General features: G+C 46.1%; 1 protein-coding gene across 2 annotated transcripts; it reads left to right on the plus strand.

Annotated features, from left to right (window-relative positions):
• The first annotated feature begins 25,468 nt into the window (after nt 1–25,468).
• Nucleotides 25,469–185,584, plus strand: KIF26A (kinesin family member 26A). 2 transcript variants are annotated; one of them, XM_083433060.1, is made up of 16 exons: nt 25,469–25,639; nt 37,591–37,857; nt 95,344–95,859; nt 117,709–117,875; nt 148,744–148,927; nt 164,084–164,293; nt 166,980–167,073; nt 168,999–169,261; nt 169,531–169,714; nt 170,600–170,759; nt 171,760–171,922; nt 172,959–176,289; nt 178,789–178,979; nt 179,489–179,509; nt 181,319–181,469; nt 183,139–185,584. In XM_083433060.1, the coding sequence occupies exons 1-16, from the start codon at nt 25,505–25,507 to the stop codon at nt 183,315–183,317; spliced, it is 6,216 nt and encodes a 2,071-aa protein (XP_083289186.1). In that variant the 5' UTR covers nt 25,469–25,504; the 3' UTR covers nt 183,318–185,584. The 2 variants fall into 2 exon arrangements, with proteins under 2 accessions (XP_083289186.1, XP_083289187.1); XM_083433061.1 differs by lacking the exon at nt 25,469–25,639 and adding an exon at nt 36,899–37,319.
• Nucleotides 185,585–288,358: the final 102,774 nt, after the last annotated feature.

Below are 288,358 nucleotides of genomic sequence, written 5' to 3' on the forward strand. Positions count from 1 at the left end.
ACAGATGCAGTAATCTGCCTATCTGCTCACGGATATAATTCAATCACTTTAAACATATTGAATTGCCTGTATTTATGCTCTGGCTGTTCTGCAATGATTCCCTGCCCACTTTGGCTCTCAAAACATTTAGCAACGAAGGAAGCTGCCTTATATGGAGGGAGACAACTAGACCATCTCGCTCAGTATGGTCTACACGGACTGGCAGCAGCTCTCCGGGATTTCAGTCTGGGGTCTTTCCCCATCCAACTTGGAGATGTCAGAGAATAAATATGCATATTTCTGCATGTAAAGCAGAGGCTCTGCCACTGACCTATGGCCCATCCTTTAAATCGGCATCCCTTACCCTGCTTAAAGGTAACAGGACCCCTGACCATTAGGTCCAGTCATGGCCGACTCTGGGGTTGTGGCACTCATCTCGCTTTATTGGCTGAGGGACCCGGCGTACAGCTTCCGGGTCATGTGGCCAGCATGACTAAGCCACTTCTGGCGAACCAGAGCAGTGCACGGAAACGCCGTTTACCTTCCCGCTGGAGTGGTACCTATTTATCTACTTTCACTTTGTGCTTTCGAACTGCTAGGTTGGCAGGAGCAGGGACCGAGCAACGGGAGCTCACCCCGTCGTGGGGATTCGAACCGCCGACCTTCTGATCGGCAAGTCCTAGGCTCTGTGGCTTAACCCACAGCGCCACCCGCATCCCTTACCCTGCTTACAGGCTTGCTAAAACCTTTGTAACATAGAGGGTGGTTGGTCTATCCAAGGGGAAGAGAAGAAAACACACACAAGCACATGCATGCGAACAAACACACTTCATCCTTTTAGGAGTCAGTCGGCAGTGCATTTCTCCTTTTGCGTGGGGAAGCGCCTTATTCCAAGGGTAGACTCTTGTTCCATCTAGCTTAGCATCATCAGCACTGACTGGCAGATTTCCCCCAGGATTTTCAGGTGGTGGTTTCTCCCAGCACTACCTGGACATGCCAAGAGTTGAACCCAAGGCCTTCTGCATGCAATGCAGATGCTCAATCACACCTCATGCTTTCGCTGAGATTCCTGCACTGCAGGGGGTTGGACTAGATGATCTTTGGGGTCCTTTATGATTCTATGAACCTGGCCTTATTTCAGACTTGGATATCCTTTTCTTTTGAGCTGGGCATGGGGATGTATGATCCACTGCGAAGCCTTCTAATTATTGCATTCTGCTTAGGTTTGCCGATGCCCTAATGGACTAGATCGAGGCTGTGCCCAGTTGGAAATGTAAGAAAGTGAAAAGCTTCTGGGAAATAATATATAATGAGATGCAAAAGATGCTGAAATATGCATTTATTAAAAAAAACCCAGAAGTATTTCTACTTGGCATTGTAGGAGAGGATATTAATAGACAGGATAATAAACTGTTTTTATATGCAATAATGGCAGCAAGAGTACCATTGGCACAGAAATGAAAACAAGAAGAACTACCGACGAAAGAGGAATGGCAGACGAAATTAATGGACTATGCAGAATTAGACAAGATGACAGGAAGGATTCGAAACCTGCAGGACCAGAGATTCTCAGAGGACTGGAATAAATATGTGAACTATCTGGAAAGCAATTGTAACCAACAGATTACGCTAGTAGGATTGCAGGAAGTTTTGTAAGGAGGACTATGTGAAATACTGCAGAGAAAAGTATGAAGAGAACTATTAGTGAAGGGCTATTAAAAGCAATAGTGAAATTAATGAAATGCAGATTGATAAAGACTGAAAAATCTTCAGATGTGGTTGATGGAAGTCCAAAACACTGAATAAGGTGAGAAAATATGTTGTAATTTTTTTGGAAATTTCATGTAAAAATCAATAAAAATATATTTTTCTAAAAAAATCTGCCCAGTTTCAAGGATTTGATTTAGGACCAAAAAAGCAACTCCTAGCATGTGCTCAGCTGTTCTCCATTCGCCTCGCTCGGCCAGTTACCGGTATGTAAAGGACCAACCCCATGTCTGACGCAGATATATAATTGATTGTCTGTAATAATTCTGTCGCGCTCCGCTCTCTCTGGGTTATGGGGGGGTCGAATGGCTGTTGTGTCATTAAATTCTCCAGCTGATTATGGGGGTGGGATTTCCCCACCGCCCCGATCGATTCCCTCAAGGGCAGCAGCTGCAGGAGCAGCGCCGAAAAACCTGTGGAGCTGTCCAAAGTCCTGAAGACGCCTGGATGCCTTAGCCAGAAGAGAGCGTGGAGCTATTTCCCGAGAGCAGCCAGTAGGGGGCAGCACTGAAACACACTCTATCCTTCCCACTATTTCTGTGCTACGGTCAGTTTTATATGGGGAGCAAGAGACGCAAAGAAATGGTCATATAATTATGTAGATAGTTCATCAAGCACCCATTTGGAGACATCACTTTTTAAAATTATTGTGGAGCCCCCAACATCCTCTTTTGGTGTTATCCCATTTTATCCTCACAGTGACATCTGTATCATTCCCCTTCTTCTACGCAGTCAAAATTTCGATCAATCAGCCCCTGGGAATTTAGCTGGATGACCCAACACTATTGCACCAGGAAGAGAAGATTTTTGTAGCATTTGTCTGGAGAAATCGTCAAAAGTTTGAATGCCTTGCCTGGGATAGGTAAGGCCTTGTGTGCCCATCAATGGTCAGTGTTAGACTAGTCCTCGGTTTATTGTAGTGCCTGAGGATAAATCAGGGCTAGCTAGCATAGTCCCCTCCAGATCTCATTGGACTACAACACCCATCATCCCTGGCCATTGGTCATGCCGGCTGGAGCTGATTGGAGTTGTAGTCCACAAATATTTGGAGGATAAGACAAGCTCAGAACTATCAGAACTTCAAGGACTCTGTAAATCCTTGCTTTTTGCTCTCACCTGTCCTTCCAGGTTGCAGCACAAAGGCAATTCGATCAGAGGTAATTTCAGTGTCATTTGACCGCAGAGGGGTTTTTTTTAAAAATTGCAGAAGAGGGAGAACGGAAACCCAGTGCCGTTTTAGGAGGCGTAACATTTGCAGGAGAAGGCAGTGGAGCAGCCAAGCATGCGAGGCACTCAGGCAAGCGAGCGAGGGTTAAACTGGCATGATTAGGGTGACAAGAAATTAAATGGAAGCTCGTGGATCACAAATGGCCTCTCTCTTTATGACTTGCAAATTAGATGGAAATTAGAAGCGCCACAACGCAGAGATCCCCGTGCCTCCCTGCCATGGACAACTGAGCAAAAGATTGCCGGCAACTGTCTTTCATTAGGGCAACTGTCAAGGCCTGCTTTCCCATGACCTTCACCAACGGACTGAAGCAGGGATTTTTTCAATTTGTTGCCCGTGACATCGGAGCCTGGCAAGTTGAAAAAGCCTTTGCATTTGAATGCTCCTGGAGAATGAGGTCCACATGAAGTTTGGCGAGGCATTATCCCCTAATCGCCAAGACCTAGCTTGGAAAACTGACCTCAGAGCCCCTGCAGGTTCAGGTGAAATTCATAACTCTGTGGTGAAACTCCTAGTTCAGTGCTTTGCATGCAGAAGATTGTAACTGTTGTATTTGTCTTTCTAACTCTGCATTATATTGCTGTCATGCACCCTGGGACCTGATGGTGATGGGCGGGTAAAATATCTTGTTGTTATAGGTTTGGTGGGTGGGACAGCTTGGATAATACCTGTGGCTCCCTCTCACACCTGTGATCCTAGGCTACTTGGGAAGGAAGGGCAGGATATAAATTCTAACAATATGAAGATCTGTGAGGTTAGAATTATTGGCCAGACCAGATTCTTTGTAAGATAATGACCTTAGCTGGCCAGTTAAGTACCATCATTTATATGTCCAAATACATTTTCCTGCTGCCATAAATGGGGGTAACTTTCCTCACCCTCCACACCTAGTCGGAAGCAACATCTCCTTGCAAGTTAGAACAGAATTTGGTTGTGAGTTTTGGTAAGCCACGGAGACAGAGGCTTGTCTCCCACTGTGCTGGACACAAAACTGTGACTTGGGCTTCCTTGCTAACCCAAGAAGGAAGCAAGATCTGTCTGAGTGTTATTATTATCATTATTTATTATTATTATTATTATTATTTAATTATTATTTCAATTTATATACTGCCCTTTATCAAAAGATGTTTTAACAATGTTAAAAAGACATTAAAGGTAAAGGTAAAGGTACCCCTGCCCGTACGGGCCAGTCTTGACAGACTCTAGGGTTGTGCGCCCATCTCACTTAAGAGGCCGGGGGCCAGCGCTGTCCGGAGACACTTCCGGGTCATGTGGCCAGTGTGACAAAGCCACATCCGGCGAGCCAGCACAGCACACGGAAACGCCGTTTACCTTCCCCCTAGTAAGCAGTCCCTATTTATCTACTTGCACCCGGAGGTGCTTTCGAACTGCTAGGTTGGCAGGCGCTGGGACTGAGCAACGGGAGCGCACACCGCCGCGGGGATTCGAACCGCCGACCTTTCTGTTGGCAAGTCCTAGGCACTGAGGCTTTTACCCACAGCGCCAGCTGCATCCCCTAAAAACACATTACAGTACATCAATTATAAAAACATGCTGAAAGAAAAGGCCCATTTTATAGTTGCCACCCTCTGAATCTCTCTGGGATGAGGGACATAGAGAAGGGCCTCAGATGACTAGTGCAGGGTGTGGGTTGGTGCATATGGGGAGAGGTGATCCTTAAGGTATTGAGGTCCTGAGCCGTTATAGGTCAACACTAGGGCTTTGAATTGGGCCCGGAAACTAATCAGCAGCCATTGCAGTCAGGCCAGGAGTGTTAATGGTGTGAGCTCTCCATCCTCTGCTCAGGCTGTATCTATGTGCAAATAAAACCATATATCCTAAAGAGAGTCTCCTCTGACCTTCATTCCTGGGGGGTAAGAAGAAGAAGGAGGAGGGGGAGGAGGGGGAGGAGGAGAAGGAGTTTGGACTTGATATCCCGCTTTATCACTCCCCGAAGGAGTCTCAAAGCGGCTAACATTCTCCTTTCCCTTCCTCCCCCACAACAAACACTCTGTGAGGTGAGTGGGGCTGAGAGACTTCAGAGAAGTGTGACTAGCCCAAGGTCACCCAGCAGCTGCACGTGGAGGAGCGGGGAAGCAAACCCAGTTCACCAGATTACGAGTCCACCGTTCTTAACCACTACACTACACCATGCTGGCTCTCGGTGTCAGTAGTGGAACACCTGGAATCTTTGTCCACTCAGTGATTGGGGTGCATAGGTGCCAACCCCCTGGGCCTCTGGGTGCCTGAGCACCCACAAAATTCCCCATGAAGGGGCCAGGCACCCAAAATTTTCAGTGCCAGGGCCATGCACTCTGCAATCACCCACGGCCCTGGGCACCCACGGTCGTGGGGCCAAGTTGGCCTGTTGGGTTGGGGTGCATGCAACATTGTAAACAAAATAAAACAGAATGTCCACATCTGCATTAGAATGATTATAACAGCCTGGTTTAGTAGTGCAGGGGCCTTTTGTCCTTGCCATCGTTAAAAGAACTGGGAGTCACAATCTACAGCAAATCATCCAGTGATCTCCCACTAGATCCCATTGTATCATTTGCCTACCCCTGCCCTAACAACCCTCTTTGCAAAGGCAAACCTAACACAATTACATTTCCATTAGGGGATGCTTAATATCACAGCCTATCAGAAAATAAAATAAAATCAGCTTAACCCTTGGCTTTTAAATCCATCCAGAGTGCATAAATATTACAGAGCCCGCGGCAAGAGATCATGCTCAGACTTTGGCAGGCCTCCAGATGTTCTATTAGGGTTGCCAAATTACTTGCGGCCTGCTGCAGCTTGAGCGCAGTTGCAGTATCTAAACATGGAGGACTCTTCATGGGGCTTGGCAGAATATCCCCCCCACCCCACACTCATTTCCCCCCTCCATGCAGCCTCCCCACACAAGTTTCTCAAGCTCCAGCATGGCAAGAAAAAAGGTGGGCTGGGAATATGTCTCTGAGCACAAGCTTCCCATTCCCTAAAATGTTCCTTTCTGCTGCCTGACGCTGCCTGCCAGAGACCAGGAGTCAGATTCCTCTTCCTCAGGTGATCCAGCCAGGGACTCCAAACAAGAACGGGAAGGGGACTCAGGCACTGCCCAGAAGCACTGCTATTGGATCCCTGCAGGACCAGTGGCTCTCTGAGAATGTGGCACTGCTGTCCTCAGACTCAGAGAATGCCACTGCAGATGGAACAGTGAGACCAGAGGCATCTTCCAGGAGTCAAACTATTAGGATGCTTATGCTGTTATTACCGGTATATAGGACTCAGACTCATTTTGCTTCTTGCTCAAGCAATATCAGATTGCTTCTTGCTCAAGCAATATCAGAGCTCTGTGTTCCAGCCAGGAACCTCTGCCTGCATCTAGCTTGAACCTTGCTTTCTGTCTAGTCCTTTTTTCAGCCAGAGCACAGTTCTGCCACCTGTCAGGTGGGCACCATGTTGGGGGAGTGCTCTGCCCCCCCTCTTGCCTTCACGTAGTTCTGAAAAGCCTGAAACAAACATCTCAAGTTAAAACGGCATCAGTCCGGTATACCTGAAGGAGCGTCTCCACCTCCATCATTCTGCCTGGACACTGAGGTCCAGCGCCAAGGGCCTTCTGGCGGTTCCCTCGCTGCGAGAAGCCAAGTTACAGGGAACCAGGCAGAGGCCTTCTCAGTAGTGGCACCCACCCTGTGGAACGCCATCCCACCAGATGTCAAAGAGAAAAATAACTACCAAACTTTTAGAAGACATCTGAAGGCAGCCCTGTTTAGGGAAGCTTTTAATGTTTAATAGGTTGTTGCATTTTAGTGTTTTGTTGGAAGCCGTCCAGAATGGCTCGGGAAACCCAGCCAGATGGGTGGGGTATAAATAATAAATTATTATTATTATTATTATTATTATTATTATTATTATTATTATTATTATTAACAGAAACTGATCAGCATGTGCAAGTCTACACTTTTCGTTTTAAAGATCTGTGACTCCACCAAGCTCCTAACTGCTCCTAGCCCTGATTGGTCAAGCTGCAGGGTGGGGTCAATTCATGGGGGTAGCCGGGGGGGGGCAGGGAGGGGCAGCTGCCCCCAATCAATAAAAATACATAGCTAACTGAGGTTCTCCCCCCCCCAACAAAAATCCTGGCTACGTCCATGGGCCAAATCAAATATCCTTTTCTTTAATCCGTCTCTTGTGTAGCAGCAGTGGTCTTTAAGCTTTAGAGCCAGACTAAGATGCCCAGACTAAGACGCGGGTGGTGCTGTGGGTTAAACCACAGAGCCTAGGACTTGCCAATCAGAAGGTCGGTGGTTCGAATCCCCATGACGGGGTGAGCTCCCGTTGCTCGGTCCCAGCTCCTGCCAACCTAGCAGTTCGAAAGCACATCAAAAGTGCAAGTAGATAAATAGGTACCGCTCCGGCGGGAAGGTAAACGGCGTTTCCGTGCGCTGCTCTGATTCGCCAGAAGTGGCTTAGTCATGCTGGCCACATGACCTGTAAAGCGAGATGAGCACTGCAACCCCAGAGTCAGCCACGACTGGACCTAACGGTCAGGGGTCCCTTTACCCTTTACCTTAAGATGCCCATGTCATCTGCCTGAATCTAAGAGAATGAGAGCAGCAGAGATGCATTTATTTGACCTGCGCCGGAACCAGGAACCCCCCCAAACCAGCTAGGGAGACAGATTGCCATATTTTTTTAGCACCTCTGTGGCCGGTGAAAGCAGCTGTTGTCAAACCGGCATCGGTTCAGGGCTGCCTCGAGTTACCTGGCGACTTTACCGTAACAACTTCATGGTGAGTTCCGACACCTGTTTTTCTTTCTTCTCCCCATCCTGAGCTCTGATTGAGTGCAGAGCAGAAGCGTAGCAAGGTCAGGTGGTATCAGGTACAGAATTTTTGTTTGCACCCCCCCCCAACCATCGATGGCTCGGGGTAGGCTTGGGAGCCGTGGGCAGGCGCCACCGAATGTCACCCCCCTCGGCGATGACACCCGGGGGCAGTCCACACATCCCACGCCCCCTTCCTACACCTCTGGTGCAGAGCAGGGCCAGGTGTCATCTTGTGCTCCTATTATTATTATTATTAGAGGCAAGGAAGGCAAAGGGATTCAGGTCTCTCCTGAATCTGCTGGAAGTGCCCTCTGTGCAGGAGCGCAGTGTGTGCACACTCTGTGTTTTAACATGTGGGGGATCAGGCCCTGAGATTTTCCTAGGGGTGCATCTTCATGCTTCAAGCCTGTTTTGTTAGCCAAGCCCCCTAAGATAGGACAGCTCCAGCTGAGACCCAAATGACACACATATGTTAAGCTATTGATTGAGGAATCACACTGATCCATGTTATCTAGTGGATTAATCAACTAAACCGGTAAATTGCAGCAGCATCCATTTCCCCCTCCTTGATGCTTCTTATCCCTGGAATTCGAGGAAGAGCCACAGCTCAGTAGTGGAGCAACTGCTTGGCATGTAGAAGGTAGGTTCAGTTTTTAAAAGAGAGTTGCTCATTGGTGATCCTTTTCAAATTACATTTACTGTTAACTATGAATGAACTTGTCTGGGTTCCCAGGTTCTCAGATTCCCCCCACATTTTGTTCTCTATTTAGTGTGGTGGCACTGACACTTTGGAACTCCTTGCCACTTGATATCAGGCAGGTGCCTTCACTGCATTCTTTTCAGTGCCTGATGAAGACATTCTTATTTAGACAAGCCTACCCAGATGTTGCAGAAAGATATTGGAGAAAGCTTTAATTGGTTTTTAATCTATACTCTCTTGTGGTTTCTTTCTGTATGTTTTAAATTGTGCTTGCAAATTTATTAGTAACAATTTCATTGTTTTATCTCTTTTGTAAACCTCTTTGAGGTTTTCTCTACAACCAAGTGATATATAAATTTTATGGAGTGAACTAAAATAAAATACGCAACACTATTATATAATCAAAACCATATTAACAGGATAGCTCAGCTGGTCGAGCATGAGACCCTTAATCTCAAGAGTCGTGGGTTTGAAACCCACCTTGGGCAAAAAGATTCCTGCATTGCAGGGGGTTGGACTAGATGACCCTCGTGATCCCTTCCAACTCTTTTGACTCTGTGAACAGCAGTGCTTTACATTTCCACTAGCTGCAAAAGGGTCAGTATTAATGAATAATTGAAATATCATTTAGATAAGGTGATCTAGGGTCCATCCTTTGAAGCTTCCCATCCTTTTGAATATGACATAAGCGCTATTTTGTAAACTGCTTGATCACACACAAACACACAAAATTATTATTTATTATTTATTAAATTTATATGCCACCTGTCATCCAAGGAGGACATTGCTCTGCTCCCCATTTCATCCTCACAATGACACTCTGAAGTAAGTCAGGCTGAGAGCGATTGGCCCAAGGTTACCTAACACACCGCAGTAGTTTTTTAAGAAAATAAACAATTGTTTATATCTCTTACAGAGAACCCCTGCACATGTGCAGTAAGAAGTACCGTATTTTTTGCTCTATAAGGCTCACTTTTTCCCTCCTAAAAAGTAAGGGGAAATGTGTATGCGTCTTATGGAGCGAATGCAGGCTGCGCAGCTATCACAGAAGCCAAAACAGCAAGAGGGATTGCTGCTTTCACTGCGCAGCGATCCCTCTTGCTGTTCTGGCTTCTGAGATTCAGAATATTTTTCTTCTTCTTTCCCTCCTCCAAAAACTAGGTGCGTCTTGTGGTCTGGTGCGTCTTATAGAGTGAAAAATACGGTAAGTTCTACAGAGTGTGAGGGAGCTAATCTCCAAGTAAGAAGGTGCAGGACTGCAACTATTAAGTCTCTAGGATTATATATATATATATATATATATATATATATATATATCAACAACTGTCCATACTAAATTATTACTCTGTCTTAGGGAATGCATTCCGCTTGGCGGAACTCAACAGCAAGGGAAAAAATGTCCTCGTGGACATTCATGTGCTTCCCATTATCATGTTATTTAAAGGTCTGATCGTGTCAGGTAGACAAGTGGAGGAAAATGTTATGCCTGACAAAATGCTTATATTTTTCCGGTTGGTATTAATGAGAAGCTTGCCTGGGGCCATTTCCCCCAATCTCAAAGGGCAGCAGATGCAAAGGGGAAAAAAAATATGAAATCCCCGGGGATGAGATCTTGGAAATTTCATCAGCGTTCATGGGTGACCTAGCCTTTTCAAGCACAATGATAGACTTGATAAATCATCTTTACAACGAATTCTAATTATCGTTTATGTGGCCTGGGCACCTCTTGAAAAAGCAAGGAATCCGACATCTAGGCATCCACGTGGGTGTCAGAAGTTGTTTGTCCCTGTGCCTCCCTTTGCGGATTTCTCCGGGCGGCATTAACCCCGCGGTCCCGGCTATGGAGGAGTCAAACTACTCTATTAAGTTACACAACTGAGCTAAATTCAATTCTTTCTCCCCCACCCACCCTCCTGCTTCGCCCCTCTCTTTCTCCCCAATGAAATTACATGCTGTGGTGTATAAGATAGGATTAGAAGTATAACATTATAGCAATTAATACTATAATGCCTCCATGATTAGTGTGCTACATTGAATTTCATGGATTTTGCTCAGTGTTGCCTAGATTTCCCTTGGGTCCTGTAGACCAAACCTTTGTATTCTTAGTAAATTAAATGGTAAAAAGGGGGGGGGGGTATCACAGCAATATATTCAATAAATTCAATATCAGCTGCGAGACACGGCAATAAATATATCCATTACAGCGAGTATTATATATAATAGGGCTGGGCTGAAACGGCTCCCTGTTTTTTAGGAAAGACTCTCCTCCTGCAAAAGAGGGGAGTGGTTGTGGTCGGGAGCCGGACTCCGCCTCAAGCAGGGGGCGTTAGCCCCCTGCCTCCCACTTACCTGGCTGGCGCCCACGCCCACGGGCAGGCACCCAACCAGGTGCCTGCGAGGGGGCGTGTTTAGCAGCCTACATTGCTGCGGCACCAGCCTTACGGCCTCACTTTTTGTCATCCCATCGCGAGTCACCCACCCTCCACTCCCTTAGAGCTCAGGGTCTCAGTTTTCTTTTGGCCTTGCTATGGACCTTAGGTTGGTCACCCTGGTTGTCCGGGTGGCCTGGTAGGAATTTTTCCATTTGGCATTAGGCTTTTTGGTTTTTTCGCCTACCTCGTAGCAATCGTCACAACTTTCGTGGTATTGGTGGGTAGGTTAGGCATTGGAATAATGTGTTGTGGTGTGTTGAAGGGCTAGGTGTGGCCATCGCCTGCACCTTCAATTTTGGGTATTCCGTTAAAGGAATCCGGCAGTCGTGTATTCTGTCCGATGCCTGCTTGGCAGGAGGCCATGGCACGACCCTCGGTGACATCAGGGGAGAGCCTATAGTTGGATTAGCATCAACAGACTCCACCTACTGGTGAATAAACCCCCTTGTTTTAGACTCAGCTGACGTAATCCAATGCCTAAGCCAATACCTTTTCACTTGCTGTAATCAATAAAGTTGTGGCCTTTTCTTGCCCATTAACCTTATATCACGTGTCCTTGTGTTTTCATTCCACTACGCGGGGATCGGGTTCTCGAACCACAACTTCATTGCCAGCTTCAAAAGACGAGTCCCTTGTTGGCTGGGTGTCTTTGGGTCTACGTGTGGAAATGTTCTCCTGTTCCTTTGCAGAGCCCTCTCTTGCTCTGCCTCTCAGTTGACTTCATTTGCCTTCAGTGTTGTCACCATTGCCAAATCTGATTGGCTGTACAACATAGTGAAGTCTGACCTGCTGGGAGCCTGAGGGTTCCGTTCTTGCCTCTCTCCACCTGGCCCAGGGTGGGGCCTGGCAGGCTTCATAAGAACTGCTGCCCAGCAAGGACTGGGTTTTTTGGGGGAAAGTTTTGTCAGGAGTTTTTGCTGTTATTGATATTAATTGTGGTTGGTTTTTGTCGTCCCCCCCCCCATTCTTTATACTCACACTTCCATCCAGGGATGTCGAATAACTTACAAAAATTTCATTCATTCGAAAATCTAACAATAACATGCCTCAAAATCACCCTCCTATTAGTTATACATAACAGTACAGTGGTACTTGAGACGCGGGTGGCTCTGTGGGTAAAAGCCTCAGCGCCTAGGGCTTGCCGATCGAAAGGTTGGCGGTTCGAATCCCCGTGGCGGGGTGCGCTCCCGTTGTTCGGTCCCAGTGCCTGCCAACCTAGCAGTTCGAAAGCACTCCTGGGTGCAAGTAGATAAATAGGGACCGCTTACTAGCGGGAAGGTAAACAGCGTTTCCATGTGTGGCTCTGGCTCGCCAGAGCAGCGATGTCACACTGGCCACGTGACCCGGAAGTGTCTCCGGACAGCGCTGGCCCCTGGCCTCTTGAGTGAGATGGGCGCACAACCCTAGAGTCTGTCAAGACTGGCCCGTACAGGCAGGGGTACCTTTACCTTTTACAGTGGTACTTTGGGAGGCGAATGGGATCCGTTCCGGAGCCCCGTTCGCATCCCGAACGGAACGCAAGACGCGACAGTGCGTCTGCAAATGCGCGGGTCGCATTTTGCCACTTCCGCGCATGTGCGTGACGTCATTTTGACCGTCTGCGCATGCGTGAGTGGCAAAACCCAAAAATAACGTGCTCCGTTACTTATAAGTCGCCGCGGAGTGCAACTCGAAAGTGCTCAACCTGAAGCATATTTATGTATGAATGTATATACTTTTGTCCCTACTCATTTATCCTATTTCCTCTCTCCCTCCCTCCCCTTTAACCCCTCCCCCTAAAACTTGTTCTTTCTTCAGATCTTTAACCATGTGCACAGATTATTCATTCTAATTTGGGTGCTTGGGTTGGTTTCCCCCCTGTGCTATCCAATTCCTATAACTTGTCCATTTATTCAAAATCTTTTGATATTTGTTTTCCCATGTATCTTCCGTCATTACCTGTTCAGATATATCAGATTGTATATATTCAAAAACATAGTCATTCCATTTTTCCATGGTCCATTTACCCTTTTCTTTCCATCCTAATGCAATAACAAGCATACCGGCTAAGATCGTAATTTTATACCAGCCTTGCTCTTTTCTTTCTATTTTACTATTGATATTAATTGTTTGTATCTTTATTTTTATGTGGAAATTGTTCAGTTTGGTTATGCAGTTTTTGATGTGTTTTATTTATTTTTATGACTGCTTTGCTGTGCTTGTAACTACCTAGATCTTTTCATAGTGTAAGCATCCTTGTTTTAACTGTGGAAAGAAGGCATACAAATAAAATGATGATGATGATGAAAATGAAGGCAGGGCTACACATGGCTCATCTAGGAAGCGTGGTGGTGTCAGAGCCCAGCCTGATCATGACTCTGTGGAAAACCTTTCCCAAGGAAGAAGGGCGCCACCCTGCGGAGACCTCCGGGACAACTAGGGCCTAAAGGTAGGGGAGAAACTTGATTCAGTTTGCATGTAAAGGTGACTGTACCTAACTCACACTTTCTGAAACAGTACACAAACTGAAACACAGCCTTCAAAATTTGTACTTCTCTGAATTTGGTGCTGCAATTGTCTGGCCAAGTAACATGCACAAGTAATGCACCTACGAGAGCAAAGCATGCATATAAATGTGTATATTAGCTAAAAGAATGCGGGGGGGGGGGTCATTATATTAGGGGAAATTGCTTTCAAAAATATCTGGAAATATTCATACTAAAATGCTGATGAATTTTCATGAGACCTATAAACAAACAAACAAATCATCCACTGGTGTGGAAATGTGGAGAACTGGACTTATGATTGAGAAACTGAGAAATGGAGAGAAACCAAGATGCTCAGATTCCTCGTCCCAATGGTGGGAGGGCCTGCTGTTACAGTAGAGTAGCCCAAAGTACCCAGTCCCACAGACACCTTCCTTCCACCCAACGCCACCAGACACTCTGCCTGGACTCCTGTATTTATTTATTGAATTTGTGTACCACCCTCCATCCGTCGATCTCAGTGTGGTTCACAACATAAAAATACAAGATAAAGGACACAAAACACACAACAAAACCAAAAACAAGCCAATAACCAGCTCCCCACCCCCACAACACATTTAAAAGGATATCAGATGTTGATCAGCCAAAGGCCTGGTTGAAGAGGAACATTTTTGCTTGGCACCTAAAGATGTATATTGTACCGTATTTTTCGCTCTATAAGATGCACCAGACCATAAGATGCACCTAGTTTTTGGAGGAGGAGAACAAGAAAAAAAATATTCTGAATCCCAGAAGCCAGAACAGCAAGAGGGATCACTGTGCAGCGAAAGCAACAATCACTCTTGCTGTTCTGGCTTCTGGGATAGCTGTGCAGCCTGCATTCGCTCCATAAGATGCACACACATTTCCCCTTACTTTTTAGGAGGGAAAAAGTGTGTCTTATAGAGCGAAAAATATGGTATGTGCCAGCTGAACTTCCCTGAAGAGAGCATTCCACAAGTGGGGAGTCACTGCAGAAAAGGCTGTTCTTGTGTCCCCATCCTCCAGATGTATTGTGGTGGGAACGCACAAGAAGGACCTCAGATGGTGATCACAGGGTCTGGGTAGTTTTCCTAGGAAGTTTCCAGACCTTCTTCAGAGGCAGTCCCATGTATAATGTGTTGCAGCAATCTAACATAGAGGTCACCGGAGCATAGACAACAGAAGTTAAGCTATCCCTGTCCAGTTAAGGATGCATCTGGGCCACCAGTTGAAGTTGATGGAAGGCACTCTGCACCACTGAGGCCACCCAAGACTGAAGTGACAGCAAAGGACCCAGAAGGACCCTCAAGCTACATACCTGCTCCTTCAGAGGGAGTGTAACCCAATCAAGAGCAGGTAACCCAGCTTTTATGGATCCTTGTAGAGGCTCCATCATCTAGTGGAAGGACTGTAGCTCAAGAACAGTGCGTTTGCCTTGCATGCAGAAGGTCCTGGGTTCAAGGTAGACAAACCTTGGGGAAAGCTGCCTGAAACCCCGGAGAGCTGTTTCCCATCGGTGTAGACCAGTGTTTCCCAAACTTGGGTCTACTGCTGTTTTAGGACTACAACTCCCACCATCCCTAGCTAGCAGGACCATTGGTCAGGGATGATGGGAAATGTAGTCCAAAAACAGCTGAAGACCCAAGTTTGGCAAATCCTGGTCTACACTATATACAACACTAAGCTTGATGGATTTTAGTACAGTGGTTCCTCTAGTTGCAGACTTAATCCGTTTTGGGGTGCCGTTCGCACCACAAAAAGTCCGCAACTAGAGCGCCTCTTCTGCACATGTGCGGGCGGCTAACCCAGAAGTAAAGACTTCTGGGTTTGCTGCGTTCATAAGCTGAAAGTCCGTAACAAGAGCGGAACTCAACACGAGGTATGACTGTATCATAGAATTGTAGAGTTCAAAGTGAGGGGCACTGAGTCCAACCTCCCACTATGCAGGAATCTTAACATGCGGTCCCCCATCCAATTTGAAACCATACCAGACCCTGCTTAGCTTTGATTGCAGAACTATGACCAGCTGTGCATATAAGCAGCTTCCCTAGGAAGCTAGTAGCCCCAAAAACTGTACAGGGGAAAAACAACAGCCTGCTCATTCAAGGTGCCCCCTTCCTCTAAGTTCCCCTAGGGATACTCTCTAGGACACCCAAGAAGAATCCTCAAAGAAGCACCAGAGTGTCAAATGAAAATCTCTCCTGAATATTGTAGTATTCAGTGCGGTGCTTTTAGTAACAGACCATCTGCATAGCTGCTACTAAGCCTTGCCTTGCAGCGTTCTTAAATGACCGTGGGGTGTTCAGGGAGTATGAACACTCCACCCAACGCTCCAAACCAGACTCTAAAACGTGTGCTATACTAAACTGCCGCTTATTACAGAAAGGTGGTATGCAAAGGAGCCAGGGAGAGATCTATCGCTTTCCGCCAGTATGCAAGAATCCAGCAATCCTAGCACCATTCCCTTGACCTATAATGATTTGGAGACAGAAGTATATGGATCCCCTGGGTATAAAAAGCCCTGTACTCCTCGCCCTTTGAGCCACTGGGGTCACCTGGGACGTGTAGCTAGGCCATTTGCTTGTTTATCTCAGACGGGTCTGAAGTCTTTGTGGGCAGTCAGCAGCCGGGACTGCCTTGCTTGCAATTTGTGGGTGGCATTGGGAGGAGAAGGGGGGGCTGACTCCAAACACCCCTCCCAGAGAGAGGCCTGCCAGAGATGTGAGCACCCCATTCCCCCCACCCACTCCGCCTTTCCGTCTTCGGTTTTGCCATTCCCGAGATTTGAGACCTTCCCCCCCCTCAAAGAGGCCTTTAAAACAGGGGAGCCTTTTATGAAGGGGCCCTGATGGAAATTCGGGTGGTTATTATTAAAGATACAGTAATGGCTGTCTGGTTATCTGCAGCGAGGCCTCTGCGGGGAGGAGATAAGATATTTATTAAGAGACCTGCTTTAACGCCCAAGGATCGCTTTCAGAGGGCCCAAGAAAAATGGACTTTATCTAGTCCATTATTACGTACAATCGCCTGGGTGGATGTTTTACTTCAGTTTGGACACCCTGAATGAAAGCTAATAACTTTCCCGTTATCAGCAGGACACCTGGGGGATTTTTCACTTTGTCAGGGCTTATTTAAGGGAAACTGGGGGTGGGGGGAGGGGTGGGGGAGTTACACAAGGTTGCTGGGGGGTCTCCTCTCCTCCTCTGCCTCAACATCCTCACCTATGCATTGGTCCAACTGGGATACAATTTAAGATGGAATGGTTTTACAGAAACCAGGCCAATGAGAGGGGATCTCAGGAGATCAGAAAAGTTCAGGTAGGTGGGACACTCTGCAATTGCCCAATTCTCATTCTCAATCCAGTATCTGTTACCCAGCAGATAGGAAGCTTATATGGTTGTGGGCCTCTCCAGACTAATGTTCTTCAGGGCGGGAGTCAGGTGTAGGTCAGCAACAAAACAATAAATTACCCGAGGCCGGTGAAATTAACTCTTTCTTTAAGGAAACAACCCACAGCTCTGGCCTAGGGGTCTCAGAAAGACTTTCTAGGAGGTCTTGCCCCAATGAAGCAATTGCAAGGACGGAAGGCCCTTGCCTTCCTAGTGCTCACAAGGACTCCTCCTCTCCAGAGACTTCCCCACGCAGTCTCAGGCTACATCTGTGCACAACCAACCTCTGCTCTGCCTGTTTCATTTCTCGGCGTGTTCTAGGGGACCAGGGTGGTGGTGGAGCTGGTTGCAGCAGGAGGGAGAGACTCCCTGGCTTCTTCAGCAGCCTGCCTTTCTGTCTCCTGGCTCCAGCCCTCTCCAGCCCCTTCTGCTGCCTCGGAGTCTGAACTGTGCTCTGCCACAGCCTCTTCCTGTTCACTAAACCCTGTCACTTATTCTCCTCCTCCCAGCCTGCTCCTTCTCCCTCTAACCTTCTTCCCCTGGGGGTCCCCTGGCTGGTGCGTCCCACTACTCCTCTGTATCCAGCCAGTCCATATCAGTGTTTTTCCATTGAGTGTATTCTGCAATGTGCCATTGGCACAATGCTAGCACATTGAGGGTGGGTTTTTACTCGACCGTCCATGCATCATGCTGCTTTTATCAGTCGTTCTGCAATGCTCCCCCAGTTGTGCTTGTCTTGCTGCCAGCTGGAGGGGTGTTCTTGCACTGCAGCGCAACAAATGAGTGGAACAACACCCTGCTCTGAACACCTGTGGCATGAGAAGTTGCACCATTTCAGCAGAAAGATGCAGGACGTGGGGACCACTAGGAAATGAAGCAGTGTGCCTATGCTGAAAGAGGCACAGTATTGAAAGTGGGGTTAGCTACACACAATACCATCATGAGCATAAATCACTATGAACAAAGGAAAAAAACCTGATATATGGATATATGGAAAGCACTGGGATTGGAGCTCAAATTAGCAATAGCTAAAGTGTGCAAGGACACAAGATGATACCATAAAATATACGAAACAATAAATACAACTTTAATAAACAACGAGAAACAATATTATGTAGAGAAGATCACACACGGGTGAAGGGAAGCAATGGGTCGGGGGGAAGAAGAAGAGTTTGGATTTGATATCCCGCCTTTCACTCCCTTTAAGGAGTCTCCTAGCGGCTAACATTCTCCTTTCCCTTCCTCCCCCACAACAAACACTCTGTGAGGTGCGTGGGGCTGAGAGACTTCAGAGAAGTGTGACTGGCCCAAGGTCACCCAGCAGCTGCATGTGGAGGAGCGGGGAAGCGAACCCGGTTCACCAGATTATGAGACTACCGCTCTCAACCACTACACCACACTGGCTCTCACTGGGAGGGAGGTATAGGGCAATACTTGGAAAATGGTTAAGGATACATAGGTGACTTAAGAGGCTAAGAATAAGGAGTTAAAAGAAGAAGTCTAACATTAAAGAATAGAAAAAACAAGAGAATTTAAGAAGAATTTGGTGCAAATGAAAATATGTGAGTCATGTTTTGGCTTGTATTCTGGTTTATTTTGGATGTAAAGTCTTCTGTTGAAAGGACTGTACATAAAATGAAAAAAATGAAAAAAACGGATATATGGAGGTTCTTTACATTAAAGAGTTGATGCACCACCAGTATAACAGCACCCTCCATGGTTTTGCATTGGGGCAGCAACTCATAATAGTGAACCTGCACTGATTATTTTTTTATAAAAAATATATGCTAGCTGAAACCATGCCAGGTTTGATGCTGGGGTAAATCATAGAATCACAGAACTGTAGCATTGGAAGGGATTCTGAGCTTCATTTAGTTTGTGTTTTCAGCCCGGGTTGCTTACAACCCCGCTGCAGACTTTCCCAGTCAATGTGCTCCAATTTAAGAACACCTGAATGAGGCTAGCATGTTGGGAAAGCAGAACAGAATCTTGGGTTCTTGGCTTTCATATATGAACAGGTGGACCCTACAACAAAGCGTTGCAGCAAGAAGTGCTTCTGTTCAGGGTTACAGCCGGCCAGGCCCTCCACCAGGATGCTCCATTCCATTCCTTCTCCCTGATGTTTTCCGTTCTTCTCCTCCCACAACAGATCAGTCAGCATTCCCTGCTCCCTGAGCAAGCACTGTCCCTATTGGACCATTTCTACCCCCTCCAAAGATTGCCTGCAAGCCTTAGAGTCCCCCCCCCCACAGCTGTTTATACCTCCTTTCTTATGCACGGATGGTGCCATATGGTGTCTACATGAAGGCCTATGCTCAGGGAATGAGTTCATTATGATTATGTAGGACAGGTGAATGCATGGATTTAACGGTGCTTATTTCTTGCCTCGGTTTGTTTGGAATACTTCCGGCCTTCGATAAGTCCCTTTTCTCCTTTGTGGTCTTGTTTCCCTGCTCACACCTGTATGCTGGCTAGCCCCGCTGACAGCTGCCTCTGCCGTTCACGAAACTGGCTGATAAGGCCGCAAAGCAGGAAAGGATTTTTCTGGCCGGCAGGGCTGAGGCACCAGCCAAAGGTGAAGGCGGGAGGCAGAGATACTGGTTTCCAGTTTCACAGTGGCCTTTAGGCATAAATACAAGACCATGGAGTATCTCATGGCCAACCAATATGCTACAGAGGAAACTGCCTTATAATGAGTCAGATCCTCAGGACTGGAAGAAGTGAACCAGGGTTTTAAGATCAGAGTCTCTCCCCTGGAGATAAAGGTAAAGGTGAAGGGACCCCTGACCATTAGGACCAGTCGTGGCCAACTCTGGGGTTGCTGCGCTCATCTCGCTTTATTGGCCGTGGGAGCCGGCGTAAAGCTTCCGGGTCATGTGGCCAGCATGACTAAGCCGCTTCTGGAGAACCAGAGTAGCACATGGAAACACCGTTTACCTTCCTGCTGGAGCGGTACCTATTTATCTACTTGCACTGGCACACTTTCGAACTTCTAGGTTGGCAGGAGCAGGGACCGAGCAACGGGAGCTCACCCCGTCGCAGGGATTCAAACCGCCTACCTTCTGATCGGCAAGTCCTAGGCTCTGTGGTTTAAGCCACAGTGCCACCCGTGTCCCTTGGAGATACCAGAGGTTTAATAAGGGACCTTCCACATTCAAAACAGATGTGCTACTCCTGAGCTACTGCCCTTAGCTACTGTGTGGGTAATGACAATGTGTGTCATTGCCTCCCGATCCTCTCCACTGATGCTGAACTGGACAAGCGTGTTGGCAAGGCAGCTACGGCAATGGCTCACCTCTCTGAAGAATATGGGAGAATATGAATTTGAAATTGAAATACTTTATTGTCACTTGTACTACTTGTATACAGTGAGATTACACCATCATCCCCCATGTCCCGTGAATCATCCCTGAGAATTTTCCTCACTCTCCTGAGGCAACATTCTTCCGCTATTTCATCCAGCGGATTCACGGGACAGCCCATAATATCTTGTGCTGTATTCCCCACCCTCTGTAGGCACTTCCTATCAGATGATGTCAAACCAGCATACCACACCGTGATGCAGTATGAAAGGACACTTTCTATTGTTGACCGGTAGAAGGAGATCATCAAATGTTGATTGACATCGTTCTTCCGCAATACTCTGAGGAGATGGAGTCTCTGTTGGGCTTTCTTAACCATCTGGGTTGTATTTATTTTCCAAGTAAGGTCTTCACTGAGATAAGCTCCTAGGAATTTAAAGGAAGAGACTATCTTCACACAGCCCTCCCCGATGTACAGCTGGGCTAGTTCTCTTCTCTTCCTCCGAAAGTCCAACACCATCTCCTTTGTCTTGCTGATATTAAGGTGCAAGTTGTTCCCTAGGCACCATGCAGATATTTTTTGGACCTCCCCTCTATACGCTGATTCGTCTCCAACTGTTATTAAACCCATTGTGGTGGTATCATCTGCAAACTTAATAATTGCAGTTGACGGGTCAGATGATACACAATCATATGTATACAATGAATACAGGTAGGGACTTAGCACACATCCCTGTGGTGTGCCAGAATATGATGCTAACGTACAACACCAGGATGAAGGTCTACCAGACTTGAGTGCTGAGCACACTGCTTTAGGGAAGAGAGTCTTGGGCAACTCACCACTGCCAGGAGCAATGTTTCCATGCCTTCCACATGCGCTGCGGCAGGAAGATTTTGGGCATCACATGGCAGCGCAGAGCCTCAGACAAAGGTGGGTTCTTCCAAGCCCACCTTCTCATCTCAGTGACGTCTACAGTAGCTTGGTCATGTCTGCGGAATGGAAGATGGCAGGGTCCCCAGGAATGTGCTGTGTGGGGAGCTGACTTCAGGGAATCCCTTGCAGATGACCACAGTGTCTGGAGACAGACAGAGAGGTTGTGTATCCATAGCAGTGACCACAGGAGAAATGACCTCTGGGAGGAGCGCAGAAAGAAGAAACGCCCTGTGAGAGGATTTACTCCAGCAAATTATTTGTCAAAGTTACAAATACCTAAATACAGGTATTTGCCCTCGCAAGATTCAATGTGTTGCCATCTGCCTTACTGCAGGGCAGATTTGAGGGTAAACCATATGCAGAACGAGTCTGCCCCTGCAGCTTGATGGAGGTAGAAACTGTCTCTCGTGCCTTGTTACTCTGCCGTTTCTACGGGGACATATGCTCCGTATTTATTACCTGTGCTATGCAAAAATCTCCAAATGAATCCATACTTCAATGTCTAAAATCCCTGGTAGAGGATAAGGATCCTGAGATTGCATTAAGGGTAGCCAAATTCTGTGCGATTGCCATAAAACTTAGGGAACAAGCTGTGCTATCATAATGATTAAGGCCTTAAATGATAATTTTAGGTTATATGTCCGCGACTAAGTTTTAATTTATATATATATTTTCAATCTGTTGCTATATCTGTATTGTACCTGTTATACTGAATTGCAAATTCAAATGTATCTTTATCGTGTTTTATGACTTCCTTGATATTGTATGTGGGCTGGAACTGGTCTGTGACCGAAATAATAAATTCAAGAAATGCCCTGTTGCATCTGCAACAGCCCAACCAGATGCCTTCATCTGCCCCAGCTGCAACAAAACATGTCTCTCCTGTATTGGTCTCTACAGCCACAGCAGGTGCTGCAACCTTCCAACAGTTCAACTGCACCCCCAAAGGCACACTCCTCCATCGCCTCCAGAGACAAAGGGATGCCAACCTGCCTCCTGGTGTGTGCAGGTGTGGTTTAAATGAAAAGCATCTACAGGAAACTGGTGGTGGCTGGTGTCAACTGGGATCTAGTAGGGCGGGAGGCAGAAAGACCAGCAGAAGGTGGAGCCAGAGCCAAGCACCCCCTGACTAATTGTAAGTGAGACGACAGGCAGGTGGGGGCTGGCTGAGGGCAGGCTGAGGTTGGTGGGGCAGTGCTTCATTCATCTTTAGGGATAGAGGACTGGAAGAGGGAGGAAGATGAAAAGTAGAGCAGGAAGAGGAGGAGGAGGAGGGGATGCTTAACCCTGTCCCTCCCAACAGCAGCTACTATACCAGTGAGTATTCATATTCTGGGAGCCCCAGAATGGTTGGGTTACACCTGGGCTGTAGTACTCAGGTATGTTTAGGGTTATGGTTCACCTTCCTCTGCATTCCAGGTGTTCCACACACATAGTGGCTTTTAAAAGTAGATTTTGGTCAAAAGGTAGTTGTCTGCCAACTCCTTTCAACTCTTTTTGTTTAGTCGTTTAGTCGTGTACGACTCTTCGTGACCCCATGGACCAGAGCATGCCAGGCACTTCTGTCTTCCACTACCTCCCACAGTTTGGTCAAACTCATGCTGGTAGCTTCGAGAACACTGTCCAACCATCTCGTCCTCTGCCATCCCCTTCTCCTTGTGCCCTCCATCTTTCCCCACATCAGGGTCTTTTCCAGGGAGTCTTCTCTTCTCATGAGGTGGCCAAAGTATTGGAGCCTCAGCTTCAGGATCTGTCCTTCCAGTGAGCACTTGGGGCTGATTTCCTTCAGAATGGAGAGGTCTGATCTTCTTGCAGTCCATGGGACTCTCAAGAGTCTCCTCCAGCACCATAATTCAAAAGCATCAATTCTTCGGCGACCAGCCTTCTTTATGGTCCAGCTCTCACTTCCATACGTCACTACTGGGAAAACCATAGCTTTAACTATACGGACCTTTGTCCGCAAGGTGATGTCTCTGCTTTTTAAGATGCTGCCTAGGTTTGTCATTGCTTTTCTCTATAGTTCTATTATTCTAGGCACGTGGTGCTCTGACTGTTTCTGTGAGCAGGGAAAGGTAACAGAGCTTCAATCAAGCTTGCACTGAAAGCAGTGAAGGCTGGCCCATCAGGGCAAACAGAATTCCCACCAACCCTCATTCAGTCCTTCCTCTGCCTGCCTAATAACCACCCCAAGCCTAAGCCTGCTGAGAGGTCCTCCGGGAGCAAAACTTTGATCAACCCTCTTTCTAGAACCTAGAACAAGGATTGAGAACATGGTATTCATGCCTCCCCCCCCTGTAAAATGAGGCTTAAAAGAAACATTCTGTTGTGCCAAATAGACTAGGTTGTGGTGTTTTCTTGGCTGTGGGGTGCCCACAAAAGTTTCATCAGTTTACAGAAGCGCCCACTGGCCCAAAAAGACTGGTGACCCCCAATAGAAGAAAAACATACCAAATATAGTGTAACCTGGAACAAATGGCTGGTTCACCCATGTAGGTTTTTCTACACATTTTTTAAAAGTTTATTTATTACCTTTATATGGACCACCTTTTTTTCTTCCAAGGATCTTAAGGTGGTGTTCATGGTTCTCCTGCTCCCTGTTTCATCCTCAACAACAACCCTGTGAGGTAGGTTAGGCTAAGAGATGGCAGCTAGCCAAAGATCACCCAGTGAGCTTCATGGACGAGTGGGGGGATTCGAACCTTGGTCTCCTAGGTCCTAGTTCCAGAACTTTAACCATTAGGCAACACCGGCTCACATGGTGAACACGTGAACCTGTGTCCACTAAAGAGCATCTCAGGCGAGAAAAGAGGGGGAAAGCTGTGCCTGCCGTGTTTGATGTCGCAATGGCCCATTCACACGTTCACGTCTTTTCACGTGATGCCTGTTAAGGGGGAGAAGCATGCGGGCAGGGACCAACCCAAGGACACGCTGCAGCTGGAAGACTGTGGTGGCTTCTCCCTGTCAAATATCTTCACGTTGGGGAGCGAGGGTCGATTAGCTCCAGGAGAAAGGACTCGCAATGGCACCGATATTACTTCTTGCTCCAGCGCTCCTTGGAAGTGCCAGCAATGAATGCCCAAGTTAAGAGGATTAAGTTGGCGATTCCTCGCTGCGCGCCACATCCTCTCTCTCCCTCTCTCCCCACACCTCCAGTGCCAAGCTGGGCTAAACAGCTCATTCAACTCACTTTCAGCATACACACGGGGACTGGAGGGGTGGGGTGTCTTGAAGAAGGGATCAATGCTCCGAATGGAGCTCCCCCCGCCCTCCGCAACCCCCCCACTCCTCCCTTTCTCTCCCCAGCCTTGGAAGCCTATCGATCCTGCTCTTCCCCCTTCAGTGCACCGTGGCGCTATCTGTCTGTCTGTTTGTCACTGCTAGCTGATGTCACCGAAGGCAGCTGCGTTTGGAAAGGGTGGGTGGGTGTGGGGGGGAGGAGATTGGCTTGGAGAAGGGGGGGCTGGTGGCTCCTCGCCCCCCTCCCCCCCAGCCCTGCGGCAGGGGCTGCGATCAGGGCTCCTTCTAGCTAGGCAAGCAGAGCGCGCCTCAGAACCAGCGCGGGCTGGAGCAGGGACCGGTCTTGCCTCCTGGCCGCGGTATAGCAGCGCCAGAGAGAAAGCCGCCGACTCGAGCCTGGCCAGGCGGGCAACTTTGCTGCTTGGCGGAGCAGAGTGAGCATGGGCTGGGCTATCGCTGCTGCCGCTGCCGCTGCCGCCGCCGCCTCCTCCTTCTCCCTGCGCCAGCCTCCAGGGTGCGCTCAGCGAGGCTGATCAGCTGCTGGACAGCGACTCCGAGGGAAAGCAGGGACGGGGTGGTGGGTGGGGAAGTAGGACCCGTGGTGGCGGCCAAAGGGAGCTTGGATGGATGGGCGGCGCGCTTGTTCTGGAGGAGCTCACCTAAAGCACACCCCCGCCGTTCCCTGGAGCTGCGCTCTGCCCAGATTTGGAAAGTGATTTCTTTGTTTCCTTCCAAACTCTTCAACTCGCTCCCCACCTTAATCCTCTCAGCACCATCAGCATCACAGATCGAGCTTCCTGGATATTTGCGCCCCAATCTACAACTGCGGGGCGTGTGTGTGTAGTGAAAGAAAGGCAGCTGTGGCTAACCCAGCCCTTTCCTTGAGCCCTCAAGAGCGCACCTTCTCAGCCCCGGCTAGCTGATGGCAGAGGGGGTTCTGTCTTGCCTGGTGGAGTCGACCTGGGAGAGGATAATATCTGCGCGGGACGCGGAGAGGAGCCGCTGCCGTTCCTACAGGAGGTTGTTCCCGCAAGGTGCGCTGCTGAGAGGCTCAGAACGAGGGAAAGGAAGAGCGAGCGGAGCTGGGTAGCCTTTGGATCTTCACCCACAGCAGAGGCGCGTCTCAGCAAAAGGACCATGAAGGCGTGACACCGTCCCCTACCCCTGCCATCCCTTGGATATTGCTCAGGGAGCCGGAGAGGTTAACTCCCCCGCTGCCCCCAAACAACTAAAAACTATGGCTTTTCAAAAATCGACGGAGTCTCCCAATGCTACTAGGAAAAACTCCAGTTTGCTGGAGATCGGAGCTCTCTGCTTGGATTCCGAGATCATCTTCGGATTTACCAGCCATCTTCTCAGGAGGAAAGGCAAGGTAAGACACGGTCTGGGTACGTGGGTGACCGGAGGGTGGCTTTTAAGGACTCCGACAAGCAAGAGGGAGCTGCAGGCACCTTACTTTTAGGCCGCGCACATGGAGCAAAAACTTAAAGAGAGCGTGGTAATAAATGAGCCAGGTGAGGGATGCTGGAGACACACACACAGAGAGAGAAAGTAGAAGCAGTTGTGGACTTTTGTGTGCCTAGGAATAAGGAAAGGGTCCTTTGGTGGCTCCGACGCGCTTTCAGCACCAGGGACAGCGCTCGGTAGGTGGAAGCGCGTGTCGCTCGAGCGCCAGAAAGAGCGAGAGAATCGCTGAGGAATCCTTCTCGGGTTATTCCCACAAGCAATCGCGATAATAGGACCTTGGGAGTCCAGGCAGGCTTCTGTAACCCGCCGGCTCTCTGGCACATGGGGTCTTTGAGCGAGTTGCCGGCGGCCTCCTGCGCTCCGGAGCAGGCTGACTCTGTTCCTGGCACGCCTGTTCTTAGGCGCGGATGCGAGGCAGGCAATGTTTAACTGCGCGGCGGCGGGGGAAAGAAAGCCTGGAGGGGAAGCAGAGCTAATGGAAAGACCCCGCCCCAGCTGCGCACCCGGCAGAATGCCACCAGGGCTCGCCTCGCCGGGATCCTCCAGCACCCGCCTTTTCAGTTCTCAGTTCCCTACGGAAAGTTTCATTGAACCACCTGAAGGAGGGCTGCGCGCACGTGTCTCTGGTCTCCGGAGCTGTGGGTTGAGCCGGTTTGCACAGGGGTGCATTGGTGCAAGAGCCTCCTTCTTTTAGGATCTGATGAACTGCTGGGGTTCAAGACACACCCCTTTCCCACTTTTTTTTTATTAAAAAAATTCCTAACCCTAATGTTTATTCCGCGGTGGAGATAAAGGCATTCTGCCCATGCTCAGAAGCGCGTGCTTCCCGGTGATTATTTTGTCGCCGCTGAGCCAAGGCGTTGTTGGACGGGGGTTGGTCCAGGAGGGGGCTTACTTAGCCTGGAAATGCCAGCGGCCCCCGCCCCCCGCTCCCTCATGGCTACACCAGCCTGTCTTGGCGCCTCTTAACGCTCCTTGCCTGCTGCTCTCGCAAATTGGATCCGAAGTGCCACATTTGCAGACGCCGCCAGGCTAAGAACGGGAGGAGGACGCGAGGGGTGGGGTGGGGTGGCTGTGGGTTGTTCGGGGTGGGCTACTTCGATGAGGTTGGAAGGGGAGAGCCGGGGTGGTTGGAAGGAGGGTTGGGGGCTGGTGGGGGAGAGGGGACTAGCGGGCGGAGAGAGCGCACCCTTCCCACGTTGCCTCAGGGGACTCGCGTGTATGGAGGGTGTGTGAGAGAGCGGGGGCGAGAGGGAGCGGCCGAGGCGCCTGGGTGTTGGCGCGCCGAAGGAAGTGGAGCGAAAGCAAGCCACGATCGCGCTTGATGGAGTTTGGACTGGGGGAGGCAGGAGGCGGGGACGCTTCTGAGGGTTGCCCGAGCTAGCGCTACGGCTCAAGAGCGAAGGCGGAGTCGCCCCCCCCCCCGGGCAGCCTGGGCGTCTCCACCGCCCCGCTTTCCCCTCGACGGGTTAAAGTTAGACGCCAGCCCGGGAGCGCCCGCCTTCTTCAACCATGCACGCTTGGGAGCGTCGGGTCTCCTTCCCCCAAACGCGGCGAAGGGGGTCGGGGGATCCTTGTAGGCTGAGCCTTGAGGGGGGGAGGGCAGCGGCGCCTGGCCCGGACGCTTTGGCCCGTTTCAGGGATGCGGGCGCGCGTCTGGCTAGCAACAATGAAGGCGAGAAAAAAGACCCTCCCCCAAAAAAATCCTGAACAGGTGCGCTTGCTACCTATTATTGGGCACAGCCCCTGTATGGATTGCAGATGGGAATGAGGCGCCTGTGCTGGTTATGGGGCGAGGAAGGAGCTCCTGGGGGCCGGTGGGCTCCGCTATTCTGGGCGAGGCTGGCTGGCAGCGTTGAACGAGAAGATCTGGTCCTGGGGACCCCTCGACGCGCGCTCCTTCCTTCGCCCAATGCGGAGAGATGGCTTAATTTTCTCCAGCCGGGCAGCTGCAGAGCCACGCGCGGCCGGCAGATGGCGCTCTAGTAACAGGGACCGGAGAACCGCCAGCCGCAGGTTGCATCGCTCCTCGCGAGGGAAGTCTCAGCCTTTTTACCTCGACTCTGCGGTTGAGCCAATTTAGTGGCACGCCTCTCTTCTCTTCTCTCCCCCACCCCGCAAAAAAAAAAGAGAGCTAAGAAAAGGGTTTCTCAAACGTGTAATTGCAGCAGTAGCTACAAATTCTAGCAGCCGCACGAGCTCACTTTGCTCTGGAAGAATTCAAAGAGTGTTGCTCGCTTCCCTGGGATGCTTGAAATCAGGTCAAACCGCTGGGTGCCTCTGGCATCGAGCCGCTTTACACGTGCGTCTCTGGGTGACTGCAGCGTCAAGCGGTGGCCAGTATCTCAGGTCAAATTCCACTGCTTTGCCTCACTTGCAAAGGGATGTTTCTCCCCAGATTGCAGTCCGTTCACACGTGCAGCTGTAAGAACAAAAGAACAACCTGCAGGATCTGGGCCAATAGCCCATCTAGTCCAGTATCCTGTTCTCAGAGTGACCACCCGGATGCCTGTGGGAAACTCGCAATCAGGATTCGAACACCCCTCTCCCCCCCCCCCTGTGGTTTCCAGCAACTGGTGTTCGGAAACATCGCTGTCTCCAACTGCAAAGGCAGGGCATAGCCATCATGGCTGGTAGCCACTGGTAGCTCGTGGTGGGGAGAAATGAAGCACGTGTGAATGGTTCAGCCAGAAACCAGAGAAGCATCTAGATCAAGGGAAGTAATAGTGCCACTGTATTCTGCTCTGGTCAGACCTCACCTGGAGTACTGTGTCCAGTTCTGGGCACCACAGTTCAAGAAGGACACTGACAAACTGGAACGTGTCCAGAGGAGGGCACCCAAAATGGTCAAAGGCCTGGAAACGATGCCTTATGAGGAACGGCTAAGGGAGCTGGGCATGTTTAGCCTGGAGAAGAGGAGGTTAAGGGGTGACATGATAGCCATGTTCAAATATATAAAAGGATGTCACACAGAGGAGGGAGAAAGGTTGTTTTCTGCTGCTCCAGAGAAGCGGACACGGAGCAATGGATCCAAACTACAAGAAAGAAGATTCCACCTAAACATTAGGAAGAACTTCCTGACAGTAAGAGCTGTTCGACAGTGGAATTTGCTGCCAAGGAGTGTGGTGGAGTCTCCTTCTTTGGAGGTCTTTAAGCAGAGGCTTGACAACCATATGTCAGGAGTGCTCTGATGGGGTTTCCTGCTTGGCAGGGGGTTGGACTCGATGGCCCTTGGGGTCTCTTCCAACTCTATGATTCTATGATTCTAAGCTTTACAGAGAGGTGAGGTTCAGCTTCCTGGTCAGTGCTCAAAACTGCAAACATGATGTGTGCAAGGGGACAAACTCGGGGCAAACTCTTAACCCCATATGCATTCATTAAAAATGGCTCCCATGCATGAGAAGGGAACCTGTGGCCCTACAGATGCTGCTGAACTGCAGTTCCCATCATCCCTGACCAATTTCCATGCTGGCAGGGGCTGATGGGAGTTGTAGTCCACAGCATCTTGGCAGCACCACATTGGCCATGCTCGGTGTAACTTAACGGGAGTAAACTCAGGTCATGAGCTCTTACTGTCAGAAAGTTCTTCCTGATGTTTAATCGGAACCTCCTTTCTTGTGACTTGAAGCCACTGGTTCGAGTCCTACCCTCCAGAGCAGGAGAAAACAAGCTTCCACGAGACAGCCCTTTAGAGATTCGAAGATGGCTATCATATCTCCTCTTTTCCAGGTTAGACATACCCAGCTCCCTCAACCGCTCCTCATAAGGCTTGATTTCCAGACCCTTGATCAGTTTGATTGCCCTCCTCTACACATGTTCCAGCTTGTCAGTAATCCATCATAAATTGTGGTGCCCAGAACTGGACACGGTATTCCTTGTGTGGTCTGACCAAGGCAGAATAGAGTGACTTTATGACTTCCCTTGGCCTACGAACCAGACTTCTGTTGATGCAGCCTAGAATAGCGTTAGCTTTTTCTGATGCTGCAATGAACCGCGGGGGCCCTTTCAACTCTATAATTCTATGAGATGGAACTTTGAACATAAGTAGTGTCTGCTGGATCGGGCCCATGGCCCAGCAAAGTCCAACATCCTGGTCTCATCCTGGCCAACCAGATGATCTCTGGAGAGCTCGCAAGCAGGACCCAGGGCATTGTTAAAGCTCGGCTCATCACATAGGCTCCCCATGCAGAAAATCTGGCAGAACTGTTTTTCTTTCTTTTTTTTTAAAGGGTGGATTTCAAAACAAAACAATAGGAAACAGCAGCTGACTAGGCAATTAGTTCACTATGCTAATTTCTCCAGCTGCCAGGTCAGGGCTCCTCTGTAGAAATCATCTCCATCAATTCATTTGCTAGGAGAAGCGGGGGGGGGGGGGCAGGCAGAGAGAACAGGCAGATCTCGCAAGGAGTCGGTTTGGCAATGGAGACTCGGTGCTGTAAGGAGGAGAGGTGCAAGGCTGTGTGTGGCTCAGGCACCCTATTGCAAAGGGTCCTGAAGACCACAGTGAGAATAGAATATTGGGCTAGAAGGGCTGCTGTCCTGATCCAGCTCCTTCTCATTGGCTTATGCTTAGCCAATGGCCGCCCTAACTTGCTTTACTTTTGAGCAAGCTTGAAATCAGTCAGAGGCAGCCCCAGTGGGTAAGAAGACTGAAGGAGGACTCTCCTGACAGCCTGAAATCACTTATCTGAAGTATTCTTTTTAAGACACTGAATGCAGTTGGTAAAAGTTCCTTTCAAAACCGAAGCAAGTCCTGCATATCTACCACGGAACATTTATTTATTAAATTTGTCAGCCCTTTTGGGGGGCCAGTGCAACCCCAAAGCCTTGTTGCGGTGCACTGGCCGATTCTGTTGGGTCTCACAACAACCCTGTGAGGTAGGTTAGGAGAAAAGGTTGCAACTGGTTGTAAAGTTGCACGGCGAGCTTTGTGGCCGAACGAGGTCCCAGGCCGACGCCTTGACCCGGCTCTTTAAGGTGGGGGTGGGGAGGGCACAAAACAGTTTCTTCCAAGCTGTATTCCTTGGAAGGTCCAGGACCAGGGGGACGGTTTTCCCACAGTTGCTGGGGTTGGGTCAGATCTCCCCACCCACCCATGCCCCACTGCAAAGTGCAGCCACGTTTTGAAGAAAAAAGACAGTCAGAATATTTGTCCACGTGGTGACATTCAATAGTTCTCCAAGGTCTCAGGCAGAGAAGGGCTTTTCCTGCCACTACCTGATCCTTTTAACTAGAGATTGGATCTAAGATTTGTGCGTGTAAAAAATGGCGGAGGAACCAAGGCCTTCTAACAACAACAACAACAACAACAACAACAACAACAACAACAATTTCCCTCCAAGGAGATGAAAGGTGGCATGCATTGTTCTCCCCCCCATAACCCCCCCCATTTTATCCTCACCAAAAAACCTGTGAGGTAGGTTAGCCAGAGGGTGAGTGACTGGCCCAAGGTCACCCAGTGAACCTCATGTCTGAGCGGGGATTTGACCGGCGCTTTCCCCAGGTCCCAGTTGGACGCTCTAACCACTACACCACGCTGCCCGGGACCATGCTTTCCTACTTCCATCCGCTCCAGATGGCGTGGGCAATTGGCAAGGGATGGTGGGACCTGCACTCCGGCAACATCTGGAAGGATGCCAGTTCCCCATGCTTGATGTAAAACATCTGCTCTGCCACCGAACACGGGATGATGCCTGATACACAGTCGGGTGATGGGTGCTTTTTGCCTCCTTGTACCCTTTACTGCATTTTTATTTATGTATCCATTCATTTAAAAAGGTGCAATAAATAAATAAATAATAAATAAATTAAATAAATTAATGGGTTGCGCTCAAACGAGGGTCCGGCCATGAAAAGAGGAGAATGAGAGGAGATATGATAGCCATCTTCAAATATCTTAAAGGAAGATGGAGCAAGCTTTGAGAGCCAGTGTGGTGTAGTGGTTGAGAGCGGTAGTCTCATAATCTGGTGAACCGGGTTCGATTCCCCGCTCCTCCACATTCAGCTGCTGGGTGACCTTGGGCCAGTCACACTTCTTTGAAGTCTCTCAGCCCCACTCACCTCACAGAGTGTTTGTTGTGGGGGAGGAAGGGAAAGGAGAATGTTAGCCGCTTTGAGACTCCTTAAAGGGAGTGAAAGGCGGGATATCAAATCCAAACTCTTCTTCTTCTTCTTTTCTCCTGCTCTGGAGGGTAGGACCTGAACCAATGGCTTTGAGTTACAAGGAAGGAGATTCCAACTAAACATCAGGAAGAACTTTCTGACAGTAAGAGCTGTTTGGCTGTGGACTCTCCTTCCTTGGAGGTTTTTAACCAGAGGCTGGGTAGCCATCTGTCCTGGATGCGTCCGCTGAGATTCCTGCATTGCAGGGAGTTGGATTAGATAACTCTTCCAACTCTACCGTTCCATGATTCTATGACATTACCTGTGGAATCAGGGCCATCCCATCCATTCTGCCGGGGTCATCAGCAGATGCCTTTCACCAAAGCCATCTTGTTTCCAGGATTTTGGACTGCAGCTGCCAGTCTAGAATGGAGGCTGTTGCATATATCTCGAGGCGGCAAACCCAATTGGCTGCTGCGTTACACTCGACAGGGAGTGGCAGCCAATTCAGGCTCTCTGATGAGAATAATGGGATGGTGTGTGACTCAACTCTCATTCATGTAGATCAGGGCTGGGCAACCAACCTTTGCCCCTCTGGATTTCGCTGTACTACAACTCCCATCAGCCCTAGAAAGCATGACCAGGGATGATGGGAGTTGCAGTTCAGCAAAGATCTGGAGGGGCCAAAAGTTCCCTTACTCCTACTCTAAGAGCAAGGTTTGACGCTTCCCATACAGTCCAATTCTATGTGGGTTTACTCAGAAGTAAGTCTCATCAGTATTAGGTATTTATTTATTGCATCTGCATCCCACCTTTATCTCCAAGGAGCACAAGTTGGCATATATGGGTCTTCCTCTCCTCATTGAATTCCAACAGTAGGTTTGGCTGACAGCCATTGACTTCTAAGGTCAATGAGCTCCACAGCCATGTGGGGATCTGAACCCAGGTCCCAGTCTGACACTATAATCACTATACCACACTGACTCCCAAAGAGGAAAAGCCTGCGGAACCCATGAGGTCTCCCATCCAGGTTCTAACCAGGCCTGACCCTGCTTAGCTTCCGAGAGCAGCCAAGATCAGGCATGTTCAGGGCAGTACTGCTGTGATTCTACAGGACTTGCTTCCAAGTAAAGTATGGAAGAGTGCAGCTTTCGTGGGGATATGTTGAATTTGTGCTCAGGCAGAGCCTAGGGCTTGCTGATCAGAAGGTCGGTGGTTTGAATCCCTGAGCTCCTGTTGTTCGGTCCCAGCTCCTGCCCACCTAGCAGTTCGAAAGCATGTCAAAGTGCAAGTAGATAAATAGGTACTGCTCTGGCGGGAAGGTAAACGGCGTTTCTATGCACTGCCCTGGTTTCACCAGGAGTGGCTTAGTCATGCTGGCCACATGACCCGGAAACTGTCTGCGGACAAACGCCGGCTCCCTTGGCCTATAGAGCGAGTTGAGCGCCGCAACCCCAGAGTCATCCGCAACTGGACCTAACGGTCAGGGGCAGTGGCGTTGCGTGGGTTGTCAGCACCCGGGGCAAGGCAAGTAATTTGCGCCCCCTAACCCGGGGCAAGGCAAATAATTTGCGCCCCCCGCTGCACTGTCCCTCCCCCAGATAGTCCCTCGCTCTCTCTCCACACCGCACCGCATGCCTGGCACCCCCCCCACCCCACAGTGGGCAGCGACCCGGAGGCTCGGATCGGATTTGCACAGCCAGCACTGCAGTGAGAGAGAGTGAGTGAGCCAGGTAGGGGCAGAGAGCTGCGAGTGCGAGCACACCCCCCCCAGATGTTGCGCCCGGTGCGGCTGGCCCCCCCTGCACCCCACGCTACGCCACTGGTCAGGGGTACCCTTACCTTTTTTATCAGCCTACTGCATACAGGCGAAATGTCTGTGTGTCGCTCTGCCTGTTTTGCCTCTGGCCCCCAGGAGGGAATATGGCCCCTGAGCTGAGAGAGGTCCCCTGCCACCTGCACTAAGCTGAATGCAAATGACGGAACATATCTTGCTTTGGGGCTTCAGTAATGGGCATGAGCTCTTGGCAGCCACCCAGGAGGCCATGATCCGGGACTGGTGGGCCGCAAGGTGGTTCTGCGGGGCAAATGCAAACTTTGGTAGGGCATGTAGTTTGTGGCCATCACAGAATTCGGGTGTGTAAACACACCGTGCACACACGCTGGGGCAGCTGTCTGGGCATGCATGCCTCCCCTCTTTTGACATATGACCGCAGTTAATACTGGTGCATATGTGGCAAACAACACCATTGTGTGTATAATAATAATAATAATAAATTTATTTATACCCCGTCCATCTGGCTGAGTTTCCCTGGCCACTCTAGGCAGCTCCCAACAAAATAATAAGAATAATAAGAATAAAGTGATAAATACATCAAACATTAAAAACTTCCCTAAACAGGGCTGCCTTCAGATGTCTTCTAAAAGTCAGATAGTTGTTTATTTCCTTGACATCTGTTGGGAGAGCGTTCCACAGGGCAGGTGCCACCACCGAGAAGGCCCTCTGCCTGGTTCCCTGTAACTTCACATCTCGCAGTGAGGGAACCACCTGAGCTGGACCTCAGGGTCCAGGTTGAACGATGGGGGTGGAGACGCTCCTTCAAGTATACTGGACTGAGGCTGTTTAGGGCTTTAAAGGTCAGCATCAATACTTTGAATTGTGCTCGGAAACGTACTGGGAGGCAATGTAGGTCTCACAATGTATTGGAACTAAAATATTGGAGGGTTGGTGCCGGCTAGAGTGGGTTTGGATCAGTGTGGGCAGCTTCTTCCTGACCAGGGGATGCTAACTGTTCTGGATCAATGACTCTGATCTTGTCTACATGGGTATGAGCTGTCTAACCTAATAACCTTAACCCAGCAGTATCAGATTCAGGGTCTATCTTACCCAGTATCCTGTTTCCAATAGTGGCTAGCCACTGTCCAGAGATAGAACATGGATGCTCCATTTAGTTCTCATGGATAATAGCTGTTGACAGGCAAATCTTCTGTGGATTTGTCTCGGTGTCTTTTTTACGTCCTGGGAGGCAGGCAGTGGTTTCTCTTTTGCTGGAGGTATTTAAGCAGGGGCCAAATGGCTGCCAATTAGGGTTGGCACGGTACTTGCACCCTCCGTTATAAGAGCTGGACTAGTTGGCCACAAAGCCCCCTTCCAGCTCTGCAGTTCTAATTCTCCTAAGCTAGTGGCTGTCACTACATTTCCCTCCAAACATCCTGATACCATATTGCGGTACTGCAGATGCTGCTCATACCAGAGAGTCACCCTTTTGACTCTCAGCTTGGCATTTGGGGGAAAAGCTGGGAGTCACCAGTTGTATACTTTTACGCTATGGCTCATTGACTGAAGAAACAGAATTGTAGAGATGGAAGGGACCACGAGGGTCATTTAGTCCAACCCCAGGAATTTATTTATTTTTGCCTAATGTGGGGCTCGAACTCACAGCCCTGAAATTAAGAGTCTACTGGCTGAGCTATCCCAGTGACCTCCCACTTTTGAGACTCCTTATTCAGAGAGAGAGGAACAGAGAAACAAAAAACACACTCTGGAACAATCTTCCTCAGCTCCACTCCAGCTTTTATTTGGGCATTCAAAAGCTACAATGAGGTCCAGGCCCTACCATTAGGCAAAATAGACAATTGCCTCAGAGGACAGTAGCAGTTCCGCACTGCTCTTCTTGTGCCCCCGATAATCCCTTTCTGTTTCCACATGGCTTTTCCTGGACCTCCTAATCTGGTCTGCCCCCTCACAGGAGACTATTCTACCCGCAATATTATGCCAAGATTCAGATGCAAGTCCAGTTAACATCTGTATGGAGAATAATAATAATAATAATAATAATAATAATAATAATAATAATAGTAAATTTTATTTATATCCCGCCCTCCCCAGCCGAAGCCGGGCTCAGGGCAACTGTGTGGGGAAGGCGCAACATCTTATCCTTTGCCTCGGGCAGCAAAATGTCTTGGGTCCGCAACCTAAGCCTATACATTCCAAAGCCCGCTACTGTGACCTTTTGGATGAGCATTGATCAGCAATGCAGTCACAAACCGTTTTTTAAACGGCATGTACATATAGGCATTGAACTGTCTGCCAATAAAGGGGCAGGCTTCGGCCTAGATGACTTGGGGGTTGCAGACCTATGCCTGACTCATGCTTCCCATACAATACAAGGCAAACAAATCACATATAGGACAATGGGATATGTGTATGTGTGAGACCAATGTTCAATTTTAAGCGCCTGGGCAGCCCAGGACCTCCATACACAATGTCCATGTTTGGATCCAGGAAAGGTCACTTTGGTTTCTGCAAACACATCAAAAACGTGGGAGGCAGCAAATGCATTTTTTTTTAATAAAAAAAGTAGTTATATTCATAGCAGCGTGCAAGGCACTTTGCTTATCTACCTATATATGTGTGTATACATCCATCTATCGTTCCCTTATGCACTTATAAATAGAAGCACTTTTTGAAATATTAAAACTCTGCTGGAGTCCATAGGGTGTGTGCAAATTCGTGTGCAGCCTGTGCCCCTTCCTTGATTTTAAAACCAGCCATCACGCTGCTTACTCCAATGGAAGCCCCCAATAATTCCGGTGTAAAAGCCACAAAGTATGCAGCCAAACCATTTAACGTGGGCCCAGTGGCGTAGCGTGGGGGGTGCAGGGGGGGGCGGCCGCACCGGGCGCAACATCTGGGGGTTAGGGGGCGCAAATCCACGGGTTAGGGGGTGCAAATTACTTGCCTTGCCCCGGGTGCTGGCAACCCACGCTACGCCACTGCGTGGGCCTTCTTAAAAGCAACCCCCCGCACCCCAAACCAGACTGACTCGCCTCGGTTTGGAAGCCAGGAAAGTGCCGAAGGAGGTTTAACTCGCAAGCTTGCTAACCCGAGCCATTTCTTTCTCCTCCTAAAACTCCTCTCGGTTTCCACGTGCTCCGCTTGCCCATGAACTCAGTAGTATCCCGTTTCTTGGGAAGCTGGAGTGGGGGATGAAGGGGGGGGGTTAAGTCCCTCCCTCCTCCTCTCCCTCCCCTTTGATGCCGTCTCCTCCCCTTCTGAGCTCGCTCCGGGCTGCTCCTTTAACTTTGCAACCCTAAACTTTCCTCGCTGCTTTTGCCACTATGGGAGGAAACATCACGTAGCGAGCAACAGGAGTCGGAGCGGAGAGAGTTTTGCAACAGAGTTTTTCTTAAGCAGTGCACGACTTTATTTCGCTTGCACAAAAAAGTGGGGGGAGGGGGGAGAGACAGTCAGTAGCAAAAGAGGGCGGAGGAGAAGTGAGGCTCCGCTTCTGCAACAGGAATCATCTGTCCCGGGACGACTTCTTTTTAATTTTGGTTCGCGATGGGCACGCAGAAGGAGAGGTCGGGAGGCGTTTGCAGCCCGCCGGCATTCTCTTTGTAACTGGGGATCCGCTTGTCTGCAGAGCCCGGGAGAAAGCTGCGCGCTCCCTGGACCGGGCTGTAACATGCCAGTGCTGGGGGTAAGTGCATTTGTGAGTGTGATCTCTCCTTTCCCGATGGGGTCGTTGTTTGCAGCAACTGGGACCCAGCTCCATGCTTCCCCCGGAGAGATCTCGCCGGCCTTGCACGACTGGAAGTTTGCCCTTTTCCCGTTCCCGGAGCGGAATTTTGCAATGCGCTTTTTGCAAGAGAGAGAGATAGAATGAGGAAAAGGGGACCCGCTCCCTTTTTACGCAGCGCCCGCCCAGGGCAGCCTCCTGATCGCGTCTCCCGCTTTCCTCTCTCCCACAGGTGGCCGAGGGGAGCCCCCTGCGCGAACCGGCGCCCCTCTCCTTGGAGCTCCCGCCGCGGAAGAGGCTCCTTCAGCCCGCCGCCCCCGAAGACCGCTGCGGCAGCCGCCCCGCTCCGGAGGGCGCCGGAGCCGCCTCGGGGGGCGAGCTGGGCCACTTCGAGAGAGCGGCCAAAGGAGGATGGTGCCGAAGCTGCCAAGCCAAGCTGGCCGAGCTCAAGAGGCAAGCGGTGAAACTGGCCTCGGGCTGCAACTCCCTGACCCCGCCGGTAGGTCTGCGCCCGCCTGGGATGGGGTTGGGGAGCGGGGTTGGCCCGGAACTGGGACGCTGGATTGGCTGGTGCTTGGAAATCCCAAGTTTGCAAAGGCCTCTCCAACTTTTTTTGCGTAGCGCTATAAGTCCCCTTTTTATCAGTTGCCCAACTACAAGCGCGCACGTTGCTCGAATACTATAATATATCCCTTGCTTGGTATATCTCTGCCCGTTGCTGCACACTGGGTGGTATACTTGCTCGGCTAGATATCCCAACGCTGGCTTGGATGCACTTAACGTTCGTTGCGCTTGCAGCAAGCAGTGTATTCCTCAGCAACCTGAAACTCCTACCCCCTTCCCCGTGCCGCTGAAATGTTGCTGTCTGTAGCCTTGGTAGCTGTGTACATTCCTTGCACACCTCGGTTTCTCTGTGTCTTGCTTCTGTCACATGGTTCCTGCAGGATACCTGGGATTCCTAGCTGCAGCTCATTGCACTGTGTAGCCCTCTTAAGTTTCCCCTTCTTCCACCATGTGCCATATTTCACCAGCTGGAAAGAAAAGAAAAGAAAAACTCTTAACTGCCCACGTTTCTGAGAATTCTGTGTACACTGTTGCACACTGTGCTGCAGTGCGGTTTATCCATCCACACGGCATAGCGCTCAGATGCGCCCTGTGAACAGTGCTCAGCATTGTGCTGCTTCTCCTTGCACCAAAGTGTTGAATTCTGGAGTATGATTTGCACAAAGTGCCCAGCATTTTCTCTCCCCAGCTGGTGAGGTGCTGTCTAGATTGCTGGGAGCTGCTTGGTGCCTTGTACGTCATGCGCTGTGCTGCTGCACCCGGCTTTGTGCTTAGCTGGCTTGGCAAGAGTTCTTTGTTCAGCCCTGTGTTATATACTCAGACCCGTTAACCCCAAAGGATAGATTTGTACAACCCTGGGAGAGCTACGCAGAACGCTCAGATAATCTCCAAACGTTGCCTAATACCGTGATATGCGTTGCACTGCAGGATACCTGCATATAATGCTTTGCTTTACTTCTCCATATCTCTGAATGTTGGCATAGGGGACCCTTTTGTACTCTTAGTCCTCTGTATGTCTATGAATATTTCTCTTTAAAAGCACCAGCGGATCTATGCATATTTGCAGAGAGTAGCTGCCCAGCTCCCAGAGCATTGGAAAAAATAGTCATAGCTACCATTGTGCTGTTGCACGCAGCGGGGAACCTCTGTGCAACCCTGAACAAAATTCAGGGGTACTTCTCTGTACCCTGGAGAAGACTGCATGCGATTCTGCATGTGTCTCATCTTTGTACTTGCACTGATGTGGCACAGTAGCAGGGACACATTCCTGCATGTTGCGGCTCTTACCTCTTATGTGGGGTGGTTATTTCTCTTCCCTGGGAAAACGCCTCTTGTTAGAAGGATGGTTACTTGTTTAGAGCACGGGCCATATCTCTGTGTGAATGCTGTGTGCAGATCAGTATTGCACTGAAACCCTTATTGTAGTGCTGGGGAACCTGTGCCACCCACCATAGGATGTTGTTGGACATCAATTCCCATTCATCCGGCCAGTGTGATCAGTAGTAGTCAGGGATCATAACGAGCGGCAGTCCAACAATATCTGGAGGGCCACAGGTTCCCTACACCTGTCTGTGAGGTCTGGGCAGTGGGCAGGTTTTGCCTTAGGCACAGTGTTTTCCCCAGGTTTAGTGTTTGTGTAATGATTATGATAATTTGTATACAGGCAACCCCCCAATTTTCATGGGGGTTACATTCCAAGGAACTGTGCGCGTCAGTGAAATCGCATATATTTGAAACGCCATTGGAAAAGCCAGCAAAAACCCTGTTCTGCCCCAGTCCCACCAGGCCACGCTCCTCCCCAGGCCACCCCCCCATCAGCTGCATGACACTTCCCTAGGCCACACCCCCTTTCCCCAGGCTACACCCCCTTTCCCCAGGCCACACCCCTCACCAGCCCAGCTTCATATCCCTGGGAAAACCCGTGGTTTAGTGCTTAATTGTATCAAACGGCAATCAGGTTTTCTGCAGGTTGCTGTTTGTTCCGATTTGGGGCTAAAGAGCGGGATTTTTGTGGGAAAGGCAAAACCACTTGGATCGGTGCTTTCTAGGCATGGGACAAGCGCCAGTGTGGACGAGCCCTGAGTGTAGAGACTAGCCTTTCGTACAACAGTGGAGTTCACCAGCTTTGCCCTGCTTACTTTTGCCCATGGCCTTCTCACCTCTGGCAGGTCGCTCAGAAACGAATGCGGCCCTTACCTTGAGAAATGGTCCCCGCCCTTGCGGTAGGTCTTCATGTGTTCAGCTGAGGGCCTGAAGGAACCTGCCAAACTGTTCTAAATATTCTTTTTCAACACGTGGCAAGACAGTACAGGAGTCCCATATGCATCCCAGGATAAGGTTTGTTGTCTTCACCTGCACTTCAGGTATATTGTAGTAGTTTGCTGTTAAAGGTTGTCTTTTGAGCCCAGGGCATGGTACGAACGGCCTCGGTCCAGTATACCTGAAGGAGCGTCTCCACCCCCATCATTCTGCCCAGACACTGAGGTCTAGTGCTGAGGGCCTTCTGGCGGTTCCCTCGCTGCTAGAAGCCAACTTACAGGGAACCAGGCAGAGGGCCTTCTCGGTAGTGGCACCCGCCCTGTGGAACGCCCTCCTACCAGATGTCAAAGAGAAAAACAACTACCAGACTTTTAGAAGACATCTGAAGGCAGCCCTGTTTAGGGAAGCTTTTAATGTTTAATAGACTATTGTATTTTAATATTCTGTTGGAAGCTGCCCAGAGTGGCTGGGGAAACCCAGCCAGATGGGCGGGGAATGAATGAATAAATAAATAAATAAATAAATATTATTAAGGCACACAGTGTAACAAACATGATGAATTTAAGGAGGTTGGAGTCTTGTCAGCTCCTTGGGTGGGAGGAGACCTGGGGACTGACTTGTCTGCCACTGTGGGCTCTATGGGAAATCTGAGATTTAAATATTTTTTAAATGGATATTTTTTTTTCAAGCGGCAACTAGGATAGAGATGTGAGCGGCTTCAAGAAAAAGTCCCAGAGTTGCTATGTCAGGGAAGACTCTTGGAAAGCCAGATTTCATTTTTTAAAAACCTACACTTCCCCAAAAAAGTAAACTTTGTTTTTTTTTTAATTGTTAAACTTTTGAAGTTGAAAAATTAAGTAGTTAAAAGCTGGCCATTTCTTTATAATTGTAACTAGTTGTTCGTTCTAATTTTATCTTGTGAACTCCCCTCAGATATTTTTTTTTTTTTAAAAAAATAAAAAATTAATCCCCATGATTGCTGATTTATGCACAGTCAAGGGTCAGTAACTAGTTTATGCCAGATCTTTATAAAAAAGTTTCAGTGATGCTTGGATAAGGGAAAAAAAGGATGTGAAGAGCCTAGCATTTTATTTTCAAGGCGCCCATATAAATGCATTTGAGCTGCTGTTTTGTTTTTTTTGTAGTAGTAGTAACAGTAATAATTAATAAATAACAGTGGAAGTATATTGTTTTCTAAACAATGCTTATTTGGATATTTGAAAGAATGAGGAGGGCGAGAAAGAGGCCCTGGCAGAGGAAGCCAATCCCAGCCCTGACCTTCATTTTCATTCAAAGATTTCCTGTATGATCATGTAGAATTCCTATGGAATCTAAATATAAGTGTCTTTAAGTGGGGGCAGGGGGGGGGGCGCCTTGTAATCCAGTGTCAGACTGCAGGGATCGGATGTTGGCTGTTTCAGAGTTTGATGCAAAGCCTATTGATATCAGGGAATGGGAAAACCCTTCTTATGTTGACTTGATAGGGGGTTTCTGTCTCTTTCATGTGAAACAAGAAATGTCAAAGGCAGGACTGTTAGACTTTTGTGTTGTCCGGTCAGTGAATAGGAGGTTAATTTCCTATTGTTCGCGCATAGGGTATAATGGCCTTGCAGAGAACACACGGTGCTTAAACGATTCCCGGTTCCTTCCTTGCAGGTAATGGGAGTTCCAGCTATAAATGGGTCTTTGTCAGGGGAATGAAAAGGATAGTACTAGCTCCAGAAGGTTAGGGGCTCTTGCTTAGGTGCTCAGGTGAGGCGACCTCCCCTCTATCCCTCTCCTCTGGCCTGTCTGTGTGGTCTCATTTCTGCCCGTCTCAGAGGAACACCCTCTGATAAATACCTGGTGATAGGGAAATGAATCCCCACCTCCTTTTCTTCTGGGTCTCAGTAATGCAATAGCTGCCTCAAGAGCACTGGGAATTTAACAGGGTTGTTCCAAAGGCGAGATTGCTTTCCACTTGGTTCTGAGTATCAATGTAAGAAGACCGTTGCAGGATCAGACCAAAGGGTCATCTCATTCGGCTAGCCTTGTGCTCTGTGAATTTGTCTAATCCCCTTTTAAAGCCATTCAGATTGGTGACCCTCGCTACCTCCTGTGGAAGTGAGTTCCGTAGTTAAACGGAGTACTTGATTTTGTCTTTCCTGATTCTTCCAATATTCAACTTGGTTTGGACAGCTCCAGGTTCTAGGATCAGGGCTGAGGGACGCCTGATTTTATAGATTTCTTCCATGCCTCACTTTCCTTTTTTCAAACAAAGAAGCCCCCAAAGTTGTAGACTTCCTTCATAGGGGAATTGCCCCTTGATCATTCTGGCTGCCCTTTTCCACCTCTAGAAATATCCTTTCTGAGGTGAGCTGACCGGAACAGTACACGGTATTCTAAGTGTGGCAGCACCACGGTATTTGCATTATGGCGTTGACTGCTTTATTTTCGATCCCTTTCCTAATGCTCCCTAGGGTGACAGTCACCTTTTTCACAGCCAGGGGAGCCGAGGTCACGTGATGTGTCACGTGATGCCGCCTGGCGGTATACACGGAGGGTGATCTCTACAGTGGCTTGTCCCAGTGCCCACCCAGCTGTTGGGCTGCTGGGCTGCAGCTGGGACAAGTGAAACAAAGATCTTCCCTGCTTGTCCCAGCCGCTGCCTGGCTCCTGGGCTGCCAGGTTGGGCGGGGGGTGGCGGCCCCTTTAATATTGGGTGGAGCGCTGCCCCCTGCCCAAAAATACTGGGGTAGCTGAAGCCCTCTCTGCCCCCCTATACTGTGCGCCACTGTCCACAGCTGTCACTCACTAGGTTGGCATCTGCGTCAAGTCACTCCCTGCTACCCGAATGTCTTACGCCTGGTCAGTGATCAACAGTTCAGATCCCATGATATCATATGTAAATTTAAGATTGCCCCAATTGCGTAATCTGTTTACTTTGAATTATATTTGCAATTTTACTACCCGTTTGCCCAGTTCGGAGAGATCCTTTTGGAGCTCTTCAAAACAATCCCTTTTTTGTTTTAATGACCCTGAAACTCGGGAAACTTGGCTGCTTTAGTTCTCACTAACTCTAGATAGTTAGTGCACAACTTAAAAAGCACGTCTCACTAGCTATCCTTGGGGAAACTCCACTTTCTACATTCCTCCATTGGGAGAACTTTCCATTTATTCCTGTTCTCTGTTTCCTATCTTGTTGCTGATCCATTAGAGAGGACCTCTGCTGGTATACATGATTGCTAATCTTATTTTGGAGCCCCTTTATCAGAGTTTTTTGAAAGTCTTAAGTATACCCAGTCGACTGGATCACCTCTTATTAACACTTTCAGAGAACCATAAAAGCTTAATGAGGCAGGACTTATCTTTGCAGAAGCCATGCCAGTTCTGCTTTAGCAAGACTTGTTCTTCTGTATACTTTGTAATTCTTTGGAGGAAGTAACATGCTTTAATGTTCTTTAAATGTATGGTGTGGTATTTGTATGTATTAAATCTGAACATCTGTTATGTGGACCAGTGTTACACAGGTGCAGGGCACACAAAAAAGTAAAGAACAGTTCTGATGCAGCCATGCAAGCCAACCCTCAGTTCAGCATATTTACTCAGAAGTAAGTCCTATTGAATTCAGTGGAGTTTACTCCCTTTTAAGTGTGTCTAAGATTCCCAGAAATCGGTTCAGTGGGGAATATTCTCAGGTAAGTGTTTATGGGATTGTTGCAGCCTCAGTTTATTTTTCTGTCTAGTTGTGAAAAATAGCAAGCAAAAAAAAAAAGTCATGGATGGTCCTTTGTGGCTTGTTCTGGCTTTCCGGTAGGCAGAGTAAACACAGGAAACCTACTGCTTTGAACTTCGTCTATATACTCAAAAGACTTGTGTCCTTTGCCACGATAATTAAGGGATCTTTCATCACAAGTGCAGAAAGGTCTCCCCACCTGGTCCTGATGATGGGTGGGTGCTTTGGAGATGAAAGAAGGGTGAGTTTCTGCTGCTGATTATCACTACTGATGAAAGAAGGAAATTGTCTTCCTTGAGTCAGAGCTGCTGATAATGGCTCCAAATTCGAGCTCGGAAATCAAATGACTTGTTTGCTGGCCAAAGATCAGTTTGTGAAATGGGTTTCTCAAGGACCAGCAAACACACAGATTCCTTGAGAAACCTGTGACTTGTTTAACCTCGTTCCCGCTTGTCCTTTCACAAACAGATAATTAAAAGCGAGATTACCCGAGTCCCTTGTCATCTATCTATCCCCCAAACTCCCTTTGCAGTCTTAAGAGATGTCTCCCATCAGCTCCAGCCAAAGATTTGTCCCTGAGTACGTCCAGTTACCTCCTCCCATAGAACTGAATGCATACCACATGCTCTGTGCTTTTTGGTTTTCTGAAACTGCTGTGCAAAATTGTCATGTGCAAGTGGAACCCACAAGTTGCTGTTCTGTTTATTGTTCATTATGTACTGCATCATGCCCTGTATAATTGTCCTAGGCATGGATTTCTCAAAGGGATCCTTCAGGGGGTTTCTTATTTAAACAGTGGGGAGGAAATTAGTTAACTTGCTGATGTTTGGGGGGGGGGGAGTAGGAACATACCAGGTTTCTGTGTTTGCTTTAGCGGCTCAGTGGATTAGACGGAATGTCATTGCACAACATGGGAAAAGAGCTGGCACAATCTGGACCCCCTCTGCATTTATAGTTACAACATTTGCAGATAAGTGTGCAGGGACTAACTCTGCCTCCGGACTCCATAGTTCCTATCTGCAACAAGACCCATTATGTGCCAGGCCTGAGTGTGTGTTGCTGGATTATTGTTGACAGTGCTAACCAACTGTTGGAGGGCAGGGACTGTGGGTGGATGGATGGAAACCAAGCCTTATGAGGAACAGTCGAAGGAGCTGAGTAGGTTTAGCCTGGAAAGGAGGAGACTGAGAGCAGATATGATGGTCATCTTCAAATATCTCAAGGGGCTGCCACATGGAAGGTGGAACAAGCTTGTTTTATCCTGCTCTGGAGGGTAGGACTCGAACCAATGGATTCGAGTTACATGAAGGGAGATTCCAACTAAACATCAGGAATAACTTTCTGATGGTAAGAGCTGTTCAACAGTAGAACGGTCTCCTTTGGGAGGTGTGCTCTCCTTTTTTGGAGGTTTTTAAGCAGAGTTTAGGGACATGGGTGGCGCTGTGGGTTAAACCACAGAGCCTAGGACTTGCCGATCAGAAGGTCGGCGGTTCGAATCCCCATGACGGGGTGAGCTCCCATTGCTCGGTCCCTGCTCCTGCCAACCTAGCAGTTCGAAAGCACATCAAAGTACAAGTAGATAAATAGGTACCACTCCGGTGCGAAGGTAAACGGCATTTCCGTGCGCTGCTCTGGTTCGCCAGAAGCGGCTTAATCATGCTGGCCACATGACCCAGAAACTGTATGCTGGCTCCCTCCGCCAATAAAGCGAGATGAGCGTCGTAACCCCAGAGTCGGTCACGACTGGACCTAATGGTCAGGGGTCCCTTTACCTTTAAGCAGAGTTTGGATGGCCATCTGTCAGGGATGCTTTTAGCTGAGATTGCAGGGGGTTGTTCTTAAATGACCCTTGGGGTCCCTTCCAGCTCTATGATTCTATGATCTTGATCCCCCCTCCTCCCCTAAAACAGCTAAACGGCACTGTTGTGCATGATCTTTTGCCCACAGCTGATTCTGGGATCATGTTGTGTTTACATAGTCAGTCTTGGGAGACAATGCAGGAGAGCTGTTGGATGGTTGCAGCATCTGCAGAGACCAATACAGGAGAGACATGTTTTGTGGCAGCTGGGGCAGATGTTGTGTCCAGTTGTGCTGCTGCAGATGCATCAGGGCATTTCTTCTTTCTGCGCTCCTCCCAGTGGTCCTTCTTCCTCTGGTCACTGCTGTGGAAATGAGAGATGGGGTTTGGCTGGGATTTCGGTGCTCTTGGGGATGGTGCTTAAGGGACCTTCATAACCCTTTGTCCCTAACCGTGCTGATTAAAAAAACCAACCCAGAATCAAATTGTGCACTGCATCAGGGCAAGCCATATTTTATGTCCAAACTGGGAGTTGTGGTTAGCGTAGTTGGTTAGCAACCTTCTGAGGGCCACATGCTATTGGTGGGCGGAGCCAGAGGCAAAAGTGGGTGGAGCAACAAATGCAGATTTTACCTTGCTGTACAGTAGGGTAGTTTCTAGATACATGCACCTCTCTGTCTTCCCGACAAGCAAGAGGCATTGTCAAGAGTTCACTCGGGGTAAAAGCAGAGCCAGTGAGGGAGTTACAGGGGCCACATAAAGAGGCCTGGAGGGCCACAATTGCCCCCCAAACATGGGCATAGCCAGTATTTATGTTGGGGGGCAAGGACACCCACCTCTCATCATCCTCTGTCTGGCTCTGTCTAGCATATTCAGAATGAAATGTCTCAACAACAGTTGTCTCAAATTACTTTCTTTTGACCCCAAGTGCTCAGAAAACCTGTCAAAATCTTTCTACAGTTTCTACTTTCAGTTAATTTTTTTTTATTTATTTACTTGATTTTTTGGGGAGGGAGCAGCTGCCCCCTGGCTCCGCCCATTCCCCCAAGCGTGAGGTTCCTCACTCCTTGGTTAGCCAAAATACAAATCACGCTCAGCCAAGGGTTGTGCTTCGTCCCCCCCCCCCCCCATTTCGTGGATGGGGATGAGCAAAGTGTCTGCGGCCGCCTTCGGCACAGTAAACCGTAGTTTGCAGCTACAGAGCCATAGGATGGGCATTCGCTGAGTTCAGCGGTTCCTTGGGCGTAAGCAAGGCTGTATCAACGCGTCGTCTGCCCATCGTTGCCTGGCTCAAGCTATGGGTCTCAGGATCCTTCCCCTTTGGCATGGGAGTTTCCTGCTATCCCTCCAAAACCGAGACGCATTTGGCAATCCTTGCGGCAGCTGTGCAATCAAGGCGGAGGACTGATTGCACTTGTCAGCTGCTACCCTTTAAAAGCCACCTAAGGGGTTGGCGCCTCCTCTCTGAGTTTTGAGCGCTGTCGAAATGAGAGTCGCGCCGGGCATTTTCCCTCCTGGCCGCTCACTTTCACAGAGGCAGGTGAAGTGGTGTCATTATGCAGCATTGACCCCCAGGCCAGCATGGATTCTCCCCAGTGGGGGATCTAGGCCGGAGGAGGCAGGAGAAGGTTGCAATTAATAATGAAGGCCTCCTAGGCTGGCGGGTAATTACCGTTGTTCTTTTTCTTTCCCTGGCTAATTTCTCCAGCACCCTGGCTTATTAGAGGGAAGGGGCGGAAACGCTCCAACCAGTTCAAAAAGTCCTGGGGGATACGCCGGGACGGGCGTGTGTTCAGAAAGAGCATCTGCTGCCGACATCTGAGGTTACTTTGAACCTGTTGAAATATGTGCTTGCCTGCTTTATTGTTCCTGCCAAGTGTTCAGCGATGGCGATTCCGACTTCTCAGACATGTTAAATAGCACAGCTGCTGGAGGAAAGAACTCACCCCGGGTGACTGCAGAGGTTTCTTAACGCCGGTGTTGCTCTTTTCTGGAAACAGAAGCCCCATTTTAGGCAGTACTGTGGTACCTCGGGTTACAGATGCTTCAGGCTACAGACGCTTCAGGTTACAGACTCCACTAACCCAGAAATAGTACCTTGGGTTAAGAACTTTGCTTCAGGATGAGAACAGGAATCGTGCTCCGGCGGCACAGTGGCAGCGGGAGGCCCCATTGGCTAAAGTGGTGCTTCAGGTTAAGAACAGTTTCAGGTTAAGAACGGACCTCCGAAACGAATTAAGTATGTAACCAGAGGTACCACTGTATTTGTAAACTGGAAATTCAACGCATCTGTGGGAAGAAGTGGGGCACTCAGGGATTTGTGGGCTAGCTCTTCCCTTGTTCGAATCATAGAAGTGGAGGCTTGGGACCCCAGGTGTCATCAAGTTCAGCTCCCTGCGATTCAGGAATCTCACCTGAAGAATCTCTGACATCCAACCTCTGTTGAAGGAGACGCCCACCACCTTCTGAGATAGTCCGTTCCACTCTCAAACAGCTCTTACTGTCAGGAAGATCTTCCAATGTTTAGTTGGAATCTCCTTTTTTTGTAATTTGAGCCCATTAGTTTAGGTCCATTCTGAAGGAAATCAGCCCTGAGTGCTCACTGGAAGGACAGATCCTGAAGCTGAGGCTCCAATACTTTGGCCACCTCATGGGGAGAGAAGACTCCCTGGAAAAGACCCTGATATTGGGAAAGATGGAGGGCACAAGGAGAAGGGGACGACAGAGGACGAGATGGTTGGACAGTGTTCTCGAAGCTACCAACATGAGTCTGACCAAACTGCAGGAGGCAGTGGAAGACAGGAGTGGCTGGCATGCTCTGGTCCATGGAGTCATACGAAGAGTCGGACACGACTAAACCACTAAACAACAACAAAAGTTTAGGTCTGGAGCAGCAGGAAATAAGCTTGCTCCATCTTCCATTGACATCCTTTTGGACATTTGAAGACATCTTACCACCTCTCAGCCTTTTCTTCTCCAGGCTAAACTTATCCACACTCCCTCAAATGTTCCTCCTAAGACTTGGTTTCCAGACCCTTGATCATATTTGCCACCCTCCTCTGTGCACCCTACAGCTTTTCAAAATCCTTCTTAAACTGTGGTGCTCAGAACTGGACACAGTAATCCAGGTAAGCAGAGCTTGACAACCATATGTCAGGTGCGGTGGTCTGACCAAGGCAGGATGGAGTGGTCCTGTTGTTTCCCTTGATCTGGATGCCGTGTTTCTGTTGATGCAGCTTAGAATTGTGTTAGCTTGTTTTGCTGCTGCATCACACTGTTGACTCATGTTAAGCTGGTGGTCTACCCAGACCCCTAGATCCTTTATGTTGTCTTTTGTAAATTTGAGGTAAACTGTCTGAAGCAAGGAGCCTCCTTCTCCTTCTCTAGGGGCCGCACACAGTATCTCTATACTGTCAAGAGTTTTGCACAGTGATGCTATATGGGAAAGTTTCCCCCCCTTGAAAATTTTCCTGTTCCGTAAGTTCGTTAGTAACAATGAATGGATGGGTGTCAATTGCAAAAAAGGAAAGTACAGTGGTGACTCGCAAGACGAAATTAATTTGTTCTGTGAGTTTTTTCGTCTTCTGAATTTTTCGTCTTGCGAAGCACGGTTTCCCATAGGAAATGCATTGACAGTTTCCCATAGGAATGCATTGACGGTTTTAAGAAAAAGGCGCAAGACGTTTTCGTCTTGCGAAGCAAGCCCATAGGGAAATTTGTCTTGCGAAGCAACTCAAAAAACAAAAAACTCTTTCGTCTTGCGAGGTACCACTGTACTGGGGAAGCATGTCTGTTTATGAAGTTTCCAGCTTTGTTTACTAAATCACAGTAAAATAAGCATATTAAATTGAATCACTCTCCCTAGAGTATCGGAAGATTTCATACTGGAAACTGAAGAAGAGAAGAAAATCTCAGAGCAAATTCTCCCAATAGGGAAATTTGTGTAGGAAAAGGTTCCAGAAAATGCCTCATATGTCATTCCACCTGTTTTTCCTGAGTTGCTTCCTATGGAAGGCATGTGTAGGTTATAGCTGGGTGCCTACCTGTATTTTCAGGTTGTATGTAGCTGACCCAGGTGTCTCTGTATGCCCCAATAGCATACCGCCCAACATTTCTCCATTGAAAATAGGGATGTCCCATTCCATAATGATAATTTTACTATTTATACTCCACACATCTTACTGGGTTGCCCCAGCCATGCTGGGCGGCTTCCAACATATATAAAAACATAATAAAACATTAAACATTTTAAAAAACCTTCCCTATACAGGATTGCCTTCAGACGACTCTGGGATTGGATAACTCCACACCCTCCAACATTTCTCTTCTCAAAGTTCAGGGTCTCCCACCTTCCCCAGCACTGACCTACACAGCTGAGGGCCTGCCTTGCTCCATTCCCCATATAAGTTCACATGTTTGGGCTCTGTAGCTGCTGCTGCTGGCAAACCGTAGAGCACCCAAGGAGGCGAGGTTGGCTGCAGGTGGACCAGCTAATGCTCCAGGAACTGCGGACAAAGGCAGGAACCTAAGGAAACAATCCACTGGGTTAGTTAAACCAATTCCAGCCTAAATATAGACCTGAAATTTGACTGCAGCTAGCATTGTTGGAAAGTCAGAGTGACATAACACCGGTCTTAAAAGACCTACATTGGCTCCCAGTACGTTTCCGTGCACAATTCAAAGTATTGGTGCTGACCTTTAAAGCCCTAAACGGCCTCGGTCCTGTATACCTGAAGAAGCCCATGGTGGGAAAGGCAGAGGGCCTTCTCGGTAGTGGTGCCCTCCCTGTGGAACGCCCTCCCACCAGATGTCAAAGAGAACAACAACTACCAGACTTTTAGAAGACATCTGAAGGCAGCCCTGTTCAGGGAAGCTTTTAATGTTTGATGTTTTGGGGTTTTTTAATACCCCCTTTTTTTTGGAAGCCGCCTAGAGTGGCTGGGGAAGCCCAGCCAGATGGGTGGGGTACAAATAATAAATTATTATTATTATTATTCCCGTGTTCTCGACAACTAGCTGACTGTTGTGGTCTTTGGAAGCACTGTGCGTTCACAGGTGTCAATCACATCTGTGCATTGAGAGGTGTCGATCATTATTATGTCGGACCATTGACTGATGGGTAGCATCATCAGATTTGATGCACTGGCTCAAAAGATTTTCCCATCCCTGGCTAATTGGGAACCAGCATTACATCTGGATTGAGCCTTTTGGTGCCAAGATCTGGTTTCTGTTGAAATGGAATCGTTTTTGTAGGACTACAATGTACGTTTGCATCTCTAGTAACTGTCCACGTTAAGGCCGAAAGCAGTATTCGCTGACCTGTGCGTAAGCCGCATCGGAATCCTTGTGGAGTTTACTTCTGAGTTGGCATGTATAAGATTGTACTGAAAACCAGCATAACATTATTCATATTTCACCATTGTTATTCCAAGGCAATAGTCTTCTTTCCCTCAAACAGATTTCTCTGTACAAAAGCACATTTTTTTTTGGCCTCGCAATCTCCCCTTCCTTCCTTGAATCCAGTCCAGCCTGGAAACGAACTGTGCTTTAAAACCAGGCTTTTTATCAGTGTTCCTGGGTTTTAGCAAATGCGTCTCTGTATTTCCATATGCCAGTATCTGTCCAGAATTGATTAAACTGAAGACCAGACGGGCAGGAGGGGAAATGATCAATTTTGATTTAGCTCTTAGCGCATCTTCTGCTAACACTGTTTGGAGGGTTTTCTATGCCGCTCTGTGGATACGATGCTGTGAAAACCACGCCGAACAAAATGTGGAACGTGATATCTCTATTGAGGTTCAGCATTGACTAATGGCAAGTGTGTAAGCTGTGAAACGCAAAGCCTTCATTCGAGCGTTCAAAGGATTTTGCAGGTCTGGGTTTCCAGCTCTACTGCAACACTCAAATGTGTCAGGAGGCATTCCACGTTGCCATTAAGGGAACAGGAAGATCTCCGCGAACTGACAGAGGTTGAATATTGATTGCTGCCCGGCTTTCAGTTTTCACCTGGGCTGCTTAAATGTACAATAGAGCATGATCTTTAGCCCACCTTGTCTTCACAGGCCCATGTTGTGGTCACCTTAGGCTATTTTCTTTAGCATTCTGCTACTCAAACTTTCGAGTTACCGTTGTTTTGTGCTCCTTGCTTTCCTGAGCACTTCGAAGTTTGCGGGGAACCTTTTACACGTTCAGCTGTGCGTCCGTACTTGGCAGGTCCGTACAAAACAGATTGTTGTGATTTTGACAGCCCTTTTGGTTGGAGTTTCCTTGCTGCCTGGGTCAGTGAACTTGCTGTAAGGATCACGTCTGACTGAAGGACTCTAGAGTGGCCACTCAAAGAGGGTGAAGATTTGCATAAAATGTGAACATGCTAATTTGCATGTTGTTGGCATCCGTCAACAATGGAGGAGTGTGCCTCTGAGGGTGATGTCAAACCGTTGGAGAGTTACAGTGCCTGCTGTAGCTGTAGAGACGGATATGGATGGGAGAGACATGTTTTGTTGCTTATGGGGCAGATGAAGGCGTCTGGTTGTGCTGCTGCAAGATGCACCATGGCACTTCTTCTCTTTGCACTCCTCCCAGCAGCCATTTCTTCATGTCATGGTTGCAGCCTTTCAGTCTTCAAGACACGTTTGCAGACATCTTTGCAGCACAGAGTTGGTCTGCCAATGGGCCTGGTAAAGGTAAAGGTAAAGGGACCCCTAACCATTAGGTCCAGTCGTGACCGACTCTGGGATTGCGGCGCTCATCTTGCTTTATTGGCCGAGGGAGCCGGCGCACAGCTTCCGGGTCATGTGGCCAGCATGACTAAGCCACTTCTGGCGAACCAGAGCAGTGCACGGAAACGCCGTTTACCTTCCCGCTGGAGCGGTACCTATTTATCTACTTTCACTTGACGTGCTTTCGAACTGCTAGGTGGGCAGGAGCTGGGACCGAGCAACGGGAGCTCACCCCATCACGGGGATTCGAACTGCCGACCTTCTGATCGGCAAGTCCTAGGCTCTGTGGTTTAACCCACTGCGCCACCCGTGTCCCTAATGGGCCTGGTACCTGAAGCCAATTTTCATAATTTTTATTACAGGCAACTCCCCATTTATGCGGGGTTGCGTTCTGAGGCACCTCAAGTTTAAGTGAAATTGCGTATATTGGGGACACCGTTGAAAAAGCCTGCAAACAGCCTCCAAACCTCCTTTGCTCAAACTCCCAACTCTCCACAGGCTTCAAAGGGCTGGAGCAAGGGCTCTTGGGATTGCACTTGTAAAGGCTTGTGGGATTGCTAGGTACTGTTTCTGCACCATTTTTGTGCTCTTTCAGGGCTGTTTTTGCTCCCTTCGTGTGACTTCGCGGATTCGCGGTTCAGTTGTGGTGCCATCGGGGTAGGAGATTGCGACAGACGTCCAGGGCTGCAGTTATCAGAATGAGAAAACCAAACAGGGCTGGCTTACCACATTTTGAAATGAGCGAAGTACAGTAATATAAATTATCATCTAGCAAGTCCCCTACCCTATAAGACCTTTCAATCCAGAGTCTATAATTACCTAAGTGCACTGCTTCCTATGGTCCTTTATCTTTAAACTGGATTTGGACCAGACAGTCGTTTGGGTAGAGAACTATTTCAAACAAAGGACTCTCTTCTGACAGCCTTTCAAATAGAGGACTGTCCTCTTTAAAGGAGGACACATGACCACCCTTAATAACTCACCAAAGTCAGCTTTGGTGTTACTAGGCTTCCTTACTGGTTGGGCTGGATTCTGTGTGTTTAGTTCCCTCTTTAAGTGAAAGCTTTGTGAAAATGTACAGGCTAAATCCCTGCATGGCCCGGGTTCAGCGCCTTGATGTGGGTCTGGGTCCTGGCGGAACATGAAGATTGCTGTGCCTGGCATTCCTTCAGCAAGATTTGGGCACGGTCTCTTTTGCCTGTATGACTGAATAGCAATGAAATCCATTGCGCTCTTGTTCTTTTGTGGGTTTTTCTAAGGAGAAGCAATTTATAATACATCCAGGATCTCTGCAATCTGTCGGGAGAACCGTTTCCTACAGCAATTTACCTACAAGATAAAGTAAAAACCATGCATTATTGATACCCATGTTCTGCATATTGCAGATATTTCTCCCAATGCTGTTAATTTTTTATCTGCAGCTCCGAAGGAGCACCGGGGGGTGGGGGGTGGGGGAGAGATGAATGTAGGAGGAGAGGGTGCGATATAAGTCAGTGTATGTATTTTGCATAATTTTACTATGATGGATATGTGGCTTTTAATTAGATTTTAATGGCTAGTCTTTTGCATTGGGGAAACATTGTCCCTGCTCTTTATATATATATATATATATATATATGCAGGTTTTGGTGTCCTCGGGTGTCTTCCCGTGTAAAAGTTGGGGTGTCTAGGCGACGTTTCGACGAGGTCTCACTCGTCATCTTCAGGCTGGTGCTTTCGGCTTCTTGTTACTGGAACAGAGCAGGATCTCAGTGTTTGAGTTCCTATAAATACTGTTGAGGAGGTGTGGTGTATAGCCTCCAATGTTCTGGGCAGAGAGGAGGTTCCCAGGCTAGTGTGCCTTTTCTTCTTTTGTTCCTTAATTACTTGAGGGATATCTTCAGTGATTTCTTGAGTGATTTCCTGAATCCCACTTAGGTCGCCTAGACACCCCAACTTTTACACGGGAAGACACCCGAGGACACCAAAACCTGCATTCCTGTACCCGTGAAAATCTACGAAAGCATATATATATATATATATATATATATATATATAAAACAACAAACAAATAAATAAATGTGGATAGGATTTTCGTGCTTGCGGATTGGACTGGTCGAAGTTCTCTACACCTCTGAAATGCTTTAACCTGTGACCTCAAATAATGATATAGTTTAGGTCATTGAACCCTGGTGGTAAGCCTTAGTGCAGGGGTCCACAATTTATGACTGGGTTTGATAGCTGAGTGTTAGTTTCTGCTAGCCAGCTTTGAAGTTAAGTCCCATCCCGTTGGGGAACAATAGGTCTATTCAGGTGTTGATGCTGTGTTAACTAAACACAGGAGGGAATGAGGGCTGCATGGATGAGCTCTGCTTGCCTTTCATCTTTGTTCATTACCCTCTATGGATAGGGAGCATCCTGTGTTTCTAGAGGTTACCTTTGACTTTTGGAACCCTAATTTTTTAGCACCCCTATTGGCATGGATTTGCATTCAAAAGGGAAGGGAGAAATCTTGGCTGCACTGCTAACTCTTTCATTCTAAGATAGTGGTCCTGTGTATGCTTGCTTGGGGAATGCGTTTTATTGAACTCAGTGGCACTTACTTCTGAGTAGACATGCATAGATTCAGCTTTTTTTAAATGAAGGCTTTAGCGTATAATCAGAAACAAAGAGGCACCGCCATTTAAACTGGTAGCCTAAAGTGAGAACCCTATCAAAGAAAAGGAAAGAAATGGATAGCCTTTGTTTAATTTATCGGTTCCCTCTTAATATTTATTTGCATTAAATCGCTTACGGTTGCTCTTGTTATAAACATTGCTATTCCAGTTTTAATCTGGGTGCTGCTTCCCCATGCAGTTGTGCCCAAATGCGTAGTAATTCAAGAACAATAATACAAATCAGATCTTCATTATAATAAGCTGTCCTCATCAGTGCGTTGCCCTCCAGATGCTCTGGACTACAGTTCCCATCAACCCCAGCTGGCACAGCTGAACTCCCTGGGCTTAATGGGATCTGTAGTCCAAAACATCTGGACTTGCCCCAGACCTGGTTTCAAGTTGAAATCCCAGGGATCTAGTATAGATAAGGTATCTGAACAAGCATTCTTCTGTGTGACTAGCTCCACATTCTCTGTCCCCCACAGCTTTTGGGTTTGTGCTAATCATCATAAACAGAGCTAAAACTTAAAGGCCTTGTTATCACCCTACTCACCGGAGTAAAAAGGTAAAGGGACCCCTGACCATTAGGTCCAGTCGTGACAGACTCTGGGGTTGTGGCGTTCATCTCGCTTTATTGGCCAAGAGAGCCAGAGTACAGCTTTCGGGTCATGTGGCCAGCATGACTAAGCCGCTTCTGGCGAACTAGAGCAGTGCACGGAAACGCCGTTTACCTTCTCGCCGGAGTGGTACCTATTTATCTACTTGCACTTTGATGTGCTTTCGAACTGCTAGGTTGGCAGGAGCAGGGACCGAGCAACCGGAGCTCACCCTGTCACGGGGATTCGAACCGCTGATCTTCTGATCGGCAAGTCCTAGGCTCTGTGGTTTAACCCACAGCGCCACCTGTGTCCCTACCGGAGTAGGAACGGACTATCTCTGTAATCATCCAAAGCCTGCCTTTAGGTTCCACATAGTTTCAGGGTCCAGAGCAAAACAGGGCGGGAGAGAGTTTTATAGGGTAAAGGTTACCAAGATGACCTTCTAGACTGGCCCCTTCCACAAAATAAAAGGTTATTCTAGCTCAGGCTAGCACAACAAAGTCAACTAGACATGCTCTGGGCACTTGAGGGGCTTATCAATCTCTTGGCATTGCTTCCTTCTTGGGACTGTAAACAGGCTCTTTGTCTGCAATAAATGGCTGGTGGTTCATGAATTGAGGTGTGTGGCACGGAGGAACCAGTGGGGTGTAGTGGTTAGAGTGTCAGAATAGGACTTTGGGGACCAGGGTTCAAATGTTCACGCAGTCATGAAGTTTCTTGAGTGAATTTGAGACTGTTACTGGCTTTCAGCCTAAGCTATCTCACAGCACTGGGTGGGGACAGCCACCAACTCTCGGTTTAGCCCACCTCACAGGGTGGTTGTTTAGGTAATGGGGAGATGGGGAGAGCCTGGCGCTGCTTGGGAGGAAAGGTGGGATATAAATAAATAAATAAATCACAGAACGTTGGAAGGGACCCTGAGGGTCATCTAGTCCAACCCCCTGCAATGCAACTGTCCCATGCAGGGATCAAACCTGCGACCTTGGTGTTATCAGCACCACGTTCTAACCAGCTGAGCTATCTCCATTCTTCTTCTTAGTAATGTTTTTGTGCAGTTTGCTGTATCTGCCATAAAAGGCTTCGATGATGCACCAGCTAGGAAACTAGACCAGGCATAGGCAAACTCGGCCCTCCAGATGTTTTGGGACTACAACTCCCATCATCCCTAGCTAACAGGACCAGTGGTCAGGGATGATGGGAGTTGTAGTCCAAAAACATCTGGAGGGCCGAGTTTGCCTGTGCCTGAGCTAGACAATACTTCGTTATTGCTCTTAAACAAAAACTTTATCTCTCTTAAACAAGGAAACTCCTGGTGGCACCTAGATACAGCTAAGTTCAGTGTCGCCTGTTGACAAAACTTAGCCACACAAAATCATTGATTTTCTTTTTGGGGTGGGGGTGTCAATGTAACAACCAATGCTGCTCATCCCCACTGTCAAACCCCCCCCCCCCGGACCTCTGTTAAACTCACTTTGCATGGGAGAAATTCTGCCAGGGTGGCACTTGCTCCCCACCAAGAGAACATTATGTGGAGAGTCTTCTCCAACTTTAACATTCCTAAACTTGACTGGCCCATGTAATGGTATGCTCTTCCTGCACTGGTCCAGGGGCTTCTTGTGGTCAGTATTGGTGCAACCTGATGCCATAAATGCAGTGGTGTAATAAGGGGCACAGGGGTTGATTGCCCCAGGCACAAAATTGTTAAGGGCGCAAAACACCCGGTGCTGCCTCAATACAGTTGTGCTCTTCCATTGTCGGGCTCCTTTGAAAACAGCTTCTCCATGAGAACCAAGAAATGACTCCTCCATGCAACGGTACGACTCTTCTCATCTCTGTGGTTGCAATTTCCTGGGCCGTGCAGACACCATTAGGCAGTTGAATGTGCATGCGTACTCCATCCATTTCCCTCCCTCCCACCCTCCGTATTGCCCCGGGCACTGGCAACCCATGCTACTCCACTGCATAAATGTATGGAAACAGTTTGCAAAGGACCACTGTGTTGATGGTGATGACCAGGAATGCCAGGCCTCCTGTGATAGTTACTTGCTTTTCCCTCCCACATCAATAAAGGCTTCTTTCTATAGCAGTGGATGGAATTACCTTAGTTTTAAACTAGCTCCATAATAAAACAGAGAATCATCTGGATTTGGCTTGCATTGCTTTTGATTTTCTACCAGTGAAATTGGCAACGAAGGCCAGCCCACAGATTGTCTGTATTCCGTAGTGGTCCTCATTTGTGTGTTTTTGTGCCAGCCATATGCCTCATTCCGGCTGGCTGTTCCAATATAATTTTCATACTGATTTTTTTTTGTTTTTTTGCATTGGATAAAGATCATGGTAATTATGACTAACAATATGTGACTGGTAAACAATGACATGTTGTAATGTTGTAATGCCGAGTGGAGGGGCTTAAAATAAGATGATTTTAAATTAGCGATTGAAGAGTTTGTTCGCACAGAACATTTAGCGAAAGTGCATCTTTTGCTGTTTGCTTTCTTGTTGGATGTTCTCTCTTAGATCAGGGATGGAGGAATTTTGGTCCATCAGATGCTGCTGGACTCTTAGCTTCCATCAGCCCCAGCCAGCTTGGCAATGGTCAAGGATGATAGGAGTTGTAGTCTAGCAACCATCTGGAGGACCACAGGTTCCTTATCCTTGTTTTAGCAATGGCTATGCACATTCTGGAATGAATAGTAGTGGGTTAGTCATTGCTCAAGCACAGATATAGAAACTTTATGAATAGACTTTGTAGACTCTTTGTAGAGTTTGACCGTTTTCTACACCCAAGCATTTTATGAAACACAACATTTTAAAATTAACGGTAGAGCCAGCCACAAGAATGAAGAAAGTTTATTTGCAAAGTGTTGAAGTATTATGAGCATATAGATGGTTTGGCGCAGTCTCAGATTTGATGTGAGTGAAGGTATCATGAGAAAACAAGATGCCTGTTTTTGAAAGCATGAGTTGTAGGCAGGTTCAGCAGAAACATGCTGGATTTCTTCTTCTTCTTTAAATGGCTGTCACAAGTATTCAGGGCTTTGTCTGACACTGTTCCCCCATTAAACAAACAAATGTTGCTCCAACCCTTCCCGGCCTGCTGTTCCTAGCCCATCTCTTTACTATATCACTCCCTTACTTAGCAGTAGTCCCTTGAGTGAAATCTGGACCGTCTTCATATCTGGGTGTCTGAGGGACAAACTCAACCGTGCAGTCGACACAGGGCTGCTTCCCAAAGCAGTCATATGCCATCACCTGTCACGTCGCTGTCAGGCAAGGAATGCCCAGAGTGCCCTATTTATACGCTTACAAGTTAGGGAAAGGCATGTCTCTCAGTCCCACGCCTCTCAGCTGCTCCTAGGTGTGCACCCAATGAGGCAGTTGCAGCAACAGAGAGGCCCCACTGCCGACCTCAGTTGATGCATCTTCCCCACCCAAGCTGCACACAAGCAGGCAAAGACTACGCCTGCATGTTACCTGCTTCTGCTCCTCTCTCTTCATTCCTCTACTGGTCCTGGGAGACAGCAGAGGAGGAGAGCTAGTGGCAGGAGAAGAAGGTGTGGAAACCCTTGACTCCAGCCTGACTTATCACTCCCTACTCTTGCATCTGTTCTTCACTCCCCAATCCTACAGCTTCTCCTCCATCTGACTCTCGTCTCCTGGCTGTTACAGGCTCCCCCAGGTCCCTGATCCAGGTTAGTCTCCAACCCCATTTCTCCCATTGCCCACTCCTCGGTATCCATTCCTTGACATTACCCAACTTTAAGTGCAATGGTAGCCAACATCAGCCCCAGCTGGGATGTGATGTCGCAGCCCACAACATCTGGAGGGAGGAGCCACATTGGCTACCCCCGGTGAAGTGCAATTTAGCTGTATTCTAATGTCACAATATGATTGAGTTCTCTTCCCCACCCTCCACTTCACATCTGCTTTGGGCAGGGCCTGAGGTGGGCAAATACAGACGATCATGATGTCGGCATAGAATAAAGTTGTAGTAGATCTTGCAGCAGAGCCTCAGAGGAGAAGGAGCTAGATGCGTGGCTGCCAATTTCAGTAGCAGCCAAATGTAGATTGTGATGCTTCATTTGACCCGGAGGATGAGAAACCAGACTACTAAAAAACCCTGAAGAAGTAATAATGCAAGCGACAGTAATATAAACAGAGTGACAGAAGTGTGGACAGTCTCATTAATAGTAGCAGTAGTAATTCATACAATGCAACAGCAATAAAGAAAGTTTGCCCATCACAGTAATTCCTCTTCCAACACATTGTTGAGGCTGATCTTCTTTTGTGCTGTGTTAATTAGATTGGGTTGAGACATTTCATACCATATGCCGTGAAATGTGTATTATGATGTACTAACTAGCTTCTTCCAGCCTGAAAATCTTTCACTGAGCATCCTGTTACCGGCGAAAGGCAGTAAGTAAGAACTCTCCAGACAAAACAATTGTCAGACAGTATAACAGGAATTTTATTCTTAGTAGTGAAGGCAGAAACAATATCTCAATTGTTGCTCGCCTGGGCTGAGGCGCTGTCATAATTATAATTTCCAGTGCTTGAGTTTGATGTTGTCCCTTTTGTTTTTGTTTCTGGGCCAAAGGAGCGACCCTTTGCCAAACTTGGAAAGTGACGCAAGGCTTCCTTTAGACGCACACAAGTTGGGCTCTGGCTTCCTTTTCTGCTGAATAGTGATTGAGAACGAAAGAGAAGCTGTATTATTAAGTGTAGTGAAACGAGCAGCTGAACTCCTTCCAGGTGAAGTGAGCTGAAAAATTAATATGACTGTAGGAAGATGCCTTGTACCAAATCAGGCCATTGGTCCCTCTAGCTCAGAATTATCTAAATGGACTTGCAGAAGGTCTCTTGGGTTTCAGACATGAGACATCGCCAGCCCTGTTCGGAGATCCCAGGGGACTGAACCCGGGTCTTTCGGTTTGCAAAGCAGATGCGTTACTACTGAGCTACAAGCTTCCCTCATTTAAATTGGTCCCATCCCTTTTCATTGAGCACATTGTCTACACTGAACAGACAAAGCAAAAACAAAGCATTGAAAGACCCCTATCATGAACCATTATTAGTGTAAATGAAAAGCCCATTTTCACCTAGAGATTGTCTAGAATGTTTCCAGTCCTGGAACAATAAGACTTGATTTTGATAGTCTGATAATAAATACAGGGGTGTGGTAATCTTGATTTTTTTTTTTTTTTATAGATTTTTGAGTGATATTTAAGACACATTATCCTACAGGCTCCCGTTGAGTAACTATCAATTAATGTCTGTATCTGCCTATATAAAATATTCAGCTACAATTTAATTAAAACAATTAAACAATTAAATATACTGCATTAAAACCACATATGGCAGCCCAACCTCCAAAGTGACTTTTAAACTTTTATTATTGTGGTTATGATAATAAAAATCAAATATGCACCATACAACGCACATGAGAGGTCACCACCTTTTGCTGAGGTGAAGCAGGTTTGATTCTAGTCAAAACCTACAACCCATCATGGGTTTTATGAAGGAAGAAAGGTAAAGCTAGAGGGACCCCTGACCATTAGGTCCAGTTGTGGCCGACTCTGGGGTTGCGGCACTCATCTCGCTTTATTGGCCGAGGGAACCGGTGTACAGCTTCCGGTTCATGTGGCCAGCATGACTAGCAAAAGTGAGGTATAAATGCAATGAAACAAATACAGTAAATAAAAGAAATAAAATTCTGTATCCTGAACCTTTTGGGGGGAAACCTAAAGCAGACTTGAACCTCATGTAGAAAGACTTGTGTCTTCCTCATTCCGCTTAATATATAAACAAATATTTGCAATACCCATAATGGATATGGACAACTTACTTCAGCGGAAACGAGAAAAAAAGAGAGAGGGGTGTGTGTGTGTAAAAGATGCAGTTCATTCAGACAGGAATATTTCACAATATATCTTATCCAAGAAAAAGCACAGCTTTTTAGGTCTGTGATGCTAGAATATTGTCCTCGTAAAGGAATTATTGAAAGCAGATTTATGCCTCCCTGTCAGTTCTGTTTAAAGGCTCAGAACAAAGGAACTGCATTCCAGACAGTTATATTTGTGTTATGGGTTGTTTGTGGGCTTTTTCTAACATTCTTTGATGGTAAGTCCTTGGTGATTTTTTTGATTTTTTTTTTTTTGTCTAGTGTTTTATCACTGATGACTGTAGAGTAACTAGATACGGAGAACCAGGGGAAATCCTGACATTTATGTGTTTCTTATTCTGGCAGAACCTTAGAAAAGATAACAACGACACCATTTTTGTTTTCCTAATGAGGTAATGTGGGGGTTACTTTTTTTTTTTTTTAAAAAATGCATATTCCTTGCAGTAAAAAGGCAAAGGGAGCTTATAGACAAACTTTTCTTCCTGTTTTCCCTCTAGAAATAATTCGGCCTGTCGGAGGACACTTCCTTTTCGCTGCTCATTTGGCGACTTTGCACTGTTGCCATTTTTTAAAAAAGAAACCATGGAAAACGGGTGCCATTTACCACTCCCGTTGCAAAACGTCTTGGAAAAAATGTATTTCGTTTGATGGACGACTCAGCATTTCAGTTTCCCCTGTTGCGCACGTGTAGGGCAGGGCCTCCTCACCCCAGACCTTGAGAACAAGGAGAGACCTGCAGGATCAGGCCAATCCCACCTAGCCCAGCATCCTGTTCTTGCAGTGGCCATATAGGAAGCATGCTAGCAGAACCTGGGTGCGATAGCAGTTTCTCCTGTGATTTCCAGCAACTGGTATTCAGAATCATCAGTCCCTCTTGACAGTACATGTGGTCCAGCATCTGTGGCTGGCAGATGAGACAGAGGCAGGGAGCACATGTCCCCTACTGACCCTGGCTTGTGCCTTCTTTGCGTGTTTCCACCTCTCTGTAGCGTGCCATTGAACCCTTAAAATGCTTTGTGGGTGGGGTATAAATAATAACATTCCTATTATGCTTGCCTGGACGGAATACAGAGAAGGGTGTTTGAATGTGGAGCTGCTAACCTTCTGCACAAGGATAAAATTTACACCTGGCGGGTAGAAAGGCACCAGGCTCCTTCCCTGCCCCTATATAGCATGTCCAGTGTGGTGTAGTGGTTAAGAGTGGTGGACTCGTAATCTGGGGAGCCAGGTTCGCTTCCCCGCTCCTCCACATGCAGCTGCTGGGTGACCTTGGGCTAGTCACACTTCTCTGAAGTCTCTCAGCCCCACTCACCTCACAGAGTGTTTGTTGTGGGGGAGGAAGGGAAAGGAGAATGTTAGCCGCTTTGAGACTCCTTTGGGTAGTGATAAAGCGGGATATCAAATCCAAACTCTTCTTCTTCTTCTTTCTGGATGGAGCCCCTATATATACAGTCATACCTCGGGCTGCGAATGTGATCCGTGCGGGAGGCATGTTCGCAACCCACAGCTTCGCATCTGCGCATGCGTGTGACGCGATTTGGTGCTTCTGCGCATGTACATAATGTTATTTTGTGTTTCTGCGCATTTGTGAGCGCCGAAACCTTGAAGTAACCCGTTCTGGTACTTCTGGGTTCGGCGCGGTCCGGAACCCCAAAACAACCAAACCCGTAGCAATTGCAACTTGAGGTATGACTGTATGTGGTTACACCCAGGGAGGGTTCTGTCCGCACAATAGGGAATCTTTGAGTGTAGAAACCCCTGCGTTTTGTATGACTGGAATGTAGCTTAAGGATGTTATTATTACATTTATATACCAGCTTTATCCCCCAACAATCTCAAGGTGGTGTACATGGTTATCCTCTTGCCCATTTCATCCTCAAAACAACCTTGTGAGGCAGGTTAGGCTAAGAGATGGCGACTGGCCCAAGGTCACCAAGTGAGCTACAAGGGTGCCCTGCCCACATTTCCTTCTCACATGTGGCCCCCAGAAGGTTTTCATGACGGAATGCGGCCCTCAGATTGAATGAGTTTCCCTATCCCTACTCAATGCGTCTTGGTTGCATTGTTAGGGTTTGTGTCTCAACGATGGTTGAAGACGTCTCCCACTGTTTTGAGTGCTCTAGACTTGGGCCTAGCAAGGCCTAACACGCTGTTTCTGTCACTAAGGCAGCCCTGGATAGGGAAGTTTTTAAAGTCTGATGCTTTGTTATGTTTTTATATGTGTTGGAAGCTGCCCAGAGTGGCTGGGACAACCCAGCCAGATGGGCGGAGTATCATTAATAAAATGACAACGATGATGATATTGATGAAGATGATGTAGTCCATTTTCCTGGGCCGCATTTGAGGGATGGCTCTAACAACTCTCACACAGTTGTGTGCCCATGATGGGAACTTTGCATTTAGGAAACATTTGCCTGCAACTGCACTTCAGGGTTTTTTGTGTCCTTCTGTAATCTTTACAGAGCCTGGCTGTTAAAGAAGGTTGCTTCAAAGTACATTGAAAGAAAATAATCTTTGGGGGGAATTTGAGACTACTATACGGCTCTTGTTACACGAGGCCTCAAATGGCTCTTGTTGCACACGGTTTTTTTTATATTGTTTCTCTGGTGCTGAAAGGCCTGCTGTCTTCAAAGTAAGGGCACCACAGTTTTTCACTTGGAGGGAGAGTGGCAATAGTGTGTGGCAAGTTGGGGTTTTCGAAAAACAATTTCCTCCAGGGATAGATAGATACAGTGGTACCTCAGGTTAAGTACTTAATTCGTTCCGGAGGTCCGTACTTAACCTGAAACTGTTCTTAACCTGAGGTACCACTTTAGCTAATGGGGCCTCCTGCTGCCGCCGCGCCGCCGGAGCCCAATTTCTGTTCTCATCCTGAAGCAAAGTTCTTAACTTCAAGCACTATTTCTGGGTTAGCCGAGTCTGTAACCTGAAGCATATGTAACCTGAGGTACCACTGTAGATTAGATAGATAGATAGATAGATAGATAGATAGATAGATGATAGATGATAGATGTGTGTGTGTGCTATGGCTGCCATCAGGCCATGTCAGCTAGCGGAGGGAAGAATGTTCAGACATGCTTATCAGAGCAAAGGAAGGTGTGGCATTTCTGAGGGGGGGTTGCAAAGTCTCTCCTCTGCTGGATAAGATAGTCCAGGAATGAGAGTGATTTAGAATGGGCAAGCAATGGATCAATGCTAGCAGTTGTCAGCACAAGAGTTCTATCTTGATCCAAGGGTATTTTCCTATCTCTGTTGGGGGTCGGTATTAACACGCTTTCCGCTGGGAGAAGAAGCACAGGTGCGTGAAGTCACAAAGTGTGTGGGGTGTGCCTTTCTCTCTCTCTGTTTCTGTGTGTGAGAGAGACAAAAGATTCTTCATTCCTTGCTTTGAACGCACAGTGCGCTTTCACAGCAATTCTGTGATCCGCCATAGCCCTAAAAACTCTGTTGCCGACCATTTGTCTTCAGTTTGTCAGGGAGCGTTCTGGGTTTGAAAAGTTTGAAAACCACCACTGTAGGTAATCGAAATGTAGTGTGGCTCCAGCGATCCAGACTTGATGACTGAGGATAACCGTGGCTTCGGGGATAAGGTGTTTACAGGAGGTTTCTAGTTAGAGTAGAGCTATGAGAGAAAACATTGTTTCTGCTCTGGTGTTAGATGCAATATGCAGAAGAAGGAAAATGATTGGTTACTTTGGTGATTGTGCACAGCATCTTTTGACATGAAGAAAAACTGTCCGTTGGGAGCAATTTTTCAACAGTTCTTTGGAACGCATCTTAATTGGGTGCAGAACCTTCTCGTGTGCTTTGTTTGTTCCACGTTCCGCTGTGATGGAAATGTCAATTATTATCTTGTAATATTTTCGAGAGCAAGGTGAGTACACGTGCCCCTGCTGATGACACCCAGTGTCTGCAGCGAGATTAGGAGATGTGTTTAGGAAATTAGCAGCAAGCGCAAACACTTAATTAAAAAAAACAACACAGCACCAACATGCAGAGTCCTCCATCTTCCGCTAGTTTGCTGGAAGCAGAAAGGAACCTCACACAACATGGTGAGGTGGGAAAATATACTTGATATTCTACATTTTCAGCAGGAAGAATCATTTCTGCTAACCCTCCCCTGCAAAAGCAGGTGTTCTAGTAGCTGTCATTTGCTTGGGAGTTTCCTAAGTGACTGAAAAGCCAGGTTTTCATTAAGATTTAACTATCACTGGGGTTGTGATTGGTGTCAGCGCCTTGTCTTTTCACTATGATTATAAGCATATCTGGTTTGACATTTGAGGAACTGAGGCAGTCATGGAATAAGAGGAGAAGTTCTGGTTAAGTAGCAGGGAGCAGAGAGTAGGAATAAGTGGGCAGCTATCTGAATGGAGGGGTGTAAATAGTGGAGTTTCCCAAAGATCACCATTGTGACCTTCACCTGTTCCAAACTGAGTGAATGGGCGGTAAAATGACAAATGTCATTAATACAAGCAAGGGTAAAGCAATGCATGTGTGGGGTGGGGGAGATGACTGACTAGGAACGAGAGCTTGGGGTGAAAGTGGATAAGATACTGATTAGAAAAGATACAGGAAACTGATTGGATGGGGGAAATGGCATGGCCCGCTGGATGAAGTCATGGCTGGATGCCTGGCTCCTAGGTGAGGACATCAGGACTTTCTCTTCCTGGTCTTATTTGTTTTCAGTATATTCACCAAACTGGGATTTTATAGGGTTCTTGTGGTTCCTTGGAAACAGCTAAAACCATTAAACTGAAAGAATTCGGGTGCAAGTGTGCAGTTTGGATTCCCTCTTTAATTTGCCGCTTCCTGCTTCACACAAAACCACCTGCTGTTTCCCCCACTAATCTGTTTCTCTCATCCCAGCCTTCAGGCTCCAATTCAGAGGTGCTCCCTATCCTCTGAATGGCCTGTCCCACCGAACACTCATAGACCAGCCTGTACAAATCAAAATACATTTGTGTCCCTGGCAGTGAGCTGACAGCGTCTTAGAAAATACTTGCAAAGCATCCAGCTTCAGATAATTCTATAGTTGTCAGTTCTTAAAATGTCCACTTCAGCTTGTTCGAAAGATGACACCTTTAACTTTTTGCCTTTAAGAACTGTGTGCTGGAACAAACCAAAGGTCCTAAGGTTTAGTAACATAGTCCAGCATCCTTTTCCTGCTGGCTTGGGTGCCAATTGGAAGGTCGGCTGTTTGAATCCCCGCAATGGGGTGCACTCCCGTCGCTCAGTCCCAGCTCCTGCCAACCTAGCAGTTTGAAAGCATGCCAAAAAGTGCAAGTAGATAAATAGGTACCACTCCGGCGGGAAGGTAAACGGCGTTTCTGTGTGCTGCTCTGGTTTGCCAGAAGCGGCTTAGTCATGCTGGCCACATGACCCGGAAGCTGTGCACTGGCTCCCTTGGCCAATAAAGCGAGATGAGCGCTGCAACCCCAGAGTCAGTCATGACTGGACCTAATGGTCAGGGGTCCCTTTACCTTTACCTTATTTCTATAAACTTTATATGAAGATAACAACGGTGGTTTCTTGATTCCAACCCCCCCCCCCGGATCAAATCTCATTAACATTGACCCCCTAAGATGCAGATTGGTCAGGCCAGTATGCTGAATCTAACACACATTTTCTAAATATGCTCCAATGGAGGTATGCAGAGTCCTGTTAGAAATGGACAATATATCCCACACTTTCCTCAGCAAAGAGTTGGTTTGATGTATCAGTGCTTGGCGGGTCTTGTAGGGGTTTGCTTTGTTTCAGAAGCCTGGCAAACCTGTTTTATCAGTGTCAGCGTGTGAGGAAATAAATATGTGTGTGGATCTTGGAATCTGAAATCACTTTGGTTGTCCTCAGAAAAGCTTCAGCAAGTAAGAGTTAAGGTAGGGTTATTTCGTGGCAACTGCATGGTTAATTTTCCTCCCGCCCCCCTTGTTTCTCCAGGAGAATGTCACTTTATGTGAAACATCTTAAATCCACTGTCTGCTATACTGTCTGAGCTCTTCATCCCCAATGGCCATTATAAAGTTGCCATATGCCTAAAAATATGCTCGGCACAACTGTGATGTTTCAGGCTCCGAATTCGTTTTTCATTTTATTGCATGATCCTCAGATGAAAATAAAAATCCTTCTTCTGCTGTGGCTTGAAGGCTGTTTGGGCGCATATGGCTCATTATAAAATAAGGGAAAAACTTCAAGTATTTAAAATATTGTGCAGAATTTTTACAGCTGTTTTGCATTTGTTTGGTTTTGTGTCTTTTCTGCTGTGGGGGTGGGTGGTTTGGTAACCAGTCAAATGTAACCTTGTCATTTTTAACCACAATCAATCCATAAAGTTTGTTACCTTCCTCTTTGGTCCAACTTAGGAACACATAAAAACAAAGCAGATGTCAGAGCAATAACCAGGTGCATGGTTTCAGCTGCTTTTGTAGTAGGAGAGGGAGAATGGTGCACTTGGAGGTTACTTCTGTCACTTGCAGTAGGGCAGGTTGCTAACGATTGCTGGAGAGTCTGCAGGCTTCTGTTTTTATTCAACCATTAGCAGACACTGCACGACTCCTGCACCAAGGTACAACCTGCACTCTTACACCTAAACAGTTTGCGACAAACCATTGCAGCATTTTGAGTCTCCAAAACCCATGATGCAGTGTGATCTCAGATGACACAGGCACGTGAAAAGATGAGTTCGTAAGCAGTCTGAAGGTTCCAGCCTTATTTAAGATCAGTGTCATGCGAAGCGCACAGCCATGTAGTTTCTGGTCTGTTGCCTTCCAACTATAGCACTGTTCAGATGCCTCTTACAATTCTGAGTGCCTGGCACTGATTGGGATGGTGATTAAAAAGCAGTGACTTTCTAATATTGGATGCTTCACAGGGCGAAGAGGAGTCACTTTCGTTAATGGCTTTTGCTTTAGGAGGACAGAAGTGGATTAAAGCGGTGCCTTCAAGGACAGCGGATTGGCTTGAGTGTCAGTGCATGAAAATATTTTGATCCCATTGTAACTAGTAGCTGCTAGTTCCTGTTGTTGTTGCCGGTTTGATTAAGTGCCCAGTCTGTTCATTGCAGGAGTGGTGGGAGGAAGGGGCAGGGAGAGGAAGTGACTTTCCAAAGTGCATCTCCCAGAGGAGGACAAAAAATGTGATTAGGGTGGTGCAGTTGGAAGTGTGTGTGTGTGTGTGTGTGTGTGTTTTAAATCCTTTCCCCCTTTTGGTTTGTAGATTATATCTATCCTGTGCAGTTTTCCACATGCTGCTTAATGGAATATTGGGTGGCCCCAAAGGAAGTTCTCTCTGTAAATCAAAATTGGGATTGTGAAATGCAAAAACAAAACCCCAATCACTTCTGGGTTATTAATTGGTACGCACGATCGGAATTTCCTATACTGGATGATAAGTTAGCTACAGTTCCCCGTCCTGCAGCAGGCACGGCTGGCTGTTAGCTGGTGATATTCTTTCCTGGTTCTGATGTTAACACAGGAAAAGGCATCAGGTCACTTACAGTTACACCCAGCTTGCCATATATTTTTAAATAGAACGTTTTTGTTTGTTTTTTTAAAAAAGGAGATTTGGGCAAAAGGAAAGAAATAAAAGTTTCCGTTTGGGTATCTTCATGTCACTGAAGTGGTAATAGGCGAGTGCTTACAGCTTCACAGTAACTATATACAGTGGTACCTCGGTTTAAGTAATTAATTAGTTCCGGAGCTCCATTCTTAACCTGAAACTGGTCTTAACCTGAAGCACTACTTTAGCTAATGGGGCCTCCTGCTGCCACTGCGCCGCCGGAGCATGATTTCTGTTCTCATCCTGAAGCAAAGTTCTTAACCTGAGGTACTATTTTTGGGTTAGCGGAGGCTGTAACCTGAAGTGTATGTAACCTGAGGTACCACTGTATAAGGGTCTGGTGACTTCTGTTTCAGTGTATCTGAAGAAGTGAACATGCACACGAAAGCTCATACGAATAACTAACTTAGTTGGTCTCTAAGGTGCTACTGGAAGGAATTTTTTATTTTTTAAAATTTATTTTATTTTGTTTCGACTACAGCAGACCAATACGGCAACCTACCTGTAACCCGGACTAATATATGTCTGTGTTTAAGCGGGTTCCGCAAATGGTTGTGTTTATGGCTCAGGAGATGCCTTCAGGTGGCTTTGCTACTTTGTCATTCAAGGCAGCCTCCCTTCCCTCCTGCCCTCTCCTGTTATTCCCACCCCTCTCCTTTAAAAAAGAAGAAAACGGAAGAAACAAAAACCCAAATCTTCACATATTTAGCATATCTTTTGATACACTATATGGTTCTTTCAGACTAGACCTTCACAGGGGTGTGGCATTGCGGGAGGACACCCAGGCCCTCCCAGTGACCTAGGAGTGGGCGGAAGGATGCCGCCCGTGTCATTAGGGCTCCAAGCTGCGTCACGCCTCCTGGCTGACCAATCGGGTTAGCCGGGGGTGCATGGCCGCTTGCCTTTAACCGCAGCATGGCTGGGGTGCAGCCTCCATTCGCCTTCTCCTCAGATCTCCCAGCCTGCCCACACTCTCTTTTATGCGTCGCTTGACTTTGACCTTGCTATGGACTAATGTCGGCTGCCTGGTTGTGGGGGTCAGGTAGGAATTTTTCCACTTGGCAAATTGGCACCAGCCATTTGGTTTTCGCCTACCTTGTAGCAATCGTCACAACTTTGTAAGATTAGGCATTGGGTAAGCCTTGTGGTGCTGTGGGTTAAACCACAGAGCCTTGGACTTGCCAATCAGAAGGTTGGCGGTTCGAATCCCCGTGACGGGGTGAGCTCCCGTTGCTCGGTCCCTGTTCCTGCCAACCTAGCAGTTTGAAAGCACGTCCAAGTGCAAGTAGATAAATAGGTACCGGTCCGGCGGGAAGGTAAATGGCTTTTCCGTGCTCTGCTCTGGTTCTCCAGAAGCGGCTTAGTCATGCTGGCCACATGACCCAGAAGCTGTACGCCGGCTCCCTAGGCCAATAAGGCGAGATGAGCACCGCAACCCCAGAGTCAGTCACGACTGGACCTAATGGTCAGGAGTCCCTTTACCTTTAAGCCTTGTTTATGGGAGGGGAAGTTGTTGCCTCCACCTGCCCCTCCTCATTAAGGGTATCCCGTTAAAGGGATCCAGGGGTGTGGTTCCTGTCCGACGACCCCATTGGTGACCCTGGGGGTGCTCTTAATTGATGTATATCATAGGGCTCCCCCTATCGGTGGTTGACACTTTAGAGCAGGGGTGGGTAACCTAAGGCCCGGGGCCCGGATGCGGTCCAATCGCCTTCTCAATCTGGCCCGTGAATAGTCCAGGAATCAGCGTGTTTTTACATGAGTAGAATGTGTCCTTTTATTTAAAATACATCTCTGGGTTATTTGTGGGGCCTGCCTGGTGTTTTTACATGAGTAGAATGTGTACTTTTACAGTGGTACCTCGGGTTACATACGCTTCAGGTTACAGACGCTTCAGGTTACAGACTCCGCTAACCCAGAAATATTACCTCGGGTTAAGAACTTTGCTTCAGGTTGAGAACAGAAATCGTGCTCCGGCGGCGTGGCGGCAGCAGGAGGCCCCATTAGCTAAAGTGGTGCTTCAGGTTAAGAACAGCTTCAGGTTAAGAACGGACTTCCGGAACGAATTAAGTACTTAACCCGAGGTACCACTGTATTTAAAATGCATCTCTGGCTTATTTGTGGGGCATAGGAACTCGTTCATTATTTCCCCCAAAAAATATTGTCCGGCCCACCACATGGTCTGAGGGACAGTGGACCGGCCCACGGCTGAAAAAGGTTGCTGACCCCTGGTTTAGAGACTTCCTGTAGACAGGCAAGAGTCAGGATATAGTCTGGCTTCACCCAAATGTCTAAGCCAAACCGCTCACATCTGTAACCAATAAAGTTGTGGCCTAATCTATCCCATCAACCCAACATAATCGTGTCTGTGTGTTTATTTCTGAGGGGAACTGCGGGGCCTGGGGCCTCACCATGCAAGTAGCAATTGACTTTACTAGGCAGGATTAAAAAGTGGAGCTGAAACTTAAAGGCCAGGGAGGTGCAAGGGGGGCAGCTGCTTCCCCCTCTAAATCAAGTAAATAAATAAAAATACTTAACTAACTGACCACTTGTATCACAGAAACCTCGGTTCTGTCCCCTCCCCCAACATAAAGCCTGCCCCCTAAAATAAATCCTGGCTACACCCATGACCACATTAAGATGCAACACCAAACCATGGTTTGGCATTATGTGAATAATGAGACTTGTGGCCCTTTGTTTCTCCCCCACACTTGCATGCAGTGATTCCTTCTCTTAGTTGCCGGGGTTTCAGCAACCTATAGTTTACCATACCATCCATATTAGGCAAGCGATGGTTAGTGTGCACCATACGTTTGCCTGGCTTGGATGAAATGACAGGCTATGGCTTGCCAAGAAGACACCACCAAGAAGAAATGGACAGTGGGGGGGGGGGGGAGGGAGCACATGGGCTCATTGACGTAATGCCAAATGATGGTTTGATGTTATATCTAAACCAGTCCAGTTTTATGTCTCATAAGCTTCCATGAAACAAAGTTAGGATTAGCTGTTAGGTCAGGAGAGCACGGTGTGATGCTCCGCAATCACACGAGTATCTTCCACAACTTTTCTCCACCTCTTCCATGAAGGATTTCTTGGAGTTTACCTTTGCTCTGCTTTTATAAACCTGAAATCTTCCTCTCTATGGTGCACCTTGGGAAACAGGGCAGCCTGCTCTTCTTTTCCTCCCATTCTGTTCTCTCCCCACAACTGTTACTCTACATTCCTTGGCTGCCGAGTGTTTCTGCAGACCTCGGGGTTCATCCAAGCATGCTTCTCCCTTGCTCTCATTTCTTAGTGGCGCCATTTTGGCCACAGACTTGGTTTGTTGAGTTTGTTATTAGAGGGAGTGTTGGTTACTGAAGTTTGCAAATTAGATGCAGGCTTGTGTCTCCTGGTGCTTATGAAAGACAAGTCACTTATCCCAGATCTCCAGCATTAAGGTTTAGAAAATATATCTCTTCTACTCTTGTGTTGGTGGGCTACTCTTGTGAACAGCCAGGAATATCACCCCCTGCCAGCGTAGCAAAGGACGCCTTTGCAATTCTAGACACAATTGAAGTGGTTTCTCTAGCTGTCAGACTGTATCATCCTATGTTAGCGAGCTATATTAAATGTACATGCTGCTCTCCTTTAAAAAAAATATGAATATTTGCCTATAACAGCGGGAAGACACTTTAAAGAGTGGATCTTAGAAGTGATTTATTGCACAGTTGAGACAGCGTAATCTATTGCTGCAAAAACCCATTTGTGGAGTGGGTGGAAATTTCTGTTTTAACTCGACTCGACATCTAAATTCTGTACATATTTTTACTGCATGAAATCCTTATAAAAATCAATAGGCAGTCCAAACGAAAGCAGCAACGTTCAGCACTAATCCAGTGCCTTAAAATCTAAGGGTGTTTGAACTTTAAAGCTGGAATGTATCAAATGGATCTTTTAAATCTGTGGTTTTCTTTTTAATCCAGTGTTTGCACAGTTGGGCTGCAATCTAGCTAAAGTTAATTAGGACTAAAGCCTGGAATCATCTGCACACTTATCTTGGAATAAGTCCCATTCAGAGCCACTTACTTTTGAGTAAGCATGTTTAGGGTTGTGCTTCGTTTCACTATGATTGTGATAGCAGTACTAATACTCAATATTAGTAATGTAACTTCTGAAGAATTATGTCTGCTGTTCCCCTTAGCTCCCCTCCCCCCACCATTCAGTTCTTCTGCCCCATCTGCTTTGTGTGCATGTGTGTGTGTGAGAGAGATGGAAAATGTGCTTTTTTGGGTACAGTATCTGTTGCTCTTGCAAGCGTCCACCAAAATATCTCTGGGTCAGCTGAGCTATGTGTTTACCCAGCAGATTCTTCAGGGAGATGCCACAGAATCCAGCTCTAGGAGTAGCACTTCAGGGAGGAGAAGATGTTAGATGAGTCCATTTTACTCATTCCACTCTGTTGTCATCATTACAATTCATACCTCCCTGGTACAAACTTTCCCCGGCCTGGTGCTCTCTGTACATTGTTAGACTACATAAGACAAGTCCAGCATCTACAATGGATGCTGGTGGGAAGCCTGCAAGCAGCATCTGAGTGTCTTCTTTGGGTGATCACTCATAGCTGAATAAGATTGTCTTCCATAAACATGGTTTTAACAGTGAGTCTGTAAGTGACTGTGGAGGCCAATTCTGGATCCACACGTCCTTCCACAGTGGGGACATAGGTTTCCAGGTAGGAGTTGATCATGGTGCCTTCCTCTTAGCACTTTTCTCCCTTTTGCCCTGAGTTTGAGCGTATTCAAAGCCCATGACACCTTAGGTAAGGCTGTTCTCCAGTTGGAGTGCTCACAGGCCAGTGTTTCCCAGTTGTACTATATTTTTTTCAGATTTGCCTTGAGAGAGTCTTTAAGCCTTTTTTTGTTGACCACCAGCATTACACTTTCCATTTTTGAGTTCGGAATAGAGTAGTTGCTTAGGAAGACGATAATCAGGCATCCACACAACATGACCAGTCCAATGTAACAGGGTAACAGTGAGTGTAAACAGTGCTATCTCCACTTGTGGTTCCAAGCAACTGGTGTTCAGAAGCATCTTGCATGGCTAGTATCCCATTATCCTCCATTCGCTCGTATGATCCTCTTTTAAAGCCACCCAACTAGATTGAATTCCATTTACTTCTGAGTACTGTATCCCTGAAACATTCCCAGGGCATTTAGCAAGGGCTGCAGGAGGCGACATAAGAAGAGACTTGGTACATCATAACACCAGAAGAGCCTTGCTAGGTCAAAGGCTTGTCTAGTTCAGCATCCTGTTCTTAGTGGCCAGCAAGGTACCTACAGGTATTCTGCAAGGACCCAAGTACACAACACCCTCACCACTTAGGATTCCCAGTGACTGATGGACAGAGCCCTGATGCCTTCATCAGTGGAGGTAGACCATGGTGATCATGGCTGGTAGTCATTGACAGCCTTGTCCACCAGGAATTTGTCTAACCACCTTCTAAAGTTACCCCAAGTTGTCTGCCCTGAATCTTCCAACGTTTGGCTTCATTGGATGACCCCGGGTTCTAGTATTATGAGATAGGGAGAAAAATGTCTCTCTTCACTTCCTCCACTCTAGGCACAATGTTATATCTCTCTATCATTATCCCTTCTCTGTGTGTTGCTGCTGCTGCAGCCAGTAGACTAGGCTGTGGTTTGTACTTGGTTGTGAAGTGTGTGCTGTGCCCAAGAGCGTTTCTGCACTTGGCAAATGTGAACACAGATCCCCAAAGGCTGGCAATCCCTGTGCATGGACCACATGGGAAATGGCACAAAATCAATCTCAGATTATTTCCATGGTGCGTTTTAGCCAGGATAGGACACCGTCTTGTCCTCAGATGATGTGTTGATGTAATGAATTTATTTAAACATGCATTGAGAGGTACTGGCTGCAGTTAGTGTTCTCTATCAGTGATTGGTGCGGGAAAACTTATTTGGCATGCAGAATATTATGGATATGTTTTATTCTAGTTATTTGGCCAAAGACTTAAATAGATCAGATGAAGAGAAGAACAGCAGCTAGATGCTCAACTTAGCAAGCTGGTTATCTTGAGGACTTGGAGACACCTCTGGTCTGTGAGCCATGCAGTGCCATTCTATATTAAGGATTCTCCCCACTGCCGCCACCCCCCATCAACCCCCCCCCCCCATCATAAGATTGTGACTCTGGACAGCTGCCACAGAGAAGCTGACTATGTTAGCAATGTGTAAACTTTCTAAGGACCCTGTGTGCTTTGAACAGCTGGTTGATAGGCAGAGGTTCAACACGTGGAACTTTCCCAAGCTTGGTGGTGTGTTTATAAGCTGCACCTGTTGAATTTCTGCCTGTCTTGCGCATCTTAATGATTGCAGTTGCTACAGTCTTAGCTCTTCCCTCCCATGTCATCTTATGAAGAGAGAAAGAGACAAAAAGGATAGCCCTGATGATTTTGTGTGTTATTCTTGTCCCACCACCCCTGCTGACACATGCCCCTTCGTAGGAACCTACAGAGCCACCTTACGCTGGTCAGACCATTGGTCTGTCTAGATCAGTATTGTCTACACTGACCGGCAGCAGTTCTCCAGGGATTGCTCCCAGCCTCACCTAGTGATGCCAGAAATTGAACCTGGAACTTTTCTGCATGCAAAAAGGTTCTGCCACTGACTCTGAGCTACTGTACATTGCCCTTTTATAGCAGCATCACAATTTTGCATTTTAGGAAGGTGAGTTCAGCATTGCATTAATGTTTTCTGTAGTCAACGTGTGATGTGCGAATGAAAGATGAATGTCTCCAAATATTCCATAGACATTCATTGGGCAGTGACGGGCAATGGTCCGCAGTCATGTGTTCTTAATGCGGTTCTTAAGACCTATTCACATACTTCTAAAGTTTTTTTTTTAATTTTAAAGTGTACACATAAATCCCGAAAGTGTGACTACTGCAAAATACAGACCTTTGAAAGCAGGTACTCTCATACAGGTGTGAGAGATTGGACTGAGGGCAGACCCACACCATACATTTAAAGCACAGTTAATACCCATCTAAAACACATGACGCCCCCCAAAGAATCCTGGGAACTGCAGTTTGTTTAGGGTGCTGGGAACTGTAGCTCAGCGGGGAGAAAACTACAGTTCCCTGAATTCCTTGGGAGCAATGTGCTTTTCAGTTTGCATTGGATGTGCTTGAAATTGCACTCCGTGGCAAGCCCAGGCCTTCTCCGAGATTGGATATCGGTGTCGATGTACTTTGTATGTCTCAATGTCTGAAACAAATCTTGTCCGTTATCTGAATGAGGGGCTACCTTAAAATCCTGTGTACAGGGGTATATATATTACTCTGAGCTCATTAAAGGAAGGGCGGGGCTTTCAGCACTGTGAGAAAGAGAAGACAATAGTTATCCCCCTTTTCCCAGGATCTGGTGGAAATGGCTTTGCAGTGTAAATTACCCCCTGGGATACTTCGCATGCTTTTGCGAACAGGGCATAATGGCATTTTTTTTCCTTCAGCAGTTAATGCTGTAGCTGTGACGCTCTAATTAGCATGCCGGATAAATGCAAGTGAAGTTTGCTCCCAGAGGTAGGATGGGCTGGTGAGCTAAACGCTTCCTCCAAATGGCTTGTGGGAGGAACCGAAGAACAAGTGGCCCGCCAGTAAATCAGTGCAGACCACCCCCTCTTCAGTGTCACTTGTGGGCTCGTTTATTAAAGGAAGTTGTAAAGTGGGCATGTGGGGAGTGCATCTTAACACAGTTCACTTTTAAAAGGTACATTTCAGAGTAGACTTCGCCAGCCCTCCACTTGTATTTTGGAATACAACTCCCATCGTCTGCAGGTCTAATGGGATTTGTAGTCCAATGCTGCCATGTTGGCTGGGGCTGATGGAAGTTGTCGTCTGAAACACCCGGTTGGGGAAGGCTGGCCTACACTGACGGGCAGCAGGCCTGCAGGATTTCAAACAGGTGTCTTTCTATGCCTTAATTGGAGATGAAACCTGGGTCTTTTTGCATGCAGAGAAGATGCTCTTCCAGTCCTTTCTGTGGGTACGAAATCCCCCTTTAAAGTTTCATGTGCCTGCTATGCAGCAATCAATACAGTGGCATAGTGCTATGATTTTAATCAGTTTCCAGTAATGGCTTTAATAGGTGCAAACTGATTATTGTTCATGTTCACAGCCACAGGTGGGTAACTCCTATTATTCCCATTTCCCTTGAAACCACAAAAGAGTGATTAGTTTCTGATGCTGCACCATGAGTCCATGCCCACAAAGGTCTTCTCCGAGGTTCAAGGCCCAGAGTTGGCTGAGGATATTTCAGAGCCTGATGCAGGAACTCAAAACCCCCCTCCCATGGTGGCAGAAGTTTATAAAGGAATTACAGTGGTGCCCCGCAAGACGAATGCCTCGCAAGACGGAAAACCCGCTAGACGAAAGGGTTTTCCGTTTTGGAGGTGCTTCGCAGGACAAATTTCTCTATGGGCTTGCTTCGCAAGACGAAAATGTCTTGCAATTCCTGGGGTTTTTTCCGCTCCCCACCCCCTTTTTCTAAGGCACTAAGCTGCTAATAGCCTTTTATCAGCTAATCCGCTAATCCCTTAAGCCTTTAATAGCCGCTAATAGCCGCTTAACCGCTAATAGCGCTAATCCGCTAATGGGGTTGCTTCGCAAGATGAAAAAACCGCTAGATGAAGAGACTCACGGAACGGATTCTTTTCGTCTCGCGAGGCACCACTGTATCTGTTTGCTGCCTTGTAATGGTGTCCCAACATTTTTTGCCTGAAGTGAACCTTTCCCTCTTCTGCTCAGCTGTAATTAAGGGACTAAATTATTCGGAGATTGTCTGTCACAGATGTCCTGTTTGTTTGCTTGCTACTAGCAACATGCTTTTTTGTGGGGAGGGGGAGATCTAGTTGTATAAACAAGCCAAGAGCCACTGTGGTTCCTCAATGGAGCTTTCACCCCCAAGTGCCTCTTCCTCACCTATGATGCCCACTGAGTGGTCTTTCGGAAGACACATTTTCGCAGACTAACCCTGCAAGTGGTGCTGTGGGTTAAACCACAGAGCCTAGGACTTGCCGATCAGAAGGTTGGCGGTTCAAATCCCCGCGACGGGGTGAGCTCCCGTTGTTCGGTCCCAGCTCCTGCCCACCTAGCAGCTTGAAAGCGCGTCAAAGTGCAAGTAGATAAATAGGTACCGCTCTGGCGGGAAGGTAAACGGTGTTTCCATGCGCTGCTCTGGTTCGCCAGAAGTGGCTTAGTCATGCTGGCCACATGACCCGGAAGCTGTATGCCGGCTCCCCAGAGTCGGTCATGACTGGACCTAATGGTCAGGGGTCCCTTTACCCTTTACCTTTACTAACCTTGCCTGTTCTAGTTACAGGTAAGTAGCTGTGTTGGTCTGCCGTAATTGAAACAAAATTTACAAAATAAATAAATTCCTGTTGAGAGCATAAGCTGTGATCATCCCATCCACTGTGCCCAGAAAAATAAAACCTCATTTAGATGTGATGAGCACAGTGTCGTTTTGTGATGGATATACAGTGGTACCTCGCAAGACGAATGCCTCGCAAGACGAAAAACTCGCAAGACGAAAGAGTTTTTCGTTTTCTGAGTTGCTTCGCAAGACAAATTTCCCTATGGGCTTGCTTCGCAAGATGAAAACGTCTTGCGCCTTTTTTTAAAACCGTCAATGCATTCCTATGGGAAACCGTCAATGCACAGTGGTGCTTCGCAAGACGAAAACATTCACAAGACGAAAAAACTCGCAGAACGAATTAATTTCGTCTTGCGAGGCACCACTGTACTGTCATTTTCCCTCCTTTTTTTTTAAAGCAGTAACTCAGAGGTGTAGTTGTTCTGTGAATTGTATTGGGAGAGGATGACAACAGGTACTCTGTTGAAAACTTGAGTGGAATTTCCCCCTAAGAGTAAAGTACTGCTTGAAAGTGTCTGGGGCAAGCAAGAGCCTCAAATGTTCAGAAGCCAATGCGGATGCTCTGTTTGGGGGTTATTCCTTCATTATGGGGAGTTGAACTAGATGACCCTTAGGGTCTCTTTCAAATCTACAATTCTATGGTTCTTTGTTTCTATGTGCACTAGACATGTAAAAGAACTCCCAGGAATGTCTCTGAGTAGCCCTGCCTGTTACATGCTGGCAAATATGCTGGGCACAATCACTGTTATTCTGAAGGCCAGTATGTAATAAAGCTAAAGGAACCCTGGATGGTTAAGTCCAGGGGTCAGCAAACTTTTTCAGCAGGGGACTGGTCCACTGTGCCTCAGACCTTGTGGGGGGCCAGACTAATTTATCTACAGTATATATATATATATATATATATATATATATATATATATATATGCTTTCGTAGATTTTCACGGGTACAGGAATGCAGGTTTTGGTGTCCTCGGGTGTCTTCCCGTGTAAAAGTTGGGGTGTCTAGCCTAGACACCCCAACTTTTACACGGGAAGACACCCGAGGACACCAAAACCTGCATATATATATATATGTATATACACACACACACACACACATATATATATATATATATATATGGGGAAATGAACGAATTCCTATGCCCACAAATAACCCAGAGATGCATTTTAAATAAAAGGACACATTCTACTCATGTAAAAACACGCTTATTCCCGGACCGTCCCCAGGCTGAATTTAGAAGGCGATTGGGCTGGATCCGACCCCTGGGTCTTAGTTTGCTACCCTAGGCAACTAGGGGGTTGTGGTGCTCATCTTGTTTTCAGGCCAAGGAAGCCGGCATTTGTCCACAGAGAGATTTCTGGGTCATGTCTCCAGCATGACTAAACTGCTTCTGGTGCAACTGGACACTGACGGAAGCCAGAGCGCACGGAAACGCCATTTACCTTCCCACCGCAGTGGTACCTATTTATCTACTTGCACTGGTATGCTTTTGAACTGCTAGGTTGGCAGGAGCTGGGACAGAGCAATGGGAGCTCACTGTCGTGGGGATTCGAACTGCTGACCTTCTGACTGGCAAGCTCAAGAAGCTCAGTGGTTTAGACCACAGCGCCACCCACGTCTCTCATACTCGTGCAGGGTTCACATTCCTGCAGAGGGAGTCCTGTGTATGTTCATTGGTGTGCATGTGGGGCCTGCTTCAGGCTGACATCGTTCACACATTGGCCAAGGGATGAGACTAGCCAGGTACATGTTTGGAAGCTTCTTTGCAAGTTCGGTACCTAGGGATATAAAATGGGGGACCCTTTCCATGGCACATGAGACTTGCATTGCTGTGATGGCTTGAAAAGATGCTGCTGTGTTCACATAAACTTGAAGGATGCCTAGAACATATACAACCCCATGTGGAAGCATTGCCGGTGAGCCGTCATGTTCCCAAAGCTTTTGCATGAGGCCTGCTGAGAAGTGTGAACTGGCTCCTAGTCTCTTTCTCTGGGCTTCAGCAATCTCTAAAGCAGTAATGTCCAGCTTGTTCCCCAGCTGCAAAGAAGAAGAGAAAAGTAGGAGGAGACAAATGTGGAGAAATTGAGTTCCTTTAACACCACCTGGGGCAGAATTTGTGGTGTGAGTTGCAGCTTCTAAAGCAAACAAGCTGAGTATCTCTCTCACCAGCCTCAGAGAAGGGAGCAGTTTTAAAACAGAAAACCTTGAGACTCCTATTTAAAATTCCGTCAGAGGATTCTACAGAAATGCAAATTTAGAGGGAGGCGTTTGAAAACACAGCAGGTTAGCTTTGAACGTGGTGATGGCTTTATGATTATTTTTTTCCAAATGCACAAGTTATAAATGGCAGTAACTGTGATGCAGATAAAGCAGTATAAATGGGTTTTGCATGAAAACACTGCCACATTTCCCCACAAAACAGAACCGGGGTAGGTGGAATCAGCTCTGTAAAAAGTTACAGTTACAAGGAGCAGCAAGGGGAAAAAATAATGCAAAGATTACTTAAAACCAACAATAAATGTACAAATTAAAAGTCATAAAATTACTGACTAGTTTGGGTGTGTGGTTTATAGAATATGTGGAATGTTAAAATTGATTCAAATTAAGTGGAAAGAAACATTTTGCAAATGCGAAGTAAAATATCTGTTTAATTAGATCGTAAAGAAAAGAGATTAAAAGTAATATTTTGTAGGATGGTAATTACTGTTTTTCAGAGTAGTCTGGTTTGTGTTTTGCTTTACATTTCAACGTGATAACTGATCTCTTTGGGGTTCTGGGCTTTCTTTGTGTCTTTAATTACTTTAAAACCGCAGCCATTGCCTTTATTTTGTTTTCCTTCCCCTAAATAAACTTTACAATGGCTTGCTGAAATTCCCTGTCTGTTTGTGGGGGACAACCCAGAAAGATTAGGCCCCCTCTCCACCCCCCAGCGTGGCTCGAGGTTACAAGCCAAGTCATCAGAAGGGGGACTCTTGACAGCAAGATAAGAGGAAAGGATGTTATAGCAATCAAGTTACTGACAGGCACCTGAGATGTAAAGATACTAGATTGCTCTCATTTCCTGCTTCCAGCGAGTTCACATTCCAGTAGCTGGGCTGGTTTTTTAAAAAACTTTTTTTATAGTCGACACATATAACTTCAAAACTTTACAGGAGACCACCAAAGTACATGAAAGCGTTTGAGAGGCTTTTGAGTAACTCGAACACATTGCAACAGAACTGGGTTGCCAGACTTGACATTTTAAAAAAACACAAAAACCCTCAGAGACAAAACACACTTCATAACAGGGGCTGTGGGAGGTGAAATTTAGCTGGGCTGATTTTGGAAAAGAGGTGGGCCTGACCTGTGAAGCTGCCTCTTACCTTGTCCTGCAAAAATGTAAGGGTAAGCACATTCTCGCCCCCTTCGTTGGCCGGGGAACCAAGGGTTCTTGATTCAGCTGCCACACTTCTATCCAGGCAAGACCACCAGCAAGGGAAGACCAACCCTGGCCCCAGGTGCTTATAAATTCCTCCACACAACTCCTCACTTTTTAATGGCGTTGTCAGACTGATCATCTCCCTCTGCTTCTTCCTTCCACCCCCCTTACCTTAGAATCATAGAACTGTAGAGTTGGATAGGACCATGAGGATCATCTAGTCCAACTCCTTGCAATGAAGGAACCTTTTGCCCAATGTGGGGCTTGAACCCACGACCCGCAGGTTAAGAGTCTCCCACTCTACCAACTGAGCTGTCTAGTGTGCGTCTTGTCCTTTTGGTTTGTAAGCCTATTTCTCTCGGTCTCTCTCTCTCCTTTTTAAATTAACGTGAACCATTTTGGGAGGTAAGATTGGCCTGAAAATGTCATAGAGCAAATAGTCACCCTGTTGGTCCAGCGCCTTCCCCAATTTTGTATCTTCCAGTGGTTTGGGTCCCACAGCTCTCCTCATAGCTGATCATTGTCATGCTGGCTGGAGCTGATGGGAACTGTAGTCCAACAACATCTGTAGGGCACCACCAGACTGCTGAAGGTTACATCTGTCCACCTAACTTAGTCTTTTCATGACTGATTGGCTGTAGCTCTCCAAGGCACCAGGCAAAGGTCATTCCCAGCCCTGCTACTTTGGACCAGGTCTAGACATTATGACGCCGAAGGCAGCCATTTATCCTCCCTTCTTCTCTCTGGGATAACGTGGCACAATTGCATCACAAGTTTCCCTGGCCTCCACTTCGCATGTGGGTTAGGGGGAAATTAAGCATTATGCTCATTCCTGTGTTCTGTCTTGCTGGATGTTCTTGGGAGAGAGAGAGAGAGTGAATGAGGATCTCATGGAGGATAAGACTACAGTCATACCTCGGGTTGAAGTAGCTTCAGGTTAAGCATTTTCGGGTTGCGCTCCGTGGTGACCCGGAAGTAACGGAGCTTCCGGGTTTCGCTGCATGTGCAGATGCTCAAAATGACATCATGCGCATGCACAGAAGCGGCGAAACACGACCCGCGCACGTGCAGACGTGCAGTTATGTGTTATGTTCTACTCAGGATGCGAACGGGGCTCCGGAATGGATCCTTTTGGCATCCAGAGGTACCACTGTATCAGTACTGTCATCACTGTTGGAGGCAGTATGTCTCTGAATAACTGGTTGCTCTGAATAACCAGGTGGGAAGAGACTAGAGTCTTGCCCACTTGCCATAGGTATCCGGTGGGCTGCTCTGAGAAGAGGATGACTTGACGCAGTAGGACTCTTCTTATGTTTGTATCAAGGTTCAAGTCTCAAATCAGCTATGAAGCTTACTGACCATTGGCTATGGTGGTTGGGACTGATGGGAGCTGGAGGACCATACTTGGTGTAAAAGATTACCTGAAGGCAGAAGCTTTGAATTCCACTGCAACAGAGCACTGATAGGTTTTTAAAAAGTAGCTTTCAAGTTCTTTATTCGAACCTTTGTGGCTTTTTTTTAATTTCACCACTCTGCATTTACTGGCTCTTTCTAAAGCAGTGAGTGGCACAAATTTACGGCACCATTTACTTTTAGATACATAACTCATATTCTTGCTCTCCTGGGAAAATTGGCAAATGCCTTTTGATGCCACTTGTGTGATGCATTTGGTAATCTTTTTTTTTTTTTTTTAAAGCAAACCATTAATCCTCCTCTCCCTGATTGCTCTGAATTGCCTCTGGTTTTGCTGATCGCCCTACTCTGTTTTCTGTCAAGGAATAGATAGCAGGAAGCAGGACTCTCCCTTCAAAGTGTTTATCAATAGAGAGCATAATCATGGATACTGCAGCATGTCATGTTAGGTAAAAACTAATTTGTAAGCAGCACGGCATAAAACTGGGAAGACAATTACATTTAAAAAGTCATTAACATTGATCTTTTTTGCATTCTATATCTGTCTATCTATATCTATCTATCTATCTATCTATCTCTCTACACACACATAAAGAGAGAGATATCTATCTGTGTGTATTTAAGAAAGCAGTTTTGAAAAATAGTCCCTTAAGATTTTTTTATGGGAGGGAAGGGCATAATAATAATAATATATGATTAATAATTTTAGTTTCTTTAATGAAACATTAGTTTAATACAACATTTTAAGGAATGCACCTAGACATGAGCTAAAACCCCAAGCTCTGGATGAGAGAAAGTTAAATAGAATTTAAATTACCTGCCACCAACTTTCCTCGTGGATTTATCTGGGACTTAAAACACTATTTGCACAGATAGAATTCCAGTGGCTGATCAGAAATCCTCTGTGTGCCCCTGTGTTTTAATGGTTTCTCACTTGCTTGAATAAGCATGGTCTCCTGTTGTTGGTTCACGTTTATTTGCCCTCACATTTTCACCACATGATGTTTTATCTACCATTTTATTTACATAGGCTATTGTGTGTTTTTTTACGGAGTTGCATCTCCAGGCACATTTGTGTTGCATGCAAAGTCTCGCTGTGTCATGAGGACTCCACTACAGCAGTGATCACTCACAGAGATGCCCATAGGCTTACGAATGAACAAAGGCAACCATCTACCTTAACTTGCTTTCTGCGTTATTTGTGCCGATTGCGCTGTGGGGAATTTGGAAAAAGGAGATTAAAGTTTTCAACTAGCAATGAAACGTTAAGAGTTCAACAGGTCTGCACAACCCACCAAGCCAAGCGCAGCCCACCTGCCACATTTTTTCACTTTTAACCCCTCTGTTTTTGGAGTACCAGGGGGCCAACAGAGAGCCTGGAGGTTTATCAGGCTCTCTCTGCCGTGCTCTCTCTAGGATGCTGTTGCTGTTAAGTTGCAAGGTGTGCAGGCCTGTTTTCTGAGCTAGACTTCCTCACACTGAACCAGTGGCTAATATTGATAAGGCTTCTCAAATAGCAATTTCTTAAAATCTGTTTTCGGTAGCAGCCTTAACTTTCGTTGTTGTTTAGTTGTCTCCGACTCTTCGTGACCCCATGGACCAGAGCACGCCAGACACTCCTGTCTTCCACTGCCTCCCGCAGTTTGGTCAAACTCATGCTGGTAGCTTCGAGAACACTGTCTAACCATCTCATCCTCTGTCGTCCCCTTCTCCTTGTGCCCTCCATCTTTCCCAACATCAGGGTCTTTTCCACGGGGTCTTCTCTTCTCATGAGGTGGCCAAAGTATTGGAGCTTCAGTTTCAGGATCTGTCGTTCCAGTGAGCACTCAGGGCTGATTTCCTTAAGAATGATAGGTTTGATCTTCTTGCAGTCCATGGGACTTAACTTAGCTATGTATTAAACCCATTCTTGCAGCAGCTATGTAAGATTGGTTGTAATTCTCTTATCTTCCTGCTGCTTATGGGCAAGTATCTCAGAGGATGACCTTTCAGTGGCCCTTGCAAAAAATCATGCTGGACAAGGTGAGCAAACTAGCTCAGTGTAAGTGTGCTAGAATGCCTACTTGTGAAACTTCACACTTGGGTGTGGTTTGGCTGTAATAGATGGTGCTACTAATGTGTTTTGGGGGTCTTCCAATCTGCCACTTCTCCCCACTCATTTACCTAGCTGGTGGTCCAGATGGCTCCATTAAGACCTTTTGGTGTATATATGCATATTAGAGTTGTCGACTGACCTTCTCTCTCTCTCTTTTTGGCAATCAGCTGCCTTGCTTTTCAGTGACTGACGATTCAGTTGTGTTTAGACTCTCGCCTGAAACCCTGGCGAGACACTGCCAGTCACGTGTTGACCGTACTGGTCTAGATGTACCAGTGGCCCAACAGCTTTCTGTGTTCCATCTCATGCACTATCCCCCTGGGCTTCCTAATAACCCCTCTGACCACGTCCCAAGCCCCGCCTTGATCCCTGATTCTTCCGCTTCCCTGTTGCCTCCCTGACCTCAAGCCCAAAGGCAGCAGTGGGCTTAGTGGGAAACCCAGAATCAGTGTAGGAATATCTGTTTGGCAGAAAGCCATGGTCTCACCAAGGCTCTGCTTTGAAAGCAGGGAAGTGGCAATGGATCCAGCTGCAGACAATGACCCACGAGATGACAAGGGAGTGGAAAAGTTGACCTTGGGGATACAGGTATCAGTCTCCTTTAGAGCAGCCTTCTCCAGCTTCCTGCAGTGCTGGTTGGAGCTGATGAGAGTTGTAGTCTCATACTTTGGGGGGGCCCAGGTTAGGAACATAGCAACACTGAAAGGGGTCAGACGATTGATCCATCTAGCTCAGTATTGTCTACACTCACTGCCAGCTGTTCTCCAGGATTTCAGACAGTCCCTCCCAGCCCTACCTGGAAATGCCAGACTTTCTGCACAAAAAGCAAATGCTCTACCACTGAGTGCCTACCACTGAGCTTGATTTTTTTCCTTTCAGAATTAACAGCTCCTGACTCCATTTTCCTTCCACCCTAGGTGTTGGTCATTGAAACAACTTAGCCACCCATGTCCTAATTTAAATCTGACTGAAACAACACTTCTCTGAATTGTAGCACATTTTTGCAGTTCAATCATATGGATGATTGATTCCCTTTTCCCCTCTGAGCACTGACACAAAAGGGAATAACTGTAGCTCGGTGGTAGATTTATAGATCTATAGGAAGAGCACATCTGTCTGTAGTTCAGGTGGGCGTGTGTCGAATGGTGTTGGCTGGGCGTGCATCGAAGCGCATTTTGACCTGCATTTATGATGAGCTCCAGATTTGCAATAGTGTGGAAATGCTATTAGATAATCTTGAAGCAGCAGACCAGAATTACGGCGCAAACACAGATGGTCCTCAGCCTATTGAATATGTCGTATAAAGCAGTCAAAATGCCCCTACAGAGTCCCCTGCAGCCTCTTCGATTACTCATGAGTAAGTCCCACTAAGTTCACTCTCAAATCAATGTGCATAATGTTGAAGTCCTGCAGCCTGAGCCTGGGCATGCTTACTCATAATAACGTTAAGAAGAGCCTGCTGGATCAGGCCCATGGCTCTTCTAGCCTAGCATCTTGCTCTCACACGGCTAACCAGATACCTGTAGGATACCCAGAAGCAGAAGAAGAAGAAGAAGAGTTTGGATTTGATATCCCGCCTTTCACTCCCCTTCAGGAGTCTCAAAGCGGCTAACAATCTCCTTTCCCTTCCTCCCCCACAACAAACACTCTGTGAGGTGAGTGGGGCTGAGAGACTTCAAAGAAGTGTGACTGGCCCAAGGTCACCCAGCAGCTGCATGTGGAGGAGCGGGGAAGCGAACCCGGTTCCCCAGATTACAAGACTACCGCTCTCAACCACTACACCACACTGGCTCTCTAACCAGATGCCTGTAGGATACCCAGAAGCAGGACTTGAGAACGACAGCACTCTGCAGCAACTGGTTCTCAGAGATATGTTGTCTCTGACAGTGGAGGCTGACGTTCATCATGACACTGATAGCTTTTTCCTCCCTGAATTTGTCTAATCCGTTTTTTAAAGCCATCCAAGTTGGTGGCCATCACTTCTTCCCCAGGGAGGAGAATTCCATAGTTTAACCACGTGCTGCGAAGAAGTGCTTTCTTTTGTCTGTCCTTCATTAGAAATCCAGCATCTCAAAAGTTCTAGGTCAAGCTTCCCCAAACATGGGTCTCCAGCTGTTGTTGGGACTACAAGTCCAAGTCCTCCTTAGCTAGCAGTACCAGTGGTCAGGGATGATGGGAACTGTGGTCCAAAAACAGCTGGAGACCTAAGTTTGGGTCTCAGGAGTAACTACCGCCATGCTTAGGGCTGCAACTTCACAATGCTATGTATGCTTAGTCGGGAAGAAGGAAATTGAAATCCCACTGAGTTTCAGTCTGTAGGAGTCGGTCACTTTCAAGTAAGATTGCATAGTGCTGCAATTACAGTCATACCTTGGGATAAATATGCTTCAGGTTGAGCGCTTTCGGGTTGTGCTCCGCAGCGACCTGGAAGTAACGGAGCGTGTTACTTCTGGGTTTTGCCGCTCGCGCATGCGCAGACGCTCAAAATGACGTCACACGTATGCGCGGAAGCGGCGAAACGTGACCTGCGCATGCGCAGATGCGCTGTCGCATCTTACGTTGTGTCCGGGATGCGAACGGGGCTCCGGAATGGATCCCATTCGCATCCCGAGGTACCACTCTACTGGTTATATATATATATATATATATACCATAGAATTGTAGAATTAGAAGGGACCCCAAAGGTCATTGTCCAACCCCCTGCAATGCAGGAATCTCAACTAAAGCATCCTTCCAGATGGCCACCCAACCCCTGCTTTAAAACCACTGGATCTCATTTGTCTTGTCTCCCCCTTTTGTCTGCAAGGTAGCCTTTGTGGACAGCTTCTTCACCGACCTACCCCCCTCTTGGCTCACAGCACCTTTGGCAGCATTTGGTTGCAGACTCCAGCGCCTTCCTTGTGCAACCCCAGAGGGGGTAACCTCCATATAATGTTTTATATGGAAAGAAGGCTATTAAAGTGAAGATTCACTAGGGCTGTGGGGTAGGGAGATTAAGTGTGTGGATTGGGGCGGGGATTGTCACAGGATAATAAAACCCCTTTAACAGGGCTGGCTTAACGTTTTAAGTGACATTTAACGTTTCTAACAGTAACTTGTGTTTCCGTCACGCCCATCCATTAGCCAGGTGTTTTTGTTGCACCAAGTGGAAAAAATAGAAGTAATCTCACCGCACAGCTGGGGCCTCTGTGGGGTGTGGGGAATAGATGGGGAGTAGGCCCCTTGCTACAGGGAGCTGGGTATTCTCATTTTATTGTTGATAGTTTACAGAAACCAGCCGAGCGGTTTATAAGGGGCTCTTTCAACACCTTGAGAAGAAGAAGAAGAGTTTGGATTTGATATCCCGCCTTTCACTCCCCTCCAGGAGTCTCAAAGCGGCTAACATTCTCCTTTCCCTTCCTCCCCCACAACAAACACTCTGTGAGGTGAGTGGGGCTGAGAGACTTCACAGAAGTGTGACTGGCCCAAGGTCACCCAGCAGCTGCATGTGGAGGAGCGGGGAAGCGAACCCGGTTCCCCAGATTACGAGACTATCGCTCTTAACCACTACACCACATTGGCTCTCCAGTGTAAAATGAGGGAGGGGGACTGTCAAGTAAGAGGGAACATGATTGTAGTGCATAAAATCATGCGTGGGGTAGAGAAAGAGGACAGAGAGAAGATTTTGTTCTCTCCCTTTCACAATACTGGTGCCCAAAGAAGTTGAACGTGGGGGCTTGTTGTTCATCCTAAGTTGAGGATCACTTGATTCAAAGGACAGGTAGAAAACTTATAAATAAATGTGAATTCTGGCAGGAAAACCGATCTGTCAAGGGTGTGGGAAGACAACATGGGTGCAGGAAATCCTGCTGAGATAACTGCTGGTGGAGCTGTGAATTGAGTTGAAGCTCCCAGTGATCAAAATTTAGCCCTCCAAAGGTTTACTTGCTTGCGCATTAATACCTGCATTAAACATTAATACCTACTGGCCCTCCAATTAATAATATTCCTTTGGTGTCGCCATCATCATAGGAAGGCAGCAGTGATGTTGGTAGAAGTCGTTCCAGTGGGTCTATATCCCACAAAGGTGGTATATCTTATTTCTTGGCTGCAACACTCCAGATTGTAGCTGAGGATTCATATGTTGCTCTATGAAAATAAAGAAAGAAACCTTTTCGCATAGATAACTAGCTGTCACGGAGAAGGCTTCTGGTGTAGCCTTCTCTGCGGCATGCTACTTGTCTCTGATTTGTGTGTGGTTTTTGGTGTTGCAATCTTGATGGCATTGTTTTATTGCCACTTTGGGAGGGCTGTTGGTTTTAAAAAGTGGTTGAATGCCTTCCTGGGCGAAGTCAGACTGTTGGAGAGTTACAGCGCCTGCTGTGGCTGTAGAGACCAATATGGATGGGAGAGACATGCTGGGGAAGATGAAGGTGTCTGGTTGTGCTGGTTCGGTGGATGTACCATATACCTGGAATTGCCTTCCTCTTCAGGTTTCCCTGAATTTGCGCCTCTCCCAGACACAAGATGACATTTCATGTACGTTTAGCATAGGGGTGTATAACATGGTCCTCCAGATGTTGCTGAACCACACCTCCCATCATCCCTGACCACTGGGTAGGGCTGATGGGAGCTGGAGTCCCAGAACATCTGGAAGTCCACACCTTCTCCAGCCTCGCTTTAGAAGATGGAGATAAACAAGGGTCTATAGAGCAGCATTGCCATGCAATTTAATTTGCTTATGACGGTCATCATGAAGGCCAGTTTATCCAAGGGACATTCCTGATTGCATCTCAGGTAGTTTTTAATTTTTAGTTAGAAGCAGCGGTGGATGCCCTGATCTGGGTTTAATTTTCCCTGTGTTTTAGAAAATATCTTTGTAGAATGGGAGGGAGGGGAGGGAGTTTCCTCTGCCCTGAACATAAGCAACTTCCTCTGAAACTTCAAAGTCTCTCTCTCCTCCCCCCTGCAAACAGGGTCTCCAGCCACAGAGAGAGAGAAGCCATAATTAACATGCCTTTCAGTAGAACCCATAAATCATTGTACAAGGTGTGTGTGGAGGGGAGAGGCTGAAATACTGGGGGCAGCAAGAAGCTACAACCCTAGTGAGATACACAAGTATATGGAATAATCCATACTTGACCCAGGTCCCCAGGACTTCTGGAATTACCAGATGTTCTTGACTAACTCTGCAAACAACAGCACTGCATTTAGAACAGGTTCTGAAATCAGAACATGTTTATTTTCTGACGGGTATTTGTGTGATTTGTTCACTTTTTCTTCTTTGTTTGATTAGATGCTTTAAGGATATGTATGCCTTTGTTCCTTTGTGATTTCAGTAATGATTAAAACAGCCACAACAATGATTTCCCACTCTTGTCATAATGGTTTAGGAGAAATTGCTAATGTTTCTATTGCGATTTCCCCAGCATGTAGTGCAGGAAAAGGTGTAATATTTGTAGTTTGACCCCTCAGAGAGCTACATTTCCAAGCACCCTTAACAAACTACAGCTCCCAGGATTCTTTGGTGAAAGCTGCATGCTTTAAATATATGGAGCATACTCACCAGCTTGAGTGAAGCAGCTCACTGCGGTCTGTGAAAGACCCGAGAAGACAGAAAAATGATGCTTGCGAATTCCTTGGTCAGACACAAAGAAGGGCATGATCATCTCCAAACAGAGCTTATCGAAAGGTGATGCAAATTGTGTTACATTACTGCAGGCTGATGTTTTATCCTTCTCATATTGGCTTGGTTCCCAAGCTTAATCCGTTCCGGAAGTCTGTTTCAAAACCAAAACGTTCCAAAATCAAGGCGTGCTTTCCCATAGAAAGTAATGCAAAATGGATTAATCCATTCCAGACTTTTAAAAACAACCCCTGAAACAGCAATTTAACATGACTTTTACTAACTAAGGAGACTATTGATCCATAATATGAAAGCAATAATCAATGTACTGTACTATAAAATAAACAAGACGGTATTGTAGATGATAAAAAATAAAATTAACCCCCCCCTTACATGCACTGATGATAGTAATTGTTTGGATGGGGGGCTTTTATCCATTTCTGCAGTCACACAATCAATCAGTAGCTGAACTGGGTTTCATACAGTCACAAAAACAAGTCACAGTCAAAAAACCGAAAAAGCCGCACAAACAAAAACGCAAAAAATTAGCAAAAGCAAAAACTCCAAATATCACCTCTGTGTTGCGTGGGTGCCCGGGACTCCACAGCCAACAGACTCAACAGGAAGCCTCTGATTAGCAGCGGGGGACTCAATTTACAAATGGAACACACTCAACAGGAAGCAGAATGTGTTCAGCTTGCAAGGCAAAGTTCACAAACCGAAACAACTACTTTCGGGTTTGCGGCATTCTATTTCCAAGTTGTTCATAAACTAAGCTGTTCCAAAACCAAAGTACCGCTGTATTAACTTAGGTTCACGCCCCAGCCCTTTAAAACCAGGGCTTGCAGTTGTCATAGTCTTATGGTGCCGCTTCTAGTTGGCAATATACAGCACATCACTGTGACAACTGCACACACTGAAGAGCATGTGACAGTGACCAAGAGAGAGAGGGTGTGTGTGCGCGCGTGTTTATTGCCACAATAGCACTACACTGTTCTTACCATGTAAGGAAACATAAATACAAGTCTATGGCAACTGTTAGGCTCAGCTTAGAGGACTTGAGCTGGCAACTAGTGGGGGCTGTGGCTGGGCTGTGGCAATAGGAGCAGGTGTGTGTTGGGTGGGGCTCAGGTGCAGTTTTCCACTTAGTCGCTTGCTTGCAGGTACTCTCTACCCACCTGACACACAAGCATGTGAATGGCAACATTCATGGTTGTACAGTCATACCTCTTGTTACGTTCGGTTCAGGTTACGTCTTTTCAGGTTGCGTCCTGCAGCGACCCGGAAGTACCGGAAAGGGTTACTTCCGGGCTTTGCCGCTTGCGCATGCGCAGATGTGGCGAATTGCGACCTGGGCAGACGCGGGTTGCGTTCCTTTCAGGTTGCGAATGGGGCTCCGGAACGGATCCCGTTCGCAACCAGAAGTACCACTGTATACCTAAATCAGGTTCAAGAGATAATTACAAGTAGTGTGCTCCCCCATTTACTGCAAGAAACGATTCTTGAGTATAAGAGGGTAATGAGTAATTCCAAGTATCAGTGGCAGGGCAGTAAAAAGGAGGAGAAGCTTTAGATGTATGTCCTAATTAAAGTTGGAAAAGGTGGGTTATAATGGGATATTTGCTTCCTGGTGAGCATTCACAGCTTGTCATTAAAGCAGGAAGACTTTGGGGCTGTGTGTGTGTTTTGAGAGGGGAGCTAATTTGGGAGGGTGGTTTAGAAACAGTCCTAATTCAAATAGGTGATCTGCTTTGTCTGCCCTCATTACTAACGAGTGAAATTAAAGCACCCCTCCCCCCTCCTTCTTTGAATTAAATACACAAGCCATCAGCTGGGCTCTGATCTTTCCATTTAAAACCTTAATTGTCTAAAGAGCTCAACGTGAGCCCTTGAAGTTGGCCGGGTCTGTTGCAGGGCATTAGTGTTAGCTGCAGATTTACAAGCAAGCTGGATTTAATCTTTTGCTTTAATCCCTGCGATAGTCCTGTTTGGAGAAAGCGAGCCTTTTGCGTGTTTTAGGAGATAGGCAATGAGAGTTTCCGAATGAGGGGTTTCCAGGAGCTTGGTGGCACAAGGTTATGTGGGGAACCTGCCGAGCCTTGAAACGAATTAAATTAGGAGGGAGGAAAACTCTGTGGGAAAAGAATAGGTGGTGCTTTTAATTCAGCACCTGTGTGCGTATATCTTAGCGGCTCAGAAAGTAGCTGCAGGCTTCAATTGTCTTTCTCATCAAGAGCAGTTATAGCGTAAAGATGTATTGGCTGAAACGCCCAGGTTCCGTAAGTGACTGGAAAATTTAGAAGACAGACAGTACTTTCAAAGAAGCATTGAAAGTGGTTTCCGGCAGGTAGGCTCACATATTTTGCCTCACTGTTGCCTCTGGCCAAAGTGGCTTCACAGGGATTTCGCTTGTTTGTTTTAGGCAATATGAAAACCTGCTGAACCTGTTTATCAGAGGCAAAAGTGTGATTTGTTGTGAGTAGGGGGTCGCTCATTCCTTCCATGCTCGATTCTTTGAAAGTGTGTATCTTCCGCTCTGGTCCCCCGAAAAGAGATGTGGAAATTGTGGATGGAGATCATACCCACTTGTTATGTACTGAGTTGAATAGGATCCAAACTGCAGCAGTCTGATTGGTCCTAGAACAATAGGATCCAAAAGGCAGCAGTCTGATTGGTCCTAGAACAATGCAGCAGTATGATTGGTTGGCAGGAACCACCCAATCATGCTCCAGATAGAAGTGAATCCACAACCTGATTGGCTTACAGTAGAATTCTGGAATTAGCCAATCATGTGCAGCCCATTGTGTAAATAATGTATATAAAGCAGATACTTTGAGGGGACTTTCATTCATTCCTCCTCACCACTATGAGCTGAATAAAGAGCATGAAATCACTTTGCGACTCTGAGTATATTTCACTGGCGACGAAGGTGGGATAGTATATTTCACCACTACTTTCTGATTCCTTGCTTTCGGCAAGAAGGAAACAATAACAGAGTACAGGAAAGCCGTCCATCAGGTCATGCTATAATCTCTTTTTAATGCTCCAAGGTCCAATTTTCATGGCTTGAATATCGTTGTGAGCCTTTGCAAACGAGTTGTGATATTAATTTGGGGGTGGGGTGTGCATGGAAGTCCCAAGGTTGTTTCTGAGCATGAAGAAGAGATGTGTATATTAGATTTATTTATTTATTTATTTTTTAAATGGAGAGTTAATTAAAAAGGTAAGTAGATGAGCAGTTACTGAATGCACCATAAGTTCTGCTGTTAGTGTCTGATAATCATTTTCACGCTGGGCATTGCGGAGTAACGCTGCTTATTATGGTGTATTAATCAGCCATGGAGAGTCCGTCAGGGAGCTGAAGAGGGTGGATAGCCCGATGCATATGCAGACCATCATGGGTGAAGATGAGGCCGTGTTCGCAAACTGCTAACAGCTACATTAAAAGAAGCACAGTTAAGCCAAGGGCTCATCTCGTTCAGCCGACAAATTTCACGTGGAAAGACTGCAGGGTGGACATGAGTGCCAGGAGGCCTGCCCAAAGTTTCTCATGCAGAGGCACAACGGCCACCTCCTCAGAACATGGGTGATTCTGCCATGTCTGGAAATAATTGCATACTCTGATTACTTTCAGGCACAGAAAATCTGAGCAGAAAGTACTGAACTAGGTGGAGCAGAGATTTTGTTTTGGCTTTATGGAGAGGGACCGCAGTTCAACGAAAGAGTGCCAGTGTCATGTGCAGAAAATGTCAGGTTCAGTCCTTGCTATATCTCCATTTGAAAGGATCAGGTTACAGGTGATATGCAAGACTGGCGATTCACTGCCATCCAGAGTGGACCTGGCTGCGTTAGATGGCCAAATAGCCTGAAACTTGGCTACATGAACTTGGTTGGATGCAGTGCAACCCTGTGTCCTTTATCACGGGTCTAGATTGCACAGCTACAGGGAACCAGGCAGAGGGCCTTCTCGGTAGTGGTGCCCTCCCTGTCGAATGCCCTCCCATCAGATGTCAAAGAGATAAACAACTACCTGGCATTTAGAAGACATCTGAAGGCAGCCCTGTTCAGGGAAGTTTTTAATGTGTGACATTTTAATGTATTTTTAATCTTTGTTGGAAGCCGCCCAGAGTTGCTGGGGAAGCCCAGCCAGATGGGTGGGGTACAAATAAATCCTCCTCCTCCTCCTCCTCCTCCTCCTCCTCGTGGGCTTGTTTTGACTTTCTCTCCTTTCCCTCATTTGCCTCTTTGACTTATTTTGCTTCTTCTTTTCTTTTAGGACCCCCGTTTATCAGCTTTAATTTTTGACAAGCTTCAAGTGCCTGAATACTTACAGAAACCCAGGAGCGAAGGGGAGAGCAGGTGTGATGTCTGTGCAGCTCACCTGAACCAGCTGAAGCAAGAAGCCCTCCAGGTCATCCACAACCTCGACCAGGCCAGCTGCCAAGACGCAGCAGACCCCATACAAAGTGCCGCGGCAATGGCTGCTGTGTTGCCAAGGCTGACCTCCCAAAACGTGGTCACTGTGTCCTCTCAGAGGGATGTGTCTCTCATGGCCGGGCAGGTGGGCAGGCAGCCTGGCAAAACTGCAAGCCTTTTCTCCGGGACGGAGAGGAAGAAGGGAATTGGATGGCCGCAAGGGGCAGGCGGGTTCCCAAACTCTAGCGTTCAAGTGACAGTGGCTCCCGGTGGCCTTAGCGGAGCGTTGAGCTCAGTGACGATCCAAGCTCAGCAGTACCTTGAAGGCATGTGGAGTATTTCCAGGATGAACAGCTTTCTCCCTCAAGCTTGCCTAGTAAGTAACCCATCACTTGGCCTTTGATGTTCCTGAAAGGATGTGTTTTCTTCCTGCTTGGTGGGTTTCAGAAAAGTCCTCTGCAGGTTAATTCCAGAGCTCTGGCTGCCCCGTTTTAGCCCCAGAATGGGTCTTTCCTGGAATGATGCTGCCAGTGCGATGCTTGTGCTGCCCCAGGGAAGATGGTTTCTGTTACCTGTAGTTTTAGAACAGGAGGAAGAAGTGGAGCAGTGGCTTTTTAAATTTAGAAACAAATGGGAAGCACCCAACACCCCTAAAACCAGCAAATCAGCCTGTTAGGTCTAAGACAGTGGTGGACCAATGAGTGTCAAATTGGGGATGTTTCACTGCAGGTCTTTAGACATTATTCAGACAACTGATTCCTTTGCGTGGTGGAGTGCCTCCTTTCCAGCATTCTATGTGACACTTGTTGTTGTTGTTTAGTCGTTTAGTCGTGTCCGACTCTTCATGACCCCATGGACCAGAGCACACCAGGCACTTCTGTCTTCCACTGCCTCCCGCAGTTTGGTCAAACTCATGCTGGTAGCTTTGAGAACACTATCCAACCATCTCATCCTCTGTCGTCCCCTTCTCCTTGTGCCCTCCATCTTTCCCAGCATCAGGGTCTTTTCCAGGGAGTCTTCTCTTCTCATGAGGTGGCCAAAGAATTGGAGCCTCAGCTTCACGATCTGTCCTTCCAATGAGCCCTCAGGGCGATTTCCTTCAGAATGGATAGGTTTGATCTTCTTGCAGTCCATGGGACTCTCAAGAGTCTCCTCCAGCACCATAATTCAAAAGCATCAATTCTTTGGCGATCAGCCTTCTTTATGGTCCAGCTTTCACTTCCATACATCACTACTGGGAAAACCAGTATGTGACACAGTATGTGACACAGGTCCTCTTAAATAGGGCCCCATTTACTTCATCCTTCCCTTTCAAAAGGTAAGCGAAAGAACATCAGTTGTGTGAATGTGCTGCCTTCATAGAACGCCCTACAATTGCAGGTTGCTTTAGATAAATGCTGTAAGGCAAGACAATGCACCTGTTTCCCCATCATGCAGAAGAGTCAGTTGACCATGTAAACTCTTTATTGGCACCAAGTAAGTATGTTTAGAATTGCACCCTAAGGCTGCAACTGTAGGCATGCTGACACAGGCATGAATCCGTGAGATTTACTTTTAAGAAGACAAAAGACAGAAGTACTGTTCTTGGAGGACAGGGGGCGGGCTGGTGTGGAGGACTCCCTGGTCCTGAATGGGGTAACTGTGCCCCTGAAGGACCAGGTGTGCAGCCTGGGAGTCATTTTGGACTCACAGCTGTCCATGGAGGTGCAGGTCAATTCTGTATCCAGGGCAGCTGTCTACCAGCTCCACCTGTTACGCAGGCTGAGAGCCTACCTGCCCGCAGACTCTCACCAGAGTGGTGCATGCTCTAGTTATCTCCTGCTTGGATTACTGCAATGCGTTCTACGTGGGGCTACCTTTGAAGGTGACCCGGAAACTACAACTAATCCAGAATGCAGCAGCTAGATTGGTGACTGGGGGCAGTTGCTGAGACCATATAACACCGGTCCTGAAAGACCTACATTGGCTCCCGTTTCCGAGCACAATTCAAAGTGTTGGTGCTGACCTTTAAAGTCCTAAATGGCCTCGGACCAGTATACCTGAAGGAGCGTCTCCACCTCCATCGTTCTGCCCGGACACTGAGGCCCAGCGCCGAGGGCCTTTTGGTGGTTCCCTCACTGCGAGAAGCCAAGTTACAGGGAACCAGGCAGAGGGCCTTCTTGGTAGTGGTGCCCACCCTGTGGAACGCCTTCCCATCAGATGTCAAAGAGATAAACAACTACCTGACATTTAGAAGACATCTGAAGGGACGTTTTTAATGTATGACATGTTAATGTATTTTTAATCTTTGTTGGAAGCCAACCAGAGTGGCTGGGAAGCCCAGCCAGATGGGCAGGGTACAAATAATTATTATTATTATTATTATTATTATTATTATTATGAAAATATGGTTAGGATTGGCCTGAAATTCCGTGTTTATATAACTGGCTGTATTATTTCTTTGTCCCTGTGTTAGTTTTGCACCAGTGACCGTGTTTGATATTAGAAGTGTTCAAGAGAATGCTTTAAAGTAGTCTTCTCCAGCTGGTGCCGTCTAGAAGTTTTGGACTACAACTCCCATCAGTCCCAATTCCTGATGGGAACTGTAGTCCAAAACATCTGCAGGGCACGAAGCTGAGGAAGACTGCTTTAAAAGGGGGTGGGTAGGTTAAGCTGACTTTTGTCCAATTTTACTGCGTTTGAGCTGTCAGAGTATTGAAGTAAAACTATCCCTCTGTAGCAGTTCCACTTTATGTGATCAGGCTCTGAACTTGTCATAAAGGTAGCCTGGTAATCCCCCTTGACGCCTGTGTAAATAATTACTGTCTAGAACCAGTGCATTTTCTTTGTCCACTGAAGAGTGTAATTATGAATGCTACTTTTTCGTAATAGCTTTTTATTCACCCCAAAGTTAACAAACTGGAATACAAACTGTACATGGTTTAGAGATAATCCTCGCATGAAGTATGACAGCTGTTCGAAACTGAATGGCTTCACTAAACTCTAGGAAAATATTGAATTAAAAGTGCAGGATTTTTTTTAAATTAAAAAAAAACGTAATTACCTGAGTTGGGCTTTGGTTGGGATTCTAATAGATATAGATATTAATCTCTGAGCCTACTGGAAACGTGCAAATGGATGAACAGCCGGGGGGGGGGGGCGGAGTTCCTTTGTATATTCCCAGGTAACTGTATTTAAATGCAACGCAAAAGAGAATGGATAAAGGGACTGTCGCGAGGGCAGTAAAATCTTCATAGTAAACGGAGCATGGTTTGCAGATGGCTTTTTCATGCAATATGTGCCAGAACAAAAGTAATGGCATGCTCTAAGGCAGGGGTGCCCAAACTTTTTTCAAAGAGGGCCAGATTTGATGAAGGGAACATGCGTGAGGGCCGACCAAAGTTGTTGAGCTTTTTTTTACAGTTTTACCCCCAAATTAGGATTTTACCCCAGGACATATGCTACCACGGGGGCCGGATTAAATCGACCTACAGACCTAAGGGATCTTAGTGAAAATGGGCTGCATGGGTTTCTGGATGGAAACTTGGGGTGCCTGAGCTTATCCCAAAAGGGGTTCAGGGAGTCTCCACACTGACATAATTTCACAGGAGGGATTCAAGTGCATGTTGGGACTTTAGGTTTGCACAGTTCAAGTGGATTAAAGGGCTTTGCTGCCTTAGCACAACAAACCCACTCTAAAGAAGAGCTAGACTTCTTGTGGTTTGGAGAGTGGAGGGGAAATGGATTCAGAAGTGTGGGGTGCATGAATAACTGACGGGAAGATATTAGGTTTGCCATATGTCCGGGAAAACCTGGACATGTCCTCTTTTGGGGGACCAACATGCCCATTTCCCCAGCTTGGGCTGGCAGCGGCTCAGACTGTCCTAATTTTTGCTCTTCAAGAGATGGTAACCCTAAGATACACAAACACCCCCACAAACAAATTAGGATGAATGCTCATTGCCATATTGACAGTCCTCTACCAAGGAACGTAATGGCAGGGCAGGTTTGCAAAGGGCAATTAAATGTTTTCTAAATACTTGAAATACAATTTAAAACCAATCACGATAAAGCATGTACAGTCATACCTCGTGTTGCGTTTGCTTCAGGTTGAGCGTTTTCAGGTTGCATCCCGCGGCAACCCGGAAGTACCAGAAAGGGTTACTTCCGGGTTTCGCTGCTCGCGCATGCGCAGACGCTCAAAATGACGCCACGCGCATGCGCAGAAGCGGCAAATTGCGACCTGCGCACGCGCAGACGCGGGTTGTGTTATGCTCATGTTGTGAATGGGGCTCCAGAACGGATCCCATATGCAAACAGAGATACCACTGTATACATGATTCTAACATCTCTTGCCAAAAACAGAGCTTTAGCGGTTTCCTCAAATGACACTGAGCATATGTCGATTAAGTTACTGGGGTAACCCCCCCTCCTGTTAAGCGTTTATGCAGGGTTCCCCCCCCCCCAATGGTGCACTGTCTTATATATAGTCTATTGAAAAATGCTGTATGATTTTAAAGCATGTAATAAAAATAATAGTATTGGGATTGAAAACAGTTTGGTGCCTCTTGAGTATTTGAAGATGATAGTCTGCTGCCTTGATCCGGTGATCTTGCATTATGGGGTGTGTTTTTCCGCTCCCAAAAAAGCTTCTCCATGCACTCTGTTGGAGAGAGCAAACTCATATAGCTCTTCGTTCACTTAAACCCAATTCTTATCTTACTGGTGCACTGTGCTTGCTGCTTTCCTGTTGCTGTATTCTGTGCTGAGGGGCCCCAGGAATGGTTAATCATATCCAACAGATACTTGGGTAATCAGATGGATTGAGTACCCATGCAGGCTCTGGGATCTGTAGCCTGAGGGTAGCTGTTAATGGTGATAGAGTAGAATGTGGTCCCTGTTAGTCATGTTGACGGTAAGATGAGATGAGACGATAGTCAGGGTTATGGAGAGCCAGAATCCCTTACAACAAATACGGCAAACTTTGAACCAAAGAGGAAGCTGTGGCAATAAATAAGGGACTAACAACTTTTCAAGAGACACTGAGGCAAGGCAAGGTTGCTGTACTGCTCAGCTGATGTTTACCTAGTCAGCAAGTTAGCTAATAGACTTTGCTGGTAGGATTTGGGTTACAGAAAGGCCCTGCGGGGACAAAGAAGTAATGAAAATATGTACACTGCCGTATGGAAATGAAGTAATGAAAGGAGAAGACATGTCTCTACCTCCAGTATGATTCATGTTTCACAGAGCAGAGAAAGTAAATGTAATATGTTTTGATATCCCGCAGAACCTCAACTGAAATTTCTCTCTTGTGCGTGAATGCTGCAGTCGGATGCATACATAACTGTCCAACACAGAACTGAGATAGTTATTGTTCTGTACGATTTAATGGAAAAGGTCAAGGATAGAGAATTTGTAAGGTAAAGGTAAAGGGACCCCTGACCATTAGGTCCAGTTGTGACCGACTCTGGGGTTGCGGCACTCATCTCGTTTTATTGGCTGAGGGAGCCTGCGTACAGCTTCCGGGTCATGTGGCCAGCATGACTAAGCCGCTTCTGGCGAATCAGAGCAGCACATAGAAACTCCATTTACCTTCCCGCCAGAGCGGTACCTATTTATCTACTTGTACTTTGACGTGCTTTCGAACTGCTAGGTTGGCAGGAGCAGGGACCGAGCACCGGGAGCTCACCCCATTGCGGGGATTCGAACCGCCGACCTTCTGATCAGCAAGCCCTAGGCTCTGTGGTTTAGACCACAGCGCCACCCGCGTCCCACCCACTAGAATTTGTACTAGTTAATAATTAGAACTTGCAATAGTTCTCAAGATCATTGGGTGGAAGGAGTGCAAAGTGAAGTGTCTGAAGTTTGTAAAATTTTGGGGAACCTCTGCTGGCGGAACCCAGAGGTCCTATGGAACCCTGGTTTGAAAAACACAAACATTACCCTTATCCATGGACATTGGACAGGTCTGAGGTGGGCCAGGGGCACTTAAAGGTGGGTGGGTAGTCATAATCTGGTTTCTCCCCACTAGGCATAACCTCTCTTCTATATGGAAATCTCTGGCTCGGCCCATACTGTTAGAAAAGTGCAGAATTCATTTAAATTAGGTACATTTGACCATTTGTCAGATTGGTCAGGAAGCATGTAGCATTTTTGAGAAAGACCTGACTTGGTTTCCTCTTTCCCAGTACAATAAGGAGGGTGAATGTCCTGAAAACCTCTTAATCCCAGGCATCCTGCCAAAGAAAAACCCTCCCAAACAAACAACCCCCTCCATTTGATCTTTTCTCACCTGCAGGCCAAGTGGGTATTATTACAGTCTCTCGTAAAGGGACATGCCTAAACTAGCTGCGGCAGCCAGTTGAGCCAACAAGCACCAGTAATCATACCAAAAATGGTTGGCCTAGATTTCACCTGTTCCTATCATGGGCAGGCTTTCACACCAGGTGTGCATGAGAGAATATTCAGAGAAGAGAGGACATGGAATGAGGCCCTTGCGTCAGGCAGTCGTGGTACTAAAAATGTGCGTGGCTTGCGTATGGTGGGGCTGCGAGAAAATTAAAGAGTTTCTGGGGATGTATCCACGAGGAGCCTAAAAAGATGTTTAAAACCTCTATAGAAAAGAAACCAGAGGCGTACTTATTAGGGATCCTAGGAAAGGACATCCCTCAGGATAAGAAAAGGCTATTTCCGTATGCTACAGCTGCAGCCAGACTACTACAGGCTTAAAATTGGAAGGGTGATACTATCCCAACAAAGGAAGATTGGATAAGTAAAATATGTGATTTTATAGAATTGGCGAAGTTAACGGCAGCCATAAGACACCAGACAAACCAGAAATTAAGATTAGAATGGCAGTGTTTTGGAAGAATATATGAAAAAACACTGTTCCAAAGACAATATGTTGATCTGCATAGACTAAGTTTGTAAAGAAAACAAGGAGTCAAAATAACTAAATCGATTATTTATAGAGTAATATTTAAAAGACGCAAAATTAACATGACACTTAAGCATAAAGAATGTTGAGTACTGGTGGAGGGAAGTCACATGGGTGTAAATGTTTTGGGCATTGGGTATTGTATGTATGGTATGTACTGTGGATGTATCTCTCTCACCCGCTTTTTCTTCTTTTTCCTTTCTCTTTAGTATTTGTGCTTAATTTGTATGTGAACAATAATAAATGAATGAATGAATGAATGAATGAATGTGCATGGCTTGTTTCAAGGGTTCAAAGACTTTTAGGCCAGTTATTTCCATTTGATGGCTGTGTATTAGGCTAAGCTAATAAGGTGAATACAGCAGCAGTTTGTGTGTGTGTGTGTGTGTGTGTGTGTGTGTATGTGTGTGTGTGTTTTAAAGACCATGGTAGTTAAGGCAAGGCTGAGTGTGCTGCTAAATTTCACTGCTCTTTTATTCAAGTTCCAATAAATATATTTTCTGCGTATTACCAACACACAAAAGTTTCTTGGATGTGGGATGCTTGGCTAGTTGTGACAACCCAACTTGTGGAAGAGGCTGCACAGATCATACTTGAGGGCTTCATAGACTTTCCCAGCATTTTTTGTAATCATTCTTTTTGAAGGAATTTATTGCAAAACTGATGAACAGTTTGGCTGTGCTAATTGGAAGAGATTTATTGCGCTGCTGCTAAATGATGTAGCATTGTTTGATGGCAAAAAGTGTGTAAACTAGTACAGTGGGATGCAATGGCCTTGAGTGTGGCTTTTAGTTACCCCTTTCTCCCATTTATGTGTATTATTGATTTTATTTCACTGTTCAGGCGGTAATGGATTTATAATTAGAACACAGTCACAGTAATCAATGATGAGATTATTGGGCATATAAATAGAACTTTTGAGACTAAGGTGAGGTCATTTCCTGCTTGTAACCAAGGATCAATCATTGGGGGGTTGTTGAGAATTTTTAAGTAGCACTTGCAAGATTTAAGATTGAAATGGCTTCAGAGAAATAAATCCAGACCTACTGCTTACTTGTAAAAAAATTCCCAATGGAAAGGATTGCTTTATATTTCTAGAGCAAGTGTGGGGAACATCTTTCAGCCTGCAAGGGGTGGGCAGTGAATGGAGCTGCAAATCAATTCTACAAATCTATGATTTTATGATTCGCTGATCATGGCAAATTAACACGATCCTAGATGTCTCTCCCCACCCCCGTCACTTACAAACTACGAATACAAAATCCCGAAATTCCTTTTTGAATTTAGAGCAGTGCAGAAAGCAGTTTGGGGTATCCTGCAGTTTGGGAGGTCCTGAGAGTGCAGCTCACAGACACATCTGAACGTGCTTGCAGATGTTGGGCTTGTTCCTCCTCTGGATCTTGGCCAACATTTGTATCCGGTTACATCTGGTAAGATAACTTGAGCAAGTATTGAACAGCTTGAATTTTGAACTGTAACGAGGAGGTTGGTGATGCAATGAAAGCGAGCCGAAAGCAAATGGCTCTGCCTCACAGCCTTGGTGGTGTTTGCATTGTCCTACCACCCATCCCACCCCTCCTCCTTTATCAGTAAGTAGAGTTAAACAACAAAAGCGGCGACAAAACTGGCGGCTGTGTATTTTTGTCTGCCTCGGATAAGTGATTCATTTTGATCAAAGTGGGTTTGTGGAAGCATATTGAGCAACTGGCTGAAGGAGCACTGTCTCAGCTCAACAAAAGCCGAATGTGTATTTCTAATGTGTGTCAGTAAATAGAGGTCAGGCAAGGTTACTCCCCCCCCTCCTAACACCCCCCCTAAAATAAAAAGCAATTATAGCAGGTTACATTACTCCAGCATAATGCTTGGGATAGAATTGGACCTGAAATGATGGTTAAATCACTTTGAATGCTTTACAGGGAGTGATTAATAAATGGAATAAATACATGTAAATAAATAAGCTTTGTTGTTGTTTATTAAACATGCATGCCACCCTTCATCCTAAGATCTCTGGGTAGTTCATTGCATAAAAATACAACCACAAAATACACAATAGCATCATCAACAACAATAACTCCCCCATGTTAATGCATGGCTATCTCATATTGGCATCCCTATCCCTGGAAAAGACCCTGATGTTGGGAAAGATAGAGGGCACAAGGAGAAGGGGACGACAGAGGATGAAATGGTTGGACAGTGTTCTCGAAGCTACCAGCATGAGTCTGACCAAATTGCGGGAGGCAGTGAAAGACAGGAGTGCCTGGCGTGCTCTGGTCCATGGGGTCACGAAGAGTCGGACACTGAACAGCTAAACAACAAAATCTCTGTCCCTTTCTGCCTGCCCACTGGGCAGGATGCCGCCTCATCCAAAAGTAATAGATACTCTAAAAAGATAATTCCCAATTGGATGGTAGGCAAATGCACAGGGGAACCGAAGCTCTTGTCTTCTTCCTTCCTTATGCATCCTTGCCTGCCTCCTCATTTAGCAACTAATTGTCTCTGCTCTTCCCTGTCTCCCTAAAGGAGAGACAAGACGAGAATGAGCAGATAGGAGAAAGGGAACCAGAGGCTCCTGCTTTGCTGTGTTGCCTGCCTGAGATCTTCTCCAGCTTTCTCTGATACATTTTCAGAAGAGTTCTAAAAGATCCAAAAGCCTAGTCTGACTTTCCCCTAGTCAGGTTGTGAGCAGCATGTGATGCAGGACATGTTTGGTTTAGAAAACCCCCCTGATTCAGCCCCTCCAGGTAGAGCTGGGAGAGGCTTCTGTCTTGAAACCCTGGAGGAGAGCTGCTGCCAATTAGTGTTCCTTAATCCCGTGTCCCCAGATGCTGTAGGACTGGGACTCTTATCACCCCCAGCCATAGAATAAAAGAATTGTAGAGTTGGAAGGGACCACAAGAGTCATCTAGTCCAACCCCCTGCCATGCAATAATCCTTTGCCCAACATGGGGCTCGAACCCATGACCCTGAGATTAACCGTCTCATGCTCTACCGACTGAGCTAGTCATAGAATTGTAGAGTTAGAAGGTATCCAGAGTGTCATCTAGATGGCTAGCTGCTAAGAGACTGCAATCTACTCACAGAATAAAAAACTGACAGTGATCTACCCCTTTTTTTTTGGGGGGGGGGGGTTTCAGGTCAAAGTTGCTGAGCTTTTTTAAGGGGAAACTTGGCACTAAAAGATTGCCAAGACAACAACCAGCCTCACTGCAAAAGCTCCGTCTTCCATTCTGGGGATTGTGCAACCATGGGAGTGCGGGGCGAGGGGGCAGGGGCCGATTCTGTTTTACTACCACTGAGGAACCAGCGATCGACCGCAACCTACCAAAACCTCCCAGTAGATCGCGATCGACTTGTTGGACATACCTAATCTAGACCATGGGTAGGCAAACTATGGCCCAGGGGCCGTATGTGGCCCAATCGCCTTCTCAATCCGGCCCGCGGACGGTTCGGAAATCAGCGTGTTTTTACATGAGCAGAATGTGTGCTTTTGTTTAAAATGCATCTCTGGGTTATTTGTGGGGCATGGGAATTCGTTCATTCTCTCCCCCCCCCCAATAGTCCGGCCCCACAAGGTCTGAGGGATAGTGGACGGCCCCCTGCTGAAAAAGTTTGCTGACCCCTGATCTAGTCCACCCCCCTGCAATGCAGGAATCTCAGCTAAAGCATCCATGACAGATGGCCATGCAACCTCTGCTTGTTGTTGTTGTTTAGTCGTTTAGTCGTGTCCGACTCTTCGTGACCCCATGGACCAGAGCACGCCAGGCACTCCTCTGTCTTCCACTGCCTCCCGCAGTTTGGTCGAACTCATGCTGGTAGCTTCGAGAACCATCTCGTCCTTTGTTGTCCTCTTCTCCTTGTGCCCTCCATCTTTCCCAGCATCAAGGTCTTTTCCAGGGAGTCTTCGCTTCTCATGAGGTGGCCAAAGTCTTGGAGCCTCAGCTTCAGGATCTGTCCTTCCAGTGAGCACTCAGGGCTGATTTCCTTCAGAATGGATAGGTTTGATCTTCTTGCAGTCCAAGGGACTCTGCTTAGAAGCCTCCAAGGAAGGAAGTGCTTCCTGAAGTTTAGTTAGAATCTCCTTTCTTGTAACTTAATTGGCCGGCTTAGCTAGTGGTTAGGGATGATGGGAGTTGTAGTCCAACAGGGTTTTTCTGGAGCCCCAAGGTTGAAGAAAACTGCTGTGGATAATCCTGAGCTAAATGGTCCAACAGCCTGAATCTTCAAGAGGCACATATAGTAGTACTGCGAATGATATTTTTTAAAACACTTGCAGTGTAGAAATAATAATAAAAGTGCAGAACTCTGTTTGGAGGGATGGCTTCTGTGGGATTGCTCTGTGGGTTTTATTCACCCGGGGCGCATCGTATACATAAAAGTCTGAGAGGTGCATGTTTAGGCACAGACAGCAAAGACAGTTTTCTTGTTACTGGGCCACAGCTGCAGGTACTAAAACAACTACAGAAGTGAATTTTAGTCATAAAGTGCCTCTTACGCTATTTTATAATGAGCCCCGATGGAAACATTGTGAAGGAGCAGTAAAAAGTTTATGCTGGGAAATGTTTCCCCACAAAACGGCATAGGCTGTGCGCTTGGCATACTTTTTATGACGATCTTCTCGGTCTGTCAGGGAAGACTATTCCTTGGCCAAGTGCGTATGCTTGTCTCACGCTAGCAGGGAAGGAGGTTTTACAGCCTCTGGAATTACCCATAGGGAGTCTGATTTACGTCACATTTGTTCCCATTAATGGTGCTAGGTCATAAGAGTTTTAAGGTGAAATATGTTGAGGTGATGCCATTTATTCCTGTTTCATGCGCAAGCCGTCGTTTCTGTGAGGATGCAAACTTGTTCAATTAGCTGCGGCTGTGGGGTGCTATATTAGCTTAAGTAAACAAAAGCTCTTCAGATTTGTATGCCAAGGGCGCTAGTCGGAACTGGATTAAAGAAAATCTATGAAAATGTAAACTGTTGGGCTTCTTTCCACACTGCTTATTCCGGACTTGCAGAGTAGATTCAGTGCTATGATGACTCTTTTCAGACTCTTTGAAAGAATCCAGGGATTCCTTGGAAACTGATCAAGGACAACCCAAGACATTTTGCTCACTGGGCAAAAGGCAAGATTCTCCCTCCCTTCTTTGCCATGTCATGTACAGAAATCAGCTGGCCTGACAGTTGAATCTTAATTCAACACTGGAACAGGACAATGTCCACATCACATTTTTCCGTTTTACTGGGGTATTTTAAAAATAATAATTGTGCACCATCTAGAAGACATTTGTTTACGGGCTGTATAAGATGCAGCCAGCCAATGAAAATAAGGTAGCAGTGGTGTGTGGTCAGCACATGGAATGGCTTCCAGTTGTTTAGATCAGCAATCCCATTCTCATCATTGCCTGGTAGAAGGTAGCAGGCAGCCAGCTTGACCCAGCAATCCAATGTACCACAGGCTAGCTTAGGGGGTGTAGGGCAGGCTGTGTGACACACATAACTTCCCTCCAGTAGAAGGGTGTGGGCTAGGGGCTCATGAGGCACAGCTGGGTAAGGGGCCCCTGGGTAAGGGGCCTGTGGCTTATGTGAGATGATCTCCTCACTCTGCCTAGTGGTAGGGCTAGCCATGTTTGGATTCCCAACGAGATGATCAGTCATGGCAGACTAGTTTCCTGAACGATAGTTTGCTTACATTATCATTTTTCTCCTGCAGTATTCAGGCTCAGGGTAGTGTTCTTCAACCTTAGGCCACCGGACTACAATTTCCACTGTTCCTGACCATTAGCTTTGCTGGTTGAGGCTGATGGGAATTGGAGTCCAATGACATCTGAAGGGCATCAGGTGGGGGAAGGTTGCTTTAGAGCCCGGTCCTTTGTTGGGCTCCTTCCCTGGAAGAGTAGAGCAGCCGAGTTTTAGCAAGAAGTAGCCAGATGGGCTTGTGGAAAATGAGATGGGGTTTCCTGACATTAATTCCTGCTAGATCGCTTTCTGCCAATCACAGAGGCACCTGTCATCAGCTTCTGAACAACTAACACCCAAGTGCATCATTGTATATTGCTTTAAGCCTTACCATCATGAGTGATGCCTAAATATTACATTGATTGACATGTTGTAAGTGCCAAAGATACAAGGAAACCCCAACGGCGGTTTCATTCCACATCTTTTCTGCTGCTTCCTGAGACATGGGGTGGGACACGTCAGTATTGGTTTCCCTTGTTCTGGGGCCAAGTTTGCTAGTTCCCACTTCCCCACTCCTGATCCCACCAAATGCAGGACCTCCTCAGAATGGCAGTGTGCGTGGGACAAGGATTAATCTTGTTTCTCTGCACAATAATATCCTGATTCTGTTCACCTACACCCCTGCCTAGAAAACAACATCTTCCCATATTGGTTAAATGTGATCACACATTGAATGTGAGGTGTAGTTAGATCTCATGGCACTCTAATCGTGAGTTAAGCCATGAATCAACCCTCTAAGGTGGGCCGCTCCAATTATCTTCTCATGAGAGATGGGATGGCAGGCCTGGAAGAACTCGGTGTGTCTTGAGGAGATCAGGAGAACCTTACTGGATTACACTCATCTGGTCAAGCAGCCTGTTTTCCACATGGTGATCAACCATATGCCAATGTGAAGTCCGTACCCAGGACACGAAGAAGAAGAAGAGTTTGGATTTGATATCCCGCTTTATCACCTCCCGAAGGAGTCTCAAAGCGGCTAACATTCTCCTTTCCCTTCCTCCCCCACAACGAACACACTGTGAGGTGAGTGGAGCTGAGAGACTTCAAAGAAGTGTGACTGGCCCAAGGTCACCCAGCAGCTGCATGTGGAGGAGAGGAGACGCGAACCCGGTTCCCCAGATTACGAGACTACCGCTCTTAACCACTACACCACACTGGCTCACTACACCACACTGGCTCACAAGGACAAACACTCTCTCCATTGTTGTTCCTCAGTGACTGGGATTCAGAAGCATACTGCCTCTGACGCCATCACTTGGTAGCTGTTGTTAGGCTCATCCACCATGAATTTGTCTTACACCCTTTTAATGTCACCAAAGTTGGTGGCCATCACTACAAATTGTGCATACTATTTTCATTTCAAATTTATATCCTGCCCCTCCTTCCCAAGGAGCCCCGGGGCAACAAACGCACAAGCAATATGACGTCTAAAAACAATGCAGACTGGGGAAAACCTCTATTTAAAAGAGTTGTGAGAAGAGAATGACTGCTCCATACACGCAGGGCAGATTTGGGCTTGTGTTTCGCCAACATTAGCCCTCCATGCCACAAGGGCTGTGTGAAATTCTTTCTCCTGTATGTCCTGAACAGAGACTCTTTGCCCATTTTCTCCACGCTGCGAATAAATTTAGATCCATCTCCCGCTTTTTGGTTGCTTTTAGACCAGGGCTGCCCAACTTCCAACAGACTGCGATCTACTCACACTATAAAAAAACTGGCTGTGATCTACCCATTAGATTGACCAGAGTTGTTGAGCCAAAGTTGTTGAGCTCACGGCTGATATGATATTTGAACAACGTTTTAAGGATGCACACAGGCCTTCATTTTATCATTCCTTGACTGCTACCCCGCAGTCATGTCCCAGGGAGACTTGACAGTCACCAAGTGCCTGCAACGAGGGATCCGCAGTCTTATCACGCTGTTACAAAACCTTTGGAGAGGATTCTTCAACTCTGGGGCAAGGGGTGCCATATCTAATTTCGCCCTCACTCTTGTCAGCACATGGCCAAACTTGTTTAACCTCTGACTCGAAGGGTGTTAATTGAGTAATTAAAGATTTAGTGGAGTGATATGGATCATCTGTAGATGTGTTATTTCGCTAATTAATTTATCTTGGCAAGCCCGAAACCATTTCCCCTCCTCTTTTGGCAATCAATGCACACACTCTTGCAAAAACCCCTTCCGTTGATACAAACCAGGCTTGTAGAACTAGGTTTTGTTCTGGGCGGTTGCTTGGGCATTGTTGTATGGGCCGGTGCATATTTTCGGGTGATGAAGGTATATCTGTTGACACTGGAGGTCAACAGGCCCCTTTGGAGGTTTGCAAAATGAAATAAGTTACTTCATGTTGTCTGATTTACGAGGTCTGTGACTATTGTCTGCTGCGACTGACAGTGACTTTCTAAGGTGCTTTAAACAACTTTCCCCCTTGTCTACTTTTATTAATGCCAAGGACTGAAGCTCTGGCCTTCTCCATGCCCAGCACATTCTCTGCAACTGAGCAAAATACCGTTCAGATTTGCTTTGCACACACTAATGCAGTAATGTGTGTAGGACTCTTATCAATTGGTGGTGCCAAATGACTGGGCTACTTCCTCAGGCCAATATCCTATGAGGCTAGAGAAAGATCATACGAGAAGCATTTCTGCCCTACTATTGCATATGGTAAACAGGTTTCGTAGGATTTTTTTGGCAATGTTTCAAAAACCTGGTGCACCTGTTTAGTCAGAAATGACAGTGGGACAAGAGAATATGGTGGGAATTGGCCTTTAGCTCAGAATGTTCTGTGTGTATGCAAAGCCCCCTTTATACTCATTACTTGTCTGAAGGGGGCATTATGTAATTACTGGTGAGTAGGGGATCCTCTGGCATAAGGCACGTGGCTTGTCGTTCATGTATTAGTATGCTTGTATGTAGTGGTGAAACCTACATGTGAGCAACCACTTTTGTATAGGCTTACAGATGACCGTGTTAACATGTAAATATCTGGACAGATGGCCCACACTGTGCCTGAATTTAGAGCGTGTTTAATTTTCAACCTTCAAATTCCAAAAATGAGGGGTGCTAAAAAGTTGTAGCCTGACTTGGGAATTCAAAACATATTTTGGTTAAACATAATTTAGTTTTGCTTGGTAAGTAAACTGTGTGTAAAAATGCACAGAAATCATTAAAAACGATTGGCAAGAACTTGCAGTTATATTGTTGTTGTTGCTGTTGTTTTAGAATTACCTGACATTTTCAGAAAGTAAAATTAAAAATATTTGGTTTTCTGAAAACAGTTTATGTGCTTCGACAAAAGTAGACTTACCAAGCTAAATGTTGTCCAATCACAAAAAATAGCAGATTTGAATTCCTCACACCCAAAAACATATTTTAAAGACCTTTCACTGAAGAAATTTGCAAAAAGTACACTTCACCCCCTAAAATGACACTCCCTAGTGCCCCATGCCAAGGCTGGAGCCAAGAGTATGGCCCCAATTCCCAGTAATTGTGTGGTGCCTCCTTCACTCAAGAAACACACAAAAAGGGCTTATGTCTCTGTGCAATAGATGCAGAGCAGTGGATTTAACTAACTATAGAAAAGATCTAGCACGTCACCATAGGAGATGGTTGTAAAACATGATCTATAGCATTGTGGATTTTAAAGTTTGGTGGCATCCCGGGGAGTATTTAATTGCATTTGTGCTTCATTACAACGCTGTCTCTTTTTGCCTAAATTTATTTTAACTAATTAGTTTGAAATGTCAGAGTAGTATTTCAGATGGCAGAAACATCATCCATTACCATTCACGGAGTCGTTAACCCTAGCTACAAATATGTATTGTGGCATCTCCTCTAATTAAGCATTTTCTAAACGAATTCCTGGACTCTACTTTTAGCAGTCCTTCCTAAAAATAGTTTAGAAATGAATTGCATTGATCTCTACATTCGCATGAATAGTGTCTTGCACTGGGGGAATCAAGACAAAGGATGAGATCATGAATGACTAGTAGTCATGATGGCTATAAGCTGCCTACAGAATTAGAGGCAAGGCGACACTGAATACCAGTCAGTGGATAACAATACAGTGGTACCTCAGGTTACAGATGCTTCAGGTTGCAGACTCCGCTAACCCAGAAATAGTACCTCGGGTTAAGAACTTTGCTTCAGGATGAGAACAGAAATCGTGCTCCGGCGGCGCAGCAGCGGTGGGAGGCCCCATTAGCTAAAGTGGTGCTTCAGGTTAAGAACAGTTTCAGGTTAAGAACAGACCTCCGGAACGAATTAAGTTCTTAACCCGAGGTACCACTGTATCAGGAGAGGGCTGTTCCCTCACACCCCATTGTCCACTTTGTGAGTTTCATAGGCACTTCTGGTTGGCTGTGGTGGGAAACTGGATAATGGACTAAATAGGCTCCAGAGTGTTTTAGCATGTCCTGAAGCCATGCAGACCCTGTTGTTGTTTTTGTTAATAATAATAATAATAATAAAATTTATATACCGGCCTTTTTCAGAAGATCCCAGGTTGGTGTACAACATTAAAAACACGTTACAGAACATCAACGATTAAAACGTAATAGAAACCTAATAACAAGCATACTGACAGGCAGCCTAACAATAAAATAGTCATCATAATAGCAGTCCTCTCCTCCACACTTTTTCAGGCCGTAGATGATTTAATAGCCATAGGCCTGGGTAAAGAGGAATGTTTTGGCCTGGCAGCTAAATAATAATAATAATAATAATAATAATTAATAAACATTTGTATTTATATTCTGTCCTTCCCAGTTCAAAAAACTGGGCTCAGGGCAGCTAACAACAAATTTAAAACAATTGATGCAACAAAAAACAGCATAAAATACAGTATAAAACATGAATAACAATAAATTCAGAATTCAAAAATCAATTTAGGGGGAAAATCCATTCAATAAACATTAGATGATCACCAGGGCTAGCTGGCTAAATTAGTCCTATTTGGGCCAGCAAGGAGACCAGGGGAGAATTAGCTGTGGGATCCCAGAGTGGGTAATCTTCATAAAAAGGGGAGGGGGAGGGAAGGAAGTGGAATGAAAGATTAGACTAAGTTCAGATTGAAAGCCAGGCGGAATAGCTCTGTCTTACAGGCCCTGCGGAAGGAAGTTAAATCCTGCAGGGCTCTGGTCTCATGGGACAGAACATTCCACCAGGTCAGAGCCATCACTGAGAAGGCCCTGGCCCTGGTGGAGGATAATTTGACTTCCTTAGGGCCCAGGACCTCTAAACTATGATTATATATGGACCTTAAGGTCCTCTGCGGGGGATACCAGGAGAGGCGGTCCCATAAATGGAGGTGCCATAAATACATGTCCCGTGAAGACAGGTAACGAAGCCGCCAGGCGAGCCTTCCGCAATCGGGGAGCCACTACAGAAAAGGCCTGTTCTCCTGTTGCCACCTTCTGAACCTCTCTGGGATGGAGGGACATAGAGAAGGACCTCGGAAAACAAGCACAGGGTCCAGGTCTGATCATATGGGGGGAGGCAGGGGGTTGGAATAGATTTGGTCCCTTCCAGCTCTATAGTTCTAAGTGGATAGACTTCATTGCGGCTAGAGAGACTGTAGCTTTCAGGTTAGAAAGCCGGGTGGGAGCTGCAAGCATCATCTGTGTAGAACACCTCTGGTTTAAATAGGGAAGGGTTGTCTTCATGATCTCCTTGTGTTAATCACCATGCCCTCAATATGAATAACTGGGTATTTATATACCTGGCTGTGGGTTCTAAATCAGGTTGCCAGAACAGGCAAAGATCCATTTGCACACACGGCTTTGCAGGAGGTTAAAAAAATAAAATAAAAGTAGCTATCTCCTCTGAGAATGAAAACAGTTGTGAAAATGTGAGTTATATGAAATGTGGTGTGTATCTGTGAAGGCTTTTATATGTTTGTTTGTAGGTGTCTCTCTCCCCCAACCCCCCCCCCCAAGAAGAAATCAATGTTTTTACTCGGTTCTTTTGGCTGCTCATGTGGAAAGATGCTACAAATGTGCCTACTTGGTTTGTTCCTCTTAAAACAGATAGTGCTTGTAGATGATGCGCGACTGAGAAATAATTCCTGACAGTTATAACTGAAGCAGATAAACCGTTCTGCCAGCCACCGAATAATGCCGTAAAACAAAAAGGGTTCTGCTTATCGTTTTCCATGTTTTCATGCTTGTCAGACAGTTTAACAGTGCATTACCTATAACAAAGGGTCTCCGTTTTATTCCTCTTGTCTGCCTCTGGTCATGGTTTTAACCTTGTCCAGCGATGGACCTTTGCCGACATGGCTTCCTTTTTATTGCTTATTATTGTGGCTGTGTACAGAATATAGGAAAGACAAAATGGCTTGTCAGGCAGACGTGGTGGTTTGGGAAACATCTTACAGGACTATCAGGCTTAGATCAGGGCTAGGTGTGATGGGAGTTCAACAATATTTGGAGGACCACAGGTTCTCCATCACTGGTTTAGATGATCCATTGAAGTCACCTGTTCCAAATCTTTGTGCTGGTAGGACTCCCAAGATCTGCTGATGTGGCCTTCCAGATAGTAGCTCAAACTCCCTTCCGTTCAAGTCTTCCATTCCTTTTTACTCCAATCCTTCTCCCTCCCTTATCTCTTAACTGCTGCTGCCTCCTGCATTATTTTTGCTTCATTTGCAGCGCTGCAGTGACCTCCCTGGGGCACAAGGCTGGGCCATAGCTGTCAACTTTCTGATTTGAAAATAAGGGATCAGCAGCCTCACCTGTCCCAGGGACAGTCTACGGGATATCTAACAATCCAGGATAGCAGCGGGAAACGGCGCTGGAATAAGGGAATTTCCTGCAAAAAAGGGAAGGTTGACAGCTATGGGCTGGGCAGTGTGCATGGAGGTCCTCAGCTGCCCAGGCGACAAGATCCTCCTTTCGGTCTCGCTGATGTGGTCCAAAGGAAAGCAGAGCACTACATTTGGCACCGTGGGTTAAACCACAGAGCCTAGGACTTGCTGATCAGAAGGTTGGCGGTTCGAATCCCCGCGACGGGGTGAGATCCTGCTGCTCGGTCCCTGCTCCTGCCAACCTAGCAGTTTGAAAGCACATCAAAGTGCAAGTAGATAAATAGGTACCACTCCGGCGGGAAGGTAAACGTCATTTCCGTGCACTGCTCTGGCTGGCCACATGACCCGGAAGCTCCCTCGGCCAATAAAGCGAAATGAGTGCCGCAACCCCAGAGACAGCCACGACTGGACCTAATGGTCAGGGGTCCCTTTACCTTTACTTTTTACATTTGGCACCAGCTTGGCTGCAGGAGTTGCCGGAAAGAGGCATACAAGATGCCGTCCAACCTCCTTATGGACTGCTCTCTGGACTTGTGTAGGGTTTATTCCTTAGCCCTTTCTTCTCCCAAAGATGTCGCACAATGCAGTGGAGGTCTAGGATCAGATTTCCTTCTCCTAGATGGGAGACCTTTTCAGGTTGCCAAGCCCCATCTGTTCCTTCTTTCCCTCTATTGCAGAAACTGCCTTCTTGACTGTTGGACCCACTATTGGCCTTGTCTTCTCAGTCCACCGAAGCCTAATTGTGCAGTTACAGTTGGAAATAGTATTTATTTTAGTTTAGTTTATTTGGGGAATTTCTATCCATTGTAACCGCCCCCAGAGCTGGTTAAGGTAAAGGTAAAGGGACCCCTGACCATTAGGTCCAGTCGTGACCGACTCTGGGGTTGCGGCGCTCATCTCGCTTTATTGGCCGAGGGAGCCGGTGTACCAGCTAAGTGATGTGGCTAGCATGACTAAGCCACTTCTGGCGAACCAGAGCAGTGTATGGAAACGCCGTTTACCTTCCTGCCAGAGCGGTGCCTCTTTATCTACTTGCACTTTGACGTGCTTTCAAACTGCTAGGTTGGCAGCAGCAGGCACCAAGTGATGGGAGCTCACCCCGTCGTGGGGATTCGAACCGCTGACCTTCTGATCAGCAAGCCCTAGGCTCTGTGGTTTAACCCACAGCGCCACCCGCGTCCCTTTCCAGAGCTGGTTACAAACATACAAAACCAATATGTAAACTATGCCATAATAATACACTAAAAGAAAAGATAGACACCGGAAATCAAATCCGGGTAAGGTTCATGACAAAACCGACAAATACCGTGAACTGCCCCATAAAAATTATTTCAGTCACAGAAAGCTTGGTAAAATAAATGGGTTTTTAGTTGGCGTCGAAAAAGGCAACAATCTGCAGCAGGCGGTCTTTGTGAAACACAGCCTTGGAGTCATCTTTGATTCTTCCCTATCAATTTGATCAAGGTGTCTTCTTCTCTCTTATTTCAAGCCCCTTGTCAAAACCCACATCTTTAGTGTTTCTGAACAGTCACCATCACTTCTATTGCTGTTTGATGCTGTCATCCTCCCTCATCATCCTTTGTCATCCTCTCTCATCATTTCATTTCCCTGACATCCTATCCTCATCCCAGTTCTGTAGTCTCCTGGGCCGGAATTGCCTAATATCTGTGTTCCACACAGCATAGCTACTAAATAAATATGGTAGTTATTTAGGTTGTAGTAAGAGATCTGAAGTCTCCCAGACAGGTAGTCATCCTGTCTTTTGTGGCTCATTCACACGGGTGTACAACATGGATTTGAAGCTGCTTCTCTCTCTCTCTCTCTCTCTCTCTCTCTCTCTCTCTCTCTCTCTCTCTGCATCCACATGACATCCTCTTTATCCAAGTTGCAGCCCATACTAAATTCGGATTTTCCTGTCTGCAGAATAATCCAAAAAGGGAAAGACATTCAGCATGAAATGGCGTGTTACCCAGTTGTGAACGTACTTAAGCATATTGTGTGCATGGGTGTTTTTTTATTATTATTTAAAAAAACACCTGTGTGGTGATGTTTCGATGGGTACCATCTATCATCATGGTTTCCACCAGCCCAAAGGGAAGGATGTGGCCTGTCCTTTTTCTACTGGTTGTTTCTGAAGAAACGTTCATTGTGGTTGTAGCTGTATTTTTAAAACCGCTCATTTGAAGTGCTGTCGCACAGAACAGCTGTGTAAAAAATAATATGTGCACTTGTAGTTATGGGAGGTAGGAAAGGAAAAGGAGGAGGAAGGAAGCAACAGTCTTTCATGGGAGCAACTCCAAATCTATGCTAGTCTTGAAGCAAGATGCTTTTTAATGGACTGCTCTTTTGTGCAAGTCAGGTACCGTATTTTTTGCTCTATAAGATGCACCAGACCACCAGATGCACCTAGTTTTTGGAGGAGGAAAACAACAAGAAGAAAATTCTAAATCTCAGAAGCCAGAACAGCAAGAGGGATCGCTGTGCAGTGAAAGCAGCAATCCCTCTTGCTGTTCTGGCTTCTGGGATAGCTGCGCAGCCTGCATTCGCTCCATAAGACGCACACACATTTCCCCTTACTTTTTAGGAGGGAAAAAGTGAGTCATAGAGCAAAAAATATGGCATATTGAAATATAATGATGATGATGATGATGGGTATATGAATAAAGTTAAATAAATACCCAATTGTATGCCCACAGTAGATCTGAGGTGGGTGGAAGTACTATTAGTCTTAAGTTAATATATTTATAACTCCCTGTTTTTAATTTTGCTTTTCCCTTAGGAGGCTACAGCAGCAGAGTGCGGAAGGGAAGGCTCCAATATTCAAGTCACCTCAGGGCAAAACAACTGTGACCAAACTGGCACCACTGGGCCATTGGCTTCCCAAAGTCTGGTCGCCCCGGCCGGCGTCTCTGCAGGGACTTCAGCTGCAGCGTCATTCTTCATAAGGTAGTTTTCACCATTACGATTTACATAGTTGCTCTTGCGTATGAAATGACCACAAACCAAGTGCTTACTGGGCGGTTGGTGTTGTTGTTGCAGATGGCAGCTCAGGCAGGAGAATGCTTGGGTCATGAATGGGATCGCTATGCAATGGAAGCATGAGCTTGCAACTTCTTCTGGGGGAAAAGATTGTGGGGTTGGGAGCAGGGTGGAGTTGTAGCGGAAAAGCAATGGGTGGCCGAAAGGCTAGGCATCTTCCTTCCACCTCTTGCTTCTCTACTGGAAATCTTGCTTACCTGTGCCAGGAAAAGTGGGGGCTGTGTTTTGCAAGCATGTACAAAGGTGCTTTCTTTTCTCACTCATTCACAGAGGTGTGCGTGGACAAACACTAGGTGGTCTTGGGAACTGTAGCCCCATGAGTAAGGCTAGATATTTTCATAGCAGAGACTTGGTAGTGCCTTCACCAAACCATGAGCCCCAGTATGGCATCTGAGAACAACGGCAGCTAAAAAGAACAACAGAAAGCCCCTCTTTCTGAAAACCTGGAGAGCATAGACAAGGAAGGCCCTCCAGACGTCATTGGACTAAAATCTCCCATCAGCTCCAGCTAGCATGAGCAATAGCCAGGGAAGATGGAAGTTGCAGTCCAGGGTTTATATCCCTGGTGTATGTTGTTGGCGTTCATCTGCCTCGAGAGACATTGGAGGGCGCCTCTGGGGGTGAAGTCAAACTGCTGTGTTAACAGTACCAAAGGGACTTCCACTGGGTGCAAGCCTGAGCAGTGTGCATGCAAGACTTGGACTGCCTAGATGACAATATTTCCCTTCTTGGCCTTTCTGATGTGCACCAAGGAAAGCAGAGCAATACATTTGGCACCAGCTTGGCTGCAGGAATTGCCGGAAGGAGACGTACAAGGTGCCATCCAACTGTCTTAGAGACTCCACTCCAAATTTGTGTAAGGCAGGGTTTCCCAGACTTGGGTCTCTAGTTGTTTTTGGACTACAATTGCCATCATCCATGGCCATTGGCCCTGCTGGCTAGGGATGATGGGAGTTGTAGTCCGGCCACAGCAGAAGACTCAGGTATGGGAAACCCTGGTGTAAGGTGTACTCTTTAGCCTTTTCCTCTTCCGAAGATATCCTGCAAGGCAGCAGAGGTTTCGGATCAGAGCTTTCCTTTTCTGGTGGTATGCTCAGTGCTGAGCTCTAAGGACCGAGTGATCTGCTTTGGTGTGAAGCCGCTTTCTGTGTTTCCATCCACTTCTCTTTTTAGCTACTGGGATACCTGATATTGCTGGGTTCCAACATTACTCCCGTGGACTTCTCATTTTTGTTCTTTCTCACACTGATTCTATCTTTTGTAGATAGCGCCCACAAGCTGTTACATAACTTGGGCAGATTTTGCTTTGTTACGCTCAGTGAAATGTACGCAGGCTGCATTTGCATATTGACTCAAGAGTCCTTGTTTAAAAGTGGTTGCTCAACTTCATCAGGCTTAATTATGCAACGCTCTTACATTTAACTTTGATATTTTTACTCATTAGCCTCAAGAGGAAGCGCGTAGTCTTCTGCTCGCACACGTGCTATAATACAATCTGGCACCTAAACAAAATTTGAAACGGAGTTAACTCCCAAATTCCACTCTCTCTATCGAAAGAAAGGACTGTCTAGTGTCGGACTGCAAGGCAAATGCCATCCCAAACAACCATTCCTTAATCAGGAAGATGCTTCTGGCTGAGAAGGGCTCACAGAGCTTGGCAGAAGCCGTATTTTCCCATCAGAGAACTGGCACAAGAAGAAACGGTTTCTTTTATCAAAATCTTAAGATGTTAGCGAGAGGCCCAGATGCAATAAGAGAGGGTCCTGGTTTTCACAGGTGCAAGGGCACAAATTCTGCACCATGAAAGGTGCTTGCTGGGAAATTACAGAGGTTTTAAAGGATCTTGGAGTGGGGTGAACGTTCAAAAATGCATACAGCTTAGGATCAAAGAGCAGGTTATGGGAGCAAAGAATGCTTGCTGAGAGGCAGCGTGACCTTACGGCTAGACTATGGGACGAGGACTGAGGAGAGATCTGGGTTCGAATCTGTACTCGCCAAATAAGCTTCAAGTGCAGATACAATCAGGGACAGTTAGGACAGTATACAGTATACCTGAGCTCCACGGAGGAAATGTTGGCTAATAATAAAGAGAACAAGGTTGGCTCCAAGTTGGGCAGAATGAAGAACAAGACCTTGTGCTTTTTCCCTCTTCCTCTTTAAATGCTGGTGTCTCTGTTGTGGCTCTGTAAGGCTCCTAGGTCTTACTTTAACACACCCCGCTGCTTTAAGCCATTTATCCCAACCTAACTCTGATACCCAATGTGAGAAAATAGCTCAAAGCAGCAGAGCTCAAAGCAGAACGACTTGGGAGAGGTGATTGTTTGCTCCCTTTCCTTGCGCGTTTAGTATAAAAGTTATACTCCACCACCACTATCAATGTTTAATGGTTCTTTAATAGATAATTATTTTTCTATGTTTTCAGCTGTTCTTATTTTTATCTGTAAACGAGTCCCTGTCAGGGAAGAAAGGTGGGGTATAAATAAATATATATATACCAATAATAGTAATCATAACAATGCCTACAAATTAATTTTAATTGCGGATGAGACTTCTATAGGTACCATTGTTGAGCATTAAAAATAAATTGATCTCAGAATAAGAGAGGTGAGAGCTTTCACTGCTCAGCTAATGTGGCTTCTATCATATTTGGGAACAAGTGGATATATAGATAGAGACAATGCATAAAAAAGGCGCTAAGAATCTCTAGGGATAGATTTTATGCTTCTAGAAAGTGGATTTAAGCTGTATAGAACCATATGAAGTTTATTTTGAAGGTACTAATTTTTATTATTTGTAATTAAATATAATTGTTTGTTACCTTTTTGTATGTTCTTTACAAAACTCCAGACCTTTATCTACCTAGCCTCCTGCTGTGACTTGGGTCACTAGAATATGGCAGAATGCTGAGAGAGAGTAAAGTGGGATGTTGAAAACCAGCTTAATAAATATATTATCTTCTTGCCTTACTCAAATGCCTATTTCTGTACCAGTATATGTAGACGGAATATATGCCTTTCCTCCTCTTTCTCCCCAGTTACAAATGTTCTTTTACAATTTGAGAGATTAAAAAACAAGAACCCCAAATATCTTTCCGGATAGGACAAATCTCTTTGAAACCACCTGCCACGTTGCAGATTTCATGCCCTTACTGCTCAAATGCCCAGAATTGTATTTGGATGTTTTAACTTCAAAAGGAAGCATTTAGTAGACTTATTTCTAGAACCAGAATGCTTGGTCATATTTGCATGCCTCTGAGTTTGCGGATTAAAGAATCTAATTATTCACTAATGAGCATTAATGGTACATATAAACTGAGGGTCACTCTCCTATTACAGGCACCTGATGGTTTGCTGATAAGCATTTGGCCATTAGATTGACCATAAAATACAGTCAATAATTGAGGTGACTGGGAGAGCAGGCACCTTATCAAGTGTAGGCCTAGCAAGACAGCTTGTCATGTCTCAGGGTACTGGCTGAGCAGTGACTGAGCATATGATTAGGCCATTGGAACATTGTGCCCCTAATGAAATGGGAAGAAAAGCATTGCAATATTAGCACAACTGCTAAATGACTAATGTGTTTTTCTTCCAAGGCTCAGGCGCTTCAATTAGTTCTGATAAATGGTTCGCTTTGCTGTTTATTGTGAACTGGGGAGCTGGGGGCAGGTTCAGGGGGGGCCTTGACTACCTTCGAGGCATAAGAAGCTGCCTTATCACTGGTCCATTTAGCTCAATATTGTCTTACTGTTTTAACCCACTGTGGGATCTTTGGCTGTGAAGGCTGGGTAAGGAAACAAATAAATCATAGAATTGTAGAGTTGGAGGGAACCCTGAGGGTAATCTGGTCCTATCCCCTGCTATCCAGGTATCTCAGCTAAAGCATCCATGATAGATGGCCACACAGCCTCTTCTTAAAAACCCCCAAAGAAGGAGAATCCGCTACCTCCTGAGGTACCTCCTGTTCCGATGTCAAACAGCTCTTCCTTTCAGAAAAGTTCTACCTGATGTTTAGTCAGAATCTCCTTTCTTGCAACTTGAATCCATTGGTCGGAGTCCCACCCTCCAGAGCAGGGGAAAACAAGCTTGCTCCATCTTCCGAATGATAGCTCTTTCGCTATTTGAAGATAATAATTGTTATGTACTGAGTTGAATAGGATCCAAACTGCAGCAGTCTGATTGGTCCTAGAAAAATAGGATCCAAAAGGCAGCAGTCTGATTGGTCCTAGAACAATAGGATTCAGAATGCAGCAGTCTGATTGGTCCTAGAACAATGCAGCAGTATGATTGGTTGGCAGGAACCACCCAATCATGCCCCAGATAGAAGTGAATCCACAACCTGATTGGCTTACAGTAGAATTACATAACAATAATAATAAATAATAAATTTTTATTTATATCCCGCCCTCCCCAGCTGAAGCCGGGCTCAGAGCTGCTAACAACAGTAAAAATAACACTGTTTACATGAAATAACAATCAATTAATTGAAATATATTCTAAAATCCATTCATTCGAAAATCAATTCAGAGTCAAATTAATGGCAACCATTGGGCTAGAGTTCTGTGAAGATTACAGAAGGAGGGGGGTCAGACTGTGCCTTGGCCAAAGGCTTGGTGGAACAGCTTTCTCTTGCAGGCTCTGCGGAAAGATGTCAAGTCCCGTAGGGCCTAATCTCTTGCGACAGAGCGTACCACCAGATTGGGGCCATGGCTGAAAAAGCCCTGGCTCTGGTTGAGGCCAGCCTAACCTCTCTGTGGCCCGGGATCTCCAAGATGTTTTTATTTGAAGACCGCAAGGACATCCGTGGGACATACCAGGAGAGGTGGTCCCGTAGGTACAAGGGTCCTAGGCTGCATAGGGCATTAAAGGTTAAAACCAGCATCTTAAACCTGATCCTGTGCTCCACCGGGTGCCAGTGCAGCTGGTACAGCAGTGGGGGAATGTGATCCTATGGCGAGGACCCCGTAAGGAGTCTCGCCGCGGCATTCTGCACCTGCTGGAGTTTCTGGCTATCATATATCCTCTCACTCTCCTCTTTTCCCGGGCTAAACATACCCAGCTCCATCAACCATTCGTCATACGGCTTGGTTTCCAGACCTTTGACCATCTTGGTCACCCTTCTCTGCACATGTTTCACCTCGTCAATATCCTTAACTCCTTCTTCTTCATCACCTGATTGACAACTGCTCTCCAGAGTTTCAGACGGGGGCCATTTCTCCCAGGCCACCTTGGAGACGCTGGGGATTGAACATGGGATTGTGCAAAGGTGCATATATCTCCATCCAAACATGAAAGAAGTGTTATTGCAATCAAAAAATCCAGCCCAGCTAGGCAAAATCGCTTTAGCAGGGTCAGTGAGTTGTGTCACCCTGGAGAAAGGTGTATGGTCTAAGAAGCAGGTAGAAGGTCCCAGATGGTTTTATTTGGTGCCTGGTCTGAGGTTCCCCACCCCGATATATCTAAACATAACATTAACCACTTATCTTCAACATTTTCAGATCTAGCCATTTATTGGTTCATTCATGCATTATGGGACACAGTGTTTTTTATTTTATTTTTTTACCATACGTTTATATGGTGTTCATGGCTTATGTCAACGACCAACAACTTGAACAAGAGACTCAAAACTATTCAGAACAAGCAAAAACAGCTTTAGGGGACCTTGGTCGTTTCTGGAGGGAAAAGTCCTTCTCTATCTCAGTTATGGCTATAATTCTTGCAGGTGTGAGCACTAAGACTGCAAACTGGGAGCAATCCCCATTTAATATAGTGATGATTTCTAAGGAAGCATGCATGGGACTGGGATGCTCATTTTCCGAAAGGAAATTTGGGGCAGCTCCTGATGTACCTCCAGCAAGGAATCTCTATCTTATTCTGCTAAAGTGACTTTATCAAAATAGTTATTCCAGCAGATCCCTCTCTCGGATTTTTCAGTGATTTGCCCATGCAGATCTGAGGTCAAAATATATATTCTAGAGCATTTGTGCCAAAAGAAAATTCATCAAAACACTTTAAATCATTAACATACTTCCTGTGCTGCCTTGGATAACAGAGACCCCTGGACTTAGGTGTGCATACAATTTTCTTTTTCACCTCCCCCCCCCCCCAACGTGAGTGCCTTAACATTCATACATTATTTAATACAGCAATGGATGTGAACTGCCTTTTGTCTTTCTGAACTGCTTGCTGTCCAGGCTTCTGTGATGTGACCTTGGGTAGTAACCATAGAAACGTGTTAAAAGCATCAGCCTAAAAAGAAAAAAGAATAGAGAGAAAAAAATCAGTAGTTTGGAATGACAGGGATTCAAATTCCGCGAAAGGAGGTTATGATGTATTAAGGATACTAGAAGCATATATTACTTCTAACCTGTTAAACCTGATTATTCTGAGATGATCAGCGCTTTTCATAATTTTCGTGAAGGGGAAAGTGTATGGAGACGTACTACGCATTTTTAAAATAGCCTGCTTTAGAAATATTTGCAGCTAAATCTTTGGAAGCTGTCATCTTGAGACTTGGCTTAGCTGTTAAATGTGGGCATTGTTTCTCCACTGAGTTGATGATGTAGTCCTCCAGTTTTCTATATTTAATAGCTAGAAACATTTACTCAACGCGCCCCCCCCCCCGTCCCTCTGGGAATAACTTGGCACTGCAGCTTTTGCACACACAGAGCTGGCATGATTTAAAACCCGTCTTGACAGATGGAGAGAGAGATAACTGGGTTAGTAGTTAAGTAGGTCACTAGAAACAAATGGATTCTGTGACTCATCAGATACCAAGTTAGCCCTTTTAACAGTGCTGCATGTAGAATTTCTGGAGGCTGTGCAGTGAACCTCCATAGACTTTTGGTGGGGTGGGTGGGGTTTTTTTGAGTTTATATGGTGGTCCTTAAGTGTTGCTAAGAGTGCTAACAGGGAAGTCTCTTTAAATGAGGGGTGCTTGTTAAACAAAAGGCAGATTTTTCGCGCCATGTGGTCGAGCCAGCCCAGGGTGACTTCGACACCGTATTAAGATGATGAAAATGTCTTCTGAATGCAATGCCCATGTGATTTGCCAGGCATTGGACGATGCTAAAAGTTCTGCAGGGTACGATGGATCTCGGTTCTTGCTGTGTGAAGGGGGTGCATCCGGATAAATGGTTTGCTGCATGCAAACCACAGGTGGAAAGGGCGTCAAGTACCTCAGTTAGAATCCGCCTGTGCACAAAATTCCTCTTGTGCCTTCAAAAAGGAAAAGCTGCACTTTCACTGTACTGCAGACAAAGCAGGATGGAGTGTTTCATCTTCACGTACCTATTTGATCTGGCAGGAATGGGATCTGGCAGGAATGGGAAGGTCCGGCCCACACATGACGCAAGGTGAAGCTCAGGTTGGCTCAGGTGGCAGAATCTGCAGGGGCAGCAGAGCCAGCCTCCCAAGTTTGCTTGCCACTGCGGCCACTGCTATAATGGCAGTCATCGCTGTGGCACCCTCCTTGGAGGCCGGATCTGACGTCTCATTGGCAGTCCCCCTCCCAATGCTGCCTCTACAAGCTTGTAAAGGTAAAGGGACCCCTGACCATTAAGTCCAGTCACGGACGACTCTGGGGTTGCGGCGCTCATCTCGCTTTATTGGCCGAGGGAACCGGCGTACAGCTTCCAGGTCATGTGGCCAGCATGACTAAGCCGCTTCTGGCGAACCAGAGCAGCGCACGGAAATGCCGTTTACCTTCCCGCCAGAGTGGTACCTATTTATGTACTTGCACTTTGATTTTTTTTAAAAAAAAATATTTTATTAAGGATTTTCTTGTTTTACAGAAGTGTAATGCCTCGTATTTTTCCCCCATGTAACATTTTTACAAATCCGTTTCATTTGTTGAGGCATTAGGGGGAGAAGAAAAAAGAAGAAAAAAGAAAGGGGGGTGGAGAGAGGGAAGATGGATGGGGGTGGGGTTGGGTTGGGTGGCGGTGTTTCTATTATGTTTAATGTATGTAGAGTTTGGTGTCAGCGTTGCTTGTGTTGTTCATTTGTGTTCCTTTGGTGGTGAGAGAGGTTGGGGTTGGCCTAGGGTGTGATTGTTTGCTTGTGATTGGCTGTGGTGATCTTTGTTTTCGTGTGTGAGTGAGGTGGGTGGGTGTTTTGGATCAGGTTAGCCATATTGATTTGTATGCTGTTGGTGGATTATTGTCATTGTCCTGTTGGGCTGTGTATGTGATAAAGGGGAGCCATACCGGGGTGAAGGCGTCTTCTTCTGTTTGTCTCCGTGTCAGTTTCAGTTTATTAGTTAATTTTTCTAGTAGGGCTGTATTTGGTACCATTGGTCCATGCTTACTCCTGACAGGTCTCTCCAGTGTCTGGTTATGGTGTTTCTGGCTGCTGAAAGTAGGTGGGTTATGAGTTCTTTGTGGTGTAAATGGGCATTGTTGTCTTGGAAGATGTTTAGTAGGGCCAATTCTGGGGTGATGTCTATTACTTGCTTAGTTATTTTACATATTTCTTGTATGGCTGTTGTCCAGAATAGTTGGATTTTGGGACACTCCCACCACATGTGGAGGTATGTGCCTGTGGAGGTGCACCCTCTCCAGCATTTTGGTGAGGTTCCTGGGTGTATTAGCGCTAGTTTCCTTGGTGTTAGGTGCTTTCGAACTGCTATGTTGGCAGGAGCAGGGACCAAGCAATGGGAGCTCACCCTGTCGCAGTGATTCGAACCGCTGACCTTCTGATCAGCAAGCCCAAGAGGCTCAGTGGTTTAGACCACATCGCCACCCGCGTTGTAGTAGATCTTTATTCCCCACTTGTAGATCTTCACTCACTTTTTCTTCCCTAGTGGGGAGGGGCATTTTGCGGTTCACCTCAGGTTCCAAAATGTATGGGACCAACCCTGGGAATAGGAGGGGATGAGATTGAAACTCTTTTCTATACCTGTGTGCCTTCTTCGTCTAGCAATCACAAGGTCTTCAATGAGCACATGTTTAAAATTCTGCAAGGGACCTCACCACCTGTCTGTTTTGTCTGTAGTAGTGGGTTAATCAAATCTCAAGACATAGGAAACACCACACATAGATATACACTGTTTTGACCTAAGGTGCAGCATTCTCTATTGTGCTGGATTAGGAACATAATCAAGTCAAACCATTGGTCCATCTAGCTCAGCGTTGTCAACACTTGGCTGGAAGCAGCACTCCAGAGTTTCAGGCAGAAATTCTTCTTCCCAACCATACCTAAAGGATGCTGGGGACCTGGGGACCTTTTTCGTACAAAGCCTGTGTTCTCCCCCTTCAGGTGTGAAGCTTCTGGTGTGTCCTTGGGCAATTCACCTTACCTTGAAGCATTGTTGTGTAGCTAAAACAGCCTTCTGATTCCTTTGCACATAGGGCAAGATTTGAAGGTGACAGATAAAATACTTGGTATTACGCAGGAGCAGCCCTGCTGGATCAAAAATAAACTCTATTTTGCCCAGCATCCCATATTCTGCAGTGGCCAAGCATACCCACAGTGGATGCATGGATCTTTGGAGGCCTTTACAGACTCGTATTTGTGCTAATTGTGTTTGTAAGGGTACTTGAGGAATTCTGGCCTGGCTCCCTCCCCGAACAAGCAAGCAGAGGCTCTTACTTGTGAGGGGAGGGGGGAAGATACCTTATTCAGGCATGTAATGGTACAGACTCAGCAGCAGACATTGGGCTAAGGACTCACAGTTCAGGAGCAAGGCAAGTAGTTCAGAACTGGATAGAAGCAATGAAGATGTCCCAACAAGTTGCCGTGCCCGCCAAGCTATTAAAGGCTAGGCTTGGCGCGCTCACTCATGAGACTCACTCACATTGCAGGAATGTGGGGATTGCAAACATGTGCTCTGTCGGGGTGAGTGGGTCTGCTCCCATCTGTGAAGGCTGCACCTGGTTCTAGGTGACAAGACTGCACCCTCCTGTTCAGTCGCTGCCACTTCCTGTTCTGTCTTCTCATCTGGCTGCTTCAGACTCTCCCACGTCTTCACCAAGACTCTCCACTGTACAGGAAGGTTTATGGGGGGGGGGGGTAAGAACTGACATCCCTGTTCCCCCTCCCATAGCGACTGATGGGGGGGGGAGGGAGACCACCTCTCCTCCAACCCAGGTTCCTGCCATTCATTCCCCTCCTCTGTCATTTCCTCCTCCTGTGTTGGAGCCCTTCCTAAGCAGTTGTATCGTATGATCTGAGACATGCTGCCCAAGACCTCTTGCACTGTCGCATTAAATCCCTTGGGTTGTTCAGAGGGTTGCTCCCTAGTGTGTATAAGATATTAGGCGGTTCTTCTTGGACTGCACATTGACGCATTGAGGCCTTTAAAAGTGTGGTCACTCTTGGGTTGCATGCACAGTCTGGTTCATTGGCACCTTGGAATGACGGAGAGCAGCTAGCCAAGGCAGCAAGATTGTTTGGAAATTGCCGTCTCCTTTCACTGTGCATGGCCCTTGTTTTCTTCGTTGCTGTGGCACTCAAGTGGCGTCTCTCTCTAATGAACAGCAAACAGAACGATGTTTGCCTGGCTTGTATTCTGTTTTATGTTAGCACTTGTCGGGGAGAGGAGAACTGTGCTTAATCTGAATAAGCTTTTTGAGCCTAACTTGGAAGTCAGCAACGACTCTTGGAAAAGCGATTTAACCTCTCTAACGCAGCTTTGCACATTTTCCACAGTGCTTTATGAATGTAGAGGAGACGAACTCCCTGCTAGGAAGAGTTTATATTCTGAGGGTAGGCGAATCAAATAAAAGAGGATATGTAGAATAATAACCGGTCAAAGGCACAGTGGTAGTGGAGGAGAAAAGGGAGATTAGGTGGGGAGAAGAACCTGCAGGAGGCGTTCAGGAGTGGGAGGGCTCGAGTTGAACATGTTTGCAGATGGCAGTCGGGGAAAGGGAGGGATTGCGAAGGCTGACAGCCACGGAGAAGTCAGGGAGGTTAATAGACTGAATATCAGGAGGGGGACTGAGGGATCAGGCAGGAGGGAGGGACGGGAGAAGCAGGCAATTTCAGACCAGAGCAAATGGCATCGGAACAGAAAAGAACAGCCAGGAGGGGGGCTTGCAGCAATGAATGGGAGAGTCAATCCAAAACTGGAGATGGGGGTTAACAAGGGGGCATGTGGAGCCAATGGGATCAGAGGGGCTATCGGCGTAAGAGAATGAGATCAGTCTGGATGCAGGAAGGTGTGCAAATGTGCGGCTGGTGGCTGCAGTTAGGAGACTGGGAAAGAGAGCAAAAGGATTGGTGGGAGGGGTATGTGCGCGTGTGGCGACAGGAGAAAAGAAAGGAAGGAAGGCTTGGACAAGGTAGGAAAATGCAAGAAATGAATGTGCGTTGGAACTGGGAGGCTGAGTTTCAGCAGCCAACCAGAGTTGTAAATGAGTGAGTGGTGCCACTATCACCCTCTCCACCTGTAAAATGGAAATATTTGAAGTCTGCTTCTCAGTAATGGCATAAGAAGAATGCTGCTGAGTCAAGCCAGTGGTCCATATAGCCCAGCATCCTGTTCTCACAGTGCCCAGCCAGGTGGCTGTGGGAAGCCATCAACAGGACTTGAGCGATTCCCTGCAACTGGTGTTCAGAGGCATAATACTTTTGACAGTGTTTCAGGACTTCTGGACATGCAAGAGTCTGCCTTTTCCCTTTTCTCCAATGCCCAGACCGTTGTTGCCGATAATTGTTATTATGCTTCCCTCTCCATTCTGCGCAACAGGCTCAGTTGCACAAGTATTTCTCCTTTTCTTTCTGTGAATCTGCAATAATGCTGTTGGAAGCCTATTCTATTAGCTGCGCTGTGAGCGCTTGCCTATCTCAGCGAAAAGGTAATCCTAGACTAAGCCAAAGGCACACACACACACACGTAGAGGCACCCTTTGCAGTTTAATGCGAACCCAGTGCTACAGCCCAGGTGCTCTGCTGAGACTGCCACTGTGTCAATCATCCATCAAGGGCAGGGCTGCTGTGTTTTCTTAAAAACAAAAGGTGGCAGTCCTAATTTGTACAGGTCCTTAAGGCAAGTGAAGTAATACTTAGTTTTTATTAAACACCGGCAGGATAGAAACCAAAGGGAACAGGATGGAAACTGAAATGTCTTCAGGGGCAGGATATGCACATTCAGGAGAATGAAGTGATACACCCCCCCCAGGGGCTTTTCCACTTTAGATCACATAAGGGAAAATGTTCCCCTTTCTCGGTAACTCCCTGCCTGCGGAAAGCTAGTCCAACTAGAGAGAAGCGTTCTTGTTGCTTCATGTGCTGCCTTTCTTTGTGCAGCGTTCTTTTATTTTTATTTTAAAAATGTGGTCCCCCTACTTTCACTCAGACGTAGAAGTAGTTTTACCTCACTTGCCTAATAGATCAAGGGAAGTAATAGTGCCACGGTATTCTGCTCTGGTCAGACCTCACCTGGAGTACTGTGTCCAGTTCTGGGCACCACAGTTCAAGAAGGATACTGACAAACTGGAACGTGTCCAGAGGAGGGCAACCAAAATGGTCAAAGGCCTGGAAACGATGCCTTATGAGGAACGGCTAAGGGAGCTGGGCATGTTTAGCCTGGAGAAGAGGAGGTTAAGGGGGGATATGATAGCCATGTTCAAATATATAAAAGGATGTCACATAGAGGAGGGAGAAAGGTTGTTTTCTGCTGCTCCAGAGAAGCGGACACGGAGCAATGGATCCAAACTACAAGAAAGAAGATTCCACCTAAACATTAGGAAGAACTTCCTGACAGTAAGAGCTGTTTGACAGTGGAATTTGCTGCCAAGGAGTGTGGTGGAGTCTCCTTCTTTGGAGGTCTTTAAGCAGAGGCTTGACAACCGTATGTCAGGAGTGCTCTGATGGTGTTTCCTGCTTGGCAGGGGGTTGGACTCGATGGCCCTTATGGTCTCTTCCAACTCTATGATTCTATGATAATGTGAAACTGAATGGCAAGGCCCTGAACCCGCCCCCTGTGTTGGAATAAAGACATTTGACACCAATTCCCCCGGATTCCTTTAACAGAATACCCTTGAAATAGGAGGGGTAGGTGATGGCCACTACCTTCCCTCACCTCCAGCCGATTACGCCTATGCCTTGCTGCTAAACCTTACAAAGTTGTGATGATTTGCTACGAGGTAGGAGAGAAACCGAATGGCTGGTGCCAGTTTGCCAAGTGGAAAAAAATTCCTACCAGGCCCCTTCAACAGGCGACCAACCAAGGTCCATAGCAAGGTCAAAAGGATTAAGAGGGTGGGTGAACTGCATGAGTGGGAACCAGAAAAAAGGGGCGAATTCCCACCCGCCGGCTGCTTAAATGCTGTGCACCACGCCCCCTGGCTGACCAGATTGGTTGGCCTAGGGCGTGGCGTGGCGGGGACTCCCTGTGACACGGGGGCTAGCCACACCCCTGCGCAAGGGGCGGGATTGTGTCCCGGGGAAGGGAAATGGCTTTGGTAAAAATCACTGTTTGGAAGGAGTCTGTGATCAGCATCTGCCAAGGACAGTAGGCAGCAGACAACAAAACGTTGCAGTGCTGAGTGCTTCTGCTCAGATTCCTGTCACTCCAGCCCCCTGCGCCCTGCTTTTCTGTTTTCACCTCCCAGTTGTTAACATTTTGTGGTTCCTTGGCACAATCTGTTTTCACTGGCCTGTTTGGGTGGCCCCCTTTATATAAGACTCCCCCTCCGACTTTCCCCCCCTCTTCTGCTCAAAAATTATTTACTACTTAATTCAAATTATTGGGCTAGAGGTTTGCTTGTACACATTTTTATTTATTCATTTATTAAGAATGTTAGAAGCCCCCCAGTGGCACCGTGGGCTAGTGCATCTGACTATTAACCAGAAGGTTGGTGGTTCAAGCCCAACCAGGGATGGCCGTGGGCAGGATTCTTGCATTGCAAGGGGTTGGACTAGATGACCCCCGGGAATCCTTCCAGCTCTACAGTTCTATGATTCTAAGAGCCTTCTGGATCTTGCAAGTGGCCCAACTAGTCCAGAGTCCTGTTCTCACCCAGATGGCCTCAAGCAGGTCCCAATTATAGGAGCTATGTGCCACATGTAAACTTGTAAACGGTTTATGTAAAACGATATAGAATATTTGTTGGGAAAATATTGGTAGACGTTAAAAACCAAACAACATCACATTCATCAAACTGTAAATCTCGTGCCTTTGCCAGATGATAAAACAGGCATGAGAAATGCTCTCCTGGTTTAGTTGGTCCCATTCCAGGTCTGCTGTACAATCTCTTGCCTCGCAACTCCTCCTTTCCTTCTGCAGCTGCAGTGTGGCTGGTCCTTCCTGGACTCTGCTCTGGGAGAGTGGACACACCTGAATGAGAGACAAGATTCAAGAAAACTGAAAATTTAGAGAGGAGGCTAGTGATGAAGCCAGATTTGCCCCCCGTGGCTACCACCCTGCAAATCTGAAGCGCCAGCTCTCTCCCCAAGCCCCTACCTCAACTCCCATAACTCATCTCCAGAGGTTCTCCTCAACCAGAGGTCCTCGTTTCTCTTGCGCCTTCCATTTTTTATTTTTCGCTCTTTGTTATCCTGCGCTCCACCGATGTTTGGGTGTGATCTCAAAAAACAAACAAAACAAAAACCCTACAGCCAGCTTTTTTCCTCTTTCTCCTTTGACATTCCCCCCTCTTTAACCTCGTTCCTTCGTTACTTGCACCGATCTCGATATCTCCCCGCCTGCCCGCCCCCTCCCCTCCAGGTCTGGGAGACCAGCTGTTGTGTTCGGGTTGGGGGGGGGTTGTCTTTGCTTCACTGGGGATTGTAGCATTCCATAGTTAAAGCGATAATCGTGACTTTCCAAGCGGGCGGTAATTTGACAGTGTGCACCTGTTTCGTCTCTCTCTTTATTGGTGACATTCCGGCTCTTCGGTACCATTAGATATTTAACTATTGTAATGCCTCTCTGGGGCTGACAGCCTTGACAGACTGAGCGATAAAACCCCGACTGCTGCTCATTGTGAATAGATATGTATATATTTGTTTCTTACTGCTGAATGATAGAAAGCGTTTCGGCATCCATCATATATATACAGACTTGTAGAGCCTGCAGGCCGGTCTGGTTCTTCAGTGGCTCCGACTTTGTTTGCTTGCCCCTGGGTGCTGTTTGCAGGAGAGATGTTAATCTTTGCATTACAGATGATGCTGTAATAACATACTTTATGTCCGTCTCCCACGTTATAATTCATAGCAGCAACAGGATTAAAAAGGAGCGTGGTTTCAGTGCCGCCGTCGACTGCCTTTGTCCCATGCGCTCTCCATGTGGGACTCCGGCAGCCTTGCCTCTCCTGTTGTTATTGCTGCTATTAATCACCCTTGGCACTTAAAAATAAATGCACCCAATACTTTAGACTTCATGGCCGGGCTCCAGCTAGCTACTTAGGTGCTCATAAGCACTTCATCGAACATATTGGTTCATTATCAGTAGGGTTGGCATCAGGGATATTTGCTATTTTATTGGGTCCATTTCTTACCATTTCTCCTTGCAAGGAACTCAAGGTAGCGTACTGGTTCCCTTCACCATCACCATTTTATCCCCACAACAACCCTGTAAGGTAGGTTAGGCTGAGTGTGTGTGTGTGTGGTTGACCCAGGTCACCCAGTGAGCTTCATGGCTGAGCGGATATTTGAACCTGGGTCTCCCCGGTCCAAATCTAGCACTGTTCCCACTGTACAACACTGGCTCCCTATGTTAGAATTGCTGGGCATCTTCTCCATCTCTGGGAGGGCCCTGCCATCAGCCTCAGGGAGCCAGTGTGGTGTAGTGGTTAAGAGCGGTGGACTCATAATCTGGTGAACCAGGTTCGCTTCCCAGCACATGCAGCTGCTGGGTGACCTTGGGCTAGTCACACTTCTCTGAAGTCTCTCAGCCTCACTCACCTCACAGAGTGTTTGTTGTGGGGGAGGAAGGGAGAGGAGATTTTTTGCTGCTTTGAGACTCCTTAAGGGAAGTGAAAGGCGGGATATCAAGTCCAAACTTTTCTTCTTCTTCTCTAGAGACTCTTTCCCTCACTGTTGCTGCTCCTCCTCTTCTTTGCTGTGGCTTCTCTCTGCAGTCACACCTGCACCAGACATTCAGAGCTATATTCTGCAATTTTAACAGAGAATCCCAAAAATTGTACTTTGGTATGGCTGCTGACCTCACAACCCTACATTTCCCAGCACCTTTCACAAACTACACTTCCCAGGATTCTCCATAAATTAAATTTGGTATAAGAGTGCTTTGAATGCATGGTGTGGATTTAACAAGGGGGAGTAGAGTGAGCAGCAGCACCCATTTGCCTTCTCCTCTCTATTTGGACAGGTGTACAGGTTGGACCTAGAGGGAGAGGGCAAATGAGTGGTTAGCTAAAGGTGGAAGCAAGGTCCATTCAGGCCCCACTAAGGACCATCTTCAGGTTCCAAAACCTAGAACCAGCACTAACTTTGAGGAAGTCCGTATTTCTCAGCACACTTCCTTCCACTCTGGCTTCAGCTCCTCACGCTGCTATAGAGGGTGAGCTGTGAATCCCATTGATTTCACTGACATTTAGATGCTGCCTTGGTAAATGGGTGTTCTGAACCCCATATTTGATCTTCTACTGGGTGTTCAATGCAGGCCCCCATCTTTGGACTAGGGGCGGTGACGTAAAAAATGGTCAGAGGTGTATTTGAAGGAGATAAGAAAGGGTTGAACATCCCCCATCCAGGGTTGATAACTCTGTGTTTACCTTATAATGTCTACTTTTGCTTTTTAGGCACCCCTAATTTCCAATGGGTTCTTCCAGAACTATCAGCATATTGCCATGTTGCTCTCAGAAGAGTTTGTGCCGTTAAAGAATATTCATGTAGGTCGTCATGGGGGGAAAATGACAATGTGAATAATTTTGGGTGGAGAATTCGGTTTTTAAATACTCCGAGCTTTAATTTTAATATTGCTTTTGTCTCCAGTTGCTTAGAAGGTCAGTTGCAATCCTGTGTAAATTGGTCATGCCTAAGTCCCATTGAAACTATTGGAGCTGAGGTTGTGTAAATGGAAGGCGCTCGATGGGATAGAGGCTTTAGAAGCTTTTGTTGTTCCCTTTGTGCTTAGAACTACTACATCACAACATAAAATTTAGAGAAAACTCTGTTGTCACCTGGCACGCCAGCACAGCCATGATTTGTAATGCATCGTTTATTGCTGTCAGTGCCCATTAAAACCTATAAATCTGAGAATAATTTAAGTATCCCCTTGAGTAAGCCATTTGGCTGTTGGTCCAGAAAATGCCAGTGTTATGATTGAAGACTCCCAGGCATAGCCCAATAAAGCTTGAGGGTTTGTCCACTGATGTGCTCTGTGTGTGTGTTTGTGTGACTTGCTCATGTGTGTCTGGCAGAGCAATCGTATGCTCAGAAGTAAGTCCCACCGAGATCAATGGGACTAACTTCCAAGAAAGTGGATCTGATTAATCATAGAGAAAGGATGTCAACCATATAGTGGTTGGAACCCAGATTGCTTTCAAAGTTAGCTCTGGTAATTACAATACCCATCCAGAAAGTCCATATATATATGGTGGGGTACTGGCCCCATGCAGACTTGTTCCCCTGCATATAATGTAATGTTTGATGCATTTTGGGACTTTAAAAGTCTGCAAAGATGGGATAGCCAGATCAGATATAATTCTTCAACATCCCCTGGCCCCAATAAATTTTAGCTTTTAGAAAAGGCCCACAATCACCTGAAATGTTATCTCCTGTATTCAAAGCATGAGTTTATTCTAATAAAACTTTAAAGCCCGTATTTCTTGGCATTTTCTTGCCACACGGTGCACCAAATTGTGCCAGTACATTTTCTGAATTTTGTATTCGAAAGTGCGTTTTGCAGGGGCATAGTGGACTCATCTTTCCGAAAGATAGCATTTCCATTGTGGTTATTGCACTTCTTGAGCACTTGCTGTGCAATATATTTTATCTTTTAAAATGTAATTGCCCCTCCCCTGAAAGCACTTCTGTATCATTGCTCTTATACTTACCATATTGAATATAGTTGTAGACTTGAGCAGTGGCGTAGCGTGGGGGGTGCAGGGGGGGCCGGCCGCACCGGGCGCAACATCTGGGGGGGGGGGCGCTCGCACTCGCAGCTCTCTGCCCCTACCTGGCTCACTCACTCTCTCTCACTGCAGTGCTGGCTGTGCGAATCCGATCCGAGCTGCCGGGTCGCCGCCCACTGTGGAGGGGAGGGTGCCAGGCGTGCAGTGCAGTGCGGAGAGAGAGCGAGGGACTATCTGGGGGAGAGACAGTGCAGCGGGGGGGGGGCGCAAATTACTTGCCTTGCCCCGGGTGCTGACAACCCACGCTATGCCACTGGACTTGAGTGCCTTTTGCACCTGTTGGGGTATGTGATCTGGTACAATTTTGAATGATCAATGCAGCTCCTCTTCTTCCCAGTCACATTCTGCGCCATTTGGCTTTATGTTTTTAGTCCATGTGGATGTTAAAGAGATTGCACATCCATCTCCATTTCCTGTCTTGCTTCTGAGCACTCACTAGCATCTGGACAACAGATGTTGGACATTGGATGGACCTTGGTCTGATCCAGCAAAGCAGTTATTATGCTCCTCTTGGTTTGTTTGTTTTAAAGTCCCAAACAAGAACTCTTCTTGCACCCATCGATCACACTAACAATCTGCAAATTTGCACGGTTACTGCAGAAACATCACTCTTGAAATGAACTGAATGTAGATGGAGCACACAGGAATATAATAGACCAGCATTTTTATTTATTTACTTTTTTGCTTTTTGGAATAAAAGCGAAGGCAAATGGGATAGAATTTAATAGTTTCATTGTGATTTATGAAGTCTGATTATTCCCCAAATCTTGGTCTCAGAAGACCTTGATTTTCCTCACTGCATCTGGGAGGAATGAGGTCTATGTCTCATGTTACCATTTAAATACACAGGATAAAGCTCATGTCTTTCAAAAAGCATGCAAATGTCTTTCTGGAATGGGGGGAATATGCACATCTGGCTCCCAGCCAGAACCATGAACTGCCAAAACTTCTCTGCAGTTTTGAAGTTCACGGGTCTGGCTGGGGGCCAGATAAATGTATTACTCAAACAAAATACTTTGCATGTTTTTCTTTTTCTTCTTTCTCTCCAAAGAAAGGGAGGAGAGTTCTTTGCTTTTGAAATGCAGGGTGAGAAGTGGCCTTCAGTCAACATCAGATGTCAATCAAAATGCCATTTTGGTCTCTCGCCCTGCTGCGTATGCCTTTCTGTGAGCCGTAATGTAAAGCAGCGACTTTGTAGGACAAGTAATTGGAACTGCCAGTAAAGTTTCTGTTAGAAGTGGCTTTCCTCTTCAGTGCGGTATTGTGGGCCAGAATGTCAAGTGCTCTGCTTATAGAGTTGACTTCGTTAGAAAATTGTTGGTAATGCAACTGTTGCTGTTGTTCCGTCGCTTTGCGGTCACTTAAAACAACAAAAATACATACAGAGAGAGCTGAAGTAAAGATGCTCTTTACTTTAGGGAATCACTCAATACCCCTTTCCCAGTCTGTCTGTCTGTCTGTCTCTCTGTCTCTCAAGCATTAGCTCTACTTTACCGGACAGTTCCCCAAATCTACACTCTAGGAATTGTGGCTGAATGGTGTTGCTCTCAAGTTGACATTCGAGACGCTCTGGCCAAAGTATTACTTCTCCAGTAGGCCCTGTATAATAATAATAATAATAATAATAATAATAATAATAATAATAATTTATTTATACCCCGCCCTCCCCAGCCAAGGCCGGGCTCAGAGCGGCTTACAAGCAATAATAAAAACAAGATGAATGATTACAACTTAAAAACAAAAGTAAAATACAACATTAAAATAATGGAACATTAAAATATTAAAATGTAGCCTCATTGCAGGAGGAGAAGGAAAAGAAAAAAGAAAGAGAGGGAGGGAGGGAATCAAATTGGCTCCAAGCCAAAGGCCAGGCGGAACAACTCTGTCTTACAGGCCCTGCGGAAAGAAATCAGATCCTGCAGGGCCCTGGTCTCATGAGGCAGAGTGTTCCACCAGGCTGGAGCCAGAGTTGAAAAGGCCCTGGCTCTGGTTGAAGCCAGTCTAACTTCCTTAGGGCCTGGGACCACTAGGGTGTTGCTATTTATGGACCTTGAGGCTCTCCGTGGGGCATACCAGGAGAGGCGGTCCCGTAGGTACGAGGGTCCTAGGCCGTGAAGGGCTTTAAGAAAGAAATACAAACAACTTAATTCTTCCCTTGCATTCCCGTGGAAAAATGAAGGCTGCTGGGGCTTCCATTAGCATAGGAGCTGAATTCCCCCACCCTCACCTTATCATCCTTTGAGCTGAAGGGCAAGGGTGTGATAATATTAAGGACCTCCACTGGAACCTGCGATGTGGCTGTCATTCATTGGTCCCAAGCTCCACCCACAAATGGATAGGGCTTGGAGCATGTGACCAACAGCTGGAAAACTCCTAAGTGGGAACCCTATGATTGCTCACTCATACCTCTAGCAGGCATGGCCAAACATGGTCCTCCAGCTGTTTTGGGACTACAGTTCCCATCATCCCTGACCACTGGCCCTGTTAGCTAGGGATGATGGGAGTTGTAGTCCCAAAACTGCTGCAGGGCCAAGTTTGGCCATGCCTGCATGTCATCCACTTACTGTTTGTGCCTGTGGGACTCCAGTTCGAAAAACAGATTTCTTGGTGGAAGTAAGAACTAGGCTTAAGTTGTTCTGCTAACTTCATGCTGGTTGTTAGGGAAACAAGTGGCACATTAAAAAAAAGATGCAACCTCCCTGCTTTTTTGGGTCCAGAAGTAGCATGCTTCAATTGAGGCGCTTTTGCCTGCTCTAGCATGGCTTGTTCATTCAGTAGGGTGTGTAAACATTGTTGACTTTGCAGTAACTGCATTTTCAATACCTCATTAAGTGTTCCCTACACAGATCAGGAACTGACATAGACTGTAAGGCTAGATGTTGACAGTTCTGCTTATCTAAAGATTAAACTACATGGGCTTTTTCTTTAGGGGTTTGTCTTGTGGTGAGGGAACAGCCTTCTGTATAAGAGTACACAGGTTCCCCCCCCCCCCAATCTTTCAGGTACAGATTTGTTGTGCAAACTTAAAGAGAAGGTAGAAAGCTTTTGCTGTGCTTCTCGCGGTTCCCCATTTAGTTGCAGGTCACCGTGTTTGCAGCATGGCTGGGTGTGGGTGTATTTTAGGGGAATAACTTTACCCTGCTTAGCTATGGAAATGTGCTAGCAGTTTTATTGCAGCACCACTAGGAGTGTGCTGCACCACTTTCCTCCTTGTGGTGCAGCTATAAAACTTGCTAGCACATTTGCAAAGCTAAGCAGGGGCTGGTGTGGTTTCAAATTGGATGGGGAACTGCATGTTGAGATTCCTGCATTGCACACGGTTGGATTAAATGACCCTTGGGGTCCCTTCTAACTCTACAATTGTATTTGTAGGAAGTGTGCACTATTTAAATTCACATTGTTAATGTGTGTTTTTAAATTCACCAAAAAATTTGAACCAAATGGACCTATGATTTAGGTGCATATGAAACTGACATGGAATGGAAATAGGCAGATGCATACATCTGTAATGAAGACAGACAAAATATTTGAAGGAAAGTCACAGCAGCTCCTTCAGCATGAGTCAGCCTTCCTAGAGGCGTCATAATTTCCATGTCAGCCGGATCAGCCTTCAGTCTCATTCCTCATCAGTGTTTCAGTTAGGTTGCCTGCTTTTAAGAGGAAGTTTAGAGCATCCTGTGTGTGTTTACTTTCCCTTAAATTCTTTCACCTTATGTTAAAAAAAAAAGTGGAATTTTTTTAATTAAAAAAATGGTTGCCAAACTGCTCTAGAGATTGGTATGTGTTTGTATGATCCTCTTGATTAATGTCACAGATGCTAGCTTATCACTACTAGCCATACCTGACGTTTCCCTCAGCCTTGCAGAACTAATTCTGCCCACCCCACAACCCACCCCACAAACCTAGAATCAGGAAAAAAACCACTACCTGTATTCCATGAACCTAGGATGCTTCTTGACTTTCCCCACTGCTCTGTAAAGGTTGTATCTGTCTTATCTGCAGGCAGATTTCAAAGAACGCTTGGTGGCTGGCATTCTTTTACTCTGTTCCTCAATGGTGGCATCTGTGCCTTTATTTAGGGTGGGATGGACAGAAGGCTGATCTTTGGGTGACGTGCAGCAGATCAGCAAGGGTTATCAACTCCTAATCCTTCAACAATGGCAACCGCAAAATTGTTCCACACCCACGCCTAAATGAAGCTGGTGAAATAAAGAGAGCTTAGAGGAAAACCAGTAGTGAGAGATGACTGTGATCTCAGTCCAGGTACTGTAAACAAATTCCTAGGCTGTGTCCTTAAATGTGCACTATTCATAGGAAGCTGCCTTATATCTGGTGAGATTATTTTCCCGAAGGAGCGGCTCCACCCCCATTGTTCTGCCCGGACACTGAGGTCCAGTGCCCAGAGCCTTCTGGCCAGTGTGGTGCAGTGGTTAAGAGCGGTATACTCATAATCTGGTGAACCGGCTTTGCGTCTCCGCTCCTCCGCATGCAGCTGCTGGGTGACCTTGGGCCAGTCACACTTCTCTGAGGTCTCTCAGCCCCACTCACCTCACAGAGTGTTTGTTGTGAGGGGAGGAAGGGAAAGGAGAATGTTAGCCGCTTTGAGACTCCTTCGGGAAGTGATAAAGCGGGATATCAAATCCAAACTCCTCTTCTTCTTCTTCTTGCCTCCCTGCGAGAAGCCAAGTTACAGGGAACCAGGCAGAGGGCCTTCTCAGTTGTGGCACCCACCCTGTGGAACGCCCTCCCACCAGATGTCAAAGAGAGAAACAACTACCAGACTTTTAGAAGACATCTGAAGGCAGCCCTGTTTAAGGGAAGCTTTTAATGTTTAATAGATTACAGTGGTGCCCCGCAAGACGAATGCCTCGCAAGACGGAAAACCTGCAAGACGAAAGGGTTTTCCGTCTGCAGAGGCGCTTCGCAAGACGAATTTCCCTATGGGCTTGCTTTGCAAGACAAAAAATGACGAAAAAAAATGAATTTTTCCCCCGCTCCAAAACCCCTTATTCTGAATCGCTAAGCTGCTAAAAGCATTTTAGCAGCAAAACCGCTAATCTCCCAAGTGTTAAAAAGCTGTTTTTAGCCCTTTTTTAGCCAATAGCGCTAATAGCGCTACTCCGTCAATGGGCTTGCTTCGCAAGACGAAAAAACCGCAAGACGAAAAGACCCGCGGAACGGATTTTTTTCGTCTTGCGAGGCACCACTGTATTGTATTTTAATATTCTGTTGGAAGCCACCCAGAGTGGCTGGAGAAACCCAGCCAGATGGGCGAGGTATAAATAATAAATTATTTATTATTATTATTATTATTATTATTATTATTATTATTATTATTATTATTATTATTTCTAGCTCAGTATTGTCCATACTGAAAGGCCTCTCTGAGTGCCTGGCTCATTAGCATCCAGTAAACAAACAAACAGCCTTACCTTTACTTACCCCTGTTCTGGAGCTCAGATCAGGCTCAGAGACATATTTCAGCAAACATTTTTGGCATGTGTCATAGTCTCGTGCTGAGCAACGATGAACGAACTCAGTGGAGTGGAAGCCTAGCCAACCAACAGAGTCTCTGGGGTGTACCTGCCTATTGGCAGAGTCTGTATCCAAAGTCAGGTCCAGTCCTAGGGTCGGGCAACATGGTCAGACAGTCCAGGGGTCAGGGAATCCAATGATCAAAGGAAAAGAGGAGCAAGAAGCAGCAAGGTTAGACCAGGCCCGACAAGCATTGTTTCCAGCATCTGAGTGAGACTGGAAGCCCTGCCTTAAGAAGGCTGAAGTCAGCTGGTTCATATCAACGCCTTCTCCTCTGAGTCCTTGAAGGCTGACCAGCTGCAGGTGGAGTCACTCCCGGCCCATGACAGCATGTAACACAATGCTGTGGAGTCACTCCGCCTTCTCCCTCTTCAGGCTGCTGTTCAGCAGGTGAAGCTGACTCCCGGCCCATGACAGCATGTAACACAAAGCCATTGTCTAAAACATGATTGATGAAATATACTCGGAGTCGAGAGTGGATTTCATGCTCTTTATTCAGCTCATAGTGGTGAGGAGGAATGGAAGTTCCCCCAGAATGTCTGCATTATGTACATTATTTACACAATGGGCCCCACGTGATTGGCTAATTCCGGGATTCTCCTGTAGGCCAATCAGTTCGCGGATTCACTTCCACCTGGAGCTGGATTGGGTGGCTCCTGTGGACCAATCAGACTGCTGTATTCTGGAGCCTATTGTTCTAGGACCAGTCAGGCTGCTGCATTCTGAATCCTATTGTTCTAGGACCAATCAGACTGCTGCATTCTGAATCCTATTGTTCTAGGACCAATCAGACTGCTGCATTTTGGATCCTATTCAACTCAGTACATAGCAATTGAGCAGCATGCTGTTGTCCATTGCCCATTCATTCCAGTGCCCACTCCGTGTGCTGGATGAGCGAGGAAGGAAACCCAAATGTATGGGCTAAGCCCATACTCTAGTTTGTTTCTTATACTGCATGGAAGGAGGAGTAAGGAGTAAGTGAGCAGCATGCACCAGCTTGCTAATCATTTGCAATAAAGTTACTGGGTAAACCATGATGTGTTTTAGACCATGGTTTTGTGTTACATGCAAACCAGGCCAGTGTGAACTTCTTTCTGTATCTGGGTTTGTCACCTCCTCTTTCATTTTGTTCTCCAGATGCAGGCCATTAGTTAATTGGTCTTCACCGTCTTCACCGGCTCCCTCTGTGCTTTGCATCGCCTTCCATGTGCAGCAGCCAACTGAGCAATCTGTAAATTGTGCAGAGGAAAGAGCGGGTTAGAGGCCTGTCCCTTGTCACTTGATATTTGAGTGCTCCTCCTTGTGCCATATATTCATTTTTTATTTTCTGCTGTGACACCTAGCTATGAGCAAAGAACTCTCTGGAGCATCTTAAAAGACAACTTCTATTAAAGATGAAAAGTTAAGCAAAATGCAGACAGTAGATCTCACAGTCGGAGGGGAAAATAATATACAGCGGCACTTCAGAAGCCTTAATTGGGAAAGCTGTTGAAAGTCTGTGCCTTGGCATCTTTTTCTGGAGTCCTTTTAGAAGTCTAGATAAGCACAAGGAAAGGAATTGTGCGTGCCTCTTAACCTTAGTCAGAATTTGAGGAGCTTCCTCACCTGGAATCAAACATGTGGTCCTTCCACCACATCGTTGTCCTTCTCGACTTCTGCATCCCTTCATTTCTCAGCCATGCAGATTGTCTGGGAATTGTGCTAGGGATTGAACAGAAGGAGAGAACTAATTTATGTCACGTGCATGAGCTAGAAATCAACCACAGGCTCTTTCTTTTGAAATATGTCAGTGATAAGCTTGAAGAAGGTAAATGGAAACCATGTTATCGCTCATTTGCCCTCGTAATTGTGTTAGATTTTAGGCTGTTTACACATCATATGTTCGAAGCACAGACACTCCAAAGACTCTTGGGAGCTGTAGTTTACCCCAAGAGGGTTGCTGTTAACAAACTACATTTCCCAGGATTCCTTTTTTGGGGAGGAGGGGGAAAGGTGCTTTAAAGAAAGGCATGCAGCTTTACTCTTTCTGTTTTATGTAGAAGGCCGCCTTATTTGAAATCAGACCATTAGTCCGTACAGCTCAACCTTGTCTTATACTGAGTGGCAGATAGATCTTCAGGGTTCCCACACCTTAACTGGAGTTGGCAAGGATTGTACTGGGAACCTTTACATGGAAAACACGTACTTGACCACTGAACTATTGCCTTCCTCTTACTACATAAGTGGTATTCATTGAAAGTTTCCCGTTCAGGCTTTCCTTGTCAGAGCTCTATGTCCACCATAGGACAGGGTCACACTTCAAAACGACCTTGACAGATTAGAGAACTGGGCCAAAACAAACAAGATGAACTTTAACAGGGAGAAATGTAAAGTATTGCACTTGGGCAAAAAAAATGAGAGGCACAAATACAAGATGGGTGACACCTGGCTTGAGAGCAGTACATGTGAAAAGGATCTAGGAGTCTTGGTTGACCACAAACTTGACATGAGCCAACAGTGTGACGCGGCAGCTAAAAAAGCCAATGCAATGCTGGGCTGCATCAATAGGAGTATAGCATCTAGATCAAGGGAAGTAATAGTGCCACTGTATTTTGCTGTGGTCAGACCTCACCTGGAGTACTGTGTCCAGTTCTGGGCACCACAGTTCAAGAAGGACACTGACAAACTGGAACGTGTCCAGAGGAGGGCAACCAAAATGGTCAAAGGCCTGGAAACGATGCCTTATGAGGAACGGCTAAGGGAGCTGGGCATGTTTAGCCTGGAGAAGAGGAGGTTAAGGGGTGATATGATAGCCATGTTCAAATATATAAAAGGATGTCACATAGAGGAGGGAGAAAGGTTGTTTTCTGCTGCTCCAGAGAAGCGGACACGGAGCAATGGATCCAAAGTACAAGAAAGAAGATTCCACCTAAACATTAGGAAGAACTTCCTGACAGTAAGAGCTGTTCGACAGTGGAATTTGCTGCCAAGGAGTGTGGTGGAGTCTCCTTCTTTGGAGGTCTTTAAGCAGAGGCTTGACAACCATATGTCAGGAGTGCTCTGATGGTGTTTCCTGCTTGGCAGGGGGTTGGACTCGATGGCCCTTGTGGTCTATTCCAACTCTATGATTCTGTGATATGCACAAATTTCTGCACCTGGACAAAGCAATGTTCTTTTTGTGGCAGATATTTGGCGTGGCACAGCTGGCCGCAGTCACAGAAAAGTCCGGCGCCTAAACAGAACAATGATTTGGAAGAAGCTTTCCAAACATCTTCTCGTTGTCTCCTAGAATTGCCACTGGGTTTCACCCAAAGTGCAATTCTGCCACAAGTTGGTATGACCCACATCTGTCGACATCCGAGGCATTTGATGGGAAAACAAAACAGATTTCACTTACTTTTGTCATGGGGCTAAGCACTACCCTCCTTCTGCCATATGGGCAAACTGTTAAGCATGTTCTGGAATCGGTGAGCACTCTGGGAATTAAAATTGCTTGCTCTCTCGGTTGCTGTTTCAGGCGCGGTGCCATGCCAGTTTTGGTTACAGCGTAGCTTTATTAATTCCTCCAAGGAAGGCCACCAAGGTAGCAGCTGCTCATTTTTTTTGCTGCAAGAGGCATCATGTGTGGTGCAAACTGCGGCTCTGCCTCTTGACATTGGCCCAGTGACTCAGAAACTCAAAAGATGCTGGGGGGAGCAGCTGTCTTGCATTTAATGTATAAATAGTCTAGGCTCTCTTGTGGTCATTCCAGGATCCGATGGGTAACTGGGTAATCCTTGCCTTTTTGATCATTGCATTCCATGCATCTAAGTCCTCCATCTTGTTTTCAGCCGGGGCTCCCTTTCTTTTCATGCACTGAATCTGCTGCTGGAAATTGTCGGTGCCAACAATACTTCTAATACTCTTCAGAAGTGACTAAGGAGGCAGATGATGCTCTTCCAAATGCTTTCATGTACAAATGGGTGCTCTGAGGGCACTGTAATGTCTGGCATATATTTTAAAGATCCACGTGAAGTAAAATTAGCATTGCATTTGGCCTTTCTTATTGTTAATGACCATCTCTAGCAGCTGCTTCAGCTTTTCCCTAAAATCGTTCAAAGGCTTTTTAGCTCAGGGAAAGGCGAGTTGGAATGGGCGATAGGATAAGGGGCACATAAAATTATGCATGATGCGGAGAAAGTGGATAGGAAGAAGTTTCCCCCTCCTTCTCTCAAAATACCAGCATGTCACAGCAGTGTGCCTACCAGTAATTGCACAGTTCAAAGATGGAGTTAACTCTTTATTAGCAAAAACACGATCTCCACAGACTTGGTTGAGCGTTAGGCCTAATGAGCAGAGCAACTCATTCCTGGTGGTCTTTCTTCATGAAAATCAGTTGCCGAAACTGACATCCTTCCCTAGGCATCCTAGACATGGTTTAACCCTAAACATCCTGCCTTCTTATGCAGCTAGTCCAGGAGGCAGACCTGGCTGTCAGTTTCCTCCTCCTTAGAACTTGGCAGAGAGGAGGATGGAGGAATCCCTAGAATTATTGTCGTTGGCTAGAATTCTTGACTTTCCCCCTACCAGTTCCAGTGGGCAGCTTTGGCCCTTTTTATTTTAAAAAGTTACGCCATAATCCAACACAGTCAGATGTGATTAAGTCTGTTGATTTCAGTGCATCTGAGCACGGCTAACTTGGTTTGTGGCCTTGGCTTTTATGGCAGAACTTACACCTTTACAGCATACTTGACCTACATTTTTCATTCGCCGATCCCCTTGTGTATGCTAAACGTATCTGGCTATTAACACTCAGCCTGGGTGTCTGAATAAACATTGGATGTGTAAATTCAATCTTGGCATCCTCTTTTATATATTTCTCCCAAGGGGACTCCATTTGCAGACTGTATTGAAGCAATCATTAATCTATCAGGATTCCGTGTACATCCCTTCATAGAGCTTTGAAAGTATTCACCAGAGCTATTTCCCCCCTGTTTGTTATTTCCATGTTATAGCACATAATGGAAACTAGAATATGCATAATATTCCCTATTAATCAAAAATATGGGAAGTGTCGTTTATAAACCCGGGAACATTTTGAGACGTGGATGTTTGGCCGTAGAGAATAAACTTAAGTATGAGGACCAAAAATGCAGCAGTAATGTCCTTGAATTGCAAGACATCCTCATGCCAGTTGTCAATCACATTTATGTAAACATTATGTAAATTAAATTGTGCTTTTAAGATGGAACTGTTTTCTGTGGCCCCTTGCTTCACGCTGCCTTTCAGCCTTACTTTTGTTACTAGATGTTGCTTCAGATTCTGCCATTTTTCTAGTGGGCAAATGTTTCTCTTAATTTTGGGACGAATGGGAGTCAGCCTTGGTGATGTTCATGCATGTCTTCCTTACTTATACAACTCTGTACACACTTTCTTGTAAGTCCGTTGTTCTTTTCTTAATAGGCATGTGTAGGATTGCACTGTTTCTTGCTTAATCCAGTTACCATATTTTTCGCTCTATTGGACGCACCAGACCATAGGAGGGGGAGAACAGGGAAAAAATACTTTTTCCTTGTTCTCCCCCTCTAAAACAAGGTGCGTTCAAGGTGCATTCACCCGAGCGTGTGGAGCTGCCTCAAAGATCCCTGAAGCCTTTGGAGCGCAGCGCCCTGCTGCCCTGCAGAGGCTTTGCACACAGCCGTCCCCAAGCCAGAACAGCGAGATGGAGCCCTCCGTCTCGCTATTCTGGCTTGGGAACAGCCTTGCTAGCCCCTGCAGGAGAGCGGGGTGCCTTTACCCCGCTGTCCTGGAGAGGTTTTGCGCGCAGCCGTCCCCAAGCCAGAACAGCAAGACGGAGCCCTCCGTCTCGCTGTTCTGGCTTGGGAACAGCCTCTCTAGCCTCTGCAGGAGAGCGGAGTGAAGGCATCCCGCTGCCCTGGAGAGGCTTTGCGCGCAGCCGTCCCCAAGCTAGAAAAGCAAGACAGAGCCCTCCGCAGCGCTCCGTCTCCCTGTTCTGCCTTTCGGCTTAGCGGCGCAGCCTGCATTCGCTCTATAGGACGCACACACATTTCCCCTTAATTTTTGGAGGGGAAAAAGTGCGTCCTATAGAGCGAAAAATACGGTACACGATACCTTTCTTCCAAGGCATTTCTTCCCAAGTATTTGTATACCTTAGATACAATACATAAAAGGGAACAGGAAAGGAAACAAATACAGATCCGTTCATGATTATTGTTGGGATCAGCTGAAATGGCCGCTGAGGGAAACAGGTCTGAGAGGGGAGGAGCCGAATATCAGCTTGCCTCGGCCAAAGCTAACGGAGTTGATCTTGCTTTATTGTCTCCCTCATAACTGCTGGTATTGGGAGACAGTTCTAGGAGGGGAGGAATCACATGACAATTGGTCCCAGCTGAACTGCTTGAGATTCTGTATCTGGAGACCATGTTCTGCTCCATTAAAGCAAAATAGGCGTTCTACACATTGTAGGCCAAGTTCTCAATGCGGATGTAAAGCTGTAGTCTGGGCCCAACCAGATCAAACTACAGGTTGGAACTCTCATGACCAAATGCTCCTCCATGCAGAAATGTTACCTGCACATGAAAAATTAGGGACGTTGAATTTGATCCATTTTCTGTTCTCAAAGAACCAAACTGAATTCTGCCATGGGCTCTCATGTTTTTGTGTGCTCTCCCCACCCGCCCTAGTGGGGCTCACAACCCAACTGGCTTATGCTATAGCCAGAAGCCACTTTGTCTCTTACCTTGTTAAGTACAAAATATAACTCCTGTGTAAACCATAGCCAGAAGTTATTTCCCTTTTGTCTCTTCAATTGTTAGGTACAAAATATAACTTCTTAGTGAACATAGCAGTGGCAAAGTCCATCTGGGCCTGCGAGTGACAAGGGGATGATTTCAGCATTTAATGACGTGAGGCTTTGGCAACCTTTGATTCTTCTTCTTAGCTCTTGCCAAAAGTCTATTTTTTTTAAAAAAGGATATAATTGAAACTCTACTGGAGAGAGAAATTGCACAAATGTCATGCCAGCCATATTTTGGCCCCTGTTTCCTTCTATTAATCTCCTGGCGAAAGGTTCTCATGAAATCTGATTGCAAAAAGAAATGGCTTGATTTGTTCAACAGGCAGCGATGGCACTGAACATCTGGTTTACTGGCCTAAATTGCTCCTCCTAGATAATAACGCTGTCCTTTTTTTTCTTTCTTTCTTCAATATTACTTTGTTCAGAGCCGCCCAGAAACTTAACCTGTCCTCGAAGAGAAAGAAGCATCATGCCCCATTGCTGCACTCCCATGAATTCTCCATCTACGCCACTAATTTTAGTGGCATTCTGCAGATGTGTCCTCCTCCTGCACCGCCATGCCTTTTAAGAGCTGTGTCGAAAGTCAAAGAAAACCCGGGGATTGGGAAGGTATTTGAATCTCTCCATCGCTTTGTTACTCCTTCATTAGCATTTAAAACCCAACAGGAAACGTAAAAAATTCAAATGTATCTGGAATCAAGACTGGATAGCAATGATGTTTCTGTCCCTTAGGAGGCTGATCTGATACATCAAGTCTTTGCAACCGTTGGACAAGGATGAACAAGCTGTGGGTTGCTTGGATTCAGTTCACAGAGGACAGGTTTCGATTTGCAGTTGGCAAATCTTTATACAGTTGTACCTCGGAAGTCGAACGGAATCCATTCCGGAAGTCCATTCGAATTATAACCCTGCTTGAGAGAAACTGTAATTCCCAGGATTCTTTGGGGGGTGGGGGTGGTCATATGCTTTAAATGTGCTTTAAATGTATAAAAGGTAAAGGACCCCTGACTGTTAAGTCAAGTCGCAGACGACTCTGGGGTTGTGGCGCTCATCTCGCTTTATAGGCCGAGGGAGCCGGTATTTGTCTGCAGACAGTTTTTCCAGGTCATGTGGCCAGCATGACTAAGCTGCTTCTGGTGCAACGGAACACTGAAACCAGAGCAGCGCATGGAAATGCCATTTACCTTCCCACTGGAGCGGTACCTATTTATCTACTTGTGCTGGTGTGCTTTCAAACTGCTAGGTTGGCAGGAGCTGGGACTGAGCAACGGGAGCTCACCCCATCACGGGGATCCGAACTGCTGACCTTCCGATTGGCAAGCCCAAGAGACACAGTGGTTTAGACATATAGACAGCTCCAAATCACATACAATGACTTCAGTCATACGCTGGCTAAATCAGGTTGTGCTATTGCTGTTGATTGGAAGGTCTTTCACAACAAAGCTGGAACGGGCTTCTTTCAGTAAGGGAAATGGCAAGAAAATGCACTGGAAAGTGTGAGAGAGCATTTATTTTGACGCAACATCTAATGTCCCTACGAACAAATCAGAATGAATGCTCAATAATTAACAGGTTGTTTGGAAGTTCCCTTTATGCTACTATAGGATACCAGAACTGATCCAAAACTTTAAGTCCAGCTTCTTTCAACGATCTGATGGGGTGGGGTGGAAGAGAGGCAGCAGAGAGTGTAGCTGAAACCTGGCTTTTTAAGGAGCCTGTAGCAGTGGGTTTCCTTAAGTTGTTCTTTCTTTTGAACAACAACAGAAAGGTTTGCTGCTGCTTTGGAAGTGGTACTAGATGTTCCTCCAGTAGCCCATTGGTTCCTTCTGCCCAACAGAAGGACACTCTGCCATTTAGGGTAAAAGAAAAAAGACGCCCTACTAAGCGTTCATTGAAGCATTTTGGCTTGTCTACTGCGAGAGACAAAATGGCAGGTTAAATGGATCATTGGACTGTGTCAGTAAGGGGAACCCCGCACTATCTTAATTTAAGGAAGGAAGAAACATTTCCAGGGAAATTAATCTAACAGGGGTGACTAATAGCAGGTATGGCAAGGTTCCCAGATAGCTGCTCTTATGGCAGCAACATTTATTATTTACTTATTTCATAAATTTGATATACTGAATAATAATAATAATAATAATAATAATAATAATAATAATAATAATAATAATGCAATACACCACCTTCAAAGTGGTGCTCAGGAATGAAGAGTTTGCTAGCCGCACCACATCTGAGGCCCATGACTGTGGGGATTTGATCCGGTGAGCCACTGGATTTATCCCAGCTCTGTGATACTATGGTCCCATGCTTTGTGTTTTTGATATGGAAGAGACTTGCAGGAGCGCTCCTAGGTCCTCAAAATGCAACACGGAATTTGGGCCTAAGAATGGAATCGCAAAATGAAGTTTCTTAACGAGTGCCGTGTTTTTGCAGCTGAAATCTTGGAGTGTTTAATTCACTCTCCCAAGGTTTAGAAAGAACACGGAAGTAGCTTTGGAATGCATAATTATACAGGTTACTGCCGATTTCCATTTCAGGGAGGTACTAAAGTACCAAGTCGAGCTTCAAGGAAATCCCCACTGAGTGATCGTACAAATTGGAACTGAGGTCAAGAAGTTTTAATTCCTTTGATATTCTGCATCACACTGTATATGATAAAGTCATTCTCAGTGAAAAAGAAAGATAATATGGCCAGGGCCAAACTAATGGTGCAAAATGTGGATGGCTCTTTAGGGTTCTGGAGAACAGCAGAGAATATTCACATTGGCTTATTTCCCTATACTTGAAACATATTTAGAATTTTACAGTATTTTTTGTCTTAACTGCAGTGAGGAGGTGGTAGGACACATTTCTGTGGTCGCTGGTGTTTGTGAGTAGCTCTACACATCCCTCTCCTTCCTTGGAGCATTTATAGGGAATAAATGAAGGATGTTCAGGAATCATGCTTTGAGTGATGGGCTCTCCCTGATGAGCCTCTCTCTTTTGCTTACTTGGAGTGCCTTGGCCTTGCAGCTTCATTTGAAGAAGAGGAGTTGGTTCATGCTGATATCTAAAGTATTGAGGCAAGGCTGAGATCTCAAGTGCTATTCCCTTTATATATTTTTGGTTCTTAAGCACCCCCCACCACCAAAGTTTCCACCAGCAAGCTCCTATTTCTTTGCTCCTAGATGGTGTGATCCCATCCTGCACATGGATATTTCTGGTGCTGTGCTGCAGTAAGCTAGTTACAATCCTATCCTCTGCTTTGTCTACGGGTTTGAGGGGGAGACAGTAATCTTGGGCTCTCTGTTTTCTTTCCACGTGCACCACTTATTTTGTACACGTAATGTTATGGCATCATCAACAGTAGGACTCCTGCACAGACACAGGAGATTCTGCTCTTCCTATTTCATGCCTAGAACTACGGTATATCTAGAGGCATCGCTAGGCTCCCTTGGCAAGGAGACGTATTGGCGTTCTCTGTTCCCTTCTGGGCAAGAAGATGAATCTGTGCCCCCCAATCCCTTGCACAATTGGCAAGGAGCTGTTACCCCTCCACCATCCCTTGTGCCCTTGGCAAGAAGATGTTGGCCACCCAGAGCAGTGTAGCAGCTGCTTGGGGAGTGTGTGGATGGGCAGGTTGTCCCCTGGCCATTTTGAGCCAGAGTGGAGAAGCACGGTTTTTGTGCCCCCTGGGCATACGTCCTTGGTTGAGGCCAACCCGGCTGACCTCTTGGTACATCCAGTATTTCCTTCACACCAGCAGTTTTCCACTAGTGTGAGAGTTTCACCAGTGTTGTTAACAGCCAGGTAGATTTCCTACATGGGCAACTTCAGGTTTCACCGACAGACGTGGCATTGGGAACAATCCTATCTGTGCCCATAGGGCATAAATCAGGAATAGCATTGCACAGCTTGTTGGCTACCACTACAGATTCAGTTCCTTTCTAGAGATTTTGCAGACAGATTATTTTTGACTACATAAACATACATGCAGAAAAGCCAATCTTGAGGGATTCTTTTGTTAAGAGTGTAGAATCTAAACATGTGTTGTTCTTTAGCAAATTAAGCCCCCATTGATTCGATTACTGTCATTCATTGGATTTCTCCCCTCTTGTGAAATAGTGCCTTAAAAAAAACAACCTAATAAAGGAGCGCAAGAACTAAAGAAACATATTACAACTTGCAAGAATTTCCCCCCAGTGTATATCTCTCTAAATTACCTTGTCAGATGAAAGCTGGCTCTTATGATTGAGCTAGAGAAAAGGTTACCGCTTTAAACTTCAGAACTCGTTTCTGGAGAGCTGAAAAAGGAGCATAGACTTGTGTTAACATTTTAAGCACAGCTATGACAGAATTAATTCATGGAATCATGGAGCTGGAAAGAGCTAATTTAGTGTCGTCGTCAGCAACTAGATTTGCTGGAAGAGCACTCTGAGAGGTCAAAGTTCTCAATCTGCCCCAACCTTTAAGGTGACGTGGCGGTAAGCCCCATTGCCACAGCTGTCAGTTATATCACACCTTCTAGGCTGGTTACTTTGGGACCCCATAATCCTCTTAAAGGGGCTGTGTTTGGCACCAAAGACCCCCAGTTGCTGATTCCCCAATCTTCCCTCAAGTCTCTCCCATGTAAAAAAATGTTCCCTACCACAAGGTTTCCAGACAAATGCTCCACTCTCCTCCTCCTCCTCCTCTTCCTCTTCTCTGGCATAAATTCTGCTACCTTTACCCTCTTGACTCTAACCATAGTTTACTGTAACATTTGCACCAAACCAGGCATTCTGTGGAACCAGAGTAGAAGTGGGCTTTCGTTGCCTGGTTAGGGTTAACCATGTAGTTGCAGAGATGATGCCCTGTTACGGTTAAACTGGCATCTGCACCGAACCTCTAATTTAAGCCAATAGTGGGAATATTCAGAGGACACCTTCATTGCTAGTACAAACATCCCAAGTCACCAAACTCAGAGGAGTGTCTCGCACCATGCTGGGCACCTGTGAAGCCATCTACAGGCAAAGTCAACAGCTGATGCCATCATTGCTCATGTTTTCCCAAATTTATGTCACAATGCAAATGTCCACCAAATGGTGCTCAGGTGAGGGATGCATTTGTGCTGGAAATACTGGAGAGAAAATGAATGCATAAGCCTGTGTTCCAACTCTATTAGCCATGCTTGAGAGATGCAACTCTGTGCTAGGCCACACACATACAGCATGGAATGCTTATGACCCTGTTAATTTGATTAATGTTACACAGCGAATTACTTATCTTGTTCCCTAGAAGTGCCAATAACCTCAGAATTCACATCATTTCGACTGGGTCTCGGTTAAGAGGCAATAGTGCTGTAGTTTGGGTTCCCCCCCTTTTTTTAAGAAAAAGAAAAACCGAAACATTTTTTTCATGTCTCTTTGAGTGCTATTAAATTTAATGTCAGACTAGTAGGAAAGATGTTTGAAAGCCATTTAATACTGCTACCAAAAGAAGTTAGATTATGCTCAATTTCTGACATTAATGTGCTACTTAAGATAATTTATCAGATTGTGGTGTTAAAAAAAAAAGACATCCTTTTTGCAACGGCTGCTGCATTGCATTCTAATTTGACTGCCCCCCCCCACAACCTATGTAGATTAGAAAGGAACTTCCCTTCTCCCCTGTGAAAAAATGTTGTTTTTCCTGGGGTTCTATTCTGTACACGCTTTGTAGCACAGCATCGCTTACCAGAGTAACTGTAAGTGCCTGTCTTTTTCCTAAGCTCCTGTCAGGTTTTTTTTTTTTAAAAAAAGAAAACAACAATTGTTGGAATGACAGAATCCTTTGATGTCAGACAATTGAAGGGTGTGCATGCGTGCGCATGCCCATGATTGCATGAGAGAGAGAACTTGAATCATCCAACAGTGTACTTGGAAAAAATCATGCGTTTTCCTTCTATCATTTCTTAAAATGATATTTTGTGTTTTTTTCTTTTCTTATTCATTTCCCCAAGCCATAGCCAAGTCCCACTAACATGATTTACTGATCCTGTAGGCTTTTTCCTAAGCTGCTTGTATGCCCTAATCACTTCTCCTTATGATAGTTGTTTGATGGATAACAAATAGCTACTTAATTTTGTCATCTTTATTGCCGCTTGTTTCCTAATGACTGGAATGCAGCTTCCAGTATAAATCATCTTGCTCCCTTGGAAAAAATTTCAGTCCATGCCTACGGTTGGGTCAAAGGCATCGCTCTCTTCCTTTGAATGCTGAAGACCCTCCATAGCCCTCTCTGGAAAATGAAACTCGCAGTGATCTCCCTCACAGGATTGTTGTAAAGCAGAACAAGAGAAAACAATCCTAAAAAACAGCCCCCAGACAGTCTGTGTGCATTGTGCAGCTATATGAATGATTAATGCACACAGTAGGAGGAAGTCGCTCCAGCTAATACGTTCAATGAATGAAACCAAAGGTGGAAAATTGTATAGAAAATACATATTTTCTTCTATTCTGTGCCTACTTTGAAAATAAAATAAAATAAAATGGTTTTGTGCACACCTTTGGGGAAGCAGGGAATCAATTTTTGCTTAATAGAGGCCACTTTCTAACGGCGACAATATAAAAGTGCTTCTTTGACGTTCTCCCATGAGAGTTTGATAGTCTCTCCTAGCGTAGCCATTTTTGCATATAAATTTGCCATATGCTATCAGAAGCAGTACATGGAGGGGCGTCTGAGAACTGCACACAGTAAACCAATTTTGCAAGGGTTATATATCTGTCAGTTGTAATTAAATCCACAAAACACCTTTAACTCTGAACTAAGGCTGTAACTACTACATGTTATGGCGGCCTGGCCCATTGGTTAGATAGAACGTGGGCAGTTTCAAGTGGGGACACAGAAAGAGCAGGCAGGAAGGGAAATGCTAAACCCTTTCCCCACCCATTGCAATTACGGACGCTTTTCCACAGACATTCTCCAAAACAACCCGGGAGTATTATGGGCAAAGCGCTGAGCACTTTCTCCCTTCCACCCCTTCTGGGCCTTAAATCCTGGACCTCTTTGCTGCTGCCCCCACCCACCGCTGCTTTCTGGGTGGTTGTTGGAGGCCCCTTGGGTTGAATCCAACTAAGTAATACTCATTGTAGACCCATTAGACTCAGTGGACATGAATCACCCAGTTGTTGTTGGCATCTGTTTGTCTTGCGAGAGAATGGCGTGCGCCTCCAGAACTGAAGTTGAACGCCTGGGCGGTGTGTATGGAGGTTCTGGGCTGCTGATGTGGTCCAAAGGATGCAGAGCACCAGTTTGGCTGCAGGAGTTGCCTGAAGGAGGCGTACAAGGCCTTAAGAAAGCCAGTGTGGTGTAGTGGTTAAGAGCGGTAGTCTCGTAATCTGGGGAACCAGGTTCGAGTCTCCACTCCTCCACATGCAGCTGCTGGGTGACCTTGGGCCAGTCACACTTCTTTGAAGTCTCTCAGCCCCACTCACCTCACAGAGTGTTTGTTGTGGGGGAGGAAGGGAAAGGAGAATGTGAGCAGCTTTGAGACTCCTTAAAGGGAGTGAAAGGCGGGGTATCAAATCCAAACTCCTCTTCTTCTTCTTCTAAGGACTCCACTCCAGATTTGTGTAGGCTTTACACCTTAGCCTTTTCTTCTTCAAAGACAACCCTGAAAGGCGTGGGGTTTTTGCATCAGAGTTTTCTTTCTCCTAGATGGGCTACCTTCTCAGGTGGGCTTTCTCCTAGATGGGCTACCTTCCCAGGTGGATGAATACCCCAGTGGCCCATTGACTTCATTGATAACAACCCAGTGCTTGTTTTCTGCCTATATTGGACTGTTCCCTTAGGAAAGAAAGAAAAAATGCTAAAAAGAGAATTGTCTTTTTCGTGCTGTTTACAAGTCTTCTTTAAATGTTTTGCTGTGTACGCATAAATGAGTGTTTGAAAGGAGGGGGAAATCTTTGTTCTCTCTTTCTTTTTTTGCCGACTTCAGCATATATCCACTTAATTTGCCCTTAAAAGTGGCAGGAACAAGAGGATTACAACTTGTGTGCATGTGTATGTTTTGCTTTTGTAACCTTTCTTTTTCCCTGACTCCTGCTATATGTTGACAAGCAGATCAATGAGAGAAAAGGACATTCCCAGGATATCTTCCTTCCATCCACTGCATTGACATTTAAATGAACACCCATTGTTAACAGTTAGTTAGCAGGTACACCCTGACCCTCCTGCCCATCCAGTTCCAGGAACTTTCCAAATTATTTATTCACATGAAAACCCCTGTCCCTTGAAGCCTTTTCAGCATATGCAATTTTCTTCTTCTTCTTCTTCTTCTTCTTCTTCTTCTTCTTCTTCTTCTTCTTCTTCTTCTTCTTTTCTCTCTCTCTCTCTCTAACCAAACAGGCTTGGAATTTAATAGGATTTCCCTTAGTAATTCTACTGACCCCCCCTCCCCCTCCCCCCAGACTGGCTCAAATATATAAATCTGGGAAGTTCAGCAGTTTAATGTTAACCTACAGTGTACAAAACCCACATGAATTACAGAGGCAGTTAATTAGCAAGATAGTTGTGTGATTTGCATAATACAGACGGCTTCATGAATAAAGACAAGCATCCGCTCTTATGAGGATGCTTAGTGGTGCTGCCTTGCGTGCGTTTGTTTTAGGGTAATTTGCAGAAATTACAACTTGGTTCTTAGCAGAAAGCCTTCCAAAGAAACAGGCTAGTTGAAATTGCACGGCCAGTGTGGATTTAGGTCTTTGAAATTCACGTCTGCCTTCTTGCCCCTTGCCCTATTGTAGCATAAGAGAAGGAAGTAGTCCTATTAATGGGCAGGGACCACTTTTTCCAAACAGGACCCGATTCAAGAGTGATCATCCCCACATGAACCTCATTGATAGGTGAGCAGTCTATTTTCACCTGATGGCAGGAATGGATCCAACTCCTGCTGCACTGCAAAGGAGCACTTGGAAGAACATGGCTTAGAGTGTGTTCCCAGTTATTCCTTTGCAGGGTGGTTTGTATTTGGCGCTGTTTCAGTTTGGCGCTGAATACAAGTTGTGCTGCTTTCGGCCGGCTATCAGTCCCACTTGGGTGCTCTGATATCTGCCGAAAGCAGTGCGCTTTGCATTCGACAGCAGAGCGAAACAGCACTGAATGCCAGCCAGCCACAGCTGAAAACAACCAGGACCACACTTCTAAGGCTTCAGAGTACAGCTGTAGCTTTACCTGCCCCACACCTGATGGCACATGTCAGGCGAGTGTCAGGTGGGTGTGACCTGGCCAGAATGGTCTTGCGGGCCAAATTGGGAGGCCTGAATGGGCCCATGGAACAGAGGTCCCCCACCAGCAGAATAGTGTCAACAATATATAGTGTTAAAAGTCCTTCTTTCTGATTACCCTGACATCTCAGTTTAGTCATTTGGTGACTTACTACTTTGTGTGATGCAGAGACACTAACTCTGGCTTAAAGGTAAAGGTAAAGGGACCCCTGACCATTAGGTCCAGTCGTGACCGACTCTGGGATTATGGCGCTCATCTCGCTTTATTTACTTGCACTTTGACGTGCTTTCGAACTGCCAGGTTGGCAGGTGCCGGGACCAAGCAACGGGGCCCCGGGGATTCGAACCACCGTCCTTCTGATTGGCAAGTCTTAGGCTCTGTGGCTTAACCCACAGCGCTTACCTGCCCTAAATGCCTACAAGATATTTGGTATCAGGAAAGATGGTATCTCAGGCTTGAGTTTGCAGGGCGAGGGACCAATAAATAGCTTGCAAACAGGCTCTCCCAGTTTCCTCACTTTCTGCTAACGCCAGTTAGCTCAGTTGGTTTTTATGTGTATTGCCCTGAAAGTTTTATATTGAAGAGCAACACAGAAGTCTAAACCGAAAACTAGCAAACCAGACTGGTTCTCCACTAGCTTGCATTCAGCTCCTGTCAAACAGTACAACAGAGCTTTAACTGCAGTTATGTACAGTCATGCAGACTTCATTTTTGCTAGGGATGAGGACTGATGGGTTAAGCCAAAAGGCACATCTGATTTAGGTCCTTTTTTAAAAAGGCGGAAAGAAGGGAACTGAAAGCCAAGGAATATTCAAGTGTGATGGAAAAGGTCACCATATGTTTCTCTTCAGATTTTAATGTTTGTCAAATGCACAGATGGAGATATAGATATATATGGTATACATGCTCTGAACAAATTTCGGCAGACATCTTCAATATCTTTCTGTGACCGCGATGGTGCAAATGAAATCATTTTGCAGTTCTCCAGCCCTGTGGTCTCCAATATGGTGTTCTTCAGATGTCGTTGGACTTCAGTTCCCAGCAGCTGCAGCCAGAAAGGCATGTGGTCAGGGATGATGGGAGTTGTAGTCCAACATCTTCTGGAGGTCATAACATTGGTTACCCTTGCCCTAGCTCTTCGAAAAGAGTGTGTGGCTAAGTAGCCTTATCCTCTATGAATTTGTTCTATTCACATGGGGCTCATCCAGCTGGGAAGGTAGCTCCATCTAGAAGAAAGAAAACCCTTTCAAAGCCGCCAAAGTTGGTGGCCATCTCTGCCTCCTGTTTCATCATTTCGGAAAGTAACTTTTGGGGAACGTTTTGAATTCTTCGCACATGTGTACACCAGAAGCCAATTCAAACTCATTTTCAGCATTTCTGTGCAAAGTCTTCAATTCTCTCGCTCTCAGATGAGGTCACTTGTTCTTGTTGCACAGGAGAAAAAAAAAAGTTTTTTAAAAACGCTTAATTAAGGGAATAAAAGCATCTGAATACATGGCAGGTGTTTTCATCCCCTTAAATTTGTTCAGTCATCAGTGTGCAGAACTGAGATTGCATACTTGTGAGAGGAGAGGGGAAGGGCAAGGCACAATGAATTATGAAAATTAGGGGCTCGGTGTCAGGATGATGATGACGCATCCTGTTTTTACTCCTTGAAATTGCTAGCTTTCTGCCGCTGACTTTGCAAGTGTATAGCTTTTTCTCAGCTCCCCTGGATGCGGGTGGTGATGTCCTCAGGCGTTCAAGTCTGGGCTTTTCCTCTTGTTCTTGTTGACTGGGCAGGTTGTGGCCTCTAGGGGAATCACCTTTATCCCTAGGGCGAGGAATTGTGATTGAAACACTTTAATCGCCCCCATGGTTATGGGCCTGTAAGTCTCTTTAAAAAAAGAAGTTTTCCCCTTGAGATGTCCTTTTGATCTCCTCCTCACCTGCTTTCCTCCACCCCTTCTCACGGCCTTACATCTCCCTGCAGAGAGCTAGAGGCAACCCCAGGAAAATAGAGACAATGCCTTACACCCACAAAACCATGGATTCTGCTGCCATTCGTAGTTGTCTGGCTACTTCCATGTTGCTTTGTCTGAGAGACACAATAGAGAGCGGATAGGAATTGGGGGCAGAACAGCAGTTCATTACCTCTGGGCTATCCGGGCTGCCCCCAAACATTTTGCTGCTTGGGGCTAGGGCTGGGCAAATTCATCGGTTTTGGTTCTCTCAGTTTCTTGTTTTCTCTAAAATTCAGTTCTCCACAATTCTGCTGCAATCTGTTGAGGGTTCTTTTTTCTTTTTTTATAAATCCTCATGAAAATTCTTCAACATAACTAATAAACAGATTTTTGGTTTCAGCTTTATATTCAGCTTTGAGAAATATGCACACAAGCCGTTTCCCCCAGTGTCAGATTATTTTTGTATGTCATTTCCCCTAAAATAATGCACATTTTTGTACACATTACTTGACTGGAGAAGTTGGAATCGGACTCGTTTTTATTTATGTTGTACGTCCTTGTCCACCCCATAAAGCTTACAGAGAGAAGAGTTAATTTCCTTATTGCATTCACACACAAGACAGCTGAGTCGGAACTATGGGCTGGCTTACTTCTTTAAAAATGATACGTAGGAAGTGGAAAACAATCCTTCCAAGAGCCAACCCTTAATTATAGATAGGAGACACCTTCCCAGTGCTGGGTTCTGGCAGGTATTAGCTCAAATAACTCCTCAGGAAAAAGGTCCGTATAGTTAAAACTATGGTTTTCCTAGTAGTGATGTCTGGAAGTGAGAACTGGACCATAAAGAATCCCCGAAGAATTGATGCTTTTGAATTCTGGTGCTGGAGGAGACTCTTGAGAGTCCCATGGACTGCAAGAAGATCAAACCTCTCCATTCTGAAGGAAATCAGCCCTGAGCGCTCACTGGAAGGACAGATCCTGAAGCTGAGGCTCCAAGACTTTGGCCACCTCATGAGAAGAGAAGACTCCCTGGAAAAGACCCTGATATTGGGAAAGATGGAGGGCACAAGGAGAAGGGGACGACAGAGGACGAGATGGTTGGACAGTGTTCTCGAAGCTACGAACATGAGTTTGACCAAACTGCGGGAGGCAGTGGAAGACAGGAGTGTCTGGCGTGCTCTGGTCCATGGGGTCATGAAGAGTTGGACACGACTAAACGACTAAACAACAACAAACTCCTAAGGAATATGTTGGCCTGGTTTTCCCCCTCTTAATCGCTTGGAATTTATTATGATTATAATTTCTGTTTCTGTTTACAGGCCTAACATAAGAGTATATGAGCCGTTATGGGAAGACATATTTTAGGCTCTGGGTGTGAAAAGAGTCAGCTTTGGCATACGTCCTTTCGTATAGCCAAATGATTGTTTTTAAGATACTACAGCAAATTGCTGCTGTTGAAGGTAACATTCTTCTTAAGGTCAGGACAGAAATGTGATTACCTTAGGCATCATCCCACACTAACTGTAAAACTCAGTGCAGATAAACGCAGTTTATTTGGAGAGCCAGTGTGGTGTAGTGGTTAAGAGCGGTGGACTCGTAATCTGGTGAACCGGGTTCGCTTCCTCGCTCCTCCACATGCAGCTGCTGGGTGACCTTGGGCCAGTCACACTTCTCTGAAGTCTCTCAGCCTCACTCACCTCACAGTGTGTTTGTTGTGAGGGAGGAAGGGAAAGGAGAATGTTAGCCGCTTGGAGACTCCTTAGGATAGTTATAAAGTGGGATATCAAATCCAAGCTCTTCTTCTTCTTCTATGACGTGTGCTTGCAGTTTCCTTCTAATTCGGTGCGTTTTTGAAGTGGTGTCCTCTTTTTTGTATATTTTGCACAGAGAGGAGCATTTTCCCGCCCTCTTGGCGATATGTCAAGGTCGGAGGAAGCTCTCTAGCATGCATTCACTGCTAGGAGCTTCACGCAGCCTTGAATGTGTCACCTACAATACAGTTTCCCCCCCTTTGAAGCAACTGCTTCTTTTATTTTAAGGTTCGCTTATTTTCTAGGACTGTCTTTTCATATTCATATCAGCCCAGGCGCTGGGGGAGGCGGAGAAGGGAAAGAAAGCCAAACAGCAGAAGAATAAGAGGACCACTTTGCAGAGCTAACGTGTTTGAGTGATGCTGCATTCCTGAGAGCAACATTTTTTTCCCCTAGCCAAGGAGGCCTCAGTAGATATTTAACCTCTTTGTTATTTGGAAGAAAGATGTAGAGTGCTGCGTGCAAAAGAATATTTCTTGAGATGGATAAAATAAGCAGTTATATCTGGGCACAGCATAGCGCTCTGAACTGGTGCTCCTTTTAGAATAGAGGGGAAGGGGGCAGCTAGAATGTGTGGGTGCTTTGGAGTTCCTGCTTACCCAAGGAAGCAGTTGGATCAAGGCAACTGCAGAGGAGATGAGCAGGGCTGGGCGATATATCAATATATTGTCCAAAACAGATTTGAAGTCCATACCTTGGGTTAAGAACTTAATTCGTTCTGGAGGTCTGTTCTTAACCTGAAATTGTTCTTAACCTGAAACACCACTTTAGCTAATGGGACCTCCTGCTGCCGCCGTGCCGCTGCTTCACGATTTCTGTTCTCATCCTGAAGCAAAGTTCTTAACCCTAGGTACTATTTCTGGGTTAGCGGAGTCTGTAACCTGAAGTGTATGTAACCTCAAGCGTATGAAACCCGAGGTACCACTGTATTGTGATATCAGTTTCATAATTTTTGACCTGGCAACGTATCAAGAACTAGTGTGTGTGTGTGTGTGTGTGTGTGTGTGTTGTGTGTGATGCAAAAATCACAATGTGGGGAAAACCGTAAAGCCAGCCAATGTCTCTGCATAGCTCCATTAATATTTCAGACATCGTATATCGCAATGTTTAGCTGGAGATATATCGCAATGTTGAAAGCCTGATACTGCCCAGCCCTAGAGATGAGTTGGAGGAGTAACGGCTATCGCAGATACTACCAAGACTGTAGGCTAGTTCACACTTGCATTTGCACAACTTAATTTCTCCCTGCTTGACAACCATGTGCTTTTAAATGATTGGCAGCTGAGTGTGTGAAGGCTCCATGGAAAAGCACAGCATTTGAAGTGATGTCAGTTCTCTACCTACAAGGTTATTTCACTGTTGCCCCATTCATTCTTGCAAGCCATTACTTGTCACAGTCTTCAGATGATAACTACGCGAACCTCCCTCCATGCTGTTACTCAGGGGAAGGGCCATAGAACATAACAGCGTTTCTTGTGCTAGTCCACAGGCCATAGCAGAAGATAGCTCTGTGGTAGAGCATATGCTTTGCATTCAGAAGGTCCCAGGTTCAATATCCGGCATCTCTAGCCAGAGCTGGAAAAGAATCCTGTCAAAAAGCCGATTCCAAGTGCCATAGACAGCGCTATGCTGGGTGGACCAAGCAGAGTTAGAAACGTAAGATATGCTGTATAATCTAGGTGCCAAATGGCTCCTTAAACCAGGGTTGCAGTCACAAAAACTGAATGCCTAGTTGTCATTTTGGGGCCGGATGTCTTGAAAGTCATATTTTTCAATACAACTTTTGGGATCCTGAAATTCATTCTGGTTGTGTAGATAAAATACAACAGATAGAATTCTACTGGATGTGTTGTTAGTGTGTGAAAACAGTCTAGATCCAAGGTTCGCCAGGCATATAGCTCCAGATGGTGGAGATGTCAGGCACCATTCTGGTGCCCCGGCATCTTCACTTGGTCGCAAGTGGTCAATAGCTAGGTGCAAAATGCGTCTGGCACCCATTGAATTTTAAACGCTGACCAACAGTCTGACTTCACTACCCACACGTTTCCTGTGTGGGTGGTGAAATTGTTGTTGTTGTTTAGTCGTGTCCGACTCTTCGTGACTCCCTGGACCAGAGCACGCCAGGCACTTCTGTCTTCCACTTCCTCCCACAGTTTGGTCAAACTCATGCTGGTAGCTTCGAGGACACTATCCAACCATCTCGTCCTCTGTCATCCCCTTCTCCTTGTGCCCTCCATCTTTCCCAACATCAGGGTCTTTTCCAGGGAGTCTTCTCTTCTCATGAGGTGGCCAAAGTCTAGGAGCCTCAGCTTCAGGATCTGTCCTTCCAGTGAGCACTCAGGGCTGATTTCCTTAAGAATGGAGAGGTTTGATCTTCTTGCAGTCCATGGAACTCTCAAGAGTCTCCTCCAGCTCCATAATTCAAAAGCATCAATTCTTTGGCGATCAGCCTTCTTTATGGTCCAGCTCTCACTTCCAGACATCACTACTGGAAAAACCATAGCTTTAACTATACGGACCTTTGTTGGCAAGGTGATGTCTCTGCTTTTTAAGATGCTGTCTAGGTTTGTCATTGCTTTTCTCCCAAGAAGCAGGCATCTTTTAATTTCGTGACTGCTGTCACAATCTGCAGTGATCATGGAGCCCAAGAAATTAAAATCTCTCACTGCCTCCATTTCTTCCCCTTCTATTTGCCAGGAGGTGATGGGCCCAGTGGCCATGATCTTGAGTCTGAGCTCAGTTTTCGTTTGGAGTTAAACCCATGAATTTTTGATGACTTGCAGGTAAAAGTGATGGTGAGAATTTGCCCGTCGCAAGGAACACATGACACATCGGAATCCATGTCGTTTTTGAAGGTGGACCCGCGGAAAAAGCAGATCACACTTTATGACCCATCTACAAGCAGCCTTTCCAATGCTGGCCACCGAAGAGGAGCAGTAGCCGTCCCAAAGATGTTTGCCTTTGATGCTGTATTCCCCCAGGATGCTTCCCAGGTACCAGAACTAAGGATATAATGCTAATAATTTGGGTCGCTGCCGTGGCATTTTAATTTCAGCAAGAGAATTCTTCGCAGCTTTTAGGATGAATTCCTCCCCCCCTTTGAATTAGTTGGTTTAATTACTGGGAAGGCATGCTAATTAATAGTCAGTTCGCAAGGTCTCACGCTGTTTTAATTTAGCCCAGATGTGAAATTAAGAAGCAATATCTGCGGAGATAATTCTGCTCTATGAATACTTCCCTGCTGTACTTCCTTGTGTTATTTAAAGCAACACACACACACAACCTGTGAATTGCAGTGGCACAGTTCACAATCACATGCCTCTGTAAGCCTCATTTGTAGATATTTTAGGAGGTATTCCACATCTATCACATCTTCAGGTGTTTAGCTGAGAGGGACACAACAGAGCAGTGGTTTTTATGCTGTGTTTTAAGGGCGTGGAGCATGTGAATTCCTAACCATGATCATCATGGTTTCCAAACTTCAAACTCTTTAGCAGCACATAGCTCCAAAGCAATATGCTGGTATTCTAACCCTTTCACTCCATCACTGTTCCTATTGTCCTCCATAAGTTGCAGGGGTAACTGACAGCCTGTTGTACTCACATTGGTTCCCCACAACAGTTTGAAACCTTCATCTCTCAGGGTTATTGTCATGGTATTATTTGTGCAAACCACAGTTTCCCCAACTCAGATGCATGGCAAACTGATTTGCTCAAACCAGGAAGTTAGGCTGGGCATCAGGGTGCACATGCAAGGGGAGGGGGGAGGTGGTGCATGAAGCCTTGGCCCCAAGTAACTTGGCATTGTCATCTACTTGATTAAGCAGAAGAAGAAGAAAGAGGAATTGGACTAGGGCAGGAATCCCCAAACTCAGCCCTCCAGATGTTTTGGGACTACAACTCCCATCATCCCTAGCTAACAAGACCAGTTGTCAGGGATTATGGGAATTGTAGTCCTAAAACATCTGGAGGGTCGAGTTTGGGGATGCCTGGACTAAGGAAATGTGTGGGTGTCTGACAGAAGTAGGTTGAGACTAGGGGTAATGGGCCTTCCTCCTCCCCAAATCTCCCTCTGCAGGTTCCATGTATGCCGGCGTCTCTCATAGCTGTGGAGACCAGAAAAGAAGCACGTATAAGCTTGAATTAATTTTTTGAATTTGGGATTTGAACGGTGCAAAAAGATTACACTGTAGACTTCTGATTTCTGTCAGTTTCAAAGCTCTGTCAAAACCTCACTTTTTCAAAATGTTAAGCATTTGGCAAGCTTTAGCGTTTGACAGACATCAAAGTAGAGCATCTAGTTCTGCCATGTTATTTGATATCCCGACACGCAAATGGATTGGAAAAGCAAGGCAACCCAAACTTCTCTGGAAGGCTGGGAGTAATGCAAAATGTGCTATAAAGTAGAAGCCAGAATGCAGTAAGAGAGCAAGTGTGAGTTGACTTGCACTTCTTTCCCCTGTGCCCCTGTCTTGTTTGAACTGGTGAGGTGTGCATTTCTGCCACGGGGGCATAGCACACTCCCTTCCCATATTGCTCACAAGTTTCCTAAGTTGCTTGGAAACTTTTCTGTCTAGCAACCAACTAAGTTCAAATAATAGCAGGTGGCAACCAGTGCTTCACACACACAACATACTGGGGTTTGCATTCCCTGTTCTCTGTCTGCACACCCCGGAAATCTGCTCTGGAGGGGGCCCTAACCCTCCAAAACTTACCTGAAGGTGCATGGTTGTGGGGCTGGAGGGGACAGAAGAGGAGGCTGTGTTGCGTTGGATATGGACCAATACAGTGGTGCCCCACAAGACGAAAAACTCGCAAGACGAAAAACTCGCTAGACGAAAGAGTTTTCCGTTTTTTGAGTCGTTCCGCAAGACGAATTTCCCCATGGGCTTGCTTCGCAAGACGAAATGTCTTGCGAGTTCTTGCGAGTTTGTTTCCTTTTTCTTAAAGCCGCTAAGCCGTTAATAGCCGCTAAGCCGCTAATAGCCATGCTTCGCAAGACGAAAAAAACGCAAGACGAAGAGACTCGCGGAACGGATTAATTTCGTCTCGCGAGGCACCACTGTAGTAAGACTATTTTTTCGGAGTGTGGGGACACGACACAAATATCTTCCCCTGTAGACAAGACCCAAAAGTGAAGGGAAAGTTTGCACAAGTAACTCATGCTTCCTCTCTCTCATAATTTCTGTGCATTTTCCAAAATGCTTCCCCCCCCACCCGCCATGGGTTCCAATGGTTATAGTTCTCATAGGTAAGATAAAACAAGAGAACTTTCAAAATTTTAATTTGAAGCTCCGGAATCCGTCCGCTTGTCCCCCCGCCTTCCCTAAGCCAATGTCTGGTGGAGCTCCTTAGCAGTGAAGCTGCTGCTTATTACTGAGAATGCATGGATGAGATATTATATTAGCCCTACGCTTCGATGGAGAGCATCTCCTTTGTTACCGAGGTCATAAAATTGATACTCCATGGGAGCTGGGATAATGGGATACGAAACTATTGTGGGCTTAGATAGTAGCTTTTATTAGAGGGGGCGAAAATGAGATATAGACACTAAAATAATACGACTAATGCCGTGAAATGCGCAACAACATTGTGTTTGGGTTTTTTTTCTCGTGTCAAAGGCATGGGAAAGCACATGCCGATTACATGCTCCGTGACGGGTTTCCAACTTCCCTTCTAGGCTGAGGTTTGTTCCGGAACAGTCGCAGAAGTAATCCAGTCTGTCGTGAACGGTGCAGATGGCTGCATCTTTTGCTTTGGCCATGTCAAGCTTGGTGAGCTCCCAAATTCATTACAGTTAATTACTATGTCAGTCTGGTAATTACATGCTGTCAGCCCTTGGAACAATAAACCTGGAGTATATGAATAGATTAGAATTTCTTTTTAATTAGCTTTGCAAACTTCTCCCGCTTTATTTTTGCATTGGGACCTTAAGGTTCCCCCCACTTTTTCTTTCAATCCATGGGGGGGGGGGGGAGGGAAAATTCAGCCACACACATGCAAACATACACACTCATTGCTTCAGGAAAAGCTCTCTTTTTTCCTATTTTTGGTAGGGAAAGGTATGACAAAAATCAAAAGATCCATAAGGCTTCAACAAACTAATTGGCTTGGGGGAGGGGAGGGGAAAGTTAGCCAAGACTGGGAGAAATTAATTGAGTTTAATACCTAAGGATTAATAATGACATACGCGAAAGGTACTTTTTACATCTGTTCTCTCCCATTGTCTCTGTGTTTGGAGTTATCTGTAATCCAAGGTAGAGCGGCCCAACCTTTTATACCGAGTGGGCCACAAGAGTACTTTTAACATGGAACCAGTGGACCGCACACTGTCTTGTCATGCACACGTGTGGTTGGAGGGAAGTGGGGCCAAAATTTGACACCCCCTGCCCAGCCCTTGGGCTGCCTGCCCAAAGCTGGCTAAGCTAGGCGCCCAGCTTTAGGAAGGAGGTGCAAGGCTCTGGCAGCGTCCTAGAGCCCTCATGTCCTTCTCAAAACGGGCAAAGCACTCTTGGACCCTGTCAGGGCACACAGGGGCCTCAAGTGTTGCCAAAGACAACTGAAAAAGGCTTTGAGGGCCGCACATTGGACCACCCGGATATAAGGGCATGTTCTAACAGGGGTATTTTTTTCTGATTCCTGAAAGACAGATGGTTTCTTCTTTTGGCCGACTGCTGTTCCCTCAGCTGCAGAGAGCTGCGTGGGCGATATAGTTATGGGTTGTGGAGTTCATGGTCAACCCCCCATCACCACAAAGCGGAGAAATACTTCAGACTCTTAGCTTCCACTTCCAGGTTCAATGAGGGGAAAGTCATTTCACCTCACAGTGTTCCTTGAGGCATCTTGAGTGATGTCACCTCATTCTCTCCCCCACCAGCACAGTAATTGACAGGGCGGGCGGCTGTGTTAAAGGCAGGCAGCCATCTTTCCCTTGAGGGCGGACTTCCAGGGGCTGCATGCCAGGGGTCCGCAGGGCCTGAGGTAAAAGCGGGTAAAACAAATGAGGGGAGTCCTAACTTTTGTATAGTTGCCGACATTTCAGTCACTCGTAAGTTTCTTCACACAGACAGATGAATGCATGTCCAGCTCTGAGGGTCTTCTGGCGGTTCCCTCTCTGCAAGAAGTGAGGTTACAGGGAACCAGGCAGAGGGCCTTCTCGGTAGTGGCGCCCGCCCTGTGGAACACCCTCCCTTCAGATGTCAAGGAAATAAACAACTACCTGACTTTTAGAAGACATCTGAAGGGTTTAAGGAAGTTTTTAATGTTTGATGTTTTATCGTGTTTTTAATATTCTGTTGGGAGGCACCCAGAGTGGCTGGGGAAACCCAGCCAGATGGGCAGGGTATGAATATTATTATTATTATTATTATTATTATTATTAATCTCTGTCCGTCCTCTCTGGATGCAGAGGAAGGCCAGTGAGGTGTGTGGCCTGGGTAGAGTCTTAATGGGTGAACAGAGAGGCCTGGCATTTGGCCCCTGGGACTAAGGTTCTCTACGCCATGAGCCACACAGGAAGCGCAACACAGGAACCTACAGGGACAAAGAGAGGCAAAATGGAGAACATCCCTCCCCTACTTCTTTCTCTTCAGTAAGAAGAACAGTGCTGATGCGCACACCCGTTGCCTTCCAGAGCAAGACAGCACCGGGGCTACTGCTGTGTGCTTGACGATTATAAAATTTCCGCTTTCCCTTCCAGGCAAATCCTACACAATGATTGGAAAGGATAACTCCACCCAAAGTCTCGGCATTGTTCCCTGTGCCATCTCGTGGCTCTTCAAGCTAATCAATGAGCGGAAGGAGAAGACCGGCACTCGTTTCTCCATTCGCGTATCTGCTGTGGAGATCAGTGGGAAAGATGAAAACCTTCAGGATTTGTTAGCTGAAGTAGCCACCGGCAGCCTGCAGGACGGGCAGTCCCCGGGGGTCTACCTGCGCGAGGATCCGATATGCGGAACTCAGGTAGGTGATCTCAGGGCAGTTTTGAAATTCTGGTTTGCCCTTGTTCCCTGGCTTATTTATATAAATGTTTTTAAGAATTCCTTTCATCTGACAACAATTCTCACCAATTTTAAAGACGATACTTTTTAATTGCTTTTTTCCCATTTTTAATCCCTAATCCCAGAGTGTACATATTTGCTTCCGTTAGCACCCTTGAGGCTTGCTCTGTTCAGAGAGGGGGGGGATCAGTTACCCCGTCTTAATTAGTCGTTTTCTTGTTTATATTCCAGCTTCAAAATCAAAGCGAATTAAGGGCCCCGACAGCAGAGAAGGCTGCTTTCTTCCTCGACGCGGCCCTGGCAGCCAGGAGTACGAGCAAACCCGAGTGCAACGAAGAGGATCGGAGGAATTCGCACATGCTCTTCACCCTCCACATCTATCAGTATCGCATGGAGAAAGGCGGAAAAGGCGGAAGTACGTTGATCTGTCTCGCATTTAATTCGTACTGTCTTCGCTTATTTTAGAAGAGTGAATCCACGTGGAACCGGGTTAATATTAGCCAATAATTCATTTTGCTGGGTTGGGGCAATTGTACGCCTTTGCAGACAGTCCCATCTGCTTGGCCAATGGGGTTTTGAAGGAAGTTCTATCCCTTTCTTCCAACAAGCTCTTCCCTTTGACATACCCTTGCGCCTTTTCAAGTTGGTTCATGCTGCATGAAAGTAAGCTGAGTTCTTTGGGAGCCATGACTTAAATACAGTGGTGCCCCGCAAGACGAATGCCTCGCAAGACGGAAAACCCGCTAGATGAAAGGGTTTTCCGTTTTGGAGGTGCTTCGCAAAACGAATTTGCTATGGGCTTGCTTCGCAAGACGAAAATGTCTTGCGATTCCTGGGGTTTTTCCCCCCCCTCCCAGCCTTTTTCCCAAGCCCCTAAGCCGCTTAACAGCTGTTCGCTAAGCCGCCGCTAGTAGCCTTTTTGCAGCTAATCCGCTAATCCCTTAAGCCTTTAATAGCCCCTAAACCGCTAATAGCGCTAATCCGCTAATGGGCTTGCTTCGCAAGACGAAAAAAACCACAAGACGAAGAGACTTGCGGAACAGATTCTTTTCGTCTTGCGAGGCACCACTGTACCGACTGCCCCTAGAATTTGGTGCATTGGTCAGCTAATTCTGCCTGTTCACTGAAGCTTTACATCCATCCACCCGTCACCATTTAATTCCATGAAGGATGGCCATCTGTCATGGATGCTTCAGCTGAATTCCTGCATTGCAGGGGGTTGGACTAGATGATTCTCTGCCATTCCAGCTAGGGTTGGATCAGCGAGCGTTGTGTAAGTGGTGTTGCTGTTGCTTTTCAGTGTCAGGCGGACGCAGCCGTTTACATCTCATTGACCTGGGAAGCTGTGAGAAGGTTCTAAGCAAGAGTCGAGATGGAGGGGGCTCCTTCTGCCTGTCTCTGTCCGCCTTGGGCAGTGTCATTCTGGCCTTAATCAACGATGCCAAACATGTGCCCTACAAGTAAGTGCACTGTTCTACCCATGTCAGACTCATGGCCTCTGACCTGGTTTTCAGATTGCTTTTCAAAGCCTTATCACCTACCTATAGTCCAGGTCAGATGGTGCCTTAAAGGTGTTACACTGTTGGACGTTACAGCCCCAGATTTAATTACTTCCTTCTCCAAGCAATCAGAAAGGATTCCGCTGTGTCCGGATAATGTCCACATGTAGCTGCTTCCTATTAGTTCTTTCCCCCGACCCCCCAAGAAAGCCTTTCCCCCAAGTCTCTTGTAAGGCCAGCGTTGTTTTGTTCCTTTTAGTATGAAAGCAGTGTGAAAATAGCACCGGTCTTAACAAAGAATGGGAAAAATTCATAATTTATCTTGGAGACCGCTAGAAGCAAATGAAAACATTAGCAGGCTTACAATAACGCTTGTAATGTAGCAAGTACTATGGAGACAATGGAGTTATACAAAATACAGATTATTGGGAAAGATGCAGTAGAAAAGGTTTAATAATAGGACCCATGGAGGGGAGGTGAGAAGTCAAGAGATTTGGAGGAATCTGTAAATGTGGATGTGTATGATTGTATTGTTACAGTTTTATACTTGTAAAACCAAATAAAAATTATTTCAAAGAAGGGAAGAAGGGAAAAAAGAGAATAGCATAAGTCTAGAATAAGGTGCATGCTGTTTTTATTTTATTGCAAAATTGGGCTGGATTGCTTTCTTCTCCTTGAAGGTTATACGCGAGCATGAGATGGCTCATGCATGGAAAATCTCACACTCGCATATAACCTTAATAAACAAACACAAGTGAATAAACTACAAGTGGTGCTTAGAAAGCCTAAGGAAAGAATTGTAAGTTATTATAGACACTGAGCCGTTGCACTCAGGTCCTGCTTCAAGGCTTCCTATAGCAGCTGGTTGGCCATTGTAAGGATAGGGTGACTAGATGGGCCTTTGGTGTGCTCCAGCAAAGCTCTTCTCGTGTTCTCATTTGTGTTTCTCTCGTGTCTCCAGGGACAACAAACTGACCATGCTGCTGAGAGAATCGCTCGGGAACATCAACTGCAGGACCACCATGCTCGCTCACATATCGGATTCCCCGGCTAATTATGCAGAAAGTCTCACAACAATCCAGCTTGCCTCCCGTATCCATAGGATGAGGAAGAAGAAATCCAAGGTTGGTACGCAAAACCAGCAAAGCAGGAGTTCTCTCCTCTACCCCAGAATTCCTAAACCTGGGTCCCCGTGTGTTAGATTGCAGGTCCCATTTCCCCTGACTATTGGCTTAGCTTGCTAAGGATGATGGGATTTGTAGTCCAACAACTTCTGGAGACCAAGGGTTGAAGAACAATGTAGTAGACTATATGTTTGACCCCCCAGGGATAATGCCTGCTGTTTTTACACCTCTAATGAGTGGAGATGGTTTGTGGCAGCAGCATGCCCTGAGTCTGTCTCAAGCATTAACTCATGTATCTTACTTGCCTGATACAAGCTGCAAAGCAACGAGTGCTTTTTTTATTTTTTAAAAATGCAGTAACTCAGTGACTGTCCCTTTACACCAAGCAATAAAATCACTCCTCGGAAGGTAGCGGCACAGAAGCAAATCACATATTGGGCTGCATGTGCAGGTGCTATGAAATGCTCCCCACTGAACTTTTCTGTCCCTTTTGTAGGCAGTAGGGCAGGAGGTGGGTGCATTTGAGGGCTTTTCAAAGGGATGGGAAACTTTACCGTCACTTCTGCTCCCAGGAGGCTGCTTCTAATATCCCCTGAAGTTCCTGTAGTATTCTATCCATAAGCTGCCTTGAGTCCTGGTCTGGGAAAAAGGCAGACTATAAATAATAACAATAGGATACTACAAGATGATAGAGCATCATAATCAGAGAACCTCTTAGTTAACACAACAACAACAAACCAGAAGTTACCAGGATCGGTGCTTCTGCTGAGGCAAAACAAAGCTGAGGGTCTTTTCAGTTGTGGGCGGCTACAGTTTCTGTGTTTCTTGAATGGACCAAGTGCTCTAAATCTGTTGCAGGGAGCCAAACAAATTTTCTGCAGCATGATTATTTATAAATGTTGCTCATAATTATAGCAGAGAATAAGATTTGGGGCGTGGAACTGCAAATGCCATTGGGTGGGAGGGATATACCTGCCCTGCTTAATGCATTTAATGCAAAAAAAAAATGCATTTTATTGTTTTATGCAATTGACAGTATGCATCCAGCTCTTCTGGAGGAGAAAGCTCATGTGAAGAGGGCCACATACGAAGACCTCCTCACCTGAGGCCATTTCATCCAAGGACTGTAGCTCTTGACCCTGACATTCCTGTGCTGAACCTTTCCAACGAGACCGATTATTCCTCAAGCAGCGAACAGTCCTGCGACACAGTCATCTACGTGGGTCCCAACGGCGCAGCTTTGTCGGACCGGGAGCTGACAGATAACGAAGGCCCCCCAGAGTTTGTTCCAATCATCCCTTCCCTGAACAAGAAAAGAAACAAGGACACCCCTGGCCTCGCAAAGAGCTCCGACAAAGACCTTTTTAAGTGCAACACTTTTGCAGAGCTGCAGGAGCGGCTGGAATGCATTGACGGAAGCGAAGAGCCTGCCAAGTTCCTTGGTGGGGAAGCCCCTGGCACGTCTTGCGGCGGCACCGTCCCGGCGAGTACAGAAAGCGAACAGTCCAAACCAAAACCACCATCTCCTCCTGGGGGGTTTAAAAAACCAGCCTTGCAGGAAACTGGGCCTCCCAAAAAAGGACACAGCCTTTACTTCCAGCGCAATGGCACCTGCCCTGAGAAGAAGGCCCCTCCTGCGAAGATGGAACACGCCAAACAGCAAGCCAAGCCTGAAGGCAAGAGAGCGGACTCGGACGGAGAGAAGGAGGACTCCTATAAGTTGCCGGCGTGTAATACCACTAAGGATCAAGAGCCAAGCCAAGCCGTTGCTGAGCCGGTTGTCAAAGAGAAATCTTTGTATGCCAAGAGGCCGTTGCCCAGCCCTGCACCTCCACCCCCTCAGCAGCAGCAGGAGTCTCCAGTGAGGACCAAGCAAACGTACCTGAAGTTTGACCACTGTAACGCAATCAGGACGCCTCCCGTGGGGATGAGCAAGCAAGTGGGTAGCGAATCTGAATCGAACCCCGAAGGAAGCACATTTTCGGCAACCAGCAACACAGAGCACCAAGGAGATGGCATAGAGGTCCATAGGTTCCGCTCATCTTTCCGAAGCAAGTGCTTCGACCGGGATATCCTGACGACGACGGTGACGTTGCAGCAGCCCGTGGAGCTCAACGGCGAGGATGAGCTTGTCTTCACGGTTGTTGAGGAGTTGTCCATCAGCGGGATCTTGGATAACGGGAGGCCTGCCAGCATCATCAGCTTCAACAGCGACTGCTCCCTGCAGGCCCTTGCCTCTGGATCCAGGCCAGTTAGTATCATCAGCAGTATTAATGATGAGTTTGATGCTTATACCTCCCAGGCAAGTGCCACCGGTGTCAACATTGATATCGTCGTGCCTTTTGCTGAAGACCCGTTCTCGAGCAGTAGCAGACGTTCCTCCATCAGCTCGTGGCTAAGCGAAGTGAGCATCTGTACGATTGAGAGCGATGGCTGCCGGTCCAGCGATGGTTTTCTTGCTCAGTCCTCTTACAGCTGCAGCAAGTCTGAGGAGCCCTTTATCATGGGTTCTCCCAACGCTCCTGTTCCCTTGCAAGCCGCCCTAAACGACAGCGGCTTCTGCTTTTCGGAGCCGGAGAGCAAGAGCATGATTTCCATCAGAGCATCACCAGGGGTCAACAGGAGTCCTCAGAACTGCGACGTAACCAAAGCATCTCAGACAGAAAGTGCTCTTTGCATCACCGACCAGCCAGCGTACGCTAAGCCTTCCAGCTCTCAAAACACAATGGTGATAGAAACGATACACTCCAGTCTTCCCCGGAGAACGAAAGCTACCTCATCCCCAATCCACAACAACAACAGCACCCTCAGCTGTAAGGAACTGCAGAAACCGCGTGTGATGTTTGAAGACCCCTGGCTGGTTCGTACAGGCGATCATTTGGAAGCAGACTCGCTGATATCTCCAAACTCCCCCATGTTCAGCGCTGAGAAGCAGTCGGCGAAGACTGCCCAACATTTAGATGGCTCAGCTAGGCCAACAAAATCCCAGACAATGCTTGCTTGTTCACAGAGGGTTGTCGATGGTTGTGAAATGGCCTGCAAGACGTCCAGCGGAGCGGCTAAAAAACCCGATGCCGTCACAAAAATGCCACAGCTCAGGAGAGGCGCTACAACGCTGGGTGTGGTTCCTGTGTCGCACAGCAGCGGTGCGGCTGCAGAAGCTATGAGCAGGGGAAGTTGTGAAGCTGTTTTTGCCACCGGAAGCCTGAAAAAGAAAACCCTACAGCAAAAATCCAGCATGTTGCCCAGGCCAAGTGGGACAATACCTCCAGCACCCCCCGTGCGTAAATCAAGCCTTGAGCAGAAAAATGGTGGGATACCGAACGGCGGGGGGAAGTCCTCAGGACTGGACCTTGCGAGGGCCACTACATCGAAGAACGAGGACGAGTTCGATTTGCGATTGAGAGCTGGGTTGTGCGCTACCGAAAACAGTGGCGGCAGAGGCAACCTCAAGGCAGACCACTCCTTGCCCAAAGCGACCTCTAGTTTGAAGGCAAAGGCATCCAAAAATGAAGCTGTCCATCGATACGGGAGCCACATGTCCCTCGAGAGGTGCGACAGCCTGACTTCGGTCGGATCGAAAGCCAACCTGAGTAGAGAAAATGGCAGCATTGGGAATGGCAGGAATGGCCGGATGGTTCCAAGGCTTGGAGTTCCCCCTGTCCCTTCTGGCTTGACGTCGCCTCCATCGCTCACCACACCTTTGCCCGGCAAAAACAGCCAGGCCAAAGGTGCTGCAAGCCAGAAGACACCGGCCAATGGGAATAAGAGCCGCAGCCTTTCAGCCAGCGGGTCCAAGTCTTTGAGCTCCTCTGTGAAATCGTTGGCTCCGTCCGTTGGGAAGACCTCCGGCATCCCCTTGAGTGGGAAAGCCGTGCCGCGGTCTCTGCAAGGCGTAAGCAGCAAGCCTGGTCGAGGAACCATCATGGGGACCAAGCAGGCCATCAGGGCAGCCAACAGCCGTGTGAATGAGCTGGCATCGGGCAGTTCGGTCAAAATGAGCCACTTCCGGGTGTCGACGGACTCCGACAGCGGCAACGACAGCGGGATTAACCTGAGCGACGAGAAGTCGCAGGTCCCGGTGCTGCCGTCTCCGTACAGCAAGATAACTGCCCCAAGGCGGCCTCAGCGCTACAGCAGCGGGCACGGGAGCGACAACAGCAGCGTCCTGAGTGGGGAGCTACCCCCAGCAATGGGCCGGACGGCTCTTTTCTACCACAGTGGCGGCAGCAGCGGCTACGAAAGCATGATCCGTGACAGCGAAGCTACCGGCAGTGCATCCTCGGCGCACGATTCCATGAGCGAAAGTGGCATGTCTTCGCCTGGTCGCATGAGAAGTTTGAAATCCCCAAAGAAAAGATCAACAGGTAAGGAAAGGAGTTTGGGGACGGACGGACACACAACTATTCTAATGTGAGCATTCCCATTTCCTTGGATTTAAATGGTTCCCTTGCGCATTACTCCAGATGCATTGCTTGAAGCAGGAAATTGGAACCAAGCACCGGGTGGGGGCAGTGGTCTGAATTGGGACCCCCACAGGTCAGGGGGAGAGGTTTAACATTTCTCTTTCTTGCAACTAGCCTGTAAAAAAAAAAAAAGTTACATTGATGCCTGAGGCAGGTTGTCCCCCCATCACTGTTTATTTTGCAAGGAGCTCATTTTTCCATGATCCCAGTGGGGGAAGGGGTGGGGGTTTAGCCTCCTCCTCATGCACTATGGTCCCAATCAGATCAGGGCTCTCATTGTTTTAATTAAGGGGGGGCACAACTTCCCTGAGATTGTTTCAGCTTTGCTTTGCAACCCAAATAGCCTGTTTTCTGCCCTTCATCCCCATCTAAGGCTGTGGTTTTTGAGGCGTGGTCAGGGAGGAATCCTTCAAATTCATTATACTTTTCAAAACTATTCCTTTTAAGATGCCGTGTTTCGTTTGAGAATTTAATTCGTCTCTTTGCACAACTCTGATTGGCAGGTCCCCCAGTGAAAATAAATAAGATATAAAAGAATTTTTTTTTCAAGAAAAAAAGAATGCACTGAACTTTGTGATTAATGCTGCTAATTAGCTACAAACCTAAGGCTTTCATTAGTTTTACAACGCATTTAGACAATCAACTGAAATTAGAAATAGATTGGAGATTCACTTGTTTAATCAGTTCCAAGTGGCTTCGTCTCATATAAGTGTTTACTTAGACTAGCATCCCCTCCAACTTCTGGAAGAAATGAGTAAGAGATTATCTAGTTTGATAGTGGACAAGCCAAGTTAGAGAGCAATTCATTCGGGGCTTATTTTGCTAAAGTAGCTTTTTCCTCCCTGAAGCGTGCCTTTCTAAAGTAGCTTTTGATTTTTCAGGTGGTGGCAACAGACATTTTCACTATGAGTACTAACAAACAAACAAAAAACGAACACTATGACAACAGTAATAACAATATCAACTTTCCTTCTCCACCCAACCCCTCAAATGGTTTACAAGTATAAGATCATTTACAGTAGTCTATTATGCATTGCCAAATTAAACACCTCCACTCTTCACACTTCCCCAAATTGCCCAAAGGGGCCCTCCAACTACCTGGAGATGATTTTGGAGGGGCGCAGAATCCTTCAATGGAGTAAACAGGCTTTCTGTAAGCAGAGAGATACAACTGGGTACAGACTTCGATATTGAATTAATCACATGTTTATTGTCATTGGAAAACCAGACGGTGAAAATGTTAGCATTTTCAGAAATTTCAAACTAAGAAAACTGAGAGATTGGGTTCCTGTTCATGTCAAGTCAGGCCCTTTGAATTAAATGGATTGCATTATCAAAATAACAAAGGCCACCCACCTTTGTGGTGCTTTCCATCTTTCTTCTACCTGCCCTTGGCAGGTTAGTAAACAATGGACCTTTTTGCCCCTCATGATGATGAATGGGAGTGGGTGGGAACTGATGCAATGGTACCCAATTTCACAACTCATGAAAGATTGTGAATGGCACCATTTCATATCAGTGTCCTAATATGTTTATACACACAAACACATATATTACACTCTCTCCCTCTCTCTCTCTCTCTCTGTGTGTGTGTATATGTATCTATCATGGTATGCTTCCTGGCCTCAGTGACCAATTTGCTTCATTGTAGAGCAATCAGTTTAAAGACCTGGCTGCAGCTGTTCTCTTTTCATAGCACATCAACCTCTTAAGTCTCTCCCACAAATCAATATTAACAGCTGTGTAAGGTTGCGCACATATTGAGAAGGTATTACTGGCTGATGGATTTGTATTTGCTTTTGCCCCAGGAAATGCTTTCTAAGGTCTTGCCTTTTTTTTTTTTTTAAAAAAAAGACAAACAGTTCCTTTTCTCAACTGGAATTGTCGTCTTGTCAATAAATTACTGCTTAACTTTTGGAGTGCTTAGAGCTTTGGCACTCCTATACATTCTGACGTTGCTCTGCGTTTTAGGTTTTTTTTGGGGGGGGGGATGATGGGCGGGCAAGGTGACTAATCCCAACAGCATAATGCTTTGTATGGTTGCTCAGAAGTGAGCCCATTTTGTTCAAGTGGACTTAATTCTCTGGGATCGTGGCTGTGTTCATCTAGCTATCAATGCATTTATTATAGAGCAGAAGATGCTTAATCTCAGGGTCATGCGTTGGAGCCCCACGTTGGGCAAAAGATTCCTGCATTGCAGGTGGCTGAACTTGATGACCCTCACAGTCCCTTCCAAAGCTAAAATATGATTTTTATAACTATTAACTGTCTGCAGGTGGATGTAAGCTGCCTGCTTGTCTGGCTTGGAATGCTTATGGATTTGCTAGATGAAAAATGCAAAAAAAAAAAAAAAGAAGCTCCATGTTTTGCTTTCCCCCCCTTTTTCTTAAATCATCTCAGGTTTCCAGCGCCGTCGACTGATTCCAGCTCCTCTTCCAGATTCTGCATCCCTGGGGAGAAAGCAGAGTGTCACCGGCCAGTGGGTTGATCTACCACCCTTGCCGGGCACTTTGAAAGAGCCATTTGAAATTAAAGTTTATGAGATTGATGATGTGGAACGATTACAGCGGCACAGACAAGAGGAAACTGAGGTCAGCACATATTTTACGGTAACTCTGGACAATTTAAACGGCACAACATTCAAGGCAGGGTTGTTGCTCTAAATCTCACGCATGGCATTAGGGGAGAATGGAATGCAATTAAAGCGCTTTCGTTATCCTTTTTTAAAAAATTCATATGTTGGGGTACCATGCCCATAGAAAATAATTGCTGTCTGCCATTAATTGTGTTTAACGTAGCTGATGGAGTGAGTGGAGAATATCAATTAATATGTTACGAGAAGGCTTTATAATCATTGCCTGCTTGATGAAATTTTATGGGCTTTCTTCACCAAAGGGTCATTAACTCTTTATGTTAATGGCATAAAGCATCCCAGTTAGAATTCTGTTAAATTCAAGATGTTGTGAGTTTAATTTACTTGTAATTGGGAAAACAATTCAGTTAATTCTGAGTTGGTGACAGGGATTGCAGTCATTTTTCTGGTGCCATTTTTACCCCCTAATACAAAAAAAGGGTAACTTCTTTTTTCTTCTACCAACAGCCTTTCCAGGATGTTGAAAAGGTAAGTCATATCTTTGGATCTTCCTTATACCAACCAAAACAGAATTTCCAATTGCCATGTTTGCTAAGGAATGCCAAGGGAAGAGGACGAGTTGTAGCCAACCCACTTCTATTCAGAATCAGACCCATTGGGAATTAATGGACCTAAAGCAGGCACGTCCATAAATTTCGATGGGTCTACCTTGAGTATGGGTAGTATTGGATACAACCTAATGTAATTTAGCTTGTCCCCACAGTAATTGTTCTTACAGATCACTTAGAGAGAGGGGAGAGTCTCTAATCTCAGGCTTGCAGTCTGTTAAAACAAGAGCAACAAGAGAGAACCCTTGGGGTGAGTTCAAAGTGGGGAGCATTTGCATCAAAGAAGAGGTAGGCAGGAAGAGTGTGTGCACATAGCAACATGGAGCATTTCTCCTGGAGGAGCCAAATCAGGGATGTGCTTATGTGAGTCTCAGCCCTTCCCACCCGCTTTTCTTCTGCAACACTTCCCTCCTCCCAATCCCGTAACCCTACATTCAGATATGAATCTGGGTTTCCCAATCCAATGGAGAAAAAGCACCTGGGGGAAGATGCTGCAGAGGAAACAAGGACTGTGTGGGAAGGGTTAAGCAAGCACATGCACGTCTTCTCCTCCCCTTGCAGATATTCCACTCTAGTCCTCCTTTGCATGTCAATATATTACTGGGCTGGGTTCAAGGCACTTGTGTTGAAATACAAAGCCTTGACAAATTGAGTCCAGGGTTCCTTAAGGTCCACTCTGAGCCCTCACATCCCAGCTTGATCACTGGGGAGTGCTTGTTGTTGTTGTTGTTTAGTCATTTAGTCATGTCCGACTCTTCGTGACCCCATGGACCAGAGCATGCCAGGCACTCCTGTCTTCCACTGCCTCCCACAGTTTGGTCAGACTCATGTTTGTAGCTTCGAGAACACTGTCCAACCACCTCGTCCTCTGTCATCCCCTTCTCCTTGTGCCCTCCATCTTTCCCAACATCAGGGTCTTTTCCAGGGAGTCTTCTCTTCTCATGAGGTGGCCAAAGTATTGGAGCCTCAGCTTCAGGATCTGTCCTTCCAGTGAGCACTCCGGGCTGATTTCCTTAAGAATGGATACGTCTGATCTTCTTGCAGTCCATGGGACTCTCAAGAGTCTCCTCCAGCACCAAGGGGTGCTTAGCTGTCCCCAGTGTTACAAAGGCCCGACTGGCATCAAATAGAGGTTGAGCACTTGGCATCACCAATCTCGTGCTGTGGGATATCCTTCCAGCAGTAATTCCATAGGCATCATGGCTTTTGTACTTGAAGGCATCTCTTGAAGACCTTCTTATGCCAATAGGCCTATGGAGCTGTTTAAACTTCATTGATTCTCCTTGATATTTTATATGACTAGGCACTATATATAGAGATGGGGGGCAAGGATGGATTGGGACTCTTGCCCACTCAGATTTTGCAGCCTTCCTTTCCCTTACTAAAACATATTTACTCTTTTGCAGTGGTGAGGAAACCATTTCTGTTCGTAACAGCTGAAATTTAAGAGTTTCGTAGGGAAGTACATTAGCTGGTAGAGTGGCAGTAAATGCCTTAAGTGCTCATAGCATGTTGCTTTTATTAGATTAGCATCCATGGAAGTCCACTTCCAGCAAGGGTAGCAGGGAGGGAGAAAACCCTTCTGCTGTTTAATGTTTCGTGCCTGTGCTGCACAACGGTGGTTGAAGCGGAATGATAAGGGCAATAGGTTTTTGTGGGAGTTTTTTGGAGAGTAGCAGGCAGATGGCCAGCGAAATTAACAAATCGGTAATTTTCATCTCCCCCAAAGGGCCTGATATATTTTAATACCAAGCTGAAAATCCTGGAGAGGCGCCACCAGCGGATTAGAGAAGTGAAAGCAAAGCATGAGTTCTTGAAAGATGAGTTGGAGGAAACAAAGTGTAGGTTGATGTTGGATCCAAGCAAGTGGAAAGGAGAATGTAAGTATTACCCAGCAAGTTGCGATAAAGATTCTGTGTGTAGATGGTGCAGAAATACAGACTAGGGCAAATCTGCAAGTTTCTTCTGGTTCCTCATTTTCCCGGTCGTAAGTTCAGTTCACCCCATTTCTGCATCAGTTTGTGGCTTTGCGTCATGATTTTCGCTTTGTAACCAATCAGTATTTATTGATGGTTTTAATGGTGCTTCCACCCCAGTTATGAACGTTTTGACTGAATTATACTATAACTTTGTATGTGTTGCATGCCGCCTTGATATGATTTCATGAAAAGCATGGATCATGGGACACTTCAGGAAATAAATAAAATAAACGATAATAGGCAGAGCTAAATAGACCAGTAGCCTGAGTCTGTGTAGCTTCCTGTGTCCCTAACATTCATCAGAGCCAGTGTAGACTTCAAGGTGGAACTGGGTTCTCACTGTGACAAATGGATGTTGCCTCCCACAAATGGCATGTTTTGCGTAAGTTGATAGAAGCTCTTAAGAACATGAGAAGAGCCTGCCAAATTGGGCCAGTGGCTGGACTCTGTATCCTGTTCTTGCAGTGGCGAACCCAAATAAATGCATGTGGGAATCCCGAAAGCAGGAACCGAGTGCGCCAGGCCACTCCCCTCTAGCGAGTCCCAGCAACTGGGATTTCTAGATTGGTTAGAAGTTGGATGCATTTCCTTAACCAGTTGCTTGCTAACAGAATAGCGGTTGTCAAACAAAACAACCATATCCCCTACGCAGACAGTCATGTCTCATTGGGGTGGCTGTTCCTCTGAACAACAAGATCAGGACATGGTTGTTACTATGCCCTCCTTCCCCACCATAAAAATAGTGGAAGAGGGTGGCCAGCTCATCACAGGAGATGCAAGAGAGGCTATCACCAGAGTCTGCAGACTCCTGATGCAATTGTGTGGTACGTCACAGTGAGGGGAGCATTGCTTGAAACCAGCATGATGTAACTGCTGCTCACCTGTGGCATTTGCCAGGAGACCAGCTTCAACAGTGTTTATTCTGAGAGAGACTGCTGTTTGGATAACAAAGAATCTGTCCTGGAGTGTCAACACAAGGGGGCTTGTGAAGAAGGCGCAGCAGAGACTGTACTTTTTGAGAATACTAAGGAAAAACCATCTTCCGCAGAAACTGCTGCTTGCCTTCTATCACTGTGCCATTGAGAGCGTGCTCACTTATGGCTTATGTGTGTGGTACGGAAGCTGTACTACCCAGGACAGGATGGGGTTGTGCAGGGTTGTTAAGGCAGCAGAGAGCATTGTTGGCTGCCCACTCTCCACCTTAGAGCAGATTTATACCACAAGGTGCCATAGGAAGGCACTGGACATAGTAAAAGATCCATCGCATCCTGGTCACTGTCTCTTCGAGCTTTTGCCGTCGGGACGGAGATACAGGACGATGAAGACAAGAACGAGCCGTCTTAAGAACAGCTTCTTCTGCAGAGCGATCTCGGCCCTGAATGGGAATCCCGGACTTTGAAAGTCAACTAATCTCCCTTGCTGTATCATACTGTATTGTTTAATTAGTGTTTTTATGGAGCAGTCAAGTAATTTCGTTGTCCCCAAAGGGGGCAATGACAATAAAGATTATTATTATTATTATTAATAATAATAATATTATTATTTACGCTAACTCTCTTTATGCTAACAGTCGAGGTTGACCCTGATCTTGACAAGGAGTCGCAAGATTACCTGGAGGCATTGGAACAAGTGACTGAGGAACTGGAGCAGTGTGTGAATCTGTGCAAGTCGCACGTCATGATAGTCACCTGCTTTGACATTGGGGTGATCTGTGACACCCAGGATGGAGCGCGGGAAGTGGAAGTTTGAAGGCGGGTCTGCAAAGGGACATGAGCAGGTGGAGCCAAACCTTCAAAAGATGGGGGGCGGCGGTGGTGGTTGAAGTATTGGAAAGCGGAGGTGGAAACATGAAGACTTAACGCGACAAAGAATGTTCTCGGAGCCTGGAGGAATTAGAATGTTCTAAACCTTTACGGTGCCTCAGCAACCTATGAAATGTACAAAGATCAACTTGATTTTCTAATAGAGGAAAGCAGAAAAAAAAAGTCTATTAGGAACCAACTCTATTTGCAAAGCGGAAGTGCCTTTACTGTTCATTGTTGACTTGTTTTTTCGATTTTGTATTTGTTGCTAGAATTGAAACCAGCAAACCTAAACAGACCATAAAATGTATTCCTATGAAATATTTTATACTGTATAGTGTAATTTATGACTATATGTAAAAAACAAAAATTGTAGCAAAAGCAATAAGTAAATTATGTTTTCATACCTGAATTTGCCTCCTTGTTTCATGGAAAAGCTGGTTTATGTAGCAGAACAACAACAACAAAAAATAATTGTATTATAATTGCTTTTTCATGGTTTAGGATTCGAGATATTTTTATGAACATTTATCTATTGGAAAGGTGTATTATGAAATTCCAAATAGCCTGGTTTGTATTCATTTTTTGTACTCTTCCTTTTGCAGATCACGAGGAACATGTTTTAAATTCCACGTTTTGTATACAAATAGTAGGGCTGAACTGTTTGGTTGCTTAGTCGGTTGGAACAATCGATTAAAAACCTTGCAATTGATTAAAAGGTGCCTCCTGATTCATCGAAGGGAAGATTTGTAAAATGCTGTTTAAACTTGTTTTGAATACAGATACTTGGCAAAAGATGAGGATGGCAGGCACCCTCACAGGGGAGAGAGTCCTCCCCATCTCTCATTGAAGAAGGCAGGAATTCCTCTTCCAAGCTGCAACACACATGCGTGTCATTTTTCAATGGACGTACACTTCCCCCTGCTTTGAAACCACTGTTTTTATTTGTTATTCAAGTGTACGTGGTTTTAGCCCGTTAATTATCTGATCAGTGGGCTGAAAACTCAGTTAATCAACTTAAAACCACTTACTCTAGAATGGCCCATTTGGGGCGTACTTGGGAAGAGTTAAAGCAAGACTAAGTCTTGGTAAGCAAGGGCCAACCTATGCCTTAAAACACGCATTAAACGCCTGCATTAAAACTGCAACAGCTTTTTCCTAATCATAGCCACTTTGGGACTGGGTAGTTTTCAACAGAGAAGCAGCCACAAGGGATGGTGCTTAACCCCTTCCCTACCTGCTGCTTTTTTAGGGCAATTCCTCTCTGGGGAGGAGCTAGAAAAGCAGCGGGTGGATGTGGGTTAAGCACTCTATCCAGCCATTTCTGTGCTGGGAATTGCCTAAGGTGGCTTTGAGTAGGGGGGAAAAGCAGCTACCGGGTCATTAATGCAGACCTTTTTTTTGTGTAATGTGTAGTTTGGCCCTCACTTTGATAATGGACCTCATTCATCACAGATCCCCTTTTCTAGGATTTCTTGACCCAGGGGGCTGGCATCACAAGGCCCCACATGTTGTATCCATCACAGTAAGCCTTTTCATTGGAAAAGGTGCCTGTACCCCCCCAAATGATGACCCTACCACATGACATTGGGGTGCCAGGTGGTTAATCTGGCCTGTTGGATTTGAAGTTGCCAGTGCCTGCCTTAATGTAATCTAACCTGAGAAAGTCTGTAAACAACACTGTGGCTTTTTTCCCTCTCTCTTTCTCTTTCTGAGAGCAGGAATTAAGAATTACGTTTATTACCAAAATCACAAGGAAATGAGGTTTTAATAAAAAGGTCTTCTTCTTTTTCTTTTTTAAAGTAAATATTAAGTTAGGTCCATATTTTTGTATAGTTTTGACAATAAATATAGCATTTGCATTTTATGAACTTTTAAAGGCAAATATATCTTTTTACAGTTTTTTCTAAGGAAGGCAAACTCTCAGGATTCTTTCTACACATGCTGCATGAATCTTGTGCTTTTTTTGTTTTTGGAAGGGAACCATTTTTAAGGTTGATAGAACTGTTGATAAAACTGTTGCCAAACAAAAATAAAACTTTCAAAATGGTTTGATAGTGTATGTAATAATGGCATTTCATAAGGAACCATATTTTCTGATCATCTTGCTATGTATGGGGTTGGTTTTTTTCCGCCCAAAATCCTTTGTATAAATGTATACTATAATGGCTTGCTTCAGCTTTTCCATGTGAATAAAAATATGCATCTATTGTTTACGTGTCTCCTGAGTTCAGTGACTGGGTACTATTCTGTCCAGGGCCAGATGGGTGGGGAATAATAATAATAATAATAATAATAATAATAATAATATTATTATTAATAATAATAATAATAATAATAATAATAATAAGTGGGCTCCTTCCTCTGTTAGTTGCTACTGACAGGCTTACCTTGAAGGGGAAGATAGACGCCATTTTAAAAACCCCACAATGCCCCGGAGCACAGTTGTGTCAGGGGCATTGTGGGAAATTTAAATGATTACACCTGATACAGTTCAGAGCACGGGGTCAGAGCTTTATTTTGTTTTGGCTCCCAGTACGTTTCCAAGCACAATTCATAGCCCTTTAAAGCCCTAAATGGTCTCTGCCCAGTATACCTGAAGGAGCGTCTCCACCCCCATCATTCAGCCTGGACACTGAGGTCCAGTGCCGAGGGCCTTCTGCTGGTTCCCTCACTGTGAGAAGCCAAGTTACAGGGAACCAGGCAGAGGGCCTGGTAAGTGGTGGCACCCGCCCCGTGGAACGCCCTCCCATCAGACGTCAAGGAAATAAACAACTCTCTGACTTTTAGAAGACACCTGAAGGCAGCCCTGTTTAGGGAAGTTTTTAATGTCTGATGTTTTAATGTATTTTTAATCTTTTGTTGAAAACTGCCCAGAGTGGCTGGAGAAACCCAGCCAGATGGGTGGGGTATAAATAATAATATATTTATTATTATTATTATTATTATTATTATTATTATTATTATTTTGTTTAAAGAGGACCAGGGAAAGTGTCAGCATTTGTCCCTGCTGCAACACCAGGAGTTGCCCAGCAATGTCAAGCGTTGTAGTTAAGATATTTCTGTGCCACCTAGAAGCCTTGACTTTGTACATGGACCCATGTATCAACAGAGCCTAAATTCCGGCATCAGCAAACACCCTCCTCACTTCACCTCAAACAATCCTCTTGGGGGTTAGTGAGGATTTTTTGAGACAAGTTTTATAACAAGATTTATAACACAATTACAATATTTTACTTGCAGTTAAAAAGAACAGAGTAGAGCATCCTGGTAACTGCAATGGAAGGATGTTTGATCTCTTAGGACGTGGACAGGAAACAGCCCCAAGGGCCGAACGCATCTTGCTAAGCTGCTCTGTTTGGCCCTCAGGATTCTTGCCACGCCATATTCCTTCCCCAGCGAAAACCGTAACAACAAACCCCCCCCCCCTTGGGCCCGGTCTTATTCAACATCTTTATCAACGACTTGGAGGATGGACTCAAGGGCATCCTGATCAAATTTGCAGATGACACCAAACTGGGAGGGGTGGCTAACACCCCAGAGGACAGGATCACACTTCAAAACGACCTTGACAGATTAGAGAACTGGGCCAAAACAAACAAGATGAATTTTAACAGGGAGAAATGTAAAGTATTGCACTTGGGCAAAAAAAATGAGAGGCACAAATACAAGATGGGTGACACCTGGCTTGAGAGCAGTACATGGGAAAAGGATCTAGGAGTCTTGGTTGACCACAAACTTGACATGAGCCAACAGTGTGACGCGGCAGCTAAAAAAGCCAATGCAATTCTGGGCTACATCAATAGGAGTATAGCATCTAGATCAAGGGAAGTAATAGTGCCACTGTATTCTGCTCTGGTCAGACCTCACCTGGAGTACTGTGTCCAGTTCTGGGCACCACAGTTCAAGAAGGACACTGACAAACGAACGTGTCCAGAGGAGGGCAACCAAAATGGTCAAAGACCTGGAAACGATGCCTTATGAGGAACGGCTAAGGGAGCTGGGCATGTTTAGCCTGGAGAAGAGGAGGTTAAGGGGTGATATGATAGCCATGTTCAAATATATGAAGGGATGTCACATGGAGGAGGGAGAAAGGTTGTTTTCTGCTGCTCCAGAGAAGCGGACACGGAGCAATGGATCCAAACTACAAGAAAGAAGATTCCACCTAAACATTAGGAAGAACTTCCTGACAGTAAGAGCTGTTCGACAGTGGAATTTGCTGCCAAGGAGTGTGGTGGAGTCTCCTTCTTTGGAGGTCTTTAAGCAGAGGCTTGACAACCATATGTCAGGAATGCTCTGATGGTGTTTCCTGCTTGGCAGGGGGTTGGACTCGATGGCCCTTGTGGTCTCTTCCAACTCTATGATTCTATGATTCTATGAACAAGAAAAACCCTTCTCCCTTACCATCCCTGTTTCATATCTCTCTTGAGGGTTGCAGCCTGGCTTGAATGTGTCCTTTAATTCTGATAATGCTGTGTGTGTGTGTGTAAAAACTAGCCTAGTGTACTAAGGTAACCACCCCCCCTTGCCTCTTGTCCAACCCAGCACTGGCAGGTAGGTCCCAGAAGGGAATGTATGATAATCTGTTGAAGGTATACCCTGGCAGCATTGATGCAAATAAAATTGGTGAGTTGGCCCACCTCCGTCCATTGCTCCGACTGCATTCAGAATTTTTACACCTGAACCGAAACCCCAAAATGATGTCCATGGTTATTCCCCCCCTGCTCTGTTAGGACTGCAGCTTTCATAGAACCGTAGATCTGAAAAGTTGGGACTCCAAAGGGCTATCTAGTTGAAGCCCCTGGAATGTAGGAATCGCAGCCAAAGGATCCCTGACAGATGGCCACCTGACCTCTGTTTAGAAACCTCCAATGATGGAGAAGCCGTCACATTCAGAGAGAGTCCGCATCTTTTGATCGATATCCTACAGGATTCCTCTTCAACTATTCAGGCCGCTCCTGAATGTGCATACCGTGACGGCAGTACGATCTGCATCCGTCGCAGGTTCATTAGCAAATGTTTATTTGTACATGTAGAGGGACGCGGGTGGCGCTGTGGGTAAAACCTCAGCGCCTAGGACTTGCTGATTGCATGGTCGGCGGTTCGAATCCCCGCGGCGGGGTGCGCTCCCGTTGTTCGGTCCCAGCGCCTGCCAACCTAGCAGTTCGAAAGCACCCCCGGGTGCAAGTAGATAAATAGGGACCGCTTACCAGCGGGAAGGTAAACGGCGTTCCGTGTGCTGCGCTGGCTCGCCAGATGCAGCTTGTCACGCTGGCCACGTGACCCGGAAGTGTCTGCAGACAGCGCTGGCTCCCAGCCTATAGAGTGAGATGAGCGCACAACCCTAGAGTCTGTCAAGACTGGCCCGTACGGGCAGGGGTACCTTTACCTTTATTTGTACATGCACTAGCAATGATCCAAACAGCTAAACATTTCATCTCATATCTCAGGTGTAGAACTTGTGTTTCTCACAGGTAAAACCAGGGGATCTTAGGCCACTTTCACCAGAAAATATCAGTAATTCCCAGCCGGTTATGCCAAGCGTGGCCGCCATCGGCCACCATTTTGTGACTAGCTCTGCCCTCATGCCACCATTTTGTGACAGGTGGGCCTTAGGAATTTTCAGCCGTCTCAACTGGGCCCTGGAAGTAGAAGTATGAGAGGCCCTGGGGTGGGTAGGAAATGTCATCGGTGTGTCCACCCCCCAAATTTAATGGCTAGTCAAACTCTGCAGAGGGCCCGGAGCAACATCAGGAGGACCCCCTTGTTTAGCGGAGCCTTGTTTCCTCATCGCTTTTCCTCCGATCCGTAGGCCTGCACCCCAGCCTGGGACGTGAGATTGCAATCGGCTTAGACAAGCTGTCAGAAGGAAAGTGGATGGAACAGCCTCAAGAGGACATTGGAAAATTAAAACTATGTAATTTTAACTTTTAATGGATTTAATCTTCTCCTCATTCTATATTTTATTTGAATTATTCACTATACGGGGTTTAATTATGCATGCCTACCCAGAGGCATTTTGTGCATTTAAAATAAAAAATAAACAACTACAGGACAGTGTAGACCGGAAGAAGAATTCCCATTAGATATTGGAAATTGCTCTCGTCCCCAGACATCTGCAAAAAGCTTAGCTGACTTGGGGTCCTCAGTACCTCTCCCTCTTCTGTTTATAGTACTTCACAAATTACATTTGTTTTATCTATACACGCATGGTGTTCAAGCTGCAGACTTCAAAATGTAAAAATGTGCATGTATCAAATACATCCTATGCAAAAACAGAAGTGTGTCTGGCACCTTCAATGTATAGATTTCATTGTATGTTGAAGATGCACCTCTAAAACCTGAGATAATATATTTTCAAGACCCACCCTGTTCTTGTGATTGTTGTTTGTTTTAAACTATTTTTATTACAGAATTTCAAATTGTTCTGTGATGAAGGGGGGAAGAAGAAATAATAATAATAATAACAACAATAATAATAATAATAATAATAGTAGTAGTAGTAGTAGTAGTAGTAGTAGTAGTTATTTACCAAGATGAAATTATGCAGGGAGATGGGATTGGCTGCAGATTCTTGTTGAGCATAGACGTTGTGACATACTAGAGCAGAAGGGCTGATCTTCCCTGACCACCCATATTAATGGCTCTGAAATGGGGAGCCCAATTTGTTTTCCTCCTAGATTGAAGGGGAAGATGAGATGAAATGATTTGGGGAGATTTGGGGTGGAGATATTTACATATTACAGCAGCTGTGGCACTGCTGTGTTCTGAGCAATGGCCTCAGCAGTATGGGGTGTGTGAGGTGACATCCTGGATGGCTCTGTGCAGGGCTCAGGCCAGAGACTACATAAGAGCAGAGCTCAAATGTTGTTTCAGCAGCATGGCGGTGAGGTGAGGCTTCAGTGGCACCTTGGACAGTTCCAAGCAGGGCTGAGGCTGGAGTATGTGCAAAGCTCAACCGTTGTTTCAGCGGCAGCCTTCTTCAGATGACCGGTGCCCTTTGATATGTGCAACCATACTCTAGTCTCCTTGAGAAATTAGGCTAGTTTTACTGATGAGTGTTTGACTTGTTTTGACATTCCAAATAAGTAGTACCTCGGGTTACAGACACTTCAGGTTACAGACAGTTCAAGTTACAGACTCCGCTAACCCAGAAATAGTAACTCAGGTTAAGAACTTTGCCTCAGGATGAGAACTGAAATTGTGCTGCGGTGGCACGGCTGCAGTGGGAGGCCCCATTAGCTGAAGTGGTATCTCAGGTTAAGAACAGTTTCAGGTTAAGAACAGACTTCCAGAACGAATTAAGTTCTTAACCCAAGGTACCACTGTACAGGACTATGGATGGTGCTTTGGAGTCAGGTAATTGAATCCTCTGTGGCCTATCTCCAAAGGAACAGCGTGTGAATTCGCAGAGCACGATGGAGTGCTTAGATTTATCTCTTGTTGATCAAGCATTAGGAAGCCAGCATAGCCAATGGTCAGAGGTACTGGGAACTGCAATCCAATAGCATTTAGATCGGGCATAGGCAAACTCAGCCCTCCAGCTGTTTTGGGACTACAATCCCATCATCCCTGACCACTGGTCCTGTTAGCTAGGAATTGTAGTCCCAAAGGAGCTGGAGGGCCAAGTTTGGCCACCACTGCTTTAGAGGAACAATCTGAACTTCCAGCTGTTTTCTGTGGAATTAGTACGGACCCTACAACTATAAACATAAATTCCAATTATTTGTCTTTTTGTAACTATACCATTATTTGCAGAGATAGCAATTACTCAGAAGGTAAACAGCCCAAATTACAAAATCGTTATGCACAAGGCTATCAGTTAAAAGAGATCAATCCAGGTGGTTGGTTTTTTTTTTTAGCTAACCAAACCCTACCATAGAGAAAGATGGATCAATTGGCAGATAACTGTGAATGAGGCAGTGCATCTTGGGAAATTCAAAAGGGCTGAAGCAGAGCTGGCTCTCCTACTGGACAGCAGGAAGGGCAATATGTTTAGGGCCATGTTAGAAAATCAGAGGTGTAAATGTAGACTCAAGGACAAGATGTAGAGTCAAGCAGACAGATTGCCTCATGGGCAGATTTGCCTTGGCAGACGATCCCAAATTCATGTTTGACTTATTAGCACAAGAGTTGGGTACCCCTGTAGCCATCCAGATGTCGCTGGACTACAACTCCCATCATTCCTGACCATTGACCGTTGATGGGAATTGGAGTATGACGACAGATGAAGGGACACAGGCTCCCCACCCTGCCATAAGGCTTACAGAAGCATTCCTCCTACCTCTCTTTCATTTTAACAACTTGGGAGCTGTTGATCCCCAAGTGGACATGGAGTTCTCTGACGGAGAATTTTCAGAACCCTCACCAAACCATGCTTCCTAGGAGTTTGGGGGTAGTTGTCAATGTAAATAAAATGGTACCAAACGCCTTACATTTGTATCATAGACACCACTGACCTGCAAAATGGTTTACTAATGGGAACTGCTGGGCACCATTGTAACCTGTTGAGCAGGTGGAGGAGGTCTTTTAACAGACCATCCATCACTGGTGGCTGGTGTCCTTTGGGATTGGTAGGGTGGAAGGCAGGGAGCACCAAACAGTAAGTGGTGCCAGAGTCAATGATAATAATAATAATATTAATTTATTATTTCTACTCCGTTCATCTGGCTGCCACGCTGGGCAGCTTCCTGCAGAATATTAATAAAAAAGCAACAACATCAAACATTAAAAACTTCCTTAAACAGGGCTGCCTTCAGATGTCTTCTAAAAGTCAGGTAATTTCCTTGACATCTGGTGGGTAGGGCGTTCCACAGGGAGGGTGCCACAACTGAGAAGGCCCTTTTCCTGGTTCCCTGTAGCTTCGCTTCTGACAGGCAGAACCATAGAGTCATAGGCTCATAGAATTGTAATAATAATAATAATTTTTATTTATACCCTGCCCTCCCCAGCCAAGACCAGGCTCAGGGCGGCTAACACCAGGTATAAAAACAATTGATTAAAATACAGCTTAAAAACAAGATTAAAATACAACATTAAGATGCAGCCTCATTTCAGTAGAAACTCAAATCAAAAACTTTTGGGGGATGAAAACGTCAACTCTTCGGCAAGGCCAACTATCCAAACTGGTCCTATGTGGGCCAGGAAAAAGCCAGGGAAGTCCCCAAATAGGAGTTCCATCACAGAAGGAGAAAGGAAAGAGGAAAGAGGAAAGAGGGGAAGGCGATCAAGTTGATTCCAAGCCACAGGCGAGGTGGAACAATTCTGTCTTACAGGCCCTGCGGAAAGAAATCAGATCCTGCAGGGCCCTGCTCTCATGAGGCAGAGCATTCCACCAGGCCGGAGCCAGTGTTGAAAAGGCCCTGGCTCTGGTTGAGGCTAATCTGACCTCCTTAGGGCCTGGGACCTCTAGGATGTTGCTATTTATGGACCTTAAGGTCCTCCGTGGGGCTTACCGGGAGAGGGCATACTGAGGTTGGCTGGGCAATGCCCCATTTGCCCTAATGGGCCAATCTCCACTGAGTCCATCCACAGAGCCATTCAGCTGCTGCTCTTACAACACACAAATGCAACACAAACATGTCAAGGGACGTGAAACACACAACTAATGGACGCAGCTCTCTCTCTGCAAAGCCACCCATTCATCATACTGGACTTGCAGAAGGGAAATTGTCACTTGGTTTCATTCTTCCAGTTCTCTAATTTATAATACTGCTTCCTTTCTTGTTACATTTGCGACTCTGCCCCACCATGAATTTGCACACATTTATTCTTCAGATATGAATCCAGCTTCTGTTGTGGAAGATGTAATTAGATGGGGTCATGAGCAGTAGCAGAGAAACCAGAGCTTGGTGTTTTTTGTTTGGTTTGGTTTGGTTAATTTCCTTACTGAGCTTTAATGACACAAAGGCCCTTCAGCTGCAAACTTCAGGAAATCTGTTGTGGATATAAATACATAGGTCCTTCCATCCTAAAGACATGGGGTAGATAGCAAGAGAAAGCAAAAACTAAAGCTAAAGAATAATGGTGCATTACATTGATTGAAGGGACACAGGTGGCGCTGTGGTTTAAACCACAGAGCCTAGGACTTGCTGATCAGAAGGTTGGCGGTTCGAATCCCCGTGACAGGGTGAGTTCCCGTTGCTCCTGCCAACCTAGCTGTTCGAAAGCACCTCAAAGTGCAAGTAGATAAATAGGTACCGTTCCAGTGGGAAGGTAAATGGCGTTTCCGTGCGCTGCTCTGGTTCACCAGAAGTGGCTTAGTCATGCTGGCCACATGACCCGGAAGCAGTACGCCGGCTCCCTCGGCCAATAAAGCAAGATGAGCGCTGCAGGGATTCAAACCACTGACCTTCTGATCGGCAAGCCCTAGTCTCTGTGGTTTAGACCACAGTGCCATCCGCTTCCCTTATTTTTCTCTAAACCACAGTCCCAGATGCTTCACCCTTTCTTCATGTGGCATTGTTCCATTCCCTTGATTGGATCGGATTCGGGCAACGGGCTGAGCTCCCATTGCTCTGTCCCAGCTTCTGCCAACCTAGCAGTTCAAAAGCACACCAGTGCAAGTAGATAAATGCGGCGGGAAGGTAAACAGCGTTTCCATGCGCTCTGGCTTCTATCACTGTAGTCCATTGCACCAGAAGCTGTTTAGTCATGCTGACCACATGACCCGGAAAGCTGTCTGTGGACAGACGCCGGCTCCCTAGGCCTGAAAGCGAGATGAGTGCCGCACCCCATAGTCACCTTTGACTGGACTTAACTGTCCAGGAGTCCTTTACCTTTTTGCCTTTTATTGTTTGCCCTTTTCTAAACATCTTGCAACCCTTCTGGAGAACCTCCAGCAGAAACAGGGCTGGGAGAGGCTAGGCTGTGCCAATGCACAAGGGTTCTTAAAGACGCATTGGATTTGCCCTGGGGCTTGGGAGAGGTGCTGCCAGCCCGAGAAGCGAGCGTTGAGCTAGATGGAGCCTGCTCAGCATAAGGCAGGTTTGTCCTCATATATTCTGTGTGGGAATAACTTGCCTCCTGCAGAGTGCGACCTGCAGGAATCTGTTTGTAAAATATGTAGAGTGAGATATAACCCTGACAGCATGTGTGTTCCACAAGATTTATGCCTACACCTTAGGGGAAACCGACTCTGAGAGGTGTGCGCTTGTACTGTAGATCTTTACCACGACAGCTCCCTTTAGAGTGCATGCTCTCCCTTGTTCTTTCTGTGGATCCCTGTGTCTGGGGTGGGGGTGGGGAGGTGGACGGGGTCTCTGGAACATATGGATCTACGGCTGCCGACTGGATACGCCAATGAGTTGACTGGAACAGGGGGCCAGAGAGAGGCCAAGGGGGTAGGAAAATCTCTCTCCACCCACCATTCCCTGACTCAAAAGGAAATAGCCCCATTCTCAGCACCTGCCCTCAATGACAGAGTGTGTATCAGGGAAGAGGTGGAGAACTTATAAGGCTCTTAGCTCCCATCAGTTCCTGCCAACATGTTCAGTCATTAGAGGTGATGGGAGCTGCAGTCCAACAAAACCTGGAACATCTGTTGCTCCAGAAGGTAGCACTAGAAAAGGTTTTGCAACTAAACAACAGGAAGACAGGCACAGAAGAGGGCAACCAAGATGGTCAGGGATCTGGAAACCAAGCTTTATGAAGAATAGTTGAGGGAGCTGTGTATGTTTAGCCTGGATAAGTGGAGACTGAAAGGAGCTATGATAGCCATCTTCCAATATCTCAAGGGCTGTCACATGGAAGAGGGAGAAAGCTCATTTTCTCCTGCTCTGGAGGATAGGACTCGAACCAATGGCTTCAAGTTACAAGAAAGGAGATTCCAACTAAACATCAGGAAAAAACTTTCTGATGGTAAGAGCTGTTCTGCCATGGGAGGGACTGCCTTCGGAGCTGTGAACTCTCCTTCCTTGATGGTTTTTAGCAGAGATTGGATGGCCAGCTGCCACAGATGCTGTAGTTGAGATTCCTGCCTTGCCGGGGGTTGGACTAGATGACCCTCAGGGACGCTTCCAACTCTACAATTCCATGATTCTAAGAACTTCCTGGAAGTACAAACCCCCATCTCTCTACCTGAGTAGGCTGCGGTGATGTGCTGCCACTCCACCCATCCACTACTGCAGTTGAACTGGGTGCCTGCGATGGTTGCAGACTCCCTTTTATTTGAGGCTTTTAAGCACAGGTTGGATGACCACCTACCAGGGATGCTTCATCTATCAGGGTGCTGCAGTGGGTTTCCTGCATAGGTCAGGGGCTTGAAGTCTTTTCCAGCCTTTGATTCTTTGGCTGCAATCTTCCGCCTGCTTACTAGAGGGTAAGTCCATGCACAGTTTGGTCTACTTTCTTTCAAATGGACAAGTTAAGGTATTAGACATGCAGGGAGATGCTTTATACCAAACCAGACCATCAGTGCATCCAGCTCAGTATTTTTCACACTGACTACCAGCTGCCGCTTCTCCAGGTCTTCAGACAGGTATGTTTGGTCCTACCTGGAGATGGAACCTGGGACCTTCTGCATGAAATTCAGATGCTCTACCAGTGAGCTATGGCCCTTTCCGTTATTATCAAATAAGCAGAACTTCTCTTTGGCAGCCAAAACTGTTGTGGAACAAGTGACTGTGGTCTTGACTTACTGACGTCTGAAAAATATTCCACCCATCTTATGAAGTCTGCTCCAGAGGCACCGTGTTGTGGGTTGTGCCCCCTTAAATGCCTTCCCAATGAGTCTCACTAACAACAGTGCAAAATATCTCAGCAGGAAAGAGCAAACCGGGGAGGAGGGAGGCAGAACCCCAAGCACAGCTTTGACTCACATACTTCAGTTTCAGAAAGCTGATACAACTGCGGAAGACAGGCAGAAAGGAAAGGAGGCAGAGGTTTCCCTCCTTAAAAGCTAGGGGGTGGGTGGGGGGGGGGAGAGAGGCAAAAACAGAAAATAAATGTTGAAATAAGCTATAAAAACAAATCTGTAAAGAGGCAATGCCAACAGCTGATGTGTGCATGTATTTATCCAAGCGCATGTGGTTTTTGAGTCATTGGGGCTTATTTTTCTCCCTGCTGCATAGGCAGAATCTTTGGCCTGTCCCATGTTACTAGGGCGATTTTGTGTTTGTTCCTAATATTTTAAAGCTGCTTTGCTTTCTTGCGCTGACAATCCCAGCTCCCACGTCTCAACCGCATGCGATAGTCAGCACTTAGAATCATAGAATTGTAGAGTTGTAAGGGGCACTAAGGGCCATCCAGTCTGACCCCCTGCAGTGCAGGAATCTCAGCTAAAGCATCCATGACAGATGGCCCCCTGAACTCTGCTAAAAAACGCTAGAGAAAGGGCAAAGGAGAGCAGTTCCTGCCTGTTTTATTTAGAGACATGGAACCGAAAAAGAAAAGCAACAAGAGGGTGCATGTGTCTTTATACAGACACACATATAGCTAACATTTCATATCCCAAGGGATGTTGTTTAGTTGTTTAGTCGTGTCGACACTTCATGACCCCATGGACCAGAGCATGCCAGGCACTCCTGTCTTCCACTGCCTCCCGCAGTTTGGTCAGACTCATGTTTGTAGCTTCGAGAACACTGTCCAACCATCTCGTCCTCTGTCGTCCCCTTCTCCTTGTGTCCTCAATCTTTCCCAGCATCAGGGTCTTTTCCAGGGAGTCTTCTCTTCTCATGAGGTGGCCAAAGTATTGGAGCCTCAGCTTCAGGATCTGTCCTTCCAGTGAGCACTCAGGGCTGATTTCCTTCAGAATGGAGAGGTTTGATCTTCTTGCAGTCCATGGGACTCTCAAGAGTCTCCTCCAGCACCATAATTCAAAAGCATCAATTCTTCAGCGATCAGCCTTCTTTATTTTACCCCAAGGGATACTATTCCATAAAGCCTCTGGGAATTCAAGTTTATTTTCATTATAAAGCTGCACCATTCCCCCCGCCCCCCTGCTCCTGGTTAGATCACACAGCAGCAGCAACAACAAGGCTTGGGTGGAGGAGGCGGAGGCGGAATGAAATTAAATAAGTGCTACGATCTTTCCAGGACTGTTGGCTATTAGCGCCTTGAGTGTTCCAAGAACATAAAACGAGAGCTTGCTGATTTGCAATGTTTCTCTTTGTGGTTTCCTTGCAAAGGGAACGTTAGACAAGGAGCCAAGCCCATCCTTGAATGACGAAGCCAAGAAAAGCAGTTTGGTTTTCAGAATCCAAACCTTCAGCATAATAGCTCTTAAAAATGGTTTTCCCAGAACAGACACATGCAAGTGAGGAGGTGCAGCCCGGTACAACTTTCAGTGTTCACTTTATCTATGCATCAGCTTGCTTGCTTGCATGCATGCATGGAATGCAGGATGTGGAGCTCACTGCAAAGCATTTGACAGTTGGAAGAGTGCTTTGTTTCCCCCCAGAAACACACTCTCTACTGCTAATTCGGGTCCAGGCTAATGGGTTCCAGTAAGTGCTATTTTTCTAGAAAAACAGGTGCTAGAGCTCATCATGAACTTTCCCCTTGTTCTCTTAGAATGGCAATTGTGCCTACCTGAGAGGTGCCGGAGCTGAGCTCCTGTGAGCTTTGGCTGAAAAAAGCACTGGTTTTGGCCCTGGCTACCTGGATTGGAAGGTTGACGGTTCGAATCCCCGCATCAGAGTGAGCTCCCATTGTTCTGTTCCAGCTCCTCCCAACCTAGCAGTTTGAAAGCACACCAGTGCAAGTAGATAAATAGGTACCCCTGCAGCCGGAAGGTAAACGGCGTTTCCGTGCGCTCTGGCTTCTATCACGGTGTCCCGTTGCACCAGAAGCAGCTTAGTCATGCTGGCCACATGACCTGGAAAGCTGTCTGTGGACAAACTCTGGCTCCCTTGGCCTGAAAAGCAGATGAGTGCTGCAACCCCATTGTTGCCTTTGACTGGACTTAACCATCCAGGGGTTCCTTTACCTTTTACCTGGAAGATTGTATCTGCCATTACCAGGATTTCAAAGGCGGAATTGACATCAGGGGGGAATTTCCAAAATGTGGCATGTCCTGGTTTTTACTTATTGGCTGAGGGAGCCGGTGTACAACTTCCGGGTCATGTGGCCAGCATGACTAAGCCGCTTCTGGCGAAGCAGAGCAGCGCACGGAAAAGCTGTTTACCTTCCCACCGGAGCGGTACCTATTTATCTACTTGCACTTTGACGTGCTTTCAAACTGCTAGGTTGGCACCTTCTCCTGATCCCATCAACATCAGCATGAGTGAGAGTCATCCCTGGGGTTTCTCCCATTTCTTTTTATTTCGACAGGCCTTCAAAACTGAGGTGCCGATGAGACTGACCGCTGGGCTGCCTTCAGGGTAAACGGTATTTTAATTTCAAAAATGCACTACAGTGGCGGTTATGGACATGTGGTAACTTTAATACATATAGGTCCTGCTATCCGCGTGTGCACTGTGTGAAAATTCTCTTATCCAAATGTAAATAATTATGGCCAAAGCTCACTATACACACAATGGATTCAGATATCCAAACAGATAGAATTGCCCACTTCCTGGCTAGTTTGTGCTTTGCTGGTTGGCTGCAGCCATTTCAGGAAGAAACCATGAAGGGGGTGGGCCCAGAGAAATCCCAGATTAGAAATGTTCCCATAGGAATCAGTTGAAACCATGGACTCGTTATACAAATGTTCGCCTAACAAATGTTTCCCAGGGAACACATTGTAAGTGGGACCTGTGGGTATATGTAACATGAACTCTGAAACTATTTTATCCCTTGTCTTGTATATTGCACCGGTCCCTTTGTTGTATTCCCCCCCCCCCCTTTATATATATTTTTATAGTGGTTTTTAAAAATAATAAATAATAAATAAATAAAAACATTAAGGAAAATTGCTCTGCCAAAATGTGTATGTTAGGGAAAATTCATATTAAAATGGTGATGAATTTGCACGAGAACTTTTTTTTTTTTTTTAAAAAAAGACCACAAATTGAGGTGGACACTTGGAGAACCAAGCTTCAGATTGGAAAAACTGAGAGGTCTGCTACTCTCTGTATGCCATGCTTGTTGCTAGAGGTACGTAGGTGCTATATCAACCTGGGGGCCCATTGCTAATCTGGCCAAGCAGATATTCTTAGCAGCTTCAGATGAATTTCAGTAGCAATTAAAGAAGGGGGGGGGGAACCCCTCTCTCACTAATGGTGGAAGCCCATCTGCTGGGATGAAAATGCTAGGTATTGTCTTAAGTGCATAATCCAATTTTTGTGTGTGAACGCTGCCTTTAATCTCTGCAAGGCTCACAAAACAAGGCATCTGTTTCTGAATTTAAGTAGCTGAGACTAATCAGACTAATTTGCCTTTTTTCTGCAGTAGGCTTAATTGATCAACCTAATTTTGCTGCAGAAAAAGGCATAAATTGTTTATTTTCGTATTTCGGGTTTTTTGTTTGTTTGTTTGTTTCGCCTGCGGAAAAGCACAGAGGCAAATCTTTTAATCGCTTTACATGGGGATGCCCATTGAAAATCTGGCACTCGTGTCTTTCCTAAGTCCACGGAAGGAACGCCGGTTTGGATTTAGCACCCCAAATTCTAACTGGAGCGGTCCCATTATTAAAGACTCTGTATGCTCATCTTAATGTGCATCTGCACACAAGTTGGGGGATGACCGCAGCTCATGGCATCTGTTTTGTGTGCGGAAGGCATCCTGGCATCTCCAGGTAGGGTTGGGAAAGAACCCAGGAAACCCACTGTTATACTGGACTAGATGGTTCTAGATTCAGGTAGGTAGTTGGTCTGACACAGTCAACACACACACACACACACACACACACACACACACACACACACACACACACAATTAAAAAGTTGTCCAGTGGTACCAATTAAGTTGTTCTTGGTATGAGCTTTCATGTGCATGCACACTTCTTCAGATACACTGAAATAGAAGTCACCAGACCTTTATATATAGTGAGAGGGTGGGGAGGTGTATTACTCAGAAAGGTGGAGGGAATGGGTGATCAGCTGATAGGTGTGGTAAACCTGTTGACTGACTGTTGACTGTTAACGACTGCTTGGCCGTCTCACCCCTTGCTTTTTCCTGTAAGACCAATTGCAGTCATTAACAGTCGTCAACAGGTTTACCACACCTATCAGCCAATCACCCATTCCCACCACCCTTCTGAATAATACCCCTCCCCACCCTCTCACTATACAGTGGTACCTTGGGTTACATACACTTCAGGTTACAGACTCCGCTGTAACCCAGAAATATTACCTCGGGTTAAGAACTTTGTTTCAGTATGAGAACAGAAATTGTGCTTCAGCAGCGCGGCAGCAGCAGGAGGCCCCATTAGCTAAAGTGGTGCTTCAGGTTAAGTACAGTTTCAGGTTAAGTACGGACCTCCAGAATGAATTAAGTACTTAACCTGTGGTACCACTGTATATAAAGGTCTGGTGACTTCTGTTTCAGTGTATCTGTAGAAGTGTGCATGCACACGAAAGCTCATACCAAGAACAAACTTAGTTTATCTCTAAGGTGCCACTGGATAATTTATTTAAAAAAAATATTTCTACTGGACTAGAGGGACGTGGATGGTGCTGTGGTCTAAACCACTGAGTCTAGGGCTTGCCAATCAGAAGGACTGCCTGCAAACCCTTTTGCAAACAGCCCAGACTGTTTGCAGAGGCTGCTTGCCTCTCCTTCTTCCTCCCTGACACCTGACTACCCTGGTTGCCTCCACCCGACTCAGCCGAAGCCCAGCTCTGTCCAAATCTGCCCGATTCGATCCAGGCTTTGGGCTCTGGCCGAATCTGATGCACAGCTCTACTCCTCAGCTTTCTGTGCCAAATTGGAGAGAGAAGCAAGCCTTGCACCTGGCCTCTCCTGCATGCCAGCGCAAAGCTCTAGCAGTGGAGCTATGGCCCCTTGCCGGTCAGGGCCACGGAGGGGCGTGGGGAAAGTGCCAGGGGAAGGCTATGTCAGCCAGCCTCCATGTGGCTGATGCAATGTGGGAGAGCGTCCCTCAACAACTCCAGGCACTCTGCAGCTGCTGCTCAGCTCTTTCATGGCTGTCAGTGACTGGCAGCAACAGCGAGACCAAAGCACTCAGAAGAGCGACATGCCCTCGGGCAAGCTTGGCACAGTGCGAAGACGCTCCTGACAGTGTTTGCTTTGCTTCTGTCATTTGATGCCGAAGGGGAGGATCACGCCATGGGCTTGGCAGAGGCACCAAAGCTGACGTTTGCCAGGCTCACCTGATGCGGATTCCATTCTCTGTCGTCGCCGGGGCAGATTCCAATCTCTTTCAAGGCCCGTCTTTGGAAAATCAACAAGCAAGCTATAAACTGGGGACGAGGCGGCCCGCCTGTGGACTTTATTTTTTAAAAATCCAGACCCTCCAAGTGTCCCTGTTTTCCAGGGACAGTCCCGGATTTACAGAAGCCACCCGGGTTTCTGAGTTGATCCGCTTTTCCTTAGGACGTCCTTATTTTCATCGAAAAAATGTTGGAGGGTATGAAAAATACAGTGTAGGGATGGAGAACCTGAACCCCCCCCCCCAATACAACACGAGTGGCGCTGTGGGTTAAACCACAGAGCCTAGGACTTGCCGATCAGAAGGTCAGCGGTTCGCTATTGCCAGTGTTGGTCAGGCAAGTGAGTGTTTTTAGGCAACCCCTAAAAAAACGGCGGGCAAACCATTGCGTGCTGAGGTCCCCCAAAACACCCTAACCCAATAACTCACACTTCACACATTTTTGTTTAAGGTTTTTGGCATAATTTTGGCCACAACTTTATTATCATACAAATTGTGAGTGGTTGCTTAGGCATTGGTTATGACTGGCTGTCCCCCCCGCCTTGGGGACAGCACTGACTCCCGGATTCCAGCAGGAGCCAGTGTGGAGGAACAGGACCCAGGGATAATTGGAGCTGCGCCACAGACCCTCTGTATCTCCCTGCCTGCTCCCAGGAGCTTACGCGGCCCGCACCCTGCACCAAGGGTTTGGACGAGGGGGATGGTAAGCCCCTGAATTCCTTTAACGGAATTCCCGTGCAGCAGCAGCATTGGAGGGGTAGGCACAGCCAATCCACACCCCTCCACCAACCAAATTTAACCAATGCCTAACCGCCAACCTTACAAGTTGTGACGATTTGCTACGCAGTAGGCAAAACCCAATTGGCACACACTAATCAGCCAAAAGGTAAATTCCTACCAGGCCCCCGCACCAATGCAGGCGACCCCATGACAGGCATAGCAAGGTCAAAGCGCAAGCCGAATCAAGGGAGGGCGGGCGGGTGATCCGGTGCCCACAGCGAAAGAGAAAGGAATATGCTGTGCACCTTGCTTAAATAAGCTCTGATCCCACCCCAAAATTGCAACATCAAATTTACCCCAGTAACACCAATCACCAATCAAGTCCCACCCTTTGAAACTAGCCTGCCTGATAACCCAAGGGTGCTTTGTCTGGCCCCATCCGCAACACGTGCTCTCCTTTAGTGAGAACACGCTTTCCAAAAAAGCTCAAGAACTCTGGGCAATCTCCCCCCATTTTCTTAATTTGGAGTCCCCAAAAATAGGGGGCGTCTTATACACGGGGGCATGTTATACACGAGAAAAATACGGTAATTCTTATTCAAAAAGTGAACTCCTATTCACGTGGAGGAAGCCTAAAAGGCCATTAACTGTTAATAACTCATTCTCAAATTGCCCCACTTAAAAATCAAATTGCCCCCTGTGGGGTATGTGCCCTATGTTGGGAACCAGGGCTGTAGAGAGAAGTGAGGGGCATGTGGAGCTCATCAACTTGGGAAGGGAGCCTGTCTAGCAGAAGGCAAACGCCACTGCCTCAAGGGATATTTCAGGAGGAGAAAAGGCTAAGGAGTAAACCTACACAAATGTGGAGTGGAGTGCCAAAAATGGTTGGCTGAGTGATGATTACCAGGGATTATGTACAGGGGAGAGGTTCAATTCCATTCACATTTAAAGATGAACTCCCCTCATTAGCACTTTCTGAACTGCAATCAACACACCCCCCCTTTCCAAATGTTGCAGTGCAGTTCTCTAGCCAAGTAATGTGAACCCAATTCATCTACCAGGGTAAAGCATGTACAAATATGCATATATTTTTGTGTGAAAATAAGATGCAAAAGAAGGGATGCGGGTGGCGCTGTAGGTTAAACCACAGAGCCTAGGACTTGCCAATCAGAAGGTTGGCGGTTTGAATCCCCGCGACGGGGTGAGCTCCTGTCGCTTGGTCCCTGCTCCTGCCCACCTAGAAGTTCGAAAGGACATCAAGGTGCAAGTAGATAAATAGGAACCGCTCCGGCGGGAAGGTAAACGGCGTTTCCGTGCACTGCTCTGGTTCACCAGAAGCGGCTTAGTCATGCTGGCCACATGACCCGGAAGCTGTACACCAGCTCCCTCGGCCAATAAAGCGAGATGAGCGCCGCAACCCCAGAGTCGGGCACGGAGTCAGGGGTCCCTTTACCTTTACCTTTAAGATGCAAAAGTGCATTATATCACGGGGAATTATTTGCAAAATAACGTTTATATTCAGCAAAATTTCATGCAAAGGTGTTCATTAGGAGAAATTCATGCTACGATGCTGCTAAACTGCAAACTGATACAGAAATGTGGAGCAACTGAACATAAGATAAGGGGGGGAAAGAGAAGTGGAAATTGACAGATTTGCTCATCTCTACCAGGGAGGGATGTCAACCAAAAAAGGTCTGTCCCTTGTAAACAGGGAGAGCTGGAATGTATGTAGTGCAGACATAATAGATTATGAGGAGCAAAGTGAGAACATTTTTCTCTTGCTCTCTCTCTCAGTGAGATCTCCTTAGTGAAATCCAGGCATGACTTCTCACCCCCTTCCTCCTATCCTCCCCTGGCTCTGGAGACTGTGCCACTACTAACACATTCATCTTAAATCTGCCACCCCAGCAGACAGATCCTTTTAATGTCCCCAGTATTCCCGAGCCTCCTGGGAATGCAGGGGAACTTGGTTTTGCTCAACTCAGCAGCCTGCAAAGCGTCCGCCTGTGAGGCAAGGAGCATTTCCCCTCGCTCTGAATAAATTACGACATGTGCTTGGAAATCAGGGTCCTAATTAAAATTGGCATTTTGGTGCTGCCTGCCGGTTAGCAGCCCCTTTCCGGGGGGGGGGGGGGAAGTAACATAATTTGTGACATGGGAAGTCTGTGGCAGGCAGACTGCTGAGCCCACAGCCTGGAAAAGAGGCATGCTCTGTCCTCCTTTCATGCTGGGCTTGACCATCTCCCAGGCCTGGGTTCAAGACTTTTGACCCTTGGCCGTGTTGCATCTGAGAGATGAACTTTGGCACCTAACATTGTGGCTCGAAATCAGCCTCTTTGCCTCCTTTGCGGAAAACCCAGGCTTTTTTTTTTTTAAAAAAAGCTCAACAACTTATTTATTTATTTTACAACATAGCATAACCCCCACCCCCCAATACAGAAACCCACCCTCATTAAACGTGAGCATAGCATACAGTGAGCATAACATACAACAATACAAACAACCAAATAAAAGACTTCCTTTATCCTGTATCTGGCCTCCTTATTTACTTCTTATAAACTGTTTCCTTTATGAATAATTATTAAGATTTTTCTAATTATAACTTAGATATCCACAAAGTCTCCTGCAGACATTAATCGAAACAAGTCCAGGTATGTATTTTAGGGCACTGTTTTGTGAAGTATTCTCTGCATTCCCCACCCCCTCATGCTTTTTGAAACTCTTGTCTAGTGTGATCTCTGATTACCTCTGCCAGTTCAATATACTTTTTTGCTGGCACAGTTTCTTTTTTCCAGTTTTTAGCAATTAGGATCCTTGCCGCTCCTGTGGCTCAACAACTTCACTTTTTGAAATATGGCAACCCTATTTGAAGGCAACATCTCTTGCGCTGGGCTCCCTTGCATTGGATTGCAGAAGCACCATCCTGTTGCCTCTCCATGACCTCTCCATGGTTGCAACTGCCGGCCTCCTCTCTTGGGAACCTCGTGGCTGGTGCTTGAGAGCAGGCAAGGAGGAAGAGAGGTGGCCGTCACTGAGGCCCAGCCTCACATGAAGGACCCGCTCAGAGGTGCAGGCAGAGGGCAGGAAGAAAGGGGGAGAGGAGAGGAGCGCAAGGGGTTCTTAAAAGAAATGCTTCATGCATCTGGGTCTAATCTCACCCCCTTCTAAAATTTATTTATTGGTGTATGTTTTTATTTTTGTACATCTACCGAATAATAAAATAAAACAGGGATTAAGGGGTTTTCTTTTTTCTTTTTATACATTTTTATTGGTTTTTTTTAGCATATCATTTCCAACAATCATTTAACATAACTTCTCATCTTATACAATATTTTAGACATCGGTCAACAACCTTTGAAGATTTTCCGTTTTTTATCACTTGTTCTGCATTTCTTAATTTCTCTATTACTTTTAATTATCGTTAACTAATAATTCTCTCCATAGTCTTTCTTGCAAAATTTCAAGTAGTCCTCCTTCTTGCAGTCCTACTAGCATAATCTGTTCATTATAATTGCTTTTCAAATAGTTCAAATATTTACTCCAGTCTTCTAAGAATCTCTGGTCCTGCAGGTTTCGAATCCTTCCTGTTAATTTATCTAATTCTGCATAGTCCATTAATTTCATCTGCCATTCTTCTTTCGTCGGCAATTCTTTTTGCTTCCATTTTTGTGCCAATAATATTCTTGGGATTAAGGGGTTTTCTTAGGATGGTGGAGGCCCACTGGTGGAAATGCTGGGAGGGTGGACAAAATTGGAGGGACGAGGAGGGTCAGTTGGGACACAGTGAGAAATGTCCCTATTTTCAACTGAGGAATGCTGGAGGGCATGGGCTTATCATCCATGTAGGTTAAAGGTAAAGGACCCCTGGACGGTTAAGTCCAGTCAAAGGTGACGATGGGGTTGCGACACTCATCTCGCTTTCAGACAAACAGAGCCAGCGTTTGTCCACAGACAGCTTTCTGGGCCATGTGGCCAGCATGACTAAGCCGCTTCTGGCGCAACGGGACACCGTGATGGAAACCAGAGCGCATGGAAACACTGTTTACCTTCCTGCCGCAGTGGTACCTATTTATCTACTCGCATTGGTGTGCTTTCGAACTGTTAGGTTCGCAGGAGCTGGGACAGAGCAACGGGAGCTCACCCCGTCGCCGGGTTTTGTAGCACCAGCCATCTGATCGGCAAGCCCAAAAGGCTCAGTCCCTTGTAATTATGCATGTATTTGTCCATTCACTGCCCCAGTCTGTGGGACTTAATAATGTAAGAAAGAAGAGTTTGCTGGATCAGGCCAGTGGCCAATCTAGCCCAGCATCCTGTGGCCAACCAGACAGACGTGAGTGCCACAGCATGTGCAAAACACACCAAGATAGAAAATTGTCTTGAAAGTTGCCCTTCAAGAATGAAAGTTGCTGTTGCTGTTGTTCCATACAAAAACTTACAGAATATACAGAAATGGTGAAACTTACCGGAAAAATAAAGAATCAAGATAACAAATTGTTCATAAAAGAATGGAAATGGTTCATTGAATATTTACAAGTAAACTGTAAACAGATGAGAACATTGGCAGGATTATTGTAACAACCTGCAGTTTTATAAGAGTAGATATCTAAAATAGATGAATAAATGAGCAAATTAAGTTAATTTGGAATATGCAGGAAATATAAAAAAATAAATTTAAGGAACCGCAGAAAGAGGGGGAAGGAAGTCGAGTTTTGCAATGTTAAAACGATTGTAAAATTATTGAAATGTATAAAACTGAAAATCATAAAAAAGAAAGTTCTTGTTGTTACACTTATTTGTCGCTTTTTAAAAACTAATGTAATCTACAATAGAACAGAAAGATGAAGCTCAATATGAAACAAACAAAAGAAAAGCTAAATAAAAACAAAAACACATTCATATACATATCCCATCTACTAAAGGTGGCTGCAATATCTAAAACTCTCCAAGCTGAAGGCCAAAGTCTGGCTGAAAAGGAACCTTTCCTCCTTGCCCCTAAAAGCAGCTGGTGTTGGAGCCAGGTGTTCCTCCCTGGAGGGAGCATTCCATAAGCAGGGAGCCACCACCAAAAAGGCCTGTTCTTGTGTTGCCAGCCTCCTGGGAGGACATGTGGTAAAGAACCTGACTAGACAACTGGTCCAACTTTTCTTCAATGCTGGTGAACTGACCGTGTCCTTCACCCTTCCTGAGGACAGCAAACTAACTTGAGGTGTGTGGGCCAGGCTGTGCGGGACACACCTCCATGCTTGTTCTCTGCCCTTCAGCCTCTGCTGTCTGAGGTGACTTCCTCCCTCTGCCTAAAAATAGGGCCGGCCCCAATGTGAGTATCAGCCTGGTGTGTATTATGGAGATCTGGACGGAGAAGAGCAGGAGCCAACCTTCCTCAGCTGTCTCCACCAGAGTTTTTGCTGCACTCGTTCAGCACTTGTTGTTTTGTCGTTTAGTCGTGTCCGACTCTTCGTGACCCCATGGACCAGAGCATGCCAGGCAATCGCGTCTTCCACTGCCTTCTGCAGTTTGGTCAAACTCATGCTGGTAGCTTCGAGAACACTGTCCAACCATCTCGTCCTGTGTCGCCCCCTTCTCCTTGTGCCCTCCATCTTTCCCAACATCAGGGTCTTTTCCAGGGAGTCTTCTCTTCTCATGAGGTGGCCAAAGTATTGGAGCCTCAGCTTCAGGATCTGTCCTTCCAGTGAGCACTCAGGGCTGATTTCCCTAAGAATGGATAAGTTTGATCTTCTTGCAGTCCATGGGACTCTCAAGAGTCTCCTCCAGCACCATAATTCAAAAGCATCCATTCTTCGGCGATCCAGCCTTCTCTATGGTCCAGCTCTCACTTCCATACATCACTACTGGGAAAACCATAGCTTTAACTATATGGACCTTTGTTGGCAAGGTGATGTCTCTGCTTTTCGTTCAGCACATTTTGCTTTAAATGTGACGGTAAGCCACAGTCAGAGGTTGCCTCTTTATAGAAAGCGTCATATCAAGGTTGGAAAGAAAGGAAGTGGCTTCTCTGCTCTGATGGGTGATCAGTGGCAGTAAAAGCATCCCAGGGAGCTGTGCATCATGTGCTCCTCTGCCATCTGCACATATGGCTGTCCAGGAGAGCGGCCAAGCTAACTAAAGAAAATTATTACACATCTGGCTGATCCGTGTGATGCAACTGAATGACTTTCGCTCTGACCAAGGAACATTGCTCTGCGCTGTTTTAACAGGGCATTAATTGTCTTCTAGCACCACGTGGCATTCAATATTGGCATCTCCTTGCCCGGCACATGTGGCCTTCTATGACAGCAGTGCATGCGATCTCTCAAAACCTAGGTAGGGTTGTACAGGGAAAATGCATTTGTGCTTTAAATTGTGTTTTAAAAACAAGTTCCTTCTGTTTCCTGGAGATGTAAAGATAGGTAAATGGCTCTGCGTTAAATCTAAATTCCATTTGGCCGTTTTTGCATTCAGTGTAAATTATGTGCGATGGTTGGGAGGTGAAGAATTCACTTGGCTTAAAGGCTTCTTTTGATGTTAGAGGATCTAAAGGAGACTCTAATGCGATGGGTGTGATGGCACCATGTTTGCTAAAGTCTGAGATGCAGCCAGGTGTTTCATTAGAAGCTACTGCTTTGAAAGTTGGGCCAGATTCTATGCAGGAGTGATTTTACTCTGCCGTAAGTGAAGACCGAACCCAGGAGTTAAACATGCGACTCTCATTTCAGTAGGTGAGAAATTGAGAATACATACTCTCCAACATTTCTCTGATGAAAATAGGGGCGTCCTATTCATCACCATCTGCAGTGATCATGGAGCCCAAAAAAGTAAAATCTCTCACTGCCTCCATTTCTTCCCCTTCTTTTTGCCAGGAGGTGATGAGACCAGTGGCCATGATCTTCGTTTTTTTGAAGTTGAGCTTCAGACCATAATTTGCGCTCTCCTCTTTCACCCTCATTAAAAGGTTCTTTAATTCCTCCTCATTTTCTGCCATCAAGGTTGTGTCATCTGCATATCTGAGGTTGTTGATATTTCTTCCGGTGATCTTAATTCCAGCTTGGGATTCATCCAGTCCAGCCTTTCGCATGATGAATTCTGCATATAAGTTAAATAACCAGGGAGACAATATACAGCCTTGCCGCACTCCTTTCCCAATTGTGAACCAATCAGTTGTTCCATATCCAGTTCTAACTGTAGCTTCTTGTCCCACATCGAGATTTCTCAGAAGACAGATGAGGTGATCAGGCACTCCCATTTCTTTAAGAACTTGCCATAGTTTGCTGTGGTCGACACAGTCAAAGGCTTTTGCATAGTCAATGAATAATAGGTCCAACTAAAAGCCTAAGGAGTCTTGGGCTGATAAGATGCTAGATCAGGGTTCTACCACATAGCCCTGAAAGAGAACTTCGGGCAGGGCTGTGACTATTTCTGTCACATTTACACCCATGCATCTGTGTAGGTAGTTTAGTGCAGGCAGGTCCTGTGGGCAGATTTAGCCCTTAAGTGACTGATCTCTGCTGTAAATGAAGTACAGGTGCAAGCAATCACTACCAGCTCCAGGATCTTCAAATGGTTTCTTCTTTGCCATAGGGAGGTCCACTGTGATAAAAATTGAGAAGACTTTGGGGAGAGGCCAAACTTTAGTGTTAGCAAAATCAACTTCTGGTCTTCATAATAAGAAGGTTTTCAACTAGGAGCACCCTCTGCCCCCAACCCCCACTGCCTGACGACTTATTCATTATTACTATTACATTTATATTCCATTTTTTCTCCAAGGAGATCGAGTTGGGGTACATGGCTCACCGCTTCCTGTTACCTCCTCAGAACAACTCTGTAAGTTAGGTTGAGACACAGTGCTTGGCCCAAGATCACCCAGTGGGTATTTAAATCCTGGTCTCCCTAGTCCAAATTCAATTCCATTCACATTTAAAGACGAACTCCCCAGCCAGTGTGGTGTAGTGGTTAAGAGCGGTAGACTCGTAAACTGGTGAACCGGGTTCGCTTCCCCGCTCCTCCACATGCAGCTGCTGGGTGACCTTGGGCCAGTCACACTTCTCTGAAGTCTCTCAGCCCCGTTCACCTCACAGAGTGTTTGTTGTGGGGGAGGAAGGGACAGGAGAATGTTAGCCGTTTTGAGACTCCTTCGGGGAGTGATAAAGCGGGATATCAAATCCAAACTACTACAAATTCCAGCCAACGGGAACTTGGAGTAAACCATCAGCTGAGCAAAGCATTGCTCTGTCTTGAACTTGTTCTCTTAGACTTCGAAATTCTACAGACCTGACTGAGATGAGGTAATCAGAGATACCTTTAAATACCAGCGATTAACAAGATTCTCTGTGCCACGAGGTCATCCTGGTGATTGATTGATTTCTTTGATTGCTGTTCAAAGTGCAGTCATTATCTACATTTAGAATCATCAGCAATGAGCCCTGGGCGTGTCTCCTCCTTCTATATTTAGATGCAGAATAGCATGAGATGGGGAGAGAATGTTGACTTAAACCACAAGAGAGAAGGCTGAGGTGATCTAAGGGAGACACACATTTCTGCACGAAATTAAGGTCCTTTGGGCTTATGGGAGTTAGGTCATTAGGAAGCAGGCAAAGCAACATACGACTCTTTTTGTAGTAGGTCCTAGAGGTGGGAAAAGGCCACAGATCTTCCCCCAAGCACCAATAGTAGAGTGTAAATAGCGGTGATTTGTTTATTTATTACATTTTAAACTTCTCCTTTCTTCTGTAGAACTCAGGACAGCATGCATGGAGTCCTTGCAAGGCCACCCATAGGGAGAGGCGTGTTTGTCACAGACCGTCCAAGTGTCCCTATTTTCCAGGGACAGTCCTGGATTTACAGTAGCCGTCTCAGTTTCTGATTTGATCTCAGAATGTCCCGCTTCTCCTTGTTGTTGTTTGTTGTTTGTTGTTTAGTCGTTCAGTCGTGTCCGACTCTTCGTGACCCCATGGACCAGAGCACGCCAGGCACTCCTGTCTTCCACTGCCTCCCGCAGTTTGGTCAGACTCATGTTTGTAGCTTCGAGAACACTGTCTAACCATCTCATCCTCTGTCGTCCCCTTCTCCTTGTGCCCTCCATCTTTCCCAGCATCAGGGTCTTTTCCAGGGAGTCTTTTCTTCTCATGAGGTGGCCAAAGTATTGGAGGCTCAGCTTCACGATCTGTCCTTCCAGTGAGCACTCAGGGCTGATTTCCTTAAGAATGGATGCGTTTGATCTTCTTGCAGTCCATGGGACTCTCAAGAGTCTCCTCCAGCACCATAATTCAAAAGCGTCAATTCTTTGGCGATCAGCCTTCTTTATGGTCCAGCTCTCACTTCCATACATCACTACTGGGAAAACCATAGCTTTTACTATACGGACCTTTGTTGGCAAGGTGATGTCTTTGTTGGCAAGGTGATGAGACATCACCACTTCTCCTTAGGATGTCCATATTTCCATCGGACAAATGTTGGATGGTATGGAGTTATGTGACCCCTGAGCCAAGGAGATAAGTACTGGTAACTCTACAAACTTTAGAAGACATCTGCAGGAAGCCCTGCATAGGGATGTGTTTTCAATGTTTTAATGGGTGGTGTATAAATAATAAAATTATTATTGTAATTATTATGGAATTGGACACCCCTATTTTCATTGGAGGGCATGCCGTCAATTTCAGTTTCTCTGGGTTTTCTCATTTTTCCAGCCTTAAGTTCCGTTCCCACATTCGTTTGTGATTTTTCTTTCTAAAGTCCCCATGAAAATTCACCAGGGTTTAGGTGCAAATTTTCCTAATGCACACACTTTTGCAAAGCTATTTCCCCTAATGTCATCCTTGACAAAATCCGCATTGTTCATCCCAGCTGATTGGATTACAGAGCAGTGATTGTATAGGGGAAATGTACGATGAGAAGCCAAGGACAGTGAAGGCAAAGGAGAGGCGACAGTATATACAATGAGCAAACACTATCAACGCAACCTTAATGCTTTTGCTGAGAATGTTGAAAATTGGAGCTGCTTTTCAACCAGCACAAAAATGAACATGAAACCAGGCTAAGCTCTAGTTTATACTTCACCCGTGGAAGCTCAGCACTCAGCTGTAGCGAGAAAATCCAGAAGTCGTTTGCTACCTTTTATAAGTCTTTAAAAAATGGGATTGTGTATATAAGCCTTCGGTTTCAGCTTGCAATTCCAGCTTGCGGCGCTTTGGGCTGCATTGTCTGTGATAAATGCCGTCCCTTCTGCACAAAAATTTGCGCTGGGGATGACAAAAGTGTTAGACTCTCAGAAGAGCTTTTTAAGAGACATTAGAAGAAGAGGATCAGTGTATTTTTACAGATGAGCTGTCAATGGAGAGGTTATTGTGGCTCTGCAGAGTGCATTATTTATAGTGCTTGGGCCTTGTGAATAAAGGAGAGTATAAATCTCTAAGCATCGCTTCTAACCCTGTTCCATTTATACAGTTCTTTTTCATTGGAATAATTCTTCATCGCCCTCACATATTGCAGTCTTAAAAGCTCAGATCCAGAGAGGGCAGCCGCCCCCCCCCCCCACATACCGCCACATGGTCTCCCTTCCACAGGGATCACAAACACAATAGCTTAAGCCTTTTGCGATACCAGGGTCTCTCTTTTGCAGCCCTGCCCAACTTGCGATTCACCCAACCAAATGCTGTCCAAGAGCCACAGATAGTGCCTTGCCAAGTGCTTAGAAACCCATCTGGGTTTAGCCTCCCTGCCAAACCCACCAGGCTGCTGAGCTTCATTCAGCTTGATGCCTCACACAAGTTGCATAGCCCTCTCGGTCCTCTGCTGTGTCTCTAAGTAGGGGTTGGGGAACTCCCATTGGGCTGTCCGCCTGTCAATCACCTAACATTGCCATGGTGTCAGTTGACTGATTTTTGCACAGAAGCCCCAATCATCAGTAGGCAGTGCCTGAAAAATTGTTCTCTGTACAGCCACATCTTTACTTACCACACAATTGGTGCTGCATATGACAACAGGTGTTGGGCTGGTTGGCGTGGCTTGACCAAAGCAGCCAAATGAGAAGGCCTTGTGGGCCTCAGGTGGTAAAATGTTTTGAGCCACCCACTCCTTCCCATATAGATGGGATGCAACTGTCTCCGATTGCAAGCTGTTATTGGAAGGGATCTTAGACTCGTGAAGAAATAAGCAAATGCATTCTCTGCATACACACAAACTCACCATAATCTTTCAGTGACATTGAGCATAGGAACACATGCCAGGCTAAGTTCAAGTTGCTGGTACAAAGGTGTACAAAGTCCTATACAGCATTGGAGGATAGTCACAGTCCTCATATACCAAACAATCACTGCAGGAGAGGACCTCCTGTAGATCCTGTCTCATCAGGAAGTCCGTTCCATATGATATAGGAATCATTAGGCCTTTAGTAAAAAGGTAAAGGGACCCCTGACCGTTAGGTCCAGTCACAGACGACTCTGGGGTTACAGTGCTCATCTCACTTTACTGGCCGAGGGAGCTGGCGAACAGCTTCCGGGTCATGCGGCCAGCATGACTAAGCCGCTTCTGGCGAACCAGAGCAGCGCACGGAAATGCCGTTTGCCTTCCCACTGGAGCAGTACCTATTTATCTACTTGCACTCTGTGCTTTCGAACTGTTAGGTTGGCAGGAACAGGGACCGAGTAACAGGAGCTCGGCTGTGGGGATTCGAACCGCCGACCTTTTGATTGGCAAGCCCTGGGCTCTGTGGTTTAACCCACAGCGCCACATAACCCCCTTCCCCTCCTGTTGCATTTCAATGGTTTATTTTCGGTGCTTGCTAAACCCCCTTTGAGTGGAGATCTTCATCCCAGCCTGCCTTTGTATTGAATTTATTTATAACTGTCTTTATTCTGAACCACAAATGCCTCACCAGCCCTGCTTTTCACAATTCTCGAGTGTTCCTTTGAAGATGATTTTTTTTTAAAAAAAATTCCAGTTTGTATCTGCACTTGAAACAGTGCATGTCTTTTATTGGTGTTTTTTTTTTAAAAAAAAGATTATTGCTTGATGATGAATTGCTTCTTCATAGTTTATTGGGCAGGCATTTTCCTTCGTGAGCATTTTCATCAGTATGAAATGTGCACAGTCTTGACCAGTTCTGTTGCAATGGCTGACTCACATGTCCGACATTTTAAAACAAAACCCACATCTTACAGCCCTCATTAACCTTATCAACCACAACCTAGGACACTGAGGAGATTCTCCTGAGTGAATGCTTGTCTATGTAATGTAACCTCCAACGTTGATAAAATGGTCAGCATGGGTGGAAAATTCCTTTAAGCCTTCCAGCTACCAAGATCCACAAACGTCTGGTTCAGGAGAGTCAGATTGTGGGGGCCCATGAACCTAATCCAAATATCCAGAAACCACCTATAATCCAGGTCCGTATCCCGTTTTGATGTCTCTCTCCAGAAGCTGGAGGAGTTCAGATGAACCACTTCATATATGATCATAGAATCATGGAATTGAAATCATGCCCTACAAAAGAGGCTCCTCATGAGGCTAGAGGAACATCGCCTGGCTGTGAGGCATGAAGCGGCCTCCCTGCAAGGTCCTTTCCACCTGGCCTAGGGGGTAAAGCCCACGCTCACCAGCCCTACTAAAGAGGCTCCTCATGAGGCCAGAGGAACATCGTCGGGCTATTGTTTTATTGATTTAATATGCTGTAAACTGCTTTGAGATTTTTATTAAAAATATAAAGCAGTATAAAGGTAAAGGGACCCCTGATCATTAGGTCCAGTCGTGACCAACTTTGGGGTTGTGGCACTCATCTCGCTTTATTGGCTGAGGGAGCCGGCGTACAGCTTCTGGGTCATGTGGCCAGCATGACTAAGCCTGAGTGGTGCATGGAAACGCCCTTTACCTTCCCGCTGGAGCGGTACCTATTTATCTACTTGCACTTTGATGTGCTTTCGAACTGCTAGGTTGGCAGGGGCAGGGACTGAGCAACAGGAGCTCACCCTGTCGTGGGGATTCAAACCGGTGACCTTCTGATTGGCAAGTCCTAGGCTCTGTGGTTTAACCCACAGCGCCACTCGCGTCCCTATAAAGCGGTATAGAAATAAATAAAAATAAAAAATAAAAAATGTGGAGTTGGAAGGAACCTTGACCAACCCCCCTGCAATGCAGGAATGATGTCACATATGACCAGTGCTTTTTTTCTGGGGGGATGCAAGGGTAAGAATACCCCTAATCCAGGCATAGGCAAACTCCAGCCCTCCAGGTATTTGGGACTACAATTCCCATCATCCCTAGCTAACAGGACCAGTGGTCAGGGATGATGGGAACTGTAGTCCCAAACATCTGGAGGGCCGGAGTTTGCCTATGCCTGCTCTAAACATTTTGTGAATCCAAGTTTGGCCTCATTGAGGGGCAGTATTTCAATATGATTAGGAAAATGACAGTACCCCTAAGCATTTATTTGGGGGGGGGGCACTGGGTGAAGGAAAGGTGGGTGTGGCTCACCCAAAATGGCATGGCGGGCCAACTTCTGAGGCCTTGTGGATGTCATTGGTTTCATGGACCGAGGATTCCCTTCCACTTCCCAGGAGCAACAACCTGGTAATGTCATTGTGATAAATCTAATAGGGTGATTTGCTGACCTTGCGGCTGGTTTGTCCTGCCAGGTGCTGAGACGAGGCCCAGGGCAGCGCCAAGTACGAAAAGCAGGCCTGCCCCTGCCCTCCTTGAGGCGATGGAGTCATCAACTGCTGGGAAGGTAAGGAATGAGAAACGGGAAGCCGAGTTGGAGAGAAGACCAGGTTTCTCCACTCCTTCCTACATTCTCTTCCTTGCAAACTCAAGGACCTTTAGCTACTTTATTAAGAAATAACGGCCGCGCGGGGTAGAACTAGGTTGTAGAACCAGTTGCGCAATGAATCAGATCCAAATCAGCAACTCTTCCCATGGAACAGGAGAACATCTGCTGCAGGCCTGTGTTTTGGAGACAGGCCAGGGAGCCATATATAGTCCTCTTTAATAAGCTCATTACATTACCAGTAACTGTGTAGAGTCTGAATCCAGCAGCCAGGATTCAAGAGGCTTCAGAACCTTTCCAGTGGTAACATCCAAGGCTTTGGAATGTTATGTCTGGGAAGATTAGGAGATGCCCTTCTTTATCTGATTTTCTGTAAGGCCTTTCATGTTGGCTGGGGGATCTAATGAGCTAATGGCTGGAGTTATTTAATTGCTCTGTTGTTCCCTCCCCCTCCTTTTCTTGTTTTTTTTTCATTTGGCCTCCACCGTTTTTCTAAACTGCTTTGAGCAGTTTGGAATGGTGCAATAAGAAGAATTCCCACCAATTCATCTGTGTTGCTGGTGTGAGCATCTGTAGGAACGTTTCTCGGGGCACGGGGCAACGAAAATAGGATAAACAAACAAACAAACAAACAAACACATGTAATTGCAAGGTTACAAGTTTCTAACGAGAGCAATGGGGAGGATAGTGGCGGGCTAATTTGCCTCGTATCTCGGGTTCTACGAATGCTAGAAACTTAGATCACATTCACACCACACATTGAAAGCACATTTAAGCATACATCTTCCCCTAAAGAATCCTGGGAACTGTAGTTTGTGAAGAATGCTGGGAATTGTAGCACTGTGAGGGGCAAATAACAGACCTTGGGATTCTTCGGGGGAAGAATTATTATATATATATAAATATATATATATGATATATATATATATATATATATCATATATCATATATATATATATATATATATATATATGATATATATATATATATATGTGTGTGTGTGTGTGTGTGTAAACACAACCAAATCAATTTGGATCCATATAAAGAGATTGCACTGAATCTCAAGACTTTCCCCCATCCCCTCCATGGGCCCTAATATCAACATTTACAACTGCATATCAATCCATTATCATAGCTGTCAACGTTTCCCTTTTTTAAAGGGAAATTCCCTTATTCTGAATAGGATTCCTCACATGAAAAGGGAAAAGTTGACAGCTATGTCCGTTATCCGCCTTTTTTTTATCCATCTGAATTATCCGTAATTTTTGTTACTTTACAAGTGAGATTAAAATCCTGCTAATGTTTTCATCTGCTTACAATGGTCTCCTAAATTATAATCCCCCCCATTCTTTTTTTAAAGTTCTTGTCTTCCTGGTTCCTGAGCTTTCCAGTCAATTTTGCCATTTTGGCATAGTCCATCAACTTGGTTGGCCATTGTTCCCTGGGAAGTTGCATGCTTTAAATCTATAGCGTGAGTCTGCCCTTATCATTTTCTTTTTCTTTTAAAAGCAAGAGCTAGGAATATGGGGGTGGAGCGGGGAGGAGCGAGGGCTGCCTCCGTGTTCCAGGGGAGGCTCTCGCCCAAAGAGGACAGGGGTTTTCTGCCTCAGTGCCCTTGGCAGGCTAAAATCCAGGGCTATTATGCCCCTCCAGCAAGTGGCAGGTGTTATATCAACCTAAGCCATTGGTATACAGCAACTGTCATGATCCTGCCGGATGTAGTTGAGTGGGAGGAGGAAAGAAGGCATTGAGTCAAGGGACTGGTGGTGGGATGACAGTGAGTGGTCAGAGGGAGAAGGAGCAGACTGGGAGGAGGAGGTGTTGCAAGCTGAAGAGGTAACAGGGTTTAGTGAGCAGGAAGAGTCTGTGGCAGACAGCAGTTCAGATTCTGAGGCTGAAGCGGAGGCTGGAGGTGGGGAGGGCCAAGAGGTAGAGTAGAGACAGGCTGCTGAAGAAGCCAGGGAGTCTCCCCCTCCTGCTGCGACCAGCTCCCCTCTCTCCTGGTCTCTTAGAACTCACAGAGAAATGAAACGGCCAGAGCACAGAAGCATCCTGAGGCTGTGTGGGGAAGACCCTGGGAAGGAAGAGTCCTAGTGGGCACTGGGAAGGTGGGGATCTTCAGCCCTCGCAACTGCTCCAGCAGGGCAAGACCTCCTGGAAAGAGTTGCTGAGACTGCTAGGCTGGAGCTATGGTTGTTTCCTTGAATAAAGAGTTAACTTGACTGGCCTTGGGTGATTTACTGCTTTGTTGATGACCTACGCTTGACTGCAGCCCTGACAGCAACAGGCATGAAGGAGTGACTCCACAAGTGATTTTCTATATAGTTGCTTCTGATGCAACACAAGCACCCGCAGCTACAAAAGCTCACACTGGCTGCCGTTTACGGGAGCCAAACATGATGGGGAGTGGCTTGGGTCACCTCTCCCCCCCTTTCCCTTCCCTCCTTTTGTAGCTCCAGGGTTGTAGACAGAAGCAAGGTAACAAGGACACACCCTGGGAGTGGGCATAAGAGCCCTGCAGGCAGAGGCAGCTGCAGCAGGGCCATCCAGAGACAGACAATTGTTAGATGGGATTAGTTGTCCCTCCTTGCCACAACTGTGAGCTGAAACTAAGCCGAGGGGCAGGGAAAAGGGGGTTGGATGCTAATTTGCTAAGAGTTCCCCCTCTCCCAAATCTGGAGCACATTTTTTCTTTGCTCCACCCCAAATTCTCTGGCTGCCGATGATCGGGGAAGCCTTCCAACGTTCTGAACTCTTCTTGGGCTCAGCAAGAGGCCTCACTTAATTCCTCCTCCAGCCACATCAGAAGAGAGAGCAAATCTCTGCAAAACTCCCCTTTCAAACGCTCAGCTCTCAGATCAGAGGCTGCAATAAAAGAGGTGAGCAGGCTGCCTCTGAGAGCCGATGAGAGGGGAGGTTTTTTAAAATAAATATATATATATATATTAAACGAGCATACTTTCATTAACTAACTGCTATGATCTTGCCTACTGAGTCCTGAAATTAAAGTGTAAGGGGAGTGGGGGTGGGTGGGAGGGAATGGCCATAAGCAACCAGCAACTGAATTGACGGTGATAAGTTGGATTACTACCGAAGCCCAACAAGTTGCTATCTGTTTGTTGCGCCTTAGCACATTTTGTGTGTGCGCACAACGAAAACGGCACACAGCGGGAACAAAGCAGAGGGGGAAACAAAAACCACTTGAAATGCTGCTTGAAGAATGTAAGCCGGGTGGAATTCGCAAGCGAGCCCAATTGCACTCCCACGTGATTGCTGGCTGACGGTGCAGTCATGCTCACTGCTGGGGTGAGTGCAAGGCAGTGACTATAGAGTCCCTGGGCAGGAAACCAAATCCCCAGGAGCTCTCTGCGTGGCTTGGATGACCCAGCGCGTGAGAATGAGTTGCTGCCACATTCTACTTTGAAATGTATTTCATTTATTGAATTTATATCCCACCCTTCCTCTCCAGGGAGCCTTGGGTGGGAAAGAGTTACGTAATTTAAAAGCAAAAACATTCTAAAATGGTCAAAACGTTCTAAAAACATTGGATTAAAAACATCTTAAAGCAGTTAGACTTTAAAAAAAAATTCTGAAAGCAACTACAGTAAAAATGTTCTCTCAATCAGTGATTTCAAGTTTAGCAGGAGCAGTATTCTCCAGCCACCAAATGCTTGGGTAAACAGGAATTTTTCCAAGTTCTTTCTGAAAGTTAATAATGATGGCGATAGGGAGGTGCAATCCTTCCTTCCCTGACAAGAGGGTTGTTTGCAAGCTACACTGGGCTCCAGGGAATTCGAATCCCTGTTCAGGGAGGAGCAGAATAATATAATTGTCAAGTTGGAAGGACCACGAGGGTCATCTAGTCCAACCCCCGGCAATGCAGGGATGTTTTGCCCAACATGGGACTTGAACCCACAAATCTAAGGTTAAGAGAGTCATTCTCTCCCAACTGAGCTATCTGTTGTAGGGGAGACACCATTGCTTCTCTCCTGTGCATGTTTTTTTATTGGGTGGATTCTGTGACATCATCATGGCTCGCCAGACACCGCTGCATGTTGATTGGTGACTTCACTGGATGGCCCAGATGGGGCACCATGGGCGAATTTCACTGGCTCATTGTAACAGGTAGAATTGCTAGGGTCTTTGCGTGACTGGTGATCAACACCAATGAGCTGACTCTTGTTTATGCTGCCTTTGTTGTGCTTTCAGCTTTCAGCCGTGCTAACCAAGTCTGGGCTTTAAACTATTGCCTCCAACTTCAGACTATGGAAGATGACAGATTTTCCAAATTATGCTTGCTCGAACAGTCAGCTAGAAGGGGGAGAGAAAAAAGGCTTCATTTAAAGACTCCTGGCTTGCATCAGTGATTAAGTGCATTCATCACCATTGCGTGTCAGAGATATATCTGCTGCAGACATTCACAAAGGGACAGATAAGGAATGGGCTGCAGAACACAGACATTAAGCTGGAGATGGGCCTAATTCATAGTTCCATTTGCTCTCCCTTGGTTCAGAATGCTGAAACATTCTCACTGACGGCTGCTTAATAGAATTGTCTTGGCAAATCAAGCAGAGACGCCCACCGACCTTTCCAGACGAAGCTACGCTTTCGAAAGCAGTGCATCTTTGTATGGCTACTAACCCTGATGGCTGTGTTCTACCTCCACTGTCAGAAGCAGTGAATTCCAGATGCTAGGAAGCACAGGAGGGGAGAGCGCTGCTGCATTCAGGTCCTGCTTGTTGGCTTCCCATGGGCATCTGTTTGGCCATTGTGAGAGCAAGATGCTGGGCTTTGTTGCTTAGTCATTTAGTCGTGTCCGACTCTTCGTGACCCCATGGACCAGAGCACGCCAGGCACTCCTGTCTTTCACTGCCTCCCACAGTTTGGTCAAACTCATGCTGGTAGCTTCGAGAACACTGTCCAACCATCTCGTCCTCTGTCGTCCTCTTCTCCTTGTGCCCTCCATCTTTCCCAACATCAGGGTCTTTTCCAGGGAGTCTTCTCTTCTCATGAGGTGGCCAAAGTACTGGAGCCTCAGCTTCAGGATCTGTCCTTCCAGTGAGCACTCAGGGCTGATTTCCTTCAGAATGGAGAGGTTTGCTCTTCTTGCAGTCCATGGGACTCTCAAGAGTCTCCTCCAGCACCATAATTCAAAAGCCTCAATTCTTTGGCGATCAGCCTTCTTTATGGTATGCTGGGCTAGGTAAGGGTAAAAAGGTATGGTAAAGGACCCCTGGATGGTTAAGTCCAGTGAAAGGCAACTATGGGGTTGTGGTGCACCAATGGGCAGGAATTCTCCAGGGTTTTGGATAGGAGTCTTTTCTGGCTCTACCTGGAGATGCTGGACCATGAATCTGGAACCTTTTTCACGCAGGGCAAGGAAAGGCCACCTGAAGGATAAATTCCTGCATCTTCACATCCCTCCAGATGAAGTGTGCAGAGCTAACATCTGAGTTAATTCTCAATCCTATTTGGTTTGAACTCGTGGGTCAATATATTTTAACGATGCTGTATGCCACCAAATGTTCAAAACATAAAAGATAAACAGCTCCCTGTTATAGGACCAATTTGCTTTGTTTGCAAAAATAAATGGTGGGGTGGGGTGGGGGAACTAGGCACTTAGTGTCCAGGAGGTTTGCTCTCCCAGGAGCTTCGGGACTATCCATTTAAATAAGATTTCCATTTGTGCTGCATTAAAGTCGACAGAGGAGAAACAAATGAACAGCCATCTGCTAATCAGTTTATTTGTTCGTAATACAAACAAAACAGCCATTTCAAAGGACACAGAAAGTTGACCTGAAGAAAGTGAGACTGAGAAAGAGGGCAAGGTTTCGTAAGCCAAAAGGTGTAGAATAACAACATTGTTAGGGTTGTGCATGGTGGGACAGGGTTTTGATTGCCATTCCCAAAGTTGGGTGAGCAAGTGATGGTCACAACAGTCTGTCTGGGGCTCTCTCGGATCCTCATTTTCCAGCCTTAAGTTCAGCTGCATCATTAAGAAGGTTCTCGTGAAAGTTGATCAACATTTTTCTGCACAGTTCTCCTTGCACACATTTTTAGATGCAGTTTTGTCTAATGTCTGCAAGCACTTTGCAATGTACTTAGCTTTGCTATTCTCGCTCATATGTCCATTTTAATCCACACCTCCACAGGCAGAAGAAAGCACTTCTTTTGACAGTGCATAGTTAAACAGTGGATGTAAAAGCAAAGGACCCCTGGATGGTTAAGTCCAGTCAAAGGCGACTAGAGGTTGCGGTGCTCATCTTGCTTTTCAGGCTGAGGGAGCCATTGCTTGTCCACAGACAGTTTTCTGGGTCATGTGGCCAGCATGACTAAACCACTTCTGCTGCAATGGAACACCGTGATGGAAACCAGAGCACATGGAAACGTTTACCTTCCCGCCGCAGCAGTACCTATTTATCTACTTGCACTGGCGTGCTTTCGAACTGCTAGGTTGGCAGGAGCAGGGACAGAGCAACGGGAGCTCACCCCATTGCTCAGACTCAAACCGCTGACTTCTGATCCGCAAGCCCAAGAAGCTCAGGGGTTTAGACCACAGCGTCACCCACGTCCTGATGGTCTCCAACTTAGATGGCTTTAAAGGGGATTAGATAAATTCATAAGGTTACTCTTGGCTGCTAGCTGTAATGGCTATATTCTGCCTCTGAATGCCAGTTGCTGGGAGAGAGCACTGCTGCACTCAGGTGCTGTATGAGGGCTTCCTACAGGCAGTGACATAGCGTGGGGGCTCCTAGGGGCATCTGCCATCTCCTGGGGATGCAGATGCTGTTAGGCAGTTGAATGTACATGTCCTGCATTGCCTCCTGCATTGCCTCCTGCATTGCCCCGGTGCTGGCAACCCATGCTATGCCATTGCCAACAGATAGCTGACTGGCCACTGTGCGAAGAGGGTGTTGGACTAGGTGGGTCCAATAATTGGAGAACAGCATCACAAAATCCAGACAAGTGTGAATTTTAAAGGGTAGCTGTAGGTTCACATCTTGTCCCACACTGGAGATGAGGAAGACTGTGTTGCTCAGTGGGGGAATCACCTGGATCTTTATACCCTTCCTACCCAGAAGGATCCAATGGTAGCTGGGGTGCGTTTTTACAAACTTCACTACCAAATATTTCCCTCCTCTATTTGCAAGACAGCAGAGTGGGCTGCAATTCAGGGTGTAGCTACACGGCAGACTGCCTCCTAAAACGGCTAATGATTTCAGAGTGTGTGAGCTCACAGAAATGGAAAGCTCTGAGATCTGTGAGCTGATGCCTCGTACATCACACGACGCACATGAAGGGATGACTCTGAGATGTGGGGGGAGAACCTGCCTCCAGTAAAAGATGCAGGTTGATTCAGTTCTGGAGCGAAAAGTGTCAAATATCATTACTCCGCCACCAAATCTTCAAAGCTTGGGAACACAGTTCTTGTTTTATCAACATGCTGGTTCCTGGGCAGCATTTGATTGGAATAATCCAGGGTGTGGAGCATTCCTTGCCAACAGACTGGGAATACACCCGCCTCCAGACCACTGGTGCAAAGAGACACCTTCTGTTTTGACTTATCGCTTGCAAGCTATGCTGGGCAACATGTCTCAGCCACATCCCAAATGTTTCCAGACAAGACCCAGGTTTTCGTTTCTATAAGGGGCATTTGTCTGGGCAAATGCTGTTGTGTATGATGAACACACAGAAGCTTCACTGAAGCAACACAAGGCTCTGGGTCAGAGTCCATTGCTGGTTCGTGGCTGGTTTCCAAACACCTTGAGATCTGGAGCAGATGGTAGGGAGGGTGGACTATGGACCCCACACCTCCTTTGGACCAGGGAGGCCAATGGCAGCTGGAGAGGGAGGCAACACCACTCAGCTCAGGGTGCAAAGCGCATTCGATATGTGCGGAAAATGTGCCATTTCATAAAGTTCCAAATACAGCAGGGGAATGGGTTGGCGATAGGAATAAATCAGAACATGCAGATTTTTATGTTTTCATGTGGCAGTTTGGATGATGGATGTGCACTATACCCAAGCACATAAACATTTTATTTTGGGAGGGCGGTGTGAAGTTTTTCATGACTGGAATATCATCTAGTACGTTATCATTCTGTCACACTGTGATTAACACCACCCCTGTCCTCCTCTTCCTCTACCCCTGAAAACAAGGCCGTATATATGTGTTGCCTACTGAACCTTGACTATTGAATTCAGTCTCTATGCAGGTGTTAGAAGCTAGACTGATACATTTACAAAGTTATATAGGCAGTTCCCTGGCAGGGCTCTTAACACATGCTTGCAGCAGAATGCAGCAGGTGCTTCTAATGGCATCCTGATTTGTTTGCAGGCAGATTAGACAAACCTGGCTATTTAATGAGCATTCATCCTGACCTATTTGCAGGGAGGTTAGGTGATGTTGTGTCAAAGCAAGTGTTACCTGACACTCTATGAGGCATTTTCTCGTCCAGTGGCGTAGCGTGGGTTGTCAGCACCCGGGGCAAGGCAAGTAATTTGCGCCCCCTAACCCGTGGATTTGCGCCCCCTAACCTGTGGATTTGCGCCCCCTAACCCTAACCCCCAGATGTTGCGCCCGGTGCGGCCGGCCCCCCTGCACCCCCCACGCTACGCCACTGTTCTCGTCACTTTCCTTAACGCAAGCGGGCTTATATTTTGGGGAAGCAGGGTTTTTGTGTGTGCCAGAGCTCCCAAACAGCTGTAAGTCCACAACCTGGATTTGGGAGTCCCACCTGAAAGCAGTAACAGCATGGAAGTGCCCTACAACCGAAGGAAGAGAGGGAGGGGGTTAAATCTGGAGGATGGGGAAGTCCTCAAAGGAACCATATGCACAATTAATTCACTGCCTTTCCCTGGATACAAGACAACACTTCTGCTGCATTTCTCAAACGTAAATGGCAGAGGTAAAACAAAACTATTTCAGATACCTCAAATGAACTTCCATAGGGTTGGTGGTGGTGGTGATTATAGACAAGAACAACTTGCCACATATGGTGGACATTGCCCCCTTTCATCAAACACACCAACATAATGCATTTCAGGCTATTGCTCTCCAACTGCTGGCTTTCCACCCTTCAGGCTTAAAAGAGAAAATAATCAAATGTGTCTGGGTTCCACAATCTCAGTTCTGCAACAAGAAAAAGCAGAATTCTGCAAGGTGCATACATTAGACTTTAGCAGATTTGCATGGCTCTTCTTATATTGCAAAATGTATCCCACAAAATTTACTATTCTGCATATCCCCCGTCCAATTCTCATAGTCATGGAGAAAGGCAAAGAGTTCTGGAATGTACCAGCTCCACCAATGAGAGAGATGGATGAATCTGTGTTTCTCTCTGTTTGCCATTCTTCTCAGCCTTTAATAATAATAATAATAATAATAATAAATAATAATAATAATAATTTTTATTTATATCCCGCCCTCCCCAGCCGAAGCCGGGCTCAGGGCGGCTAACAACAATAAAACAGTACAAGTTCAGTTCTCCCTATTTCCACATCAGCTACCTTTAATTTCTTTCTGCATGAAAGCAAAAGATAACACAGGACAGATCTGAGTTAATTTAAGCTACACATACTTAGGCATCAGTTCAGCTGAGGGCGAGAACTGAGCTCATGTGGACTAGGACCATGCGCCCACAGAGTATCCCCACCGAAGGTGGCTGTTAGTTAGACCCTAGAGATGATGACCCATGTTTGTCAATCAATCCCCGTCCACATCAGTTTTTGCAGAACAACTGGAGTATGCATCTTGAGGCTGGGGGGAAAAAAATCAATCAATAGCATTTTTTTCTTGGGCTGTTGTGCCATTTGCCACTTAAGGCCACAGGGAGTTTTCAAAAAGTGAAATGCAGTCACTGCACAAATCGTCAAGCCTGGAGTCCCCCTGCAGTTCTTTTACACACAGAGAAAAACATATCTCTGCAATGAAGAGATACTTAAGAAGGGAAGTTTCTCGCTGAAACTGAGGAAGCTCAGAGATGCACTTGTTAAAAGGAATTTTTTTTCGTAGCTAAGCAGAAAAATGAAGGCTTTGGAGAATGATTTTTACAAGTGGCAAGCTTTGGGTACTGAGCACCAAGGAAATTGCAGGCTTCGTGGCAGGGCGAGATGGGATTTATTAGAAGTTTTGCAAGAGGTTCCCTGTACTGTTTCCCTATTTTTGATTCAGAAACTCGCTGATGGTTCAAGTGTTAATTTACATGTCTTGACATGTAAAGATGTGCTCTTAAAATCGCCCCCTCCAGTGATCTCTTCAAAGGTTCTTTCTTAATTTATGATCCAAGCAGATCCAATTCTGTGCAGGATTACTCAGAAGAAAGCCATGCAATGTTCAGTTAACTGTGCCCAGAATTTGCAGGGATTGCGGGGAATTCAAATTTGGGCCAACTGACCCATGATCCAAAATGAAGTCGTGCAAAATACGGTGCTTCAGATCCTGTGATGCTCACTCCAAAAATGCAATGCTGGTTCCATCTCATATGCACCTCCTCATGAGGAACATGTGGGTGAGTTTGTGCAGGCCTTTATAACCATCTGCACAAACTCTCTGCAGTTCCAAAGAGAAATAGAGAGCGCTAGGGTGGTAGCCACATGTTGCAAAGTAGTTCTGGAATTACTTCTACCCCTTGGGAAGTTTCCTAAAAGCACATTACCCTGTTTTTTTGACACTGGTGCACTTAACCTACAGCAGCACCCCAAGTTAGGAGAAAGGTTGCAGTTGAGTGTTGGAATATTATTATTATCATTTGTCAGGGAACTGCCATTGGCTCAGAGGGAGAAATAGAAGGGCAGTTGTGTTACAGGGAGCCTCCGAAAATCTTGCGAAGCAGTTCCTCTTCCGGGGAGGAGGAAAGCCCCACCTCCAGTGGGGAAGAGGTGCAAGGACCAGAGGATGCTGGTGGGAACCTTAACACTGCTCCTGGGCAAGCCGGACAGGAGGGAAACACGCCCTTGCCATCACCCATCCTGCGCAGTAGTAGAAGGCGCAAAGAGGGAAGGAGAAGGCTGGGGGTAACGAAACTCATATGTTGGGGGAGGTCTAAAGGAAGACCACTCCCGGATTCTGCTAGCGATTGTGCCAGACATAAGCTTTGGGGCTCTTCACTGTAAATAAAAAAGGTAAAGGTACCCCTGCCCGTACGGGCCAGTCTTGACAGACTCTGGGGTTGCGCGCCCATCTCGCTTAAGAGGCCGGGGGCCAGCGCTGTCCGCAGACACTTCCGGGTCACGTGGCCAGCGTGACAAGCTGCATCTGGCGAGCCAGCGCAGCACACAGAACGCCGTTTACCTTCCTGCTAGTAAGCGGTCCCTATTTATCTACTTGCACCCGGGGGTGCTTTCGAACTGCTAGGTTGGCAGGCACTGGGACCGAACGACGGGAGCGCACCCCGCCGCGGGGATTCGAACCGCCGACCTTTCGATCGGCAAGTCCTAGGCACTGAGGCTTTTACCCACAGTGTCACCCGGGTCACTGTAAATAGTTTGCACCAAAATAAAGCCTGTAAAACACAGGTTGGAGTCCTGCCTGGATACTCTCGAGCAACTGCAACAGCCATCTGACATTTTTGTTGTTGTTGTTATTTATTAAATCTGTATACCCGCAAGTCTCATGGTGGTTCGCAGGATAAAGTCACAATACAAAATACATAATCAAAATCTGCTTTGCATGCAGAAGGTCCCAGTTTTAATCTCTGGCATCCCCAGGTGAAGGTTGGGAGAGACAACCTGCCTGACACCCTGGAGAGCTGCTGCCAATCAGTGTAGACAACGCTGAGCTGGATGGATCAATGGACTGACTCAGTATAAGGCAGCTTCCTATATGCTACTCTTAAATCTCCATTTCTTGCTTTTATTCAGGCTTCCTCAACCTCGGCCCTCCAGATGTTTTGAGATGACAATTCCCATCATCCCTGACCACTGGTCCTGCTAGCTAGGGAACATGGGAGTTGTAGGCGAAAAACAGCTGGAGGGCTGAGTTTGAGGAAGCCTGATTTTATTTCTCCTTTGGCAATCACACCTTTGTTATTTGGGCTACTTCAGGGGTGTAGGCCGGGTATAACATACGTGAAATCTTTAAACACTCCAAAACTCTCTGTTAAAAAAGCAATAATTTGCTATTATTTTTGCTTGGTAAGAATAAAGGAAGGGGGAGCATGAAAACAAAAGCTGCATTGATGGTAAGTTTAGGATCTTCCGTCGGGACGCGGGTGGCGCTGTGGGTAAAACATCAGCGCCTAGGACTTGCCGATCGCATGGTCGGCGGTTCGAATCCCCGTGGCAGGGTGAGCTCCCGTCTTTCGGTCCCAGCTCCTGCCCACCTAGCAGTTCGAAAGCACCGCTAAGTGCAAGTAGATAAATAGGTACCGCTTTATAGCGGGAAGGTAAATGGCATTTCCGTGTGCTGCGCTGGTGCTGGCTCGCCAGAGCAGCTTCGTCACGCTGGCCACGTGACCCGGAAGTGTCTCCGGACAGCGCTGGCCCCCGGCCTCTTAAGTGAGATGGGCGCACAACCCTAGAGTCGGACACGACTGGCCCGTACGGGCAGGGGTAACTTTACCTTTTACCTTTAGAATCTTCCAGAACATCAAGAATCAGTCAAAGCAAGGAGGCAACAATCCCAAATACGCTACAAATCCCTGGTATGAAACACACCTTATTTTTCACCTTGGCAGAGCAGACAAGATCAAAAGGGTATAGCCAAGAGGTATAATTTTCTCCTCTTCTGTCAGATCCCCAAATGTTAAGTGCGCGTCCTTTCCCAGCAACTCCCTTACAAAAGGATGAAACGATCAGCAATGAACTTCAGTCTATTAAATGTCACCCCCCAAAATAGGTAATTACCATATGCATATTAAACTGAAGCAGTCCTTTCCTGATGAGGTCCCATTTTTACTAGCAAAAGTATTACTGAATCTTAATTGGCAAGGCAGCGAAACCTCCCGGAGCTATAAATCAAAGAAGGACTCCCAAATTTTTACCAAGTGCATGCTGAATCTAAACACAACTGCGTTGGTTTTAATCAAACAAAATCAGACAAAAACAAAAGAAACGTTCTTTCCCGAAGAATTTGCCAAAGGGCGTCAAATCGGTTCTCGGAGAGGTGCGAAAATATTCAGAGACATTAATCGGTGCTTGCAATGCAAAGAACGTTTGGAAAGACTGTCTGGGGCAGCCTTCTAATAATCAGGACCAACAAAAAGAGGAGGGAATGTCTTCCAGTACAACAGTCCAGGTTGCTAATGGACAACATCTTCCAACTATGGGTTGAAAGAGAAAGTAGTACTGAGCTCTTACACGCTCTTGCTTGGAATTATGGACATTTCATAGCCCAAAGTTAGTGTCTGAGTGGGACTTGTGGACCTCAGTAATATATTCTCAGTCGATGATCTGTTATGGTAGATGTTTGACCATGTGGCTATTGGAAGTGAGCACCTAGCGAGCTAAGCCCCAGTATGGTGTAGTGCAGGGATGAGGAACCTGTGGCCTTCAGATACTGGGACTTTAGTTCTCACTGTCCCTGACCATCAACCTTGGCTACTGGGACTGACTGGAATTGGAATCCAACAACATATGGAGGTCCATACATTTGCCATCCCTGGTGTAGCGGAGAGCATGCTGGAACTGGGACTTGGAAAGCCAGTGTTGAATTGACTGTGTAAATTTGAAACTCGCAGGGTATCTTTGGGTGAGTCACTATTTCAGGAAATGCCTTCCATATCACGTTGGATAATGTTGAGTACCAGTCTCTGGAAATTGCGGAAGGGGAGAGTGCTGTATGGGTCAGGTCTTTTTGAGGGTTTCCTACAGGCTTCTGGCTGGTCACTGTGGATTGGCGGACTCTACTGTGATACCTCAGGTTACAGACGGTTCAGGTTACAGACTCCACTAACCCAGAAATAGTACCTCGGGTTAAGAACTTTGCTTCAGGATGAGAACAGAAATTGCACAGCAGCAGCAGGAGGCCCCATTATCTAAAGTGGTGCTTCAGGTTAAGAACAGTTTCAGGTTAAGAACGGACCTAAATTTCTTAACCCGAGGTACCACTGTATTTGGTTTGATCCAGCAGGGCTGTTCTTGTGTTATGATTAAGTCAAAACCTTCATGGAAGGGGTGGGTTTTGAAGGGAGACGGAAGGGTGGCACCACATAGGTGCCCTGTGAGGACCTCGGGAGCAGGAAGGGAGAAAGGGAAAACATGTTTAAGAGAGTAGAAGATTTTAGAGCAGCTGGGAGCAGCTGAGTTGCAGAAGCAAAGGTCACAGGCAAGGTTTCTTCTCTGCTTTCCATTTGTTGTCCCTCCGGGTCTGCTTTTCTTTTGGATTGCTGAGAGTCTCTTCCATAAAAACACTGTGCTTGTTGAAGCGCAGCAGTTACATAACAATGGCCTGTGCTCATTAAAGGACCCCAGTTCTCCCCAAGTGCTTTCCCACTAAGCCCGGGGATCATCGACAGAAAGAAATGTCCTTCCCCAATACCACAGGATTTTTATTTTCTTCTGTTGCTTTTAGGTGAATCATTTTGCCATGTCAGCAACACCTGGCCTGAAACTACCGTCCTGTAGAGGAAAGATCAAACACTTTCCCCCTCTACCGGCAAGGAACGTGGTTATTAAAAGGTTTCTTGAGTATAGCTTGTCCCTGTCAGAAATCGAAGGTCATAAAAGAGAGAAGCCGGGGTTTATTTACTTCCACCCTGCTGCTCTAATTAAAGGGTCAGTAGCAACCCAAGCGCTGCGGCCCCATTTGCCTCTCTCTATAAACCTTCACAATTTATTCTGAAAAGTGAGCGGAATGGACACAACATCCTTTAGCTGGTGATCAAAGACTTTGAAAGATCAGCAAATTTGCCCACTGTTATTTGCCCTCCTTCTCTCTGCTTCTCTTGGGAAAGAATACTTTACAATTAGATTAAGTAGCTGCATTTAAATAATAACCAAACACCTGACCTGAACGGAGGGGAAGGCCAGGAAGTGACCCCCCCCCCCGTAGCAATGTGCACTACAGCGAGAGTTCATTCATCATCTTTCTTTTTAAAAGCTTGATGTAATTTTTAGTGTAAGTCTTTTTGAAAAGCAGCAGCAGCAGCAGCAGCAGCAGCAACACTGCAGTTGTTCAAAACAGGAAGACTTGATTACCAACAGAGCTGAAGGAAATCTATGTACCATCTCACCACAAATGTTTTTGGAACTCCTTGCAAAGACACCATTCATTTAAAATGCCATTATTTGTCCTCACTGTCAGTTGCCTTCAATGACTTCATAACATAACCAAATCTGGTTGGTTGTATCAATCTACAAGGTTTTTTTTTATAATTGATTGATATTTAATGACCTCATCATCACCTTGTGACATCCTACTCACTCTGGGCAGCTGATTGCTATGAGAAACACCTGACATTAAACCAGTTTTCTGTAGCAAACACAGAACAGGTAGATATAAGTAAAGGTTTATGAACACCTGATTAGGAACCCTGGCATAATCAGGTTACCAGATATAATAATAATAATAATGATAATAATAATAATAATAATAATAATAATAATAATAATAATAATAATAATAATAGTTTATTATTTATACCCCGCCCATCTGGCTGGGTTTCTCCAGCCACTCTGGGTGGCTCCCAACAGAATATTAAAAACAGCATAAAACATCAAGCATTAAAAACTTCCCCAAACAGGGCTGTCTTCAGATGTCTTCTTAAAGTCAGATAGTTGTTTATTTCCTTGACATCAGATGGGAGGGCGAACCACAGGACAGGCACCACCACCGAGAAGGCCCTATGAATAAAATCTGTATACCTATTCATGTGACATACATTATGTATTTGTTAGGGAAAACACCAGAGTTCTATGCAGCAAGCATAAAGCCTGGAACTGTTCATAATGCTTCTTGATTGGCAAGATTTCCTAAAAATGAACGAAAAAAGCAGCTGGTAGGAAAAGCAAATGGTGCCAAATAGCACTGCAAACAGTCAAACAACGTATTCCCCAACCTGAAAGAGTTCAACTGTTGACCCTCTTACATTTAACAATATGTTTTGCGGTGGCCAGCCAGGGGGCGAGCTCAAAAACTTTTTGGACTATCATGCAAAAAAAGCACAACACCTTTTTTGGGGTCTGGATTTTTACCTCTGGAAATATCGCAACCCTAGCATAAATGCTATTTATTAGTGTTTAGTTTACCAATAAAATATTCCCTCTTTAATTTTTCTGGGCACACATCTCTTAAGGCTTCTTGCTCATGCGCTGCTAAAACCGACAATTGCCTTTCAGTTCACAGCCAGGTGACTTTCCCTCAAAGAATTCTGGCAACCATTTCCAGAGTCCCCTGGGAAAAGCTACTCTGAGAACTATTGATCTGTGATGCGAATTGAGGTCGCCTAACAACTCTCAGCACCCTTAAACTACAGCACTCGGAAAAGCCATGACTGTTTAAAGTGGTATTAAAGGTAAAGGGTAAAGGGACCCCTTACCATTAGATCCAGTTGTGGCCGACTCTGGGGCTGCGGCACTCATCTCGCTTTACTGGCCGAGGGAGCTGGCATACAGCTTCCGGGTCATGTGGCCAGCATGACTAAGCCGCTTCTGGCGAACCAGAGCAGAGCACGGAAACGCCGTTTACCTTCCCGCTGGAGCGGTACCTATTTATCTACCTGCACTGTGACGTGCTTTCGAACTGCTAGGTTGGCAGGAGCAGGGACCGAGCAACGGGAGCTCACCCCGTCACGGGGATTTGAACCACCAACCTTCTAGTCCTAGGCTCTGTGGTTTAGCCCACAGCGCCACCCGCGTCCCAACACTCTGTGAGGTGAGTGGGGCTGAGAGACTTCAGAGACGTGTGACTAGCCCAAGGTCACCCTTGGGAGGAGGAGCGGGGAAGCGAACCCGGTTCACCAGATGACAAGTCCACCGCTCTTAACCACTACACCACGCTGGCTCTCAAAGTGGTATTATACTACTTTAAATGCACAGTCCGGATGGGACTCAGAACTTTAGAATAAAGCCCATTTCATACATAGCATGTGCTCAGATGCACGTCTGATGATCAAACGCTCTGCAGAGTCAACCTCGCTGGAGCAACCCTTCCAGCAAAACGAAAAACCTGTGCCTTGTTAAACTGCTGACGCTCTGTCCTTTTAATTAAAAACAAGTTGGCATTTACAACCACACACAATCAAGAAATGGAAGATTTTACAACCTCTTTTTTTTTTTTTTAATCTCCCAACAAGTGGAGGAGGAAAAGATTGCCTGTTCTGCTTCACCCAGGAAGATCACCTGGAGGGAGGGCAAACACAGCCCTGCCTGGGTTTTATAGGCAGCTGAGCATTCCCTAGCTTCCCTGGTTTTCTGTGAATCGCCGGACCTCCCGACCATGGGCATGTCTGAAGTATGGCTAATCACAGAATTGCCAGCTGATGAGCACCAAGCTTATGCAGGCTTCTGTATAATAAACCTGCACTCTAATAGCATGTTCCAGATCATTTTCTTCCATTTCTGCTCATTTTTTGAGCTCCCCTCCGCTCCACCTCTCCCTAACATGCATCAGCTTGTACAGGAATCACGCTTTGCCCCCATGATACCACCTGAATGGCAGATGGTAGGACTGAGCAGAAGTGAAAGGCCTGCATTCATTGGTTTTCTTTTGACATGCTCTGGCTCTTCACATTCCTGCTCAGAGGGTTGTGGATTCAAACCAGTTTCCACACAGTGCCAAAGTCTATTACGTTTTAGAACCAGTTCAATCTTGAGAGCCCAAGTCAGGTAGTTCTTGCCATTCAGACGTTCCATCTGGGCAGTGTGGCCAAGATTAATAAACTGCGCAGGCTGCTGAGCTGACATGGCTTCTGCTCCTTGCTGCACCGGGTCTGCTTCATTGGTACACGGCCTCACCACTGGACCTTCAGTCCCTTCGAGGTCCTCACCAACAGCACCCTGATTTTATAGCTTTAGCAATTCACCATCCATAAAACACTGGGCCCATAACCTGACGTGCAGCGTAAATTAATAATGCAGAGTTTTAAAGAACAAAAGCTTTACTGAGTTAAAGCAAACTTCTTCATAAACAACATGGTTCCAAACAGTTTGACTGAGATTACATACTGACTCTGTTCACAGCTAAGGCAGACTGACTCGGATGAAAAACTTAGAGAGCACAAAGTGAAACTGGCTGCTAAGTCACATGTCAGAATGACTCAACAGTTAGCAGTTAGGCCTGAATAACTTTAGTAGGCCCAAATGATTGTGCAGTCCCAGCACTTCCCAGCCTGCTTTGCTGCTTCTGCTCTCATGTATCTTTGTCACATGACATCTTTTGCTTTATAGGTTATTTACTGGCAATAGCATAGGAGCCAACTCCTAGGGGCCAAGGTCCCTTCGCCCCCACAGTAAAATATTTGAGGGGCCCCACTGGCCAGACACCCCCCTCCCAAAGTCAATGGGCATTGCCATTCACCACATCTTGTGATTGATTATGTGGGGCGGGGCTTACCTGGGCCCCCACAATATTTTGTTTAAGTTGGCACCCTGTTCCAAAGTAAGTTTTTGGTTTATTTTATTTTTTTAAATGAAAGTTTTCTTTCTCCATTTCTGCAATTGTATTCTGTTCAGATTTATTAACACTTGAATTGCATCTTCTAAAAAGGTTTTTATCTTGTGAACCGCCCTGAGATCTTGTGATGAAGGGCCGGTATATAAACCAAACCAAACCAAACCAAACCAAACCAAACCAAGAGCCTGCTGGATCAGAGCAGTGGCCCATCAGCTCCAACATCCTGTTCTCTCAAGTAGTCACCCATAATACTGTGGAAAGCCTGTAAGCAAGACATGAGCGCAACAGGACTCATTCATTCATTCCCTAAACAGAGCTTCCTTCAGATGTCCTCTAAAAGTCAGATAGTTGCTTATTTCCTTGACATCTGATGGGAGGGTGTTCCACAGGGTGGGTGCCACTACCAAGAAGGCCCTCTGCCTGGTTCCCTGTAACCGCACTTCTCACAGTGAGGGAACCATCAGAAGGCCCTTGGAGCTGGACTTCAGTGTCTGGGCTGAACAATGGAGGTGGAGACACTCCTTCAGGTATAGCCAGGTATAGCTCCTTCAGGTAAGCAAGACGTGAGTGCAACAGGACTCTCCCCACCACCTGCGATTTCCAGAAATTGGTGTTCAGAGGCCTGCTGACACCAGTGGTGGTGTTATGGGTAGAACTAATCAGAGAAAGGCTGTGGCTTCATCGTACGGCACCTGCTTATCAGGCAGAAGATATCAAGTTCAATCCCCAACATCTCCAGGTAGGACTTGGAGTGAATGCTGCCTGAAATCCTGTCAGTATAGAGTCTAGGGCTTTTCTTCAGCCAGAGCTCAGTTCTGGTGCCTCTCAGGTGGGCGCAATTGCCATTCTGAGATAACAAGTTCATGGTGAGCTCTGGCACCTCTTTTTCTACAAAAATAGCATGGGTAGAGCCTAACAAGTTAGATACATCAATGCTCTGACTCAGTGTAGGACAGACTTCCTATGTTCCTATCTTGTTCCTAACCTGGGTAATGTTAGCTGGGAGGTGGCAACTGGCAAGCATATATTTTCTTTGGCTGGGCTCTAAATCTTCCCGTCTTTAACCCCTGGCACACAAATGGAGATGATCTTGTTAATGGGAAATTTGAGCCAGCTCCTCAGCTGCTAGCGATCGCTGCTTCATTGACAAGAGCAGCCTGGCCTCCGTTCTTCCAAGGCAACAAATGAAAGCCAGCAGCAAGAATCCTCTTGCACCCCAACCTAATTTTCCAAGAGACGGGTGTCAGCTGCTGCTCTGCCATGCATTCACAGCTGAAGGCTGGCTCTTCATGCCTCAGTAAGTGATATTGGCTGAGAAGGCGGCTATTTGGCGGCTATCCTGGTTCGCAGGCATAATGTTAGCGGTCACATGGCGGGTAGGAGTGGAGCTATAAAATGAGCAAAGAATTTTTTTTAAGGTAACCGTCTAAGGGTGGCAAAATAGTGCAAATAATGGCATATTGTCGCCCAAGTTCACTCTTCGGGTTATTGGCTCATGGGGCCACTGTTGTGATTGTGTCGAATAGGGTTGCCAAGGGAAACTGAACGAGGAAAAGTGTATTGGACCAAATTGTTGTAGGACTCCAATTTTTGCTCATCTACATTGGCTTCTGGGCTCAATTCAAGTTGCTAAACAGCTTGGGCTGTCTTGCACCAGGGAGAGAGTCATTTCCCTGAACTATATCATATCATTGGGAAAAAGTAATCCAAGTTCTCCAGATTGTTTTTTCTCTCCCCCCCCCCCCGGAAGAACTGGGAACTTTCCCAAATTCTGTAGAAAAGTAATATATATGATGCAGAGACCATAGTGAAGCTAAGCAGGTCTTCTCCTGGCCAATGACTGGATGAGAGGTCTCATTGGGAACCTCTAGCACTTTGCTCCATGGAGAATAAACATCATTGTCATCCTATGTTTGATAGCTTGCAGACGGCTGGGATGACCCGTTCACATGTGCAAGTCAGCACTGGAAGTTGCCATTTGTCAAGTGAAGAACACACATGTGTGACTTAGTCCCCCCGCCCCCAGGCCATCATTAAATCAGAAAATAGCTGCTGCTGCTGCTTTCCCAAGCTCAGTTCCAAATTTAGGCACCCATCATGCTATAAAGGATGTACTGCTAAGTAGCATCCCATGTCAAAGGAATCCTGGGACATAGACTTCCAAGGGCACTGGACTTCATTAGCTGGAGTCTGTTGTTCAGGGGAACAAAATTTCCCTAGCTTGGGGATGGGGATCTTCTTTTCTGATAGCTGAAAATGCCCCCCCTTTTCTCTCTGACCCCCAACGTTCCTGAGACCACATCTTATCTCTTGCCACCCCCTCCCCACTCTTCCCAGGACACAAATTTAGCCCTGCGTTCAGCCCTGCTTTGCACCCTCTGAGTGTTTTTGCCTAGCTGGAATCAATGGCAGACTTGGGGCTTTCAAATTCCAACAGTGCTCTGTGTGACATCAAAATTTGGTGCCTTCCATTATACATCATTGAATGTAGCACCTTCCACAGCATCCTCTTGGCTCAGCACACAGTGCGGGGGAATAGGCTATATTTCCCTAAATCCACCTCTGTCGGAATGAACCCCTTAACTCCGATAATGTCTGAAGAGAGTAAAGAGAAGTGTAGACACTAACCTACTGTACAAAGGTAAATGTTACGCATGGTTCATGCTTCACTTTCCCTCTATCCGCCACCTCACAGAAGCTCGCCTAGAGGGGAATGTTTTCCTCAAACTAAATGGTAGTCACCCCGACCTAGCTCCTAGGCACCTGAGGGGCTGCTGTGGAAGCGTTTCAGGTATCGGAGAGCAGGGTGGTTTTGGGGGGCACCCAACAGCCATAGCTGTCAAGTGTCCCTTATTTGGCGGGACAGTCCCTTATCTCAGCGCCATGCCCCGCTGCTGTCCCTTATTGATGAGGCTTTGTTTGGCTGCTGGCTGGGCTTTCTGCCTTTGGCTCGGAAGGGCTCAGAAGTCGAACATACCTGTGCCCGGAAAATCCCTTATTTTGGCTGCTGATCCCTTATTTTCGAGGCTGCCGGTCCCTTATTTTCAAATCTGTAAGTTGACAGCTATGCCAACAGCTTAGACAGGAGAAGAACTTTTGAGAGGGATTGCACTGATTTTGTAATACAGCCAAGCATTCCTAGCACAACCTATTTATATTCCAAAGCAGGTAAGGATGAATTTTGATGACATCACTGGTGTGAGCCAGCCCCAGCTCAGAAAGCATTTGGAGACCCCGTTGGCAAAACAAACCAACCTTCGGAAGGTCTTCCCGCCTAGCTAATAATTAATGTCTCATTTGAGAGGCAGGCAGGAATGACTTCTTTTCTTATGCACAGACTTCCGATCTGAGGCCTGCTGAAAAACCTCATTAGCTTGTCATTGCCATTGCTTTTAGAGGCCTCGCGCTATGTGTCCCCACCTCCAGCCACCTCCACCGGGCTTGCAATTCCACCAGGTCTGTGGCCTAACAGATGGTCCCAACTAATGAAAAGAGCCCTTTTAATTAGCTTGTTTGAAGATGCTCGCTCACATTGGTGGGAGATTCCAATAAAGTTTCAGTGGCCGGGCTCTCTGTCGCTGGCATCCAGCAGTTGCCATCTGCTTAGTGGCAGAAAGTGGCGAAGGGGAAACCAGCCGCATTTCCCCCTTCACTGAGCTGGAAATAGGTTTTAAAGGGTGTTGCTGCAGAACTTGGAGGGGGGCTGGGTGGGCTGGGTGAGAGGAGGCCTCCCAGGGACTGCCAGCAGCAGTCTGAAAGCTGTTAAAACCCCTCCTCCCAGAATCAGGATTACAACAGTCTATCCTGCCATCTCAAACAATAGTTTCTCAAAGCTGATTTATTTCTAGATGGTGTTTTTAATAATAATAATACAGTACATCTTTTGACATACAGTGGTGCCCCGCAAGACGAATGCCCCGCAAGACGGAAAACCCGCTAGACGAAAGGGTTTTCCGTTTTGGAGGTGCTTCGCAGGACGAATTTCTCTATGGGCTTGCTTTGCAAGACGAAAATGTCTTGCGATTCCTGGGGTGTTTTTTTCGCTCCCCACCCCCTTTTTCTAAGGCACTAAGCTGCTAATAGCCTTTTAGCAGCTAATCCGCTAATCCCTTAAGCCTTTAATAGCCGCTAATAGCCGCTAAACCGCTAATCCGCTAATGGGCTTGCTTTGCAAGACGAAAAAACCGCTAGACGAAGAGACTCACGGAACGGATTCTTTTCGTCTTGCGAGGCACCACTGTATTTGCTATCGCTCTTACTGTTGCTTCTGCTACTGGCTTCTTAACCTGAACATTTTTTTCTTTTAAAGCGAGGGATTCCAGCTTTATTTAGTCTAAAGCAGAGATAGGGAACCTGTAAAACTTCCATCTTTGCTGATCATTTCTCATGCTGATTCAATTAGCATAAGAACCTTGTTGGATTTCACTGTTTCTCAAACTTGGGTCTCCACTTGTTGTTGGACTATACAACTCCCATCATCCCTGACCACTGGTCCTGCTAGCTATGGGATTATGGGAGTTGTAGTCCAACAACCGGCACTCAGAAGTACTCAGAAGCATAGCCATCATGGCAAATAGCCATTGATAGTCTTCTCCCACATGAATTTGTCTAATTTGGGGAAATGAGGGGCACAACGTCAGCCTGCCCGCAGCCAGCCCCCACTGAACTGCCTTCTTACTTGTTCATTCATTTCATTTCCTGTCCTCTTTCTCCTCCTCAGTCTCAACACTGCCTTTGCAGAACTCAGCAGGGAGGAGGGTGGGTCCAAAATTAGAATTCTGCCAGCTCTGCCTCTCATTGGCTATGGTCTCACCTGTCATTGCTTCTGGCTGCTACTACCATTGGCCTATGGCTTTAAGCCCCACCAGCTCCAATGGGCACCAGCCACCATAGGAGCCAACTTCTAGGAGCTGAGGTCTTTCAGTCCCGCCCACCATAAAATATTTGAAGGGGCCGGGGGCCCTCAAAGTTGAAGGACATTGTCATTCAAGTGGCGTGTGTGTGCCACATCTTGTGATTGATTATGCAGGGCGGAGCTTACCTCCCCCCCCCCCAATAAAGTTGGCACCCCTGAAACCAGTCCTGCGCTGGCACAGCTTTTGCTGCCTGAAAATTCCATGAGCCAGTAATGTACGAATTAGGACTTTAAATTTGAAAGGGCTCTTGGAGGAAATGTAATTTATAGTAGAATGGCATGACAAATCAGGTCTCTGGGACCCGGTGTATTTATCAATATGCTTGCAACCACCTTCCTGGTCTGTGATCGGTGTGCTCCTGCTTTCCTTTGCAACTTTTTAAAAAATAATACCCATGTCCCTTCCCTATGATTAAGGTTTAGTATCTTTAAATGGGAATTCCTAGGCTCTGGACTCTGCTGGGTTTTATGTGCTCATAAACTGAGCAAGCGCAGCTTTGAAGGCAGAGTGAATTAAGGGAAAAACAGCAACAGCCGATGATCTGTATAGTTCACCTTTGTCTGGTGCTGTTGACTCTATCTCTGTACCTCAGACCACAAACATGGTAATAAAAACAGGCGCCCCCTTTGCTTATAATGGCAGCCATGTCAGAATAAGTGGTTTGCAACCCTTTGTCGTGGCAGCCTTGACTTCTGGGAAGCAGGCCGGTATAAAACTCCTTGGCTGGATGCCCAGAGCCTTGGTGGAGCCTCTCCAACCAGGGCTATTCTGAACAGATCATTCTTAATATAGTGAAGTGCCGTTGTCTCAGGGTAGAAATATAAGGTGTGATTTATGCACCTACTTAGCTTGGCTTAGGCCCAAAGTTGATGCGACACTTTTCATGTAGTTCAGAATTGTGTCACTGGGTTTCGTTCTAGCAAGGAGCAAGTGTGAGGTGAGGCAAGGGCAGGATCGTGGCCATGGGGAGAGGTGGTTTTAAGCCTTTGCCTGCCCCCATCAAGTTTCTGATCAGAATTGGTGCGGGGGGAGGCGGGCATTGATACTATTCACAATGGAAGGAAAACTCCTGTTAACGCCAATGGGAACTTTCATCCAATCACCAACAGCAGGTATGTGGCTCCCCACTCACCCCACTGTTTTGATCAGTAGTATGATGGGGGCAAGGGACGCGGGTGGCGCTGTGGGTAAAAGCCTCAGTGCCTAGGGCTTGCCGATCGAAAGGTCGGCGGTTTGAATCCCCGCGGCGGGGTGCGCTCCTGTTGTTCGGTCCCATAACTAGGTTATGGGAGCAACAATGGAATGTCTAGGTCAGGGGTGGGCAACCTAAGGCCCAGGGGCTGGATCCGGCCCAATTACCTTCTAAATCCGGCCCTTGGATAGTCCAGGAATCAGCAAGTTTTTATATGAGTAGAATGTGTCCTTTTATTTAAAATGCATCTCTAGGTAATTTGTGGGGCCTGCCTGGTGTTTTTGCATGCGTAGAATGTGTGCTTTTCTTTAAAATGCATCTCTGGGTTGTTTGTGGGGCATAGGAATTCATTCATTCCCCCCCCCCCCAAAAAAAATATAGTCCGGCCCACCACATGGTCTGAGGGATGGTGGACCAGCCCACGGCTGAAAAAGATTGCTGACTCCTGATATAGGTACACTTTTTAATAATAAGAATACAAAGCTGAAAATGAATGAACTGCAGCTAAAATAAGTTCATTTTTCACATGGTGTAGTCCAGGCACCCCCAAACTCAGCCCTCCAGATGTTTTGGGACTACAATTCCCATCATCCCTGACCACTGGGCCTGTTAGCTAGGGGTGATGAGAATTGTAGTCCCAAAACATCTGGAGGGCTGAGTCTGGGGATGCCTGGTCTAGCCCGTCTTCTGCCCACCCCCCTAATATTCCTAAAAGGGTCTCTTTTCAGAGAGTAGCTGGAAGTAGGGAGGCAGAAAAAGGTCCTCCTTTCCTTCCACTCTGCAGTTTGAATTTGAAATCTTAGGTGCAGTACAGCGCCCAAAGCTCAGGAACTGATCGCGCTGTTGAAATTCCCCGTCGCAAAATGCGCCTAGAGCAATGGGAGTTTCTGGTTAAAGCCCCCACTCTCACAAGTCTTGTTCTTGATCCATCTCTGGCTCTTTGTTAAACAAAAACAAAGCTGGGCAACCCAAACTACAATGTTAAAAGTCATAGGATAGAAGAATGAGGAAATCCCAACGAAAGAACAGTGGCAAGAAAAACTGATGACTTATGCAGAATTGGCTAAATTGACATACAGACAGAGGGACAAGGACAACTGTGACTTTAAGGAAGAACGGGAGCTTTTCACAAATTATTTAAAAAGACAACAAACTGAACTGGACTCCTTGGCAGGGTTTGAATAGACATACACAAATTTATTGATTGATAACATGATAGATAGATAGATAGATAGATTAGATAGATAATGGAAGGATATGTACAAGTTTATAACATGCAGAGAACAATATGTGCTGAGAAATCAGAGGAGCTGAGGGATGTCTCTGGGGGAGGGGGGAGGGTTTGAGGGGGGTGGGGAAAAAGGGGAAGATAATGAGTATGATATGTTTTAAAATTTTGTAATGCTGAAATTGTTAATAAATATATATATATATTTTAAAAGGTCATACTTAGTACTTTCTGCTTAGATGGCATGTGTTCTGAAGAGGGCAACCAAGATGATCAAGGGTTTGGAAACCAAGCCTTACGAGGAACAATTGAAGGAGCTGGGTATGTTAAGTCTGGAAAAGAGGAGACAGAGGAGATATGATAGCCATCTTCAAATATCCCAAGGGCTGTTTTCTCCTGCTCTGGAGGGGCTAGGACCCGAACCAATCAATTCACATTACAAGAAAGGCAGTGGCGTAGCGTGGGGGGTGCAGGGGGGCCCCGGCCGCACCGGGCGCAACATCTGGGGGGGGGGGGCGCTCGCACTTGCAGCTCTCTGCCCCTACCTGGCTCACTCACTCTCTCTCACTGCAGTGCTGGCTGTGCGAATCCGATCCGAGCCCCCGGGTCGCCACCCACTGTCGGGGGGGGGGGGGTGCCAGGCGTGCGGTGCGGTGCGGAGAGAGAGCGAGGGACTATCTGGGGGAGGGACAGTGCAGCGGGGGGGGGGGGGGCGAATTACTTTCCTTGCCCCGGGTTAGGGGGCGCAAATTACTTGCCTTGCCCCGGGTGCTGACAACCCACGCTACGCCACTGAAGAATGGAGATTCCAACTAAACACCAGGAAGAACTTCCCAGTGGTAAGAGCTGTTTGACACTGGAACAGACTCCCTCAGGAAGTTGTAGACTCTCCTTTCTTGGAGGCTTTTAGCAGAGGTTGTGTGATCATCTGTCCTGAATGCTTTAGTTGAGATTCCTGCATTGCAGGGTGTTGGACTAGATAACTCTCGGGGTCCCTTCCAACTCTACAGTTCTATGATCCTTTGCTCTGTAAGCAACCCAGAAATACCCAACTTGCTGCTGCTTTCACTGTTGAAGATCCAGCCTCATTTGTCCACTCTTCTGCAAACAGAGACCAACAAGGGCTTTTAGGAAATGTGGCCACCTTAGTCATTCATCTGATCCCATGTTGTTTCCCCATTCCAGCTCTGCAACTTGGGGAATAGCTCACAACTCCAGTGAGCCTCATTTGGTTAAAAGGATTGGTTCCTTGATGTAAAAAGAAGAAAATGAAAAGACACACACAGAGAGAGGTTAAGTCCAAAGTCCACATTTATTTACTTCTTTTGTGTGCTTATTAACATGCAACATTTCTCTGCCTGCCTCTGACTATGAAATCGCCTTGAGGCAGCTTGCAGTAATAAAACACATTAAGTACAATTCTAAGTAATGAGATAAAACAGCAGATAACATATAAAATCAGGAGATAAAACCGGTAGATAAAAAGCCATTAAAATTGCTCATATTAAAAGACTAGGATGGGCATTGCCTAGTGCCTAGACTTCCACAACACTCTTGAGGTTGTCCCGTCCAGCCTAACCAGCATAGTCAATGGTTTTGGGAGTTCTAGTCCAAAATGCCTGGAGGTCACCAAGTTGTTGAGGACTGGCCTGTAGGATGACAAGGGGGGTTCCTGGTCAGGGCTGAGAAGCCTTTTTCAACCAGAGGGCCACACCGTCTTCTGGGCAACCTTCCATGCAGAGATGGGCAGGGCCAAAGGCAAAAGTGGGAGGAGCAACACATGCAAATTTTATACGGTAGCCTAGTTTTCATACACAGAGTACAATGACATATTGTTAGCATGCAACAACACATGTGGAGGGTACATTTCTAATGGCTGTCACATTCGTATTGCTTATTGTTATATTCAACTGTTAATTCAAACTTAATTCTGTTGTGTTTTATGTTCGCTTAGTACGGTATGTGAAGCCGGTCTGGGACCATAATGAATTTCATTTCATTTCATGTGGAGGGTGCAAAGCAGGGCTAGTGAGAGGTGCTGCTGGGGTGAGATAGGTGTGGTGTGAGGAGAGTCTCAAGGGCCAGGTAGAGAGGTTTTGAGGTCCACATTTGGCCCCTGAGCCAGAGGTTCCCTTGCCCAGGACTGGGTGAACAGGTCTGCAGGGGAGAGGGCGGAGTGATTCATAACTTGGCACCATCACAGCCCCCGTCTCTGGTAGTCACTTGTCTTCCAGTTCCTCTGCTGGGCACAGATCGAAATAGTCCAGCCTATGACTGTGATGGATTTTTCTGAATCGTCTCAGAATCTCATATTCTCCGTAGACCCGTGTTAAAATCCAAATGCAAATCTGCTTCAGCCAGCCTTGCTGTCCTTTTTGTAAATGTTGGAAGGATTAAATCCTGCTTGACCCTTGGAAGTCTGAAAACAGTTTTACATGCTTTGGTAACATCCCGATTGGATTAGTCTAATTCCTCGTTTGTAGCTCTGCCAGGCTTCATTATTACACAGAACCTCCGGCTTCAGAATGCAGCGCTAAGAAGCATCTCTGGCTCCACCAAAAATGAGCAAATTTAACAATCCAGATGTCTCTTCAGTGGCTCCCTGTTTTAACCAAATTGACTGCAACATCTGTTTTTTGTCTGATGGAAGTCTGCAAGGATTTGGTCTTTTAAGCATCTGATTGAACGCTTCAGTGTCTGCTTGAAACATACATGGTACAATGGAGATTGGAACTTGCTCCTTAGGGAGGTTTGTCGGTCCCCGCCCCTTGCTGAAGTTTTTTGATTATGTTTCTGGTGACTGATAAAAACGTATTTATCTCATATGGCCCTTTTGCTTCTAGGATTTCTCCTTGTCCTATTAGTAATCTTTTACGACTGATAATGGATTGAATTATATTTTTATGATGCTGCCATTATGTTTTAATTCCTTCTGCTAAGCTGCTTTGCAGGTCTTAAGGGGGGAACATACATGTAAATGTAAATAATGAAGAAATAACTTAACGTGGGAACCTAGGGGCTTCTGCCCCAAAACACACAAGCAAGGGCTCTTGTAAGTAAGTAAGTAAGCAAATAAGTAAGTAATCTTTATTACTCAGCAGATGGCAGGCTCAAGAGTCATCGTTTAGGAGGTCAAGAGCAGGCAAGAAGTTAAGACCGGGACAGAAGCTGCAAAGATGCCCCAACAAGTTTCTGTATCCAGCATGCCAAGCTTTGAAAGACGAGACATGGCATGTTCACTTGCGAGATTCACTTGTCTTATGGGAAGGTGAAACATGCAAACATGTAGGTGGATCTGTTCCCATCTGTTAAGGTGCCACCTGCTTCTAGGCAGCAGGATCACACCCTTTGTTCATGCTCCTGCTCAGTCCTTGCCACTGTAGGAGAATCCCCCCAATTCTATTTCATTTCTGAATTCAGTTTGTGCAGTTAGAGCTTTGCACACCGCTTCTGTCATGGATGCTTTAGCTGAGATGCCTGCATTGCAGGGGGTTGGACTAGATTACCTTTGGGGTCCCTTCCAACTTTATGATTCTATGAGAGCCAGTGTGGTGTAGAGCGGTGGACCTGTAATCTGGTGAACCAGGTTCGCTTCCCCGCTCCTCCACATGCAGCTGCTGGGTGACCTTGGGCCAGTCACACTTCTCTGAAGTCTCTCAGCCCCACTCACCTCACAGAGTGTTTGTTGTGGGGGAGGAAGGGAAAGGAGATTGTTAGCCGCTTTGAGACTCCTTAAGGTAAAGGTAAAGGTACCCCTGCCCGTACGGGCCAGTCTTGACAGACTCTAGGGTTGTGCGCCCATCTCACTCAAGAGGCCGGGGGCCAATGCTGTCCGGAGACACTTCCGGGTCACGTGGCCAGTGTGACATCGCTGCTCTGGCTAGCCAGAGCTGCACACGGAAATGCCGTTTACCTTCCCACTAGTAAGCGGTCCCTATTTATCTACTTGCACCCGGGAGTGCTTTCGAACTGCTAGGTTGGCAGGCGCTGGGACCGAACAACGGGAGCGTACCCCGCCACAGGGATTCGAACCACCAACCTTTTGATCGGCAAGTCCTAGGCGCTGAGGCTTTTACCCACAGCGCCACCCGCGTCCCTGGAGAGCCTCCTCCTCCTCCTCCTCTTTCTCTTCTTCTTCTTCTTCTTGATTTCCTAATATTTATTTTATTTATTAAATTTGTACTTCCCTTCATCTGTAGTTCTTAGGATGATTCACAACACAGAAATGCAAGATAAAAACAGAAAATACCTAATAAAAACGGGGGGGGGGGGGGGCACACACGCACATTCCAATAAAGCCTCTCCCACAAGCACATTAAAAAAGAGTGTAGGATGTTAAACATCAGTAAAAGAGGGATGTTTTCTCCTGGCCCCTAATGCTGTATAATGAAGGCACCATGCAAACCTCCCGGGGAGAGCATTCCACAAATGGGGAGCCACCCCAGAGAAGGCCCATTCTCGTGCTGTCACCTTCTGGACCACTCATGGATGAGGCACACATGGTGATGATTATGCAGGGTCCTGAGTTTTTTATGGCTTCATAGGTCGAAACCAGCACTTTGAATTCAACAAACAGACTGTTTTTAAGTCTGAGTAACCTCTTACAGTTCTGAGCACAGCTGAAAGGAATGAAATGTAAACATACAGGATATGACCTGGAGAACGAAACACTGGGAGATCGGCCGAGCATAGTAATTACATCAGATCTTAGGTCAAGAAGAGAACAAAAATATCAACATAGATAACTGAAAGCACACATTGGCAGACCACTAATGTGCAGAGCAATTTGTCAGAAGACAACAAAGTCCCCGTAAGATAGTTATGTGTATGCACATGAGAAGGATGGGGTGGGCTAGTCAGAAGAGCCAAAATATCTGAGTTGTTTCAGAATGGTGACACTGTGTTGTGACTGTGATGGGAAGGATGGCTATAATGGCTGCAATTGTCTGATTGGTTAAGTGGCAATCACCTGTGTAGTTGGATGTGCATAAAATATGATTCCTGTGAGCATCAAAGTGCAGCCTCTCTCTGATTTTTTAGGAGATGGACCCTATGTATATTTGTATTAATAAAGGCCTGTGTCTATTGGTGTTCCCTTATGGAACCCTGTGTAGGATGAAAGCTTTACCACTCCAACACCACCCCCAGTTCTTCCTCCTCCTTCGGCTGCCCCAAGCCCTAGAGAGTTTCTGCTGAGGCTCTCAGCTCTGGAGGAAAGTCAGGTCGGAGAGCTAGCATCCTGGCTCCCTCTCCCCAAGGGAGGTCAGGGTGGAAAGGGGAGAGCTCTCCCCTCCAATTCAGGTTGCCACCATTCAGGTGCCCCTCCTGCTGCTGCGAGGCTCATGACACGTGTTCAGCATCAGAAAGTCCTGTTTATCAACAGGTGAGTTTGGAGGCCATCTAGGGAAATGGTAGCCAATGTGGCTGCCTCCACATGTTGTTGGGGCTCCCATTAGCCCCTGCCAGGACACCCAATAGTCAGGGATGATGGGAGTTGTAGTCCAATGACTTTTGGATAGCACCATGTTGGCTACCTTTGGCCTAGGATGCTGGGAATCGGGAGGAACGTCTCATAGGTTATTTTAATGACCTGTATATTTAACAGCAGAAGCCAATGCTACAAATGGCAGGTCTATCTAGTTCAGCATGTTGTTCCCTACAGTGATGAACCAAGTGCCTCCCTCCCACAAGAGGGAGAGTTGGGTAGATCAGTCTCTCCCCCCTTTGTGTCACTTTCTCGTGCGCTCCCAAAATCCACCCCATTTCCTCATTAATCTGAACAAATATTCACATTTAAATATTGTTTCTTTCCCAAATTTATATCCCATCCTCCTCCCAAGGGAGCTCATCATGGCAAATACATCTGTAATAAAAATACAATCAATATGTAAGCACTGCAAAACATGTAAGGTCAAAAAAGGTAAAGGTAAAGGACCCCCGGACAGTGAAGTCCAATCAAAGGCGACTATGGGGTTGCGGCGCTCATCTTGCTTTCAGGCCGAGGGAGCCGGCGTTTGTCCACAGACAGCTTTCCAGATCACGTGGCCAGCAGGACTAAGCTACTTCTGGCGCAAAGGAACACCGTGATAGAAACAGGAGCTCATGGAACATGTAGCACCATCCTAACAATTATAGATATCTTGTATGTATGCTGCCTTTCCACAGTTAGAACCATGCTCAAGGTTGCTTACAACAGGAAAAGAGTTACATGGTTACAAAAGTAGTCAAATACAATAAACAATAAATAAATAATAAATAAATAATAAATAAAACACATCAAAAAGTACACAACAAAATTGAACAATTTCCACGTAATTCACAACAAGCTCTGAAAACAAAATTACAAAAAATATAAATAATATAAATTAGTACCTCCCCAAGAAAAACCCCTCACCAATACCATAGCTCAAGAGTCTGTTCAGCAGCCTCTGCTTTGTAGGAGGGCATTGCCTTGCCAGGCCAGGTGTCTGATCATATGTCTGAATAGGCCTCCTTTAGAAAAATCTGAAAGAGCATAAAGATTCTTCCCTCTTGTGTGTGGAGGCTGTTGTTAGGGCTACACAAGGATCCATGGTTGGGAAAGGAGAACTCAATGTAGGCTGGCCGGCCCTACCATTAGGCAGGTGGCATATGCTGTGATGTTGGCAGCAGTAGCCCCACAGTCATTCCTTCTGAGCCCCCTGGCCCCGGGTGGCCTCTAGGTCAGCCTGATGTGGTGGAAGATGCTACTCTGTCATCAGTGTGGAAGCAAGCAAGATTCAACAGCCGGCCTAGTTGGCTTCTAAACATGGAATGGGATATGTGAGAGTGATCTTGTCCCTTGCCTCAGGCAGCAGAATGTATTGGGCTGGCCCAGCACATACAGTCATCAAGATAATGGGGGGAAACAAAGTGCAATGTAGCAAAGAGGAACATGTCACCACAATCTCTCTGTATCGCTCTCTGAAAAAGCTGGAATAACTCAACGGGGAAATGTAGAATGATGATGAGGGCTCTCTTTGGAGAAGTAGAGAAAGGTCTCTATTGTTTCCAACTAGTTTCATCTGCTAGTTTCTCACCAGCTCAAATTGCTCCATCTTCTTTCAAGAAAGAAAATTGTTTCTGCTTTTTTATGAAGGAAGGTTTTTTTTTTTTTAAAAAAACCACCCACCACAATTTTAGGCATGATTTCCGCCCCCAGTAGGGATGACAATGCTAATGTAGACGTTAACAATGAAGCGATGCTCAGGATATGATGACTTCTGAGTGATCCAGCCGCTCTGGCATTCACAATTGCAGGGTGGCTCGACTGAAATTCGTCCTCCTTTCACGTGCCCCGGCTTCTCCTCTCAATTTGTCATGCTGTTGGGACTGTCGAAAAGAAATTTCATTGGGTTTTAACTGGCTTAACCCCTTTCACACTCTTTGAATGGTTCATTTGCAGAGACTGCCATGAACCCTAGTTTAGGAGAAAAGCAGGGAGGGGGAATAAAAACAAACCAACAAACCCTGTTCAAGCTCTAAATGGATGGAGAGGAAAATACTACAATTTGAAATGGACAGAGAATGGTGCATCTTTTGTGTCAAGCAACAAAGGAGCTTGTGATTCTAAAGCATTTCTGCTATGCTTGTGGGATTGGAAGGTGGACTGTATACTAATCTCATGTCTGGCCAAGAGGCAGTTGTGACAGAGGAGTGGCCTTTTTATCAGGGGTTTTTATTTTGATGTCAGAACTTCTGAAAGCCAGATGATTAAAAGGAAAAAAAATACTGATTGCCAGGAGGATTGAACTGCAGCAAGGGCTCCTATTCCCTTCCAGAGAAGTGTGATTTCTCACTGCTTTGTGGAACATAGGGAATTGGGGGGGGGGGATATGTTTAATTTGTATCTTAATGGGATCAGATTCTGCACTTCCCAAACCAGTACAAGAACCAGCACACAACTCTCATTTGAAATTTGCACTTCTTTGCATTTTGCAATGCAGTTCCCCCACAAAAGGATGAAATAAAAAATGTGCCTATCAGTGAAAACAACATTAAAAAACCCACCCTATTCATGGCGAAATAGCTTCAAATAGTGTATATACTAGGCAAAGTGCATACAAAAAAAATGGTATCTTAGGAGAAATGTGCGTGAAAATTGGCCAAAAAAAATCATGCTTTTTAAAAACAACAACAGCCAATACCCTGTAAACATTTGAACTGAACTTAAGACTTGAAAAATGAGAAATGGAATGAACAGATTCCTAGTGGAGAACAAAACTTTTTAAAAAACTTGAAGCCTGCCACTGAAACAAATCACAGCTCTTCACTTGTATTGTGTATGTAAATATGGAACCTGCACATTCCTTTTTTCTGTTTCTTTGTTTGACAATGACTATGTGTTACTTGGGACGCGGGTGGCGCTGTGGGTAAAAGCCTCAGCGCCTAGGGCTTGCTGATCGAAAGGTCGGCAGTTTGAATCCCCGCGGCGGGGTGCGCTCCCGTTGTTCGGTCCCAGCGCCTGCCAACCTAGCAGTTTGAAAGCACTCCCGGGTGCAGTAGATAAATAGGGACCGCTTACTAGCGGGAAGGTAAACGGCGTTTCTGTGGCTCGCCAGAGCAGCAATGTCACGCTGGCCACGTGACCCGGAAGTGTCTCCGGACAGTGCTGGCCCCAGGCCTATTGAGTGAGATGGGCGCACAACCCTAGAGTCTGTCAAGACTGGCCCGTACGGGCAGGGGTACCTTTACCTTTACCTTTATGTGTTACTTAGGGTTGATTGTCACGTTGTTCATTTCTTCTGAGGTTGAGAAAGATTCAGTCAAATCTGTGCATTCTGTACACAGGTTGACAGCAAGTATGATCTGTGCACACTTCCTTCCTTCCTTGGATAGGTGGAGATGTGATTGACTCCATCTGCATAACCTAGAAATAAGTAACATGACAAACAGCCCTCTGAGGCACAATTCTCATCCTCATCCATTTCTCACGGTGGAAGGCATCCAATTTTAGTTTCCATTTTAAAAATGGGTCCCAGGTCTAGACTTTCCATGAGGGATAGTGAGGAGACAGCCTCAGAAGGCAGATTTTAGGCTCCATTAAAAAGTGTGGAATTGTCAATGACTCCACTTTATTATTATGTTTTGCTGGCTGTCATTCCATTTCCCGAGCCTACAAGGGGTCTGTCTACCAGATGTATATCATCAGGCTTGGGTATAAGGTCAAGATTCAGGTCCCTTTGTTCAGAATCACAATGTTACAGAGCCCAGGTAGAGTTCGGTCAACTCTTTTAATACTGAGAATGCCAGAAAATAATTCTGAACCTTGCCAAGGGATCTGTCAATAGAAATACATCACACAGGCAAGTATTAACCATTGACTGAAGTCCCACGTTGCCTGGGCACAGTCAAGTAACATATTTTACAGGGGTTATACCTCAACAGTGCTACACATCAAGCAGCAACCCAGTGGTAAATGACAGAGTGTCTGTGCTGAAGCTAAGGAGGTCTGGATCTGGTAAGTGGCAGGGAGGGATTCTGCTTCAGAATCTGATGTGAGCTTCCCTAACCTAGTGGTCCATGATAGACCAGACCTGGACCTATCTGTGAGTAAATACGAAATACTGAAGAAACAGCCACATGCATTGCTAGCAGTCATGTTGCAAGTCTTCAGATGAAGACTCTCGTAAAGATTTCCCCAAGAGAGCATGAGCAGGATGAGGGCAAACACAATCCTTCTTCTTTGCCTGGCCTCCAATTATAATTCATTATCATTCATTCATTGACATTGATGGCTGCACGCTTGGCAAATCCACACCGTGATCAGCTCCCGCCTGGAAACCAATGTCCCCACTGTGGAAGGACGTGTGGATCCAGAACTGGCCTCCACAGTCACTTACGGACTCATTGTTAAAACTGTGTTTATGGAAGACAATCTTACATGACTACGAGTGATTGCCAAAGAAGAAGAAGAAGATGACGACCATAAATATATGGACCTTCAATAGCATTGCTGCCACAGGTTCATAGGAGCCAACTTCTAGGGACCGACGTTCCTTCGTCCTCCTAACAGGGGCACCACCTTCTCCAGAGAATTGAGGGGGTCTGACATGATGTCCTGATGTCGCACATTCAACATTGCACACAGGGCCCTCTGAACTTTCAGGGGACCTAGCCCTCTCAAAAAAAGATGGCGGGGCTACAGTGCCTTGGCCCCCAGGAGCCTCCGCACTTGCCTCTCAATAAATATTTGAGGGGCTGGACCCACTACGAAGTTGATGTGTGCGCACACTACATCATCTGATTGATTATGCAAGGCGGGGCTTACCTGCTCCCCCCCCCCCAATATTTTATTCAAGTTGGAAACCCTGCACTGATTGATGGTCTTCTTTTTCATCTCAACTATGATGTGCTGATTTACCCAGATTCCTCCTGATTTCTCCAAGTTGCACAATGAAACAAGACTGACACAAGCATGAGAATCCAACTGTACCCCTGAGGGCTGGGGAGGTAGGAAGGCAAGAAATATGGGATGTTTCTAATTTGTTAACGACCCTTACTTATGGCTTTCATTTTTAGCTTCATGAACTTATAAAATCCAATGAAAAAAATTGCTTAATGCACCTCGCAAAGAATTGACTAAGAGAGGGCTGCATCTTCTCAGCCAGAAGCTCCCTTAGTTCTTATGTTTTGCTTCAGGGCTGGAACCTATAAAGACCCGTTCTGGTTTCAACATCTTGTTTAATCTGGTCTGCAAAGAGAATTTCACAAGAAATTGGTGAAAACAGACCCTTTCCCACCATGGAATACGACTGATTTGAGAATGTGTAAAAGGCTGCTAGGCAGACTTTATGTAGCTAACCAACCAAGAAAATGACTATGCATTTGGCTGTGAAGGCAGCAAGATAAGCCCTGAAAGATAAAAATAGCAGCTCTCTTAAGTTCTCCTGTGGCTTATATAGGAAGGATATTTTGTGTACAGGACAAGAAAAAGGGTGGAAGCCATTATTATACATCTCCAATGTTGTCAGAGAAAATACACTTTAGGGAAATATTAAACAGTCATTGATCACTGTGGGTTTAAATTATACCCTTATTGACAGGGAAAATAGCTGCATATGAAAGGCAAATGAGACACTGAGAGACTGGATTGAAGGTTTTCTTTTACAAATGCAATTTGCAAAGTGGTCAGTGTCACCCGAGGCCCTTTTACGTTGGCCCTCATCCTGAGCAGCGAATCAATGGCAAGCACAAGGAAGAAGGTTGGGAATGGGATTCTTGAATAGCCTGGACTCATCCTCCTGGCGCTATTGTCCAATGAGAAAGTGAGAGGAAGCAGTACCAAAATTGCCAAGATAAGAACTGCGCAATTCCTCAGAAATTAAAATGTAGCAGAGCCAGTATGGTGTAGTGGTTAAGAGCGGTAGTCTCGTTATCTGGGGAACCAGGTTCGCGTCTCCGCTCCTCCACATGCCGCTGCTGGGTGACCTTGGGCCAGTCACACTTCTTTGAAGTCTCTCAGCCCCACTCACCTCACAGAGTGTTTGTTGTGGGGGAGGAAGGGAAAGGAGAATGTTAGCCGCTTTGAGACTCCTTAAAGGGAGTGAAAGGTGGGATATCAAATCCAAACTCTTCTTCTTCTAGCATTCATTTTCATCAGACATGGTGCATTAAAGCCTGCAGAGAAATTGGGTTTGTCAGTCTTGCTGCGAGACTTTCAAAAGCTGCTCTCTGTATTGGTCTGGTCCATTTTCACCTGTCTAGGAAGGATACAGAACTACACTTGGAGGCTGGAAGAGAGATTGACCATCATTGCCATACACCAACATTTGCCCTTTGCTGCTGCCAGCCTCCTCTGAAGTAGATATATGGGAGCCAGCTAAATGTCTTCTAGCCTGGTGAGAGCACCCCTCCCATTTGAACTGTATGGTTCCTTGGAAGACTAGCATCAGAAGCTTTATTGCCTGTAGGTAGTAGTAGTAGTAGTAGTAGTAGTAGTAATAATAATAATAATAATAATTTATTTGACACCCATCTGAGTGGTAGCTGCCACTCTGGACAGCTTCCAACAAATTAAAAATATTAAGCGCAGTAAAACATCAGACATTAAAAACTATCCTGAACAGAGCTGCCTTCAGATGTCTTCTAAAAATCATATAGTCATTAGTTTCCTTGACAAGAATATGGCCAGTTGGGTCACAGCTAGGGGAGGGGGAGAAATTGTGATTGTGTTTGTGTTTAAATGTAAACCTACCCATTTTGCCATTTCTGAAACACGATGCGGACCAAAATACAGCCACCTTTCGAAATTTGTGCTTTTCCAAATTTTTGAATGCATTTCTCCAGCCAAGTAATGTCTTCAAAAGTGCATGTGGTGGGGGGTAAAATGTGCATATAAACATTATATATTATTAGTGAAAATAGCATACAAAGAGGCCTTGTATTAGGCGAGACTGCTTTGCGAAAATGTGCATGCTAGGCAAAATTGCACACCAAACTAGGAGAGATTTCTGCTAAAATGCTGATGAATCTGCATGAGGACTTGACTTTTCTTTTTTTAACCACAAACTGCTGATTTGGAGAAGTGGAGACCTGAAGACTGGAAAAATGAGAAACTGAAACTGAAATATTTGCCCACCTCTACGTCACAGCCAATGCATGACTTTGAAGCAAACAAACAGTTGCCCGTCTAAATATGCCAGAGTAGCAGAAGATAAAACACAGGACTGATAGGAATGGATGGCACATTTCAATCTGGGGCCAGGAGGTTTCCTGAGAGATTGATAGCAGAAATGCGGGGAAATAATTTCAACAGAGAACTGTAAGCAGAGGAAAAGGAAGTAGCACATGTTCCTTTTGTGCTGTTGTTCTCTGAAGTGGGTGAGATTGAAGCTCACAGGGAAGAAAATGTGAATGTGAATCTGTGGTGTGAGGAGAGAGGCAAGTCTGGACAAGGGCAGGGAATAGATTCATGGAAGGAAATGGCCAAAGAATTACCTGTTACTTTTCAGGCTGTGGGAAATTGAAATGGAGATATTAAAGGAGACTTAATCGCCACTGTTTTATTAGCATATATGCCACGGACTGCAAAGAGGACCATTCACAATAGTATTTTGTTCTAAATGTATAGTATGTCTGCAGCCTATATAAACAGAATACTCTGATGCAAATCTAACTAGATTTCCAAAAAAATAAAAACCACTCATCCATCATTCATGCTTATCCCCAAGAAGGTCCTTTACCTGGTTCCCTGTAACCTCACTTCTTGCAACAAGAGAACTACCAGAAGGCTCTCAGAGCTTGATCTCAGTGTCCAAGCTGACCGATGGGGCTAGAGGTCCAAAGCCATTCAGGGTTTTAAAGGTCACCACCAACACTTTGAATTGTGCCCGGAAACATGCTTGGAGCCAATGTAGATCTTGTAACGCTGGTGTTATATAGTCCCAGAGGCCGCTGTCAATCACCAGTCCGGCCGCCACATTCTGGATTACTTGTAGTTTTCAAGTCACTTTCAAAGGTAGCCCCACGTAAGAGCCAGTGTGGTGTAGTGGTTAAGAGAGGTAGTCTCGTAATCTGGGAAACCGGGTTCGTGTCTCTGCTCCTCCACATGCAGCTGCTGGGTGACCTTGGGCCAGTCACACTTCTTTGAAGTCTCTCAGCCCCACTCGCCTCACAGAGTGTTTGTTGTGGGGGAGGAAGGGAAAGGAGAATGTTAGCCGCTTTGAGACTCCTTCGGGTAGGGATAAAGCGGGATATCAAATCCAAACTACTACAAATTCCAGCCAACAGGAACTTGGAGTAAACCAAGACTCCTGAAAGGCAGGATATCAAATCCAAACTCTTCTCTTCTTCACGTAGACCGCATTGCAGTAGTCCATGCGGGAGATAACAAATAAAGATTGGTTTTTGCTTTAAATGAGGTGAAACCGAAGACATTTCCTCGACGTAAGAACTCATGTATAAATAGTGAACTGTACTCTGTGCTTGGGTAACCTCCATGTTAGTTTATTGCAAAGACGACCCGGAAACTTCAACTGGTCCAGAATGCAGTGGTTTTCAGGTATAAGTTCCCTTACCCTGGCCAGCTTGGCTAAACATTAGAGATGATGGGAATTGCAGTGCAAAACATCTTCAGGGTGGGAGAGAGGGATGGCACTAGGTTGTGAAAGGCTGCCCCAAGGCAATACATTTAGTTGAGGGGGGCAGGCGCTGAATGCCAGCTAATGGGGTGGTTCCAGTCCTTGAAGCCACAGGCAGTGGTCCGTCAGTCCCTTCAGCTTTCTCTCCTGATTGGAAATAAAATAAATGAAACCCTTTGCCTCAGGGCCGTCTTTAGCATATGCTCTGCTGGGGTGCAAAGATCCGCCCAGCGCCCCCAAATTTAGTTTAGCCGCCCCCAATTTAACATTTATTGAGCTTTTTGGGGGAGGAGGGAAGCCAAAGTTGTTGTTGACCTTTTTTTAGGGGTGGGGGCGAACTCAAAGTTGTTCAGCTTTTTTGGGGGTGGAATCTCTCACCTGTAACAACAACGCAGCAGAAAAAACTACTTTTGTTTCCTGACTCGTTGGGAATATTTGACGCTACGGAGTAACAGAGCGACAAAAGAGGGGGGGTGGGGACTTTTGCTCCATTGCTTTTCACTGCTTCCGATCGAGAGGTATACATTTGGCACCCCCCAGAATTCAGTGCCCAGGTGCCCCATACCCCTTGCACCCCCGTGTAAAGACGGTCCTGCTTTGCCTGTTCTTTAGAGAGTGATCTCTAAGGAAGAAGAAGAAGAAGAAGAAGAAGAAGAAGAAGAAGAAGAAGAAGAAGAAGAAGAAGAAGAAGAAGAAGAGTTTGGATTTGATACCACACCTTTCACTCCCTTTAAGGAGTCTCAAAGAGGCTAACATTCTCCTTTCCCTTGCTCCCGCACAACAAACACTCTGTGAGGTGAGTGGGGCTGAGAGACTTCAAAGAAGTGTGACTGGCCCAAGTTCACCCAGCAGCTGCATGTGGAGGAGCGGAGACGCGAACCTGGTTCCCCAGATTACGAGACTACCACTCTTAACCACTACACCACACTGGCTCTTAAGGAGTTACAAGGGCTGCTGCTTCAACTCCTGATCAGGAGATAAAAGATCCCTCTGGCTACCCTTTAGAGATGATCTCTGCACTGTTTTTTTATATATAATTATTAACCATCCACCCGGTTCACTGGGAAGTTTTTAATTCTTGCCTACCCCAAGCCCTTTAAATTTAATGTATATATTAGGTAGTTGCTATATCTTTTATTTGTAGAACATAAAAGTCTGGTTATGTCGAAGTATATTTTGCTAGTAATTTCATGCCTCCTGCCCAGTTTTTATTGTCTTTTTTTTTTAAGGTCTAGAGGAAAGACTGTGGTTTATTGAAGTAATGGACCGAATTAGGGAGTGTGTAGTAGAAGGAACTGTCATGCTAAGCCAGCTGGGGAAAATGTTGGCGGTCTGAGGGAGGAGGAAATGGAAGGATGTTGTAGAAAACTCCCTGAAACCATCAGCCTCATTTATGGTGGTAGTTAAATAAAGAAAAAGGTAACACATACCTATACCCACCTATATCTGTAATATGAAGCAGCAGAAAACCTGAAAGTTTGTGTGTGTGTGTGTGTGTGTGTGTGTGAGAGAGAGAGAGAGAGAGAGAGAGAGAGAGAGGTGCTAAGGGCTGTCCAAAACATTTTGTTACCTGAGACCAGGGATGGAGGAGAAATTCAATCCAATTCTCGCTTAAAGGTGAGCCTACCAAATTCACAGAAGAGGTCCAGGATCACAGTTTTCCTTCTCTGAGATGGGCTACCTTTCCAGGTTGATGAACCCCACCTGCCTCTCATTTCTGGAAAAAACCTGCTAGCTCTAGACCCACTGTCTGTTGACTCCTTCACAGGGAAATTCATGTAATCCTTATGGGACTTACTTTGGGTTAGTAATTGGTAAGGAAGCAAGTTTAAACAACAAATCCATCATTTAAAGCTGTAGTTAATTAATCTGTGAGACGATATCATAATAGGTGAAAGGGTTGTTAGTTCTGGCAGGGTTGGACCAAAACATCTTGCTGCCCAAAGGAAATGACAAAATGGTGCCCCCTATTCCATATATAGGTTAAAAAAAAAAGGTAAAGGTAAAGGACCCCTGGACGGTTAAGTCCTGTCAAAGGCGACTCTTGGGTTGCGGCGCTCATCTCGCTTTAGTGGCCGAGGGAGCCGCCGTACAGCTTCCGGGTCATGTGGCCAGCATGACTAAGCCGCTTCTGGCACAACAAGACAACGTGATGAAAACCAGAGTGCACGTAAACACTGTTTACTTTCCTGCTGCAACAGTACCTATTTATCTACTTGCACTGGTGTGCTTTTGAACTGTTAGGTTGGCAGGAGCTGGGAGAAACAATGGGAGCTCAGCCTGCTGTGGGGATTCAAACCACCAACCTTCTGATCGGCAAACCCAAGAGGCTCAGTGGTTTAGACCACAGCGCCACTAGCAGACATTTATTGCTTCAACTCTGATGATACGAGAGAGTCCTCCACCACCATGAGGGCAGCAGGCTAACTTGGGGGGTGGGCTGAAGTTGGACTCACCACCACCTCCCTTCCTCTAACTTCCTTCTCCCCAGTACTGTGGAGGAGAATATGGCCGTCTAGAACAGAGCTTTCCAAACCTTTCATGTTGATGACACACCTTTTAGACATGCATCATTTTGTGATTCAGTTTTACCAGCAAACCGGAGGTTAAACTAACCTCTTTCCAGCCCCAGGAGGAGCATGGGGAGCATTCATATGGCACACCTACACAAAGCAGCAACAACACAGTTTGGAAAGCTGTGGTCCAGAACAATGAATACTGCAAGGTCTATCTTCTCTGTAGGCCCCACTTGTGAATTGGGACATAGCAAGGCATTGTTTCCCATTTCTTCCTGTGTTAGTCATAGAATCATAGAATTGCAGAGTTGTATGGGACCCCATGGGTCATCTAGTCCAAGCCCCTGCAATGCGGAAATCTCAATGAATGGTCCCCCATCCAATTTGAAACAGTCAGGCTGCTTACAGTGGCTCCCGGCTGGTTGTCCAGAAAAATATAAAGACAAGAAAATGCTTTTTACAGTCCTTTTTTATTTCAAACTTTACAGAGAGGCTATAGAACCCAGCCTCTTGGATAATGGCGTTGTCCCGACTGAATCTCCACCCCCGCCCGTCTATCCCACTTCATCATTTGTCACTTCTATGGGTGCCACTAAGTCTTTGAGCTCTTTGCTCTCCTGCAGGGTGAGTCTTTTAAAAGAGGCCCTGTGGAATATGTGTACTCTGTATCCATGCGGCCTCTTTTAAAGGGCTCACCCTGTACAGTGGTACCTCGGGTTAAGTACTTAATTCATTCCGGAGGTCCGTTCTTAACCTGAAAGTGTTCTTAACCTGAAGCACCACTTTAGCTAATGGGGCCTCCTGCTGCTGCCGCGCCACCAGAGCACAATTTCTGTTCTCATCCTGAAGCAAAGTTCTTAACTCGAGGTACTATTTCTGGGTTAGCGGAGTCTGTAACCTAAAGCATCTGTAACCCGAGGTACCACTTTACTTTTAAGGCTTGCTGGGTTCTGGGAGATGGAGGGTCTGGAATGCCTTCTAATGACAACGTGTCAGCCAAATGTTGCTCTGGCTCTCCCATGGTTTCCCAGCTTTCCCCCTCATCAGCCTCTGAGCTGTGACCTCCCTCAAACCCTTGCTTGTAAATCTATACTGTCTTCCTCTTCCTCCTCCCTGGGAGGTTCAGGATGGGGAGGCGGTCTCCATCATTCCTCCTGCCCAGCCCCTGACATCCAGACCCAGCTTAACTTTGCAAATGTGCTAGCATTTTTATTGCTGCACCACTAGGAGGATATGTCACATGCTGAACTGTTTCCATTTCACTGCAGTTCATCTGCTACCAAGAACTTGGTGTTTTCTCTCACTTTCCACTGTGGCAAAAATTACATAATGTAAGCATTTAATTACATAAATTATGCTGCCTAGAACCCCCCCCCCCCACTCTACTGGTTTCAGTGCACAGGAAACACAATGCAAATAGGGGGAAATGTAATCAATTACGTATTGTTTGCAGACTGAAAGCAACAACAATAGAGAATAATGATTGTTATTTGCCGGATTGATTTGCATTGTAGACACAAGATGAATAAGTGAACATTGGCAATTTCCACTCCTGTATCTGTTTTCACCAGAATTCCCTGACAATCCCAACTTGTGAATACTATTCAGCAATGGATCTAAAATGTGTGAAAGAAAAGCACTGTAAGGAGTCAAGTTGCTGAGTGAAATGTTTAAGCTGTTTATGACAAATATATTGGGGCAACTGGTGTCTTAATTAGCTTCCCTCGTTATCATTAGCTTGTGGAAATGGGTGCTATCGATGGCAGGAAAAGTTTCCCTGACTTCATCACAAAATGGCCGCCTTTAATTAGGTGTCCCTGAGAGTTCTAAACAACTGTGTAAACATTGGGCTTCTGCGCATAAGAGATAGGTACCAACTTTCTGCGGGAAAACCATCGCAATTGTCTGCAGACAAGATGAACAGCAAATTAGTGAGGCAAAAAGTGAAATATATCAGGAAATGCTGTCTGTTTTGTAATTACTTGCTTTGCTGCGAAGGGGAGATACGCAGTACTGTGAACGGACGGCAAAGCAATACAGGGCCATTCATCAGCCCTGCCTTTAGCCATATGTTGTTACATAATAAGTGTGAGTGAGATGTTTTAACATCCCTTCTGTTAGGAGAATGAGTGGCGCACAGCTTGACAGCACGGGAATAAAACCAGCTTTCCTATTTTTCACTGTGAGAACTGTACTGTTAACTAGGCTCTTTGTACACTCCCAGTTTCTTTCTTTCCTTTTTTAAAAAAACACGTTAATGACTATCCTTCAACACAGTCTAGGGAGCTTGAAGTATATATTTATTTTTAATCTGTTAGAGAAAAGCGATGAGCAAAATGGTGTTGGAATGTGAAGATCATTGATGCTTCAAGCTCAGGATAATACCAACAAATAGCACGTGAAGACCCTGTTCCTGCTATTGTAATCTGCTTCAGCTGTTTTTATTTTAAATTGCTGTAACCTGCCCTGGGACTTGTTGGGAAAGGGCAGGTGATAAAGTTACTACCACCACCACCACTGCTGCTGCTATTTCTGGTACCCAAAAGCTGCACTGATATACAGGCTGACCTCCAGCCAAAGTGGGGCTTCCCATTCACTTCAATGGAAGCCAAATGAAATATGTACAGTCGTACCTTGGATCCTGAATGCCTTGCGAGTCGAAGGTTTTGGCTCCTGAATGCCACAAACCCGGAAGTGAGTGTTCCGGTTTGCGAATGTTCTTTGGAACCTGAATGTCTGACACAGGTTCCATGGCTTCCGATTGGCTGCAGGAGCTTCCTGCAGCTTTGGTTTCCAAACACTTTGGAAGTCGAATGGACTTCTGCAACGGATTCCATTCAACTTCTGCGATATGACTGTACATATAATTTTGGGTACCTAGAAGTGCCTAACCTAGACAGCATTTTAAAAAGTAGAGACATCACCTTGCCAACAAAGGTCCGTATAGTTCAAGCTATGGTTTTCCCAGTAGTGATGTATGGAAGTGAGAGCTGGACCATAAAGAAGGCTGATCGCCGAAGAATTGATGCTTTTGAATTATGGTGCTGGAGGAGACTCTTGAGAGTCCCATGGACTGCAAGAAGATCAAACCTCTCCATTCTGAAGGAAATCAGCCCTGAATGCTCACTGGAAGGACAGATCCTGAAGCTGAGGCTCCAATACTTTGGCCACCTCATGAGAAGAGAAGACTCCCTGGATGTTGGGAAAGATGGAGGGCACAAGGAGAAGGGGACGACAGAGGAGGAGATGGTTGGACAGTGTTCTCGAAGCTACAAACATGAGTCTGACCAAACTACGAGAGGCAGTGGAAGGCAGGAGTGCCTGGCGTGCTCTGGTCCATGGGGTCACGAAGAGTCAGACACGACTGAACGACTAAACAACAAACAACAACAGAAGTGCCTAATCCTCTGAAGTGAAGGGAGGACTGTGGAGCCTCAGTTCTGGCAAGGAATCCCTGGATTGATGCACAGAAGGGATACATAAACTGGGATTTGCAGAGAGCTGCTTAGGAATTATTTGCAAAAATACACCACAACTTGAATCCTCTTTCGACTTGCTTGGATACTTTGCAAGAAGAGCTGTGTGCCCAGAGGTTCCTCGGGAATGACATCTTGACGGCTATATTCCTCGCCCACAGTGCTGCAAAGTACCGTACGGTGCACTTGGTAGAAAGTGCTAAACATAATTTGCATTGATTTTCACTGGACTTGCGGGAGCATGGCGGGGCAAGAATGTCTTAAATGCTAATTTGTCAACTCTGGTAATTAGAATTATTCAATTTTTGCAAGTTTATTGCTTGCCTAACAATTGGTGAGAGAGTTCATTAAAAAAAATGCATGTAGCAAATTGTTCTGAGAGATTAACACAAACTACCTCTCATACCCCCCAAAACAAGCCAGGAATGTGAAATTCACACATAAAATAAATCATTAATCATCCCCAATGATGGGATGATGAGCCGGTGCATGTGGCTGCCCTGATAATGGTGCCAAGATGTTCTTTTGTTTGTTGAACTCATGATCCCTTCACTAATCATCTAATTTGTCATCTAATTAGTTCACCTCATGTAGAATCGGAAGCTCTGCATGTAACGAGAAACCTTCTAAGGTTACAATCCTATGCGCAATTACTTAGGAGGAAGACCCACCAGGCACACCAGGATTTATTTCTGAGTAAAGCCTCCCTAGAATCTCTCTGTGAGATGTAACCTGAGCTTTGAGTGGCAAAGAGAATTGTGGGTTCTGCTTATGGCGTGAATCATGGCAGAACTAGACGTTACCAGAGATGTCACCAAAGGTTGCAATTAATTAGTCAACGTAGAATGCAGATTTGTACAGCTTGCAGTGCTTGGCTATTGCTGTGAGCAGAGCATTATTTTCAAATCTAGCTTGGAATGTAAAATGAGATGTTCCAATTGCAAAGTTAGTGTTCAGGCTGATCAGGCTCCTTTGTAAGTGCGCGCACAAATGCTCTTTAATGTTAGGCCCTCACTCTTTAAGGAGGACATAAACTAATTGGAGTGGGTTTAGAGGAGGGCAATTCTTTCCCCAGACGGCAATGGATGTGCTTTGAATATGTTTTAAAGGTATGTTGTATGCAGCCTTGTTTTCCAGGTGTTTGTTTTAGTGTTGGCAGGGTTGAATTTCCATGTGCCTCTCTGCCACAGGTAGTTATGCAGGGCAGCTGAAAGCAGACTGCAATTCCCAAGGGACAGTGGAAGCATTCACATGGCACAATCAGCATGCATGTACCAACTTTACAAGCTGAGAGAAAACTGTCATGACCCAGAGCTAGGGATAGATGGAGTTGTCAAATTCGGTTCTCCCAGTTTTTCAAGTTTAAATTCTGTTTCCCACATTTGAAATTTTAAAAATCCGCATGAAAATATATCCTAATAAACATATTTATGTATGCAGTTTCGGCTAATATAGACATTTTACAAGCAATTTCCCACGATGCAGTGCATTTCTGTATGTTGTTTTCACAAATATACACACCCTTTAGTATATGCCTTTTTGTACACGTTCCTTGAATGGATCAATGCACTGCGAAATTCACAACAATGCGAATTTTGAAGCTGTGTTTTGGTTCATATATTGTTTTGAATTTGGTAGGTTCATCTTTAGATGTGAACTGAATCAAATTTCTCCCCCATCCCAACCCAGAGCTCTGATTCCCCAACCTTGGGGGAAAAGATCATGGATTCAGAGGCATCTCAGAGAATGTGCCCTCTAAACCAGATTTGATGTCCCTGCCTCATTAGAAATTGCAGCACGAGAAGTATCTGCAATGCCAGGACCTTTCTGACCTGAAGATGTCACGAGTGTAATCTGCAGAGTCAAAGGACCTCAGCTTGGAGGCCACAGTAGAACCATAGCCTGCTACAGCCCCTAAAACAGGCTAGATGTCTCTAAGGGTCGATATTCTATTCATCAGGGATGGAACTAGCTGCTCAAAGTAAGTTGCATGTCTATTTAAGAGTCAGCCTGAGTTTGCTGATTGTTGGAGCAACGTTCAAGCTTGCCTACCAACCTAGGTGCTACTTGTAGCAATCCAGGATGGATTGTGAAAGCTGGTAGAGTTGGAGGAACAAAAACCGCAGACAACGGTTGGGAAACTATGGCTCTCCTGATGTTGTTGGACTCCAATTCCCATCAGCCAAGGTGGCCAGTGATCAGGAGTGATGGGAGCTGTAGTCCAACAACATTTGGAGAGCCACAGGTTCCTAATCCCTGCATAGAAGAGTTTTGGATTTGGATTTGATATCCCACTTTATCACTACCCTAAGGAGTCTCAAAGCGGCTAACAATCTCCTTTCCCTTCTTCCCCCACAACAAACACTCTGTGAGGTGAGTGAGGCTGAGAGACTTCAGAGAAGTGTGACTAGCCCAAGGTCACCCAGCAGCTCCACCCAGCATGTGGAGGAGCGGGGAAGCAAACCCGGTTCACCAGATTACGAGTCCACCGCTCTTAACCACTACACCACACTGAGACAGCAGGCAAGATATATATCAAAAGAAGGTGAAAAGCTTCTCTTGCTGACTGATCTGCTGAATTTGAGGAGCTGAGGAGTTTTGCACATCAAGCTGCAGCTAACGGCACAAGAGCAGGTTGCTTCTCCTTAGGTCACAAGAGTTCACGCCAATAAACACAGTGTGCTTCCAGAGTTATAAAGCTCAGCACAGGTTGATGGAACCTTTCCGAAACTGATTGCAGCCAGCTTGTTGCCAAAAACACACACTGCAGGATGTAGGGTGGGCGGTGGGTTGTTGGGGGAAAAGGTCAAGAAGTTTATTTAAGAGTGCTGAAAAACGATGATCACATTAATTATTATTCATTTGCCCTTTGCGTGGTCTCAGTGCTCTTAACATAAATCAGGATGTAAATGAATGTGTTACCAGAATACGATGAGTGCAACAGCATTAACAGACACAGTTTAAATAGGCATCCACTACCTGGCTCAGGTCACCAGAACTGCATTTGTATGTGTGTGAGAGAGAAAGAAAGAGAGACTTTACAAGCTTAGGAAACCCAGCCAGATGGGCAGACTATAAATATATTATTATTATTATTATTATTATTATTATTATTATGAGCAATATAACTTTAAAATCTACCTCTTTCCATCTGCTTTGTTCTGATTATTTCTGTGACTGATATCTACCTGTGTTAGTTTATATTATATTGTTGTGAGAGAATAATAATAATAATAATAATAATAATAATAATAATAATATATTTATATCCCGTCTATCTGGCTGGGTTTCCCCAGCCACTCTGGGCAGCTCCCAACAGATTATTATTATTATTATTATTATTATTATTATTATTATTAATACTATTATTATTAATAATACTATTATTATTATTAACAACAACAACAAAGTGATAAAACCTCAAACATTGAAAACTTCCCTAAACAGGGCTGCCTTCAGATGTCTTCTAAAAGTTAGATAGTCGTTTGTTTCCTTGACATCTGACGGGAGGGCATTCCACAGGACGGGTGCCACTACTGAGAAGGCCCTCTGCCTGGTTCCCTGTAACCTCACTTCTCGCAATGAGGGAACCGCCAGAAGGCCCTCGGCGCTGGATCTCAGTGTCCAGGCTGATCGATGGGGGTGGTGACACTCCTTCAGATATACTAGGCCAGTTAGGCAGTATGCCTGAGTCTCTTCTAATTCCTGAATCCAGCAAGGATCCAATCATTGAAATACCCAGGCCAGCTTTTTGGTAATGACCTAAGTATGGGTCATTAAGGTAACAAAGGAAGTGGCCTGCGTGCCAGAGAAAAAATGGGTGGGACCCACTTCTTCAACTGGCTGGTAGTTAGAAAGACAAATGGCCAGAGTTCTGTATGTAACGATGCCTTATGAGGAACGGCTAAGGGAGCTGGGCATGTTTAGCCTGGAGAAGAGGAGGTTAAGGGGTGATATGATAGCCATGTTCAAATATATAAAAGGATGTCACATAGAGGAGGGAGAAAGGTTGTTTTCTGCTGCTCCAGAGAAGCGGACACGGAGCAATGGATCCAAACTACAAGAAAGAAGATTCCGCCTAAACATTAGGAAGAACTTCCTGACAGTAAGAGCTGTTCGACAGTGGAATTTGTTGCCAAGGAGTGTGGTGGAGTCTCCTTCTTTGGAGGTCTTTAAGCAGAGGCTTGACAACCATATGTCAGGAGTGCTCTGATGGTGTTTCCTGCTTGGCAGGGGGTTGGATTCGATGGCCCTTGTGGTCTCTTCCAACTCTATGATTCTATGATTCTATGTAAGCAGGCAGAGCAGAAACCTATGGGGAAGAGCCATGCTTGATTTCTGCTCACATCCAAGGCTGTAGCTATGGGAGAAGCAAGACCCTCTTGGGGTCTGAATGCTGTGTCATTATAGGCTCGGGTTGTATATATGTGTAAATTAACCATATGTCCTAAAGACACCATTGTCTCTGCTGTCCCTTGTTTGAGGAAACTGAACCCTGGAATCACTGCTTGGAGATTGGGGTGGCATGCAAGAATATATGCGCCTTTTTGGCCTTGCAAGTGGTGAACAGAAACGTGCAATAAAATAATCAAGCAATTAGAACAATAAAGAATAGCAAACATCACTGGTTTTCAATTAGCAGCAATGCTAGGGTAATATTATGTACTGTATATTGCTCTGTGAATTGCCATGTTAGGATTAATAATGTTCCTTGTTAGCGCTAGTAAGTTTCAATCAAAAGTGAATTATCTGTATTATTTTATTAATACAGTTGTTGTAAGTTTGCCATGGCCTGTGGCTAGAGAAATAAACTTACGAGCTGAACTGACCAGAAGGATATTTGAAAATATCCTGTTATTTTATTTTGAAGACACAAATAACAATGCATAAAGGTAAAGGGACCCCTAACCATTAGGTCCAGTCATGGCCGACTCTGGGGTTGCGGCGCTCATCTCGCTTTACTGGCCGAGGGAGCCACCGTTTGTCCACAGACAGTTTTTCCAGGTCATGTGGCCAGCATGACTAAGGAGCTTCTGGCAAAACCAGAGCAGCACACAGAAACGCCGTTTACCTTCCTGTCGGAGCGGTACCTATTTATCTACTTGCACTTTGGCGTGCTTTTGAACTGCTAGGTTGGCAGGAGCAGGGACCGAGCAACGGGAGCTCACCCTGTCGCGGGGATTCAAACCGCCGATCTTCTGATCGGCAAGTCCTAGGCTCTGTGGTTTAACCCACAGCGCCACCCATGTCCCATAGCAATGCATACAACACACTTAAATTATTATATGCACTTATCAGGGAGTAAATTCTGTTGAAATCAATGAGGCTTACTTCTGAGTAGGTATAGGATTTCATGGTAAGAGGATGGGGTTTTACTAATAAAGCTTTTAGCAAGAATATGTTCTTTGGTCTTTTTTTTTTTAAAAAAAACTGCTGTGCATAAATTGAAAAGTGAGAAAAATAATAAGAACACAAAGATTCATAATCCACAGCATGAGCTGATTAAACAATCAAATGCACAGTTCATAAAATTGTCCTTCAGTTATTTAAAACTGGCCATTCTCATTGATCATCAAACACCCCTGCTACTTTTGGATTTTGTTCTTGGATGAAGCTGGTGAATTATTCATGAATTTCAATTTAATAGAGTAATTGTTCTTGCCGGCGATCAGTATCTGATGTGAAATTATCTAAACATGAGTTGCTTTTATCTTTCCGTGATTGCACATCAACTCTGTCTTGCAAATTCTGCTTTTGGCTTGAAAAGGATCACATCGTCTGATTCCTGTGCAAGCAGGAATTACAAACAGTGCCTGAGACGCAACCAGGAAGTCGCAATATGACATAACCTATGAAGTCCACAGCATATGTGATGGTGTCAGGATGGGGGTTCTGCTCACGATAAGCTAGAGGGCACTTGACCACTCATTACTGGTTCTTTTGGAGCTTTTTTCTTACCTAGATAATAAAAGGGGAAATTAATTAGCTGTGGGAGGAGCTTATCAGTGTTTGCAGGGCAGCGGCTGAAGAAGGAGCCAAAAGGGGTTTCTTGTGTGTGTGATTCTTGTGGCTGATTAGCTGCTTTCCCTGGTCAAAGGTCAGAGGGGGCAGGGTTTCTGTTGAGGCAGGTGATTAGCTGTGGGAGGAGCTTATCAGTGTTTGCAGGGCAGCGGCTGAAGAAGGAGCCAAAAGGGGCAGTTTGAACCATCTTTTAGATTTAGGGGAGCTAGTCTCAAGCCCAACGACACATTCTCAAGATGGAGGGGGAGGGAACAGCTGCAGTCGCCTGCGGTTCCTGCGCAATGTTTGCCATCTTGCCAAAGGTTGCAGGCAGCTTTACGTGCAGCAATTGCATGTTGATTGCCCTCCTAAAAGACAAAGTCCAGCAACTGGAGGAACGTGTAGCTACGCTCCAAAGAATTAGAGAGCTGGAGCTCTTCTTGGAAGCAACAGAGCACACCGTCTCCACCAAGGAGGAGACAGGGGACTCCCCTGAGAAGGAGGCTAGTTCACCAACACAGGAGCCCGATATGTGGAGAAACGTGACTCAAAGAAGTAGGAGGCCCAGGGTTCGCTCTGATTGTCTAGAAATACACAATCGCTTTGAGGTCCTCTCCCCTAGCATGGAAGACGAAGAGCAGACTCCATTTGAGGATCTCTCCCTCATAACAGTCGATCACATATATGAAGATGAGCAGCAAAGTCAGTCCTCAGGGAATGTGCAGGCGACCTTGGAACGGACTGCTCACGGAAGAACCCTGACCAAACCTAAGAGAAGGCGTGTAGTGGTGATAGGGGATTCCCTACTGAGGGGAACAGAAGCAGTGATCTGTGGGCCTGACAAGATGTCTCGGGAAGTGTGCTGTCTCCCCGGGGCTAAGATCCAAGATGTAACTGAACGACTGCAAGGAATCATAAAACCCACTGACAAATACCCCTTCCTCTTGGTTCATGTGGGAACCAATGACACTGCAAGCAATAGCCTCCAGAAGATCAAAAGAGACTACGAGGCTCTGGGCAGGAAATTGAAGCAATTAAATGCACAAATCGTCATCTCATCTGTCCTCCCAGTTGAACGACGTGGCCCAGGGAGAGAGAGGAAAATAGTGGAAGTAAACAGCTGGCTTCGCAAATGGTGTAAACAGGAACGGTTTGGATTCTTAGATCACGGACTGCAGTTTCTTGAGGATGGACTTCTGGCAAGCGATGGGCTGCACCTCACAACAGTTGGGAGGAATGTTTTTGCCAAAAAACTAAGAAACCTCATCAGGAGGGCTTTAAACTGACTAATGTGGGGGAGGGAGACAGTGCTCCTGAAGGTAGGAGTCTATTAATTGATGAAGATGATCATCCAAATGTCATAGACCAAATGGAGCAAACAGCAAGCAGACCTAGTGGTGGGAGGAAAAAATCCTTAAATAAGAGACACGGGGGAATGACTAATGGACTTCATTGTCTGTACACTAATGCACAAAGCATGGGAAATAAACAAGATGAGCTTGAGCTCTTGGTACAGCAAACTAAATATGACATAATAGGCATCACTGAAACCTGGTGGGATAAGTCCCACGATTGGAATGTAAAAATGGAGGGATACAATCTATTTCAGAGAAACAGACCAGACAAGAAAGGAGGAGGAGTGGCGTTATATGTCAGGGATGTGTATACCTGTGAAGAGATCCAAGATTTAGAACCTCAAAGCCAAAGTGAGAGCATTTGGGTCAAAATTAAGGGAGAGAAGAATAACAGTGACCTCATTGTGGGAGTTTACTATAGATCCCCAAGCCAAACGGAGGACATAGATGATGCCTTCCTGGAACAGATGGCCAAGCATGCAAAAGGAAGGGAGATAGTAGTAATGGGGGACTTCAATTACCCGGATATTTGTTGGATGTCAAACTCAGCCAAGAGCATAAGGTCAAACAGATTCCTCACTGGCCTTGCAGACAACTTCATTGTCCAGAAAGTGGGAGAAGCAACAAGAGGAACAGCCATTTTAGATCTGGTCCTAACCAATGTCGATGACCTGGTTAATGGGGTAGAAGTGGAAGGATCATTAGGCGCAAGTGATCATGCTCTTCTGAAGTTTACTATACAACGGAAAGGAGCAGCCAAGCATACTAGGACTCAATTTCTTGACTTTAAGAAAGCCGACTTCATAAAACTTAGGGAAGTGCTGGGTGAGATCCCATGGACAGTAATACTAAAAGGAAAGGGAGTTCATGATGGCTGGGAGTTTGTTAAGAGGGAGATAGTAAAAGCACAACTTCAGGCAATACCAATGAGACGGAAACATGGAAGGTGCCTAAAGAAGCCAGGGTGGCTATCTAAAGAACTTTTAACTGAGTTAAGATTAAAAAAGGATGTGTACAAAAAATGGAAAAGGGGGGAAACCACCAAAGAGGAATTCAAACAAATAGCCAGCACGTGTAGACACAAAGTCAGAAAAGCTAAAGCACAGAATGAACTCAGGCTTGCTAGAGAGGTTAAAAGCAACAAAAAAGGCTTTTATGGGTATGTTCGTAGCAAAAGGAAGAACAAAGAAACAGTGGGGTCACTCAGAGGAGAAGATGGTGAAATGCAAACAGGGGACACAGAAAGGGCTGAACTCCTCAATGCCTTCTTTGCCTCAGTCTTCTCCGATAAAGAAAACAATGCCCAACCTGAAGAATTTGGAGCAAATGATTCAGCAGAGAAAACACAGCCCAGAATAACTAAGGAGATAGTACAAGAATACTTGGCTAGTTTAGATGTATTCAAGTCTCCAGGGCCAGATGAACTGCATCCAAGAGTATTAAAAGAACTGGCAGATGTGATCTCAGAACCACTGGCAATCATCTTTGAGAATTCCTGGAGAACAGGCGAAGTCCCAGCAGACTGGAGGAGGGCAAATGTTGTCCCTATTTTCAAAAAGGGGAAAAGAGAGGACCCAAATAATTACCGCCCAGTCAGTCTGACATCAATACCAGGGAAGATTCTGGAGCAGATCATTAAGCAAACAATCTGTGAGCACCTAGAAAGGAATGCTGTGATCACCAATAGTCAGCATGGATTTCTGAAAAATAAGTCATGTCAGACTAACCTGATCTCATTTTTTGACAGAATTACAAGCCTGCTAGATGAAGGGAACGCAGTGGATGTAGTCTACCTTGATTTCAGCAAGGCATTTGACAAGGTGCCCCAAGATATTCTTGTAAAGAAGCTGGTAAAATGCGGTCTTGACTATGCTACCACTCAGTGGATTTGTAACTGGCTGACTGACCGGACCCAAAGGGTGCTCATCAATGGTTCCTCTTCATCCTGGAGAAGAGTGACTAGTGGGGTGCCACAGGGTTCTGTCTTGGGCCCGGTCTTATTCAACATCTTTATCAACGACTTGGATGATGGACTCAAGGGCATCCTGATCAAATTTGCAGATGACACCAAACTGGGAGGGGTGGCTAACACCCCAGAAGACAGGATCACACTTCAAAACGACCTTGACAGATTAGAGAACTGGGCCAAAACAAACAAGATGAATTTTAACAGGGAGAAATGTAAAGTATTGCACTTGGGCAAAAAAAATGAGAGGCACAAATACAAGATGGGTGACACCTGGCTTGAGAGCAGTACATGTGAAAAGGATCTAGGAGTCTTGGTTGACCACAAACTTAACATGAGCCAACAGTGTGACGCGGCAGCTAAAAAAGCCAATGCAATTCTGGGCTGCATCAATAGGAGTATAGCATCTAGATCAAGGGAAGTTATAGTGCCACTGTATTCTGCTCTGGTCAGACCTCACCTGGAGTACTGTGTCCAGTTCTGGGCACCACAGTTCAAGAAGGACACTGACAAACTAGAACGTGTACAGAGGAGGGCAACCAAAATGGTCAAAGGCCTGGAAACAATGCCTTATGAGGATCGGCTAAGGGAGCTGGGCATGTTTAGCCTGGAGAAGAGGAGGTTAAGGGGTGATATGATAGCCATGTTCAAATATATAAAAGGATGTCACATAGAGGAGGGAGAAAGGTTGTTTTCTGCTGCTCCAGAGAAGCGGACACGGAGCAATGGATACAAACTACAAGAAAGAAGATTCCACCTAAACATTAGGAAGAACTTCCTGACAGTAAGAGCTGTTCGACAGTGGAATTTGCTGCCAAGGAGTGTGGTGGAGTCTCCTTCTTTGGAGGTCTTTAAGCAGAGGCTTGACAACCATATGTCAGGAGTGCTCTGATGGTGTTTCCTGCTTGGCAGGGGGTTGGACTCGATGACCCTTGTGGTCTCTTCCAACTCTATGATTCTATGATTCTATGATTCTATGATTCTATAATTCTACACATTCACAAGTAGGCATGGGTGAGATTGTTTTTATTTCGATCTGCGTTTTGTCGGACGCAGAAATGCTGATCTCATGGCGCCTTTTGTTCTAACAAATTTATCGTTTGATTGTAAGTTGCTTTGGATGGCCCTGGGCAAGAAAAAGCAACCAACACATTTAATAAAGAAATAAACAACATATGACATAAGCTTCCATGCGCTAAAGTCCATCTCATTGGGTGCATCCATGCAGCACACAAACACACACAACTTCTCCATATTTTCTGCCCTGATTCACCATTAAGTCTTAAGATCAGGGCGAGTCAATATGATGACCTGCAGATGTTGCTGGACTACAAGTCCCATCAAGCCCAGCTGGCATGACCAATGGTCAGGGAAGATGGGAGCCGTAGAATCCAACTCCTATGGGCCAAGGTCCCTTTGGCCCCCATTAAAATAATTGAGAGAGCCGCCCTCTGCCAAAGTTGATAGGCATTGCCATTCAGATGGTGCATCTTGTGATTGATTGTGTGGGGTGGGGCTTACCTGTCTACCCCATATTTTATTCAAGATGGCACCCATAATGGGATCTGTAGTCCAGCAACTTCTGGAAAGTATCACATTACTTCAAAAGCTTTCTTCAGCCCAAACATCACAGTGACCGATGCCAACCGACACCAGCAGACTTAGGGATCTGCAGAGTTTGCGCATCATGCGTAACAGACCTCAGCAACTCAGCATTTTGGCTAATCTACTTTATTTACACATGGAGCACTGCAACATGGCTCCCTCTCTCTCTAGCATGAGACAGCAAAGAGGAAAAGCAAAGGACAATAGTCCCACTTCACAGAATGCAGTAACACAAACATCCTGTCTCCGTCACTTCCCACTTTGTGGAGTCAAAACATATACCATCATGTGATAGGCAACAATCCCATGACTGCAATCATGGAGCAGGATTTCTAACACTGACCTATAAAGTACGTATTAAACAGCTCAGGACCGCAGTACCTGAAGGACCCTCTCTCTCCATATGAATGACCCCGGACTCTGCATTCATGATCTGAGGCTCTTCTCTGTGTGCCTCTTTCACAAGAGGACCAGAGGGTGGCAACACGAGAACGGGCCTTCTCGGCAGTATCTCCCCATTCATGGAATGCTCTCCTCAGGGAGGTTCACCTGGCACCTTCATCATAGCTTTTTAGGCACCAGGCGAATGCGTTCCTCTTCAACTAGGCCTTTGGTTGATTAATATCATACAGCCTTTTAAATGTGTTTGTGGGAAGGTGGGTTATTGTTCTGCTGCTTCCGTTTTAACCATTTATTTGTGCTTCTGCCTGGTGTTTTATCTTGTGAACCACCCTGAGATCTTTCGGTGAAGGGTGGTGAATAAATGTAATAAATAATAAAATAATAATAGATCAGCATTGTCAACAGAAAGTGGCAGTGACTCCTCCATGCTTTAGACAGGTGTCTCTTCCTGGTTCTTTCCATTGCTTCTTTTTTTCTAAAAAAATGGGAATATACTCGGAGTTGAGAGTGGATTTCATGCTCTTTATTCAGCTCATAGTGGTGAGGAGGAATGGAAGTTTCCCCAGAACGTCTGCTTTATATACCTTATTTACACAATGGGCCCCACGTGATTTGCGAATTCCGGGATTCTCCTGTAGGCCAATCAGGTTGCGGATTCATTTCCACCTGGAGCTGGGTTGGGTGGCTCCTGTGGACCAATCAGACAGCTGCATTCTGGATCCCATTGTTCTAGGACCAATCAGACTGCTGCATTCTGAATCGTATTGCTCTAGGACCAATCAGACTGCTGCATTCTGGATCGTATTGCTCTAGGACCAATCAGACTGCTGCATTCTGAATCCCATTGTTCTAGGACCAATCAGACTGCTGCATTTTGGATCCTATTCAACTCAGTACATAACAAAAATGTTTAGGGGTACTCTCATTTTCCTACTCTTTTTAAACACTGCCCCTCAATGAGGCCAAACTTAGATTCACAAAATGTTTAGGGGTATGTGTACCCCGCGTACCCCCAGAAAAAAGCATGGTTCTATCGAGAGATGCTGAAGGTTGAAACTGGGCCCCTCTGCATGCAAAGAAGCTCTGCCACTGAGCTAGAGCCCTTCCCCACATTTCATTGTCAGAGAAACTGCTTCCCTTCCTCACCAGCACAGAGGAAGAGGCATCTCCTACTGATGCGAAGATCTACGTTTGCACTGGAGTCCCTGCGAGCACAGCAGGGCTGATGGAACGAAGAGAAGATAGATTGATTAATAGGTTTCTAAATGTCAAGATGCTCATGCCTCCCTAGGAAAAGTTACTTTGCATCACCTTTCAACTCATGCCAGCTGCAAAGGAGAAACACACCACCTTTAGCTCTAAATCAAGATCGGTATCCTGCATTGCTGTGACTGACCTATTCATTTTAATTGCCAGAAGCCTTTTTGCAGGAGGGAAGAGCCACGCCTTTCTCTCTCCACTGTTTCCTCCCTCCGTTCCTTGGAAAAAACAGGCCGTAAATGAGACAGAACCTTGCGGATGAAAGGAAGCCCTCATTAGAATATGTTCCTTAACATTCCTATATAGGGAAGGGCAAAGAGTACAAAGCCTGAATACGACACACTGACAGGCTTTGTGGAGGAACGATGTACTCTGGCTCTCATCATGGCATTGCTGAGCGCGATATGAATATTTTATTGCTGTCACATCACAAGTCGAGCTGTTTGTGGCGTGGAGGTGTGCACACAGCACAGCTATTCATGTTTACATCCATCCTGCAAACGCCAGCAAAACACTGTCTTTGATAAGCAGGCTCCCCACCCCATTGACACAAGCGTGGCTCCAAGATGGCAGCATGGCAGCTGGTAGAATGCAATATCAGAAGAGCAGGTTACGGGTGGAGGTGAATATTCAAGGGCTTAATCTACCGAGACTCTTTGACACTGACGTGAGCTGGCAGTACAGGCAGCCATGTCTGACGGTAATGAGCCCTGGATCATTGTAAAAGGAGGGGCTCTGCGCATAACCCCCAATTTCCCACTCCCTATGAAAATCTCACTTGTTCACATAGGTGAGGTGAACAGGCACCAGGGATGCTCAGAAATTGAGTTGCACAAGCTGTTGCGCTGTTGAGCCAATGATCTGCATTGCGTTATGTCTGCAGAATGGGGAAGGATGCACAGCTAACTATTTTCTTTTCTTTCTTTTTTTGAAGTTAAGGCAACTGTGATGGCTTGCAATGACTTGCACCTGCATTATATTGCTCAAGTCTGCAGTTTTGAAAGGTGGCATGAACAAGTGAGCCTGGAGTTCAGTATTTGCATTTGCATGGAACCAATGCACAGTTAAATCATTGGATGTGGCATTTAAGAGAATAATAATAATAATAATAATAATAATAATAATAATAATAATAGTAGTAGTAGTAGTAGTTATTAAAAAAACTATCCATTCTGAAGGAAATCAGCCCTGAGTGCTCACTGGAAGGACAGATCCTGAAGCTGAGGCTCCAATACTTTGGCCACCTTATGAGAAGAGAAGACTCCCTGGAAAAGACCCTGATGTTGGGAAAGATGGAGGGCACAAGGAGAAGAGGACAACAGAGGACGAGATGGTTGGACAGTGTTTTCAAAGCTACAAACATGAGTCTGACCAAACTACGGGAAGCAGTGGAAGACAGGAGTGTCTGGCGTGCTCTGGTCCATGGGGTCACCAAGAGTCGGACACGACTAAACGACTAAACAACCACAACAACAATAATAATAATTCAAGTTGTCCTATGACAGCTGGAGCTGTCCCGCCTCCCCTAATTCCTCCTGCTAAAAGGCCACTTTGCAGAACACTTTATTGGTTGTGGTTGCTGCTATTTCCTGCCCCAGTGCCTCAGATCAACACTTTGTCTGAGACATTGCAGATGATGCAAAAGCAGAGTGCTGTTGTGCTCAACTCCTGCTTGTTGGTTTCCCACAGGCATCTGGGTGACCGTTATGAGAACAGGATGCTGAACTAGATGAGCCGTGGGCCTCATCCAGAAGGCTCTTCTTAAGATCTTATGATTGATCCAAGACCCTCCAGTGAGCTCCATTGTGTCGGAGGATTTGAACATGGATTTCCTTTGCCAAAATCCAACACTTGATTCCTGTGTGCCGTAGATATTGCTGCATGCCATCTGAGCGGTGCAATATTCCAGGAGTTCCAGATGCTCATGCAGGGTTCTTGCTTCCTTTTGGAAAAGAGGTGCAGCAGAGACTGTGGTGTGTTCATGATATACTGTGTGGTTTATTTAGACACATATACAGCTTGAGCCTACAATGGAGGAGTTCACAGCATCAACACTCAAAAACGGTCTTGTTTTTCCCCCATAGCCACAGTCTTGGATTCAGTCATGGTTTTTTCTCTGCCTTTCTAGCTTGCAGCTTCTTCCTATAGGTTGCATCACAACAAACTCTGCCCTAAAACCCCTTCTTTGTCCTACTAACTATCTAAGAGTAGGAGGAGGAGTGCCACCTATTTGTCATCTGGCACAGAGCCTCGCCTCGCCTCTTCTCTTCGCTTCATGGCCCATCACCTTTCCTTTATTTTCTTAATGGCCCTTCACCCAGGTGATCATCTCATGAGGCAGCTAGCCTGATTTATATTTTAACACTTGCTAGATTTAAAGGAATTAGAAGTCTATCACCCACAAACCCAGAACAGCATTATTGTAATAATTAAGCTACACGGGCATAGAGCCTAGGGCTTGCTACACTGGCACAGAGCCTAGGGCTTGCTGATCAGGAGGTCGGCGGTTCGAATCCCCATGATGGGGTGAGCTCCCATTGCCCGGTCCCTGCTCCTGCCAACCTAGCAGTTCGAAAGCACGTTAAAGGGCAAGTAGATAAATAGGTACAGGTCTGGCAGGAAGGTAAATGGTGTTTCCGTGCGCTGCTCTGGTTTGCCAGAAGCGGCTTAGTCATGCTGGCCACATGACCCGGAAGCTGTACACTGGCTCCCTCGGCCAGTAAAGCGAGATGAGCGCTGCAACCCCAGAGTCGGTCAGGACTGGACCTAATGGTCAGGGGTCCCTTTAGCTTGAGCTACAGCAACCTGGTTTTAAATGCCACCCATATCTGGGATTGTCTCTCATAGTGCATTATGCTTCCCCACCCTCTTCCTGCTCAAGCCATCAATCCACTCATGTGAGCATCTCTGCAGAAAATCAGTGCTGATTCAAAATGTATGAAGGGGTCCCTTAAATCCTGCAAGGGAAGGCCAGAACACAAATTACCGAGTAAATAAATGAAAGTGAGGATTTGACAGTGTGCTGTGTTTCCCACTAATTTGTACATGCCGTACATTTCCCCCAAAGGGCACGGCAGTCTTTAAGTGGAATCAATTAGAAGTTTAATACTTGCAGTGCTTTCTTTTGTGGCACTAGATCACGGGGAAATCCGAAACTTCTCATTAAAACAGCCAGCCAGACATGCAGACATGCTGAACTGCACAGAGGTATATGCTCCTTCAGACCCAGAGAATAGAAAATGGCCTCATTAAGTGAAAAAAGGGGGATGAGCCTTCCATGCTCCAACAATCCAGGGCATAAGGTGTCAGAGAATGACTGGTCCCAGGACAAAGGGGGGTCTTGTATTTCTAAATATCCAGCCATTGTAAAAGGGGCCACTGTGGCCGAACTGCAGCCCTGGGGTTAAGATTGCATCTCGTGTAACACAGCCCATGTTATCGCAGCATTCCCTTGCATTTTCAGCTTCGACTGACTGGGTGTTTAACAACCTGTGAGCCTTCCAAGCTGGATAAAAGTCTTTTATGAAGCACAAGTTACAGAGACCACCTGGGCCAGCACAGGTGAGGAACCTCAGGACTGGAGGCTGAATTTGTGCCCCAGAGACTCTCCCCAGGTCACAGCTCCTCCACCTAGGCCACGCCTCTCAGCAGCTTTGCTCCAGGCCCCTGAGTGCTTTTGCTTGGTTGTAATGTGCCCTCGAACTGTGACAATGATGGAGAGGGGTGTGCATGTGTGTAGAAGTGCCTGGCTTGTGTGGCTGGGATGTAGCCTACAAAGGTTTGGTCACATCCATTGCCTCTCTCACTTTTGCTTGTTGTCCCTGTTGGTGTAATGTGGACAGGGGGTTTAAATTACACAGCGCTTGGGACTCAGCTATACAGCTGCAAATAAAACGCTTTAAGTGTGTTGTAAAGTGCATTATACAAGTGCGACAGCAGATGGCGATGGTGAGCTATGGCAAATTCTCTCTATTTTTCAAAACTTTTTTAAAAAAAGCTTTTTCACAACGGTTTTTTATTTGTGTCTAGGTTCCACCACAGTCTCACGTCTTGAGGACCACCTCCTCCCACACACCTGGATGTTCTGAGATAAGCATGCCAGGTGCGCTGGGTTACAGTAACAACACCAGCGAGTTCGAGTGTATAACTTGCTGAGCTATTCACCCTCCCATTGTAGAGACTGGTATAATAGTCTCTTGGGCATTGCTTTCATTATGTTCTTTTGCATATACTGATGCTGTCCTGTCTACATTTGTAAATCAATAAATATAGAGAATGCCCACCAAGGGCTTGATAAATGTCCTTTCCCCTTTGTCCACCTGAGACTTTCTGGTAGGGTTGCCAGTTTCCTGGACATAGCCGGAATACGGCAGTCGGAAGCAGTGTCTGGGCAGAAATTGCTTGAATGGGAAAATTCGGATGTATCACAACTGACATCAGAAGTCAAAATAGCTCAAAAACCTCATTTATTGTGATTTTACATGGAAAATAAAGCTCAACTACTTTGTGCCCAGATTTATGGCAACCCTAAGGGACGCGGGTGGTGCTGTGGGCCGCTGAAGGTCGGTGGTTCGAATCCCCACAACGGGGTGAGCTCCCGTTGCTCAGTCCCTGCTCCTACCCACCTAGCAGTTCAAAAGCACGTCAAGTGCAAGTAGATAAAAAGGTTGTCACATAGAGGAGGATGCCACATAGAGGAGGGAGAAAGGTTGTTTTCTGCTGCTCCAGAGAAGCAGACATGGAGCAATGGATCCAAACTACAAGAAAGAAGATTCCACCTAAACATTAGGAAGAACTTCCTGACAGTAAGAGCTGTTTGACAGTGGAATTTGCTGCCAAGGAGTGTGGTGGAGTCTCCTTCTTTGGAGGTCTTTAAGCAGAGGCTTGACAACCATATGTCAGGAGTGCTCTGATGGTGTTTCCTGCTTGGCATGGGGTTGGACTCGATGGCCCTTGTGGTCTCTTCCAACTCTATGATTCTATGATTCTATGATTCTAGGTACCGCTCTGGCAGGAAGATAAACGGCGTTTCCGTGCGCTGCTCTGGTTTGCCAGAAGCGGCTTAGTCATGCTGGCCACATGACCCGGAAGTTGTACGCCGGCTCCCTCGGCCAATAAAGCGAGATGAGCACCGCAACCCCAGAGTCGGTCACGACTGGACCTAATGGTCAGGGGTCCCTTTACCTTTACCTTTTACTGTGTGGTAAAAATAGTGCCCCCCGTCACATAGTTACAACTCCCAGCACTCTTAGCAAGCTATTATCCCCATGATTTTTTGGGGAAAGCTATGTTATTTCCTGTTGTGATGACTCCATATTCCTCATAGGAAATCAGGAAGTGTGAAAGTCTTCATGGTCCGCACTGGGCCTGCAGTGTGAGCTGGAAAAGATGCTCTCCTTTTAAACACAAAACTTCAAGCTGTGGTACATGTGACAAAGAAAAGGCTTGGTTCGTCTCTCTTGTAACAGAGGTTCCACAGAAAGACAGTGACGTAGTTTGTAAGTCTTACCTTGATTTACAGGAAAGCTTGTTCAGGGTCTCGGCTCTTTCCAAATGATTAACTAGGAGAGAAAGGCAAGCTGCTAGATATATGGGGGGTTGCCGTGCAATTTGAGCACCGGAGAAGTTTATTGATTTTCTCTCTCTCTTTCTCTACAGGCTCCCATTTTCTTCCTCTCCATCTTAATAGATTAACAGTGTTAATAACGTGCATTTATTTCGTATATAGCCTCAAAGTGCAGTATTTTTATTGTGTGATTTACAGTGCACTCCTGGTATGCCTTCTTGGAAGTACTTACTCCCAGGTAAGCGTGGATAGGATTGTAGCCTTATAGACCAGCTGCCAGCTGGGGATGACAACCAGAGTTCTATCATCTCCCCCTTCACGTATGATATTCAGGGTACCTTTCAACTCCACAATTCTATTATTCTATGAAATGGCATCTATACTACCCTTTCTGGTGGTCTTTGATGCTCATTGACATCACCACCATTCATTACATTCAGAATTTAATTCTTACTCTGATGTAAAAGGGTACTCCTCCTCTCCATTATTTACTAAAATAAAAGCTCTTAAAATATTTGAAGATGGTTATCATATCTCCTTTCAGTCTCTTCTCCAGGATAAACCTACCCAACTCCCTCAACCGTTCTTCATAAGGCTTGGTTTCCAGACCCTTGACCGTTTTGGTTGCCCCTCTTCTGTCTTCCTGTTGTTTAGTTGCAAAACCTTCTGCTGTTGATGGAATTTAGAATAGCATTAGTTTTTCGTTTTTCTTTTTCTTTGCTGCTGCATCACACTGTTGATTCATGTTAAGCTCGTGGTCTATTAAGACCCCTAGACCCTTTTCAGATTTAGCAAGCCAGGTGTCCCCCATGTTGTATTTCTGCAGCTAGGTATTCCTGCCTATCTGTGATGGCCTGGGACTCGGGCTCAGACTTGGAACCAGAGGAGTCTCAGTCTGCACTGGATCCTTTGCCTCAGGCATCATCTGAACCAAGTCTGGGGCCTGATCCTGAAGAGTCCCAGTCTGCACAGGTTCCCCTGCAACAAACACCAGCTGGGCCGAGTCAGGGGCCTGAGCCTGCCCTGGCTCCAGATGTGAGGATTACCTCGTTGCCTCCAGCTGGGCCATCACTTACAGCTACTCCACTACTGGTTGGGTCAGGGGAGGCTGAGGCGGCCCCTGGGTCTAGTAACCCACCGACGTCTCCTGAGCTGCAGAGACCAAGGTCTGAGAGAAGGAGAGACATGAGTACTAGTAGGAGGAGTGCTCGCCTTCTGGCGAAACAGGGAGGTGAGTCACCGGGGGATCAGGACTGGCCGTTACCCCGACAAAGATAAAAGGCTGTCGGACCCCACCCCAGGTTGCGGGAGCAACATTGCTATATCCTGCCTGAGATCCTGTACCTGTCCTTGTCGGGTTTCCTGCCTCATGTCCTGCCTTGGCCCTGTCGGACTGACTCCTAGTGGAACCTTCAGATTCTGGTCTGGTCCTGGACCACATTTCACGGGTTACCCCTGGGCCCAGCACATTATCAATGGTTATTAGCAACAATGGAGGCTATGAGACAGCAGGAGGGGAGGGTTCTGTTGTGCTCAGATCTCGCTTGCTGGTTTCCTTTGGCATCAGATTGGCCACTGTGAGAACAGGATCCTGGACTAGATGGGCCACTGGCCTCATCCAGAAGGCTCTCCTTATGTTCTTATGTTCACCTCCCCATGTTCCTCACGGGAGGCATGGGCTGCAGTCTCTCAGTGGCCCATAGGACCCTGGCAAGAGAATATCTCCTATTGATTCTGCAGTACATTGTCTAGGCATTATACATAAAGCAAAACGAAATCCATCAGCCCTACCCTAAGGCTCACAAATCTGAGGCGAGGCACACAAGGGAAGGGAAGTGGCAGGGAATTTGCAAGGTAATTAGTGATATTAATCAGCGTTGATATTCATGAGTATTGAATTGGGCTGCTTCTTTGAATGGGCAAGGATCCATTCCTCTCCTCTCCTCGGATCATCTGAAGTCTGCAATTACCAATGAGTATCTATGCTTCTGTTGCCTACAGAGGACGTGCTGTCTAAAAACACAGCCACCCATTCATCACGAGTCACCAATCTATAGGGCCTTTTTATCAAAGCCTCTCCCAAATGCAATCGCTGTTGACTAGAAGGCACTGGCAGCAACAGAGGCTTCGCTTGGGTTCCATTATTTCCATGTCCTGTGGATGGATGAATATTCAATACATGAGCTATAGCAGGGCTACATGCAACCCAAAGGGACTGTCAATGTAACAAATACCCTACACTCTTAGGAGAGGGAGAGAACATGCCTTGCATGCAGAAGGTCCCCAGCTGAATCGGCAGCCTGTGCAGTTCAAAGGAACTCAAGTAGCAAAGCCAGGCTGCTTCACCTCTGACCACACCTCTGCTGCCACACAGGTCAGGCAATATTGAGTGAGGTGGGCCAACAGTGTGGCTGCCTTGCTCTTCTCTAGGTTACGTAGCTGCAGTGGAACTAGAAACTTTTCTATCCAAGTTATGTAGTTCCTGCATTAAAAGACTCTTACCTGCAAGCATCTCTCTATGTGTGATTGCAACAAGTCTTTAACCAAGATTCATGAGCTGAAACACTGCTAAACACTCATGTATACCAAAAGTGTTTCAATAGGTAATCGATCCTGTTTTCAGACTCATTCTTTTGATAAGTGTTCCCAGGGGAAATGCCTAAAAATATCTGCTTATTTATTACTTGGTTTGGTTGCATTTTACTTCCACTTGCATTTGTCTCCATAATAATAATTTAAAATGCCAGCAGTGGTGGTGCGGCAGGGAAGGAGTAACCCTATGAGTCAGCAGCTGCTGCAATCCAGGAAAGTTAAGAGTCTGCAAAGTGCTTCAAACCCAGTTTCATTTCAATGAAGGCACAGGCATGGCTTTTTATTGAATTGTGCCCATTCTCTCACTCTCTTTCTGGCTGAAATGAATCACTAGCAACTTTGCCTTTCCGCATTCTTCCTTGGGGATACCAGCAAATCCCCCACCCCACCCCAGCGCTTTGTAGGCAGACCACATCCACGGATGCCCCTCTGAGAATCTAGGTCAAGACCCCACATCCTCTTTGGTGATGCTGCAAATGGGCATTTTTTTAAAAACACTCGCTGCATTGCAACAGGTTTCCTTGGAGGGAGAGACGGAAAGAAAAGCAATAGGCGCAGGGGAGACTCGATAGCTCAGCATTGTCTAAATTACATATGTTGGAAGGTATTCCAGGCACTCCTGTAATTAGCCAGCGAGGAAAAGCATTTCTGATTCATTAGGTCAACTTTAATGGTTTCCTCATTAAAAGTTTTTGCTGTTAAGCTGACAGAAGCTAGAATTTAATAGTGGCTCTCGGCACTTTCTTTATGAGCAGATCTCTATTGAATCCGTCTTTATCACCTGAAGAGAGATTTTTAAATGGAAATTCCTTTGCCCTGAGCAACGCAGATTGACCAGAGGCCTGGAGATGGGTTCTGCCCCTGCCTTAATAAACCCAAGGCCTGTATCACTGCAAAGGTCAGCCCTCATTAGGGATGGCCAGGCAGCTTTTAAATGGTTTTTGACTCCCTCGTCCACTCTTGTCTTCTTCAGCGTTTAAGCAGACGTTAAGAAGCAGGGGCTGTAAACGTGAATCTCAGCATTAAGGAGAAGCTTAGCAAAGGTGTAGCAACTCAGATTGCGCCGCTACGGGGACTTTCAAACCATCCCACTCGCAGTGTTGTTTTTTGAAAGCAGGAGATGACTTGTCTCTCACACTAAAGTAATGAAACACTGACCTCTCACCCATTTGTGAGGTCATATCATCCTCATGACTCAGTCTGGATCTGTATGGGCCCTTTTGTTCTGTTCCAGTAATGTGGAGAGGAATGCCTATAATGGTGGTTTCTTAAAAATGAAGATAAGACCATTTGAACGGCCTTGCGGGGATCAGATCCAAGGTCCCTGTCTGCCAGCATTCTGCTTCTTAGAGCGGTCAGATACTTTGGGGGAAATTCACAAGTAGCCGCCTCCTTCTGTTTGTCCCCAGTATCTGGGAATCAAAAGGATCCTTCCACAAGTTTGCATGGATTTATTTTGAGTAATGCCACTGAATCATTGACTCATAGACTTGGAAGGGATTGTGGAGGTCATTCAGTCCAATCCCTTGATCATCATCAAATGTTTATTCGGCTTTACGCCCATAAAGGAACACAACACAGCACAACAAAACAAATCAAATAAAACAGCGGACTCGTACAAATCACAAGTAGTATAACACAGTTCACAACTCACAAGGACTGATATTAGCCATTCATAGGAAAAATTTAAGATTAAGATTAAAAAATTTAGGCACTACACTAAAATCAATATCTGAGGTCATTATATAAAATTCTTATAGCTATCAATAATCCGCTAACATTCCATTCAGTCTCTTATACGAGAGGACGGCTGTTAGGAATTTAGCAACCTGTAGAGTAATATAAGGATCCACATCTTGAAGAACCCAGGCAAGCTGTAGATCTGCTGGTTTGTCAGCCATAGGCTGGGTTATGGAGTTTAGTATACTAGCACGGGCTGAACTGTACAAAGGGCAGAGAAACATAACGTGATGGAGAGATTCAGATGTTTTCATTTCACAAGCACACATTGAAGGGACTTGGCCCTTAGAAAATCTATGTCTCAGCACGTTTGTTGGAAAGACATTGAACCTAGCTCTGATGAAGGCATAACGGTGAGACGCGGCGGTGAGACGCAGCCCTTGATCAATGCAGGCTCTGCAGTGCAGGATACAACATCTCTGAGAGATGGTTGTCCAACCTCTTCTGGGATGAATGGCAACCACTGCCAAAATAAAAAAATAAAAAATGACAGCCATGAGTGAGGAGCAAAAACCAAAACCAGACAACGAAAAAAATGAAGAATGAATGCATGAATCAGTAAAGGAATGTGAGCAATAAAAATGAATGCAATTCTTATGAATGAATAACTGAATGATTTTTCATGGAATAATGAAAATGGGGGGCTTTCTGATGACCTGTTTAGTGGGCATTCATCCTGATATGTTTGCACAAAGTGTATGTGGAGGTTAGACTGTGGAGAGTTCATTCAGTATTAATGGAACATTTATTCTGATTCGTCTATAGCATGGGTAGGCAAACTAAGGCCCGGGGGCTGGATGCGGTCCAATTGCCTTCTAAATCTGGCCCGCAGACGGCCCGGGAATCAGTGTGTTTTTACATGAGTAGAATGCGTCCTTTTATTTAAAATGCATCTCTGGGTTATTTGTGGGGCCTGCCTGGTGTTTTTACATGAGTAGAATGTGTCCTTTTATTTAAAATGCCTCTGGGTTATTTGTGGGGCTTGCCTGGTGTTTTTACATGAGCAGAATGTGTCCTTTTATTTAAAATGCTTCTCTGAGTTATTTGTGGGGCATAGGAATTCGTTCATTTCCTTTTTTTCAAAATACAGTCCGGCCCTGCACAAGGTCTGAGGGACAGTGGACCGGCCCCCTGCTGAAAAAGTTTACTGACCCCTGGTCTACAGGGCAGTTATATGACAATGAACATTCATTCTGCTCTGAATATTTTCCTCATTCCATACTTTTCAGTATATTTCCCTGTCACTTTCCTAATTGCAACAAGTCAAAAAACGGATTTCTTTTGCTTGTGTGACAGAGAGCTTTAATCCACTTTAATTGCACAAACCTGAATTTCCAGTATGTGCTCAATTCCTTCCTGCAAAATAGTGGCAGTCTGGAGGCACCCATGGAAACATGTGGGAAGCAAGCAAACCACCATCTAACCACCGATAGGAAGGCCTCAGACATTCTCCCACACTATGGCAGCGAAGCACTGTGATTCCACTGCCTCTCAAGTTACGTTGGCTGAAATAATTGACCATGACAACTTGGCAAGGAAGGACAAGAAAAAGTCACCTTAAAAGCCACCTTTTTAATTATGGAACAGCAGAGTAATACGTTATGCTTTAGCAATCTCAGAAGAGAGCCCCGGATGGTATGAAAGCCCTTTTCTGTTTGAAAGTATCTCAAGGAACAAATCTCTCTCATGATGCCCATTTAACATGCCTCGATTGCATTGTCCAGTGCATTGAGCTTTGAAACTCCTTGTACAGTCATTAGGACACTACAGTGGTACCTTGGTTTTAAAACAGTTTGGTTGATGAACAACTTGGAAACAGAATGCTGCAAACCCGGAAGTAGGTGTTCCGGTTTGTGAACTTTGCCTTGGTAGCAGAACATGTAAATTGAGTCCCCCACTGCTAATCAGAGGCTTCCTGTTGAGTCTGTCGGCTGTTGAGTCCTGAGCACCCACACGACACAGAGGTGATATTTGGAGCTTTCATTTTTGCTATATTTTTTTCTTTTCGTTTTTGTTTGTGTGGCTTTTTCATTTTTTTGACTGTGACTTGTTCTTCGTTTTATGGGACTGACTTGTGACTGTGGCTTGTGACTTCGTTTTTGTGACTGTGTGGAACCCAGTTCAGCTTACTGGTTGATTGTGTGACTACAGAAATGGATAAAAGCCCCCCATCCAAACAAAGACTATCATCAGTGCACATAAGAAGAAAAAAAAAATTTATCATCTGCAATACTGTCGTATTTATTTTATAGTACAGTATATTGCCTTCATTTTATGCCATCAGTGGTCTCATTAGATAGTAAAATTCATTTGCAAATTGCTGTTCTAGGGGTTGTTTTTCATCGTCTGGAACGGATTAATCCATTTTCCATTACTTTCTATGGGAAAGCATGCCTTGGTTTTGGAACGCTTTGGTTTTGGAACAGACTTCCAGGATGGATTAAGTTTGGGAACCAAGGTACCACTGTATATCAGTGAGCTGTAGGCAACCACTAGACGTTTTAGATAAAAACATGCGTGCATCAACACTTTTGTTCAGTGCCCCACAACACTTTACATGCAAAGGTAGAACTCAGGGGCAACAGTTGCTTTTCATGAAAGGAAAAGCATCTGGTTCTGGTGGATTGTTGATGAAGGAGTGAAGCAGTCCCAGAGTCAGCCCACAGATGAGGCGGGGGAAGCAGCTGCCTTAGGCGGCAGAAGCCCGACGGGCAGTGTCTTGCCCACCCACCGCTTCTGACACTGCCGGAACGTCTCCCCTCTTAACTGAGTTTCGGCAAGCGGGAGGCGTTCTGGAATGCACCGTTTCTGCTTGTCTTCCTTGCCCCTGGGCGGGGGGAATGTGCTCATAACCCTTTCCTTCTCAATATGCTTTGCCATTGGTACAAAAATCTGATGTCTTTGCTCCTCAATTGGCACTTGGACAAACACACAAACAGAGAGATATTTCCATTCAGCCATCCTAGATTGCACATGCCCCCAGTTTGATTGCAGCTCCTTTGTGGATTAAAAAAATAAATAAAAATAAAACAAAATCCAGCCATTCATTAACATTAGAAATGCAAAACAAATTCCACTAAGCCGATTACTGTTAACCGAGTAGCCAAGAGCTCTGTTCAAATTGACATTGGGAGAAGAAAATGCCTGTGATGCCCTCGGTAACAAGTAGCTGTCATGTTTCCTAATTACAGGTAGACCTCAAAGATATTGCGGGTTCGGTTCCAGACTACTGCAGTAAGGCGAATATCAGAATAAAGCAAGTCAGGCCAATTCTGGGGTTTCACAGTGGCCAGAAGAGGGGTGGGGGCGGGAGGGGGGGTGCTCTTCCTCCTGGAAGCAGCTGAGCTGCCTTCATCTGCATCTTTGTAATGAACAACGTTGGCAAAGCACAATAAGGCTTAGTCAGTTAAATTCCAGTTTCCTGTGACATCCAAACTGGGAAGATGTGGTTTCAGTGGACCCTACAAACCAAGCTTACAAATAAAGCAGGATGCAACTGTGGTTTGGAAGAAGCATTCAAGCCACAGTTCCCCCTAATTCCAAGAAACCATGGTTTGTTGCACTGGGAATGTGACATCAGAGGGATGCAAGTGAAGACCGCCTCAGAGACTGCTCCAGCTGGACCTTCTCCTGCCCTCTCCCCACCCAATAGGGCCATCTAAAGTCAGGTGCCTTGTTGGAAGAATTCTGGGAGAAAATCTGGGCTGTAAAATGTGCAAGGAGGCTCCCAGTTTCAGACCTTCACCTATCATGAGTTGGAAGGTGATTGAGCAGAGCA

This window comes from Podarcis tiliguerta (genome assembly GCF_965153285.1).
Source record: "Podarcis tiliguerta genome assembly, chromosome: 1".
Taxonomy (NCBI): domain Eukaryota; kingdom Metazoa; phylum Chordata; class Lepidosauria; order Squamata; family Lacertidae; genus Podarcis; species Podarcis tiliguerta.

Coding starts and splice junctions, on each gene's coding strand:
- KIF26A (XM_083433060.1), top strand. CDS start 25,505: ATGGCTTTTCAAAAATCGACGGAGTCTCCCAATGCTACTAGGAAAAAC. Junction 37,858..95,343: donor GCAACTCCCTGACCCCGCCG/GTAGGTCTGCGC, acceptor CTTTTCTTTTAG/GACCCCCGTTTATCAGCTTT. Junction 148,928..164,083: donor AAAACCCGGGGATTGGGAAG/GTATTTGAATCT, acceptor GATGACTTGCAG/GTAAAAGTGATGGTGAGAAT.